Raw genomic sequence first — 267,747 nt, forward strand, 5'->3', positions numbered from 1 at the left:
AATCCTCACCTGAGGGTATATTTTTTCATTAATTTTTAGAGAGAGTGGATGGGAGGGAAGGAGGGGGAGAGAGAGAGACATCACTGTGAGAGAGACATAGTGATTGGTTGCCTCCCACACTCACCCTGACCATGGTGGGATGAATCTGCAATCCAGGTATGTGCATAATTCAATCATGTATAAACTATGTATCAAAGGCCCCTCCTTCCCACAGTAAACAGCTACCTATAACTGGCTGCCAAACAGAGACAGTCCACAGCCAGGTCTATTCACCAGGAGCCCCAGAACTTTACTTGAAAACCACTTTGGACCCTGGTTTAAGATGCACATCCCTGAGATCACGTATGTCTGGGAGGGGACCAAACATCCACTTTTTTAATATGTTCCCCAAGTGACTCTGGGATCAGTAAACCCACACCAGGTTGTCTTTGGCTTGTTTCACCTGTAGTGGCTTTTCTGATAGTTCTCATTCCCTTCTCTAGTGTTTCTCAATGGTTCCCAACCTTGGGTGACCGCTGGGAGCAGGTGGGAGCCAGGCCCAACCCTCAAAGATGCTGAGTAAACTGGTCCAGGTGGAGCCCACCTGGGTGCATTTTAGTAAAGCTCCCAAGTGGTGGTACAGATTGCGGGGCCAGTCGGTGGTCTTCAAATTGACTGTAACAATGTCATCTCCAAGCTTTGAGCACCTAATAAATCTCTCCATGGCCAGGACCCACGCCAGAGAATAAGCAGGTCATGAAGATAAGGACTTTTATGATGGGAGAAAGAAGTCCTTCCGATAAAGTTTCAAGAGCAGCTTTGGGAACACTGCACCATGCTCTTCACAGAAGGAAACACAGCCTAACCAAATGTTAAGGCTTTCAGTCACAGAAAATGGGACCTTCCTACCAGTAAAGGATGGTCTCCCTCCCTCCCTTGTGAGAACTGTTCTGCTTTATCTCCCAAGGATAAATCAGTAAATCAATAGTTAAAAAGTTAATAAGAATGAATATTTAACATGTATATATGTGTAGTCTTGGCTCCAGAAGCAGAGCGGTTCTGTGTATATATACATCACACATATGTTATTGGAAAAGCAGTATAAGCCTGCTGGAAGACATCTGAACATCTCAGAAGTGTGTGAAGTAAAAATTAAAATACCTCTCCATCATATTATGTTAAGCAAAATAAGCTGGTCAGACAAAGAGAATTATCACATGATCTCACTTATATGTGGAATCAAATGAACAAAATAAACTGACGAACAAAATAGGTCCAGAGACATGGAAGCAGGAAACAGACTGACAGACCTCAGGGGGGAGGGGGGGAGGGTGGGGACAGATAAACCAAAGAATGTATATGCGTATGTGCACAACCAATGGACACGGACAGCAGTGTGCTGAAGGCCTTGGGGGGGGGGGGAGCAGGAGCAGGACGGAGGGGTCAATGGGGAAAAAAAGGGAGAACATCTGTAATACTTTCAACAATAAAGATAATTTTTTTACAAACACCTCTCCACCCTCTCCTTAGCACTCACTAGTGTACCCTTCCAGACCTTTTCTTTCTTTTTTTTCTTTTTTTACCCTCACCCGAGGACATTTTTCCATTTTTGTTCAGATAGAGTGGGAGGAAGAGAGAGAGAGAAAAACATCAACGTGAAAGGGACACATCGAGTGGCTGCCACCCACGCGACCCAACCAGGGCCGGGGACAAACTGCAGCCGAGGTACGTGCCCTTACGGGAACCGAACCCGGGTCTCTCTGGACCGCAGGCCAACGCTCTAACCACTGAGCCCAACCGGCCAGGGCCCAGACCTTTTCTAAGTACCCACATATATGTATAGAATTGTTTCTTCAAGTGATAACAAATTACACATATTTATATGCATCTTGCTTTTTGAATATCGGTGCTTTATCGTGGACCCCTCCTCTGTGGGAACATGCAGACTTACCTCATTCTTTTGTAAGAGCCACTTCATTTTCTATGGTACCATCACACAACCACTTCTATCTACAGATGCTTGGCTGTCAGTCTCACAGACAGTGCACAGTGCACCTGCTTCAGACTCGACGCAGTCATGTTGACATCAGTGCCCTCCTTGCACAACATGAGGCACGAGCTGGGCAAAGACGGGCCCTGGAGCTTCCCAGAGTGAGGGCCCCTCCGCACCGTCCAGCATCACAGTGCTCTCTGTGAGCCTTTCCTTGCCCGTTGAGGACACTCCAGTCCAGTCGACAAACACAGACTGAGCTCCTACTAAGTCCACAGCCCTGTGCCAGAGGCTAGAATTCAGTGGCACATCAGATATGGCCCTTGCCCTCAAGGGACTTGCGATGATGCCATGTCCAGTGCCCATCTGGTAATAGAAGCGAAGAGCAGACAGAGAGCAGAGGAGAGCAGAGGCAGGTGTGATCGCCTCACGAGGTCCTGATCTTGACCTGTGTTAACTTTTATTAGTTACACCTTCTTCTCTCTCAGTACCTGCCTAACTTTCAAGGGATGAAATCATGTAGGAACACCCCAGCCCTGTCTCCTATGGATATTATGTGGATATGCTGGCTACACGTGCTGAACAAAACAAACAGCAAAAAAAGTCTATCACGTGCACAGGACCGGGGGTGCCCACGGCGCGCCCAGAGCGAGGGCCCGCCTCACACGTGCCGTCACGCCACTCACATTCCCTGTGTGGACTCTGCTCTCAAGTGTGTGGTTCCCTATTCTGTGCTTCTCCCTCTAAGAATGTTCCTTATCTGTTTATGTTAATATGTTTATGGCTGTTTCAAGTTTTAGAGACAAATAAAGCTTCAAAATACTTCATGACTAGACTTCTGGTCAAGATGGCAGCGTAGGTAAATGTGATACTTGGAACCTCCAACAATCACATCAAAATTACAACTAAATTAGAGAACAGTCATCATTCGGAACCACCTGAAATCCAGCTGAACAGAAGTCCTAGAACTAAGGACACACAGAAAAGGCCACAGTGAGACCTCTAGGAGAGTGGAGACGAGAAACGGTGGTTCCACATCCGCATGTTGGGGTTTAAAATTGGGAGGGACACCTTGGCTGGGGAGGCAACCCCCGAGGAGCAAGGGTCCCAGCCCACATCAGACCCCCCAGACCAGGGTCCCAGTGCAGGGAGGAGGAGTCCCTGAACTTCTGGCTGTGGAAACCAGCAGGGATTCTGACTGAGTGTGACAGAGGACCCCTGGAGCCCCAGGCATTCCTCTTAAAGGGCCCACACCTGGACTTGCTCAGACTCACTCGCACTGAGCTCCAGCACCGAGGCAGCAGCTCAGGAAGCTCCAGGGACATACGGGGAGGAACTGAATCGTCTGACTTCAGGGCAAGAGCTGGGGGGACAGCTTTATGCCAGACAAAAACACTGGCAGAGGCCACTATTCCTTTGCTGAGCCAGCTGGTGGGTCACACATCTGAGTCTTCATGAACCTTGCTAACACTGTTCTCCCCACCCTAGTCATTCCCTGAGACCCTGCCCCACCCAACTTGAGGGCCCACCCAAACCATGTCCTGTATCTTTTCCACACAATCAGCCTCACTTGACTCATACTTTTTGGACTTCCTAAAATCTCTCAAGCAAGTAGCATCTGGCCTCTGCGTAACCCCAACCTCTTGCTAAGTAGCCCCAGCCCTGGTACTAGTGGCAACCAGCCTTGGTGCACAGCTTGGCCTCTCTTGGGCACCTCCATGCCAAAAAAAAGTAGCAGCCACCTGCCAAGCACTCTATAGCTCATGGCGGGAAACCCCAGGCAGGGCACAGGTGATGGCTGACCCTTGCGCCTCTCAGAAGGCCCAGAGCCAGTGCATGCAGTGGACAGCTTCAGACCACGCTAGATTACAACCCAACCACCTCCACAAGCAACACACTCAAGGGGCAAACTCAGTGAACACCAAAGCCCCACTGAAGCAAGACCTGCTCTGTGGGTCAGCCTCTGTACCACAACTCCTTCACAGTAGTTGCAGCGGGTCCTCAAAGAGAATTGGCCTGGGAGTCAATTCCTCCCAGTGACATGTCAACAGCAATTAAGGCTCAACTACAACAGGGCAGTGCACACAGCCCACACAGGGGCACACCTGGAGTGCCAGTTTGGGTGACCAGGAAGCCTACATCACTGATACCTACAGGACACCTATTACACAATGCCACTCTACAAAGTCCAGGAGACATAACAGCTCTACCTAATATAAACAAACAAACACAGGGAAGTGTCCAAACTGAGGAGAAAAAAAAAAAAACAGGTTCAAAATGAAGGAACAGGAGAAATCTCCATTAATGAAACGGAGGAAGCAAACTACAGAGTTTAATACAATAGTTATAAGGATGCTCAAGGAACTTAGTGAGAACTTTAACAGCATAAAAAAGTATAGGGAAACCATAAAAAAGAACCAATCAGAAATGAAGGATACACTACTTTGAAGTGAAGAATACATTATAGGCAATAAACAGAATGAATGAAGCAGACGATCAAATCAGCAATTTGGAAGATAAGGAAGCAGAAAACACCCAATCAGAACAGCAAGAAAAAATAATTTTAAAAAAAAAAGAGGATAGCCCAGTCAGAGTGGGTCAGTGAATTGAGCATCACCCCATTGACTGAAAGGCCCGGTTCAATTCCTGGTCAGGGCAGATGGCCAGGTTGCGGGCTCAATCCCCAATAGGGGACATGCAGGAGGCAGCTGATCAATGTTTCTCTCTCACATTGATGTTTCTTTCTCTCTCTCCCTTCCTCTCTCTCTCTAAAAAAAATCAATGAACACATCTTTTTTTTTTAAATGAAGATAATTGAAGGAGCCACTGGGACAACTTCAAGAGTACCAACATATGCCTCATGGTGGTGCCAGAAGAGAATAGAAAGAACAAGAAATTGAAAACTTATTTGAAAAGATAATGTTGTAAAACTTTTCTAACCTGGTAAAGGAAATAGACATACAAGCCAAGGAAACACAGAGAATCCCAAACAAGGTGAACTCAAAGAAGCCCACACCAAGATACATCATAATAAAATACCAAAGGCTAAAGACAAAGAGAGAATCTTAAAAGCAGAAAGAGAAAAGCAGTTAGCTACCTACAAGGGAGCCTCCATTAGACTGTCAGTTGATTTCTCAATAGAAACTTTGAAGCCCAGAGGGACTAGCACAAAATATGCAAAGTGATGGAAAGCAAGGACCTACAACCAAGATTACTCTACCCTGCAAGACTATCATTTGGAATTGAAGGACAGATAAAGAGCGTCTGAAATTAGAAAAAGCTGAAGGAGTTCATCACCACCAAACCAGTATTACAAGAAATGTTAAAGAGTCTTCTAGAAGAAGAAGGAGAAGAGGAATCAAAAATAAGAATAATAAAATGGCAATAAAAGCATATCTATCGCCCTGGCCAGTTTGGCTCAGCGGTTAGAGCGTCCGCCTGCGGTCCAGAGAGACCCGGGTTCGGTTCCCGCTAAGGGCATGTACCTTGGTTGCAGTTTGTCCCCGGCCCTGGTTGGTCATGCGGGTGGCAGCCGCTCGATGTGTCCCTTTCACATCGATGTTTCCCTCTCTCTCTCTCTCTCTTTTCCTCTCTCTCCCTCCCACTCTATCTGTACAAAAAATGGAAAAATGTCCTCGGGTGAGGATAAAAAAAATTTTTAAAAAGCATATCTATCAACAATTAGTTAAAATGCAAATGAATTAAAGGCTCCAATCTAAAGACATATGGTGGTCCAGCTGGTATGACTCAGTGATTGAGCATTGACCCATGCACCAAGAGGTAGCTGGTTTAATTCCGAGTCAGGACACATGCCCATGCTGTGGGCCCAATCACCTGTGGGGGGCATGCCGGAGGCAACCAATCGATGTTCTTTTTCATCGATATTTCTATTGCTCTCTCCCTCTCATTCTCTCTCTCTCTAAAATCAATAAGGGAAAAAAAAATTTTTTTTAAACATACAGTGACTAAATGGATAACAAAACAAAACTCTTACATATGCTGTTTACAAGAGACGCACTTCAGCTTGAAAGGCACACTGAAAGTAAAGGGATGGAAAAGATATTCCATGAAAATGGAAACAAACAAAACAAAAAGGCTGGGGTACCAACCTAATACCAGACAAAATAGACTTTAAAATAAAGGCTATAGAGACTTCCGGTCAGGATGGCGAGTAGGTAAACGCGATATCATGTCCTCCCACAACCACCTCAAAGTTACAACTAAACTACAGAACAACCCTCATTCAAAACCGCCTGAAATCAAGCTGAATGGAAGTCCTACAACTACGGCATTAAAGCAGCAGCCACATCCAGACTGGTAGGAGGAGCGGAGGCACGAGGGGCTGGGCCCACACCCACGTGTGGCGGATAAAAATCAGGAGGACACCTCTGCTGGGAAGGTCCTCCTTGAGGACTGAGGGGTCCCAGTCCCACACCAGATACCCAGCTCAGGATTCTAGTGCCAGGAAGAGAATCCCCATCACTTCTGGCTGGAAAAACCAGCAGGAACTGAGGCTCAGGGAGGCTGATGCGGCTGGAGCCCCAGGCAGCTCCTCTTAAAGGGCCCACGCACGACTTATCGGACTCACTCCATACAGCTCACTCTAAACAGCTCTAGGGTCACCAGAGACATACAGGGAAGAACTGAGCTGTTTGGCACTGGAGCGAGGGCTGGAGAGGGGGCTTTCTCCAGGATAAACATGCTGTCAGAGGCCTCTGTTCCTTTGGTGAGCCCTTCCCTGGGGCAGCAGACAGTCGCCATACCTGGGACTCCAGCAACCTGGCTCACACTGGTAGCCCCGCCCTGGTGATTCCCTGAGGCCCCGCCCCACGCAACTTTCAGGCCCATCCAAGCTGTTGCCAGTTGCTCAACCATAGGATTGGCCTGTCTTGGATCCTGCTTCAGGTTTTCCTTAATTCTTTCAAACAAGCAGCATCTGGTCTCAGATAACCCCATACCTCTCGTTAAGTAATACACAGAAACAAACAGGGAGGCAGCCAAAATGAGGAGACAAAGAAACAGGTCCCAAATGAAAGAACAGAACAAAACCCCAAGAAAAGAACTGAGCAAAATGGAGATAAGCAACCTAATAGATGCTGAGTTCAAAATACTACTTATAAGGATGCTCAATGAACTTAGTGAGAACCTCAGTGAACTTAGTGAGGGCCTCAAGAGCATAAAAAAGGACCAGTCAGAAATGATGGGTGCACAGTCAGAAATGAAGGAGGCATTAACTGAAATAAAGAATAATTTACACAGATTCAATAGTAGAGTATGTAAATCCAAGAAGCAAACCATTGATTTGGAATATAAGGAAGCAAAAAATGCCCAATCAGAAGAGCAAAAAGAAAAAAGATTCCCAAAAAATGAGCATAGTGTAAGGAGCCTCTGGGACAACTTCAGGCATGCCAACATTTGCATCTTGGGGGTACCAGAAGGAGAAGAGAGAGAACAAGAAATTGAAAACATGTTTGAAACAATAATGGCAGAAAACTTCCCTAACTTGGTAAAGGAAACAGACATACAAGTCCAGGAAGCACAGAGAGTCCCAAACAAGATGAACTCCAAGAGGCCCACACCAAGACACATCATCATCAAAATGCAAAAGGTTCAAGACAAAGAGAGAATCTCAAAAGCAGCAAGAGAAAAGCAGTTAGTTACCTACAAGGGAGTTCCCATAAGGCTGTCAGCTGATTTCTCAAAAGAAACTTTGCAGGCCAGAAGGGAGTGGCAAGAAATATTCAGAGTGATGAAAAGCAAGAACCTACAACCAAGATTACTCTATCCTGCAAAGCTGTCATTTAGAATCGAGTTTTCCCAGACAAGAAAAAGTTAAAGGAGTTCATCACCACCAAACCATTATTATATGAAATGATGAAGGGTCTTTTTGAAGAAAAAGATAAAATATATGAACAAACAAAATGGCAATGAATACATATCTATCGACAATGGAATCTACAAACAAAATGAGCAGGCAGAACTAAAACATTCTCATAGATACAGAGAACATTTTGTTGGTTGCCAGATGGGAGGGCGGTGGGGAATGGGTGAAAAAGGTGAAGGGATTAAGAAGTACAAATTCATTGCTAGACTAACAAACCTCAAAAGGAAAGGGGTTGGGGGGGTGGGAAGAAATAAACCAAAGAACTTATATGCATAACCAATGGACACAGACAACAGTGTGGGACAAGGCGGAAGGGAGCGGGAGTGGGGGGGGAGGGGTCAATGAGGGGAAAATGAGGGACAACTGTAATACATTTAACAATAAATATTTTTTAATCTTTTTAAATAAATAATAATAATAATAAAGGCTATAACAAGAGACAAAGAAGGACTCAGCAACTTCTGAATATTCATCTGAAGAAACCCAAAACTCTACATCAAAAAGGTACACGCATCCAGCCCTGGCCGGTTTGGCTCAGGGGTTAGAGCATCGGCCTGTGGACCAGAGAGGCCTGGGTTCCGTTCCCACTAAGGGCAGGGACCTCGGTTGCAGTTTGTATCCAGCCCCAGTTGGGGTCATCTGGGTGGCAACCACTCGATGTGTTTCTCTCACATCAATGTTTCTCTCTCGCGCTTCCTCCCACTCTCCCTCCTGCTTTATCTGAAGATAAATGCCAAAAAAATGTACTCGTGTGAGGATTAAAATATACGTGTGTGTGTGTGTGTGTGTACCTCCATATGTTCATTGCAGCAGTATTTACCATATCCAAGATATGGAAGCAACCTAAGTGTCCATTGATAGATGAATAAATAAAGAAGAAGTGGTGCATATATACAATGAAATATGGTTCAGACATAAAAAAGAATGAAACCTTGCCATCTGCAACAATATGCATGGACCTAAAGGGTATTGTGCTGAGTGAAATAAGTCAGTCAGAGAAAGACAAATACCAGATGATTTCACTTATAAGTGAAATCTAGAAAATAAAATGGACAAACAAGCAGAAAAGAAGCAGACTCATAGATGCGAGGCACATTTTGATGGTTGTCAGATGGGAGAGGGGTTGGGGGATGGGTGAAAGAGGTGCAGGGATTCAGATGTGCAAATTGGTGGTTACAAAATGGTCATGGGGATATTGGGTGCAGCATAGGTGATATACTCAATAATATTGTAATGTATGGTGTCAGATGGGTGCTGATTTATTGGGGTGATCACTTCGTAGGTTATATAAATGTCTGATCACAGGATTGTACACCTAACACTAGTATAATGTTCACCAACTGCAGTTTAAAAATTAAAAAAATGTTTAAAAGATAGTTCATGGCTAGTTTCACAGAAGGCTCCTTGGCGTTCCTTCCCTGGCTGTTGCGTTCCGTTCTTCCACATCTTCGAATTTGGATTTCTTTTCCCAGGTTGGCTTGGTTCCTTCTCCTTGACGGAGGCAGTCACTGTGCTCTCCGAGGTAACAGCTCTTCATGTATTTTAATGCCATCGATGAGTCTAATTTCAACTGTGTCTCCCCATGCTAAATCACACTAATTTCTTTATTTCACTTTCATTGTCCTTGCCTTCAAACCTGACATTGTGTTTTTGGATTTTCTCTTCACTTTCTATTCAGTAGAATCTGCTCCCAACACCACCCAAGTATGAGCTCTGCAAAGTGGAGCCTGTATGTCCTATTCACCAATGTATCCGCAATCCAAGAAGGGGGCCTGGTCCATCGCAGGTGCTCAGTGGAGGTTTGTTGACAAACTGGGTGGCTGTCCCGACTCATCTTTCCAGGTTCCAGGTCAGAGTATATCATATAAGTAGGTTATTGCCGAAAACTTAAATTCTCCTCTCCTAATCACAGTTGTGTGAGTTGTCAGTGAAGGATTAGGCAGCTGGAAAGATATGAGCTGGGAAATGCAGTTGGGGCTTGCAGGGGACACATGTGAGCTGTGACAAATCAAAAAGAGCGGATGGAGGCAACACACCCCTATGTGAGGAGAGGCCTGAGAGCCCCTCCGGGATGTGGTCTGACCGGTGGCATAACACGTGGGCGAAGGAGCATGATCATTTAAAGATAGACATTTTTTGGAGACATGAGGAAGGGGGTGAATGGCTCCTTGCCGAGGGGTGCTCCAGCCTAGGGGTATAAACCCTCTGACCTTTCAAGTATCAGGGCACTTGGTTTGGTTTTGACCAGCTGAGTTGCCCACTCAGGTTCTCTCTGAGTGTATTCCTTTTTCTGCAGGTAAATTCTCACCTGCTTTTGCTATCTGTTGTCTCTTGTTTTAATTCATTCCTACAAGCAAGACAGGGCAGAGAGTCCTGTCTCTGGCCAGAGGCCATCTTGACCACCATGGACATCAGGATGTGTGATGATACTAACAGCCATCTGCTTGAGTACAAGGGAAGACATTTCACGTACTGTCAAATAATTCTTGTGACTACTTGCCAAAATTGTCTTCACACTCAAGGCATTTTATATGCATTACCCTCGATGTTACAGCATGAATTTTGCCTTCGACTACATTTTACTTCTGGTTTCTAAAAAACAAGATGATGATTTTATGCCCAGCCCTGCTTTGCCATTATTGATGAGTAGGCATACTATCTGGTGTCACAGGTCAATGAACCAATTTTTGAACAAAAGGCTAATGTTAACACTTTTTTTTCCCTTTGTGACTGATTATTTCCTGCTCAACCTCAGTGGCTTCTAAACGAATGTCTGGCTTGGAGAAGTGAGGGTAGATTGATTCCCAGCAATAGTCATCTCCACTCTCCCTTTGTGTAGGTAGGTTTGCTTTTGTCCTCAGATTGTGCAGGAAAAAGAGGAAACCCTGCCAAAGGAGTCTGAATAAGTCTGAAGGGTCTATTAGACCTTGACAGAAACCCAAGAGCCCACCCAGCGCGCCCACAAATGCACAGTGCCTAATAAAAATGTGATGATCAGCATACACTTATTGAGCAGCAAATGCACTGTTATTCATGCATAAAAACTGCCGGCTACTTGTTTTCTTCAGTAGCTGGCATGTTATTCCCACGACCTGAGGGCAGCTGCAGTCACCGCTTTGCTCATAAGCTGGAGGTTTTCTGTGGACCAAGGACAGCACCCGACCACATCACCTCCCACCAGTACCAAGTCCTGCCTACAGACTGAGTCATCATGGGACTAAGAGGTTTACCAGGTCCATTGGTTCATATATATATATATATATATATATATATATATATATATATAATTTTTTTTCTCTCTATAGTAAAGCATTTGTTTGAGTTTTCAAAGTAAGGAATTTGCTTCTTAACCCATGGATCACACACGAAAGTGACTCTATGAAAATTTACTCCTGATTTAGAAATCACTGCCATCGTAGGCAGACTCCTGTTCGACTTGGAGCATAACGAAACAGAACAGTAGTTCCTCAGGGCCATGTGAGAACCCCAACAACCACTACTTCACAAGCTCGGGATCAAGTCTTCTACAGAGTATCTTTAAAATATCGCAAATGTGCTCTGGCTGCTTTGGCTCAGCAGGTAGAGCGTCAGCCCACAGACCGAAGAGTCTTGGGTTCAATACCCAGTCCAAGGCATGCTCCTTGGTTGCAGGTTCAATCTTCAGCCTTAGTCGAGGTCATGTGGGAGACAACCAATCGCTATGTCTCGTATGGCTCACATCTCTCTCTCTCTCTCCCTGCCTCCCTCCCACTCTGTCTAAAAAAAAGAATCAATGGATAAATATCTTCAGGTGAGGATTAAACATAATAATAATAAAATAAAATATAGCAAATGTTGAACAAGTGGGAAACCACAACTTATATTTCAAACCCAAAATAAGTTCTTTGTGAACTGCTCACTTTCTCTAAATTCTGCAATGAAAAGAAGGAAGTCAGTCACTAGAAAACTCTCCTTTTAAATATTGTTCTCCATGCTGCCCTCCTCTGTGCCACCTCGTTTCTGAAGGCACAGGTCCCTGACACAACCTCAGCGAAGCAGACAAGGACGCTGCCGGACCCGACCTGACGAGGCAAGAGCCCAGCCTTCTAACAGGCCCCTCCCTTTCTGTATCTGCAGTTATTTTCAAGCACAAATAATGTAAGTTAAATTGGTCACTTGTGAGCTGATTTCAGCATGGCTCTCATTTCGACTAAACGAGGGATCATCTTCCGGTGAAATTACGTTTTCCAAGCCATTTCTGTGCCTGCATGCTGTAGCTGAGACACATGCTTACACCTAGAAAGGATGACAGGAGAGCACTTTTTAACAGTTCAGACACGAAGTGTATTTGTCTCTTCCTCTCATCCTCACTTTTCTAAGATGACCCTCAGCTGCTGTCACACACGTACACATTCAAAAATACCCAACACAAATTCAAAGCTGCTTATTTTCCTTTTCCCCAACAAAACATCCAGATGGGAATCTATTGATGATACTCAAAAAAATTATGATGATGAAAAAGACCCAGCTCATCTTTGAATCCACCCAGTAGACAAATTATTGTCTTAAAATTTCTTCTTATATGACTTTTATATTTAAAAATATTATGCAACTCATTCAACACCTATGTCTTTCTACGCGGAAGATGTAGTGTATGGATCTACATTATGCTAAATGTTGGAATGTATTACATTTAGCAAAGATACAGTAAATCATTTAGAGGAAGAAGTGGTTCTTCTCAGGGCGGGGCTGGGATGAGGGTCAGGCTGAGGCCCTGGGATGCAGATCACAGAACCTCGCTCCAGGGAGCTGACCCTGCACTGATGGCTGCTGAGCATCTCCTTCCTCACTCCCCCAAGTCCAGGTCCTTCTGGGGTCCAGTCAGTGCTGCCATGAGCTGGTCATTCTAGCAAAGTCTGTAAAGCCAAGCCAAGCAGCCTTACAGTATGGTGCCTGCCACAGCCAGGCCTGGGCGCCCAGCTTCATCACCCTCGTGGCATTAAGCCTGTGCCGCCTGGTCCATGATGCTGATTGGCATGAAGCACAGCTAGGCAAGCCCAGCTGTCTTTGTGGATTCTCATCACGAGAGCACACTTCTGCCTTCTGTCCCCACTTCTACTTCCTAAACGTTACAGGTGAATCCAAAGGCAGAGGTGGGGGGAGGCCGCGAGTCTCTGTTCCCCCACTGCCCTTGTCACTTGACGTGCTTTGGACGCCAAAGGGCCACCTTGGCGGGGCAGATCTGGCCCGTCCAGCTTTCTTTCAGGGGAGGAGGAGGTTCGTGTCACTTCTGTCTATTTTGGCTTTCTAAGGAGACACGAAGACCACGTCTGGACAAAAACGATGAAGTCCCTAATGGACGCCGGCACAGGCCTGTGGTCACTCGGTCAGATTAGTCTCTAAGCGACGCACCGCCTCGCTGAAAAGGCTGTTCTGTCAGTGTTGCCATCAGTGAGGCCACCATCAGGCCGTTCCTCCAACTTCCTGAAGGGACTGGAACAGCAGGGGCCGCGCTCATGTCCAGCCCCCACCCATTAGGGGAGAGAAGCGCTCATTAGAGGTCCTGCCCCTCTCAAGTCCAATTACCCGAGACAATGACAAAGCACGGGGACACTGCCTTGCCGCCAGCCCCCGCGGGCTCTGCGCCGCGGCCGGAGCTGCGCTTCCCCAGGGCAGGACTCCGCGGCGTGGGAACAGCAGGGGAGGCCGGGCAGGTGCGGAGGAGAAGAGGCTGCCCTTGCTGTTTCTGTCTCCTCTCCATCCCACCAGGAGAGAAACTCTCACAGCAACATGAGCAAAAGCACTAGTCACAGAAACATCCAAATTTCCTGTCTTTGCAGAAAACCGCACAGAGCAGAAAGCCTGACCTGGAGAGCCCCTCTCCACGTCACATTACTCGGGGATTAGAAGCTGAGGGGACAGAAGCTAAGAGGAGGACAGGGAAACATTTTCCCGGGAAGCAGATGTTGCATCAATCTGTTCTAAAGACGGCACCGTTGCCCATGAGGCACAGGATCAGGCCGCCGAGCCCCGGGCAGCGGGCGGCAATTTCTGCATACTTTTGTCTGGTGTCATTAAAATTTAACTTCTGTTTCTTCCTGTCTTATCTGCTTAGTTCATTATCTATGTTTCAATGTCACACTCAGTTTAGAAGCCACAGATATTTAGTGTTCAGCTTTTTCCACCCACCTTTTTTGGCCAATTAAAGAAGTTTGTGTGTTTGTCTACATGTCCTCGCCACCTCTGAGACAGGCAGCCTGTCCCCGGGTGTGATCTGAAGGTGTAGTGTCTGGGCTTATCACTGGCCATCTCTGAACAGGCTGTGACTGTGTGAAGAATAAGAAAATGCCTCATTCACTTGTTTCCTGATTTTAAATGGCTCTGTTATGTGAGTATTCCTTCAAACTCGCAGGGGCGTATTCTGGAGACTGTCACTTTACTGACAGGTCTTGGTCACAGGCATTGATGACGAAAATGTTTTCACAGAACACCCCAAAGCACTGAGCCCACATGTCATAGGCATGCTGTTAGGAGAGGCACGGCCCTTGTTTCTCTGACATCCTAATCTAACACCCCAAAAACCATGACTACTTAGAATGTAATAGAACTTTTAAAATCACACGAAATCAGCTCTGCAAACAACAAAGCCTAGGCCACTCTTCTGTGTTTTCTGGGCCAGTATGAAATAGGAACTAGCCACCAGGTGGAACATGAAAACAAGAATATATGCGCCCTCTTGTGGAAAAAGCGAGCACCGCCATTTCAAATGGCTCAATTTTTCAAAACACAGTAGGTCCCAAATCATTCAGCATTTTTGAAGACAGTCACCTTCCTAGCTATTGCTCAAGTAAACACTTGACCTACTAGACAAGGGCATCAGAGTCTCATATTCTGTGCAATCAGGGGCGTTGCCTCCCAAATTCTTCTTAGCAGACTCTCCCTGCGGCCCCAGGCCCAAGAATGCCCTCTGTGCTTCCATGTACCCAGAGCCTCCCTGCTGGCTCACTTCAGACCCTGCCCTTTCGAGGCCTGGAGCCGCCGAAGCCTGATTACTACATGTTCAATGAAATGGGACATTCCTTTGTCAGACATTGGGCGTTCATTTTACTTCCATTGTGTGGAAGAAGAAAAAAAAAAACCTGACATGAGGAAATTTTACGATCACTGTGCTCAGAGAAATATTAGTGCTGTTCTTATGTTTGGAAACCATGTGGGGCAGTTCTTCCCAGCATCTGTGATGGCAGATTTGAACTGTTCAACTGTTTGCGGTCTCTCCCTGGACTGCAGGGCTGCGAAGGCAGAGCCCCTCCCCTGTTTTGACCAGGGCCCCCTCGGGGCCCTCCCAGTCCCTGCCATACAGGGTGCCAATGCTCAGGCAGCACACAGATGAGTCCTCATCAGTGTTCGAGTCTGGCTTGCTAGAGGCAGCTCCAAGAGAGTGATGTGAGCAGTACGTGCACAGGACAGCACGAAGTGCCCAGGGCTGTGGCTAGGATGGCAGAAGGTGCCCCTTTGCCAGCCACAGGAGAAGCTAAACATCTGAGGCTGAAATGCCCCTCCCAGCACCCTGGCCTCTGCTGTCACAGTTGTGGCCTTCCTGCTATCCCACGGCATGTCAGCCACTGAGCACACAGCAGACTCGCCTGGGGGCCTTGTTAAACCAGGGGTCCCACTCTAGAGTCTCTGATTCAGCAGGTCTGGGTGGGACCAAGAATGTGCACCTCCAGCAAGGTCTCAGGTGATGCCAATGCTACTGGTCTGAGGACCACATGCCAAGAACCACTGATGTAAAGGAATGTTTGATTCTCTCCCCAGCTGCTCATTGCAACCACTGAGACTTTGTCCAGGCCACCCCACCCCCACCCGAGCAACTGAGATGAGAATCTCTATGGGTGAGATGCAGGCAGCAGTGATGTTTAAAGCTTCCCAGACAGAAGGGCTTTGCTGAAGTCCAGGGCCCTCTGCCTGTGTGCATTGTCAGCTTCAGTGACAGAAACACACGACAACACGTCTCCTTCCTGCAAGGGTAGGCTTCCCTCGTTGGCCCCGTTGGAGCCTCACACAACCCGAGGACCGTTCTAACCCACCTAGAGAAAAGAAGTCAGGTGGCCATTGGGAGCTCTTGGACTTACATCAGATGATGTTTGTTTTTTAAATCTCAAGCTCAGAGTTAAATAGCTTGGAACAGAGGTGCTCGGAGGTGATGGGACTGCTGAGTGGAGCAAGCTGGGCACTAGCAACAGGAACTAAAAGGGGAGGGTGTTGGCCGATTTGGCTCAGCGGTTGGAAAGTCAGCCGCAGATGAGAGTCCCAGGTTCAGTTCCCACTAAGGGCATGTACCCCAGTTGCAGTGTGTCCCCGGCCCTGGTTGGGATTGTGTGGGTGGCAACCAGTCGATGTGTCCCTTTCACATCAATGTTTCTCTCTCTCTTCCTCCCTCAGTCCCTCCCGCTCTATCTGAAGATAAATGCAAAAAAAAAAAAAAAAAAAAAAAAGGTGGGAGGGTGCACTACTGGAGCCCAGGGTCACTTTGTGAAGCCGGACCCACGGCAGGACTGACAGCCACAGCAGAGAGGGAAAGAGAACTGCCCTGGCTTCTCCCTCCCCTCCCACCCCACCGGAACCTGGTTCAGCGCAGTCCCGTGGGAGCCCTGGACTCGGGCCGGGAGTGCGCAGCGCGCGGGGAGAGCAGCGGGATCCCAGGCACAGGCCCGGGCCGCGCGGACGCAAACCCAGCTTTGCCCATATACGCTGGACAACCTCGGTCAAGTGTCCTGACCTCTCAGGAACAATTCTCCACTCTAGGAAGTGGAGCTTATACATCTAGACTGAATGAATAGAACGGTGCTGGCACGGAGCAGGCACACGCAGCGTGGCGCCCCTCCCGGCACCCCGGCCTCTGCTGTCACAGCGGTGGCCTTCCTGCTGCCCCAAGTCCCCGAACCTCTCGTGCTGTCTGTGCGCTTCCACGGCCGAGGCGGGCCTTTCTCCGTGGGCCCTGCTGCCGCGATCCAGACATCAGGTCCAGCCTCGCTGTGGCGGTCCCGGGCAGGCCAGCGCTCGAGAAGGCAGCTGTCTGGGCTTCGGCAGGCCCGAGTCCGCCAGCCTTGGTGCTGGAGACGGGCTACAGTCCGTTTGAGAAGCTGCGTACAATACAGCCCGGAGCAGCACCGCCGCCGCTACGGGATCGACATCGAGAGCAGAAGCGCGAGGGGTCGCTGGTCTGCAGAACAGTCTCTGTGCTGTGGGCTGGCAACCACCAGCTCTGGAACTGACGTTCCTCTTTCCTCCCAATAGGGTATCCACGAGTGAAACACTTCGGAAGACGTTTTCATGTGCGCCTTAGCACATCCATTTTTAGATCGCTGTTTTTTATTGTCAATGAAAAGGAGTAGATCCATCCTCAAGTCACCTTCCATTTAGAGAAACTGGACACACATTACACAATAAAAATTAATCAGCAATGACAGGTAAGAAAAAAGAGGGAGTTGAGGTTGGAAATGCACTTTAGGGTTACTTGGTAAGAGGTAAAAAAGATTTTCATCATTAACAAACTAATAGGCAGCCTTTGTTTTTGCTGTATTTAGAACTCCAAAATATTTGTTTTTCTTTCAAAACATTTTTTTTCGTTATTGACTTAGAGAGAGAGGGAGGGAGAGGGAGAGAGAGACAGAAACATTGATGAGAAAGAACACTGACTGGCCGCCTCCTGCATGACCCCCACTGGGGATCTGGCTCACAACCTGGGCATGTGTCCTGACCAGGAATCGAACTGGTGACCTCTTGGTGCATGGGTCAACGCTCAACCACTGAGCACACCAGCCAGGCAAGAATGCCAAATTATTAAAGCCTAATAGCAAGATAGTGTTTAAAAAAAAAAAAAAAAGTATCTAAAAGAAAGTATTTCAATCGATACAATAAAAAATTTTTTTTAAATCAAAAAAAAAAAAAGAAAGAAAGAAAGTATTTCACTAGGAGTCAGTAGAATGGGTTATATTTTGCAAGATCCAGCACAAAACTTTGTCTCTGGGTTCACTTTATTTCCTTTGTAAAATTAGAACATTAATAAGGTTCAAAGTTTTCTTCCAAATCTGAAGCTAACCTCACTGAGCATGTCTGAGCCTCTTCAAATCAAGTGCAGCAACTCTTCTGCTCACAGCAGGGGACACTCAGGGAGCTCCTGACTGCCAGCATTATCTCAGCCATGTGGCATCACTACGTTGGCCATTTCACACCACACAAGTTCTAAGAAAAAACTTTTTTTTTAATTGATCAGTACTTGAGAAATTTGTGAAGTTCCATATGAAAATGTGTCACGAAAACAAGTATTTTTAAATTTTGAGGTCAAAGAGACATTCAAAAATAAAATTAACTTCTAGAGAATCAAATATTCTTATTACTGCTGTAACAAACAAATGGGTCTTTCCCTTGTCATTAGTACAGATTTTAGGATAAAGACATATTTTCTTCTACTCAGTAAGAAACTCTTCCCAAAGAGTTTGGTATATTTTTCATATGTATTCTCTTTAAATATCTTAACTACAGGAAATAATCCTAGTTAAAATACAATGTGTTTTATAGGAAACAATAATTATGATGTAGTTTTACAATCTAAAACTTTATTGAGGGGAAAATATATACACTTTGTCATCTTCAATATTATTTTTAAAAGCATCACATTTTAAGATAAAGTTTACTATTAATTATTATCATTAACAATAATAATACTCCTTATAATCATTAGCCGTTGGCATATGCTCAAAGAAACTAGAGACTCAATAAGCTTCTTCAAGTTTAGCATTTTTATGTAACATGTAATTTTAAAATACTGAAAATAGATTTAAACACTAGTAATTTTATATTTGTTTCCTTAATGGTGTTGTGACGTAATAGATTTCTTTCCTGTTTCAGTTGCTTCTCCCAGCCGCATACACGGCAATTATTCAAAACTCTGTAACTCACGTTAGCCTTAGATACAGAGATCCTAATAAATCTTCCAAGGGGCTGGAGTAAAATACATCAGTTAACATTGTTAATCTTGACATGTGTTATTATTGTTATAAATTAAGCCCATTTTAGAGCCTGGAGACAAATACATATATGTAAATGTTTGTATAATAGCACCATGTTAAAAGAAAAATTATCAGTAAAGAAGAAACAAATTAATAATTCTAAAAAGAATAGAAAAGAAGTAGTTCCACTTAAGTTACACATCCTAAACTTACTAGAATTGATCATTTCACTGAGTACCATAATTTATACTGCTGCTTCAAAGAATCAGTGGTGAAATGATAGCATGTGTGTCTTATAAATTCTTCCCAAAATCACTTACCTTTCTCAATCCTATTTGACCTATATTTTTTCAAAAACCTTCCTTTTTATTTATACACACAACTCTGTGTTGCCTCTATACTAACTCATATTCACTATATTCTATTTCATTGTAAATAAAAAAATAAAAGTATTTTTCTTAGGTAAATAAAATTAGAAACAACTCATTATTCCATACACCTCATCAAAATTAGTAAATTAAGTTTTTTTATTTGTTTTTTTGTTTGTTTGTTTTTTATTTATTTATCTTTTATTAACTAATTTTTGTTACAAATGTTTCTCCTTTTTCCCCCACTGACTCCCCCCTCCCCCTACCTCCCTGCCCTGTCCCCAGTTTGTTGTCCACTGTTCATGCATACATGCATATAAGTTCTATGGTTTATCTCTCCCCCACCACCCTCTCTTCTGGGAATTGTCAGTCTGCACCCCACTTCCACGTCTCTGGGACTACCCCATTCCTCAGACTGTTATGTTCATTATATTCCACAAATAAGTGAGATCATATGATACTTGTCTTTCTCTGTTTGACTTGTTTCACTTAGGATGATACTTTCCAGGTCCCTCCATGTAGTCTCAAAGGATAAGAGATCTTTCTTTCTTAGAGCTGCGTAGTACTCCATTGTGTATATGTACCACAGCTTTTTTATCCATTCCTCTACTGATGGACACTTGGGCTTTTTCCAGATCTTAGCTATTGTAAATAGTGCTGCCATAAACATGGGGGTACATATATTCTTTCTGATTGGAGTTTCAGGCTTCTTATGGTATATTCCTAGAAGTGGGATCACTGGGTCAAATGGAAGTTCAATTTTTAATTTTATGAGGTAACATATTGTTTTCCATAGTGGCTGCACCAGTCTGCATTCCCACCAGCAGTGTACTAGAGTCCCCTTTTCTCCACACCCTCGTCAACACTTGTTGTTTGATGATTTGTTGATGGCAGCCATTCTGACCGCTGTGAAGAGATACCTCATTGTTGTTTTAATTTTCATCTCTCTGATGATTAGTGATGTTGACCACTTCTTCATATGTCTCTTAGCCATTTGTATGTCCTGTTTGGAGAGGTGTCTCTTTAGTTCCTCTGCCCATTTTTTAATTGGGTTCTTTGTCTTCCTTTGGTGGAGTTGTATGAGCACTCTATATATATTGGAAATTAACCCCTTATCTGATATATCATTGGCAATTATGGTCTCCCATACAGTGGGTAGCCTTTCCATTTTGATGATTGTATCTTTCGCTGTGCAGAAGCTTTTGAGTTTGATGTAGTCCCATGTGTTCATTTTTACCTTTGTTTCTATTGCCTTAAGTGATGTATCAGTGAAAATTCTGTTGCGTATGATGTCTGAAATTTTGTTGCCTACAGTTTCTTCTAGGATTGTTATCGATTCATGAGTCACATTTAAGTCTTTTATCCATTTTGAGTTTATTCTCGTGTAGGGTGTAAGTTGATGGTCTAGTTTCATTTTTCTGCATGAAGCTGTCCAATTTCCCAACACCATTTATAAAAGAGGCTGTCCTTACTCCACTGTATGCTCTTGCCACCTTTGTCAAATATTAATTGAGCATATTGCCTTTGGTCCATTCTGGGTTCTGGGTTCTGTTCCACTGGTCTATATGCCTGTTCTTGTGCCAGTACCAGGCTGTTTTGATTACTGTGGCTTAGTAGTATAACCTGAAATCTGGTAAAGTGATCCCTCCAACTTTGTTCTTCCTTTTCAAGATTGCTGTGGCTATTCGAGGTCTTTTTTGGTTCCATATGAACTTTTGAAGTACCTGTTCTAATTCTGTGAAGTATGCCATTGGTATTTTGATGAAGATTACATTGAATCTATAAATTGCTTTGGGTAGTATGGACATTTTAATGATGTTAATTCTCCCAATCCATGGACAGGGTTAGAGCTTCCACTTTTTTATATCTTCCTCTATTTCTTTTTTCAATGACCTGTAGTTTTCTGTGAATAGGTCCTTTATTTCGTTGGTTAAGTTTATTCCTAGGTATCTTAATTTTTTTGCCGCAATGGTAAATGGGATTATTTTCTTAGTTTCTCTTTCTGTGAGTTCATCATTGGTGTATAAGAATGCCATTGATTTCTTGACGTTAATTTTGTATCCTGCTACTTTGCGAAATTCATTGATTAAGTCTAGTAAATTTTTGATGGAGTCTTTGGGGTTTTCTACATATAGTATCATGTCATCTGCGAATAATGACAGTTTCACTTCCTTCTTTCCAATTTGGATCCCTTTTATTTTTTCTTCCTGTCTGATTGCTGTGGCTAAGACTTTCAGTACTATGTTAAATAAGAGTGGTGAAAGTGGGCATCCTTGCCTTGTTCCTGTTCTTAAGGGAAATGTTTTTAGTTTTTGCCCATTGAGTATGATGTTGGCTGTAGGTCTTTCATCTATGGCCTTTATTATGTCTAGATATGATCCCTCTATTCCCACATTGCTGAGCGTTTTTGTCAGAAATGGATGCTGGATTTTGTCGAAGGCTTTTTTTGGCATTTATTGATATGATCATGTGGTTTTTACTCTTGATTTTATTTATTGATTTGCAAATATTGTACCAGCCTACCATCCCTGGGATGAACCCCACTTGGTCATGGTGAATAATTTTTTTGGTGTATTGCTGGAGCCGATTTGCTAGTATTTTGTTCGGGATTTAAGCATCTATGTTCATCAGGAATATTGGCCTGTAGTTTTCTTTCTTTGTAGTGTCTTTTTCTGATTTTGGAATTAGAATTATGCTGGCTTCATAAAATGAGTTTGGAAGTCTTACTTCTTCTTGAATATTTTGAAATAGTTTGAGGAGAATGGGTGTTAGTTCTTCTTTGAATGTTCGTTAAAACTCCCCCGTGACGCCATCCGGACCTGGGCTTTTGTTTGCTGGGAGAGTCTTGATTACATCTTCAATTTCTTCTGTTGTTATTGGTCTGTTCAAGTTTTCTATCTCTTCCTGGTCCAGTTTTGGGAGACTATGTGTTTCTAGAAATTTGTACATTTCACTTAGATTGTCGAATTTGTTGGCATATAATTTTTCATAGTAGATGTTAACGATTTTTTGTATTTCTGTGGTGTCAGTTGTTACTTCTCTTTCATTTCTGATTTTGTGTATTTGGGTTCTCTCTTTGTTTCTTGGTGAGTCTAGCTAAGGGTCCATCAATCTTGTTTATCTTTTTGAAAAACCAGCTCTTTGTTTCTTTGATCCTTTGAATTGTTTTCTTGGTCTCTATGTTGTTTATTTCTACTCTGATCTTTACTATTTTCTTCTTTCTACTTGCTCTAGGGTTTTCTTCTTGTTTGTTCTCTAGTTCTTTACGTTGTGAGATTAGATAATCTATTAGAGATTTTTCTTGTTTTTTGAGGTAGGCCTGTAGTGCTATGAACTTCCCTCTCAGAACTGCTTTCACTGCATCCCATAGATTTTGTGTTGTTGTGTGTTTATTTTCATTGGTTTCCATGAAGTTTTTTTATTTCTTCCTTGATCTCCTTGGTGACCCATTCATTGTTTAATAACATGCTATTTAGCTTCCATGTGTTCAAATGTCTTAGTATGTTTTTGTTGCAATTGATTTCTAGTTTTATGCCATTGGGATCTGAGAAGATGCTTGATATGATTTCAGTCTTCTTGAACTTGTAGAGACGTAGTTTGTGCCCTAACATGTGGTCTATATTAGAGAATGTCCCATGTGCACTTGAGAAGAATGTGAATTCTGTAGTTTGGGGTGTAATTCTCTGTAGATAGCTATTAAATCCATTTGGTCTAGTGCTTCATTAAGACTCTCTGTTTCCTTACTAATTTTTTGTCTAGAGAATCTATCCAGTGATGTCAGTGGGGTGTTAAAGTCCCCTGCTATGATTGTATTGGTATTGATTTCTCCTTGGAAGTCCTCCAGAAGATTTTTAATATATTTTGGTGCTCTTATATTGGGTGCATATATGTTTATCAAGGTTATATTTTCCTGTTGGATAGATCCTTCTTTGTCTCTAGTTATGGCCATCATTTTGAAATGTATTTTATCAGATATGAGTATTGCTACCCCATTTTTTTATTCCTTTCTGTTTGCTTGGAAGATTTTTTTCCATCCCTTCACTTTCAACCTATGTGAGTCTTTTGTTGTGAGGTGGGTCTCTTGTAAACAACATATAGATGAGTCAAGCTTTCTTATCCAATCAGCTACTCTGTGTCTTTTTATGGGAGCATTCAGTCCATTTACATTTAAGGTGATTATTGATATGTACTTATTTATTGCCATTTTTGTTTAGTGTGGTTCTATTTTTCTTCCCATTTCTCCTGCTAATTACAGCAGTCCTTTTAACATTTCTTGCAGTGCTGGTTTGGTGCTTATGTATTCCCTTAGCCTTTTTTTGTCTGGGAAACTCTTTGTTTGACCTTCTATTTTGAATGATAGCCTTGCTGGGTAGAGTAGTCTTGGATTCAGATCCTTGTTTTTTATGACCTTGATTACTTCATGCCATTCCCTTCTGGCCTGTAGTGTTTCTTGTGAGAAGTCAGCTGAGAGCCTTATGGGGTTTCCTTTGTAGGTAACCTGTTGCTTATCTCTTGCTGCTTTTAGGATTCTCTCTTTGTCTTTAATTTTTGGCAGTTTGATTACTATGTGTCTTGGTGTGGGCCTGTTTGGGTTCTCCTTACTTGGGGCTCTCTGTGCTTCTTGAACTTGAATGCCTTCTTCCTTCACCAAATTAGGAAAGTTTTTGTCACTATTTCTTTGAATATATTCTCTAACCCTTGCTCATTTTCTTCTTCTTCGGGGACTCCTATGATGCGAATATTATTACGTTTCCAGTTGCCCCACAGTTCTCTTAAGCTGTCTTCCTGTTTTTTAATCATTTTTTCCTTTTGGTTTTCTGATTGGTTGATTTTTTTTACCCTGTCTTCTAATTCACTGATCTGGTCCTCAGCTTCCTCTACTCTGCTTTTTAGACCTTCCAATGTGTTTTTCATTTCTGATATGTCATTTTTTATCTCTTATTGGTGGTTTTTAATTTCCAATTGGCTTATTTTCAGCATCTCTATGTCCTTACATATGTTGTTGAGCTTCCTCAAGATCATGGCTCTGAATTCTAGTTCTGTTAACTTGCTTAACTGCACCTCATTTATCTCATCTTTGGTAGAGGTCTCTTGTTCTTTCATTTGGCTTTTGTTTCTGTTTTTCACCATTTGGGCTATCACAGTGGGCTTTTGAGTCTGCCAAATTTTCCCTGTGGGTGTTGGTGTTCTGCTGTTTGTGGCTCCCTCTCCTGGGTTTGGATGAAGCAGGGAAGACCCACTTTAAACCCTGTCAGGTCTTAACTTTCCTGGTAGAGTTGCTAGCCCAGGGAATGGTAGTTATCCTCTAGCATTTTTGCCTGGAGGCTATTAGTAGAGGTTGCCTGAAAAACTCCCTCAGGTGCTCAGTGTAAGAGGATTTCCCGAGGGTGGGGCAGATGCTGGTAGTTAATGGGCCTCAATTAGAATTTCAATGGCCACCAGGTGGGGTTGACTCTCCGAGGGAGGGGCCGCCACCTCTCCCCAGGGCCCTGGGAAGGAGTAAGATGACCACAGTCCTGCGTGGCTGCACTCAGCAAAAACTCTGAGCACCCTCCAAATCCCGAGTGTCCCCACACAGTTCCAGTCCAGTCTGCCCTCCCTCTGCCAGAGTCCAAGGTGAGTGGCTGCTGCCAATCTAGCCTCTGTCCAGACTCTGCGTCATGGAGCCGCCTGTGACTTTTAACCCAAGGGCGCTGCTTCCAGCTAAGGGCAGCCGAGTCTGTGGCACCAGCCGCGGACATAGCACCCAGCCAAGTTCGCAGGACTCAGCCGCAATTGCCGGACGCAGCCAAGGCGGCAGCAGCTTCCAGCTGAGTCCCCTGGTCCCAGCCAAGTCTGCTGGTCCCAGCCCAGGCCACTGCGGACCGTGGGCTCCTGGCCCCCTCTCACGTCCTCGCAAGCCTACCAGGATTGAGTCAGTGTCCCTGGTTATGTGGTCCTCCAGGCTGCCTTTTGGTTGCCCCTTCCTGACCATTTGTCTTTATTTTCATTGTAAATCCAGTTTGGTCCTGGGAGGTGGTCTGTGTAGCTTCCATTCACTCTGCCACCATTTTTTCTAATCAGTAAATTAAGTTTTTTAAACACTCAATGTGGAATAAATGCACTCTGCATAAAATGCCTCTTTTTTCTGTATTGATTTTAGAGAGAGAGGAAAGTGAAAGGAGAGAGAGCTAGAAATAGTGATGAGAGAGAACATCAATTGGCCTTCTCCTGCATGTCCTCCACTGGGAATTTGGCCCACAACCTGGGCATGTACCCTGACCAGGGATTAAACTAGTAACCTCCTGGTACATGGATCGACGCTCAACCACTGAGCCACATGAGCCGGGCAGTATAAAATGCCATTTTACTGCATTGTTGGGCTTTTTGGAATTAGGATGTGGTAGTCATTGTTAGGGCTTACCAACGTCAGGTTCTCCTTTCATTCTTGGGCATGAGGAAGACCACACTTCTCAGGTCTGCTGCAGCTGAACTTGGGTATAGAGTATAAAATGGCAAATAAATAAGTACTTATCAATAATAACTTTAAATATAAATGGGTTAGATGTTCCAACCAAAAGACATAAGGTAACTGAGTGGATAGGAAAACATGACTATATAATATAAATATACTGTCTACAAAAGACTCATCTCAGAACAAAAGATACACACAGACTAAAAATTAAGAGATGGAAAAAGATATTCCATGCAAATGAAAACAAACAAACAAATAAAAAAAGCTAGGTTAGCAATACTATATCAAACAAAATAGACTTGAAAACAAAGTCCATACAAGAGGCAAGGAAGGACATTACATAACACTAAAAGGATAGATCCAACAAGAGGCTATAACCCTTGTAAACATATATGCACCCAACATAGGAACACCTAAATATTTATTTTTAATTCTTGGAGGACTGTAAGAGAGAGATGGACAGAAATACAATCATAGTAGGGGACTTTAACACTCCACTGACATCAATGGATAGCTATCCTAACAAAAAAATCAACAAAGCAACAGCAACCTTAAACAACACACTGGACCATATGGATTTAATTGATATTTATGGAGCATTTTATCCCCAAACAGCAGAATATACATTCTTTTCAAGTGCACATGCAACATTCTCTAGGATAGATAACATGTTAGGACACAAAATAAATCTCAGTAAGTTTAAGAAGATTGAAATCATATCATGCATATTCTCTGACCACAATGGTATGAAACTAGAACTCAATTACAATTTTTAAAAAACTGAAAACCACTCAAACATGTGGAAGTTAAATTACATGTTACTAAACAATGAATAGGTCAACAATGAGATCAAGGAAGAAATCAAAATTTACTTTGAGACAAATGAACATTTACAAACAACAATCCAAAACTTATGGGACAGAGTGAAAGCAGTCCTAACAGAGAAATTCATAGCATTATATGCCTACCTAAGGAAACAAAAAAAATCTCAAACAAAGCATCTAACCTTACACCTAAAAGAACTAGAAAAAGTAAAACAAAGCCCAGAGTAAGTAAAAGAAAAAATAATAATAAAGATTAGAGTGGAAATAAATAAAATAAAGACTAAAAAAAAGTACAAAATATAAATGAGACCAAACCTTTAACCAGATTCATCAAGAAACAAAGAGAAAGGACCCAGATAAATAAAATCACATATGAAAGAAGAGAAGTAACAACTGACACAGAAATACAAATGATTGTAAGAAAATAGTATGAACTATATGCCAACAAATTAGACAACCTTGACGAAATGGATAAATTCCTATAAACATACAGTCTTCAAAAACTGAATCAGGAAGAATCAGAAAATCTGAATAGCAAATTACAACTAATGAAACTGAAGCAGTAATCAATAAACTCCCAGCATACAAAAATCCTGTACCAGATGGCCTCACAAGTGAATTTTGCCAAATATTCAAAGAAGAACTAACACATATCCTTCTCATTCCTAAAAATTCAAGAGGAGGGCAGACTCCCAAGCTCATTTTACAAGGCCAGCATGATCCTAATCCAAAACCAGATAAATACACTACAAAGAAAGAAAATTAGCCCTGCCTGTTTGGCTCAGCAGTTAGAGCATAGGCCCACAGACCAATGAGTCGCAGGTTTGATTCCAGTAAAGGGTACATACTTTGGTTGCAGTTAGTCCCCAGCCCTGGCTGGGTCATGCAGGAGGCAACCAGTCAATGTGGCTCTATCACTTCAATGTTTTTTCTGTCTCTCTCTCTCCCATCCTCCCATTCTGTCTGATAATAAATAGAAAAAAATATACCCAGGTGAGGAATAAAAAAAAAGAAAGAAAGAAGGAAAATTATAGGCCAATATCCCTGATGAACATAGATGCTAAAATCCTCAACAAAATATCAGCAAACCAGATGCAGCAATACATTAAAATGATGATATACCACTCTAGTTGGTATGACTCAGTTTGTTGGGCATCATCCCATGCACCGGAGGACTGCTCATTTGATTACTGGTCAGGGCACATGCCCATGTTTTGGGCTCAAACCCTGGTGTGTGGGTGTGGAGGGGGCAGCCGATTGACATTTCACTCTCACATCAATGTTTCTTTCTCTTTCTCCTTCTTGCTTCCTCTTTCTCTAAATATCAATTAAAAATATTTTTTAAAAACTATACACCGTGATCAACTGGTATTTATTCTGGTGATGCAAGGGTGGTACAATATCCACAAATCAATAAAAATGATACACCACATAAACAAAAATAAAGATCAAATCTACAGGTACAGAAAAAATCCAGCACCAATTTATATAAAGACCTTATACAACTCAACACCAAGAAAACAAACAATCCAATTTAAAACTGGACAAAGGACTATGCCCTGGCTGGTTTGCTAAGTGGTTAGAGCGTCAGCCCATGGAACAAAGGGTCATGGATTTGATTCCAGGTCAAGAGCACTTACCTAAGTTGCAGGTTTGATCCTCAGCCCCAATCAGGATTATGTAGGAGGCAGCCAATTGATGTGTCTCTCTAACATTGATGTTTCTCCCTCTCTCTCCCTCTCCCCGCCCCCCACCCCCACCCTCCCTTCCACTCTACCTAAAAATAAATGGTAAAAAATCCTCTTGTGAGGATTAACAAACAAATAAATAATTAATTAAAATTAAAAATGGACAAAGGACCCGAATAGACACTTCTCCAAAGAGGACATACAAATAGCCAATAGACATATGAAAAAATGCACAATGTCAATAATCATCAGAGAGATGCAAATTAAAACAACAATGAGATAACACCTCATGCTTGTCAGAATGGCTATCATCAATAAATCAACAAACAACAAGTGCTGATGAGGATGTGGGAAAAAGGGAAGCCTCGTTGGTAGAAATGCAGACTGGTGCAGCCACTGTGGAAAACAGTCCTAACAGAGAAATTCATAGCATTATATGCCTACCTAAGGAAACAAAAAAAATCTCAAACAAAGCATCTAACCTTACACCTAAAAGAACTAGAAAAAGTATGGAGTTTCATCAGAAAATTAAAAATGAAACTGACTTCTGACCCAGCAATTCCACTTCTGAGAAGATATCCAAAGAAACTCAAAACCCTAATTCTAAGGAATATATGCACCCGGACTTTATTAGGGTCAAGATGGCAGCATAAGTTAAAGCTGTACTCACCTCCTCTCACAACCACATCAAATTTACAACTAAACTACAGAACAGCCATCAATCAGAACCACCTGAAATATGGCTGATGGAAGTCCTAAAACTAGAGAATTAAAGAAGCCACATTGACACTGGTAGGAGGGGAGGAGGCATGGAATGAGCTGGTCACACACCCATGTGTGGTGGTTTTTAATTGGTGGTCATCCCTGAGGAACGAGGGGTCCCAGTCCCACACCAAACCCCTCAGCCCAAAGTTCCAGTGCCAGGAAGAAAAGTCCTCATACCTGGGGATTATGACTGAGTGACATGGAGGCTGCTGGAGTCCCAGATGTTCTCTTAAAGGGCCCGCTCATGGACTTGCTTGGACTCATTCCCTCTGAGCTCCAGCATTGGGGCAGAAGCTTGAAACAAACTGAAGACATATGGAGAGGAATGAACTTCTCTGGCATCAGAGCAAGAGCTTGGGGGTAGCAGATCTCTCCCAGAAAATAGTGCTGGCAGAGGCCATTGTTCCTTTGCTGAACCCTTCCCACCACAGAGCTAACAGGCAGGCACCATATCTGAGACTCCATCAACCTCACATTGTTCCCAACCATGCTGATTTTCTGAGATCCTGCCTCACCCAACTTGCAGGCTCATCCAAGCTGTTTCCAGTGGCTTTTCCATATAAATGGCCTATGTTGGCTCATGCTTCAGACTTTCCTAAAATTTCTCAAACAAGCAACTGCTGGCTTCAGAATGCCCCATATCTCTCTCTAAGTGGCCCCAAGCCCAGCACTAGCAGCTGCCAGCCTTAGATCACAGCTTGGTCTCTCCTGGGTACCTCCAAGCCCAACACAAGTAGTCACCATTTGCAAGTCATTCAGTACTCATGCCTGGTGGCCCCAGGCAGGGCAAAGACAGTGGCTGACTTTACACCTCCAGGGAGGCCCCAGTTCCAGTGCACCTGGTGGTCAGCTTCAAACAATGCCAGATTACAACCCTACCACCTCCATAAACAGCACACTCAAGGGGCAGACAGAGTGAGCACCAAAGCCCCACTGAAGCAAGTTCTGCTCCATAGGGTTGGCTCCTACACAGCAGTTCTTCAGCTATAATCACAGCTGGTCCTCATAGCTGACTATCCTGGAGGTCAATCTCTCCCAGTGATGCCAACAACAATCGAGGTTCAATTACAACAGTACAGTGCACACAGCCAACATAGAGGTGCACCTGGAGTGCCCAGCTCAGGTGACTAGGGAGGCTGAGCCACTGGTCCTTATAGGAAACCAACTACACAAGACCACTCTACCAAGTCTGGGAGATAACAGCTTAACCTAATAAATAGAAACAAACACAGGGAAGAAGGCAAAGTGCAGATACGCAGAAACATGTTGCACATAAAAAAAAAAAAAACAGGAAAATCTCCAGAAAAAGAACTGCATGAAACAGAAGCAAGCAAACTACCAGACATAGAATTTAAAACAATGGTTATAGGGATGTTCAAGGAACTTACTGAGAACTTCAAGAAACTTAGTGAGAACATCAGCAACATATAAAAGGACCAGTCAGAAATAAAGGATACCCTAACTGAAAAGAATAATTCACAGGGAATCAACAGTAGAATAGAAGACACCAAGAACCAAATCAAAGATTTAGAATATGAGGAAACAAAAAATACCCAATCAAAACAGCAAAAGAATAAAAAACCAAAACTATGAAGATAGTGTAAGGAGACTCTGGGACAACTTCAAGTGTACCAACATTCACATCATGGGGCTGCCATGAGAAGAGAGGGAGCAAGAAATTAAAGACCTACTTGAAAAAATAATAACAGAAAACTTCCCTAATTTGGTGAAGGAAATAGTCCCAAACAAGATGAATCCAAAGAGGCCCACACCAAGACACGTCATAATTAAGATACTAAAGGTTAAACACAAAGAGAGGATCTTAAAAGCAGTAAGAGAAAAGCAGTTAGTTACTTACAAGGGAGAACACATAAGACTGTCAGCTAATTTCTCAACAGAAACTTACAGGCCAGAGGGAGTGGCAAGAAATATTCAAGGGGATGAAAAGCAAGGACCAACAACCAAGATTACTCTATCTTGCAAAGCAATCATTTAGAATTGAAGGTCAGATAAATAGCTTTCTAGACTAAAAAAAGCTAACGGAGTCCATCACCATCAAATAAGTATTACATGAAACAGTAAAGAGTCTTCTTTGAGAAAAGAAAAAAAAAGATAAAAAATGTGAACAATAAAATGGAAATAAATACATATCTATCAATAATCGAATCTAAAAATTAAAATAAATAAACAAGCAGATAAGAAAAAGACTCATAGATACAGAGAACACTTTGATGGTAACCAGATAGGAGGGGAGTGGGAGAAGAGGTAGAAAAGGTGAAGGGATCTAGAAGTACAAATTAGTAGTTATAGTGTAGTCATGGGGGTGTAAAGTACAGCACAGGGAATATAGTCAGTAATATTCTAATAACTATGTAGGGTGTCAGATGGGAATGAGACTTTTCAGAATGATCACTTAATAAGTTTTATGATGTCTAATCACTGGGGTGTACACCTGAAACTAATATAATATTGTATATCCACTGTAATTTAAAAATAAAAAATGATTTTAATCAATTAAAAAATAGGCAGAGGACCTGAATAGACACTTTTCCAAACAGAACATAGAAAGGGCCAGGAGACATATGAAAAAAATGCTCAAAATCTCTAATCATCAGAGAGATGCAAATTAAAACAACAATGAGGTATTACCTCACACCTGCCAGAATGGCCGCCATCAAAAAATTCTCAAACAACAAGTCCTGGCGAGGGTGTGGAGAAAAGGGGACTCTGGTACACTGTTGGTGGGAATGCAGACTACTGCAGCACAATGGGACACAATATAGTGTTTCCTCAAAAAATTAAAAATGGAACTGCCATTTGACCCAGTGATTTTAAAAATATACCCTAACAAGCCTGAAAACACCAACCATAAAGAATATATGCACCCCTGTGTTCATAGCAGCACTATTTACAATAGCTAAGATCTGGAAATAGCCCAAGTGTCCATCAGTAGATGAGTGGATAAAAAAGCTGTGGTACAGATTTTATGGGAGATAGCGGCGGGCAAGACCGGAGGGAGGGTGAGTGTGTGAGAGAGTGAGTGAATGTGAGAGAGTGTGAGTGGACATGAAGGTAGACGACCAAACCCGAGCAGTGCAGAGACCAGTTGCAGAAGGATCCTGAGCTGTGGAGGGAGCAGCCGGCTATGCCATGAGCGGCCCTTCAGGGTGCTTCTCCCTCCGCCTCGGGGAGGCCCCACCATTTTAAAAGATCCTGGGTCTTCCCTGGAAGGAAGCAGTGGGAGCGGCTGGGGCCCAGCAACCTGAGCCCATCAGCGCATCTGGCACCATCGGACAAGTAGACACTCAGTGTCAACACAGACCGGGCACAGTAGTGAAGCTGCCCAGGTGCCGGTCGTGGAAGCCACAGACAGCCCAAAGCCCAGCACGATCCCCCACAGTAGCAGCCCGATCAGAGTCCAGATATACCCCAGCAACAGAGGCTGGGTAGCAGACATTCATCCCCAGGCAACAGAAGCACAGACCAGCAGCTGAGACCATCTCCAAAACTACAGCAAAAGCTGAGCAGGAGTTGAGCCCCACAGGGCAGCAGCACTCCCCAGCCACCAGCAGCAGGACCTGGGGCTCCACAGAGGCATGTTCAGTCCAGTAGCTCACAAGAGCACTGAGAAGCCAGAGCCTGAGAGAGACTGGTGCTATCCAGCTACCCACCCTCAGGAATGCAGGGTGTGGGGGCACCAGAGAGGCCTGTGCAACCCAGCAGAAACTGTGCCATCCAGTTACCCATAGCACCTGTGGGTGCTGAAGCACCAGAGACGTCTGTGTGACCCAGCAGGGACTGTGCAATCTAGTTACCTGTGGGACCTGCGGGGTGCTGAAGCACTAGAGAGGCCTATGAGACCCAGAAGCCCATAACATAGGCATAGAGCCCTAGCCCCAAAGGGACTGTGCAATCCAGTAACCCACGGGACCTGCGGGGCACCAGGAAGGCCTGTGAGACCCAGCTGTGTGCAAGATAGGCTTAGAAAATGTGAAAATGGAGGCAGAGTGAATAGAAGCTATACAGACAATCTCCCAAGACCAAACGGGAATTACAACTAAAATGAACACAAAGTCTCAGAAAAAAGCAACAGAAAAGCAGCAGGACAGGACCGTATAACCAGGGACACTGGTAGAATCTGCGGAAGTGCGAGAAAGTGGCGGGCTGGGAGCCAGCCCACAGACAGCAGCAGTCTTACCTGTGAGCAGCACCCTTGGAGAATAATGACCAATCATACTCCACAGCACAGAGAGCTGGGACAGAGCGCTAAAATAGCCATAGCCACTCACCTGGGGGCTACTGCAATAGGAGGGCAGACTGGGCTGGAACTCTGTGGGGACAACCAGAATTTGGAGGGCACTCAGAGTTTTTGCTGAGCTGCAGCCACAAAGGACAATGGCAACTGTGCTCCTTCCCCAAACTGTGGGGAAAAGCAGCAGCGCCCAACCTCGGAGATTCATCCTATCCCACGTGAGACAAAGAAATGCAAGTTGAGGCTCATTAATAACCAGTCTCTATCCCACCCTCTGAAAATCTTCTTATGCAGAACACCAGGTCTACATTCCAAGGCACTGAGTAATTGAGACTACTAACCACCAAGAAAAAGCTAGAGGATAACTGAACCTTTCCTGGGCTTGCAAAACTACCCAGGAAAGTAAGACTTGACAGTGGTGTTTAACATGGACCCACCCAGGCTCATCCAAACCCAGTAGAGGGAGCCACAAACAGCAGAACACCAAAACCCACAAGGAAAATTTGGAAGGCTCCAAAACCCACTGAGATAGCCAAAATGGTGAAACAAAGAAACAAATCCCAAATGAAAGAACAAGAGAACTCTATCAAAGATAAGATAAATGAAATGCAGCTAAGCAAATTATCAGAAGTAGAGTTCAGAGCCATAATCTTGAGGAAGCTCAACAGCATGAGTAAGGACATCAGCACCATGAGTAAAGATATAGAAACAATGAAAACCAACCAAGTGGAAATGAAGAATGACATAGCGGAAAAAAGGAACACATTGGAAGGGCTAACCAGTAGAGTAGAGGAAGCTGAGGACCGGATCAGTGAATTAGAAGACAGGGTAGAAAAAAATCAACCAGCCCTGGCCGGTTTGGCTCAGCAGTTACAGAGTCAGCCTGCGGTCCACAGAGACCCGGGTTCGGTTCCCGCTAAGGGCATGTACCTTGGCTGCAGTTTGTCCCCGGCCCTGGTTGGGTCATGTGGGTGGCAGCCACTCGATGTGTCCCTTTCACATCGATGTTTCTCTTTCACATCAATGTTTCTCTCTCTTCCTCTCTCTCCTTCCCGCTCTATCTGAGTGAAAAATGGAAAAATGTCCTCGGGTGAGGATTAAAAAAAAAAAATTAGCCAGAAGACACAGTAGAAGAAAACAACCAGTCAGAAAACTAAAAGGAAAAAACAATTAAAAACCAGGGAGACAGCTTAAGAGAACTGTGGGACAACTGGAAATGTAATAACATTCACATCATAAGAGTCCCCAAAAAGGAAGAAAATGGGCAAGGGTTAGAGAATATATTTGAAGAAATAGTGACAGAAAACTTTCCTCACTTGGTGAAGGAAGATGGCATTCAAGTTCAAGAAACACAGAAAGCCCCAAGTAAGAAGAACCCAAACATGCCTGCACCAAGACACATAGTAATTAAAATGCCAAAATTTAAAGACAAAGAGAATCCTAAAGGCACCAAGCAATAAGAAACAAGTTACAAAGGAAACCCCATAAGCTCTCAGCTGACTTCTCAACAGAAACACTACAGGCCAGAAGGGAGTGGCATGAAATAATCAAGATCATGAAAAACAAGAATCTGAACATAAGACAACCCTATCCAGCTAGGCTATCATTCAAAATAGAAGGTCAAATAAACAGCTTTACAGACCAAAAAAAAGGCTAAGGGAATATATTAACACCAAATCAGCACTGCAAGATATGCTAAAAGGACTGCTGTAATTAGTAGAAGAAATAGGAAGAAAAATACAACCACACTAAACAAAAATGACAATAAATAAGCACATATTAATTATCACTTTAAATGTGAATGATTTGAATCCTCCAATAAAAAGACACAGAGTAGCTGAATGGATAAGAAAGCATGACTCACATATATGTTGTTTACAAGAGAAACACCTCACAACAAAAGACTCACATAGGGTGAAAGTGAAGGGATGGAACAAAATCTTTCAAGCAAATGGAAAGCAAAAAAAGCTGGGGTTTTAATACTCATATCTGATAAAGTATATTTCAAAATGAAAGCCATAAATAAAGACAAAGAAAGCCACTACATAATATTGACAGGATTTATCCAACAGGAAAATATAACCTTAGTAAACATGTATGCACCCGATATAAGAGCACCAAAATATATTAAAAATCTTTTGGAAGATTTCTAAGGAGAAATCAACAGCAATACAATCTTAGCAGGGGACTTCAAAACCCTACTGACTTCACTGGATTGATCTTCTAGACAAAAAAATTAACAAGGAAACACGATCTCTAAATGAAGCACTACATCAAATGGATTTAATAGATATCTACAGAAAATTACACCCCAAAATTACACAATTCACATTCTTCTCAAATGCACATGGGACATTCTCAAAGATAGACCACATGTTAGGGCACAAACTAAGTCTGTACAAGTTGAAGAAGATTGAAATCATATCAAGCATCTTCTCAGATCACAATGGCATGAAACTAGAACTCAATTGCAGCAAGAACAAGCAAATACATTTGAAAACATGGAGGCTAAATAGCATGTTATTGAACAATGAATGAATGGGTCACCAAGGAGATCAAGGAAGAAATTAAAAACTTCCTGGAAACCAATGAAAATAAACACACAACAACACAAAATCTATGGGATGCAGTGAAAGCAGTTCTGAGAGGGAAGTTCATAGCACTACAGGCCTACCTCAAGAAACAAGAAAAATTTCTAATGGACTATCTAACCTCACACCTTAAAGAATTAGAAAGCAAAAAAAGGAAGTAGAAGGAATGAAATAGTAAAGATCAGAGCAGAAATAAATGACATAGAGTCCCAAAAAAAAAAAAAAAAAAAAAAAAAAACAATTCAAAGGATCAATGAAACAAAGAGCTGGTTCCTTGAAAAGATAAACAGGATTGATAAACCCTTAGCTAGAATCAGCAAGGAACAAAGAGAAAGAACCCAAATACACAAAATTAGAAATGAAAGAGGAGAAGTAACAACTGACACTACAGAAAAATGAAGGATTGTTAAAAAAATATTATGAACAATTATATGGCAACAAATTCGACAATCTAAGCAAAATATACAAATTTCTAGAAACACATAGTCTCCCATAACTGAACCGGGAAGAAATAGAAAACTTGAACCGACCAATAAGAACAAAAGAAATTGAAGATGTAATCAAGACTCTACCAGCAAACAAAAGCCCAGGCCCAACGGCTTCACGGGGGAATTTTACCAAACATTCAAAGAAGAACAGGACTTCTGGTCAAGATGGCGGTGTAGGTAAACGCAGTATCGCATCCTCCCACAACCACATCCAAGTTACAACAAAACTACAGAACAACCACCATTGAAAACCGCCTGAAATCAAGCTGAATGAAAGTCCTACAACTACGGAATTAAAGCAGCAGCCACATCCAGACTGGTAGGAGGGGCGGAGGCGCGACGGGCTGGTCCCACACCCACGTGTGGCAGATAAAAATCAGGAGGACACCTCGGCTGGGAAGGTCCTTCCTGAAGACTGAGGGGTCCCAGTCCCACACCAGGTGCCCTGCTCAGGGTTCCAGTGCCAGGAAGAAAATCCCCATAACTTCTGGCTGGAAAAACCAGTGGGAACTGAGGCTCAGGGACACTGATGCGGCTGGAGCCCCAGGCAGCTCCTTAAAGAGCCCGAGCACGAATTTATTGGACTCTCTCCCTCTAAGCTTGGAGGGGAGGCACCTCGAGGGGAACCAGAGACATACAGGGAAGAGCTGTTTGGCACTGGAGCGAGGGCTGGAGAGGGGGCTTTCTCCGGGACAAACGTGCTGTCAGAGGCCTTTGTTCCTTTGGTGAGCCCTTCCCTGGGGCGGCAGACAGCTGCCATATCTGGAACTCCAGCAACCTGGCTCACACTGGTAGCCCCGCCCAGCTGACTCCCTGAGGCCCCGCCCCGACCCACCCAACTTTTAGGCCCACCCAAGCTGTTGGCATTTGCTTAACCATAGGATTGGCCTGACTTGGATCCTGCTTCAGGTTTTCCTAAATTTTTCAAACGAGCAGCATCTGGTGTCAGCTAGCCCCATACCACTCATTAAGTAATACACAGAAACAAACACGGGGAGGCAGCCAAAATGAGGAGACAAAGAAACAGGTCCCAGATGAAAGAACAGAACAAAACCCCAAGAAAAGAACTAAGCGAAATAGAGATAAGCAACCTAACAGATGCTCAGTTCAAAATACTGCTTATAAGGATGCTCAATGAACTCAGTGAGGGCCTCAAGAGCATAAAAAAGAAATGATCGATGCACAGTTAGAAACGAAGAAGGCTTTAACTGAAATAAAGAATAATTTACACAGCTTCAATAATAGAGTACATAAATCCAAGGAGCAAACCATCGATTTGGAATATAAGGAAGCAAAAAATGCCCAATCAGAACAGCAAAAAGAAAAAAGAATCCAAAAAAATGAGGATAGTGTAAGGAGCCTCTGGGACAACCTCAAGCGTGCCAACATTCGCATCTTGGGGGTGCCAGAAGGAGAAGAGAGAGAACAAGAAATCGAAAACCTGTTTGAAACAATAATGGCAGAAAACTTTCCTAACTTGGTGAAGGAAACAGACATACAAGTCCAGGAAGCACAGAGAGTCCCAAACAAGATGAACCCCAGGAGGCCCACACCAAAACACATCATCATCAAAATGCAAAAGGTTCAAGACAAAGAGAGAATCTTAAAAGCAGCAAGAGGAAGGCAGCTAGTTACCTACAAGGGAGTTCCCATAAGGCTGTCATCTGATTTCTCAAAAGAAACTTTGCAGGCCAGAAGGGAGTGGCAAGAAATATTCAGAGTGATGAAAAGCAAGAACCTACAACCAAGATTACTCTATCCTGCAAAGCTGTCATTTAGAGTTGGCCATATAGAGTTTCCCAGACAAGAAAAAGTTAAAGGAGTTCATCACCACCAAACCATTATTATATGAAATGATGAAGGGTCTTTTTGAAGAAAAAGATAAAATATATGAACAAACAAAATGGCAATGAATATCTATCGACAATGGGATCTACAAACAAAATGAGCAGGCAGAACAGAAACATTCTCATAGATACATAGATACATTTTGTTCGTTGCCAGATGGGAGAGGGTTTGTGGGAATGGGTGAAAAAGGTGAAGGGATTAAGAAGTACAAATTGGTTGCTAAACTGACAAACCTCAAAGGGAAAGGGGCTCGGGGTGTGGGAAGAAATAAACCAAAGAACTTATATGCATAACCAATGGACACAGACAATAGTGTGGGAAAAGGCGGGAGGGAGGCAGGAGTGGGGAGGAGGAAGTCAATGGGGGAAAAAATGTGGAACATCTGTAATACATTCTACATTCAACAATAAAGATTTAAAAAAAAAAAAAGAAGAAGAAGAAGAACAAATACCCATTCTCCTCAAACTATTTCAAAAAATTCAAGAAGAAGGAAGACTTCCAAACTCATTTTATGAGGCAAGCATAATTCTAATTCCAAAACCACAAAAAGACACTACAGAGAAAGAAAACTACAGGCCAATATCCCTGATGAACATAGATGCCAAAATCCTGAACAAAATACTAGCAAATCGAATCCAGCAATAGATCAAAAAAATTATTTACCATGACCAAGTGGGATTCAACGCAGCGATGCAAGGCTGGTACAATATTTGCAAATCAATAAATGTGATACAGCCCTGGCCAGTTTGGCTCAGCGGTTAGAGCGTCGGCCTGCGGTCCGGAGAGACCCGGGTTCGGTTCCCGCTAAGGGCACGTGCTCCGGTTGCAGTTTGTCCCCGGCCCTGGTTGGTCGTGCGGGTGGCAGCCACTCGATGTGTCCCTTCACGTCGATGTTTCTCTCTCTCTCTCTCTCCCTTCCTCTCTCTCCCTCCCACTCTATCTATACAAAAAATGGAAAAATATCCTCGGGTGAGGATAAAAAAATAAAAAATAAAAAAATAAAATAAAATAAATGTGATACACCACATAAACAAAATAAAAGATAAAAATTATATGATCATATCAATAGATGCTGAAAAAGTATTCAACAAAATTCAGCACCCATTTATGATAAAAACGCTCAAGAATGTGGGAATAGCGGGATCATATCTCAACATAATAAAGGCCATATATGAAAGACCTACAGCCAACATCATACTCAATGGGCAAAAACTAAAAGCATTTCCATTAAGAACAGGAACAAGACAGGGATGCCCACTTTAGCCACTCTTATTTAACATAGTACTGGAAGTATTAACCACAGCAATCAGACAGGAAGAAAAAATAAAAGGGATCCAAATTGGAAAGGAGGAAGTGAAACTGTCATTATTGGCAGATGACATGATACTATACATAGAAAACCCCCAAAGACTCCATCAAAAATTTACTAGACTTAATCAATGAATTTGGCAAAATAGCAGAATACAAAATTAACGTCAAGAAATTGGTGGCATTCTTATACACCAATGATGAACTCACAGAAAGAGAAACTAAAATAAAAATCCCATTTAACATCACAGCAAAATAATTAAGATACCTAGGAATAGCCCTGGCCAGTTTTGCTCAGCGGTTAGAGCGTCGGCCTGGTGTCCAGAGAGACCCGGGTTCGGTTCCCGCTAAAGGCACGTACTTCGGTTGCAGTTTGTCCCCGGCCCTGGTTGGTCGTGCGGGTGGCAGCCACTCGATGTGTCCCTTCACGTCGATGTTTCTCTCTCTCTCTCCCTTCCTCTCTCTCCCTCCCACTCTATCTGTACAAAAAATGGAAAAATATCCTCGGGTGAGGATAAAAAAAAAAAAAAAAAAAAGATACCTAGGAATAAACTTAACCATAGAAATAAAAGACATTATTCACAGAAAACTACAGGTCATTGAAAAAAGAAATAGAGGAAGATATAAAAAAATGGAAGCTGTTCATAGATTGGAAGAATTAACATCATTACAATGTCCATATTACCCAAAGCAATTTATAAATTCAGTGCAATCCCCATCAAAATACCTACAACATACTTCACAGAACTAGAACAAATACTTCAAAAGTTCACATGGAACCAAAAAAGACCTCGAATAGCCACAGCAATCTTGAAAAAGAAGAACAAGGTTGGAGGGATCACATTACCAGATTTCAGGTTATACTACAAAACCACTGTAATCAAAGCAGCCTGGTACTGGCACAAGAACAGGCATATAGACCAGTGGAACAGAACAGAGAACCCAGAAGTGGACCAAAGACAGTATGCTCAATTAATATTTGACAAAGGTGGCAAGAGCATACAGTGGAGTAAGGACAGCCTCTTGAATAAATGGTGTTGGGAAAATTGGACAGCTACATGCAGAAAAATGAAACTAGACCATCAACTTACACCCTACACAAGAATAAACTCAAAATGGATAAAAGACTTAAATGTGACTCATGAATCCATAAAAATCCTAAAAGAAAATGTAGGCAACAAAATTTCAGACATCATACGCAGCAGAATTTTTACTGATACATCACGTAAGGTGATGTATCAAAAGAGAAAATGAACTCGTTGGACTACATCAAACTCAATAGCTTCTGCACAGCAAAAGAAACCACCACCAAAATGGAAAGGCAACCCACTGTATGGGAGAGCATCATTGTCAATAATACATCAGATAAGAGGTTAATTTCCAATATATATAGAGTGCTCATACAGCTCAACAGAAGGAAGACAAAGAACCCAATTAAAAAATGGGCAGAGGAGCTAAATAGACACCTCTCCAAACAGAACATATAAATGGCTAAGAGACATATGAAGAAATGCTCAACGTCACTAATCATCAGAGAGATGCAAATTAAAACAACAATGAGGTATCACCTCACACCTGTCAGAATGGCCACCATCAACAAATCATCAAACAACAAGTGTTGGCAAGGGTGTAGAGAAAAGGGGACTCTAGTGCACTGGTGGTGGGAATGCAGACTGGTGCTGCCACTATGGAAAACAATATGGTGTTACCCCAAAAAATTAAAAATGGAATGAAAGAACATATGTACCCTCATGTTTGTAGCAGTACTATTTACAATAGCTAAGATCTGGAAACAGCCCAAATGTCCATCAGTAGATGAATGAATAAAAAAGCTGTGGTACATATACACAATGGAGTACTATGCAGCTGTAATAAAGAAAGATCTCTTATCCTTTGGGATGACGTGAAGGGACCTGGAAAGTACTATCCTAAGTAAAGAAGCCAAACAGAGATAGACAAGTATCATATGATCTCACATTTGTGGAATATAATGAACATTAACAGTCTGATATATGGGGTAGTCCCAGAGATGTGGAAGTGGGGTACAGATTAACAATCCCCGAAGAGGGGGATTGATAAACCACAGAACTTATATGCATGTATGCGTGAACAGTGGACATGGACAACAAAGCTGGAGACAGGGTGGGGAGGGAAGTGGAGGGGGGAATCAGTGGGGGAAAAAGGAGAAACATCTGTAACAAAAATTAATTAATTAATAAAAAATAAAAATAAAACAACTTTAGGATAAATAAATAAATATTCTATGAAAGTTTAAAAAAAAAAGCTGTGGTACGCATACACAATGGAATACTATGCAGCTGTAAGAACGAAAAATCTTTTACCCTTTGAGACAATGTGGAGGAACCTGGAGATATAATGCTAAGCAAAATAAGCCAATAAGAAAAAAGCAAGTACCACATGATCTCACTTATTTATGGAACATCATGAACAAAATAAGTTGTCAACCAAAGGAGATCCAGAGACATGGAAGCAGGAAACAAACTGACAAATCTCAGAAGGATGGGGGTGGGAAGAGTGGGAAGAGATAAGCCAAGGAACTTATATGCATATATGCACAAGCAAGGGACACAGACATTAGGTTGGGGAAAGCAGGCGGTGAGTGGGACCAGGAAAGAGGGAGTCAATGCGGGGGAAAAGGGCACATCTGTAACACTTTCAACAATAAAAAAAATAATTTTTTTAAGAGTGCTTTATAGTCCTCACCATTGTCACTCAATGGTTAGAGCATTGGCCCATGTACCAAAGGGCATGTGTGTTAGATTCCCAGTCAAGGGCACATACCCGGGTTGCATGTTTGATCTTTGACCCTGGTCAGGGCACGTGCAGGAGGCAACCTATTGATGTGTCTCTCTCACATCTATACTTCTTTCTATCTGTCTGTCTGTCTGTCTGTCTGTCTATCTGTCTGTCTATCTATCTATCTATCTATCTCAATCTATCTCTCTCTCCCCCTCCCTCCCTCCCTCCCACTCTCTCTAATCAATGGAAAAAATATCTTTGGGTGAGGATTAACAACAACAACAAAGTATTTTATATATTTTCAAAGAATGAAGCATCTCTATAGATACTAATTAGGAACAATTTTCAAGGTACACTGTACTACTAAGTGAAAAAACAAGGTGCAAAAGAGCAGTTCTAAATGCTGGTGTGTGTGTGTGTGTGTGTGTGTGTGTGTACAGACACAAATATATTCTTATATGTTTAAAATATGTCACAATACATACACATATCACCTAGTTTCTAAAACTAAGTAAATTTTTTAAATACCAGGTGGAAAGATGAATTTTAAGTATGTTTTATGACTAATTTTTGTTTTCTTCTCAACCTGATTAAGTTAGTAAGTATTTATTGGTTAGCATCTAATGCTAAATCCTTCTGTTTAAAAATGCCCAAGCAGCCCTGGCTGGTGTGGCTCAGCGGTTAGAGTGTCGGCCTGCGGTCTAGAGAGACCCAGGTTCAGTTCCCGCTAAGGGCGCGTACCTCGGTTGCAGTTTGTCCCCGACCCTGGTTGGTTGTGTGGGTGGCAGCCACTCGATGTGTCCCTTTCACGTTGATGTTTCTCTCTCTCTCCCTTTCTCTTCCTCTCTCTCCCTCCAACTCTATCTGAAGATTAATGGAAAAATATCCTCAAGTGAGGATTAAAAAAAAAAATACCATGGACAACTGAATTGCCTTCTGATATGGAAATTGTGTCTGCAAGTGAAAGAGAGAGTGGATGGAATGTTTCTTTTGATGTTGACATTTTAAGCAAAACCAACTGGGGATGAGATAGGGAGACCTTCAGACAAAGGTCCTAGACTGCATTCATGCTTCACTTACACAAACTACAGACCATTAATCCTGCCTTTGCCCTGGTCCTCACTCCTCTGCTTTCCACTCCCCTCCTACCCAGGGCATGTGATATGCTCCATCATTGTCATCACTGCCTTGCATATACCTTCAAGTCCTTGCCTGTGCTGGAGTTGCTCACTTCCCAGGCAAAAACCCTGACCCTGACCCTGACCCTGACCCTGACCCTGACCCTGACCCTGACCCTGACTGCAGTCGGGCTCTTCACCTGCTCCATGTCTGCATACATAGTAAATATACAATAAATATTGAATAAATGAATTTTTTTTTCAAATATTGCATGGGATATACTTACACTAAAACAACCCCACAGAATTTAACTGCCCTATTTTTAGTTTTATTTGCTAAATATGGCAGTCCTAGAAAAAAATGACATAGAGCTGTACACAAACCAATGTCACTTGCCTGGTTGTGAGATTGTACTATAGTTATGTAAAATGTAATCATTGAGGGAAACTGTGTGAAGGGTACACAGGACCTCTCTGCACTATTTTTGCAACTATCTATGAATGTATAATTCAAAATAAAAAGTGCTTTATTTATTTATCAAAAAAAGAATATATGCACCCCTATGTTCATTGCATTATTTACAAAAGCCAAGATTTGGAAACACCCCAAGTACCCATTAGTAGATGAGTAGATTTAAAAAGCTATGGTACATTTACATAATGAAATACTATGCAGCTATACAAAAGAAGGATTTCTTACCCTTTGAGACAGCATGGAGGAAATTCTAGACTATTACGCTAAGTGAAATAAGCCAGTCAGAGAAAGAAAAATATCATATGATCTTACTTATATGTAGAATTTTATGAACAAAATAAAGTGATGAATAAAAATAGAACCAGAGGCATGGAAACTTGGAACAGACTGACAAATCTCAGAGGGAAGGGAGGAGTGGAGGTGGGAAAAGATTAACCAAAAAATGTATATGCATATATGCACTGTCCACGGACACACAGTAGGGTGGTGAAGCCCGGGGTGGAACGGGAAATGGGTGGAGAAGGGCAGTGGGGCAAAAGTGGGTGCATCTGTAATACTCTCAACAATAAAATTTTAAAAATTAAAAAATTTAATTTTTAAAAAAGTTTTGTTAAAGCTGTGTACATTTATACAGTGGAATACTACTTGACAGTAAAAATTTAAAAAAAGAAGAAGAAGGAGGAGGAGGAAATCTTACCTTCTGCAACAGCACAGATGAACCTAAAGAGTATTTATGCTACGTAAAATAAGCCGGTCAGAGAAGAACAATACCATATTATTTCAGTCATATGTGGAATCTAATGGACAAAATAAATCAACAAACAAAATAGAAACAGATTCACCCTGGCCAAGTGGCTCAGTTGGTCGGAGCATCATCCCATACACCAAAAGGTAGTAAGTTTGCTTCACAGGCAGGGCACATACATACCTAGGTTGTGGGTTTGATCTCCAGTCAAGGTGCCTATGGGAGGCAACTGATAGAAGTTTCTCTTTCATAGTTCTGTCCCTCTCTCTCTTTTTCTCTCTCCCTGCCTAAAATTAATAAAAACATATCCTAAGGTGAGCATTAAAGGAAAATAAAAATAGACTCATAGATACGGAGAACAAACTGGCAACTCTCAGAGGGGAGGGTTATTGGGGACCTGGGGGAAAAAAGTGAAGGAATTAAGAAAAAAAGAACCTTATAATGGGGGGGTAGAAGAGGGTAAAGTGGGGTAAATGGTGATGGAAGGAGATTTGATGATGGGTAGTGAACACATGATACAATACACAGATGATACATTATAGAATTGTACACTTGAAACGTATATAACTTTATTAACCAATGTCACCCCAATAAATTCAATAAAATATTTTAGTACCACCCATAAACTATAAAATTCATGTGCATACAATGTTTAAATAGAGTCATAAAAATTAGCAAGCAGTAATGGATTATTAAAGATAAAAACTAACTATATTTAATTTAAAACACTAATGTATTTAAGAGAATTGTTAGTTTATGTTTGGGGGCACAGAATGTATAAAGAGGTGATTCTTTGATACCAACAACAAAAGAGGGTAAGGAAAGAGCTATGAAAAGCAGAGTCTTTGCTCCTGGTCAGTGTTTCTCAGTGGTTAGAGTGCCAGCCTGCACACCAAACCCGAATTGCAGGTTCTATCCCCAGCCCTCGCCAGGACATGTACAGGAGGCAACCAGTTGATGTGTCACTCTCACATGGATGATTTTCTCTCTCTCTTCCCCCCCCTCCCCCCTTTCCACTTTTTCTAAAAACCAATGGAAAAAATGTTCTTGGGTGAGGATTAACAAGGAAAAAGTAGAGTCTTTGTATATTATTGAAGTTAAACTGGTATAAATCCAACTTAGAAAGCTGTAACTTTCGGATATATAGACACAAGCAGGTTGAAGGTGAAAGAATTGAAAAAATACAGTCCATGATAATAATAATCAAAAGACAGCAAGTGTGGCTATGCTCACATCAGAGAAAATAAGCTTTAAATCAAAAAAGACTACAAGAGACAAAGAAGGACATTATAATTAATATAAGACTCAATACAGGATAAATATACAACAAATATAAATACTTGCACAAATAATGACAGACCATCAAAACATATGAAGCAAAAATGGACAGAATTGAAGGCAGAAATACACATGTCTACAATAATATTTGGAGGCCTGAATACCCTACTCACAATAATAAATAGAACAAACAGACAGAAAATAAGTTAGGAAATAGAGGATTTAAAAAATACAATATGCTACCTCGATATAACAGTCATGCACAGAACACTCCACCCAGCAACAGCATACATATTCTTTTCCAGTGCACAGGGCACAATTTCCAGGATAGACCGTATGTTAGGTCACATATTAAGTTCCATAGATTTGAAAAGATAAATATCATAAAAAGCATCTTCTCTGAACACACTAGGATGAAGTTAGAAATCAGTAACTAAAAAAAACCTGGAAAATTCACAAAATTGTGAAAACTAAACAACACACTTTTAAAAACTCAACAAATTAAATTACAAATCACATGAGAAATTAGAAAATACTACTGCCCTGGCCAGTATGGCTCAGCAGTTAGAGTGTCAGCTCACAGACCAAAGAGTTGTGGGTTCAATTCTGGCCAAGGGCACATACCTCGGTTGTAGTTTGATCTCTGGCCTGGGTCAGAGTCATGAGGGAGGCAACCAATCAGTGTGTCTCTCTCACATCGATTTCTCTCTCCCTTCCCACTCTGTCTGAAGATAAATGAAAAAAAATATCCTCAGGTGAGGATTTAAAATTTTAAAATTAAAAAAAAAAAAATGACTATGAGGTATCACCTCACACCTGCCAGAATGGCTGCCATCAAAAAATCATCAAACAAGTGCTGGTGAGGGTGTGGAGAAAAGGGGACCCTAGTACACTGCTGGTGGGAATGCAGACTGGTGCAGCCACTATGGAAAACACTATGGTGTTTCCTCAAAAAATTAGAAATTGAACTGCCATTTGACCCAGTGATCCCACTTCTTGGATATATACCCTAAGAAGCCTGAAACACCAATCAGAAAGAATATATGCACCCCTATGTTCATAGCAGCACTATTTACAATAGCTAAGATCTGGAAACAGCCCTAATGTCCACCAGTAGACAAATGGATAAAAGAGCTCTGGTACATATACACAACAGAGTACTATGCAGCTGTAAGAAAGAAAGATCTTTTACCCTTTAAGACGACACAGAGGGACATGGAGAGTATTATGCTGAATGCAATAAGCCAGTCAGAGAAAGACAAGTTCCACATGATCTCACTTAATTTATGGAATATCATGAACAAAATAAGCTGATGATCAAAATAGATCTGGAGACATGGAAGTGAGGAACAGACTGACAAACTTCAGAGGGAAGGAGAATGGGGGGGTTGGGAGAGATAAACCAAATAACTTATTTGCATATATGCATAACCAATGGACACAGACAATAATATGGGGAAGGCAAGAAGGGGGTGGGAGTGGGGAAGAGGGGTCAATGGGGGGAAAGAAGGGTTAACATCTGTAATACTATAACAATAAAAATAAAAAATAAGAGAGTTTTATGAACAATTAAATAACCAAGATGAAACAAACAAATTTTGTGAATCACAAACCTACCAAGACTAAGTCACAAAGAAATAAAAAATTAGAATATACATACCTATAACTGATGAGGAGACTTAATCAGTAGTCAAAAATCTCCCACAAGCCCTGGCCAGTTTGATTCAGCAGTTAGAGTGTCGGCCCACAGACCAAGGGGATGCCCTGAATCCCAGTCAAGGGCATGTACCTGGGTTTCAGGTTCAGTTCCCAGCCAGGTTGGGGTCGTGCAGGAAGCAACCAATTGATGTATTTCTTTCACATCAATGTTTCTCTCTGTCTCTCTCTCTCCCTCCCTCCTACTCTCTCTAAAAGTCAATGGAAAAATATTCTCAAGTGAAGATTTAAAAAAAAAAATCTCCCTAAACAGAAAAGGACCTGATGGCTTCAGCAGTGAATTCTACCAAACATTTAAAGAAGAACTAATATCAATACTTTTCAAACTCTTCCAAAATATTGAAGAGAAGGGAACACTTCCCAATATAAAAAAGGAAATCTGCCGACCAATATCCCTGATGAACAGTGATACAAAAAATCCTCAACAAAATATTAACAAACGCAATTCAGCAGAATGTTAAATGGATTATGCTGGAATGCAAGGGTGCTTCAACATATGCAAGTTAATCAGTGTAATCCACCACATCAACAGAATAAAGTGGCAGGGGAACCACATGATCATCTCAGTTGATGCAGAAAAGTATTTGACAGAATTCAAAAGCCTTTAATGATTAAAAAGAAAACACTCCACAAACTAGAAATAAAAGCCACATGTGAAAGTAAAATTAAATAAAAGTCACATAGGGAAACCCCACTATAAGTATCATACTCAGTGGTGAAAGACAAAAATCTTTTTCTCTAAGATCAGGAACAAAGCAAGATGCCCGTTTTTGCCATTTCTATTCAACAAAGTACTAGAAGTTCTAGCCAGAGCAATTTGGAAAGAAAAAGTAATACATGGCATTTAAAGTGGAAAATAAGAAGTAAAATATATCTGTTTGCAGATTATATCATCTTATATGTAGAAACCCCTAAAGGCTTCACAAAAACTGTTAGAACTAATAAATGAATTCAGCAAAATAACAAGATATAAATTCAACACAAAACTCAGTTGCATTTCCACTATGGAAAGCAGTGTGGAGTTATCGCAAAAAGCTAAAAACGGAACTGCCATCACCCAGTGATCCCATTTCTAGGAATATATTCTAAGAATTCCAAAACAACAACCAGAAAGAATATATGCACCCCTATGTTTATAGCAGCATTATTAATAATAGCTAAGATCGGGAAACAGCCTAAGTTCCCATCAGCAGATGAGTGGTTTAAAAAGCTGTGGTGCATTTACACAATGGAATACTACTCAGCTATAAAAAGGAGGAATCTATTACCCTTTGAGACAGCATGGAGGGACCTAGAGACTATTATACTAAAAGAACTAAGCCAGTCAGAGAAAGACAAATCACATGATCTCACTTATATGTGGAATCTAATGAACAAAATAAATTTATGAACAAAATAAAACCTGAGGCATAGAAACATGGAACAGACTGACAAATCTCAGGGGGAAGGGGTGCAGGAAAGGGAATCAACCAAAGAACTTACATGCGTATGTGCATTGCCCATGGACAAGGACAATAGGGTGGTGAAGAACTGAGTCAGGGTGGGAGCCTGGTGGAGGTGGGCAATGGGGGATATAAAGGGGAACATCTGTAACACTCTTAACAATAAATATTTTGTTTTTTTAATCCTCATCCGAGAATATGTTTCCATTTTTTGTTCAGATAGAGTGGGAGGGAGAGAGAGGAAGAGAGAGAGAGAAAAACATAGACGTGAAAGGGACACATCAAGTGGCTGCCTTCTGCATGACCCAACCAGGGCCGGGGACAAACAGCAACCAAGGTACGTGCCCTTAGCAGGAACCAAACCCGGGTCTCTCTGGACCGCAGGCTGATGCTCTAACCACTGAGCCAAACCAGCCAGGGCAAGATAATTTTTTAAAATCAGTTGCATTTCTATACATGAACAATAAACAATCTGAAAAGACAATTACAAAAATTAATTCCATTCACAATAGTATCACAATTTATTTACAATAGTAAATAAATAAATTTATTCCTAAATTTATTTAAAAAGAATAAAATATTTAGGAATTAACCAAGAAAGTGAAAGACTTATATAATGAAAACTACAAAAAATTGCTGGAAAAAATAAAGAAGACACAAATAAATGGAAACACATTCCATGTTCAAGGTCTGGAAGACTTGATATTATTAAAATATCAATACTATTCAAAGTGGTCTACATATTCAGTGCAATCTCTATCAAAATCTCAATGACTTTTTTGCAGAAATAGAAAAGCCCATCCTAAAATCTATGTGGAATCTCAAGGGGCCCGGATTTTTTCAATACAGTCTTGAAAAAGAAGCCCTGGCCGGTTTGGCTCAGCGGTTAGAGCGTCGGCCTGCGGTCCTGAGAGACCCAGGTTCGGTTCCCGCTAAGGGCACGTACCTCGGTTGCAGTTTGTCCCCGGCCCTGGTTGGGTCGTGCGGGTGGCAGCCACTCGATGTGTTCCTTTCACATCGATGTTTCTCTCTCTCTCTGTTCCTCTCTCTCCCTCCCACTCTACCTGAACAAAAAATGGAAAAATGTCCTCGGATGAGGATAAAAAAACAACAACAAAAAGAAGAACAGAGCTGGAGAACTCACATTTCCTGAGTTCATAATTTACTACAAAGCTACAGTAATCAAAACAATATATTACTGACATAAAGACATACATATAGGCAATGGAATGGAATAGAGCACTCAGAAATAAACCCTCATATATACGGTCAAATGATTTTTGACAAAGATGTCAATGGAGTAGGGACTATCTCAACAAATAGTGCTTTAAAAAAAAAAAAGAAAGAAAGAAAGAAAAGAAAACTGGATGTCCACATGCAAAAACAATGAAGTTGGAATTGACCTAATACCATACACAAAAATTAACTCAAAACAGATTACAGATCTAAATGTAAGACCTAACACAATAAAACTCTTAAAAGAAACCATAGGCTTCCTGGCCGGTTTGGCACAGCAGTTAGAACATTGGCTCACTACCAAAGGGTCACAGTTTTGATTTCCAGTCAAGGGCACCTATCTGGGTTGCAGGTTGGTCCTTGGCCCCTGTCAGGGTCTTGTGGAAGGCAATCAATAAATGTGTCTCTCTCACATTGATGTTTCTCTCTCCTTCCCTCCCTTCCACACTATCTAAAAATTAATGGAAAAAATATCCACATGAGGATTAACCAAAAAAGAAACCATAGGGCAAAAGTTTCATGACATTGGATTTGGGATTGATTTCCTGGTTATGACATCAAAGGCACAGGTTATAAAAATAAACTTGGAGTCATCCTGGTACTTCAGTAAACCAAATCACACTTTTAAAAAAAAAAAAATTGCTGAATTAATAAACAATAAGCCCTGTGCTGAAAAATGGGAATGCAAAGAATACTAAATGTCCCCTAACCTCAAGGAACTCTTGGTCCAGTGAAAACAGACTACACTCAAACAAACAGTGAAGGACTCAAAATAGCAATGGTTGAATGAAAGCTACACTGAACTTCTCCCAGGACCAAACTAGGATTACAACTAAAATATTTTTAAAATCATCTAGAATACCAACTGAAGAGCAGCTATAGAGAACTCTCATAACCAAGGATGTAAAGAAGAGCTCATGTTGAGTCTGGTAGGAAGTTCAGAGGTGAAAGAGGGCTGGCGGGGCACCCACAGGGAGCAGCTGAAGTTCTGAAGGGATATCTCAGCTGTGTGGGGCTCCTCCTGAGAAGTCACAGCTCTAAATCTCAAGCTGGGCTCCCTAGCCCAGAGTGGCAGAACCAGAGAAGTGCTAACATAACACCTGGCTGTGAAAAGTACCAATGGTTCTGTCCAGCAGGAAAAGATGGCTGAAAATATGGGCAACCTCCTGAAGGGACAGTGCACTAAATTTTGTCTACAACCATTCACCTTAGGGTCCAGCAGAGCGAGGGCTGAGTGGACCAGTGCTGCATGAGGAGATCCTGGGTTTGCAGCTCTGGAGAGAGAGCTGGGAGACAGCCAGCTGGAGCCCTGTGCCGAGTCATTACCCCATGCTGCAGGAGCCATTTTGCTCAGGCAGAGTTTTCCCATTAAAGCAGCTTTAGAATGGGGTTGGGGGGCAATTACCTCACCCACTGGAATTTCTCTCACCCCACCTATCGGGTGGAGTTTACATCTAGCTGAGATCTATAACCTGAGGCTCATTAAGAGACTGAGACTAACAGCCAGCCTGCAGGCAGAGATAGATTTCTGGTGCTTTGAGTCTTTGCCTAGCCTGCAGACTCTGAGGTTCATGGTTCTGGGGAGACAGCTGTACAGCTCTGTCTGGGTCCTTGTGCTGAGTCATTATCTCATGCTGCAGAAGCCATCTTTCTCAGGCAGAGTTTTCCCAACAAAGCAGCTTTGGGGGGGGGGGAATGGCATTTTCCCTGTTCATTGGAAATTCTCTCACCTCAACTGCCTGGGTGGAGTGTACATTAGCTGAGGACTACAAGCTGAGGCTCCTTAAGGCCAAGGTGGATCTCTGGGTGCTTTGAGTTTTTTCTTGGCCTATGACTCTATCCCTGGAGAGTAAAATCAGACCTTGGTGTTCAACTTGATCCCTTCCATACACATCCAGACTCAACAGAGAGGCACAAAATGCATATCACTGATATTCACAGAAAAATTTTGGCAGGCTCCAAACCTTGCTGAGGTGAGCTGTGCTTCATGTGATAAGCAACTGCACAGCAGCCTGCTCATTGTGCTGGGGGTTGAGCATCACTGTCAGCAAGCCATAGGGTCGAGCCCATGCATGAACAGACCAATAGCAATCAAGACTCCATTACAACAGGAGGTTCTGCACAAAATGCACAAGGGACATTATTAAAGCACCCAGGTATGGTGATCAAAAAGACTGTGCTACTGGATCCCAGAGGACACCTGCATAAGACCACCCTACCCAGACTGGGAGTCATAGCAGATCCACATAGAGACAAAACAAACAGATGACCAAAATGGTGAAAAAAAGAAACAAGCCCCAAATGAAAGAACAAGAAAATTCTCCAGAAAAAGGGCTAAATGAAATGGAGGTAAGAGAGTTATCAGATATAGAATTTATAGTAATGATTATAAGAATGCTCAACAGCATGAGAAAAGATATAGAAACAATGAAAAACAACTAATTGGAACTGAAGAATGACATAACAGAAATAAAGAACACACTGGAAGGAATACACAGCAGATTAGAGGAAGTTGAGGGTTAAATTGGTAAATGAGAAAACATGGTAGAAATAAATCACTCAGAGTACCAAAAATAAAAAACAAGGAAACAGTTGAAGAGAGATGTGGGACTGAAAGGCGCAAGAGAGAATTGTAGAATATTACAGAACTAATCATAGTGGTGTATTAGCCATGTTTATAAGGAATGTTAAACATCCTCACTGTGTTAATAATGATTCTTTTGTTCTAATTAAAGCAAGCCCATTGACCTGGCTGGGAGTTGTACAGCCTAGGAGTTAACCTCAGAAATTATGTCATTCTCTTTATCTGAGAACAAGGGAAAACTGCTCAGCATCATGAAAAGACTAACCACCTTGGAGCCCTGGAGGCTGTGCACTGGAGACAACATTTCACAGCCCCCAGATGACATTCCTCTGCCCAAATTACTTCCTGATACCTGTAATCTGTAATCTGTTTTACCCATTGCTATTCCTTTTATGTCCCCATGCCCATAATCTAACTGTTTTACCCATTGTTATTCATTTTTGCCTACCTACCCTTCCCCACATAGCTAGCCAATATAAGCAACTGGCAATCCTGGGAGTTCAGAGCAGGTTTTTCATACTGCTCTCCCATACTGCCAGCAATATTGGAACAAATGCTCATATATGATTCAAACTTGTCATTGCTTAATTGACTCAAGTAGTGAAGGACAGCCTGGACCCATTTGTTTTCTGGCTTCAGGACAACATGAAACATAATATCATCCACATCATAAGATGACAAGAAGAAGAAGAAAGTGAGCAATGGTTAGAGAACTTGACTGAAGGAATAATGGCAGAAATTTCCCTAATTTGGTAAAGGAAAAAGTCACACAAGTTCAGGAGGCACAGAGAGGCCCAAACAAAAAGAACCCAAAGAAACCGATGCCAAGACACATCAAAAATAAACTGCCAGTCCTGGCCAGTTTGGCTCAGCAGTGAGCATTGGCCCATGGATGAAAGAGTTCCAAGTTTGATTCTGGCCAAGGGCATGTACCTTAGTGGCAATTCATCCCCAGGCCTGGCTGAGGTCGTGCTGGAGGCAACCAATCAGTGTGTCTCTTGCATGTCGATGTTTCTCTCTCTTTTTCCCTCTTCCTCTCTCTCTCCCTTTCACTCTATATGAAGATAAATGGAAAAATATTCTCAGGTGAGGATTTAAAAATAAATAAATAAATAAAATGCCAAAAATTAAAGACAAAGAGAGAATCTTAAAGGCGGCAAGAGAAATACAATACCTAAAAGATGCTCCTATAAGGCTATCAGCTGACTTCTTAACAGAAACACTACAGGCCAAAAGGGAGTGGCATGAAGTATTCAAGATAATGAAAACCAAGGATCTGAAACCAAGACTACTCTATCCAGCAAGGCTATCATTCAAAATAGAAGGTGAAATAAAGAACTTCCCAGACCAAAAAAAAAGACTAAAGAAATATAGTACCGACAAACCAGCTTTAAAAGAAATGTTAAGGGGTCTGATATAATAATAATAATATAAAATAGAAAGAGAGAAACATAGGCATAATGAATAAAAATGGCAATTAATAAGTACCTATCAATAATAATGTTAAATGTGAATGGATTAAATATTCTAATCAAAAGACATAGGGTAGCTGAATGAATAAGAAATCATAACCCATATATATATTGTGTACAAGAGACCCACCTCAGAATGAAAGACTGACAGGGGATAAAAGTGAAGGGATGGGAAAAATTTTTCCATGAAAATGGAAACAAAAACAAGCTGAAGTAGCAATATTCATATCTGATTAAATAGATTTGAAAATGAAGGCCATAACAAGAGACCAAGAAGGCAACTACATAAAATTAAAGGGATCAATCCAACAAGAGGATATAACCCAGGTAAGCATATATGCACTCAATACAGGAGCACCAACATATGTTTAAAAACTCTGGAGAACTTCAACAGAAAAGTTGACAGCAATACAATGGTGGTAGGGGACTTTAACACCCTACCGATATCAATGGATATCTTCTAGACAAAAAATTAACAAGGAAATAGAGACCCTAAATGATGCACTAGATCAGATGGATTTAATTGATATTTACAGAACATTTCACCACAAAACTGAAAACTATATATTCAAGTTAACACAGAAAATTCTCAAAGATAGACCACATGTTAGGAGACAAAGTCTCTACAAGTTCAAGAACATTGAAATCATATCAAGCAAATCCTCAGATCAAAATAGCATAAAACTAGAAAAAAATTATAAGAAAAAGCAAAAACATTTACATGGAGGTTAATTAGCATGTTATTTAACAATGAATGAGTTACCAATGAGATCAAGGAAGAAATTAAAAACCTCCTAGAAATAAATAAAAATGAACACACAACAACCTAAAATCTATGGAACACAGTGAAAGCAGTCCTTAGAGGGAAGTTTATAGCATTACAGGCCTATCGCAAGGAACAACAAAAACATTTTTAAAACTAACCCCACAACTTAAAGAATTAGAAAAAGAACAACAAGAAAAGCCCAAAGTAGAAGGAAGTAAATAATAAAGATCAGAACAGAAATAAATGACTTAGAGACTAAAAACGTAATACAAAAAGATCAGTGAAACTAAGAGCTGGTTCTTTGAACAGATAAACAAAACTGATAAACCTTTAGGCAGACTCATCAAGAAACAAAGGAAGAGGACACAAATAGATAAAATTGGAGATGAAAGAGTTGAAGTGACAACTGACACTACAGAAATGCAATGTACTAAAAGAATAGTATTAATAACTATACGCCAACAAACTGGACAACCTGAACAAAATGGGAAAATTCCAGAAAAAATACAATCTTCTAAAACTAAATCAGGAAGACTTTTTTTAATGTAAAGACTGATAACAACTGATGAAATGGAAACAGTATTCAAAAAACTCCCAGCAGCCCTGGCCAGTTTGGCTCAGCGGATAGAGCGTCGGCCCTCGGACCAGAGAGCCCTGGGTTCGGTTCTCGCTAAGGGCACGGTTGGGTTCGTGTGGTTGGCAATCAGTCAATGTGTCTCTCTCTCACATCGATGTTTCCCTCTCTCTCTCTCTTTCCCCCTCTCTCCTTCCCACTCTGTCTGAAGATAAATGCAAAAATGTCCTCGAGTGAGAATAAAAAAAAAACTCCCAGCAAACCAAGAGGTCGCTGGTTTGATTACTGGTCAGGGCACATGCCCAGGTTGTGGGCCCAATCTCAAGGGGGAGGCATGCAGGAGGCAGCCAATCAATGTTCTCTCTCACTGATGTTTCTATCTCCTCTCTAGGTCTCCTTTCCTCTCTCTCTCAAATCAACAAAGAAAAAAATTTTTTTAACTCCCAGTAAATGAAAATACTGGTCTGGATAGCGTCACAGGGGAGTTTTATCAAACATTCAAAGAAGAACTAATACCTATTCTCCTCAAACTATTCCAAAAAATTCAAAAGAAATTTTCCAAGCTTTTTTTATGAGACCAGAAAAATCCTAATTCCAAAACCAGATGGAAACCCTACAAAGAAAGAAAACTACAGGCAAATATCCCTGATAAACATTAGATGCCAAAATCCTGAACAAATTATTGGGAAATTGTGTCCACCAATATATTTAAGAAACGTGTTCACCACGACCAAGTGGGATTCATCTTAGGGATGCAAGGCTGGTATAATATTTGCAAATCAATAAATGTGATACACCAAATAAACAAATGAAAAATACAAATTATATAATCATATCAATTGATCAGAAAAAGCATTTAATAAAACCCAACACCAATTTCTGATAAAAACTCTCTACACAGTGGGACTACAGGGATCCTATCTCAACATAATAAAGGCCATATAAGACAAACCTAAGGCAAAATCATACTCAGTGGACTAAAGTAAAAGCATTTCCTTTAAGAACAGAAACAAGACAGAGATGTTCACTTTCACCATTTTTATTCAACATAGTACAGCAATCAGACAAGAAGAAAAAAAATAAAAGGCATCCAAATTGGAGAGGAAGTGGAACTGTCATTATTTGCAGATGACATGATATTGTACATAGAAAACCCTAAAGACCACCAAAAAACTACTAGATTTAATAAATGAATTCAGAAATTTATCAGGATACAAAATAAACATCACAAAATTGATGGCATTTTTTATACCAATAATAAACTCTCACAAGGAGAAACTTTTTAAAAATCCCATTTACTATTACAACAAAAAATATTAAGATAGCTAAGAATAAACTTAACCAAGAGGTAAAAGATTTGTTCTCAGAAAACTATAGGACATTGAAAAAAGAAATAGAGCCCTGGTCAGTTTGGCTCAGCGGTTAGAGTGTCCACCCACGGTCCAGAGAGGCCTGGGTTCCATTCCTGCTAAGGGCACATACCTCAGTTGCAGTTCGTCTCCGGCCCCAGTTGGGGTTGTACAAGAGGCAACCACTCGATGTGTCCCTTTCACGTTGATGTTTCTCTCTCCCTCTCCCTCTCCCTCTCCCTCTCCCTCTCCCTCTCCCTCTCCCTCTCCCTCTTCCTCTTCCTCTCTCTCCCTCCCACTCTATCTGAATAAAAATGAAAAAATGTCCTCAGGTGACTATAAAAAAAAGAAAGAAAAAGGAAATAGAGGAAGATACAAAAAAGTGAAAGTATATACCATGTATATGGATTGAAAGAATCAATATCATTAAAATGCCCTTACTACCCAAAGCAATCTATAAATTTAATTCAATCCCTATTAAAATACCAGTGGCATATTTCATAGATCTAGAACAACTAGTACAAAAGTTTATATGGAAACAAAAAAGACCAAAAGAGCCACAGCAATCTTGAAAAAAAAGAACAAAGTTGGTGTCATCACAATATCAGGTTATACTACAAAGCCATTGTATTAAAAACAGTCTGGTACTGGCACAGTGACAGACATGTAGGTCAATGGGATAGAACAGAAAACCCAGAAATCAATCCAAGCCATTATGTTCAATGAATATTTGACAAAGGAGGCAAGAGCATTCAATGGAGTAAAGAGAATCTCTTCAATAAATGATGTTGGAGAAACTGGACAGGTACATGCAAAAACAAAAAATAAAACTGGACGACAAATTTACACCATACACAAGAAGAAACTCAAAGTGGATAAAAATCTAAATCCTAGAGGAATTCATAGATATCACACATAGCAGAATTTTCATCAATATACTGTCTAGAGCAAGACAAACAAAGGAAAAAATTAATAAATAGGACTACACCAAACTAAAAAGTTTCTGCACAACAAAAAATAAAAGATAAATAAATAAATAAAGTACTCATATAACTCAAAAAGAGAAAGAGAGACAGAGGCAAACAATACAATTTAAAGATGGGCAGAGGACCTGAACAGACACTTCTCCAAACAGGACATACAAATGGCCAAGAGACATATGAAAAAATGCTCATTATTAATCATCAGAAAGAAGCAAATTAAAACAACAATGAGGTATCTCCTCATACCTGTCAGAATGGCTGCCATCAACAAATCATCAAACAACAAGTGCTGGCGAGGGTGTGGAGAAAAGGGGACTCTAGTACACTGCTTGTGGGAATGCAGACTGATGTAGCCACTATAGAAAACACTATGGTATTTCCTCAAAAAATTAAAAATGGAACTGCCATTTGACCCAGTGATACCACTTCTGGGAATATATCCTAAGAAGCATGAAACACCAATCAGAAAGAATATATGTACCGCTATGTTCATAGCAGTGCTATTTATAATAGCTAGGATCTGGAAACAGCCCAAGTGTCCCTCAGTAGATGAATGGTAAAAAAGCTATGGTTACATATACACAGTGGAGTATTATGCAGCTGTAAGAAAGAAAGATCTCTTACCTTTTGAAATGGCATGGAGAGACCTGGAGAATATTATGTGGAGTGAGATAAGCCAGTCAGAGAAAGACAAGTATCACATCATCTCACTTATTTGCGGAATACAATGAACAAAATAAGCTGATGAACAAAATAGATCCAGAAATGTGAAAGTAGGTAACAGACTGACAAACCTCAGAGGTAAGAAGGGTGGGGAGATAGGAAAAGATAAACCAAAGAACTTATATGCACAACCATTGGACACAAACAAGTATGTGAAGGCAGGGGGTAGGCAGGATTGGAGAGGATGTCAATGAAGGAAAAAAGGGGGAACATCTGTAATACTTTAAAAAATAAAGATATTTTTTTAAATAGACAAATTGTATATCATGAAAATTTTAATAAATTTTGTGCACCAAGACACTATGAATAGAATAAGAAGGCAACCCACAGAATGGTAGAAAATATTTTCAAGTGATATATCTAATAAGGAATTAATACCTAAAGCATATAAATAATTTCTAAAACAAAGCAACCAAAGAAATAAAACAATTTAATTTAAAAATGGGCAAAGGACATGAATAAACACTTCTCCAAGGAAGATATATGAATGGCCAATGAGCACATCAAAAGATGCTCAATATTAATAATTCTTAGAGAAATATAAATCAAAACTGCAATAAGATACCACTTCACACCCGTTAAGATAAATTTTTTTTAAAAAAAACGAGTCTACCCCTATTTTGCTTGTTAGGTCATTTTGTTCATTAGATTCCACATATGAGAGAGATCAATTAGTACTTGTCTTTCTCTGACAGACTTATTTCTTAATTAATTAGTTAATTAAGAAATTTGTTGTTAATTCTCTCCAGAGGATACTTTATCCATTGATTTTTTTAAAATATGTTTTTATTGATTTTTAGAGGGGGAGAGAGAGAGAGAGAAACATCGATGTAAAAGAGATACATCAATCAGCCTCCTACATGCCCTCCACTGGGGATCACGCCCGAAACCCAGGTATGTGCCCAGACTGGAAATTGAACCAGGAACTCTCAGCCCATGGGACCACACACAATCCACTGAGGTATACTGGCCAGGCTATCCATTGATTATTCTGTGCTTTTGGTTTAGTTTTGCTTTATCTTTATCATTGAAAGTATTACAGATGTTCCCCCTTTTTGCCCCTACTGACCGCAACCTCCTCACTTCTACCCCCCTCCTGCCTTCATCACACTATTGTCTGGGTTCACTGGTTATGCATATAAGCTTTTTGGTCTATTTATTCCCGCACCCAACCCCCCTTCCCTCTGAGGTTTGTCAGTCTGCTCCCTGCTTCCATGTATCTGGATCTATTTTGTTCATCAGTTAACTTTTGCTTATTACATTCCACATATAAGTGAGATCATGTGATACCTGTCTTTCTCTGATTAACTTTGTTTAGCATAATACTCTTCAGTTCCCTCCATACTGTATCAAAATGTAAGAGATCTTTCTTTTTGCAGCTACATAGTATTCCGTTGTGTAAATGACCCCAACTCTCTTTTAATTCCATCTCTTTTTTTTAGAGAAAGAGAAAGGGAGAGGGAGAGATAGATAGAAACATCAACATTTATTATCTGCTTCCTGCACACCCACTACTGAGGCATGTCCCTGACTGGGGATTGAACTGGCAACCAGCTGGTGCATGGGTCAATGCTCAACCACTGAGCCACATCAGCCAGTGGTACCACAACTTTTTATACACTCATCACTCATGGATATTTGGGTTGTTTCCAACTGAGGAAGGAGTCACAAAACAACAATGTTCTCTGCCAACATGTCTGTCTGGGAGAAAGCTGCCCCTGAAGCTCTTGCTCCAATACCAAATAATTCAGAACTTCCCTGTATGTCTCTGGTGCCTCTCAAGCTGCCTCCCCCACACTGGCACCCAAAGAGAGTGAGTCCAAGCAAATCTATGTGCAGGCCCTTGAAGAGGAACTGCTTGGGACTGGGTTGGAACTCTGTGAGGACAACCAGGATTTGAAGGGAACTCAGAGTTTTTGCTGAGTTGCGACCACAAAGGGGGGTGACCAATGTGCTCTTTCCCCGAGCTGTGGGGGAAAGCAGCAGCCCCCCGCCTCAGAGATTCAGCCTTTCCCAGGTGAAGCAAAGAAATGTAAATAGAGGCTCATTAATAACCAGCCTCTATCCCACCCTGTGAAAATCCTCTTATGTAGAACACCAGGTCTACATTCCAAGGCACTGAGTAACTGAGACTACTAGCCACCAGGAAAAAGCTAAAGGATAACTGAACCTTTCCTGGGCTTGCAAATCTACCCAGGAAAGTAAGACTTGACAGTGGTGTTTAACGTGGGCCCACCCAGGCCCATCCAAACCCAGTAAAGGGAGCCACAAACAGCAGAACACCAACACCCACAGGGAAAATTTGGCAGGCTCCAAAACCCACTGAGATCGCCAAAATGGTGAAACAAAGAAACAAATCCCAAATGAAAGAACAAGAGAACTCTATCGAAGATGAGATCAATAAAATGCAGCTAAGCAAATTATCAGAGGTAGAGTTTAGAGCCATGATCTTGAGGAAGCTCAATGCATTAGTAAAGACATCAGCACCATGAGTAAAGATATAGAAACATTAAAAACCAACCAAGTGGAAATAAAAAATGACATAGCAGAAATTAAGAACACATTGGAAGGACTAACCAACAGAGTAGAGGAAACTGAGGACTGGATCAGTGAATTAGAAGGGTAGAAAAAAAATCAATCAATAGGAAAACCAATAATTATATCTGATAAAGTAGATTTCAAAATGAAGGCCATAACTACAGACAAAGAAGGCCGCTACATAATATTGAAAGGATCTACCCAACAGGAAGATATAACCTTGGTAAACATATATTCACCCAATATAGGAGCACCAACATATATTAAACATCTTTTGGAGGACTTCAAAGGAGAAATCAACAGCAATATAATCATAGCAGGAGATTTCAACATCTCACTGATATCACTGGATAGATCATCTAGACAAAAAATTAACAAGAAAACACAGACTTTAAATGAAGTGCTATATCAAATGGATTTCATAGATATCTACAGAGAATCACACTCACACCCCAAAACAACAGAATTCACATTCTTCTCAAGTGCACATGGGACATTCTCAAAGATAGACCACATGTTAGGGCACAAACTAAGTCGCTACAAGTTGAAGAAGATTGAAATCAAATCAAGCATCTTCTCAGATCACAATAGCATTAAACTAGAAATCAGTTGCAACAAGAACATGCAAAAACACTTGAAAACATGGAGGCTAAATAGCATGTCATTGAACAATGCATGGGTTACCATGGAGATCAAGAAAGAAATTGAAAACTTTTTGGAAACCAATGAAAATGAACACACAACAAAAAATCCATGGTATGCAGCAAAAGCAGTTCTGAGAGGGAAGTTCATAGCATTACACACCTACCTCAAAAACAAAAATATTTCAAATAGGCTATCTAACCTCAAAACTTAAAGAACTAGAAAGCAAACAAACAAACAAATAAAATTCCAGAGCAGGTAGAAGGAAGAAAATAGTAAATATCAGAACAGAAATAAATGACAAGGAGACCAAAAAAATAATTCAAAGGATTAATAATACAAAGAGCAGGTTCTTTGAAAACAAACAAGATTGATAAACCCTTAGCTAGACTCATCAAGAAACAAAGAGAGAGAACCCAAATACACAAAATCAGAAATGAAAGAGGAAAAATAATAACTGACACCACAGAAATACAAAGGATTGTTAAAAAATATTATGAACAATTATACGGTAACAAACTTGACAATCTAAGAAAAATGGACAAATTTCTAGGAACACATAGTCTCCCATAACTGAACCAGAAAAAGACAGAAAACTTGAAAAGACCAATAACAACAAAAGAAATTGAAGATGTAATCAAGATTCTCCCAGCGAGCAAAAGCCCAGGCCGGGATGGCTTCACAGGGAAATGTTACCAAACATTCAAAAAAGGACTAATACCCATTCTCTTAAAATTATTTCAAAAAATTCAAAAGGAAGAAAAATTTTCAAACTCGTTTTATGATTCGAGCATAATTCTAATTCCAAAACCAAAAAAAGTCACTACAGAGAAAGAAAACTACAGGCCAATATCCCTGATGAACATAGATGCCAAAATCCTGAACAAAATAGTAGCAAATAGAATCCAGCAATACATCAAAAAAATTATTCACCATGATCTAGTGGGATTCATCTCAGGGATGCAAGGCTGGTACAATACTCACAAATCAATAAACATGATACACCACATAAACAAAATAAAAAATAATCATAGGATCATATCAATAGATGCTGAAAAAGCATTGGACAAAACCGAGCACCCACTTCTGATTAAAAAGCTCAGCAATCTGAGAATAGAGGGATCATATCTCGACATAATAAAGGCCATATATAAAACACCTTTAGCTAACATCACACTCAATGGGCAAAAACTAAAAGCATTTCCATTAAGAACAGGAACAAGACAGGGATGCCCACATTCACCACTCTTATTTAACATAGTACTGGAAGTCTTAGCCACAGCAATCAGACAGGAAGAAAAAATAAAAGGGATCCAAATTGGAAAGAAGGAAGTGAAACTGTCATTATTTGCAGATGACATGATACTATATGTAGAAAATCCCAAAGACTCCATCAAAAATTTACTAGACTTAATCAGTGAATTTGGCAAAGTAACAGGATACAAAATTAACATCAAGAAGTCGATGGCATTCTTATACACCAATGATGAACTCACAGAAAGAGAAACTAAGAAAGCAATCCCATTTACCATTGCAACAAAAAATTAAGATACCTAGGAATAAACTTAACCAAAGAAATAAAGGACCTATTCACAGAAAACTACAGGTCATTGAAAAAAGAAATAGAGGAAGATATAAAAAAGTGGAAGCACATACCTTGTTCATGGATTGGAAGAATAAACATCATTAAAATGTCCATACTACCCAAAACAATCTATAGACTCAATGCAATCCCCATCAAAATACCAATGACATACTTCACAGAACTAGAACAAATACTTCAAAAGTTTATATGGAACCAAAAAAGACCTTGAATAGCCACAGAAATCTTGAAAAAGAAGAACAAAGTTGGAGGGATCACATTACCAGATTTCAGGTTACACTACAAAGCCACTCTAATCAAAACAGCCTGGTACTGGCACAAGAACAGGCATATAGACCAGTGGAACAGAACAGAGAACCCAGAAATAGACCCAAGACAATATGCTCAATTAATATTTGACAAAGGTGGCAAGAGCATACAGTGGAGTAAAGACAGCCTCTTTAATAAATGGTGTTGGGAAAATTGGACAGCTACATGCAAAAAAAATGAAACTAGACCATCAACTTACACCGTAGACAAGAATAAATTCAAAATAAATAAAAGACTTTAAAGTGACTCATGAATTCATAAAAATCCTAGAAGAAACTGTAGGCAACAAAATTTCAGACATCATACACAGCAGAATTTTCACTGACACATCACCCAAGGCAACAGAAACAAAGGAGAAAATGAACACGTGGGACTACATCAAACTCAGTAGCTTCTGCACAGCAAAAGAAACCACCACCTAAATGGAAAGGCAACCCAATGTATGGGAGAGCATCATTGCCAATGATACATCAGATAAGGGGTTAATTTCCAATATATATAGAGTGCTCATACAGCTCAACAAAAGGAAGACAAAGAACCCAATTAAAAAATGGGCAGAGGAGCTAAATAGACACCTCTCCAAACAGGACATACAAATGGCTAAGAGACATATGAAGAAATGCTCATCATCACTAATCATCAGAGAGATGCAAATTAAAACAACAATGAGGTATCACCTCACACCTATCAGAATGACCGCCGTCAAGAAACCATCAAACAGCAAGTGTTGGCAAGGGTGTGGAGAAAAGGGGACTCTAGTACACTGCTGGTGGGAATGCAGACTGGTGCAGCCACTATGGAAAACAATATGGTGTTACCTCAAAAAATTAAAAATTGAACTTCCATTTGACCCAGTGATCCCACTCCTAGAAATATACCCTAAGAAACCTGAAACACCAATCAGAACATATGTACCCCCATGTATATAGCAGCACTATTAACAAGAGCTAAGATCTGGAAACAGTCCAAGTGTCCATCAGTAGACATTTGGATAAAAAAGTGGTGGTACATATACACAATGGAGTACTATGCAGCTGTAAGAAAAAAAAGATCTCTTATCCTTTGAGATGCCATGTAGGGACCTAGAGAGTATTATCTTAAGCAAAACAAGCCAAGCAGATAAGGACAAATACCACATGATCTCACTTATATGTGGAATATAATGAAGATAACAGCCTGAGGAATGGGGTAGTACCAGAAATGTGGAAGTGGGGTATAGACTGACAATCCCCAGAAGAGGGGTTGGGGGGAGATAAACTACAGAACTTATATGCATGTATGCATGAACAATGGACATGGACAACAAAGCTGGGGACAAGGCGGTTAGGGTGGGGAGGGTGTATCAGTGGGGGGAAAAGGAGAAACATCTGTAACAAAAATTAATTAATTAATTAAATTTTTAAAAATAACCACCAAAAAAATAGGAACTGTCTGGGATTCCAGAAGCCTCATTCTCCCTCTACCAGAAGTTATAGGGATTTCTCTTCCTGGCACTGGAACCCTGGGCCAGGGGGCTTGATGTGGGAGGGGTGCCCCTTGCTTGCAGGGGGACATTCATTGCCAATGTGTCCCTCCTGATTTTTATGCACCACACGTGGATGTGGGACCAACCCTCCCATGCCTCTGCCCCTCCTACCAGTCTCATTGTGCCTTCTTTGATTTTGTAGTTGTAGGACTTCCATTTATCTCAATTTCAGGTGGTTCTAAATGATGGTTGTCCTGTAGTTTAGTTGTAGTTTTGACGTGGTTGTGGGAGGAGGCGAGTACTGCGTTTACCTACACTGCCATCATCTTCCCTTTTAATTTTGATGCTGAATTTTTTTGCTATGCAGATTTTCATTTTGATGTAATCCCATTTGTTTATTTTTTTTTCTTTGCTTCTTGTGTCTTAGGCAATGTATCAGTGAAAATTCTGCTACGTGAAGTGTCTGTGATTTTGCTGATATGGTTTCTTCTAGGATTTTTATGATTTTATGATTTCATTTAAGTCTTTTATTTTTCTGAGTTTCTTTTTGATAAGAAACAGTGTAAGTTAGTGGGCTAATTTCTTTTCTTTTTTCTTTTCTTTTTTTTTTTTTTTGCATGTACCTGTCTAATTTTCCCAACACCATTTATTGAAGTGACTGTCTACTCTAGTGTATGCTCTTGCCTTCTTTGTCAAATATTAATTGAGCATAATGGCTTGGGACAATTTCTAGTTTCTCTGTTCTGTTCCATTGATCTACATGTCTGTTCCTGTGCCAGTACCAGACTGTTTTCATTACAATGGCTTTGTAGTATGATTTTATATCTGGTATTGTGATCCCTCCAACTGTGTTCTTCTTTCTGCAGATATTCAGGGTCTCTTTTGGTTCCATATAAATTTTTGAAGTATTTGTTCTAGATTTGTGAAATATGTCATTGGTATATTAATAATAATTGCATTGAATCTATTAATTGCTTTGGGTAGTATGGACATTTTATTGATGTCAATGCTTCCAATCCATAAACATGATATATGCTTTCACTTTTTTCTATCTTCCTCTACTTCTTTTTTCAATGTCATATAGTTTTCTGAGAACAGGTATTTTAACTCCTTGGTTAAATTTATGCCTAGGTATCTTAATTTTTTGTTGCAAAGGTAAATAGAATTTTTTTTTAAGTTTCTCTTTCCAAGAGTTCATTTTGGTATATAAAAATGCCATCAATTTCAGGACATTAATATTGGATCCTGATACTTGCCCAAATTCACTTATTAAACCTAGTAGTTCTTTGGTGGAGTTTTTAGGGTTTTCTATGTACAATATTGTCATCTGCGATGATACAAGTTTCACTTCTGCTTTCCTATTTGGATGCTTTTTTTTTTCTTGTCTGATCACTGTGGCTAGAATTTCTTTTACTTTGTTGAATAATAGTATTGAATGTGGACATCTTTGACTTGTCTCTGTTCTTAAGGGAAATGCTTTTAGTTTTTGCCCATTGAGTAGATGTTGGCTATAGATTTTTTATATATGGCCTTTATTGTGTTGAAGTAGAATATCTCTATTTCCACTTTGCTGAGAGTTTTTATCAGAAATTGGTGCTTGATTTTATCAAGTACTTTTTCTAATCAATTGATATGATCATATGATTTTTATCTTTCATTTTGTCTATTTGGTGTATCACATCTATTGATTTTCAAATATTGTTCCAGCCTTGCATCCCTGGAATAAATCCCACTTGGTCATGATGAATAATCTATTCCTGAATCCAACTTGCCAATATTTTGTTGAGTATTTTTTTATCTATATTCATCAGGTATATTGGCCTGTAATTTTATTTCTTTGTAGAGTCTTTACCTGGTTTTGGAATTAGGATAATGCTGGTCTCATAAAAAGGAGCTTGGAAGTCTTCTTTCCTCTTGAGCTTTTTGGAATAGTTTGAGGAGAATATGTGTTAATTCTTTTTTGAATGTTTGGTAAATCTCACCTGTGAAGCTGTCTAGTCCGGAACTTTTGTTTGCTGGGAGTTTATTGATTACAGCATCAATTTTATTAGTTGTTATTAATCTGTTCTGGTTTTTGGAATTATCCTGAGTTTTGGAAGATTGTACAGTTCTAGAAATTTGTCCATTTTTGCCAAGGTGGTACAACTTGTTGGCATATAATTGTTCATAGTATTTTCTTACAATACATTATATTTCTGTGGTGTCAGATCGTACTTCACCTTTTTTGTTTCTGATTTCATTTGGATTCTCTCTTTTTGTTTCTTGATGAATCTGGCTAAAGGTTCATCAATCTTGTTTATCTTTCCAAAGAACTAGCTCTTGGTTTCATTTATCTTTTGTATTGCTTTTTGTTTGTTTGTTTTTGTCTCTGCATTTATTTCCATTCTAATCTTTTTTATTCACTTCCTTCTACTTACTCTGGGATTTTCTTGTTGGACTCTTTTAAGTTTTAGGATTATATAGTTTATTAAAAATATTTCTTGGTTTTTTTGTTTGTTTGTTTGTTTTTTATCCTCACCCGAGGACATTTTTCCATTTTTTGTTCAGGTAGAGTGGGAGGGAGAGAGAGGAACAGAAAGAGAGAGAGAAACATCGATGTGAAAGGAGCACATCGAGTGGCTGCCACCCGCACAACCGACCAGGGCCAGGGACAAATTGCAACCGAGGTACGCGCCCTTAGCGGGAACCGAACCCGGGTCTCTCAGGACCGCAGGATGACTCTCTAACCACTGAGCCAAACCGGCCAGGGCATTTCTTGTTTCTTGTGATAGGCTTGCTGTGCTATAAACTTCTCCCTCAGGACTTCTTTTGCTGTGTCCCATGATTTTTAGTATTGTGTTCATTTTCATTTGTTTTCTTTTTTGTATTTTCTTATTAATTTATTTTTGTTACAGATGTTTCTCCTTTTTTCCCCATTGACATCCCCCCCAGTTCATCCCCAGCTTTGTTGTCCATATCAATCAGTTATGCATACATGCATATAAGTTCTGTGGTTTATCTCTTCCTTCTCCCTCAGTTTTCTCTAATATGCTGTTTATTCCTTCCAGTGTATTTATTGTTTCTGCTATGTCATTCTTCATTTACAACTGGTTGCTTTTCATAGTTTCTATACCTTTTTTCATGCTGTTGAGCATCCTTATCATTATTACTCTGAACTCTGTATCTGATAAATTGTTTATCTCCCTTTCCTTTAGCTCCTCTTCTGGAGAACTATCTTGTTCTTTTATTTGGGGCTTCTTTCTTTATCTCCTCATTTTGACTGCCTATTTGGGTTTGTTTCTCTGTATTAGGTAGATCTGCTAAGACTCCCAGTGTTGGTAGGGTGGCTTATGTAGTAGGTGACTTGTGGGAGCCAGTGGCACAGTCTCCCTGATCACCAGACCCGGATGCTCTAATAATGACCCTTGTGCACATTGTATGGGCCCTCCTGTTGTAATTGAGTCTTGATTGCTATTGGCTCAACTGTGAAAGGGTTTGCTCTTAGGCTGATTGACAGTGAGGCTCAACCCCCAACCCAGCATACAGGCTGTTGTGTAGGTGCTAATCACACAAAACGCAATTCACCTCAGCAGGGTTTGGAGCTTGCCAAAATCTCCCAGTGGATATACTGCTTGTGAAGCTTACTGGGCCCTGCTCTGTTCTTGTCTGAAACTGGTGACTGGGTTATTGGTTTGGGGCCTCTTCAGATACTCTCTGGAGCAGGCCATTGTCATGTGCTGTTTGTGACTGGCCCTGAGTACCCTGTTTGGAGTTATCATCAATCTGAAGCTTGTAGCTCCCTCTGCTGAGGCTGGGAGCATATGGAAAGGACCTAGATGAACACAAAGGTCTGCTTTTACTAGCCCTGGGCAGAGGAGCAAGTCAGGCAAAGTCTCAAAGTGCCCACAGATCCACCTCTGCCTGCAGGCTGTTAGTTTCAGTCATAATGATCTGCAGGTTGTAGTCCTCAGCCCATTGTAAACTCACATGGCAGGGCAAGAGTTTCCAATGGGTGGGGTGACTCCTTCCTCCCAGGTTAAAGCTGCCTGGTCTTCCTGAGAAAGATGGCTTCTGCAGCCTGGGGTAATGACTCAGCACAATGATCCTGGTGACTGCCTTCCCAGCAGTCTCCCCAGACCTACTAATCCCAGACTCTCTTCATGCAGCTCTAGCTCACTCACCCTCCCTCTGCCAGAGCCTAAGGTGAGTGACTATAAACAAAATTTAGTGCACTGGCCCTTTAAGAGGGAGCCTGTGTTTCTAGCCATCTCTCCCTGGTGGATATAATATCTGGTGTTTTTCACAGCCAGACATTACGTGGGTACCTTTTCTGGTACTGTTACTCTGGACTGGGGAGCCCAGCTTGAGGTTTAGTCTTCAGAGTTCTCAGGGAGAACCACCCAGAGCTCAGATATCCCTCCAGCATTTCAGTTACTGCCTGTGGGAGTCCAGCCAAGGGACAGCTCCACTCTTTTTCTCATTTTCAGTGTAAGCCAGGGGTTCCAAGTCTCGGGGTGGGGGGGTTGTAGGTGTATAACTGTCTGGTTTTCTTTACTCCCTATGAGAGTACTACACAGATAACATTGGTCCTGCTGGATCATAGAAACTTTTACTGCTTTCTTTTATCATTTCATCTTGGGAATAAAAATATCTGCAAATTTTTTTTTAATATTTGCACATGATTCACTCCTCCTAGAAATTGCCTGTTAAATCAAGGGCTGGAGGAATTATTTGTAACATGTTCAAATATTTTGTCCTCTAAACTGGGATGGTTTTGAGAGGGAAGGCAGCAGCGGGTGTAATCTAGGCCTGTCTCTGACCAGCTAGGACATGGGATTTTCTGTTTATTTGAGAAGATTTTGCTTCTGTATTTCCTGGTTTTCCACAACACTAACTGTGGCTAGATGGTTGTTACCTATATATTGTTGATAGTCTAGCAGTGATGGGGTCTGCAAGGATCCTGACTGCTTTTCTAGGAGATTTGGCAATAAATGCCTGAGGTAGAATTTGTTGCGGCTCCAGTGCAGAGAGTCATTTGAGCTGAACACAGTTTGGTCCTGGGAGAAGATTAGTATAGCTTCTACTTAATCCACCACCCTCCTGAAATCTTCTTTCCATTGATTTTTTTTTTTTTTTTTTGAGAGAGAGAGAGAGAGAAAGGGAAGAGGGTGGGGAACAGAGAAAGGAGAAAGAGAAACATCAATGTTGCTCTGACCAGTGTGGCTCAGTTGGTTGGGCATCATTTTGGCACCAAAAGGTTGCCAGTTTAATTTCCAGTCAGGTGGTACATGCATGGCTTGAGGGCTCAATCCAGGTAGGGGGCATGCAGGAAGCAGCCAATTGATGTTTTGCTTTCAGCTCTCACATTGATGTTTCTCTCTCTCTCTCTCTCTCTCTCTCTCTCTCTCTCTCTCTCTCTCTCTCCCCCCTCTCCTCCTCTCCCTCTAAAAATAAAAATATTTTAAATAAACAATTAAATGTTTACCAGTAATAGAGTATAGTAGAGCCCCTTCTAAAAGATGTATTCAGGAAAAAGGAAAATTATCTCAGTAGAGGGCAGGCTGGAGGCAGCCAATCAATGTGTCTCATCGGTGTTTCTATCTCTCTCCTTCTCCCTTCCTTTCCATATAAAAAGCAATAAAAACATATTTTTTAAAAGGGTTCAGTGCAGCAACAAGTTGCTACAATTTCAAAACTTATATGCCTCAAAATAAAAGAAATAAATATTGCCAGAACTGCAGGAGGAAGATCTCAAATTACCATCACAAGATGTGTATGTGTGGTAGGGAGTGTTCAGCGTATCGTCTTAAACAAGAAGCAAAGACAAGTCAAGGAAACAACAATGAAAATAACGACTATAGCTACTGAAGAACTAGAATAACACAACAAACAAGCTTGACTGATTGGACATATCTAGAATGGATCAAATAATTAGAAAATTTACATTCTTCTTAAACACAACTGAAGTATTTACAAAAAGTAGTACAAAGTAATTTTCTACATTTTACAGAAGTATCATTCCAGTTACATTCTCTAAATACTAGACAATGTAATAACAAAAATATAAAAGTCCCAATAAAAAATATCCTCGGGTGAGAATTTTTTTAAAAAGATACAAGTCCCTATTAGAAAAATAAAGAAAAGCTTCTGAATATAGGTCAAAGGAGATATCATAGTGAAATTTTTAAAATATTTACAAATGAACAATACAAACACCATATTTGAAAAGCTGTAGGGACATTGCAAAAGCAGGAATTCATGAAAATTTAAAGACCTAGATGCTTGTTTTAGAAAAAAAGAATGACTGAAATTTAATTGTACAAGTAAGAATTAGTAAAAAGAATAGAAGGTAAACAAAAAGAAGTAGAAAGAAGAAAACAATAAGGAGAAAAGCTGAAATTAATCTAACATACAAACAAATGGGGTAACAAAGAAATGAAGCCCAAAGAAGCTCCCCATTATCTAAATCAGGGGCTCTCAAACTTCACCTTGCAACCACACCAGGTGGAGAGCTTGTTAAAACATGGGTTGTTCAGAATCATCCCTAAAGATTCTGATTCAGTAGGTTCAACATGGACCCAAGCTTTTGCCTTTCTCATAAATTCCCAGGTTGTGCTGATGCTGCTGATCCAATGACCAAACTTGAAGAACCATTCATATATTATGTAGGTGGCAACCATTTTTTTTTTTTTATCCTCACCCGAGGACATTTTTGCATTTATCTTCAGATAGAGCGGGATTGGCTACTACAAATATCTTATGATAATTATGATTGGCTACTACAAATATCTTATGATAATTACACTCAACTCTTCATCTTCATAGGCTTTTTCTCCCCAGAGACATTTTCTGAGACATCTATGTGGTTATCACACCTGTTATGGTTTTTAGGAATAAAGAGGCAAAAAGTACATCATACCTTTTTTTTGAGGTTTTGAATACCTAGGATATGCAGTATCTTCTTATTCCTGACTTCTTCTTTTTTTTTTTCTTCTCCGCAAGAGAAAGAGAAACATCGATGGGAGAGAGGAATCGAGTGGTTGCCACTCACACAACCCCTACCGAGGCCGGGGACAAACTGCAACCGAGATACGTGCCCTGAGCAGGAAGTGAACCCAGGACTATCCAGGACTCTCCGGTCCACAGGCCGATGGTCTAACTGCTGAGCCAAACCGGCCAGGGTGGCAACCATTTTTTAATGCTTCATCTTCCATAGTAGTTTGTATCATAGATGAGTGTCAAAAGTAGGTTACAAAACTTATCTAATGACTAAAGAGAAATGCTAATCTTAAGTACTTGATAAAAATTAGAATTCATAACTTCAGTAGACAAGCAGAAAAAACAGATAATTAAGAGAAGCATTTTATTAGCAGAAGATACTCAAATAATATGAATCTATTCAAAGCAATGAATTTTTACTGCAAAGACCATGAAAATCTAGGAATACCTAAACTATACTATATGCTTGCAGATTTTGACATAAGGAAAGATTCAAAATAAATGTTTCAACTTATAACTAGAAGAAAAAAATTAAGGAATTAACTTTAAAACATTAACAATAAATACTTAGTTGTACCTTAGGTATTAATTTTTTTTTAATCTTGCTCTAAATCATGTCTTATTCTTATATGCAATATTGTTGTCAAGAAATATTAAGAATAATCCAGCCCTTACATTTACCAGTAAGGAAAAGGAGACCCAGAGTTATTAAATAAATCCATTAATTGTTGTGCTCTTATTTTAATAAAGATTCTAGTTTTGGGAGGGCATAGTTGTTGTTTTTGTTTCTTTATTGGTTTTAGAGAGAGAGAGGGAGAGGAAGAGAGAGATAGAAACATCAATGAGGGAGAACATTGATTGGCTACCTCCTGCATGCCCCACACTGGGGGGTCGGGCCCACAACCTGGATATATACCCTGACCAGGAATCAAACCAGCAGCCTCTTGATGTATGGGTCGATGCTCAACCACTGTGCCACACAAGCTGGGCAAAATTCTAGTTTCAAAAAAAATTTTAATAGCAATTACATTTTTATGTGATAGTATTAAATTAAATTTAGCTTATTTAAATATTTGTGTGACTGTGCTTGGCACTGATCTGTTGACAAACACCCAAATTTCAATGCATCTTAAGCGGAATTTAATAAAAGTCAAGTTTCATGTATGCTATCTTGGCAAATGGAAACCTATAAACTAACTACAAATATCTTATGATAATTACACTCAACTCTTCATCTTCATAGGCTTTTTCTCCCCAGAGACATTTTCTGAGACATCTATGTGGTTATCACACCTGTTATGGTTTTTAGGAATAAAGAGGCAAAAAGTACATCATACCTTTTTTTTGAGGTTTTGAATACCTAGGATATGCAATATCTTCTTATTCCTGACTTCTTTTTTTTTTTCTTCTCCGCAATCTTTTACATCTTCCACCCCTGCCAGTGTTACAGTGAGACACACAAATAGAATCCTTGGTTTCCTCCATTCTTTCTCATTTATTTTGAGAAATTAGATAGATTTCCTGGTTAAACATTCTCTAACAGTACTGGTTTTTATTGTTGTTCTCCTCAATAGAACAAACTACCTCAAATGTTTAGGCACCAAAATTCAAGTCTTGAAGTGTCTCCTGCTCAAGAACTACTTGTACCTCACATGGCTGCCAACATATCTGTGTTCATCAGAATTGAATTCTGGTCTTCAAACATTTTTAATATCTTTTTTTATTATTAATTTGAGGTGGCATTGATTTGAAAAACCATACAGGTTTCAAGTGTACAACTCAATAAAACATCATCTTCACACTGTATCATGCGCCATCACCCAAAGCAAAGTATCTTTCCATCTCCATTTCCCTTCACTTGGCGCACCTCTGCTTAAGCATGTATTTATATATGTGGGTTTTGCTTAATCCCTTCAACATTTTTTGTGCACCCACAACCCCTTCCCCTCTAAGGGCTGTCATTCTGTTCCATGTATCCATGCCTCTGTTTCTATTTTGTTCATCAGTTTATTTTTGTAAATTAGGTTCCACACATAAGTGAGATCATATGCTATTTGTCTTGCTCTGACTGGCTTATTTCACTTGGCATAGTAATATCCAGGTTCATCTATGTGCTGTCACAAAGGGTAAGATTTCCTTCTCTTTTACAGCTGAGTGGTTTCCATTGTGTAAATGTACCACAGCTTTTTTATCCACTCATCTATAGATGGGCACTTGGGCTGTTTCCAGATCTTGACTATTGTAAATAATGCTGCAATGAACATAGAAGTGCATATAATTCTTTTGAATTAGAGTTTCAGGATTCTTCGGATAAATTCCCAGAATTGGGATTGCTGAGTCAAAAGGTAGCTCCATTTTCAGTTTCTTGAGGAAAATCCACACTGTTATCCGTAGTGGCTGCACCAGTCTGCATTCCCACCAGCAGTGTACTAGAGTTCCCTTTTCTCCACATTCTCGCCAGCACTTGTTTGTTGATTCATTGATGATAGCCATTTTGACAGGTGTGAGATGATATCTCATGATGATTTTAATTTGCATATCTCTGATGATTAGTGACACTGAGCATTTTTTCATATACCTGTTGGCCACTTGTATGTTCTCTTGGAGAAATGTCTCTTCAGATACTTTGCCCACTTATTTTATTATATGTTATTTTGTTGTTGTTAATCCTCATGCGAGGATATATTTCCATTCATTTTTGAGAGAGTCGAAGGAGAGAAAGGAGGGGGAGAGAGAGAGAGAAACATCAATGTGACAGAGATACATCAATTGGTTGCCTCTCACATGTGCCCCTGCAATACAGGTAACATGCCCTTGACAAGAATTGAACCTGTAACACTTTGGTGTGTGAGCTGACCTTCTATCCACTGAGCCAGGGAGCTTTGCCCATTTTTTAATTCAGTTTATCTTCGAGGTGTTGAGTTGTATAAGTAGTTTATATATTTTGGATATTAATCCCTTATCAGGTGTATCTTTGGCAAATATGTTCTCCCATTCAGTGGGTTCCTTTTTTATTTTGTTGACAGTTTCATTTGCTGTTCAGAAGCTTTTTAATTTGATGTAGTTGTATTTATTTTTTCCTTGTTTTCCTTGCCCTAGGAGATATATTGGCAAAAATACTGCTACAAGAGATGTCTGAGATTTTACTGCCTGTGTTTTTTCTAGGATTGTTATGGTTTCACAACTTAGTAGGTCTTTTATCCAGTTTAAGTTTATTCTTGTTTATGGTGTAAGTTGGTGGTCTAGTTTCCATTTTTTTGCATGGACTTGCCCAGTTTGCATACTCCGTTGTATGCTCTTGCCTCCTTTGTCAAATAAATTGGCCATAAAGGTGAGGGTCAGTTTCTGGGCTCTCTCTCCTGTTCCATTGATCTATACTCCTGTTCTTATGTCCTACCAGGCAGTTTTGATTACAATGGCCTTGTAGTATACTTTGATATCAGGTAGTATGATATCTCTAACTTTGTTTTTTTCTCAAGATTGCTGAGACTATTTGGGGTCTTTCTGGGATCCATATAAAATTTTGGAAAAATTTGTTCTAAATCTGTGAAATATGCCATTGATATTTTTAAGGGAATTGTGTTGAATCTATAGATTGTTTTAGGTAACATGGACATTTTAATTATGTTAATTCTTCTAATCCATGAGCACAGTATTTGCTTCCACTTATTTGTATCTCCCTCAATTTCTTTCTTCAGTATCATATAATTTTCCAAGTACAGGTCTTTTACCTCCATTGAATAGCTTACATTTTCCTCCCACTTATTAAACTTTCTGTTAGGTTAAATACAGATGAGATGCCTGTGAGCTAGTACCACGTATTGGTGAAAATATATACCTGACTATGACTCTTGCTAATGAGTATACAAAATGGATTAATATGAGCTTTAAAACTACCAAAGAATAGAACCACAATCTTTTTTTTTTTTAATTCTAACTCAAGAATATTTTTTTATTCATCTTCAGGTAGAGAGAGAAGGAGAGATAGGAAGAGAGAGAGAAACATCCATGTGAGAGGGACACATTGACTGGTTGCCTCCCGCACAACTCCAACCAGGGCGGGGATAAACCACAACTGAGGTACATGCCCTTGGCTGGAATCGAACCTGGGACTCATTGGTCCATAGGCCGACGCTCTACCGCTGAGCCAAACCTGCCAGGGCAAACCACAATCTTATTTTTAATCTATTACAAAATACTACCAAAATGGGAGAAGATACTAAGTCATTATACTTCATCTTTGTTTTTATTCACAATTTACAAAGACTGTATTCATTTTTGTCATTCTTAATTAGATTAATTTTATCTTTTTTATTGTAGAAAGAACTACAGATGTCCCTATTTTTTCCCCATTGACCCTCTCCTTCCCGCTCCAACCCCCCTCCTGCTTTCCCCAACCTAATGTTTGTGTCCATTGGTTATGCATATATGCATATAAGTTCTTTGGTTTATCTCTTCCCTCCCCTCCCAGCCCCATCCATCTCAGGTTTGTTTATCTGTTTCTTCCTTCCATGACTCTGGATCTCTTTTGATCAGCAGCTTATTTTGTTCATGATGTTCCCCAAATAAGTTAGATCACGTGGTACTTGACTTTCTCTGATTGGCTTATTTCACTTAGCATAATACTCTCCAGGTCCCTCCATGTCATCTCAAAGTGTAACATCTTTCTTTCTTACAGCTGCATAGTATTCCATTGTGTGAATATACCACAGCTTTTTTATCCACTCATCTACTGATGAACACTTGGGCTGTTTCCAGATCTTAGCTATTTTAAATAGCGCTGCTATGAACATAAGGGTGCATATATTCTTCCTGATTAGTGTTTCAGGATTCTTTGGATATATTCATAGTCGTGGGATCACTGAGTCAAATGGCAGTTCCATTTTTAACTTTGTGAGGAAACACCCTATTGTTTTCCATAGTGGCTGCACCAGTCTGCATTCCACCAGCAGTGTACTAGAGTCCCCTTTTCTCCACATCTTCGCCAGCACTTGTGATTTGAGGATTTGTTGATGGCAGCCATTCTGGCAGGTGTGAGGTGATATCTCATAGTTGTTTTAATTTGCATCTCTGATGATTAGAGATGTTAAGTGTTTTTTTGTATGTATCCTGACTATTTGTATGTCCTGTTTGGAGAAATGTCTATTCAGGTCGTCTGCCCATTTTTTAGTTGGATTCTTCATCTTTCTTTTGTTGAGTTGTATGAGTACTCTGTACATTTTGGAAATTAATCTTTTATCTGATGTATCATTGACAAATATGTTCTCCCAGAGACTGGATTTTCTTTTCAATTCGATGCTGATTTCTTTTGCTGTGCAGAAGCTTTTTAGTTTGATGTAGTCCCATTTATTAATGTTTTCCTTTGTGTCTCTTTTTCTTTTTTTGCAATTTTTATTAATTTATTTTTGTTACCAATGTTTCTCCTTTCCCTCCCCCTAGACACCCTCCTCCCGATCCCACCCCACTCCCAGCATTGTTGTCTATGTCCATTGGTTATGCAATATGCATATAAGTTCTTTGGCTTATCTCATCCATACCTCTGCCCCCCTTCTCTGAGGTTTGTCAGGCTGAACCATACTCCTTTTTAAGTCTCTGGGTCTATTTTGTTCATCATCTTATTTTGTTCATTATATTCCACAAATAAGTGTAGATCATGTGATATTTGTCTTTCTCAGCTTGGCTTGTTTTGCTTAGGATATTACTTTCCAGATCCCTCCATGTTGTCTCAAAAGATAAGAGAACTTTCTTTCTTGCAGCTGTTTAGTACTCCATTGTGTATATGTACCACAGCTTTTTTATCCACTCATCTATTGATGGACACTTGGGCTGTTTCTAGATCTTAGCTCTTGTAAATAGTGGTGCTATGGACATAGGAGTACATATATTCTTCCTGATTGGTGTTTCAGGCTTCTTAGGATATATACCTAGAAGTGAGATCACTGGGTCAAATGGCAGATCAATTTTTAATTTTTTTGAGGAAACACCATATTGTTTTCCATAGTGGCTCTACTAGTTTTCATCCCACCAGCACCGAACTAGAGTCCCCTTTTCTCCATACCCTCGCCAGCACTTGTTTGATGATTCGTTGATGGCAGCCATTCTGGCAGGTGTGAGGCGATACATCATAGTTGTTTTAATTTACATCTGTCTGATGATTAGTAACATTGAGCATTTTTTCATATGTCTCTCGGCCATTTGTCTGTCCAGTTTGGAGAAGTGTCTACTTAGGTTCTCTGCCCATTTTTAAGGTTCTTTATCTTCCTTTTGTTGAGTTGTATGACTATATATATTTTGGACATTAACCCTTTATCTGATGTATCATTGGCAATAATGCTCTTCCGTATATTGGGTTCTCTTTTAATTTTGATGCTTGTTTCTTTTGCTGTGCACAAGCTTTTAGTTTGATGTAGTCCCTTGTATTAATTTTTTCCTCTGTTTCTCTTTCCCTAGGCAATGTATCAATAAAAATTTTGTGGTGTATGATGTCTGAGATTTTTCTGCCTTTGTTTTCTTCAAAGATTTTTATGGTTTCACGGGTTACATTTAAGTCTTTTATCCATTTTGAGTTTATTTTTGTGCATGGTATAAGTTGGTGGCCTAGTTTAATTTTTTTGCATGTAGCTGTCAAATTTTCCCAACACCATTTACTGAAGAGACTGTCTTTTCTCCATTGTATGTTATTGCCTCTTTTGTCAAATATAAATTGTGCATGTCTTGGGTTGATATCTGGGTTCTCTGTTCTGTTCCACTGATCTATATCATGATGAAGTATGTGTGTTGTTGTTGTTTTTTTAATCAGGAATGCAAGTGTGTTTTAATATCAGCATGAAATTTTTCATGTCAACAGAGTAAAGTAAAAAAATATTGAACCCTAGATTTTTTATGGAGTCTTTAGTGTTTTCAATGTACAATATTATGTCATCTGCAAATAATGACACTTCCTCCTTTCCAATTTAAATCCCGTTTATTTTTATTTTTTTCCTGTCTAGTTCCTGTGGCTAAAACTTCCAGTACTATGTTAAATAAGAGTGGTGAAAGTGGGCATCCCTGTCTTGTTCCTGTTCATAGGGAAAATGCTTTTAGTTTTTGCCCATTGAGAAAGATGTTGGCTATAGGTTTTCAAATATGGCCTTTATTATGTCAGAATATGATCCCTCTATTCCCATATTGCTGAGCTTTTTTTTTTTTTATCAGAAATGGGTGCTGAATTTTATCGAATGCTTTTTGAGCATCTATTGATATGATCATATGTTTTTTATCTTTCATTTTATTTATGGGGTGTGTCATATTAATTGATTTTCAAATACTGTACCAGCCTTGCATTCCTGGGATGAATCCCACTTGGTCATGGTAAATAATATTTTTGATGTATTGCTGGATCTGATTTGCCAATATTTTGTTAAGAATTTTGGCATCTATGTTCATCAAGGATATCGACCTGTAGTTTTCTTTCTTTGTAGTGTCTTTATCTAGTTTTGGATTTAGAATTATGCTAGCCTCATAAAATGAGTTTGGAGGCCTTCTGTCTTCTTGGATTTTGGGGAATAGTTTGAGGAGAATAGGTGTTAGATCTTCTTTGAATGTTCAGTAAAACTCCCCTGTGAAATGATCCGAGCCTGGACTTTTGTTTGCTAGGAGTTCTTGATTATATCTTCATTTCCTTATTTGTTATTCATCTGTTCAAGTTTTCTAACTCTACCTGGTTCAGTTTTTGGAGATGGTGTGTTTCTAGAAATTTGTCCATTTCACCTAGATCGTCCATTTTGTTGATGTATAATTGTTCAAAGTATTTTTTAAACATATATTTATTGTTTAATGCATTACAGATGTCCCTCTTTTTCCCCCCTTGACTCCCTCATACCCAATCCTGCCCCCATCCTGCTTTCCCCACATTATTGTCTGTGTCTATGGGTTATGCATATATGCATATAAGTTCTTTGGTTCCTTCCTGCCCCAGCTCCCCCCTTCCCTTTGAGGTTCATCAGTCTAATAATCAATTTGCACTACCTATTCCCTTCATCTTTTTCACCCAACTCCCCTTCCACCTGGCAACCAACAAAAAGTTCTCTGTCATTATGAGTCTGTTTCTGTTCTCCTTGCTCGTTTTGTTTGCTGGTTCAGTTGTTGATAGATATGTATTTATTGCCATTTTATTATTCCTATTTTTGTTCTTCTCCTTCAAGAAGGCCCTTCAACATTCCATATAATACTGATTTGGTAGTGATAAACTCCTTTAGTTTTCTTTGTTGTCTGGGAAACTCTTTATATGGCCGTCGATTCTAAATGATAGCTTTTCAGGATAGAGTAATCTTGGGTGTAGGCCCTTGCTTTTCATCACTTTAGATATTTCTTGCCACTCCCTCCTGGCCTGCAAACTTTCTTTTGAGAAATCGACTTCCAGCCTTATGGGAGCTCTGTTGTGGGTAACTAGCTGCTTTTCTCTTGCTGTTTTTCAGATTTTTTTCTTTGTCTTTTACCTTCTTTGTTTTCATGATGATGTGTCTTGGTGTGGACCTCTTTGGGTTCATCTTGTTGGGGACTCTCTGTGCTACCTGGACTTGTATGTCTGTTTCCTTCACCAAGTTAGGGAAGATTTCTCTCATTATATTTTCAAATAGGTTTTCAATTTCTTTCCCTCTCTCTTCTCCTTCTGGCCCTCCTATGATGCAAATGTTGGTACACTTGAAGTTATCCTACTGGCTTCTTATACTATCCTCTTTTTTTTTTAAGGCTTTTTTCTATTTGCTATTCTGATTGGGTGTTTTTTGCTTCCTTTTATTCCAAATCAATGGTTTGCTTCTTGGCCTCACCTTCTCTACCAGTGATTACCTGTAAATTATTCTTTATTTCAGTCAGTGCATCCTTCATTTCTGCCTGGTCCTTTATTATGCTCTTGAGGCCCTCACTAAGTTCACTGAGCATCCTTATAAGCAGTGTTTTGAACTCTGAATCTGTTAGATTGCTTATCTCCATTTCATTTAGTTCTTTTCCTAGAGATTTCCTCTGTTCTTTCATTTGAGACATGTTTATTTTTCTCCTCATTTTGGCTACCTTCCTATGTTTTTTTCTATGTATTAGGTAGAGTTGCTATGTCTCCTAGGCTTCCTAGGGTGCCCTATTGTAGTAGGTGTCCTGTAGGGTCCAATGGCACAGCCTCCCTAATCACCCAGTTGGGCCCTCAAGGTACACCCCTCACATGGATTTTATACCCTTCTGTCATATTTGAGTCTTGATTTCTGTTGGCACATCCATGGGAGGGATTTACTCAGGCTGATCAGCTGCAAAGACTGGCTGTGCCCACTAACCACCAACCTCTGACTACCTTGGATGATCAGCTATGCAGGGGCCTACCACACAGAGTAAGACTTACTTCAGCACTGCTCGATACCCACTGAGTCCATTCCTTGAGTGTGTCACTTGTGGCGGTAGTTGGGTGGTGGTGCTTCAACATGGACTGAAGCTGTCCACTGGGTGTGCTGGCTCTGGGGTAAAGTCAACTACTGCCTGTGTTCTACCTGGGGCCACCAGGCATAAGCTACAAAGCAGTCTGCAGATGGTTACTTCTTGTGCTGGGCTTGGAGGTGCCCTGGTGAAGTCAATCTGTGAACCAAGGCTGGCTGCTTTTTAAAAGACTCCAAAAAAATGAGGATAGTATAAGAAGCCTGTGGGACAACTTCAAGGGTAGTTCAGATGGATGACAGAACATTTCATCCCAAAACTGCTAAATACACAATATTCTCAAGTGCACGTGGGATACTCTCAAAAATGGACCACATGTTAAGACACAAAATAAACCTCTACAAGTCAAGAAGATGGAAATTATATCAAGAGTCTTCTCAGATCACAATGGCATTAAACTAGATATCAACTACATTAAAAACATTCAAACACATGGAAGATAAATAGCATGTCATTAAACAATTAATGGATTACCAATGAGAACAAAGAGAGAAATTTTTAAAACCTCCTGGAAACAAATGAAAATGAACAGACAACAACCCAAAATCTATGGGATCAAGTAAAAGCAGTCATGAAAGGGAAGTCCATAGCATTATAGGCCTACTTCAGAAACAAATCTCAAATAAATGATCTAATCCTACAACATAAAGAACTAGACAAAGAATAACAAGAGAAGCCCAGACTAAGAAGACAGAGGTAAATAATAAATATCAGAGTGGAAATAAATGACACAGAGTCTAAAAAAAAAAATAGATCAAAGAAACCAAGAACTGGTTCTTTGAAAAGATAAACAAGATTGATGAACCTTTAGCCAAACTCATTAGGAAACAGAGAGGACCCAAATAAATAAAATCAGAAATAAAACGGTGAAGTAACAACTGACACCACCAAAATACAAAGGATTGTAAGAAAATACAATGAGACTTCCGGTCAAGATGGCGGCATAGGTAAACGCAGTATTGAGTCCTCCCACAACCACATCAAAGTTACAACTAAACTACAGAACAAACATCATTCAGAACCGCCTGAAATCAAACTGAATGGAAGTCCTACAACTACGGAATTAAAGAGCAGCCACATCGACACTGATCAGAGGGGCGGAGGCACAATGGGCTGGTCCCACACCCACATGTGGTGGATAAAAATCAGGAGGATACATCAGCTGGGAAGGTCCTCCCTGAGAACTGAGGGGTCCTTGTCTCACACCAGATGCCCCGCTCAGAGTTCCAGTGCCAGGAAGAGAAATCCCCATAACTTCTGGCTGGAAAAACCAGCGGGAACTGAGGCTCAGGGAGGCTGAGGCAGCTGGGGCCCCAGACAGCTCCTCTTAAAGGGCCCGTGCATGGACTTATCAAACTCATTCCCTCTAAGCTTGGAGGGGAGGCAGCTCGAAGGGCACCAGAAACATATAGGGAAGAACTGAGCTGTTTGGCACTGGAGTGAGGGCTGGAGAGGGGGCTTTCTCTGGGACAAACATGCTGTCAGAGGCCTTTGTTCCTTTGGTGAGCCCTTCTCTGGGGCAGCAGACAGTCACCATATCTGGGACTCCAGCAACCTGGCTCACACTGGTAGCCCCACCCTGGTGATACCCTGAGGCACTGCCCCACCCAAATTTCAGGCCCACCCAAGCTGTTGCCACTTGCTTTACCATAGGATTGGCCTGTCTTGGATTGTGCTTCAGGTTTTCCTAAATTCTTTCAAACAAGCAGCATCTAGTCTCAGACAGCCCCATACCTCTCGTTAAGTAATACACAGAAACAAACACAGGGAGGCAACCAAAATGAGGAGACAAAGAAACAGGTCCCAAATGAAAGAACCAAAACCCCAAGAAAAGAACTAAGCAAAATGGAGATAAGTAACCTAACAGATGCTGAATTCAAAATACTGCTTATAAGGATGCTCAATGAACTTAGTGAGAACCTCAGTGAACTTAGTGAGGGCCTCAAGAGCATAAAAAAGAACCAGTCAGAAATGAAGGATGCACAGTCAGAAATGAAGGAGACATTATCTGAAATAAAAAATAATTTACACAGATTCAATAGTAAAGTACATAAATTTAAGAAGCAAACCATTGATTTGGAATATAAGGAAGCAAAAAATGGCCAATCAGAACAGCAAAAAGAAAAAAGATTCAAAAAAAAAATGAGCATAGTGTAAGGAGTCTCTGGGACAACTTCAAGCATGCCAACATTCACATCTTGGGGTTGCCGGAAGGAGAAGAGAGAGAACAAGAAATTGAAAACCTGTTTGAAACAATAATGGCAGAAAACTTCCCTAACTTGGTAAAGGAAACAGACATACAAGTCCAGGAAGCACAGAGAGTCCCAAACAAGATGAACCCCAAGAGGCCCACACCAAGACACATTATCATCAAAATGCAAAAGGTTAAAGACAAAGAGAGAATCTTAAAAGCAGCAAGAGAAAAGTAGTTAGTTACCTAGAAGGGAGTTCCCATAAGACTGTCAGCTGATTTCTCAAAAGAAACTTTGCAGGCCAGAAGGGAATGGCAAGAAATGTTCAGAGTGATGAAAAGCAAGAACCTACAACCAAGATTACTCTATCCTGCAAAGCTGTCATTTAGAATCGATGGACATATAGAGTTTCCCAGACAAGAAAAAGTTGAAGGAGTTCATTACCACCAAACCATTATTATATGAAATGGTGAAGGATCTTTTTGAAGAAAAAGATAAAATATATGAACAAACAAAATGGTAATGAATACATATCTATCGACAATGGAATCTACAAACAAAATGCAGAACTGAAACATTCTCACAGATACAGAGAACATTTTGTTGGTTGCCAGATGGGAAGGGGGTTGGGGGAATGGGTGAAAAAGGTGAAGGGATTAAGAAGTACGAAACCTCAAAGGGAAAGGGGTTGGGGGGTGGGAAGAAATAAACCAAAGAACTTATATGCATAACCAATGGACACAGACAATAGTGTGGGAAAAGGAGGGAGGGGGGCGGGAGTAGGGAGGAGGCGGTCAATGAGTAAAAATGAGAAACATCTGTAATACATTCAACAATAAAGATTTAAAATAATAATAACAATAAGAAGAAAATACTATGAACAATTATATGCCAACAAGTTGTACAACCTTGGCAAAATGGACAAATTCCTAGAAGTATACCATCCTCTAAAACTCAAACAGAAAGACACACCAAAAAAAAAACCCTGAACAGACCAATAACAACTAATGAAATTTATGCTGTAATCAATAAACTCCCAGCTAACAAAAGTCCTGGACCAGACAGCTTCACAGGTGAGATTTGCCAAACATTCAAAGAAGAACTAACACCTATCCTCCTCAAAGTATTGCAAAAAGCTCAAGAGGAAGGAAGACTTCCAAGTTCTTTTTTATGAGGCCAGCATTAGCCTAATTCCAATACTAGATAAAGACTCTACAAAAAAATAAAATTACAGGCCAATATACCTGATAAACATAGATGCAAAAATACTCAACAAAATATTGGCAAATTGGATCCAGCAATATATTAAATAGATTATTCACCATGAAATAAGTAAATGAAACTAATCAAACTAAAAATGTTCTGCACAATAAGAGAAACCATCATCAAAATGAAAAGTGTACCCATTATAAAGAAGAACATATTTGTCAATTATACATTTCATATGGGGTTAATTTCCAAAATATATAAAGAACTCATACAACTCAACAAAAGGAAGACAAACAATCCAATTTCAAAATGAGCAAAGAACCTGAATAGACACTTCTCCAAAGAGAACATAGCGATGTCCAATAGATATATGAAAAAAGTGCTCAATGTCATTAATCATCAGAGAGATGCAAATTAAAACTATAATGAATATCACCTCTCACCTGCCAAAATAGCTGCCATCAATAAATCAACAAACAAGTGCTGGTGAGGACGTGGGGAAAAGGGAACCTTAGTACGCTGCTGGAGGTAATGCAGACTGGTGCAGCCACTGTGGAAAACAGTATGGAATTTACTCAAAAAATTAAAAATGGAACTGCCAGTTGACCCAGTAATCCCATTTCTAGGAATATATCCTAAGAATCCCGAAACATCAATCCAAAAGAATTTATGGACCCCTATGTTCATAGCAGCATTATTTACAATAGCCAAGGTATGGGGGTTTCCAGGATCAGCTAGAAAAGCTCTCTGCTCACATGTGTGGACTGACCCTTGGGGAAGACACAGGATGGGGACTTAACAGCGGCTGGACAAGGCGGTCTTACTGTGGGCTCTCAGGCCCTCCAGCTAAAGCATAGGCAGAAGCCACCACTGGCCATGACCATGCATCAGGTTCTACTTCCTGCCTCCCAACCCTCCCGGGCTTTTCAAAGAAGATAGACCCAAGGTCCCCACAGACCGAATCTGTGACTCCACCTTCAGTCCAGGGATGGGTGTCCCATTTATCCAATGGGACAGGGCAAGGCCGGGGAACCCGGGAGAAACCATGTGCTTCTCTCCTTGCCCCAGGGACTGAAAACCTAACACTTCACCTGTGTTCCCACACATAGGTAGGTACACATACACACATATGAGCTTCTTCCCTGGCCTGCCCCCTTAGCTGCTGTTGCCTCAGTTCTCAGGCTGGTGCTGATGCTTTCTAGGGGACTGTGGGAGCCCTGGTGTGGGCAGCCTTCCAGGCAATGTAAGAGTAAGAGGCCAAGGAGGGGCCTGGCACTGAGAGAGGGGTTGGGACGCTGATTTATTACATTAAAAAGCTCTACCCAAAAATAAATAAAATATTTTCCTTAGTTAATAATGTTCATTTCTGAGGTCAAGAACACTCACTCTGACTGCTCTTTACAACTGCAAATATGCATTTTCACTATCTGCTGGACTTCCCTACATCAATGCTTCAAAATTATCATGAAACCAAAACAAAACTTTCACTCCATTCTCCCTGCAGAAACCTTCTCTTCAGCTGCTTCTACCTTTTTTATGCCACTGCCAAGATTCCAATTCCTCCATGTTTTTCCTCATCTTTAACATCCTATCACCTACCAGATTCTTTTTATTCCACTTCTGCCTGTGTCTCAGATCCATATAGTATCCTCATCCTGTGCTCCTTTCCTGGGTCAGATCTCTGTTTCCTGACTCCAGAACAATCTCAGCAGCTTCCTAACCAACCTTCTAGTACTCCAATGGGAAACTCTGAGGAGCCTCCATTAAATACAGAATGAAGTGCAAAGACTTCAATCTAGAATTAAAAAAAAAAAAAATCCGCCCTGGCCGGTTTGGCTCAGCGGTTGGAGCGCCGACCTGCGGTCCAGAGAGACCCGGGTTCGGTTCCCGCTAAGGGCACGTACTTCGGTTGCAGTTTGTCCCCGGCCCTGGTTGGTCGTGCGGTGGCAGCCACTCGATGTGTCCCTTTCACATCGATGTTTCTCTCTATATATCTATTCCTCTCTCTCCCTCCCACTCTGTCTGTACAAAAAATGGAAAAAATGTCCTCGGGTGAGGATAAAAAAAAAAAAAAAAAGAAAAAAAAAATCCTTCACTTTGGAATCTTTAAACTACTTTTCAGCCTTATTTTCCACTTGCTTCCCTTTAACCACACCCTGCAGTTGGTGTTCTCCCAGAACACCTTGCTCTGTCCTGCCTCAACACCTCTGCTCCAGGAGTCTGATGGTGATGACCTACACAGAATATCTGCTAGTCAACATCCTCCCCATTCTTGAATTCCAGCACAAACTCTGCTACCTCTTCTAAAAGCACTCCCAGTCGTATTTAGTCCCTTTCCCAAAATATTTCCCAAAAACTTTGAACCTGAATAGCATGCAGCATTTATCCCATTTTACCTTATTTCACAGTTATAGGTCTCTCTCCCACCAAACTGGAAACTTCTTGAAAACAGGGACTATGTCCCATTTATTTATGCATCATCCACAAATTCTAGCGAAATCCTTTGTTCGTAATGAGTACTTTATAAATATTTGTGATAGGAACAAACAAGTCTTATGAAAATCAGAGTAGCTCTGATATAACATGAGTCCACTCTTTAGGAAATGTTAAGAGGTCCTTCCTGTTTACTTAATTTATTTTTATGTCTATATATTAAAATGTTGTATATTGCTGCCATAGGCTGTGGAAGTTAATAAGACAAGGTGGAGGATTTGAGAAAACTGGTTCAACCAAAACTCAGCTGACAACAAGCATGAAGAAATTTACAAACCCTACCCTATGATTTGTGGTCAGAATGCTGGATTTAGGTTGCTTTGTTTGTAAAAGATAAAATTTCATAAAGCACTTATAAACTTAATGGAAAATAAGCAAGTGTCCTTTGGAAGTTCTTTGATCACATAATATATTTCTTTTCTGCTTTTAGGATCAAAGAAATTGGATGACAGAGAAACTGAATAGAAAATGGAAAGGTTGAAGGAGAGAGAAAAGAGGCAAACAGAGGGACGAGTGGTAGGAGAGAAGAAAAGGCATAAGAAGCAACTTAAAAGGACTAGAAGTGATTTATAATCCATTTGGTGTCCAGTGTGCTCATCACTCTGCCCTCTGGTCCCAGGTTGTCTTTGATCTTACTCAGGGCTCATCCCATTTGCTCCCTACAGAAGCTGGAAGGACCAAGGGTCAGAGCAATGTTATTTCTTCTCCTGATGAACCTCAGGATCTCCCTGTCATCATCCTGCTTCCTTGCTACTTTTATTGGGGGTAAAATCAATGCCTGGCATGTGTATGTATGTATACATACATCCTAACCCCCAGTACTGGTGAGTGTGACTTTATTTGAAAATAGAGTCTTGTCCTGACCAGTTTGGCTCAGCAGTTAGAGCGTCGGCCTGTGGTCTGGAAAGACACGGGTTCGGTTCCCGCTAAGGGCATGTACCTCGGTTGCAGTTTGTCCCCGGCCCTGGTTGGGTCATGCAGGTGGCAGTCACTCGATGTGTCCCCTTCACATCGATATTTCCCTCTCTCTCTCTCTTCCTCTCTCCCTCCCACTCTATCTGAACAAAAAATGGAAAAATGTCCTTGGGTGAAGATAAAAAAAAAGAAAATAGAGTCTTTACAGATGTAATCAAGATAAGGTCATAGTTGACTGAAGTGGACCTAATCCAGTGACTGGTGTTTTCTTAAGAGAAAGGAGAAAACAATGTGGACCCAGAGACACTCACAACAGAGACAGAAGACAGCCAGCTGTGTAATGATGGAGGCAGAGGTGGGAGTCATGTAGCTGCAAGTCAAGAAACGCCTTCCCTAGAGTCTTCAGAGGCTTTGCTGACACCTTAATTTCAGACTGCTAGCCTCTAGATCCGTGAGAGAATTCATTTCTGTTGTTTTAAATTACTTGGCTTAGGATAATTTGTTACGGCAATCCCAGGACACTAATGTAGGGACTAAGGATATTGAGTAATCAGAGGGCATCATAGACCAGAAAAAAAAGCAATAAAAATTATCTCCTCCTGGGACAGAAGTTCATCCATTTGGCCCAGATTTCTAAAAAATGTGGTTTGCTCTACTTAGAAAATATTTAGTAATATTAAGCTCTGGCTGGGCGATTTTATTTATTACTGTTTAACACCTCAACCAGAAGAACGAAGCCCTCACTGAAGAAGAGAAGAAAGTAGAAGAGTCAACAAATGCCTGGCATCTAGCAGGTGTTTAATGAATGCTTATCGAATGAATAAATGAAAACAGAACTATCAGAAAATGCCATGAGACTTAAAAGCAGAACCTCTGGTCCTGATCTCTAAGTGCCAGAATAAAGAGGTTTCACAAGTTAAGGTGAGTAACACAAGAACCTGTGGCTACCACCAGCAAAGCTACAAAATCTAGAGGGGTTTGTATAACATGAAATATACATAAAGCAAGTTATAACAGCACTACAGGAAGCACTATATACTTAGGTGAGTAAAATGCTTTCCTAAGTGGATGGATCTGTGAGGTAATGTAGTGTGTATCCACTGCTCATAAAAAAATATAATGAGTCAAAATAATTGGTTGCAATGTGAGCAACTAATTTTATCCTTCCTCTCTCTTCCCCAGAAACAAAACCTGCCCCACCCCATTACCCTTCTCCTGCAGTTTAAATGCTGTTTTCAAACAATTACTGTCCAGTTAATCATTTCTCCAGTAACTTCCAGCCACCACTGAAATCAAGCTCTCGTTCCTTTTTTGCCTGTATCCAATCAAACTTTTTGCAATGACAAAATATTCTGTCCCGGCACTGCTCCCCGGTGCATGTGCTTACTGAGAGCTTAAAATGTAGCCAGTGCAACTACAGAATTTTTATTTACATTTTTTTTACTCCACTGGTTGTTTGTTATTGTTTTTTATGAAAACACAGAATCTTACCTTTTTATTTAGAAAACTTTTTCACAATACTTACCAGTAGCAAACTAGTAGTCCATGAAAACTATCCTTTTATCAGAAAGAACATAACTAAATTTGCATCATTTTACTTTTGATATTAAATTCACTTACTTGATTAAATTCATTTCAATATTATTCAACTTTACCACAAATAAATTTCATTTCTCAGGATTCCTTTTTCATTGCATTTATATGAATTTCAGTGTTTCTTTAAGTTTGTCTCTTATTCTCTTACCCATTCAGAAATAATCTGGATAATATTAGTACTTCATTTCCATTAATGAAAACATATCTCCATATCTTACATATTTTTAAAAGCCAAATATATCATAGTTTAATGTACACAATTGTTTTCCCTATTGTATTTTTTATTGCTTTAATTACATATATTAGAATTATTCACCTTTAAAGCCTTCATTTCTAATGAAGACTAAGACGTAAGCAATTGTGAAATGTCTGTTATATCAGTATTCTTTATATTGACAAGTTTATTAACACATTTTATAATTTCTAGAAATAGATATCTCTTTTTAATTTATCTTTATTGTTGAAAGTTAGAGTTTTTATTTAATTTTAATTAATATAAATAGCGACAAGTAGCATCACAGCTCTAGACTATTTGTGAGGAAACCCTGGTCTTTTTCATTGCTTCCCTCACCTCTGTTCCAATCAAGAAACAGTTAACAGCCACCCATCTATATACTCTGTCCATTAGCCTTAAGATCTTCTGGCTGAAGACACTGCCTTGCCCCCACTCTGCCTGTGAAGGGAAAATATTTGGGGAATTAATTAAGTTAGAAAGAAATCCACCATCCAGTCATTGAAACCATTGTCACTAGAGTGAATGATCTGAGTCCACCTGGAATTTTCATCTATTTCCAGGGAACTATGATGATCACAGTCAGTTGGCATTTCTTAACAGCCACTATGTACACTCTATAAAAAGAAAAAACAAACAGAACCAGGAGGGATTTTCATCTGATTGGTAAACATCAGATAGAAATAATATACACATTTAAAAATCAGATGAGACTTCCGGTAAAGATGGCAGGTAGGTAAACGCAGTATCGCGTCCTCCCACAACCACATCAAAGTTACAACTAAACTATAGAACAACCGTCATTCAGAACCACCTGAAATCAAGCTGAATGGAAGTCCTACAAGTACGGAATTAAAGAAGCAGCCACATGGAGACTGGTAGGAGGAGCAGAGGCAGACAAGCTGGTCCCACACACAGGTGTGGCAGATAAAAATCAAGACACTTTAGCTGGGAAGGTCCTCCCTGAGTACTGAGGGGTCCCTGTCCCACATCAGGCATCCTGCTCAGGGATCCAGTGCCAGAAAGAGAGTCCCCATAACTTCTGGCTGGAAAAACCAGCAAGAACTGAGGCTGAGGAAGGCTGAGGCAACCTAACAGATGCTGAGTTCAAAATACTGCTTATAAGGATGCTCAATGAACTTAGTGAGAACCTCAGTGAACTTAGTGAGGGCCTCAAGAGCATAAAAAAGGACCAGTCAGAAGTGAAAGATGCAGTCAGAAATGAAGGAGGCATTAACTGAAATAAAGAATAATTTACACAGATTCAATAGTAGAGTACGTAAATCCAAGAAGCAAACCATTGATTTGGAATATAAGGAAGCAAAAAACGCCCAATCAGAACAGCAAAAAAAAAAAAAAAAAAGATTCCAAAAAAATGAGCATAGTTTAAGGAGCCTCTGGGACAACTTCAAGCATGCCAACATTCACGTCTTGGGGGTGCCAGAAGGAGAAGACAGAGAACAAGAAATGGAAAACCTATTTGAAACAATAATGGCAGAAAACTTCTCTAACTTGGTGAAGGAAACAGACATACAAGTCCAGGAAGCACAGAGAGTCCCAAACAAGATGAACCCCAAGAGACCCACACCAAGACACACCATCATCAAAATGCAAAAGGTTCAAGACAAAGAGAGAATCTTAAAAGCGCAAAGCAGTTAGTTACCTACAAGGGAGCTCCCATAAGACTGTCATCTGATTTCTCAAAAGAAACTTTGCAGGCCAGAAGGGAGTGGCAAGAAATATTCACAGTGATGAAAAGCAAGAACCTACAACCAAGATTACTCTATCCTGCAAAGCTGTCATTTAGAGTTGGCCATATAGAGTTTCCCAGACAAGAAAAAGTTAAAGGAGTTCATCACCACCAAACTGTTATTATATGAAATGCTAAAGGGTCTTTTTGAAGAAAAAGTTAAAATATATGAACAAACAAAATGGCAATGAATACATATCTATCGACAATGGAATCTACAAACAAAATGAGCAGGCAGAACTAAAACATTCTCATAGATACAGAGAACATTTTGTTGGTTGCCAGGTGGGAGGGGGGTTGGGGGAATGGGTGAAAAAGGTGAAGGGATTAAGAAGCACAAATTGGTTGCTAGACTGACAAACCTCAAAGAGAAGGGGGTTGGGAGGTGGGAAGAAATAAACCAAGGAACTTATATGCATAACCCATGGACACAGACAACATTGTGGGAAAAGGCAGGAGGGGGATGGAAATGGAGAGGAAGGGGTCAATGGGGGGAAAATGAGGAACATCTGTAATACATTCAACAATCAAGATAAATAAATAAATAGATAGATAGATAGATAGATAGATAGATAGATAGATAGATAAATAATAATAAATAAAAATCAGATGAATTCAAGATATATTTATTTGCTGTCTTACTTTTGTTGTTTTGTGTTCTGCCTCAAGTTCTTGCCCTTGCAAGGCAGGAGACACCAGGCATTTCCCAGGCCACGGAGTCTTCCATCAATTCTCTGAACCTCACCACTCCAGCCTTATGGGAGGCCACTGAAAATGCAGATCCACCTGATTCCTACCCAACTCTGCTTGCATTTTATCAAAATGATCGGACCATTTGTCTGTACAGTACAGTATTGAAAAGCACTGAACTACTTAAATTGTCCACACTGTACCCGGTGAATATTTATGCCTGTTAGAAAAACAGTGATAGGCTCGTCTTTGGCTAGTATTATATTTTATGAAATATTTAAAATACTTGTAAAAAGCTCATCAGTTAACTAATTAATCATAATTTAACTCTGAGAAGTAGTATGTTGTTGTGGAAAGAGTGCTCAACTGGCCCTGGCCGGTTTGGCTCAGCGGTTGGAGCGTCGGCCTGCGGTACAGAGAGACCCGGGTTCAGTTCCCCCTAAGGGCACGTACCTCGGTTGCAGTTTGTCCCCGGCCCTGGTTGGTCGTGTGGGTGGCAGCCACTCGATGTGTCCCTTTCATGTCGATGTTTCTCTCTCTCTCTCTTCCTCTCTCTCCCTCCCGCTCTATCTGAACAAAAAATGGAAAAATGTCCTCGGGTGAGGATAAAAAAAAAAAAAAAAGAGTGCTCAACTGAGACTAGGAAACCTGAATTTTAGATTTCTTACTCTATAGGTACCTTGTGATATAACTGAGCAAGCCATTAATTTTGTTCTGTTTCACTTACTTTTTGTTTTTTCGTCATTATTCCTTTAATATATAAATCGAGAGTTTTCTACTAGCTGCTCCCAAACTGGGATCCAGCACCTCTTTGGAATTTCACAAGAATAATGATCAGACCTCAATTTTTGTATAGAAAAAAGCCTAGCATTGGAATCATGCATTTAACGATAAGCAGGCTACTCAAAAGTTGCTCTTTAGCTAACACATTTTATTGCCTCACAGGTTAACATAAAAATTTTAGTCATCTCAGACCTATGAGGAATTCTCTCACTTAAACACTTTTGGAATTATAACCCTTGTAAACACTCACACACCCAACACAGGAACACCTAAATATTTGAGCAAATCCTGATGGTCAAGGGTAGAGGTCAACAGTGATACTGTCACAGTAGGACATTTCAACATCCCACTGACATCAATGTATAGATCTTCCAACAGAAAATCAAAGAAACAGCGGTCTTTTTTTCTTCAGTTTTTGTTAATTTATTTTTGTTATAGATGTTTCTCCTTTTTCCACCCCCAGGCCCCCCTCTCCCCGTCCTGCCCCCCTACCCCGCTAACATTGTTGTCTATGTCCATTGGTTATACATACATAAGTTCTTTGGTTCATCTCATCCATCCCCACCCCACCCCCCTACTCTGAGGTTTGTCAGTCTGAATCATACTCCTTTCTATGTCTCTCAGTCTATTTTGTTCATCAGCCCACCTGGATCATTATATTCCACAAATAAGTGAGATCATGTGATATTTGTCTTTCTCTGATTAGCTTGTTTCACTTAGCATAATACTCCTGAGGTCCCTCCATGTTGTCTCAAAGGATAGGAGATCTCTCTTTCTTACAGCTGCATAGTATTCCATTGCGCATATGTACCACAGCTTTTTAATCCACTTATTTATTGATGGACACTTGAGCTATTTCCAGGTCTTGGCAATTGTAAATAGTGCTGCTATGAACATAGGGGTACATATATTCTTTCTTATTGGTATTTCAGGCTTTTTAGGGTATATTCCTAGAAGTGGAATCGCTGGGTCAAATGGCAGTTCAATTTTTAATTTTTTGAGGAAACACCATAGTGTTTTCCATAGTGGCTGCACCAGTGTGCATTCCCACCAGCAGTGTGCTAGAGTCCCGTTTTCTCCACACCCTCGCCAACACTTGTTTGATGATTTGTTGATGGCGGCCATTCTGACAGGTGTGAGGTGATACCTCATCGTTGTTTTAATTTGCATCTCTCTGATGATTAGTGATGTGAGCATTTCTTCATAAGTCTCTTGGCCATTTGTATGTATGTCCTGTTTGGAGAGGTGTCTATTCAGCTCCTCTGCCCATTTTTTAATTGGGTTCTTTGTCTTCCTTTTGTTGAGTTGTATGAGCACTCTATATATTTTGGAAATTACCTAATCCCTTATCTGATGTATCATTGGCAATGGAAAGAGAACCCACTGTATGGGAGAAACAGCAGTCTTAAATGACACTCTAGATCAGATGGATTTAATCAATATCTTCAGAGCATTTCAACCCAAAGCAGCAAAATGCATATTCTTTTCAAATGCACATGGAACATTTTCTAGGATAGACCACATGTTAGGACACAAAACAAGTATCAATAAATTTAAGAAGACTGAAATCATATCAGGCATCTTCTCTGACCATAAAGGTATAAAACTAGAAATCAATCACAAGAAAAAAACTAAAAACATTTAAACACATGGAGGCTAGAACATGTTATTAAACAATGAATGGGTTAACAACAAAATCGAGGAAGAAATCAAAAGTTAGGTGGAGACAAATAAAAATTAACACAAAACAAACCAAAAATCTACGGGACACAGTAAAAACAGTTCTAAGAGGGAAATTCATAGCATTACAGACCCACTTCAAGAAGCAAAAAAAAAAAAAAATCTCAACATATACACAATGGAGTACTACGCAGCTGTAAGAAAGAAAGCTCTCTTATCCTTTGAGACTACATGGAGGGACCTGGAAAGTATCATCCTAAGTGAAACAAGCCAAACAGAGAAAGACAAGTATCATATGATCTCACTTATTTGTGGAATATAATGAACATAACAGTCTGCAGAATGGGGTAGTCCCAGAGACGTGGAAAGTGGGGTACAGACTGACAATCCCCAGAAGAGGGGGTGATGGGGGAGAGATAAACCACAGAACTTATATGCATGTATGCATGAACAGTGGACATGGACAACAAACTGGGGACAGGGTGGGGAGGGAGGGGGGAATCAGTGGGGGGAAAAGGAGAAACATCTGTAACAAAAATTAATTAATAAAATAAATAAATAAATAAATAAAACAATAGATTAGCTATTTCCCAAAAAAAAAAAACTCAAATAAAGCAACTAACTCTACACCTAAAAGAACTAGAAATATAACAACAAACAAAGCCTAGAGGAAGTATAAGGAAAAAATAATAAAGATTAGAGTGGAAAAAATAACATAGAGACTGAAAAAAATAAAAAATAATACAAAAGATCAATGAGACCAAGAGCTGGCTCTTGAAAAAGATAAACAAGATTGACAAACCTTTAACCAGACTCATCAAGAGAAAAAGAGAGTACCCAAAAAATAAAATCAGATATGAAAAAGAAGTTAACACCTGACACCACGAAAATATAAAGGCTTGTTAAAAAAATATTATGAACAACTATATGCCAACAAACTGGAAAACCTGGATGAAATGTATAAATTCTTAGAAATATGCAGTCTTCCAAAACTGAATCAGGAAGAATAAGATACTTTGAATAGACCAATTACAACTAATGAAATTGAAGTAGTAGTAGTAATAATAATAATAGTAATAGTAATAGTAATAGTAATAGTAATAGTAATAGTAATAGTAATAATAAAATAAAAACTCCCAGTAAACAAAAAGTACTGGATCAGATAACTTCCCAAGCAAATTTTACCAAACATTCAAAGAAGAACTGCCCGGCTGGAGTTGCTCAGTTGGTTGAGTGTCATCCTGTGCACCAAAAGGTTGTCCGTTCGATTCCAGGTCAGGACACATACCTGGGTTGCAGGTTTCATCCCCAGTCAGGGCATGTACAGAAGGTAACCAATTGATCTCTCTCTCTCTCTCTCCCTTCCTACCTCTCTCCCTCCCTTCCTCTATCTAAGCATGTCCTTGGGTATGGATTAAAAAGAAACATAGAAAAAATAACACCTATCATTCTCAAATTATTCCAAAAACAAAAAACAAAGAAGAGGAAAGACTTCCAAGCTCTCTTTACGAGACCAGCATTATCCTAATTCCAAAACCAGATAAAAACACTAAAACGAAATAAAACTAAAGGTCAATACCCAGCTGGCATAACTCAGTTGGCTAAGCATCGTCCCATGGACCAGGAGGTCACTGGTTCAATTCCAGGTCAAGGCACATGCCTGGATTTCAGGCTCGATCTCCAATAGGGGGTGTGCAGGAGGCAGCCGATCAGTGTTTCTATCTCATTTATGTTTCTATCTCTCTCTCCCTCTCCCTTTCTCTCTCTGAAATCAATAAAAATATATTGTTTTTCAAAAAGAAAATTATAATTCAATATCCCCAAAGAACTGAGATGCTAAAATCCTCAACAAAATATTAACAAACTGGATCCAGCAACACATTAAAAGGATCATACAGCCCTGGCTGAGTGGTTCAGTTGGTTGGAGCATTGTCACATACACCAAAAAGTTGCAGGTTTTTGTTGGTTGGTTGGTTGGTTTGGGGTTTTTTAGGGTGTTTGTTTGTTTGTTTGTTTGTTTGTTTTATTAATCCTCACCTAAGGATACGTTTTCCACTGATTTTTTTTTAGAGAGTGGAAGGGAGGGAGGGGGAAAGAGAGAGAGAGAGAAATATCTATGTGAGAGAAACACATCAACCGGTTGCCTCCTAAACACACCCCAGATGAGGTCGGGGATCGAACCTGCAACCTAGGTACCTGCCCTTGACTGAGAATCAAACCCATGACCCTGCAGTGTGCAAGCCAACACTCTAACTACTGAGCCACACTGGCCAGGGCAAGAGTTGCGGGTTTGATTCCTGGTCAGGCACATACGGGATGCAGAAAAACTATTCAATAAAAATTCAGCATCCATTTATGATAAAAACTCTCAGCAAAGTGGGAATAGAGGGAACATACCTCAATGTAATAAAGGCATGTATGACAAAACTACAGCCAGCATCATAATCAATGAGCAAAAGCAAAGCGTTTCCCCTATAACCAGCACAAGACAGGAATGTCTGTTTTCACCAGTCTTATTCAACATAATACTGGAAGTTATAGCCACAGAAATCAGACAAGAAGAAATAAAAGGTATCCAAATTGGAAAAGAGAAAGTAAAACTCTCATTATTCGCAGATGACATGATAATATACATAGAAAACCCTAAAGACTCCACCAAAAAACTACTAGAACGGATAAATGAATTCACTAAAGTAGCAGGACACAAAATTAATATTCAGAAGTCAGCTGCATTTTTATACACCAATAATGAACTATCAGAAAGAGAAATTGAAAAGCAATCCCATTTACTATTGCAGGGGTGGGGATTACTTAGGAATAAATTTAACCAAGTAGGTAAAAGACCTGTATGTGAAAAATTATAAGATACTAAAGAAAGAAACTGCCCAGCCAAAGTGGCTTAGTGGTTGAGTGCCATCCCATGCAGCAAAAGGTTGCCTGTTTGATTCCCAGTTAGGGCAATACCTGTGTTGTGGGTTTGATCCCCACTTGGGGAGTATATAGAAGGTAACCAATTGATCTCTCTCTCTCTCTCTCTCTCCCCCTCCCTCCCTCCCTTCCTTTGTCTAAATATGTCCTCAAGTGAGAATTGAAAAAAGAAAGAAAGAAATTGAGGAAGACACAAATAAAGAGAAGTAGATACTGTGTTCATGGATAGGAAGAATTCACATCATTAAAATGTCCATGCTAGCTGTAAGAAAGAGAGATCTCTTATCATTTGAGAGGACATGGAGGGACCTGGAGAGTATTATGCTAAGCGAAATAAGCCAATCAGAGAAAGACATACCACATGATGTCACTTATTTGTGGAATATAATGAACAAAATAAGCTGATGAACAAAACAGACCCAGAGACATAGAAAGGAATACGGTTCAGACTGACAAACATCAGAGTAGGGAGGTGAGGGGGGAGTGGATGAGATAAACCAAAGAATTTATATGCATGTATGTGTAACCAATGGATATAGACAACAATGCTGGGGGTGGGGGTGGGGAGGCGGGATGGGGAGGAGGATGTTTGGGGGGAGGGAGGAGAAACATCTGTAACAAAAATAAATTAATAAAAATTGAAAATAAAATAAAATAAAATGCCATTCTACCCAAAGCAATCTATTGATTCAATGCAATTCTTATTAAAATACCAATGGCATATTTCACAGATCTAGCAAATTTTCTAAAATTTTATATGGATCCAAAAAAAGACCCCAAATAGCCTCAGCAATCTTGAGAAAAGAGAACAAAGTTGGAACTATCACACTACCTGATATCAAACTACACTACAAGTCCACTGAAATAAAAACTGCCTGACACTGGCATAAGAATAGGCATATAGATCAATGAAACATAACAGAGAGCCATGAAATAAACCCATGCCTTTATGGTCAATTTCTATTTGACAAAGGAGGCAAGATAGTCTCTTCCATAAATGGTATTGGGAAAATTGGGCAAGTACATGCAAAAAATTAAAACTAGACCACTTACACTATAAACTCAAAATGAATAAAACTCTTAAGTGTAAGTCGCAAAACCAGAAAAATCCTAGAAGAAAACATAGGCAGTAAAATCTCAGACATCTCTCATAGCAATATTTTTGCCAATATATCTCTTGGGCATGAGAAACAAAAGAAAAATAAACAAATGGGACTATATCAAAGTTTTTGCACAGAAAAAAAAAAAAAACCATCAACAAAATGAAAAGGGAACCCACTGAATGGGAGAACATATTTGCCAATGATACATCTGGCAAGGGTTAATATTCAAAATATATAAAGAACTTAAACAACTCAACACCAGAAAGACAAACAACCCAATTAAAAAATAGGCAAAGGACCCGATAGACACTTCTCCAAAAAGGACATACAGATGGCCAATAGATATATGAAAAAAAAAATGTTCAACATCACTAATCATCAGAGAGATTCTAATTAAAACCACAATGAGATATTATCTCACACCTGCCAGAATGGCTATAATCAATAAATCTACAAACAACAAGTTCTGGCAAAGATGTAGAGAAAAGGGAAGCCTCGAGCACTCTTGACGGGAATATGGACTGCTGCCGCCACTGTGGAAAACAGTATGGAGTTTCCTCAAAAAATTTAAAATGGAATTACCTTTTGACCCAGTGATCCTACTACTGGGAATATACCCAAAGAAACCCAAACACTAATTTGAAAGAATATATGCACCCCATGTTCATTGCAGTGTTATTTACAATAGCCAAGATCTGGAAATAACCCAAGTATCCATCAGTAGATGAGGGGAGAGAAAAGCTGCGGTATATTTACACAATGGAATACTATGTGGCCATAAAAAAGGAAGAAAATCTTACCCTTTGCAACAGCATGGATGGACCTGAAGAGTATTTTGCTAAGCAAAATAAGCCAGTCAGAGAAAGACAAATACCATATGATCTCACTAATATGTGGAATCTAATGAACAAAATCGTTTCACAAGCAAAACAGAAGCATAGATACATAGAACACAGGGGAAGGAGTTTGAGGAGCTATAGGGACCCTGACCAGGTGGCTTGGTTGGTTGGAGCACTGTCCCATACACCAAAAAGGTTGTGGGTTTGATTCCAGATCAGGGCATATGTCTAGGTTTTGGGTTCAATCTCTGCTCTGGGTGCGCACAGGAGGCAACTGGTCAGTTTCTCTCTAATATTTTTGTTTCTCTCTCTCTCTCTCTCTCTAAAAAATCAATAAAACATAACCTCAGATGAGAATTTTAAAAAAGTGAAGGGATTAAGCAAATATATATGTGTGTATACATGTGTGTGTGTGTGTGTGTGTGTGTGTGTGTGTGTGTGTGTATATATATATATATGACACATAGACACAGATAACAGTGTGGTGATAGCTAGAGGAAAAGGAAGGTGGAAGTGGGCAAAGAGGGGATAATGGGCATGAAAAGAGACTTTACTTTGAGTGATGAGTATATAATGCAGTGTGCAGATGATGTTTTAATGAGTTGAAAATGGTATGGTTTTATTAACCAATGTCCCCTCAATAATACACACACACACACACACACACATACACACACACTGTCCAACCTCGGTTCTCGAACGTCTCCCATCTCAAACAATTCACTGCTCAACCCAACAGCCCTTTCCTGCTGATACCTGTGATCAGTCATGGTCTCTCAGGAGACAGGAGAGAATGCCCAAGTAGGAGTCAGTTTACTGCTAAACTTCACATTGTTAACATCTCAGAAAATTGTGCTGTGAACATTTTCATGGGTTTTTTTTTTGCTTTTGTTGCTGATTATTATCACATTTTTATTTTTTACTGTACATTTGATTATCTTTATGTTAAATTTTCATTTACATTTCATGTCCTTTTTGCTTTTAAAGTGTTTATTTATAGATTAAACAGTACATTAGATATGTACTGTATACAAGAAAGGTTAAAACAGGGAACCATTAGGGGGTCTGGAATGGATTAATTCAATTTACATTATTTCTATTAGGAAAAAATGATTCAGTTTTTGAACAGTCCTCCGGAACAAATTAAATTCGAGAACCAAGGTTCGTGTGTGTGTGTGTGTGTGTGTGTGTGTGATACAAATGATAGAAGAAAAATGACCTCAAAATGATGATTCCATTTGCTACTATAGAAACTCAATTTTTATACATTCCGTAAATGGTTTATGTATTATAAATATTTTGGGAGTTTGTTGTTTGTACTTAGTTTCTGGTGTATTTTGTTAACTGTATGCCTTTTATTCTCATATTTTTTTCCTTCAAAAATTTTTTTTATATTCTCCTAAAAAAAAATCCACCACGCAAAGAATAGAAAACTTCATGTTTTCTTCTAGCATAGTTATTGTTCATTTATACATGTAAACTGATAAAGAATTAAATCTGTAATAGCACATTTTAGATGTAGCTTTTAATGTCCATTATTAAATTGTCCATATATTTCTATTAATTGAAAATGTCACATTTCAGGTGAGAATTTTTTTTAATAATAAAATAGTCCTGGCCAGTGTGGTAAGTTGGCTGGGCATCGTCTTTGCTGGTTCAATTTCTGTTCAGGGCACATGCCAGCGTTTCAGGCTCACTCCCCAATTCAGGGCATACAGGAGGCAGCTGATCAATGTTTTGTTCTCACATCAATCTTTCTCTCTCTCTCCTCACCCTTCCTCTCTTTCTAAAAATTAATTAAAAATACATTTAAAAATAACGATGATAGGCCTAGCCAGTTTGGCTCAGCTGTTAGAGCATCAGACCATAGACCAATGACTCACATGTTCGATTCCGGTCAATGGCATGTACCTCGTACCTCGGTTGTGGTTCATCCCTGGACCTGGTCAGGGTCGTACAGGAGGCAGCCACTCGATGTGTCCCTCTCATGGTGATGTTTCTCTCTCTCTCTCTCTCTCTTTCTCCCCCCCTCTCTCTCACTCTCTCTCTCCTTCCCTCCCACTCTATCTGAAGATAAACAGAAAAATATCTTCAGGTGAGGATTAAAAAATAATAATAATGATGATAAAAACAGTCTACTCCTGGACTGTGTATTCTAATCTCTTGATTTGTCCATTTTTATATTGTAGCATTGTTTAATTATAAAATTCTTTCTGTTCACCTAAATAAAAATAAAAGACTTCTGCAATTACTACAGAACTGATATTTAACAGTCTTCACAGTAAATAAACCTAAGCACTTTCATCCCTAGGATGCAGGTTGAGCCTGAGTCCTCACTTTTCTGAAAGGAGCCTTTCTCGGACTCTTTACCAGGAGCTAGTGGACAGTTAACTTAGGCCAGGCCCTCTAGGAAAGGTAACAGGCCACTGCTGGGAGCCGGATAACAGGAGGAAAACAAGGTGATGGACTTCCCAGCAGTGCCTGGGGCACGGGCCTTTCAAGGCACAGGCAAGAGACAAGACAGTCACAGTTCTCCTTTGCTCGTGCTGTGTTCCCTTATTTCTCTTGCAGACTTTACTATAAATTTGAAGGCTTTTTTTTTTTTCAGTTCAGCTTCAGTGACTTCATACAGTCACTACTTTGTAAAATTGAAAGCATATCTATCCCCAATAGGAACACCCGAACAGTTTCTAGTACCCCAGTGTTCTAGGGACTTAGTCAAGGCTATATTTAGATACCATGCTGCATTTCAGAGAAAATGTGATTTTCCTTGAAGGGTTTGCTCCCACATCCCCTACTTAAACCAAACATACTTTCAAGTTAATAAAAGCCCTACCTGACAAGCAGCAAGTCTGGCTATAATTAAAAGAGAGGAAATATTTTACATAAGAAAATGTGTTTTTTGGTTAAAGCATAATTATGAAAGGTAATAGCAAGATGTAATTTGTATTTTTTATGTACTGAACAAGATGTTGGAAGAAAATTGTCTTAACTCTCGACTTACTATATTCTAATACTTTTTGATGTTTCACATGGTGACTGCAGTGGAGCCCGTAAAAACAACTTTAAATTCCAATGTCATGTGGAACGTGAAGATTCGGTTTCATTTTCAAAACTGGTCTGTTGAGAAATATGCCCTAAAAAGCAATTCTCATTTTACTCCATTACATCTTGAACAGCTGCAAGAAGAATTATAAAATGTACTTAACCCAATCTAAAGTTTAAAATTTTGCTCTCTGAGGAAAGCATTTTTGAAGAGTCTCATACGTGCTAGAAAAAGGATTTAGAACTTGATAAGGCTTCACACAGAGAGACACACTGTGAAATTTTAACAAAAGGCTACTTTCTTTTTCCCCTCAAGAATGCTTCAGATCTACACTACACAATTTAATTTTTATATAGTCTATTATAGATGGATAAGTAATACTTTATTCCTGAATTTTAAACCTTCTGGAAATAGACTGTCACATACACAAAGAAACTTTATACAAATTCAAACATTTGTTCACAAATAAGCAAATGTCACACACACATATATAGTCATATATATTTGTTTTCTGGCCATTCACCCATGGAAACCAAACTGCAGACAGCTCTGAGGATTAACCAGTTAATAAGGACCTAGAGCCATACAGTGACTCCTCAAAGCCTGTCCCTGGGACTGTCACCGATGTCTGGGAAGTATGGAAATGGCCCCCAACACCTTCTGTTTGCACTGTGGCAGACATTGCTACTACCAGCCCCTTCCCCTCACCCACAATGACAGGTCATTCATCACAGCTGACATGCTGGAAATCACAATGCAGTGTTTCAGTATCTGCTTCTTGCAGCCATGATAACGTTGATATTTCACCAGGGAAAAATATACTTAAGCAATTTTCATATTAATAAAATGTGTCTTGTGTGCTCACTTTTTTTCTTTTACTTCATTAAAAGACTTTTTTATGAAATTTGTGAACACTGTATTTCTGCCCAAATAAGTTGTTATGCTTCTCAATATCTACATTTGAGAGAGAAATGAAATATTTCTTACCCAAAACTGCAATTCTGAGATCATGTGAACTGAAATATGGAGAAGCATGTATGTAACAAAAGCTGTGTGTACCACATAAGTAAATGGTTGTTTCCTTTTCCTAACTTGTATTCCATTTGTCTCATTTAATTCCATTTCAAACCTAACACTTTTAAATCAACACATATATTAACATCTTTATTGATCGATCAACCAAAAAATTGTATTAAATGTTACTGGGAGAGCTACCAAAAATCTAGAAATGTTATAGACTCAAGGAATTTATATTCTAACTGAAAAATGTGACAAAACAGATAACAGTAAAAGTCTACATATTTTTTTCTGTATTTTGTTCATTTTTTTATTGTTAAAATATTACAAATGTCCCCCTTTATTCCCCATTGACCCCTTCTTTCCCACTCCCACCCGCCTCCTGCTTTCCCCACACTGTTGCCTGTGTCTATTAGTTGTGCATAAATGCATATAAATTATTTGGTTTATCTGTTCCCACCCTTCCTAACCCCCATCCCTCTGAGGTTTGTAGATGAGTGGATAAAAAAGCTGTGGTGCATTTACACAATGAAATACTATGCAGCTGTAAGAAAGAGGGATCTCTTACCCTTTGAGATGACATGGAGGGACCTGAAGAGTACTTTGCTAAGTGAAATAAGCCAGTCAGAGAAAGACAAGTACCACATGATCTCACTTATTTGTGGAACATAATGAACAAAATAAGCTGTCGACCAAAAGAGAACCAGAATCATGGAAGCAGGGAACAGACTGACAAGTCTACATATTTTTCAATGTATTCACATCAGCCTTCTTTTCAAAAATATATTTGAGGCATTTAAAGAAACATCAAAACAGGGATTTATCTTTATTTTTTTAGCAAGAAAGTATAGTGACACAGGAAAATCGAGGTGAGAAATCAGAACATATCACAAATATAAATAATGTGTATCAAAATCATGTGTATTATACAGTTACGGGACACAAGCCACAAAGTTGGCACTGAACATGGGACTAGCTACCACATGCAGAGTGTCCATGAGAGAAGAGCGGACCCAGTGCTTAGGTGAGGGATCTTTTATTACTAGAACTAAGAGAAATGTCCCCTCTGAGTTTCATCAGGGGATGCAACAAAACTTAGTGGGCTACAACTTCAATAACTCTATCAGCCCTAGAACAGGGACTTCCACTTGGCTGTTCAACATTCTTCAGTGATGACAATGAAAGACAATAAATAATTGAGAGCTACACTGGGGAACTTAGGGAACACTAAGAGATAATCTGTGTATTAAGCAGGGTAACTCATGCAGCTACTGTAACAGCCAACCATGAAGTCTAGGTCCCGTAACATGAAAATGTCAAAGCCAAATGTATGTTTCTCCCTGGCCTCTTCTGCTCAAGGGGGTTTCTCTCCTAGCGATGCCCTAGGAAACGCATGCCTTCAAGATCACTGCACAAGATGACCCATGCCAAGCACGGAGGAAGGTACGCTGGCCCTTCACTACCTGGCTCAGAATGAACGCAAGTCACTCTCCTTACAGTCCGCTGGCCAGGTGTGATGACCTGACCAATCTCACTGTAAGAGAAGCTGGGGAGTACACCTTCCCAGGTGCCCTGGAATAGGAAAATGAAATGGGGTCTGGTGGACGTATGGCATTGTCTTTGCCACAACTGAGAATGCTAAACTGGGAGGTTAGATTTGATCCAAAATACACCAGACCAGTGGTTCTCCAAGGAGAGTACACATACCAAAGATGACAAAATATTGAAATGTCTACGTATTGTTTTATTTTAATCCAAAAAAAGAAAACATATTGTCTCCATGTGAGGTTCCCTTGCATCCTAACACACAGAGTATCTTGACAAGAACAGAAGCTCTAAGACCTGAAGGAGCTGTGTGAGACGTCATCAGTTCCCACGTGAGATTCCAAACCTCCGGGATGGTGCATATACAGGTTATATTAACCAGCGACAAGGAAAATAAGTCTGATGGTAATGGATAACTGGCTGTAAAAGGCTCCTTGAAAAGCACTACAAAAAGAATATAATACTGAAACACCTGGGCCTTATTTTTATTAAACAACTAATCAGACAAAGTCGGTTTAAAAAATCATCAAGAAGGTTCTTTGAAAAACTAGCAGATTTGTATCCACTATCATTAATGGTGAGCTTAATCCTAATGTGTACTGTGCCTGAGATTTTAGCCATTAATGGTGTAGAGCTATGATAAGGATTCAAAATCTACTATCCAGAATACAGACAAGCCTCTACAAATAAATTCTTTCCACAATATTCAGTCCAAAAATTGACAAAATTTTACTCAACTTAAACATTCACAAGCTCCTTTGGGATCTGTTAATCTCAAAGAATAAAGCCCCAAAACCCATGGAGCAAATCCTTGTTTTTCGTATCATAATAAAAATGACTAAAATAATATTCACTCACAAAACAGGCAAAAATCACTGCCCTCCTGGAGCTGACATTTGGGAGCAGTGGGTCTCAACTGGGGGACATTTCCCACCTGGAGGGCACCTGGTACTGTCTAGAGATGTTTTTACTTTTCACACCTGGTGGGGGGGGCTGTTACTGGCATCTAGTGGGTGGTGGCCAGGGATGCTGCTAAAAATCCTACAAAGCAGAAGACAGCCCCCACCATGAAGAGTTTTCTGGCCCAAAGTATTGAGATTGTCAATAGTATTGAGATTGAAAAACCACCAATGCGTAAGTTCATAAACTGTCTCATATATTATAGGATCTATATAATACTCTAAAGTGACATAGAATGTGACCATGAAACCCCCAGACCAAAAAACAGTTAGCTAGTAAACTAACAGCAAAGTAATCCAAGCAGCTGTCACACGGAAAGGTGAGTTATACACCTCTCTTTTACAAAACGATAGGTGTTCATACTTGTTGCCCATTTCTACAAATAGCTATTAATAACATGCTTAATTAAAACATGTATTGCCCTGGCCAGTGTGACTCAATGGTTAGAGCATCAGCCCAAGGACCGAAGGGTCATGGGTTCCATTCCATCAAGGGCACATATCTGGGTTGCAGGTTCGATCCCCAGCCCTGATCCGAGTGCATGCAGGAGGCAACTAATCGATGTGTCTCTTTCTCCCTCTCTCCTCCAACCCCCTCCCTCCCCTCCAATTTCTCTGAAAATCAATGGTAAAAATATCCTTGGGTGAGGATAAAAAAAAAAAAAAAAAAAACATTAAAAATGTACTAATTGGTCTCTTAAAAGCAAACATGATTTGTTAACTTTTTATTGACTAAAAAACTAGTTGCTTTTCTTTTTTTTTTTCGTATGTGCCCCTAGCAGGAACCAAACCTGGGACTCTCTGGTCCACAGGCTGATGCTCCAACCACTGAGCCAAACTTGCCAGGGCAAAAACTAGTTGCTTTTGAATGAAACCTCTGCTTGGAGAGTATATTTTAAAAACCAATATTTGGCCCTGGCCAGTTTGGCTCAGTGGTTGGAGCGTTGGCCTGTGGTCCTGAGAGACCCGGGTTCGGTTCCCACTAAGGGCATATACCTAGGCTGCAGTTTGTCCCCAGCCCTGGTTGGGTTGTGTGGGTGGCAACCACTCGATGTGTCCCTTTCACGTCAATGTTTCTCTCTCTCTCTCTCTCTCTCTCCCTCCTACTCTATCTGAACAAAAAATGGAAAAAATGTCCTCAGGTGAGGATAAAAAAACAGTATTTGGAGGTACAGCTGACCCTTGAACAACATAGGTTTGAATTGCACGGGTGAACACGGTTCAAGTTGTTCAAGGGCCAACTGTATTTGAGCCCCGTAGATGCAGAGGGCCAGCGATGGTCATACATAGATTTTCCACTGCGAGGGACATTCCACTGCGAGGCGCCCCAACCCTACGTTGTTCAAGGGTCAGTTGTATTTGCATCATTATATGGTTTGTTGTCCAAAAATGATGTGTGACTTAGAAACTAACTCATATCTGAATACTTACAAAAGCTGAACCCTAAAATGTCTAACCCATTTGAAAATATTTTAAGATTTTTGGTGAGTTTTCAACCCAATTATTTGAAAGAATAAGTGAATGACATCAAGGAAATTGATGATTTCAAGAACCAAACTCCCAACGAAAACTCCCCCTGACTGGTGGGTGGAACTGTAATATAAATATCATTTTGGGCACTGCAGTCATGCAAGCTACCTACTGCCTTCACCACAACCTGTGCCCAGGATCTGGGATCACAGCTCATCCATGAAACCGCTTCGTTTGAGCAGCTGTGAGTGGCCAATGGCTCATGGAACCACCACTGGCCAGCACCCCTGCGGGGCCAGGGAAGAAGCTGGCAGAAAGCTCCCATTCTCACCTTTCAACAAACAGCACAAACATGGTGACCTCTGACATTCCACGGCCAGGCTGTGCTCACGCCGTTTCCTCCTGGCACTTCCAGTCGCTCCACCAGCTGGTTCTGGACATGGCTCCTCCGTGCCCACCCAGCCAGCCTAACCCTGCAGAATGTCTCAGACTCCCCAGGAGGCAATCAGGACCTCCGAAATATAAGCACAAATAGGCACCTTGGCCCTGGTGTCCAGTTCAGATCTGGGTGGAACAGGCAGACTTGCAATTCCACGTGGTGGCTGTCTCCTCACAGACCTTCTATAGTCACCCCTTACCCCCAGGCAGCCCAGAAGCAGCCTCACCACTCCACCTAGACTGGCTCTTCCACATATCAACACCCCCAAAATGAAGTTCACCCCCATGTAAGATGCCACTCTGCACGATTCACAGATGGGGGTGCATTGGCTTGACCTTAAAGAAGTCCCACACAGTATGGCAGGCACTGGCTCTCCAATGCCACACAGCTCTGGCACAGGTCCTTCTGTGTCTGGCAACAAACACCTGAAGCCCTACCCCCAACACCCAAAGGTGGCAACTGAAGGTCTCACACTGGAAAAGATCATTGTGATCATGGTCAGGAAGACACACTGAGCCAGACCAGTTCAAGTCCACCTGCATCACCTACCTGCAAGCCAAGAAGGCAGAAGGTGGCCAGCGTCCCAGCCATCAGTCTGCTTGTGTTCAGGCTGCAGATCTGTCCACCCTGTGAGTTACTGGAGGGTCGCCATTCACACCTAGCCCCCACCGTCCTCACCATGTCTCCAACACTTTATGATCACCCTTGCCTCTGGGAGAGCTATTCCATGGAGACTATCTAGTGTATTTTTCTGAGTTCCTGAAGCATAAAACAAATTTGGGGCAACCCCAAACGGTTGGAGAAGGAAGCTCCTGAAGGAAACTGAGATTCTGCTGCCAGATCACCAGCCTCCTGCCCTGCTGGCCCCCACTGGACAAACCACCTCAGGCTAGTGGTGCTGCTGCCACGTGTCCATATGGCATGGTAGCCTAAAGACGGAAACCAACAGATTAACTCTTGGGGGAAAAGCATAATGAAATTACATTTTATTTTGTGTTTTTTTTTTTTTAACAAGCAATAAGTGCTTGCTTCGGCAGCACATATACTAAAATTGGAACGATACAGAAAAGATAAGCACGGCCCCTGAGCAAGGATGACATGCAAATTTGTGAAGTGTTCCATATTTTTTCAAAAGCAGTACAATCATAGCAGGGGACTTTAACACCCCACTGACATCACTGGATAGATCTTCTAGACAAAAGAGTAACAAGGAAACACAGACTCTAAATGAAGCGCTAGATCAAGTGGATTTAATAGATATCTACAGAGAATTACACACCAAAACTGCAGAATTAAAATTCTTCTCAAGTGCACATGGGACATTCTCAAAGACAGACCACATGTTAGGGCACAAACTAAGTCTCTACAAGTTCAAGAAGATTGAAATCATATCAACCATCTTCTCAGATCACAATGGCATGAAACTAGAAATCAATTGCAACAAGAATATGCACAGACATTTGAAAACATGGAGGCTAAATAGCATGTTAATGAACAATGAATGGGTTACCATGGAGATCAAGGAAGAAATGAAAAACTTCCTGGAAACCAATGAAAATAAACACACAACAACACAAAACCTATGGGATGCAGTGAAAGCAGTTCAGAGAGGGAAGTTCATAGCACTACAGGCCTACTTCAAGAAGCAAGAAAAATTTCTAAGACGCTATATAACCTCACAACTTAAAGAACTAGAAAGCAAACAAAAAGAAAACCCCGGAGCAAGTAGAAGGGAGGAAATAGTAAAGATCAGAGCAGAAATAAATGACATGGAGACCAAAAAAACAATTCAAAGGATCAATGAAACAAAGAGCTAGTTCTTTGAAAAGATAAACAGGATTGATGGACCCTTAGCTAGACTCACCAAGAAACAAAGAGAGAGAACCCAAATACACAAAATCAGAAATGAAAGAGGGGAAATAATAACTGACACCACAGAAATACAAAAGATTGTTAACAAATATTATGAAAAATTATATGGCAACATTTTGACAATCTAAGCGAAATGTACAAATTTCTAGAAACACATAGTCTCCCAAAACTGGACCGAGAAGAGATAGAAATCTTGAACAGACCAATGACAACAAAAGAAATTGAAGATGTAATCAAGACTCTACCAGCAAACAAAAGCCCAGGCCCGGATGGCTTCATGGGGGACTTTTACCGAACATTCAAAGAAGAACTAATACCCATTCTCCTCAAATTATTTCAAAAAATTCAAGAAGAAGAAAGACTTCCAAACTCGTTTTATGAGGCCAGCATAATTCTAATTCCAAAACCAAAAAAAAAAAAAAAAAAACACTAGAAAGAAAGAAAACTACAGGCCAATATCCCTGATGAACATAGATGCCAAAATCCTGAACAAAATACTAGCAAATTGAATCCAGCAATACATCAAAAAAATTATTCACCATGACCAGGTGGGATTTATCCCAGGGATGCAAGGCTGGTACAATATTTGCAAATCGATAAATGTGATACACCACATAAACAAAAAGAAAGATAACAATCGTGATTTTATCAATAGATGCTGAAAAAGCATTAAACAAAATCCAGTATCCATTTCTGATAAAAATGTTCAGCAATGTGGGAATAGAGGGATCATATCTCGACATAGTGAAGCCCATATATGAAAGACCTACAGCCAACATCATACTCAATGGGCAAAAACTAAAAGCATTTCCCTTAAGAACAAGAACAAGACAGAAATGCCCACTTTTGCCATTCTTATTTAACATTGTACTGGAAGTTTAGCCACAGCAATGAGACAGGAAGAAAAAATAAAAGGGATCCAAATTGGAAAGGAGGAAGTGAAACTGTCATTATTCGCAGATGACATGATATTTATGTAGGAAACCCCAGACTCCATCAAAAATTTACTAAACTTAATCAATGAATTTGGCAAAGTAGCAGGATACAAAACTAACATCAAGAAATCTACAGCATTCTTAGACACCAATGATGAAGTCACAGAAAGAGAAACTAAAAAAAACAATCCCATTTACCATCGTGGCAAAAAAAAATTAAGATACCTAGGAATAAACTTAACCAAAGACATAAAGGACCTATTTGCAGAGAACTAAAGGTCATTGAAAAAAGACATAGAGGAAGATATAAAACAGTGGAAGCACATACCTTGTTCATGGATTTGAAGAATTAACATCATTACAATGTCCATATTATCCAAAGCAATCTATAGATTCAATGCAATCCCCATCAAAATACCAACGGCATACTTCACAGAACTAGAACAAATACTTCAAAAGTTCATATGGAATCAAAAAAGACCTCGAATAGCCACAGCAATCTTGAAAAAGAACAAGGGTGGAGGGATCACATTACCAGATTTCAGATTATACTACAAAGCCACTGTAATTAAAACAGCCTGGTACTGGCACAAGAACAGGCAAATAGACCAGTGGAACAGAACAGAGAACCCAGAAATGGACCCAAGACAATATGCTCAATTAATATTTGACAAAGGGAAAAAGAGCATACAGTGGAGTAAAGACAGCCTCTTTAATAAATGGTGTTGGGAAAAATGGACAGCTGCATGCAAAATAATGAAACTAGACCATCAACTTACACCCTACACAAGAATAAACTCAAAATGGATAAAAGACTTAAATGTGACTCATGAATCCATAAAAATCCTAGAAGAAACTGTAGACAACAAAATTTCAGACATCATACACAGCAGAATTTTCACTGATACATCACCTAAGGCAACAGAAACAAAGGAAAAAAATGAACATGTGGGAATACATCAAACTAAAAAGCTTCTGCACGGCAAAAGAAACCACCACCAAAATGGAAAGGCAACCCACTCTATGGGAGAGCATAATTGCCAATCATATATCAGATAAGGGGTTAATTTCCAATACATATAGTGTTCACATAACTCAACACAAGGAAGACAAAGAACCCAATTAAAAAATGGGCAGAGGAACTAAATAAAATAGGACATACAAATGGCTGAGAGACATATGAAGAAATGTTCAATATCACTAATCATCAGAGAGATGCAAATGTAAACAACGAGATATCACCTCACACCTGTCAGAATGGCCGCCATCAACAAATCATCAAACGACAAGTGTTGGCGAGGATGTGGAGAAAAGGGGACTCTAGTACACTGCTGGTAGGAATGCAGACTGGTGCAGCAACTATGGAAAACAATACGGTGTTAACCTCAAAAAATCAAAAATTGAACTGCCATTTGACCCAGTGATCCCACTTCTAGGAATATACCCTAAGAAGCCTGAAACACCAATCAGAAAGAATATATGTACCCCCATGTTCGTAGTAGCACTATTTACAATAGCTAAGATCTGGAAACAGCCCAAATGTCCATCAGTAGAGGAATGGATAAAAAAGCAGTGGTACATATACACAATGGAGTACTATGCAGCTCTAAGAAAGAAAGATCTCGTATTCTTTGAGACTACATGGAGGGACCTGGAAAGTATCATCCTAAGTGAAACAAGCCAAACAGAGAAAGACAAGTATCATATGATCTCACTTATTTGTGGAATATAATGAACATAACAGTCTGCGGAATGGGGTAGTCCCAGAGACGTGGAAGTGGGGTACAGACTGACAATCCCTAGAAGAGGGGGTGGTGGGGGAGAAATAAACCACAGAACTTATATGCATGTATGCATGAACAGTGGACATGGACAACAAACTGGGGACAGGGCAGGGAGGGAGGGGGAGAGGGAATTAATGGGGGGGAAAAGGAGAAACATCTGTAACAAAAATTAATTAATAAAAAATAAATTAATTTAAAAAAAAATCCTGGAGTCAAGGAACATTTCACTAGATGTTACAGTACCTTTCCCCTTGTTCCCCTTGCTCATCTGGACGTGCCGTCTGTCTTAACTCTTCTCTGGTTGTCATTTTTTATTTGCTCAAGATGAATGGTTTACAGTTAAAAAGGGGCAAAGGAAAGAAAAGTGTTAATTTTGTTTCTTGCTGGGATATGCATAACTTTGGACACATTACAACTAACTTGAAAACAATCAAATTTCCTAGACATACACAATCTGTTCCATAAGTGTGTTTTCAGAAACCATCTTGTTTGCAACCTCAAACATTGTACTCTCGCTCATTTACAAGTGCATTCACAGCAACACAGTCCATCTCCCGTGATACGATAGCGTTACACAGCACTGGTACAATAACTGTTCACTCTCCTTCCCATTACCCTACTGTTGTCCACCTAATATCCCAGCATTTCAGGCAATTTTGCAATTATTTTCCCTCAGTAGTTTGTGCGTCCACTGGACTATAAACATTAAGAAATACAAAACCCGACGTCAGGTCAGGATGGCGGGGAGGTAAACGCGGTATCGCGTCCTCCCACAACCACATCAAAGTTACAACTAAACTACAGAACAACCATCATTCAAAACCGCCTAAAACCAAGCTGAATGAAAGTCCTACAACTACGGAATTAAAGCAGCAGCCACATCGAGACTGGTAGGAGGGGCGGAGGCTCGAAGGGCTGGTCCCACACCCACGTGTGGCGGATAAAAATCAGGAGGACACCTCGGCTGGGAAGGTCCTCCCTGAGGACTGAGGGGTCCCGGTCCCACACCAGGTGCCCTGCTCAGGGTTCCAGTGCCAGGAAGAGAATCCCCATAACTTCTGGCTGGAAAAAGCAGCAGGAACTGAGGCTCAGGGAAACTGACGGGGCTGGAGCCCCAGGCAGCTCCTTAAAGGGCCCGCACACGGACTTATCGGACTCTCTCCCTCTAAGCTTGGAGGGGAGGCAGCTCGAGGGGCACCAGAGACATACAGGGAAGAACTGAGCTGTTTGGCACTGGAGCGAGGGCTGGAGAGGGGGCTTTCTCCGGGACAAACGTGCTGTCAGAGGCCTTTGTTCTCTTGGTGAGCCCTTCCCTGGGGTGGCAGACAGCACCATACCTGGGACTCCAGCAACCTGGCTCACACTGGTAGCCCCGCCCTAGTGACTCCCTGAGGCCCCGCCCCACCCAACTTTCAGGCCCACCCAAGCAGTTGCCACTTGCTTTACCATAGGATTGGCCTGTCTTGGATCCTGCTTCAGGTTTTTCCTAAATTCTTTCAAACAAGCAGCATCTGGTCTCAGCTAGCCCCATACCGCTCATTAAGTAATACACAGAGACAAATACAGAAAGGCAGCCAAAATGAGGAGACAAAGAAACAGGTCCCAAATGAAAGAACAGAACAAAACCCCAAAAGAACTAAGCAAATGGAGATAAGCAACCTAACAAATGCTGAGTTCAAAATACTGCTTATAAGGATGCTCAATGAACTTAGTGAGAACCTCAGTGAACTTAGTGAGGGCCTCAAGAGCATAAAAAAGGACCAGTCAGAAATGATGGAGGCACAGACAGAAATGGAGGCGGCATTAACTGAAATAAAGAATAATTTACACAGATTCAATAGTAGAGTACGTAAATCCAAGAAGCAAACCATCGATTTGGAATATAAGGAAGCAAAAAATGCCCAATCAGAACAGCAAAAAGAAAAAAGATTCCAAAAAAATGAGCATAGTGTAAGGAGCCTCTGGGACAACTTCAAGCGTGCCAACATTCACATCTTGGGAGTGCCAGAAGGAAAAGAGAAAGAACAAGAAATGGAAAACTTGTTTGAAACAATAATGGCAGAAAACTTCTCTAACTTGGTGAAGGAAACAGACATACAAGTCCAGGAAGCACAGAGTCCCAAATAAGATGAACCCCAAGAGGCCCACACCAAGACACATCATCCTCAAAATGCAAAAGGTTCAAGACAAAGAGAGAATCTTAAAAGCAGCCAGAGAAAGGCAGCTAGTTACCTACAAGGGATTACCCATTAGGCTGTCATCTGATTTCTCAAAAGAAACTTTGCAGGCCAGAAGGGAGTGGCAAGAAATATTCAGAGTGATGAAAAGCAAGAACCTACAACCAAGATTACTCTATCCTGCAAAGCTGTCATTTAGAATCGATGGCCATATAAAGACTTTCCCAGACAAGAAAAGGTTAAAGGAGTTCATCACCACCAAACCATTATTATATGAAATGATGAAGGATCTTTTTGAAGAAAAAGATAAAATATATGAACACACAAAATGGTAATGAATACATATCTATCGGCAATGCAATCTACAAACAAAATGAAGAGGTAGAACAGAAACATTCTCATAGATTCAGAGAACATTTTGTTGGTTGCCAGATGGGAGGGGGGTTGGGGGAATGGGTGAAAAAGGTGAAGGGATTAAGAAGTACAAATTCATTGCTAGACTGAGAAACCTCAAAGGGAAAGGGGTTGGGGTGGGGGTGGGAAGAAATAAACCAAAGAACTTATATGCATAACCAATGGACACAGACAATAGTGTGGGAAAAGGAGGGAGGGAGGCGGGAGGGGGCGGGAGTGGGGAGGAGGGGGTTAATGGGGGAAAAGTGAGCAACATCTGTAACATTCTACATTCAACAATAAAGATTTTTTTTAAAAAAGAAAGAAAGAAAGAAAGAAAGAGAGAGAGAGAGAGAGAGAGAGAGAAAGAAAGAAAGAAAGAAAGAAAGAAAGAAAGAAAGAAAGAAAGAAAGAAAGAAAGAAAGAAAGAAATACAAAACCCGTACAGGAGGCTACAGATTGATGTTTCTCTCTCACATCAATGCCTCCCTCTCTCTCTTCTCTCTTTCTCTCTCTCTCTCTCTCTCTCTCTCTCTCTCTGTCTCTCTGTCTCCCTTCTTTTCTCTCTAAAATCAATAAACATATCCTCAGGTAAGGATTTTTTTAAAAAGCAAGCCCTGGCCAGTTTGGCTCAGCTGTTAGAGCGTTTGCCTGTGATCCAAAGGGTCACAGGTTCAATTCTGAAGGGTGCCTACCTGAGCTGCAGGTTCAATCCCTGGCCCCAGTCAAGGTCATGCAGGAGGCAATCAATCATGTATCTCTGTCACACTGATGTTTCTTTCTCTCTCTCTCTCTCTCTCTGTCTCTCTCTCTCTCTCTGTCTGTCTCTCTCTCTGTCTCTCTCCGCCCCTCCACTCTATCTAAAAATCAATGAGAAAGTATCCTATAGTGAGGATTAACAATAATAAAAAAGAATGATGAAAAATTAAAAATCCCCAGTAAGTACTCAAAAAAATTAACTGAATAAATGTAGAGATGTGTATCTCTATCTCATACACTTTAAATAAAGATTATGCAAATTAACAAAGTCAATTTAACACACTGTTCTCACTAAAATATTAATATTTTGAGAGCAAAATATTCATTGCAGCTTTAAATAATAAAATTAAATTTTTCTTTTATAAATAGTATTTCATCTTTATCTCATCATTAAAATTTTAACATTTAGTTGTGACTATGTGGATTTAAAAAGTAAATATACAGCCCTAGCCAGTATGGCTCAGCAGTAGAGCGTCAGCCCACGGACCAGAGAGTCACTGGCTTGATTCCGGCCAAGGGCACGTGCCTCGGTTGTGGTTCATCCGGCCCTGGTCAGGGTCATGCGGGAGGAAACCAGTCAACGTGTGTCTCACGTTGATATTTCTCTCCCTCTCTCTCTCCCCGTTTCTCCCCCGCTCCTTCCCACTGTATCTGAAGATAAATGGGAGAATATCTCCGGGTGAGGAATAAAAAAAAAAGTAAACATACATAAAAGGGGCAATATGCTTTAAAAGTTTTAAGCAGCGGGGCCGTAGTCCAACTGTGGAGCCCCAGGATGACAGGCTCCACAGGAGAGGGAGTGTGTCCGGTCTCTGCCTCTCTAAGGTGTGCCACTACATTTGGCATGTATTTCACACTCGATACAGTATGCTGAATGAAGAAAAAAAGACACTTTGAAGTAGCACAAAATGAGAATTTTAAAACTGAAACCAATCTTCTTATTTTCCAACAAGGAAACAGGCTTAGGGAGGTTCCACCACTCAGCTAATGGGAGCATGGTGACAGAGAAGTTTTAGGAAGAGTGATCTGACATGGATCTATGCGATGCCACAGAGGGAAAGAGACCAGAATCAACAGTCATGCACTAACAGCTAACTGCAGTCACCAAAGCCTGCGGCAACGAGAGGACAGACCGGGTGACAGGCACAGAATGAGAGCAGAGGGTCTGAAAGACACTGAAAATGCAACTCTTCATACTGCTTTTTCACCATGGTAAGATGTAATCTTTACCTATTTCTGTACACTCTAGTATCGCATGATACCCAGATATTTTTAACCATGTCCCCAAACTTCACACACACACACACAAGACATAATTAGCAATTCTTCTGACTCACCTAGGGCCTCTGAGAGTGATTCATAGCCTCCTCTACACAATTATACACCATAAATATAATCTAACCTCTGTCTACTCCAAGAATAGGTCCTTTAATATTGTCCATTTTTATGTTGTTTACTTCATTACTACAGGATTGAACCCAATCTCCTTAATTTAGCTTTAGCAATCCTCCATATTTTTTCTCTTCCACCTAAGATAACCAGACTTAACACCCATTCCGTAATACAACAGTAAGCAATCTGGCAGAATCACAACAGCAATTTTTGTTTATCTTCCCCACACATGCTAAGATCAAAGATGCATTTGAGTTAATAACTTTGTTGTTGTTTTTTAATGGAAATACAATACAGTAATGTCTTCTATTAGAAAAGTCAGTTGATCTCTTTTGTTCAAGATCAGCAACCAGAGAAAATCAAAGTACTGGTTGTAAGTAGTAGGAATATAAATTAGAGAAGCACATGGGACAGGGAACAAGAAAGACCAGGATAGAACCTGGACAGAGACAATCACTGGGTAGAGCGTGTCTGAGACACAGAGGTAAGGCACAAAGTGGGTGGAGATGCTAGAAAAGAAGCATGAACACCCCAAAGACAAACGTGCAGTGAGTCAGGAGAGCAGACAGTTTGTTCCATATACCACTGGAAATTGTTGCATGACCCCTCTGTGGCCCTAAAGCAGCCCTTCTGCTCCAAGCCATGGAAACACATACCATATTTGGTTCTCACCCACACTCTCAATCTTACTGTTCCTCCAATCTTGGAGGACTCTACCTAGCCAAACTTTTCTCACTTTCCAAGTCCCAGATTAATTGCCCTTTCTTCCCTAGATGCCTTTCTGACTGCTCCAGCCCACCACACTCTTCCTCCTCTGTACAGTACTATCGTTAAATGCCACCTTGCATCACTTTGAAATTCAGACTTTGTCTCTTCAGTGAAAGTAAAGCCCCTTGAGAACAGTTTTTCTGCCATTTAACTTTTGTACCTCCTACAGGAAAAGAGCACAAAGTAAATTACGAATACATACCTAGAGACTAACAGTGTTCCTGTACTGTTTTTCTCAGCTACATGTAAAAACAGCATAGATCTTACAGCTTTAGAAGCAATTCCTTATTTGGGAATTGGTTTAAAAACTACATGGTTGAAAATACATCCCAGCCTAGGACTGTCTCTGCAGCTGGTGATGAAGAAGTGAACAAAGCTGGAGCCTAAAAAGACCAATATAGTCAATGTATTTAGACAAGTGTCAGCAGCTGCCAGGGAAGAGTTCCTACTTAAAATGGTTAGTCGGCTAGAGATTGGTTCTATTATACTAATTTGACTACCCTGCAAAAGAAAGTTTGAATACATTATGTACATCTTAATGTGAGTTAGAAAGACCTGGGCACATAACACACAAAAACTAATCACAAAGCAGTTTTTCAAGCAAGTGTAGAGTTTTTCATCAAAAGAAAATTTCAAATGATTTTTTTGGTCTTGGAAAATAAATTACACAAAAGGAATAATGTATTACTGAATGTTTGGTAGCTACAGATGGAAATGGGCACACCAGAGTTTCATCTGCATCATCTATTTAGTCCCTCGTTCATATATTCAATCACTCAATGTCTAATATGTGCTGGGTACTAAGGAAACAGAAGAATGATATTCTCAACCAGAAGGATGTCAAATTGTGGGAGAAATACAATATTTTTAAATATGTCAAAGGCTCTAATAGAAACATGTGCCTGTTTGGGGCTTGGGGCCTGACAAAGCCCCAAATGTGGGGTTTCATTAAATGGCTATAGGAACTCTGTGAATTAGGCAGCATGCATATAAATAACACTACCATTTTAACTGTGGTCTATAGAAATCAAGAATAAGCTACAAAATAACAACTAGGGAAACTGAAGAGGTAATCAAGACTCTCCCAACAAACAAAAGCCCAGGCCCACATGGCTTCATGGGGGAGTTTTACCGAACATTCAAAAAAGAACTAATACCCATTCTCCTCAAACTAGTTCAAAAAATTCAAGAAGAAAGACTTCCAAACCCGTTTTATGAGGCCAGCATAATTCTAATTCCAAAACCACAAAAAGACACTACAAAGAAAGAAAACTACAGGCCAATATCCCTGATAAACATAGATGCCAAAATCCTGAACAAAATATTAGCAAATCAGATCCAGCAACACATCAAAAAAATTATTCACCATGACCAAGTGGGATTCATCCCAGGGATGCAAGGCTGATACAATATTTGCAAATTAATAAATGTAATATACCACATAAACAAAATGAAAGATAAAAATCATATGATCATATCAATAGATGCTGAAAAAGCATTCGACAAAATCCAGCATCCATTTCTGATAAAAACGCTCAGCAATGTGGGAATAGAGGGATCATATCTCGACATAATAAAGGCCAGACCTAGAGCCAACATCATACTCAATGGGCAAAAACTAAAAGCATTTCCCTTAAGAACGGGAACAAGACAGGGATGTCCACTTTCGCCACTCTTATTTAATATTGTACTGGAAGTCTTAGCCACAGCAATCAGACAGGAAGAAAAAATAAAAGGGATCCAAATTGGAAAGGAGGAAGTGAAACTGTTATTATTCACAGATGACATGATAAGCCTAAAGACTCCATCAAAAATTTACTAAACTTAAAGGAGAATCATCTGTAACAAAAATTAATCAATAAAAATAAAAAAAATTACTAAACTTAATCAATGAATTTGGCAAAGTAGCAAAATAAAAATTAATGTCAAGAAATCGGTGGCATTCTTATACACCACTGATGAAGTCACAGAAAGAGAAACTAGAAAAACAATCCCATATACCATCGCAGCAAAAAAATTAAGATACCTAATAATAAACTTAACCAAAGACATAAAGGATCTATTCGCAGAAAACTACAGGTCATTGAAAAAAAAAAATGGAGGAATATATAAAAAAGTGAAAGCACATACCTTGTTCATGGATTGGAAGAATTTACATCATTAAAATGTCCATACTACCCAAAGCAATCTATAGATTCAATGCAATCCCCATCAAAATACCAACGACATACTTCACAGAACTAGAACAAATACTTCAAAAGTTCATATGGAACCAAAAAAGACCCCGAATAGCCACAGCAATCTTGAAAAAGAAGGACAACGTAGGTGGGATCACAATACCAGATATCAGGTTATACTACAAAGCTACTGTAATCCAAACAGCCTGGTACTGGCACAAAAACAGGCATATAGACCAGTGGAACAGAACAGAGAACCCAGAAATGGACCCAAGACATTATGCTCAATTAATATTTGACAAAGGAGGCAAGAGCATACAATGGAGTAAAGACAGCCTCTTTAATAAATGGTGTTGGGCCCTGGCCGGTTTGGCTCAGCGGTTGGAGCATCGGCCTGCAGTACAGAGAGACCCGGGTTCGGTTCCCGCTAAGGGCACATACCTTGGTTGCAGTTTGTCCCCAGCCCTGGTTGGTCGTGCGGGTGGCAGCCACTCGATGTGTCCCTTCACATCGATGTTTCTCTCTCTCTCTCTTCCTCTCTCTCCCTCCCACTCTATCTGAACAAAAAATGGAAAAATGTCCTCGGGTGAGGATAAAATAAATAAATAAATAAATAAATAAATAAATAAATAAATAAATAAATAAATGGTGTTGGGAAAAATTGGACAGCTACATGCAAAAAAAAAAAAAAGAAAGAAACTAGACCATCAACTTACACCATACACAAGAATAAACTCAAAATAGATAAAAGACTTAAATGTGACTCATGAATCCATAAAAATCCTAGAAGAAACTGTAGGCAACAAAATTTCAGACATCATACACAGCAGAATTTTCACTGATACATCACCTAAGGCAACAGTAACAAAGGAAAAAATGAACACATGAGACTACATCATACTCAAAAGCTTCTGTACAGCAAATAATACAATCATCAAAATGGAAAGGCAACCCACTGTATGGGAGAGCATAACTGCCAATGATATATCAGATAAGGGGTTAATTTCCAATATAGAGTACTCATACAACTCAACAAAAGGAAGACAAAGAACCCAATTAAAAAATGGGCAGAGGAGCTGAATAGACACCTCTCCAAACAGGACATACAAATGGCCAAGAGACATATGAAGAAATGCTTAATATCACTACTCATCAGAGAGATGCAAATTAAAACAACAATGAAGTATCACCTCACACCTGTCAGAATGGCCGCCATCAACAAATCATCAAACAACAAGTGTTGGCGAGGGTATGGAGAAAAGGGGACTCTAGTATACTGCTGGTGGGAATGCAGACTGGTGCAGCCACTATGGAAAACAATATGGTGTTACCTCAAAATATTAAAAATTGAACTTCCATTCGACCCAGTGATTCCACTTCTAGGAATATATCCTAAGAAGCCTGAAACACCAATCAGAAAGAATATATGTACCCCCATGTTCATAGCAGCACTATTTACAATAGCTAAGATCTGGAAACAGCCCAAGTGTCCATCAGTACATGAATGGATAAAAAAGCAGTGGTACATATACACAACGGAGTACTATGCAGCTGTAAGAAAGAAAGATCTCTTATCCTTTGAGACGACATGGAGGGACCTGGAAAGTATTCTCAGCAAAACAAGCCTAGCAGAGAAAGACAAATATCACATGATCTCACTTACTTGTGGAATATAATGAACATAACAGTCTGAAGAATTGGGTAGACCCAGAGACATGGATGTAGGGTACAGACTGACAACCCTCAAAAGAGGGGGTGATGGGGGGAGGGAAGAGATAAACCACAGAACTTAGATGCATGTATGCATAACCAATGGACCGGGACAACAAAGCCGGTATGTGGTGGGGGGTGATGGGGAGGAAGGTGTCAATGGGGAAAAAAAGGAGAAACATCTGTAACAAAAATAAATTAACAAAAATTTTTTTAAAAAGAAAAGAATAAGCTACAAGGTAAGACATCCAGGATGTCCAAACCCATCCTATAAATCCTATAATCAGCAGGGCACTGAAACAAACTAGATTGTCAACAATCCCAGAACAAGCAAGATACATGCCAAGAGGTACCAGAGTTAACTGATGTGAAAACAGACCCGAGGTCTAGGAGGTCAAGCAGGAAATTCTCAAGTGGAATGGGCTAGAGATTGGAAGCGAGAAACATCAGTAGCACTCATGTGTGATCAGAAGGCAGAAGTAAGCCAGATCTTGAAGAAGGTACACTGACATCTGCAGTAAGTGAGCATGTGCCAGGTCACTTCCCACAGAATTCTCATTTAATCCCTCAACCCAAAACCATAAAAGTTGTTTACAGTGAAGAAAATTGAGACTCGGAGATTAAGTAATTTGCCCCAAATCACAACGCTCGTCCCAGCAGAGCTGGGATTGGAACCCTGTGGTCTGGTTCACAGATCTGTGCACAGTGAGTCTGATGAAATTCCTTCCTGGGAAGGCACTGAAAGTGGTTTCAGCAGCTGAGGAGAACGGGAGAAAGCTCCGACTGCAGATTAATTTAGACAAACTGGCTAAGAGGGAGCAAGAATGGAGGGTGGATTATGACCAAATGATCTGAGGATTCCAGTGGTCAAATCAGATTTAGTGTGGTCCTTGTGTTTAGCTTATTCTGCAAAACTTCAAGATGGCAGTGATTGTAAGATCAGGACTGTTGGCACCTTTGACTCTGGCTCTGTTTCTGCATGCCCAAGTAAAGCTTCTAATGACCAGGGACACTTCAGAGGCTGAACAAAAGTTTTGAAGTAAATTGACACTGGAAAGTAAAGACGAAAGACTAGAGGGTCAGAGGTGACAGAATAAAGCCAAGTCATCTGCCTCAATGAAATTTCTTATGACCAATGAAACAACCAGGACTGAGGTTACATTCTCACCCACACCAGGAAAAACATCTGGGTCCCTGATGACAGGGATTCGGGTAAGGATGCTGCTGCACGACTTGCTCCCAGAGAGTATAACAGATACAACACCTTGTCAGGGCAGAGTTTAAATTCAACATTCAGTAAATAGTGATTGCTTAAAACAGAGTGGCTTTGGCTGAGACTTGATAAGAAAATACTTCAGCCCTGGCTGGTTTGGCTCAGCGGTTAGAGCATCGGCCTGTGGACCAGAGAGACCCAGGTTCGATTCCCACTAAGGGCACTACCTCAGTTGCAGTTTGTCCCCAGCCCCGGTTGGGGTCATGAGGGTGGCAACCAGTTGATGTGTCTCTCTCACGTCAATGTTTCTCTCTCTCCTCCTCCTCGCTCTCTCCCTCCCTATCTGAAGATAAATGCAAAAATGTCCTCGAGTGAGGATAAAAAAAAAAGAAAATACTTCATCTAAGTGATATGGCTGGGACAGGATATGATTTAGCAAAAAAAAAAGCAGTCAAGAGTATGAGGATAGGTAGATTCAGAGAACAAACTGATGGTCACCGGGGGGGGGGGGGGGGGGGGGGGGGGTGTACTGAAGGGCTGGGTGAAAAATGGTGAAGGGATTAAGAAGTACAAATTGGCCCTGACCGATTTGGCCCATGGTTAGAGCATTTGGCCCTCAGACCAGAGTCGCAGGTTCGATTCCAATAAAGAGCATGTACCTGGGTTGCAGTTCCTCCCTGGCCGTCCAGGGTCTCGCAGGAGGCAACCAGCGGATGTGTCCCTTTCATGTGGATGTTTCTCTCTCTCTCACTCTATCTGAAGATAAACAGAAAAATATCCTCAGGTGAGGATTTTTAGAAAAGTACAAATTGGCAGTTACTAAACAGGGGATGTAAAGTACAGCATAGGAAATATAGTCAATCATATTGTAATAACTGTGTATAATGCCAAGTGAGTACTTGAAATATCGAGACCATTTTGTAAAGTATATGATTATCTAACTATACTGTACACCTGCAACTAATACAAAATAATATTGAATATAAACTTTAATTGAAAAATAAAAAAATTTTTAATGACTGTGACACTAGAAAAGATTAACAAAACAGATGGGGAAGACGCTAAATTTTTTAATTTTGCCAGTTTTGCCAGATGAAAAAAGTTCTAGATATGGATGGTGTGATGGTTGCACACCAGTGTGAACCTACTAAATGCCACTGTATTGTAGACATAAAATTGGTTAAGATGGTAAATCTATTTTATTTTTTGTGTGTGTGTGGTACGTGCCCCTAGCGGAAACCGAACCCGGGACTCTCTGGTCCGCAGGCCGATGCTCAACCGCTGAGACAAACTGGCCAGGGCAAGATGGTAAATCTTATGTCATGTATATTTCACGACTTAAAAATCAAATTTAAACAAGATTCCTTAGATGCCTAAGTGAGACAACTAGAAACAATTCTTTATACCAAGGCTGCCCACTGGAGGCCTTACAGCGAGCTCGCGCTATTTCAAAGGCCTGTGCGTTATCTGCAGACCTGAGCACAGGGCTGCTTCCAGGAACGATGGTGCGGCCGAGAGCACACGCACCTCTCGGGAACAGCAGTGTCTGCTCCGCACCCCAAGCCCTCCAGACACGGATCCTCCGTTGGGAGGCGTGGTCGGAGGCGAACCGCACTGCTGAGCACTGCGGAGAAGAGCCGACCACCCGGACCCGCGGTGACGACAGGTGACGGCTGGCTGACGGACAGGGCACCTCCCCCAGCAGGGCTTCGTCCGGCCTCGCAACGGGGGCCTGTGTGCGACGCTGCTCCAGCCCCCCGGCTCGCGCCTGCTGAAGGCACTTCGGCCGCCGCCGCCCCAAGTCTTCCGCAGTGCACGCTAGGCGCAGGCGCCGAAGGCGGGACGGAAGTCGTGGATCTCGCGAGGCCCACGGGTGCGGGAGTCCTTGCGTGATGGGGCGCAGACGCTTCCGCAAACATGGCGGCGGCGGCGGCCCGGGGCGCTCGGCTGGTGGCCTGGGGCGAAAGGCTGCGGCGCAGAGTGGCTGTAGGCCCCGTTGCGGCGTCAGTGGCCGGCGTGGCGCTGGCAGGAGCGGGAGTGGCGTGGTACCACGGCTTCGTGAATGTGGCGGCGCCGCAGGGCCGCCTCACTGTCCTAGCGCAGGTAGGGACGCGCCTTTGAGCCGGCCGCCACCGGTTCCTCCGACGCCGGGCCTGGGCTGCGGGGGGGGTTGCGGGCAGCGCGGGGACTGGGCTGAGCGGAGCCTCGCGTAGCACCCAGTCGGAGGCGAGGGCCGTGGGCCGTGGGCGTGGCTCAGTGCGGCTCGGAGCCAGCTCCGCCCACAGACCTCTAGCACCCAGTCGGAGGCGAGGGCCGTGGGCGTGGCTCAGTGCGGCTCGGAGCCAGCTCCGCCCACAGACCTCTAGCACCCAGTCGGAGGCGAGGGCCGTGGGCGTGGCTCAGTGCGGCGCGGAATTCGTCCTGCGCCCCTCCCGCCCCCTCCCCTCTCAGGAAGTGGCTCCCAGAACCGCAGGTCAAAGTGTCCAGTCACCCCGCCCAGACATACCAAAGCTTGTACAACAGCTTCGGTGAAGTTGTCCTAATGGATGACTTTTATTTAATCGTAAAAATGTTAGCCATAAAAATTAACCGGCTGATAATTTCCAGGTTTTATGATCCACTGTAAAGAACACTATTACACGATCATAAACCTTAATGTTTCAGTATGCTGTGAGCACTAAGTAAAACTTTTTTCTTCTAAAAACCTCCGTGTGTTCAAGTAAAGGTCAAATTCCCTACTTTAATATAAAATAGCTACGTAAAAAACATTTGAAAATGACTTTTAAATATTTTATGGACATTTTAATAGGTTTTTCGTGGGGTTTTTTTGAAAATTAAAAGTATTTTATTCTTTTTCTGTTCGTTTGTTAGATTTACATTATGATTTTCTCATGAGAAACTCCAGGAACAGTCAGATAGAACAAACAAAAGGAAAGCAGGCCGTGTGAGTTAAAATGATTAACAAATAACATCTTTTACTTGTATTAACTTAAGATACCACATAGATAAAACGTTCAGTAAGGAATACTTTCGCATCCTTATACCATTTCTGATTACAGGTGGCAGGATCTATCTTCTGTTGTTCTATGGCATTTTTGTTAGTTAACCTGTGTCAAGCGATTTACCTCTGTCTACCTGTATTCTCAATCCCCTAATTCATCTTGTTCAGGGCTCTCAGTTTAATCATCCCAACAGAAACCATTGGTGCCTTGATCTACATAGTATACAATCCACATTTTTAAATTTTGTCATTCAGAGCCCTCTGTAGTCACATTCTAACCGGTCACTACTCAGAGCACTTTTCAATCAAAGTGGATTCACCCGTGTCCTCAGAACAAGACTTCAGTTTTACTCACCCAGCAATTTGTTTTGTTTTGTTTTGTTTTTTAACATCCTCACCCGAGGACATTTTTCCATTTTTTGTTCAGGTAGAGTGGGAGGGAGAGAGAGGAAGGGAGAGAGAGAGAAACATCGATGTGAAAGGGACACATCGAGTGGTCGCCACCCGCACAACCAACCAGGGCCGGGACAAACTGCAACGTCGGTACGTGCCCTTAGCGGGAACCGAACCCGGGTCTCTCCGGACCGCAGGCCGATGCTCTAACCGCTGAGCCAAACCGGCCAGGGCTCACCCAGCAATTTGTAGTCTGATTTCAGTTCATCTGTCTCATTGCTCTTTTCTGGCCCACTTATAACCTGTTCATGTTTTAAATTCCTGACATGGCACTAAAAACTTAACACCAATGTAATAGTTTGAATTCTCTCCAGCTCCCTCCCCTCCTTCAGCCTAGCTAAAGGAATACAGAAAACATTTTATTATCAGTTTTTTTACAAGGTCTATTGACACATCATTTACCATCACAATGGACTTGAAGATGACCACACATTTCTCTCAGCAGCTTTGGCTGAATACAACAGGGATTGAGAGGCCTGTAGTTTGAATACTCCCTCTGTCATCTATTTTGGTAACACTTCCTGAGGAGGGGCCTGCAGTCTCCACCAGTGCCACCACCAGCACTCTGGAGCCTTGCGCATACTTCAGAGTTACTGACATAGATGCATACCATCTCTTGGTACAATTTTATGAATTAGTATAATTGTTGTACTAAGTGTTGCCAGGTGATAAAATCTTCCTGATATGGATTTATAATAATAGTGATAATGTCCTTCATTTTCAATCATCACACTGATTTTTCCAATAAATACAGTGATTTTTATTAATCGAATTCTACACTTTTCTAGTTCCCATTGTGACCAACAGCTTGTATATATGAGGGCCAATCAGGAATTAATGGTAGAATTCAAAGTCATGAAACGGCAAATAAATTGGAACTTTTCTCCTTTTTTTCCATTGTTTCTTCCACAGTTACTGAAGTATGAACTCTGTGCCAGGCAGCATGCAAGGAGTAGGGTTCGAGACACAATTGAAGTACTTCCAGTTTCTGGGGAGGGCAATTTTCACACACTATGCCGTAATGGGGTAGTAAGTGTGGTTGCTGTAGGAGCACAATGGAAGTACATCCAACACAATCTTAGTTTCCTAAAGCAATGATATCAACTGACACCTGTCAAATGATTGGGAGTTTGCAGGGCAAGAAGTATGGGGAGAATATCGCAGGCAATAGCATTGCAGAGGTCTGAAGGTAAGGGTTTTCACTCAGTAGAACATGAGCTGTAAAATAGGAAGTTCAAGACAGTGTAAGTGGTGGCAGGCAGTCAGATCATGAAATGCCCCTTAAGCCATATGGCAGAAATGTTAATCTGAGTCCTTTTAGTAACTTACCCCTCATGGGTCCCAGGAGATCCAGGCATAGAATTTAGAGAGTCTGTGAACACAGAAAAAAGATTACACTTTTGTTTCCATTGACCTATATTTAATATTTTCTTCAATTATGAATGTATTAACAGTAACTGACTTTAGTCATCAATAGAAATCTCAGATATTTTCCTATTATGGATATTATAATTGTTACAGATAACTCAGTATCGCTTCTTTGAAATTGAAGTACTTTTTAAACCTGCCACTGTATGGTTATTTAATGCAAAAAAATTACATATATTACTATATTGTGAACATGGATGGATAGAGTGCCCAGCCAAAGCTATGTTTAAAATGGCTAAATTCAGTTTATAATTAGTGTGCCTTTCCTCCAAGCTTCATTTCACCTGTGTTCTTCTGCATGTTTGCAGTTCTAAAGCATTTTCACCCATCAGTGTGTAGTGGCTCATTGCTTTGCAGAATGTCTCTTAATTTAGACTTGGCTGAAGCTTCCCCATGATTCAGGTATTGTTGTTAGGAAAAACACTAGAGCCATGCTGTGTTCTTTTCTCTCTTTTTTTCTTTTTTTTAATTTTATTATTATTTTTTTTTGTTACAGATGCTTCTCCTTTTTTATCCCCTTGGCACCCCCCTCTCCATCCCCCCCACCCATCCCTGGCTTTGTTGTCCATGTCCATTGCTTATGCATACATGCATATAAGTTCTGTGGTTTATTTCCCCCCCACCCGCTCTTCTGGGGATAGTCAGTCTGTACCCCACTTCCACATTTCTGGTACTACCCCATTCCTCAGACTATTATGTTCATTATATTCCACATATAAGTGAAATCATGTGGTATTTGTCTTTTTCTGCTTGGTTTATTTCACTTAGGATAATACTTTCCAGGTCCCTCCATGTCATCTCAAAGGATAAGAGATCTTTCTTTCTTACAGCTGCATAGTACTCCATTGTGTATATGTACCACTGCTTTTTTATCCATTCGTCTACTGATAGACACTTGGGCTGTTTCCAGATCTCAGCTATTGTAAATAGTGCTGCTATGAACATGGGGATACATATATTCTTCCTGATTGGTATTTCAGGCTTCTTAGGGTATATTCCTAGAACCGGGATCACTGGGTCAAATGGAAGTTCAATTTTTAATTTTTTGAGGAAACAGCATAATGTTTTCTATAGTGGCTTGCACCAGTCTGTATTCCCACCAGCAGTGTACTAGAGTCCCCTTTTCTCCACATGCCAACACTTGTTGTTTGATGGTTTCTTGACGGCGGCCATTCTGACAGGTGTGAGGTGATACCTCGTTGTTTTCATTTGCATCTCTCTGATGATTAGTGATGTTGAGCATTTCTTCATATGTCTCTTGGCCATTTGTATGTCCTGTTTGGAGAGGTGTCTATTCAGCTCCTCTGCCCATTTTTTAATTGGGTTGTCTTTCTTTTGTTGAGTTGTATGAGCACTCTCTATATAATGGAAATTAACCCCTATCTGATATATCATTGGCAATGATGTTCTCCCATACAGTGGGTTGCCTTTCCATTTTGATGATTGTATCTTTTGCTGTGCAGAAGCTTTTGAGTTTGATGTAGTCTCATGTGTTCATTTTTTCCTTTGTTGCTGTTGCCTTAGGTGATGTATCAGTGAAAATTCTGCTGCATATGATGTCTGAAATTTTGATGCCTACATTTTCTTCTAGAATTTTTATGGATTCATGGGTCACATTTAAGTCTTTTATCCATTTTGAGTTTATTTTTGTGTATGGTGTAAGTTGATGGTCTAGTTTTATTTTTCTGCATGTAGCTGTCCAATTTTCCCAACACCATTTATTAAAGAGGCTGTCTTTACTCCACTGTATGCTCTTGCCACCTTTGTCAAATATTAAACATATTGCCTTGGGTCCGTTTCGGGGTTCTCTGTTCTGTTCCATTGGTCTATATGCCTGTTTTTTGTGCCAGTACCAGGCTGTTTTGATTACAGTCGCTTTGTAGTATAACCTGATATCTGGTATTGTGATCCCACCTACGTTGTCCTTCTTTTTCAAGATTGCTGTGGCTATTCGGGGTCTTTTTTGGTTCCATATGAACTTTTGAAGTATTTATTCTAGTTCTGTGAAATATGCCATTGGTATTTTGATGGGGATTGCATTGAATCCATAGATTGCTTTGGGTAGTGTGGACATTTTAATGATGTAAAATCTTCCAATCCATGAACAAGGTATGTGCTTCCACTTTTTTATATCTTCCTCTATTTCTTTTTTCAATGTCCTGTAGTTTTCTGCAAATAGGTACTTTACTTCTTTGGTTAAGTTTATTCCTAGGTATCTTAATTTTTTTGCCGCAATGGTAAATGGGATTGTTTTTTTTAGTATCTCTTTCTGTGAGTTCATCATTGGTGTATACGAATGCCATCGATTTTTTTACATTAATTTTGCATCCTACTACTTTGCCAAATTCATTGATTAAGTCTAGTAAATTTTTGATGGAGTTTTTAGGGTTTTCTATGTATAGTATCATGTCATTTGCAAATAATCGCAGTTTCACTTCCTCCTTTCCAATTTGGATCCCTTTTATTTTTTCTTCCTGTCTGATTTCTGTGGCTAAGACTTCCAGCACTATGTTAAATAAGAGTGGTGAAAGTGGACATCCCTGTCTTGTTCCTGTTCTTAATGGAAATGTTTTTAGTTTCTGCCCACTGAGTATGATGTTGACTGGAGGTCTTTCATATGGCCTTTATTATGTAGAGATATGATTCCTCTATTCCCACATTGCTGAGCTTTTTTATCAGAAATGCTGGATTTTGTCGAATGCTTTTTTAGCGCCTATTGATATGATCATGTGGTTTTTATTCTTCATTTTGTTTATGTGGTGTATCACATTGGTTGATTTGCCAATATTGTACCAGCCTTGCATCCCTGGAATGAATCCCACTTGGTTATGGTGAATAATTTTTGTGATGTATTTCTGGATCCGATTTGCTAGTATTTTGTTCAGGATTTTGGCATCTATGTTTATCAGGGATGTTGGCATGTAGTTTTCTTTCTTTGTGGTGTCTTTTGCTGATTTTGGAATTAGAATTATGCTGGCCTCATAAAACGAGCTTGGAAGTCCTCCTTCTTCTTGAATTTTTTGAAATAGTTTGAGGAGAATGGGTGTTAGTTCTTTTTTGAATATTCAGTAAAACTCCCCCGTAAAGCCATGTGGGCCTGGGCTTTTGTTTTCTGGGAGAGTCTTGATTACCTCTTCAACTTCCTTAGTTGTTATTGGTCTGTTCAAGTTTTCTATCTCTTCCTGGTCCAGTTTTGGGAGACTGTGTGTTTCTAGAAATTTGTCCATTTTGCTTAAATTGTCGAATTTGTTGCCATATACTTGTTCATAGTAGCTGTTAACGATCTTTTGTATTTCTGTGGTGTCGGTTGTTACTTCTCCTGTTTCATTTCTGATTTTGTGTATTTGGGTTCTCTCTCTTTGTTTCTTGGTGAGTCTAGCTAAGGGTCCATCAATCTTGTTTATCTTTTCAAAATAACAGCTCGTTGTTTCATTGATCCTTTGAATTGTTTTTTTGGTCTCTATGTCATTTATTTCTGCTCTGATCTTTACTATTTCCTTCCTTCTACTTGCTCTGGGATTTGCTTTCTAATTCTTTAAGTTGTGAGGGTTAGACAGTCAATTAGAAATTTTTCTTGTTTCTTGAGGTATGCCTGTAGTGCTATGAACTTCCCTCTCAGAGCTGCTTTTTCTGCATCCCATAGATTTGGTGGTGTTGTGTGTTCATTGTCAGTGGTTTCCAGGAAGTTTTCAATTTCTTCCTTGATCTCCTCGGCAACCCATTCATTGTTTAATAACGTGCTATTTAGCCTCCATGTGTTCAAATGTCTTTGCATGTTCTTGTTGCAAATGATTTCTAGTTTCATGCCATTGTGATCTGAGAAGATGCTTGATATGATTTCAATCTTCTTGAACTTGTAGAGATTTAGTTTGTGTCCTGTCATGTGGTCTATCGTTGAGAATGTCCCATGTGTACTTGAGAAGAATGTGAATTCTGTAGTTTTGGGGTGTGATTTTCTGTAGATATCTATTAAATCCATTTGGTCTAGTGCTTCATTTAGATTCTCTGTTTCCTTGCTCATTTTTTGTCTAGAGGTTCTGTCCAGTGCTGTCAACGGGGTGTTGAAGTCTCCTCCTATGATTGTATTGCTGTCGATTTCTCCTTGGAAGTCCTCCAGAAGATTTTTAATATATTTTGGTGCTCCTATATTGGGTGCATATATGTTTATCAAGGTTATATCTTCCTGTTGGATAGATCCTTTCAATATTATGTAGTGGCTTTCTTTGTCTCTAGTTATGGTCTTCATTTTGAAATCTATTTTATCAGATATGAGTATTGCTACCCCAGCTTTTTTTTGCTTTCCATTTGCTTGGAAATTTTTTTTCCATACCTTCACTTTCAACGTATGTGAGTCTTTTGTTGAGAGGTGGGTCTCTTGTAAACAACATATAGATGAGTCATGCTTTCTTATCCAATCAGCTACTCTGTGTCTTTTTATCGGAGCATTCAGTCCACTTACATTTAAGGTGATTATTGATATGTACTTGTTTATTGCCATTTTTTTTTTTTAGTGTGGTTATATTTTTCTTCCTATTTCTTCTACTAATTACAGCAGTCCTTTTAACATTTCTTGCAGTGCTGATTTGGTGCTTATGTATTCCCTTAGCCTTTTTTTGTCTGGGAAGCTCTTTATTTGACCTTCTATTTTGAATGATAGCCTTGCTGGATAGAGTAGTCTTGGATTCAGATCCTTGTTTTTCATGACCTTGATTACTTCATGCCATTCCCTTCTGGCCTGTAGTGTTTCTTGTGAGAAGTCACCTGAGAGCCTTATGGGGTTTCCTTTGTAGGTAACCTGTTGCTTATCTGTTGCTGCCTTTAGGATTCTCTCTCTGTCTTTAATTTTTGGCATTTTAATTACTTATGTGTCTTGGTGTGGGCTTGTTTGGGTTCTTCTTACTTGGGGCTCTCTGTGCTTCTTGAACTTGACTGCCTTCTTCCTTCACCAAATTAGGAAAGTTTTTGTCACTATTTCTTTGAATATATTCTCTAACCCTTGCTCATTTTCTTCTTCAGGGACTTACTATGATGCGAATATTATTACGTTTACAGTTGTCCCACAGTTCTCTTAACCTGTCTTCCTGTTTTTTGTTTGTTTGTTTGTTTGTTTTAATCCTCATCTGAGGACATTTTTCCATTTTTTGTACAGATAGAGTGGGAGGGAGAAAGAGGAAGAGAGAGAGAGAGAGAAACATCGATGTGAAAGGGACACATCGAGTGGCTGTCACCCGCACGACCAACCAGTACTGGGGACAAACTGCAACCGAAGTATGTGCCCTTAGCGGGAACCAAATCCGGGTCTCTCCGGACCGCAGGCCAACGCTCTAACCGCTGAGCCAAACCGGCCAGGGCTGTGTTCCTGTTTTTTAATCGTTTTTTTCTTTTGGTTTTCTGATTGGTTGATTTTTTTCTACCCTGTCTTCTAATTCACTGATCTGGTCCTCAGCTTCCTCTACTCTGCTTTTTTAGACCTTTCAATGTGTTTTTCATTTCTGAAATGTCATTTTTTATCTCTTCTTGGTGGTTTTTAATTTCCTATTGGTTTATTTTCAGCATCTCTGGGTCTTTACTCATGCTGTTGAGCTTCCTCAGTATCATGGCTCTGAATTCTATATGTTAACTTGCCTAACTGCTCCACATGGATCTCATCTTCAGTGGAGGTCTCTTGTTCTTTCATTTGGCTTCTGTTTCTGTGTGTCACCATTTTGGCTATCACAGTGGGCTTTGGAACCTGTCAAATTTTCCCTGTGGGTGTTGGTGTTCTGCTGTTTGTGCCTCCCTCTCCTGGGTTTAGATGAGCGAGGGCGGACCCACGTTAAACACCACTGTCAAATCTTAGTTTCCTGGTTAAAGTTGCTAGCCCAGTAAAGGTACTGTTATCCTCTAGCTTTTTGCCTGGAGGCTAGCAGTTGAGGTTACTTGAAGAGTTTTGGGTTGTCAGTTGATTGAAAAACTCCCTCAGGTGCTCAGGGTAAGGGGATTTCCTGAGGGTGGGGCAGATGCTGGTTGTTAATGAGCCTCAATTAGCATTTAAATTGCCCACAGGGTGGGGTTAAATCTCCGAGGGAGGAGCTGCTGCCTCTCCCCAGAGCCCTGGGAAGGAGTAAGATGACCACAGTCCTGTGTGGCTGCAACTCATCAAAAGGTCGCGCCCTCCAAATCCCAAGTGTCCCCACATAGTTCCGGTCCAGTCTGCCCTCCCTCTGCCGGAGCCCAAGGTGAGTGGCTGTGGCTTTTATAGCCTCTGTCCTGGCTCTGCACTGTGGAGCCACTTGGGAGTTTAACCCAAGGGCGCAGCTCCCACTGCTATCTGTGGGCTCCCAGCCCCCGTCTGGTGCCTTCGCAATCCTACCAGGATCGAGTCAGTGTCCCTGATTATATGGTCCTTGCAAGCTGCTTTTCTGTTGCTTTTTCCCATCGATATGTCTGTGCTGTAGTTGTAATTCCAGTTTGGTCCTGGGAGATGGTCTGTGTAGCTTCCGTTCACTCTGCTGCCATTTTGGAATCTGCTGTGTTCTTTTCAATGCATGATGTTAGGAGGCACATGATGCAGATTTCTACTGATGATGTCAACTTTTATCATCTAGTAAGATTAGGTATCTGCGAGGTTTCTCCACTGTAAAATTAATTAATATATATTTGATACTCATAATTAGTATGTAATTTGGAGTTTGGTACTTTGAGGCTTTGTGGAGCTTTCTCTTCTCCACTGTTTGTTTATTCATTTATATCTGTTTGGACTCATGAATTCTTTTTTTATTCAGAAAGTTTTAATTCATACTGTTAGGTTTATGTGGATTCTCTGATCTCCCTGTACATAACCAGTGCTCATTCTTCTCACCCCTGGCAAAGGGGAAGGAGGGAGAAAGAGCCTACAGCAAGTGATTGATTGATTCATTCATCTATCTCAAAGGAGAGCTTTTAGCATAGGTAATACAAAGTGACAGGTAACTTGCGTAGTTATGGTCAGTGATGGTCTCTGAAATGTCAGACAAATAAAGGGAAAGAGGGAAAAGGGTACCTGGAAAAGCAGCTTCTAGGGAGACAAAAGTAGACATCCTCCCCCACTGACTTCAGTGCTGTCAGGATTGTTTTAAAGTGTATTTATTGCCCTGGCTAGTTTGGCTCAGCGGTTCAAGCATTGGCCTGCGGTCCGAGCGTCGGCCTGCAGTCCAGAGAGACCCAGGTTCAGTTCCCACTAAGGGCACGTACCTCGGTTGCAGTTTGTCCCCGGCCCTGGTTGGGTCGTGTGGGTGGCAACCACTCGATGTGTCCCTTTCACATCGATGTTTCTCTCTCTCTCTCCCTCCCACTCTATCTGAACAAAAAATGGAAAAATGTCCTCGGGTGAGGATAAAAAACAAATACATGAAGTGTATTTATTTATGCTGACCTTGAAACTTAAAGGATTTTAAATGGCTTAGAAAAATGCTACTTCAAGTTACAATTTTTAAATGGAAAGGAAAATGAGAAATACAAGATGAAGCTTTAAAAAAGATTAAAATGTATGCTGTAAGGTCTTGTATTACACCTGAGATAAAGCATGAATTTTATTTTAAACTTAGCAACAAGTTCAAAGCAAGTAATGGGCCAGTTATATGCTTCATAGTACAGCCATGCTGTGTAATGACATTTCTGTCAACAGCATACTGTATGGTATGTACAGTATACCATAGAGCCTCAATGTGTAATGGGCTGTACCCTGTGATGTTTGCACAACCACAAAATCGTAGACCTGTCATTAAGCAACACATGACTGTAGTCAGTTGCTCAGAAGCATAACTAATTCTGGGAATAAAACAGTATTCTGTTTCATAAAGAGGATACTATAGCATTATAGTAAGTATAATAAGTTTCATATGGCAGGTTTTTATCATCTGAACGTAGGACATTTCCATAACCCAAAAAAAGTAGTAGGTAAGTGTGCTTCCATGACAACATGAAAGGAGGGAGTGCCCACTTAAGTCAGTGGCTGAAAGGATGAGAACAAAAAATTGAGTTTTGAACATGGCAATAGGGGAGTTGTTGGTGACTTTGACAAGAGTCATTTCAGTGAAATATTGGGGACAGAAATTTAATTGGGATGTGTTGAGAGACTGTGCGGTAAGGAGGCAAAGAAAGTGAATAGAGATAATTCTTTCTAGAAGAAATTATATCCTGTAAAGGATATAAAAAAGACATAGTGAGCAGGAGATATAAGACCAAGAACAGGTTTTATTTTTGTTTTAAGATGTGAGACAATAGAGGCTATTTGATTACTGATAGAATGATGTTATAAGGAGGCAAAAATTTTTACAGATCTGGGGGTGGGGGGTAATTATAGATCGAACTCTTTCCAAAAGGAAATTATATGGAGTGAAGACCAATGGTACAAAATAGGACTTTGATGGTAACAAGTTTTCTTTCTCTGTTGTAACTGGAGTGAAAGCAGAGTATGTGGTTAGTCCTAAAAGCTGGGTATAGACCTGAGAACCTGATTGCCAACCTTTCTGGTAGTTGGAGTGTTGTCCTATACAGGTTCAATTCCCAGTTAGGGCATATACCTAGGCTGCAAGTTCAGTCACTGGTTTGGACACATACAGGAAGACAACCAATCAATGTTTCTCTCTCACATCGATGTTTCTTTCTTTCTCTCTCTCTCTCCCTACCTCCTCCACTCCCTCCCTCCCTCCTTCACTCCCTCCCTCCCCCCTCCTCTTCCCCTTTCTCTGAAATCAATAAGCATGTCCTCAAGGTGAAGATGAAAAAGAAAAAAAAAACATATGGTCACAAATTTTAAATAAATAAAAGCAAGGAAAGTGGATCATCATGTTTAAATAGTCAAACAGAAATATATTGACTTGGGGAGTGATTTTACAAGTTTCATTTGATGTAGGACTCTCTATTGCATATCAGTGAATATTCTAAAAACTCAAATAATGTAATTAGATGGAGCTATTTTAATTTGCTATAAGATCTCTAGACAGTTCATACAGTAAAATTGGCATTGCTTTTATTTCGAGTTGTGATTATTTTTGTGAAAAGGGAGGAAAAGATGCTAATAAGAAATTAACAGAGGTTAAACTAGAGTGTGTTGGATTGTACTCGGATAAGGGTGTATTTGTGTGTAGTGCATTGACAGTACATTTAAAACCTGTAAGCTGCCTGGCTGGTGTGGCTCAGTGGATTGAACATCATCCCATGGACCAAGAGGTCCCTGTTCCATTTCCGGTCAGGGCACATGCCTAGGTTGCTGGCTCGGTCCCCAGTAGGAGGCATGCAGGAGACAGCCAGTTGATGTTTTCCTCATCATCGATGTTTGTATCTCCCCCTTCCCCTCTCTCTCAAAAAATAAAAGTAATAAATAATAAATAAATAAAATAGGTGTTTCTCCAAAAAAAGAAAAAGAAATAAAACTGGTATGCCAAGAGCAGTAAACTTTACAGCAATATACACAAGTTTAATAACCAGGAAAGGTTGTAAACCTAATGAAGACTAAAGCTCTCTTGCAACAGCAAAGCAAGAATGCAAAACCATTTATACGTTAGTGCCTCAGGTAAAAATGCCTTCAGAAACAGATAAGTAATGACAAAGCTTTGATGTTAATAAACCTAAATGGAAGTCAAAAATCAAAGTGTGTAAATGGCCAGATTATGAAAAGAAAGATGACAAAATTGTACCCTGTAATTAGATATAATGTGTGCTTTTGGCATAGCTGTTTGTCCTGCATGAATGAGAGGTTGTCTTACTTTCCTTCCTTGATAATAGGACAGTACATATATATCCTACTGTCAATGCGGGGGGAGGGGGGATGCAAGAAAGAAAGAAAAACAAATTGTAATATAAAAGCAGAAGCAGCTGTGGAAAAAAAGAAACATCTGTAAAAAAATAAAAGCAGAAGCATATTTTAGTTTTTCCTTTTGCAATTATATTTGTTTAGCTGAACTCAAGTAAAAAATTATTATTTGCTCTTACTCTATAAAACACGTTCTAGTAGAAAATGTATACAAATTAATGCTGTGAATTTTGGAGTTTTATGAATTACAAAATTGCATAAATATATTCTAAGCCACCAATAATACCAGTATATGACCTTAAAATTTATAGTTTTAAAAACTGGTAAATAATTGGTAAACCAATAGCAAATATAGTCTCTTAATATTATACTCTCTATAAATAAGATCATTAAATATTTCAGATTGTAAATAATTTCAATATAGAAATAATACTTAATGACTCCTGTATTTAAGTACAGCGTGGTCTACACAGAAAATTTTCATGACGTTCCATGAATGTGTGGTATGTGGAATAAAAGTTGTGATTACTATTAATTAAGAAATATGGCCTTATAAAATCTTAACTTTGTCCACATGTGTATGGTGTGGTTTATGTGTTACATACTAGAAACTCTATATGTTATGTGTTTCTTATTATATATCATAGTTCCAGGCATCTCCCTTCTTAGTCCCTCATCACATAGCTGGTATGTGCCTTGAAAATGCATACCATTTTTAAAAGTAGGTAAAATGAACTTTAGGAAAAAGCACAATCTTTTACTTCAAATTGTTGTAGCTATTTCAAGCAACATATGATTAATTTAGTATGTCTGCTGTTTGGGAATATGATGTCATTTTCCTCATTGTCTGATATGTACAATGAGAAGATTATACTGATAAGAAATTGCAAATGGGTTGATGTCTCTGTTTTGTGTGTGTTCAATGTCATTGCCAAGTGATTAAAGCACACTATTAAGTGTTTTAAAGACAAAATATTTTTCAGTTTAATTTGGTTATAAATTGCCCAATTAAGAGCCCCTGTATCCTTGCTCTCTAGTCTCTTCTCATCCATATTTCTCTTTAGTATTTTCTCTATTAAAAGCTTTATTATGCTTAGTGTGATGACTGCTTCCTTACACAGAGGAGGGCCTAGTGTGGGGAAGGCAGCTTACAGTGGCTTTAGACCCACAATAATGAAAAGATACAGTGAAAAGTCAAAACTGTACACATATACATATATAGCATTTTATTAAGACCAAGCTATTATTTGGAATTTTTATACAGCAAAGATGTCCTTTAGCACTTTGCTTTATTCTGGCTAGACAGCAGTTGTGTGTTCTTTACTTTTTGGTTTTAACTTTTAATTTGTAAACATTTTTATTTCTAACATTGTTGTACTAGCTAGGACCTTCAGTATATTGTTAAATAGATGTGGATAGAGTGGAGATCTTTCTCCTAGACTCAGAAGCATTCAATATTTCACTACCAACAATGACATTAACCGTTGGTTCTTTCTATATGCTCGTTATGGAGTGGATGAAATTCCTTTTTCTAGTTTTTTTAGAATTTTTTTCATGATGGTGTGAAATATTGTCAAACATGTTTTTGTTGTTTTTTTCTTTTTAAACTTATCTGTATTGCTGAATGTATTACAGATGTCCCTCCATTTTTCCCGCTTGACCCTCCCTCCCTTCTCCCACAACCCTCCTGCTTCCCCACACTATTGTCTGTGTCTACTGGGTATGCATATATGCATATAAGTTCTTTGTTTCCTCTCTTCCTGCCCCACCCACCCCTTCCCTTTGAGGTTCATCAGTCTAACAACCAATTTGTACTTTTTTTTTTTTTTTATCCTCACCTGAGGACTTTTTTCCATTTTTTATTCAGAAAGCAGGAGGGGAGAGAGAGAGAGAGAAACATCTACGTGAAAGGAACACATCGAGTGGCTGCCACCCCGCAGGACCCAACCAGGGCTGGGGACAAACTGCAACCGAAGTACATGCCCTTAGCAGGAACTGAACCTGGTCTCTCTGGACCGCAGGCCGACGCTCTAACCACTGAGCCAAACCAGCCAGGGCCCAATTTGTACTTCTTAATCCCTTTATCTTTTTTACCTAGCCCCCAAACCCTCTCCCATCTGGCAACCAACAGAAAATTCTCTATTTATAAGTCTGTTTCTGTTCTGCTTGCTTATTTTATTTGTAGATTTGTTGATAGATATGTATTTATTGCCATTTTATTGCTCATATTTTTTTATCTTCTTCTCCAAGAAGACCCATCAACATTTCATATAATACCAGTTTGGTGGTGATGAACTCCTTTAGCTTTTCCTTATCTGGGAAACTCTTTATATGGCCATCAATTCTAAATGATAGATTTGCAGGATAGAGTAATCTTGATTGTAGGTCCTTCCTTTTCATCACTTTATATATTTCTTGCCACTCCCTCTGGCCTGCAGAGTTTCTTTTGAGAAATCGGCCAACAGTCTTATGGGAGCTCCACTGTAGGTAACTAACTGCTTTTCTCTTGCTGCTTTTAAGATTCTCTCTTTGGTGGCCAGTTTGTCTTAGCGGTTAGAGCGTCGGCCCGCACACCAGAGAGTCCCAGGGTTTGGTTACCACTAAGGGCATGTACCTTGGTTGCAGTTTGTCCCTGGCCCCGTTGGGGTCTTGTGGGTGGCAACCAATTGATGTATCTATCTCACATCGATGTTTCTCTCTCTCTCTCTTCTCCCCTCTCTCTCGCTCTATCTGAAGATAAATGCAAAAATGTCCTCGGGTGAGGATAAAAAAAATAAAAAAGTAAAAGAAGAAAAAGATTCTTTCTTCGTCTTTAACTTATTGCATTTTGACGATGATGTGTCTTGGTGTAGAACTCTTTGGGTTCATCTTGTTGGGGACTCTCTCTGCTTCCTGGACTTGAATGTCTATTTTCTTCATCAAGTTAGGGAAGTTTTCTGTCATTATTTTTTCAAATAGGTTTTTAATTTCTTGCTCTTTCTCTTCTCCTTCTGGCACTCCCACTTTGCAAATGTTGGTACACTTGAAGTTGTACCACCAGCTCCTTGTACCATGCTCATTTTTTGAATTCTTTTTTCTTTTTGCAGTTCTGATTGGGTGTTTTTTTGCTTCCTTATATTCCAGATCAATGGTTGGCTTCTTGGCTTTGCCTACTCTACTATTAATTCCCTATAAATTATTCTTTATTTCAGTTAGTGCATCCTTCATTTCTGACTAGTCCTTTATTATGCTCTTGAGGTCCTCACTGAGTTCCTTGATGTTCTCATGAAGTTCCTTGAAATTCTCATTAAGTTCATTGAACATCCTTATAAGCAGTGTTTTGAATTCTGCATCTGTTAGATTGCTTATCTCCATTTCATTTAGTTCTTTTCCTGGAGTTTTGTTCTGTTCTTTCACTTGAGACATGTTTCGTTGTCTCCTCATTTTGGCTGCCTCCTTGTGTTTGTTTCTATGTATTAGGTAGAGTTGCTATGTCTCCTGGGCTTCCTAGGGTGGTCTGTAGTAGGTGTCCTGTAGGGTCCAGTGGCACAGCCTCTCTGGTCACCCAGCTGGGCCCTCAAGGTGCACCCCTCACGTGGACTTTACACCCTTCTGTTGTAATTGAGTCTTGATTCTTGTTGGCACGTCCATGGGAGGGTTTTACCCAGGCTAATCAGCTGCAAGAAGGCTGTGCCCACTAACCACCGACCTCTGACTACCTTGGAGGATCAGCTGTGCAGGGACCCACCACACAGAGCAAGACTCACTTTAGCAGAGTTCTGATACCCACTAAGTCCATTCCTTGAGTATGTCACTTGTGGAGGTGGTTGGGTGGTGGTGCTTCAGTGTGGTCTGAAGCTGTCCACTGGCTGTGCTGGCTCTGGGGCAAGGTAAGCCTCTGCCTGTGTTCTACCTGGGGCCACCAGGCATAAGTTATAAAGCGATCTGCAGATGGCTGCTTCTAGTGCCAGGCCTGAGGCCACTTAGTGAGAGGTATGGGCTTGCTGTGGTCAGATGCTGCTTGTTTGCCAAAATTTAGGAACATCTGAAGCAGGAGCCAAAACAGGCCAATTACATGGTAAAGCCACTGGAAACAGCTTGGGTGGGCCTGAAAGTTGGGTGGGGCAGGGCCTCAGGGAATCATCTGGGCGGGCAAACTGTGAGCCAGGTTGCTGGAGTCCCAAATATGGTGCCTGTCTGCTGGCCTCATGGGGGAAGGGCTCACCAAAGGAACAATGGCCTCCACCAGCAGGTCTGTCCAGGAGAAAGCTGCTTCTCCAGCCCTTGCCCCAATGCCAAACAACTCACTTCTTGCCTGTATGTCTCTGGCACCCCTCAAGCTTCCTCCCCTCCACTCTGGAGCTCAGAGGGAGCAAGTCTGAGTAAGTCCATGCATGGGCCCTTTAAGAGGAACTGCCTGGGGCTCCCACCGCCTCAGCCTCCCTCAGCCTGACTCAGTTCCTGCTGGTTTTACAGCCAGAAGTGATGGGGATTCTCTTCCTGGTACTGGAACCCTGAGCAGTGGGGCTTAGTGTGGGACAGGGACCCCTCACTCCTCAGGGACGACCTTCACAGCCCAGGTGTCCTGATTTCTGTCCACCACATGTGGGTGTGGGACCAGCCCATCCTCGCCTCCGCCCCTCCTACCAGTCTCAATGTGGCTGCTTCTTTAATTTCATAGTTGCAGGACTTCCATTCAGCTCGATTTTGGGTGGTTCTGATGATGGTCGTTCTGTAGTTTAGTTGTAATTTTGATATGGTTGTGGGAGGAGGCGAGACCACATTTACCTACGCAGCCATCCTGACCAGACTGTCAAGTTGTTTTTACATCAGTTGAGATGTTTTTGTTTTCTCTTTGATCCTGTTAATGTGATTAATTACAAGTATTGATTTTATAATATGAAACCCATCTTGCAATCCTGGCATAAACTCCATTTATGAATAACATTTATCTATTTAATGTAATACTAAATTTAGTGTTTTAAGATCATATTGAGGACTTTATTCATTCAGGATGTTGGTCAATAATTTTCTTTGTCAAGTTTTTATATCAGGGTTTTGCTGGCCTCATAAAACAACTTAAAAGTATTTCTGTTTTCTTAAAGATTTTGTGTAATGCTGGTTCTAATTTTTTCCTTAAAACGTGGGTAGAATTTATAAGTAAAGCTATCTGCACCTGGGTTTTTTTTTGTTGTTGTTGTGTGGTTTTTGTGTTTATTTTTATTGTTGAAAGTATTACAGATGTTCCCCCTTTTTCCTTCATTGACCCAGTCCCCTCTCTCACCCCCCTTGTGCCTTCCCCATACTATTGTGTCCATTGGTATGCATATAAGTTCTTTGGTTTATCTCTCTTCCCACCCACCCCCAACCCCTTCCCTCTGAGGATTGTCATCTTTTCCCTATTTCTATGTCTCTGAATCTATTATCATCATCAGCTTATTTTGTTCATTGTATTCCATAAATAAGTGAGATCATGTGGTATTTGTCTTCTCTGATTGGCTTATTTCGCTTAGCATAGTGATCTCCAGGTCCCTCCATGTAAGAAATCTTCTTTCTTTCTTACAGCTGCATAGTATTTCATTGTGTAAATATACCACAACTTTTTTATCCACTCATCTACTAATGGTCACTTGGACTGTTTCCAGATCTTAGCAATTATAAATAGCACTGCTATGAACATAGGGGTATATATATTCTTTCCGATTGGTGTTTCAGGTTTCTTCAGATATATTCCTAGGAGTGGGATCACAGAGTCAAATGGCAGTTCAATTTTTAATTATTTGAGGAAGCACCCTATTGTTTTCCATAGTGGCTGCACCAGTCTGCATTTCCACCAGCAATGTACTGGAGTCCCCTTTTCTCCACATCCTCACCAGCACTTTGATGATTTGTTGATGGCAGCCATTCTGGCAGGTGTGAGGTGATACCTCATAGCCATTTTAATTGCATCTCTCTGATAATTAGTGATGTTGAACATTTTTTCAAAGTAACAGGATACAAATTAACATCCAGAAATCTGTGGCATTCATATACACAAATAATGAACACCCAGAAAGGGAAACCTTCCCCCAAATCCCATTTACCATTGCAACAAAAAATCAGAATACCTGACCCGTCCCGCAGGTCGAGCAACGAGGACTCTAGAGGGGGAGTGAGGATGAGGAGGGACAAGAGACACGAGAAATGGAGATAAGACAGGATTCTGATCAAGTCTCATTTATTCAGGGGGAGTTCACATAATATATAGGGGAAAAACAGGTGAAACAGTTAATGAGTATCCCACCTGAAGCAAATTCCAGTAAATACCTCAGGTGGAACAAATGATAAGCAAAGAATGGAGTAAACAATTATCTAGAAGAATGCAGACACTGTATGCAGAGAGACCCCCCGCCCTGGGGCCGGAGACAGCAGAGCAGACTTTAACAAGATGGATGCCATGCAAATGGTCTCCCACAAATACCTAGGAATAAACTTAACCAAGGAAGTAAAAGACCTGTTCTCAGAAAACTACAGGGCATTGGAAAAAAGAAATAGAGGAAGATATAAAAAGTGGAAGCATATAACATGTTCATGGATTGGAAAAATCATCATCATTAAAATGACCATACTGCTGTGGCCCATTTGGCTCAGCAACCAGAGCATCATCCTACAGATCAAAGAGACCGGGTTTGATTCCAGTCAAGGGCTCACACCTGGGTTGCCGGTTTGATCCCTGGCTGCAGTCAGGGTCATGTGGGAGGAATCAAATCGATGTGTCTCTCTCACATTGATATTTCTCTCTCTCTCCCTCTGTCCCTTCCACTCTATCTAGGAATGAATGGAAAAATACCCTGGGGTGAGGATTAAAAAACAAATTAAAATGACCACACTACCCAAAGCAATATACGGATTCAGTGCAATTCCTATTAAAGTACCATGGAATATTTCACAGATCTAGAACAAATACTCCAAAAGTTAATATGGAACCAAAAAAGACTCCAAATAGCCACAGCAGTCTTGAAAAAGAACAAATTTGGAGGGATCACACTACCATATATCTAGTTATACTACAAAGCCGTCATAATAAAAGCAGCCTGGTACTGGCACAAGAACAGGCATATAGATCAGTTGAACAGAAGAGAGAACCCAGAAATCAACCCAAGACATTATGTGCAATTAATATTTGACAAAGGAGGCAGTGGTATACGGTGGAGAAAAAAACGGTCTTTTCAATAAATTGTGTTGGGGAAATTAGACAAGTAACATGCAAAAAAATTAAACTAGACCACCAACTTATACCGTACATAAGAATAATCTCAAAATGGATAAAAGACTTAAGTGTAAGTCATGAAACCATAAAAATCCTAGAAGAAAATGTAGGCAGCAAAATCTCAGACATCTCACGTAGCAGTATTTTCACTGATACATTGCCTAGGGCAAGAGAAACAAAGGAAAAAATTATTAATAAATGGGACTACGTACATCAAACTAAAAAGCTTCTGCACAGCAAAAGAAACCAGCATCAAAATGAAAAGGGAACCCACTCTTTGGGAGAACATATTTGCCAATGATATATCGGATAAGGGATTAATATCCAAAATATACAAAGTACTCATACAGCTCAACAACAGGAAGACAAACAGTCTAGTTTAAAAATGGGCAGAGGACCTGAATAGACACTTCTTCAAACAGGATATACAAATGGCCAAGAGACATATTCTCTTAATCTGCTTAGTTGGTAGCAAATACAAGATATTTTTAAAGGATCTGGAATTAGTAAGTTTCTCATTTTATACTTTTCATATTGGAGAAACTCTTCTTTTTAATTTTAAGAGACTTCTATGGCCATATGTTAAAAATAGATTGAATCTGATAGTCATCTCAGTTATTTAAAGTTAACTATATACACTAATATGGGTAGTACTTAAAATTGGAGTGTTTTATTTTACTAATCATTTTACCATAGCACTGTATTTTACCATATTATCATTCAGGTTTGCTGATTTATTTTTGTCACTTAATCTTTGAATAGACTTTGAGGATGTCATCAGAGTTAACGTGCTCTTTCCCAACAGGTACATACACATTTTCTTTCACATGTACTTTCAGGCAGTTACAAACACCAGGAAGTATGACCATGTAGTATAGGGTTAAGAGCCTCTGCTCTAACCTTGTCCTTTCTAGGTTCTTAATAATTGTCCTTCACATTATGAAATGTTTCAAATGTTATATCAAAAATTTTCTGGTTCACTGCTTTGATCATGTCATTATACTCATATCAGATAATTTATGATATTCACTTCTGTTCTGATTCCCCAGTGTACGTTCTGTTAACCCTATGGCAGTAGGTTATCCTGGTTAAATTTTTGTAAATGCCTTTGTCTGTTACCACATCCCTCTCCTTTAAATTGTAAAGATCCATTATCCAAGGGAGCATCTTCAAGTTTCTTCTCTTTACCCTGTCACCTGTGAGGGGTTGGAGTATTCAAGTTTTTAGAGCCTAAGGAGTCTGCCTATAAATTATTAGGAATTTTATTAATACTGGTAATAATACATCTTACACATATAAAGTTATTTAAATTATAAGTTAAAAGGATATCTAAACAATAGCCATAAATATTTAGGAACTAATTTTACACTAAACAGAGTGACCAAATCTATCCAAGTCTTTAAGTATTCAGAATTATTTTTTGGTACTTTACTAGCAATTCAAGTTTGGAGATTGAGTTGCCTGATTCATTTCAGAATGTCAGGCTTTGTCTATTCTAGCCTGCAAATATCTGTTCCTTCTTTTCTCACCTCTTCCCAAGATTTAACTAGGATTATTTCCTTGAATAAACTTTTATATAAAGAGTACAGGAATATATTAATCACAAAATTTTAAAAGAAAGATTACCCAGGGCCAGCTCTGTCCATGCCTGCGCTTAAAGTAGGTATATAACAACTCAGCTTATCATAAACTATGTTTTCACTGGTTTTGTTTCTCATATAAGATCCTAAAATCATCAGGGGTCAAGATAAAAAATTTTATTTAACATGCACCTCTAAGAACTTCATATTTGCTACCGATCGCACTGTTGCCTGGCACATACTAACAATTGTGCTAACTTAGTGACTAATTCATTGGCAGTTTTATACTGCTGCTTTCTGAACTGGAAGGTTAAAATGTAGGAAGTTGTTCTTCATTTGACACCAACTGTTGTAAAAGACACAGAAGAGTGAAGAATTGAAGGAGAAAAGTGGTCAGGAGTTCTAGTAGTGGTGACAATTGAAGTAGTAAAGTGGAAATTCTTTTTCAGTTATTTAGCAGTTGTTTACTTGTTATGCTGGGTGCTACCTTAAAGCCAAAATACAAAAACAAAACAGTATTTGGTTTTTCAATCATTATAGAGCAAATACTATGATTGAATCTTTTTAAATCTTTACTGTTAAAGTATCTTCAAAAATTACTAAGTGAAATGAGAGCATTAATATTTTATCATGAAATATGTTCAAAGAATAAGATAAAAGCAGAAAGGGAGATTTTGGCAAATCTATGCTGGTCCGAAATGACTAATTTGTACTTCACAGATACAAAGCAGAGCTTTGAACAGTAAATTAATTTGCCTAAATATATAGTCGTATTTGTGTATTGTTTTTCTATTTGTATTGTGTTACCTATGGATTACTTCTTTTACTAGTGATGTAATTAATAAACATCAACAGAAAAACAAATGACATGCATCTTAGTACCTTTGCTAGGAAACTACCCGTTTTGTCAATTCTGGTGAACTGTCTGACTCATCCCCTGCTCATTTCCTACAAATACATTTCAGTGGCAAAATTTTACCTTAGACAAACCATATTATGATACATCAATGAATTCCAAGCTAAAGCTGAAAAAAAATCCATTAACTTAAACTAAATATGGTATGAGGCTTGAAATCCATTAAATCATTCACTGAGATTTACAGGAGAATGTGAAGCAGCTGTGTAATCCAGTTTCTGAGATTCCATGATTTCCACGATTGGTGAAGAATAAGGCGGTATGCTTTGGAACAGTTAGCACTGCCACCACCTGTCAGTGGCTTTACGTCTTCTTATGAAGACATTTTTTTAATCTAAAATTATTCATTGTGCAGTAATTTGTAGTTATAATAAATATATATACTAAAAGGGCCTTTATATCTATTTGTGCATACTTATTTTTCTAATATGGTTTTATTGACTTTTTTAGAGAGACAGGAAGAGAGATACAGAACCATCAATGAGAGAGAAACATCAATCTGCTGCCTCCTGCAGGCCCCCTACTGGGGACCAAGCCCACAGCCAGGCACATGCCCTGACCAGGAATAAACTAGCTACCTCTTGGTGCATAAAACAATGCTCAACCAACTGAGCCACACTGGCCAGGCATACTTCTTTAGTGTAGATGAACATGGCAGAGTACATACCTAACTCTCTAAAGGTATTTTTATCAATTATTAGTAGGGTTTAAAATATATAAGCACAGTTCTGGCTGGTTTTCTCAGTGGGTAGAGCATTCAGTTTGCAACAAAAGGGTAGAAGGTTCAATTCCCAGTCAAGGGCATGTACTTAGGTTGCAGTTTTAATCCGACCCCGGTCACGGTTATTTGGGAGGCAACCAGTGGATGTCTCTTCACATCAATGTCTCCCTTTCCCTCTCCCTCCTTTCCTCTAAAAAAATCAATGGAAAAATATCCTCAGGTGAGGAGTAACAAACAAAAAAGATTAATTCATTCTTGCACACTTTTTGTTGTAGTTGTTAATCCTCACTGGAGGATATTTTTTTCATTGATTTTTAGAGAAAGTGGAAGGGAGGGAAGGAGGGAGACAGAGAGAAACATCAATGTGAGAGACACATAAATTGGTTACCTCCTGCATGTGCCTTGACTGGGGCCGGGGATTGAACCTGAAACCCAGGTACACACCCTTGACCAGGAATCAAACCCGAGACCCTTTGGTGGGTGGGCTGACATTCTAACCACTGAGCAACACTGGCTAGGGCCCTGCACGCTATTTTTTTTTTTTAACCATTTAGCAGTATTATCCATGTAACAGGCACTAGGGAGACGGAGAAAAACACTTTCTTTTCTTGAGTAATTCAGAGTCATTAGGGCTTTGATAAAGTTTAGTCAGGGTTCTGTGTGCTGGTACCCAGAGGACAGCAAACCCAAAATGGGTACTTTGGAAGAACTAAAAGAGGTAATTACCAGAACTCTTTTTTTTTTTGGTACGTGCCCCTAGCGGAAACCAAACCCAGGACTCTCTGGTCCACAGGCTGACGCTCCAACCGCTGAGCCAAACTGGCCAGGGCTATTACCAGAACTCTTAACAAGCTAGCCAAACAAAAAGAGGGACAAGAAACAACCAGCTGTATTACATGATTTGTGAAGTGTTTTAATTATCATCAGAAGCAATAAATGGCCATCTAATCTGTCTTCTGGAAAGATATGCCGTAAAGGTTTATTGAAGCTCATCAAAGTTGGCCAAGCGAATACTGAACCTAAGAACACACCAGCAAGCCATCATGTTTACAATGAACAAAACTAAGGCTGACATTTAAATCAGTACAGTACATACTCGTTTTGTACAATGACCAATTAATAAAAATAATAGTGTTGATGGAATTTATTTATATCTTCACCCAGGGATATTTTTCCATTTATCCTCAGATAAGAGTGGGAAGGGGTGAGAGAGAGAGAAACATCAACGTGAGAGAGACACATCAATTGGTTGCCTTCCTCACAGCCCAACTGGGGCGGGGGACATACTACAACTGAGGTACATGCCCTTGACCAGAATCGAACCTGCAACTCTTTGGTCCACGAGCCGATGCTCTAATTTTTAACAAAAATTTGCAAATCTGCCTCTTTATTCAGGCTTTTGTTATCTTTCCATTTACCTGAAGGTTTTTAAAAAATTTGTTCCCCTTTTGTCTTGGATAAGATTTCTCTTCTTGTGCAAGCAATATATTGCCTTTAAAAAATGTATAATTCCCTGGGGTGGAGAGTAGTGAAAGGTGAAGGGGGTCAAATATATGGTGACAGAAGATTTCACTTTGGGTGATGGACACATAATGCAATATATAAATAATGTGTCATAGAATTATACACTTGAGTCCTGTATAATTGTATTAATTTTACCCCAAAATAATAAAATAAATAAAATTTAAAAAATAATCGAATATTTGACCACATTTTGTGTAGGGTTAGGATGTGGGGCTTAAAGGACTTGTGCTGAGAGGCAAGCAGCCCTCAGCACCCAGCCACACACTTGAACCACCCTTGCTGTGACTGCTCTGTGAACTGAGGAAGCGTATGGAGGGCACATTCTTTGGCTGGGGGTTGGGGGTTTGGGGGTTTGGAAGTCCAAGTGGATCACAGAGAATGTGGGAGCAGGGGGTGGAGGAGCCGTGCAAAATACTGTGTGGATGAATCACTTTCCTTCTGCAAGCCCAGCTATAAAATACAGCCACAGACGGCACCTGTCTCCCAGGCATGGGTGGGAGGAAGAAAAGAGGGGTCCTTTAATCCATCCCTTCTTTGTGCCACACTCATATACTGTAGGAGACAGCACAATATCCTGAGTGTTAACCCTCTCAGTGGCCTCTGACAGCAGCACTTTCCCAGTCTTACTGGAAGTTCTCAGTTCTGAGGAGACCTTTTTGCATGGCTGAGGTTCCTGAAATCAGATCATAGCTTGTGTCACAAAAGGTTCCTTGTTACTGCTTGGCAGAAGAAGAGAGACCACAATCCAGATAAACTTGTACCAGACCTGTTACTGTTGTTCTCGTTAAGTTTAATTATAAAACTTGAAAAATATAATCATTTCAAAAAATAAGTCAAAATATCATGGTTGATAAATAATAACATTTAAGAATAACCAGAGTCTCAAATTTATCATAATAGGACACGACTGAATGCTGGACGCACTGGCCACGTTTTCTTGTGCCTCCCCCACTGGAAAGGAGCACCTGTCCATGTGTCATTGTATCTCTTTGCAGGGCTTGGTCATAGCAGACACATACCATTTATTCAGTAGACCCATGTTGAATAGCAGAGAAGGAGTGCACAAAGTATTATTTTCCTTCTCCCATGTAGGGAAATAAGCTAAAGTAACTCAGTAATTTCTTAAGAAAAACATGATTTAGTTGTGGTTGCAATGAATGAATTTGATCAAACTTTAGGAATATATTGAGACTTTAAGGCTCTAGTCTTTTTTTAATTACATGAAACCTAATTTAAACTTTTTTTTATAGCATAAAGAAAACTTTATGTAGTTATGATGTAACCCTGAAAGGTAATTTTGTTGTTGTTGTTGATCCTCCCCCAAGGATATTTTCCCCATTGATTTTTAGAGAGAGGGAGGGAGGAAGAAGGAGAGAGAAAGAGAGAAACATTATTGTGAGACACATCGATTAGTTGCTTCCCACATGTACTCCAACTGGGGCCAGGGATCAAACCTGCAACCCAGGTACATGCCCCTTCATCAGGAATTGAATCTGCAACCCTTTGTTCCAAAGGCTCTAACCACTGAGCCCAACTGGCCAGGCCGAAAGGTAGTTTTGGAGGAAGGGTAGATGAGTGTTCTAACCCTAACCCTCAACAGGGAAGAGAAAGCAGTTACTGAAAGAAAAGATGCTATTGCTATACTCATCAACATCTCCAAACAGTGGCCACCTTTCCTCAGACAGAATACAAGGTTTTGTTTTTTTTAAGAATCATATATGAGCATATATGTCATTTCCTTCTGCCACGGCTCATGTAAGAAGAGCATCCCTCTTCCCTCTCGTTTCTAGAAAGCAGCACAGACAGGGTCAGCACCAGGTCTTCAGAAGCTGCAGAACAGATCCCAGGGCTTCCTGGTCTCTCAAGGATGACTTTTGTGTCCTTGGCTAATATGCTGTCTTTTTGGAGCATTTACCGTGAACATAGCTTATGCAGTGAATATTCTAACTTAGTTTGGCAGTATTTTGTTTCACATAGAGTAGTATCTCCCTGATCCAGAGCAAAATGGAAAATTTCTGTCTAATGACTGAACATTTTCTATTGTAAAGTTTTCTAAGAAGAAAAGATAATTCTTTCATTTACACTACAGAAAGTTCAAAGGCAACAAAGCAATTACATTTTATCCAGATTATTACAAATTCCAAAATAAAGGCGCCAGGTGAGTAAGGTTTTACACATTTTTTTCTAGTGCAATATGTATATATATAGGCCATATTGAAAGCATTGTAATGAAGGCCCTTTCTTTTCCCACTTTCTTCTCGAGAAATGTAGAGACCAAAGGATGTTCAACAAAGAACAGAGAACTAACGTTTCCAGTTTGTCGCTTCGTGGATAAAGAGCAGAGACAGACGGCGAAGCACCTGCTGCTCTCGCGGCAGTGAGCTAGTGCAGTGCTTCAACGGAAGTCATCAGCTTTCAAAGACCCCTTTTATCCATTTCACATCACTCATTGCTCTTAATTCCTTTGTCACATGCTTTACTGCATTACAAGTAATCCTGGAAATCCACGGAGCATTTTACATATAAGCAGAACCATGTGGACGTGGTCAGGTGCTCGGTACAGCCCCCACCCCAGCAGTCCCGCCCCTCCTTTCCCATGCGCTTCACTGTGGGTGCAGGTTTGAGAAGCACATGGTGGCAGTAATAGGAATCCGTGCCCTCCCAGCACTTTCCACCTATAGGACCCCCCATTCGGTGTGTCAGGTGGCTCAGGATAACAGCTACCAGCAGGCCCCAAGCAGGCCTTTGATCTCCACCACCACATTCCTACCCTTCATCCCTAGGAGTTGATTCCCAGGCAGCTGTTCCCTCCTGCCAGCCCATCTGTTATTGATGTGTGACAGTACACACTGGCCCACAGAGTAGCTTTGTACAGTATGTGATGGAGTCTCGTTATTCAGATAAAGGTGGACTATTTAGTCCAATTCCATGTGAATAGGTCTCTTAAACCACAGGGAGCAAGTTGGGGTGAGGAGGGGCAAAAGAATCCTCTCCAGTCTTTCCAGTTGAATGCTTGGATGCGCTGTCCACTGTCCACTGCACCACTTTCATCACGTATTGCAGAAGGGTGTCCCTGCCTTGAGAATAATCTTAGAAATCCATCTCATCCTTTCTTGTGGCACTATTTGCATTAACTCCTTAGAGAGCTGCTCTGTAGGTTGAATCCAGCGACAAGGGCATCATGATTCTAATCTTGTTTCAGTTTTCTTTTTTTTTTCCCCTACCCAAAAACATTTTTCTTTCATTTTTTGTTCAGCTAGAGGGGAAGGGAGAGAGAGGAAGAGAGTGAGAAACATCGACGTGAAAGGGACACATCAAGTGGCTGCCACCCGCACGACCAACCAGGGCCGGGGACAAACTGCAACCGAGGTACATGCCCTTAGCGGGAACCGAACCCAGGTCTCTGTGGACCACAGGCTGATGCTCTAACTGCTGAGCCAAACCGGCCAGGGCTTTTTTGGTTTTTTTTTTATTCTCACCCTAGGACTTTTTTCCATTTTTATTCAGTTAGAGTGAGAGGAAGAGAGAGAGAAAGAAGAGAAACATCGATGTGAAAGGGACACATCAAGTGGCTGCCTCCCACACGACCCCAACCAGGGCTGGGGACAAACTGTAACCGAGGTACATGCCCTTAGTGGGAACCGAACCCCGGTCTCTCTGAACCACGAGCTGACGCTTTAACCACTGAGCAAAACCGGCCAGGGCTGTTTCAGTTTTCTGAAAGACACTAAAATTGATGAGTCTCCCCTGAAGTCTTCCAGAATGAGTCAGACCTAGAGTACACACAGGGCAGTGGCAAATAGAGTGGCAAACACATGTCTCCGTGCATTTCAGTAACACCCTCCCACCCCACCCCCACCCCGGCTGTGTTTTGAAATAGATGCTTGATTTACTCTCCCCTTTCTGAAGCACAGGCTATTGCTGTGCTGGCTCCTTGGTGTCCGTCACACATCTGGACAGCCTTTTCTCTAATTGCTTTTTCTGATGCATTTCTTCTGCCTTCTTTGTGCTTTTTTCCTATCACATTGTTCATAGGTTTTCTTCAATATTCAGTGTAATCTTTACTGTTTTTCAGGTTTTTCAGTGTTTCACAGTGTTATTTTCCCCTTCATGTATTTAGCTGGGCCAGCTCCCTTGTTGAATGTTTCTGCCCTCTTGTACTTTATCTTTGCTCTCTGATATTATAAAGGCCATCACCTTTTTTGTTTTCTCTTCTTTTTTTCTGTTTCAGAATGTGATTTTTATTGTTAATTGTTTTCTATTGCTCTTACCTTCATTTTTCCCACAGAATTTGCGTAGTTCCAAGATTAGGTTTTAAACAGACATTCTAGCTAAATATGTTATTTACCAAAAACTGTGTGAATATAAATCCCTATCTCCTTTCCATCTGGATCTAAGTGCTCTTTATGATATTTGTTTATATCAATTGCTCAGTCACTCCACTGCCTGAGGGGTGCAGAAAGAGCTGGGCCACCTTCTTCACATTCGGGAAGGTGTCTGTGTCCCAGTTCTACTCCAGAAGATCTGTCTGTCCTGTAAAGTCAGACTCATCCCATCCCACGAGGTGACCTTTGGGTTTCACTTCATTCTCCCATTTTGGGGTGCCTGCCTCTTTGAGGAAATTACCTCATACATAGTTCATAGGTTTAGGTTAGTGTAGTCATGAATACAGTATACAGTGGAACCTCAGTTCTTGAACTTAATTCATTCCAGGAGTCTATTCAATAAGTGATTTGTGCCCTGGCCGGTTTTGCTTAGCAGTTAGAGCGTCAACCCATGGACCAATGAGTCACGGGTTCAATTCCAGTCCAAGGCTCATGCCTCAGTTGTGGTTTGTCCCCGGCCTGGTCAGAGTTGTATGGGAGACAACCATTTGGTGTGTCTGTCTCGCATCAATGTTTCTCCCTTTCTCCCTCTCTCTTCCTCCCTTCCATACTATCTGAAGAAAAATAGAAATATATCCTTGAGTGAGGATTTAAAAAAAAAAAAGAAGTGATTTGTTTGAAAACCAAATCATTTTTCCCATTAGAAATAATGTAAGTTGAATGAATCTGTTCCAGACCCCAAATGATCCCATTTTAACCCCACTCAGCTGCCCGTGATCATGGTTCCGTGAGCACCTTCTGGGCCTTAGCAACATCAGCACTCTTGATGCCTCGTTGTTTTAAAATCATGCTAATCCTCGATTTCACCATGCCACACACGGTGGCCAGGTCAGACACACAACACCTGTCATACTTTGCAATTATTTCTTTTTTTATTTCTGTCATTCTCATAACTTTCCTTTTCACTTTGTTATTGCACACCTTCTTAGGACCTGTGGTGACTTACTCTGTGCATTTAGTAGTAATAATAATAATAATAATAATAATAATAATAAAACAGTAACAAAAGCAAAAAACAACTCAAAAATATCCACAGCACATTTTCCTGAGATGTTAACAACTTGAGGTTTAGCAGTAAACTGACGCAGACTCGCGCATTCTCTCCTCTGTTGCCTGAGAGACATGACTGATCATGCAGGTGTCAGCATGAAAGGGCTGTCAGGTAAAGAACCGAAGTTTTGGCCCGGCTGGTGTGGCTCAGTGGTTGAGCTCGACCCATGGACTGAGAGGTCGCCAGTTCGGTTCCCGGTCAGGGCACATGCCCAGGTTATGGGCCTGATCCCCAGTGGGGGGCATGCAGGAGGTGGCCAATCGATGTTCTCTTTCATCGATGTTTCTATCTCTCTCCCTCTCCCTTCCTCTCTCTCTAAAATCAATAAAAAAGAAAGAAAAGAACCGAAGTTTTGTTCAACAACCAGGACATTTTTCCCCATGAACAACTTGGTTGAGAACCAAATTTTCCAAGATGGGAGACATTCGAGAACCGCAGTTTGACTATATTTCTCTGCCCAACCAAGCCATAACTTGCCAGTGCTGGTCCCACCTTTGAGAGGACACAGGTGGGGAAAATGGCAGGTATTGAGCCTGCAGTGAATGCAGTGTGTGATGGGAGCTTCCAGTTGGCACATTCTGTACTTTTCTCTGCCTGCAGCATCCCTGCAGATTGGGAGATATCAATGATAGCATTACTCCAGTGCATATGGAACCTTTGTGCAAATTAGGAAAAGATACTCCTCCTCAGTGCACTGGACTGCTATTTGCTAGACAGTTGTATGGTGACCACAGTGTGAAGGATGCTTCTTAGAGTTGTGGTGACCAGTGAGGTGGTTCAGAATTCCATCCTCTCATTCCAGTACACTGCAGAAGAAACAGGTTTTCAATCCTAGTGTTGTCCTAGTTTGGTCCAAATTATATGTATCAAGAAAGTTCTTCTTAGAACAAATTTAAATTGGGAGATTAGGAGCTAACATCAGCATGGATGTATGTGCTTCTTTTTGGTTTTGCATTTCATTGGTTTGTGAGAGGAAGGTTTGAAGAGCTTTTTCCTACTGCTTTCTCATCAGTTGGTAGGGCTTTTTTTATGACCCTGTGATTTTAAGAGTTAACTCAGGAAGGAACATTATCTTTTTTGAGGGGTGAGGGGGACTAGCATAGAGAAAAAAAACTTCCCAGAGTTTATTTTAAAGTGGATTATCATATAAAAACCAAAAATCTAATGGGGAAAAAAAAACTTGGTTTATGTATCAGACCCTATAATACCTAGAGAGTCTACCTTCCTGCAGTGCTGCTGTTCTCTCCATAGCCTTTGGTGCTGACAAGAGTTTTAGACACGAATACCAACATTTATAATGAAATTTATACCCTAAGTAAATTGCTAAAAATTATGGTTTGTCTCATGATACTTTTTATTTTTGAAAGGAATTGATTTAGCCCTAGGAGATAGTAGTCACATTTCTTCTTATATCCTGAAATCCCCAAACCTGTGTCAGCATACTGGATTATTATTTGTATAGATGCTTTTCCTGTCATTGATCCCTCATTGTGACCAAGAGTACACTGGAGGTAAGTTCTTCTAAAAGTGTATGTTAACAGTGTTGGAAGGAAGAAAAGATATTAATCCTGTAGTCTAATTTTATTTGACATGTAATAGTATTTATGACAAGCCCAAACTATATCTAAAGTTGACCCTTGAACAACACAGGTTTGAACCGTGTGGGTCCACTTATATGTAAATTTTTTCAGTAAATATATTGGAAAATTTCGGGGGTATCTGTGAGGATCTGAAAAAAATTTATAGGCCTTATGATTTTTTTCTCTAGCTAACTTTATTGTAAGAATATAGTATATAATACATATAATATAAAATGTGTATGAATCCACTGTTATAAGACCAGTTGAGGGGGATAATGAGTAAGGGACCCCTTTTAGTTGGTTGAAGTTTGGAAAGAAGAATTTGTTTGTTTATACAAAAAGGATTACAGTTTCGATAAAGGCATTATTTACCCAGTAATGAACAATTTAGATATTAGGAAGTATAAAAGTCAACATTTGTTTAAGAATTTGGATCTGTATAGATGATTTACTTTTGTTAATTTCTTAATAGACTATAGATATTTGTATAATAAAAATAAATATTCTCTAAGCTAATATTGTTTATGGCCATGGTCAGCTTCTTTCAGCTCTTCTAAAGTACTTCCCCGGGCCATGGCCCTTACGGAGAAGACACTCAGCGCTTCTAAGGGACCCCCCCCCCCCCCGGGCCATGGCCCTTACTGAGAAGACGCTCAGCGCTTCTAAGGGACCCCCCCCCCCCCCCGGCCATGGCCCTTACTGAGAAGACGCTCAGCGCTTCTAAGGGACCCCCCCCCCCCGCCCCGGGCCATGGCCCTTACTGAGAAGACACTCAGCGCTTCTAAGGGACCCCCCCCCCCCGCCCCGGGCCATGGCCCTTACTGAGAAGACACTCAGCGCTTCTAAGGGACCCCCCCCCCGCCCCGGGCCATGGCCTTACTGAGAAGACGCTCAGCGCTTCTAAGGGACCCCCCCCCCCCCCGCCCCGGGCCATGGCCTTACTGAGAAGACGCTCAGCGCTTCTAAGGGACCCCCCCCCCGCCCCGGGCCATGGCCCTTACTGAGAAGACGCTCAGCGCTTCTAAGGGACCCCCCCCCCCCCCCGCCCGGGCCATGGCCCTTACTGAGAAGACGCTCAGCGCTTCTAAGGGACCCCCCCCCGCCCCGGGCCATGGCCCTTACTGAGAAGACGCTCAGCGCTTCTAAGGGACCCCCCCCCCCGCCCCGGGCCATGGCCCTTACTGAGAAGACGCTCAGCGCTTCTAAGGGACCCCCCCCCCCGCCGCCCCGGGCCATGGCCTTACTGAGAAGACACTCAGCGCTTCTAAGGGACCGCCCCACCCCCCCACCCCCGGGCCATGGCCCTTACTGAGGAGACGCTCAGCGCTTCTAAGGGACCCCCCCCCCCGCCGCCCCGGGCCATGGCCCTTACTGAGAAGACACTCAGCGCTTCTAAGGGACCGCCCCACCCCCCCACCCCCGGGCCATGGCCCTTACTGAGGAGACGCTCAGCGCTTCTAAGGGACCCCCCCCCCGCCGCCCCGGGCCATGGCCTTACTGAGAAGACACTCAGCGCTTCTAAGGGACCCCCCCCCCGCCGCCCCGGGCCATGGCCCTTACTGAGAAGACACTCAGCGCTTCTAAGGGACCGCCCCACCCCCCCACCCCCGGGCCATGGCCCTTACTGAGGAGACGCTCAGCGCTTCTAAGGGACCCCCCACCCTGGCCATGGCCCTTACTGAGAAGACTCTTAGCACCACCCTCCCTGTCCCCGTGTATACCTTCTGGGAACTTACTGCCACAGCATATAGGACATTCTCATGGGAATTAATGTTCGTCTTTTTTATTACTGTTTTCCTATAGACACTTCATATAGATTTGTTAAATAAAATGATAATATATCTGTCTCATGTATAAAATGTTCAGAAAGGATGAATAAAACTCAGTTTTCTGGCTGGTTTGGCTCAACGGTTCAAGCGTCACCTATCAGACCAAAGAGTCTCGGGTTCAGTTCCTGTCAAAGGCATGTACCTTGGTTACGGTTCGGTCCCCGTCCCTGGTCTGGGTTGTGCAGGAGGCAGCCATTCAGTGTGTCTGTCTCCTCATTCATGCCTCTCTCTCTCTCTCTCTGTCTCTCTCCCCACCACACTCTTTCCTCCCTCCCTCCGCTACCCCTTCCACACTCCCTCCCCTACCCCTTCTTCCCTCCCTTCCTCCCACTCTATCTGAAGATAAATGGAAAAGCATCCTCAGGTGAAGATTCTTTTTTTTAAACTCATTTTTCTGCCCTGCTGCTGTGGTTTATGCACCAAGAGGTTGCTGGTTCAATTCCCAGTCAGAGCACACACCCAAGTTGTGGGCCAGATCCCCAGTGAGGGGTATGCAGGAGGCAGTCAGTCGATGTTCTCTCATCAATGTTTCTTTCTCCCTCTCCTTTCCTCTCTCTTTAAAATCAATAAAAGAAAAAAATTTTTTAATAAAATAAAAACTCAGTTTTTTTATTACTAGGATGAATATAGACTTGTATAATTAAAACATGCCCCTCAAGTGATTTTTAGTAGTAATTTAAGGGGAAAGAAAAGACATGAATACATAAGTTCTAGAGAAGACGGGCACAGATCATTGTGGTAGTCTGAATGTCCATGTGTCCAGGATTCGGGTAGGCACTGCACAAAACTAGAAATAGCCCTGGCCAGTTTTGCTCAGCGGTTAGAGCGTCGGCCTGCAGTCCGGAGAGACCCGGGTTCGGTTCCCGCTAAGGGCACGTACTTCGGTTGCAGTTTGTCCCCGGCCCTGGTTGGTCATGCGGGTGGCAGCCACTCGATGTGTCCCTTTCACGTCGATGTTTCTCTCTCTCTCTCTTCCTCTCTCTCCCTCCCACTCTATCTGTACAAAAGATGGAAAAATGTCCTCGGGTGAGGATAAAACAAAAAACAAAAAAAAAACTAGAAATAGAGATGGAGCTGGCTGCGCAAGGGAGTCACTGTCAAGTCCGCAGAGAGAACTGAGATCAGCCACAAAGGAGCTTTGAATCTGGAGAGGTTTGAGCAACTGGAATTTGCCCCCCCATTTCAGTCTAGTCAGCACTCAAATGACCATCACCTGCGTGTGTCAGGGTGAATAACAGATCAGTAGTGAGTGTGAAAGGGGGGGTGATGTGTCCAAGAAAGGATGTTGTCCAAATCAGGGCAGCACCTTAAGGAAAGCTATCTAGGGTGAGAGTGTGTTGGATTTCACAGATAACACTCACATTCTTTAAAAAAAAAAAAAAGAAATTTTTTAATCCTTAACCAAAAACATGCTCATTGGTATTTTAGAGAGAGAGAGAGAGAGAGAGAGAAATCATTGTGAGAGAGAAACATTGATTAGTTGCCTTCCCGTATGCACCCTAACCAGGGATCAAACCTGCAACCTTTCAGTGTATGGGATGACAGTCCAGCCACCTGAGCCACTCCAACCAGGGCCAGCACTCACATTCTGTGCCAAGATGACTGCATTGACCTAGAATCTGTGTTAACTAACATGCTGTCTCATCCTGTCTGCCTGGGACATGATGCCCAGCCATGAGCAGTATGATGTGCCAGTTCAGAGACTGCAGCACTGAGTCAGACACACCGGGACTTCTATCCTGACTCTGCCATTTACTTTGCAGTTTTTGTATCTGATGTCGTATCTATTGTCCAGTTACTGTGATGATTAACTAAATCTATCTAAAGTGCTTAATTAGTACAGTGCCTTGCACATATTAAGTGCTCAATGAAAGTTTAGTAATAAATATTTCAATATTGTCTCTGTCAGCATTTGAGTCAAGATCTAAGTCCCTGTTGCCTGGACTACAGACTCCCACACTAACAATATTTTACCCATTCTTATTCTTTGAGCACCCCCCCCCCCCGCAACACACACACAATATAAATATATTTCTTTTTTTTTTTTATCTTTTTTTTTTTTTTATCCTCACCCGAGGACATTTTTCCATTTTTGTACAGATAGAGTGGGAGGGAGGGAGAGAGAGGAAGGAGAGAGAGAGAGAGAGAGAGAAACATCGACGTGAAGGGACACATCGAGTGGCTGCCACCCGCACGACCAACCAGGGCTGGGGACAAACTGCAACCGAAGTACGTGCCCTTAGCGGGAACCGAACCTGGGTCTCTCCGGACCGCAGGCTGACGCTCTAACCGCTGAGCCAAACTGGCCAGGGCTAAATATATTTCTTAAAGCAGAGATATTTACCAGATATGCTCTATTTTCTATTTATGGAAGCAGAACCTTCCGTGATCTGTTGCCTACCTGTCTGATCTGATCCTTTGCCACACTGTTCCATGAAGGCACCAAGCTATTCCTGTCCTTACCTCTTGCTTAGAGTGTTCTTCCTCCTGAGAGCCCCATTGCTCAGTACCTGCACCTCATTTAGTCTCCTTAATGAGGTCACCTCTTTTTTTTATTAATTTATTTTTGTTACAGATGTTTCTCCTTTTTCCCCCCTTGACACCCTCCCCCTGATTTCCCCACCCAGCATTGTTGTCTATGTCCCTGGTTACACATACATGCATGTAAGTTCTGTGGTTTATCTCTTCCCTCCCCCCCCCCCCCCGTCCCTCCTCTTCTGAGGTCTATCAGTCTGTACCCTACTTCTGTTTCTCTGGCTCTGTTTTGTTCATCAGCTTGTTTTCATTACATTCCACAAATAAGTGAGATCATGTGATATTTGTTTTTCTCTGATTGGCTTGTTTCACTTAGCATAATACTCTCTAGGTTTCTCCATGTTGTCTCAAAGGATAAGAGATCTTTCTTATAGCTGCATAGTATTCCATTGTGTATATGTACCACAGCTTTTTTTTTTTTAATCCTCACCCTAGGGTATTTTTTCCATTTATCTCTAGATAGAGTGGAAGGGAGGGAGAGGGGGAAGGGAGACAGAGAGAGAGAAATATTGATGTGAGAGAGACACAACCCTGACCAGTGTTGAGGACGAACTGCAACTGAGGTATCTTGCCTTTGGCCGGAATCGAACCCATGCCTCTCTGGTCCACAAGTTGATGCTCTAACTGCTGAGCCAAACCAGCCAGGGCTGTACCACAGCTTTTTTTTTTTACAGAGAGATACAGAGAGAAACATCAACATGAAAGGGACACGTCGAGTGGCTGCCTCTCACACGACCCCAACCAGGGCCAGAGGCGAATCGCAACCAAGGTGCCCTTGACCTGAATCGAACCCACGACTCATTGGTCCATGTGTCGACACTCTAACCACTGAGCCAAACTAGCCAGAGCTGTACCACAGCTTTTTAATCCACTCATCTAGTGATGGACACTTGGGCTGTATCCAGATCTTAGCTATTGTAAATAGTGCTGCTACGAACATAGGGGTACATATATTCTTTCTGATTGGTGTTTCAGGCTTCTTAGGATATATTCCTAGAAGTGGGATCACTGGGTCAAATGGCAGTTCAATTTTTAATTTTTTGAGGAAACACCATAGTGTTTTCCATAGTGGCTGCACCAGTCTGCATTCCCACCAGCAGTGTACTAGAGTCCCCTTTTCTCTACACCCTTGCCAGCACTTGTTGTTTGATGATTTGTTGATGGCGGCCATTCTGACAGGTGTGACGTGATACCTCATAGTTGTTTTAATTTGTATCTCTCTGATGATTAGTGAGTGTCACCTCTCTAAAAATTTTTTCTCTGACCTGTTTCAGTTTCCTTATCAGTTACTCCTTATCAGTTTCTTATTCTGCTTTGTGTATCTTCTTGGCACGTCTTACTCTCTTACATTATTTTACACATTTATTCATTAATTATAAGATTATTCTAGAAGGAGTTAAGTTGGGGAATAATACTAAAAAGTCTTACATTGCCATTTCTTTTTCTTTTAGAAAAATGGTGACTATGGAAAGGTGATGGGCAAGTTGTCTCTCCGTAAACAGCGCTTCATGCAGTTTTCTTCACTGGAACACGAAGGGGAATATTACATGACACCACGAGACTTCCTCTTTTCAGTAATGTTTGAGCACATAGAACGTGAGTTGCTTTTTTTTTTTTTAGTTTAAAAAAACAAATATTGGGACTGAAAATCCTCTGTTTTTCAGAATTGGTAAAAGGTTTTCTTTTAATTACCATTGTTCTTTGTGCCATTCATTTACTTATTGTTTAGATGTTTCGATCCTTGTGACATAAGTACAGTTACACTTTTCATACGTATGTATTTATCTAAGAAATAGTTGCTTTGTATATGGGTTTTTCCAAAGAGAAAGTGGAAAAATAGTTACATTTTTTACTGTCACTAGATAAATTATTAATAGAATTATTATATTTATCCTGCATGTTAGTTTTGAGTGGTATTATTGTTTTAAATTGTGCAAAATAAATGAAACTAGAACAATTAAGAGGGTTATATGATGGAGTCATTATGCCATCAGTAAAAAAAAAAAAAAAAAAAAAAAAACCTGAAAAAATAGAATGAGAAGCAAAAATTCAAAAGCTTTAATTACTTAATTTTAGTTCATAAACTGCCAACTCTTGGTTACTTCAAATAATATCAGAAATTCTTCATTTTATTATCTAAACTAGTCCCTTTTACTTTGCAAAGAGTAGATATGGCCCCGTCCTCTGGGCCTTACATTGCAGGAGTGTTCTATGAAAATTTCTTCGCCCTGGCCAGTGTGACTCAGCAGTTAGAGTGTTGGCCCTCAGACAAAAGAGTCCTGGGTTTGATTCCAGTCAAGGGCCCGTACCTTGGTTGCAGTTCAGTCTCCGGCCCAGGTCAGGGTCGTGCAGGAGGCAACCAATCTATTTCGCTCTGTCACATTGATGTTTCTCTCTCTCTCTCCCCCTCCCACTCTATCTGAAGATAAGTGGAAAAATATCTTCGGGTGAGGATTTAAAAAATTATATATATTTAAAATAAGAAAGAAAATTTATTGGCTTCCTGACACTTTTGGAGGTGGAAGTACTGCCCTGTGGGCAGCTATATATGGAAGAGGGGAAACAGGCTAGGGCAAGGTGCATGGAGCCCAAATTTGATTGTATTATTATCTAGAGCAATTTATGTCCCAGGGCATTCTCGAAAACAACAAGAAGTCAACCAGCAATTAGTGGAGCTAACACCTTGATGTGGTCAGGGAAGGAGACCAAGCAAACTGCCAAACTAATTCATCCCAGTGTCTGGGCATTCCCAAAGCTGTGCTTCCCTGAGAAGCAACATCAGAGGAACCAACTAAAGCAACCCAGCCAGACACTAAACAAACAAGCAAATAACAAACCCTGTGGTGAGGTGGGAGCTAGTACCCAGAGGTACTACTATACATCATCTAAAATACCCAGTTTCCAAAAACAATGAGACATACAAAGAAACAGAAAAGTATTACTCTACTGGACAAAACAGTCAACAGAAACTGCTTGTGAGTACAATCAGACCTCAGATTTAACAGAAATAAACTTTAAAATACCCATTATAAATATTTTCAAAGACTAAAGTAAATCATGATTAAAGAAATTATGATGATAGTATATCAAATAAAGAATATCAAATAAAAGATAGAAATGATTTAAAAAAAGAACCAAATAGAAATTCTGGAGTTGAGGTATAATAACTGAAGTGAAAATTTCACTAAAGGGGCTCAACAGTAGATTAGAAATGGCAGAAGAAAGTGCCAGTGAATGTAAAGACAGACTGATAAAGATTATTCAGTCTGAAGAACAGAGAAGAAAAATAATGAAGAAAAATGAAGTCTCAGAAAAATGTGGGACACCATTAAGTATACCAACATATGCCTAATGGGAGTACCATAAAGAGAGGAGAGAGAAGAGAGCATAAAAAATATTTGAAGAAATAATAGCTGAAAATTTCTAAAATATATTGAAAAACACTCATCTGTGTACCCAGAAAAATCAACAAACTCCAAGTAGGATAAACATAAAGAGATCCACTAACAGACACAGCCAAGTAAAACTACTGAAAGTCAAAGACAAGGAGAAATCTTTAAAGCAGCCAAAAAAAAAAAAAGAAAGAAAGAAAGAAAGAAAAAAGAAATGACTTGCCACTTTCTAGGGACCCATATAAGAGAATGGCTGACTCAGCAGAAACAGTGGAGGCCAGAAGTTTTCTTTGTTGGAAAGCTTTTGATTACAGATTCATTCTCCGTACTTGTTTGGGTCTATTCACATTTTCTATTTTTTGTTTAGTTTGTTCCTACTTATTTGTTTATTTTATCTAAGTTATCCAAGTTGTTGGCATAAAGTTGTTCATAGTATTCTTATAGAATCTTTTTGATTTCTATAAAATCTGTAGTAATGTCCCCATTTTTATTTCTGAAAAAGATCAACTTTTGGTTTCACTGATTTTTCTCTACTGTTAATTCTGTTCTGTTTTGTTTATCTCCACCCTAAACTAATTATTTCCTCCTTTGTACTAGGTTTCAGTTTAGTCCTTTTTTTTTTTCTGGCTCCTTAGTATGTACGTATAATTAAGCTTTTGATTTAAGTTTTTTGTTTTTGTTTGTTTTGCCAGAGGGAAGGGGGTTGTGGATGGGGGGTGAAGGGAGCATAATATATGGTGATGGAAGAGGATTTGACTTTCTTGATTTGAGATCTTTTTAATGTACATATTTCCAGCAATAAATTTTCCAGTTAGCAGTGCTTTTACTGTATCCCAAAAGTTTTAGTAAATTGTGTTTTCATTTTCATTCTTCTTAAGGTATTTTCTAATATCCCTTGTGATTTCTTTTTTGATCCATTGGTTATTTAAAAGTATATTTTTTAATTTCTACATATTTGTGAATTTTCCAGTTTTTCCTGTTACTCATTTCTAGTTTCATCCCACTGACATCAGAAAAAATATATATTTTGTACGATTTCAGTGTTTAAATTTATTAAGATTTGTTTTTAAAGCTATCATGTGTCCTTTTCACATCGATGTTTCTCTTTCCCTCTCTCCTTCCCACTCTATCTAAACAAAAATGGAAAAATAGCCTCAGGTGAGGATAAAAAAAAAAAATCATTCTCAAAGGTACAAAACAGAAAGGAGGATAGTATGAGAGAGAGAAAAAATGAAAGAATTATTTAGAAATAATTTATAGCAAAACTGTGCTTGGTTAAGAGAAATATCTATGCTGTGTTCTATACTGTAGTTTATGCTCATATGTTTTATATTAGGGTTTGAAGTAAAGATTGTAAAAATTTGATCAGCATCCTCAAAATATTAACATAATACAGTTGCAAATAATATGCAATCCTTGATTTAATCAAATTAGGTTCTTATAATGTTTTCACCTTTATTATTCACTGGAATACAGTAAACTTCTATCAGAAGGCATTTAGCTAAATCAATAACTTAGTAATTTTACAGACCAAAATAATACATCTTTTATGCATATAATGTCCTTCATCTTTATTTTCATCATGGATAAGAATAAGAATATTCTTGGTTGCATTCCTACAAATCATGATGAACAGCAAAGCAAGGAAAAAAGACCCAGCCCAGTAACCTGTGATCTTCACGCATAAACTAAGAAACAAAACAATTTGATACCTACTAGATCCTAAACTTAATTTACCTGGTATCTATCTTTATGAACATTTTGCAAATACTGCACTTTATTAATATTAATGGTAATTGAGGGGGCTTATTTAAGCCATCTCCCCAGGCTGCTTCCAAGTGGTGCTGGCTCCTCATTCTCCTTCGGTGCTACCTAACCTCTGAACATGCACACTCCACCACTTGTGGAACTGTGACTTTCACTTAATGCCTTGAAAGTTTTACTCCAACATCCAGGAACCCTTTTAATATATAAATCCCCTTAAGAGTGAGGTCACAGCTTAGCTGTCTATTAACCTCTTAGTAATAGCCAAGAGTAAGCAAAAATGAGTCCCAGAAGAGATGGCAGGGAGGTCTGGGAAGAGAAGAATATCTAGTAGAAAGATACCACAGGAATTCTGCCCCATGCTGGTCGTGACCGTCCTTGGCTCTCTGCATACTGCATGTCTTTACTTATACTTACAATGTAGATTTTGTTGCAAATAAATAAGTCAAACTTAGATTAACAGATGGGCATTTACAGTGTCCTCTGACTCTAAAAAGGTTATTATTAGGATGACCACAGAATTTATTATGGTGCTTATACCAAAGTTGCTTGTTTGAGTACAGGTCTGTGGATTTACTTGGAGTTTTGAAATTCCCCAAATGAATCTTAAATTTTAAAATTGCTGCAGTTAGGCACGGACTGGCTGGGACCAGGGGACTCGACGGGACGCTGCTACCAAGGCTGAGTCCCGTGAACCCTTCGTCCTAAGCCCTCGGCTGGTGCCGCATGGACTCGCGGGGACCAGGGGACTCTGCTGGAAGCTGCTGCCACCTCGGCAGTGTCGTGCTAGGCTCAGTCCTGGTGTTTCTGCTGGGTGCAACGCCCTCGGCTGGTGCGGCAGACTCAGCCGCCCTTGGCTGGAAGCAGCGCCCTCGGGTTAAAAGTCCCAGGCGGCTCCAAGACACAGAGTCTACACAGAGGCTAAATTGGCAGCAGCCACTCACCTTGGGCTCCGGCAGAGGGAAGGCAGATTGGACTGGAACTGTGTGGGGACACTCAGGTTTTGGAGGGTGTAAGAGCTTTCACTGACTGCAGCCACGCAGGACTGTAGTCATTTTACTCCTTCCCAGGGCCCTGGGAGAGGCGGCGGCCCCTCCGTCAGAGATTCAACCCCATCTGGTGGCCATTGAAATGCTAATTGAGGTCCATTAACAACCAGCAGCTGCCCCACCCTCGGGAAATCCTCTTACACTGAGCACCTGAGGGAGTTTTTCAGGCAACTCAGAAACCAGGGGTCTTCAGGTGACCTCTACTAATAGCCTCCAGGCAAAAAAAGCTACAGGATAACTACCATTCCCTGGGCTAGCAACACTAACCAAAAAAGCTAAAACTTGACGGTAGTGTTTAAAGTGGGTCCTCCCTGGCTCATCCAAACCCAGGAGAGGGGGCGACAAACAGCAGAACACCAACACCCACAGGGAAAATTTGGCAGACTCCAAAGCCCACTGTGATAGCCAAAATGGTGAAAAACAGAAACAAAAGCCAAATGAAAGAACAAGAGACCTCTACCAAAGATGAGATAAATGAGGTGCAGTTAAGCAAGTTAATAGAACTAGAATTTAGAGCCATGATGTTAAGGAAGCTCAACATCATGTGTAAGGATATGAGCACCATGAGTAAAGACATAGAAATGTTGAAAATCAACCAGCTGGAAATTAAAAACCAACAGGAAGAAATGAAGAATGACATATCAGAAATGAAAAACACATTGGAAGGTCTAAAAAGCAGAGTAGGGGAAGCTAAGGACCGGATCAGTGAATTAGAAGACAGGCTAGAAGAAAACCAATCAGAAAACCAAAAGGAAAAAACTATTAAAAAACAGGAAGACAGCTTAAGAGAACTGTGGGTCAACTGGAAACGAAATAATATTCGCATCATAGGAGTCCCTGAAGAAGAAGAAAGTAAACGAGGGCTAGAGAATATATTCAAAGAAATAGTGACAGAAAACTTCCCTAATTTGGTAAAGGAAGAAGGCATCCAAGTTCAAGAAGCTCAGAGAGCCCCAAGTAAGAAGAACCCAAATAGGCCCACACCAAGACACATAGTAATCAAACTGCCAAAAATTAAAGACAAAGAGAGAATCCTAAAAGCAGAAAGAGATAAGCAACAGGTTACCTACAAAGGAAACCCCATTAGGCTCTCAGCTGACTTCTCACAAGAAACACTACAGGCCAGAAGGGAATGGCATGAAGTAATCAAGGTCATGAAAAACAAGGATCTGAATCCAAGACTACTCTACCCAGCAAGGCTATAATTCAAAATAGAAGGTCAAATAAAGAGCTTTTCAGACAAAAAAAGGCTAAGGGAATACATTAGCACCAAACCAGCACTGCAAGAAATGTTAAAAAGACTGCTGTAATTACCAGGAGAAATGAGAAGAAAAATAGAACCCCACTAAACAAAAATGGAAATAAATAAGTACATATCAATAATCACCTTAAACGTAAATGGATTGAATGCTCCCATAAAAAGACACAGAGTAGCTGATTGGATAAGAAAGCATGACTCATCTATATGTTGTTTACAAGAGACCCACCTCACAACAAATGACTCACATAGATTGAAAGTGAAGGGATGGAAAAAAATCTAGCAAGCAAACGGAAAAGAAAAAAAAGCTGGGATAGCAATACTCATATATGATCAAATAGATTTCAGAATAAAGGCCACAATTAGAGGCAAAGAAGGCCACTACGTAATATTGAAAGGATCTATCCAACAGGAAGATATAACCTTGATAAACATATATGCACCCAATATAGGAGCACCAAAATATATTTAAAAACTTCTGGAGGACTTCAAAGGAGAAATCAATAGCAATACAATCATAGCAGGGGACTTTCAACACCCCGCTGATATCACTGGATAGATCCCCTAGACAAAAAATTAGGAAGGAAACAGAGACTCTAAATGAAGCACTACACCAAATGGATTTAATAGATATCTAAGAGAACTACACCCCAAAACTACAGAATTCATATTCTTCTCAAGTGCACATGGCACATTCTCTAATATAGACCACATGTTAGGGCACAAACTAAGTCTCTACAAGTTCAAGAAGATTGAAATCATATCAAGCATCTTCTCAGATCACAATGGCATGAAACTAGAAATCAATTGCGACAATAACATGCAAAAACACTTGAAACATGGAAGCTAAATAGCATGTTATTAAACAATGAATGGGTCACCGAGGAGATCAAGGAAGAAATCAAAAACTTCCTGGAAAGCAATGAAAATGAAGACACAACAAGACAAAATCTATGGGATGCAGCGAAAGCATTTCTGAGAGGGAAGTTCATAGCAATACAGGCCTCCCTCAAAAAAGAAGAAAAAACTCTAACAGACTATCTAACCTCACAACTTAAAGAACTAGAGAGCAAACACAAAGAAAACCCGAGAGCAAGTAGAAGGAAGGAAATAGTAAAGATCAGAGCAGAAATAAATGACATAGAGACCAAAAAAACAATTCCAAGGATCAATAAAGGAAAGAGCTGGTTTTTCGAAAAGATAAACAAGATTGATGGACCCTTAGCTAGACTCACCAAGAAACAGAGAGAGAGAACCCAAATACACAAAATCAGAAATGAAAGAGGAGAGATAACAACTGACACCACAGAAATACAAAAGATCAATAACAACTACTATGAACAATTATATGGCAACAAATTCGACAATCTAAGCGAAATGGACAAATTTCTAGAAACACATAGTCTCCCACAACTGGATCAGGAAGAGATAGAAAACTTGAACAGACCAATAACAACAGAAGAAATTGAAGATGTAATCAAGACTCTCCCAGCAAACAAAAGCGCAGGCCCGAATGGCTTCACGGGAGAGTTTTACCGAACATTCAAAGAAGAACTAATACCCATTCTCCTCAACTATTTCAGAAAATTCAAGAAGAAGGAAGACTTCCAAACTCGTTTTATGAACTCAGCATAATTCTAATTCCAAAACCAGAAAAAGACACAACAAAGAAAGAAAATACAGGCCAATATCCCTGATGAACATAGATGCCAAAATCCTGAACAAAATACTAGCAAATTGGATCCAGCAATACACCAAAAAAATTATCCACCATGACCAAGTGGGATTCATCCCAGGGATGCAAGGCTGGTACAATATTCGCCAATCCATAAATGTGATACACCATATAAATAAAATGAAGAATAAAAACCACATGATCATATCAATAGATGCTGAAAAAGCCTTCGACAAAATCCAGCATCCATTTCTGATAAAAACGCTCAGCAGTGTGGGAATAGAGGGATCATATCTAGACATAATAAAGGCCATATATGAAAGACCTACAGCCAACATCATATTCAATGGGCAAAAAACTAAAAGCATTTCCCTTAAGAACAGGAACAAGGCAAGGATGCCCACTTTCGCCACTCCTATTTAAGGTAGTACTGGAAGTCTTAGCCACAGCAATCAGACAAGAAGAAAAAATAAAAGGGATCCACATTGGAAAGGAGGAAGTGAAATTGTCATTATTTGCAGATGACATGATACTATACATAGAAAACCCCAAAGACTCCATCAAAAGTTTACTAGACTTAATAACTGAATTTGGCAAAGTAGCAGGATACAAAATTAATGTTAAGAAATCAGCGGCATTCTTATACACCAATGATGAACTCACAGAAAGAGAAACTAAGAAAACAATCCCATTTACCATCGCGGCAAAAAAATTAAGATACCTAGGAATAAACTTAACCAAAGAAATAAAGGACCTATTCACAGAAAACTACAGGTCATTGAAAAAAAGAAATAGAGGAAGATATAAAAAAGTGGAAGCACATACCCTGTTCATGGATTGGGAGAATTGACATCATTAAAATGTCCATATTACCCAAAGCAATATATAGATTCAACGCAATCTCCATCAAAATACCAAAGGCATACGTCACAGAATTAGAACAATTACTTCAAAAGTTCATATGCAAACAAAAAAGGCCTCAAATAGCCACAGCAATCTTGAAAAGGAAGAACAAAGTTGGAGGGATCACAATACCAGCTTTTAGGTTATACTACAAAGCCACTGTAATCAAAACAGCCTGGTACTGGCACAAGAACAGGCGTATAGACCAGTGGAACACAATAGAGAACCCAGAAATGGACCCAAGGCAATATCCTTAATTAATATTTGACAAAGGTGGCAAGAGCATACAGTGGAGTAAGGACAGCCTCTTTAATAAGTGGTGCTGGGAAAATTGGAAAGCTACTTGCAGAAAAATGAAACTAGACCATCAACTTACACTCTACACGAGAATAAACTCAAAATGGATAAAAGACTTAAATGTAACTCATGAATCCATAAAAATCCTAGAAGAGACTGTAGGCAACAAAATTTCAGACATCATACGCAGCAGAATTTTTACTGACACATCACCTAAGGCAATAGAAACAAAGGAGAAAATGAACACATGGGACTTCATCAAACTCAAAAGCTTCTGCACAGCGAAAGATACAATCATCAAAACGGAAAGGCTACCCACTGTATGGGAGAGCATAATTGCCAATGATATATCAGATAAGGGGTTAATTTCCAATACATATAGAGTGCTCATACAACTCCACAAAGGAAGACAAAGAATCCAATTAAAAAATGGGCAGAGGAACTAAATAGACACCTCTCCAAACAGGACATACAAATGGCTAAGAAACATATGAAGAAATGCTCATCATCACTAATCATCAGAGAGATGCAAATTAAAACAACTAGGAGGTATCACCTCACACCTGTCAGAATGGCCGCCATCAACAAATCATCAAACAAGTATTGGCGAGGGTGTGTAGTACACTGCTGGTGGGAATGCAGACTGGTGCAGCCACTATGGAAAACAATATGCTGTTACCTCAAAAAATTAAAAATTGATCTTCCATTTGACCCAGTGATCCCACTTCTAGGAATATACCCTACGAAGCCTAAAACACCAATCAGAAACAATATATGTACCCCCATGTTTGTAGCAGCACTATTTACAATCGCTAAGATCTGGAAACAGCCCAAGTGTCCATCAGTAGACGAATGGATAAAAAAGCAGTGGTACATATACACAATGGAGTACTACGCAGCTGTAAGAAAGATCTCCTATCCTTTGAGACTACATGGAGGGACCTGAAAAGTATCATCCTAAGTGAAACAAGCCAAACAGAGAAAGATAAGTTTCATATGATCTCACTTATTTGTGGAATATAATTAACATAACAGTTTGAGGAATGGCATAGTCCCAGAGACGCGGAAGTGGGGTACAGACTGACAATCCCATAAAGAGAGGGTGGTGGGGGAGAGATAAACCACAGAACTTATATGCATGTATGCATGAACAGTGGACATGGACAACAAACTGGGGAAAGGGCAGGGAGGGAGGGGAAGGGGGGAATCTGTGGAGGGAAAAGGAGAAACATCTGTAACAAAAATTAATTAATAAAAAAATAATTAGGAACTTCCGGTCAAGATCACGGCGTAGGTAAACGCGGTATCGCGTCCTCCCACAACCACCTCAAAGTTACAACTAAACTACAGAACAACCATCATTCAAAACTGCCTGAAATCAAGCTGAATGGAAGTCGTACAACTACGGAATTAAAAAAAAAAAAAAAAGCAGCTACATCCAGACTGGTAGGAGGGGCGGCGGCGTGAGGGGTGGTGGCGGCCGCAGTGTGGCGGCGTGACGGGCTGGTCCCACACCCATGTGTGGCGGATAAAAATCAGGAGGCTACCGCGGCTGGAAGGTCCTTCCTGAGTACTGAGGGGTCCCTGTCCCACACCAGGTGCCCCGTTCAGGGTTCCAGTGCCAGGAAGAGAAGTCCCCATAACTTCTGGCTGGAAAAACCAGCGGAAACTGAGGCTCAGGGAGCTGACCTGGCGGGAGTCCCAGGCAGCTCCCTAAAGGGCCCGCGCACGGACTTATTGGACTCTCTCCCTCTAAGCTCGGAGGGGAGGAGGCTCGAGGGGCGCCAGAGACATACAGGGAAGAACTGAGCTGTTTGGCACTGGAGCGAGAGCTGGAGAGGGGGCTTCCTCGGGGACAAACGTGCTGTAAGAGGCCTTTGTTCCTTTGGTGAGCCCTTCCCGGGGGCGGCAGACAGAAGCCATATCTGGGACTCCAGCAACCTGGCTCACACTGGTAGCCCCGCCCTGCTGACTCCCTGAGGCCCCGCCCCGCCCCACACAACTTTCAAGCCCACGCAAGCTGTTGCCACTTGCTTAACCGTAGGATTGGCCGGTCTTGGATCCTGCTTCAGGTTTTTCCTAAATTCTTTCAAACGAGCAGCATCGGGTCTCAGCGAGCCCCATACCTCTCATTAAGTAATACACAGAAACAAACACAGGGAGGCAGCCAAAATTGGGATACAAAGAAACAGGTCCCAAATGAAAGAACAGAACAGGACTCGAAAATGGCAGCGAAGTGAATGGAGTGACACAGACCATCTCCCAAGACCAAACTGGATTTACCAGGAAAATAAAGGCAAATCGTCAGGAAAGGGTAGCCAAAAGACATCTTGGAGGACCACTTAACCAGAAACACCCACTCAATCCTGGTAGGCTTGGGAGGACGCGAGAGGGGACCAAGAGCCCGGGGTCCGCAGCAGCCTGGGCAGGGGCCAGGGAACTTGGCTGGAAGTTACTGCTACCGCCTCCCTTCCCACCCTGCAAGGGCCCTGGGAACTCTGTAGCCGGCTAAACTCTCCGCTGGAGCCACACAGACTCGCGAGCCCCAGGGAACTCGGCGGGACTAGGGAACCCCCTGGGAAGTTAATCCTACCGTCTCCCTTGCCACCCTGCATGGGCCCTGGGAACTCTGTAGCCGGCTAAACTCTCCACTGGAGCCACACAGACTCGCGAGTCCCAGGGAATTTGGCGGGACTAGGGAACCCGGTGGGAAGTTAATCCTACCATCTCCCTTGCCACCCTGCATGGGCCCTGGGAACTCTGCATCCTGCTAAACTCTCCGCTGGAGCCGCACAGACTCGCGGGCCCCAGGGAACTCGGCGGGACCAGGGAACTAGGCGGGAAGTTACTCCTACCATCTCCCTTCCCACCCTGCATGGGCCCTGGGAACTCTGCATCCTGCTAAACTCTCCGCTGGAGCCGCACAGACTCGCGGGCCTCAGGGAACTGGGCGGAACCAGGGAACTCGGTGGGAAGTTATTCCTACAGTCTCCCTTGCAACCCTGCATGGGCCCTGATAACTCTGTAGCGGGCTAAAGGAACTCGGTGGGAAGTTATTCCTACAGTCTCCCTTGCCACCCTGCATGGGCCCTGATAACTCTGTAGCGGGCTAAACTCTCGGCTGGAGCCACACAGACTCGCAGAGACCAGGGGACTCGGCGGGAAGTTAATCCTACCATCTCCCTTGCGACTCTGCATGGGCCCTGGGAACTCTGTAGCCTGCTAAGCTCTCAGTTGGAGCCGCATAGTCTCCCGAAGTCCAGGGAAGTTAATCCTACCGCCTCCCTTGCCACCCTGCATGGGCCCTGGGAACTCTGTAGCCTGCTAAACTCTCGGCTGAGGCCCACAGAATCGCGGGCACCAGGGGACTCGGTAGGACCAGGGAACTCAGCGGGAAATTACTCCCACCGCCTCCCTTGCCACTCTGCATGGGCCCTGGGAACGCTGTAGACTGCTAAGCTCTCGGCTGGAGCCACACAGACTCTCGGAGAACAGGGGACTTGGCGGGATTAAAGTGGGTCCTCCCTGGTGCATCCAAACCCAGGAGAGGGAGCCACAAACAGCAGAACACCAACACCCACTGGGAAAACTTGGCAGACTCCAAAGCCCACTGTGATAACCAAAATGGTGAGAAACAGAAACAAAAGCCAAATGAAAGAACAAGAAACCTCTACAGAAGATGAAATAAATGAGGTGCAGTTAAGCAAGTTAACAGAACTAGAATTTAGAGCCATGATGTTGCGGAAGCTCAACAGGATGTGTAAGGACATGAGCAACATGAGCAAAGACATAGAAATGTTGAAAATAAACCAGCTGGAAATGAAAAACCAACAGGAAGAAATGAAGAATGACATATCAGAAATGAAAAACACACTGGAAGGTCTAAAAAGCAGAGTAGGGGAAGCTGAGGACCGGATCAGTGAATTAGAAGACAGGCTAGAAGAAATCAACCAATCAGAAAACCAAAAGGAAAAAACGATTAAAAAACAGGAAGACAGCTTAAGAGAACAGTGGGACAACTGAAAACGGAATGATATTCATATCATAGGAGTCCCTGAAGAAGAAGAAAGTAAGCGAGGGCTAGAGAATATATTCAAAGAAATAGTGACAGAAAACTTCCCTAATTTGGTAAAGGAAGAAGGCATCCAAGTTCAAGAAGCTCAGAGAGCCCCAAGTAAGAAGAACCCAAACAGGCCCACACCAAGACACATAGTAATCAAACTGCCAAAAATTAAAGACAAAGAGAGAATCCTAAAAGCAGCAAGAGATAAGCAACAGGTTACCTACAAAGGAAACCCCATAAGGCTCTCAGCTGACTTCTCACAAGAAACACTACAGGCCAGAAGGGAATGGCATGAAGTAATCAAGGTCATGAAAAACAAGGATCTGAATCCAAGACAACTCTACCCAGCAAGGCTATCATTCAAAATAGAAGGTCAAATAAAGAGTTTTTCAGACAAAAAAAAAAGCTAAGGGAATACATAAGCACCAAACCAGCACTGCAAGAAATGTTAAAAGGACTGCTGTAATTACCAGGAGAAATGGGAAGGAAAATAGAACCACACTAAACAAAAATGGCAATAAATAAGTACATATCAATAACCACCTTAAATGTAAATGGACTGAATGCTCCCATAAAAAGACAGAGTAGCTGATTGGATAAGAAAGCATGACTCATCTATATGTTGTTTACAAGAGACCCACCTCACAACAAAAGACTCACATAGATTGAAAGTGAAGGGATGGAAAAAAATCTTTCAAGCAAATGGAAATGGAAAAATAAAAAAAGCTGGGCTAGCAATACTTATATCTGATAAAATAGACTTCAGATTGAAGGACATAACTAGAGACAAAGAAGGCCACTACGTAATATTGAAAGGATCTATCCAACAGGAAGATATAACCTTGATAAACATATATGCACCCAATATAGGGAGCACCAAAATATATTTAAAAACTTATGGAGGACTTCAAAGGAGAAATCGATAGCAATACAATCATAGCAGGGGACTTCAACACCCCGCTCACATCACTGGATAGATCCTCTAGACAAAAAATTAGCAAGGAAACAGAGACTCTAAATGAAGCACTAGACCAAATGGATTTAAAGATATCTACAGAGAACTGCACCCCAAAACTACAGAATTCACATTCTTCTCAAGTGCACATGGAACATTCTCAAAGATAGACCACATGTTAGGGCACAAACTAAGTCTCTACAAGTTCAAGAAGATTGAAATTATAACAAGCATCTTCTCAGACCACAATGGTATGAAACTAGAAATCAATTGCAAGAAGAACATACAAAGACTTTTTAACACATGAAAGCTAAATAGAGTGTTATTAAACAATGAATGGGTCACCGAGGAGATCAAGGAAGAAATCAAAAACTTCCTGGAAACCAATGAAAATGAGGACACAACAATACAAAATCTATGGGATGCAGCGAAAGCAGTTCTGAGAGGGAAGTTCATAGCACTACAGGCCTACCTCAAAAAAGAAGAAAAATCTCTAATAGACTACCTAACCTCACAACTTAAAGAACTAGAGAGTAAACAAAAAGAAAACCCCAGAGCAAGTAGAAGGAAGGAAATAGTAAGGATCAGAGCAGAAATAAACGACATAGAGACCAAAAAAACAATTCAGAGGATTAATAAAACAAAGAGCTTGTTTTTCGAAAAGATAAACAAGATTGATGGACCCTTAGCTAGACTCACCAAGAAACAAAGAGAGAACCCAAATACATAAAATCAGAAATGAAAGAGGAGAGATAACAACTGACACCACAGAAATACAAAAGATCGTTAACAACTACTATGAACAATTATACGGCAACAAATTCGAAAATCTAAGCAAAATGGACAAATTTCTAGAAACACATAGTCTCCCAAAACTGGATCAGGAAGAGATTGAAAACTTGAACAGAACAATAACAACAGAAGAAATTTAAGATGTAATCAAGACTCTTCCAGCAAACAAAAGCCCAGGCCCAGATGGCTTCACAGGGGAGTTTTACCGAACATTCAAAGAACTAATACCCATTCTCCTCAACTATTTCAAAAAATTCAACAAGGAAGACTTCCAAACTCGTTTTATGAAGCCAGCATAATTCTAATTCCAAAACCAGAAAAAGACACAACAAAGAAAGAAAACTACAGGCCAATATCCCTGATGAACATAGATGCCAAAATCCTGAACAAAATACTAGCAAATCGAATCCAGCAATACACCAAAAAAACTATCCACCATAACCAAGTGGGATTCATCCCAGGGATGCAAGGCTGGTACAATATTCACAAATCCATAAATGTGATACACCATATAAATAAAATGAAGAATAAAAACCACATGATCATATCAATAGATGCTGAAAAAAGCTTCGACAAAATCCAGCATCCATTTCTGATAAAAACGCTCAGCAGTGTGGGAATAGAGGGATCATATCTAGACATAATAAAAGCCATATATGAAAGACCTACAGCCAACATCATACTCAATGGGCAAAAACTAAAAGCATTTCCCTTAAGAACAGGAACAAGGCAAGGATGCCCACTTTCGCCACTCCTATTTAAGGTAGTACTGGAAGTCTTAGCCACAGCAATCTGACAGGAAGAAAAAATAAAAGGGATCCAAATTGGAAAGGAGGAAGTGAAATTGTCATTATTTGCAGATGACATGATACTGTACATAGAAAATCCCAAAGACTCCACCAAAAGTTTACTAGACTTAATAACTGAATTTGGCAAAGTAGCAGGATACAAAATTAACGTCAAGAAATCGATGGCATTCTTATACACCAATGATGAACTCACAGAAAGAGAAACTAAGAAAACAATCCCATTTACCATCGCGGCAAAAAAATTAAGATACCTAGGAATAAACTTAACCAAAGAAATAAAGGACCTATTCACAGAAAACTACAGGTCTTTGAAAAAAGAAATAGAGGAAGATATAAAAAAGTGGAAGCACATACCCTCTTCATGGATTGGGAGAATTAACATCATTAAAATGTGCATATTACCCAAAGCAATATATAGATTCAAAGCAATCCCCATCAAAATACCAACGGCATACTTCACAGAATTAGAACAATTACTTCAAAAGTTCATATGGAACCAAAAAAGGCCTCGAATAGCCACAGCAATCTTGAAAAGGAAGAACAAAGTTGGAGGGATCACAATACCAGATTTCAGGTTATACTACAAAGCCACTGTAATCAAAACAGCCTGGTACTGGCACAAGAACAGGTATATAGACCAGTGGAACAGAATAGAGAACCCAGAAATGGACCCAAGGCAATATGCTCAATTAATATTTGACAAAGGTGGCAAGAGCATACAGTGGAATAAGGACAGCCTCTTTAATAAATGGTGCTGGGCCCTGGCCAGTTTGGCTCAGCGGTTAGAGCATTGGCCTGCGGTCCTGAGAGACCCGGGTTCGGTTCCTGCTAAGGGCACGTGCTTCGGTTGCAGTTTGTCCCCGGCCCTGGTTGGTCGTGCGGGTGGCAGCCACTCGATGTGTCCCTTCACATCGATGTTTCTCTCTCTCTCTCCCTTCCTCTCTCTCCCTCCCACTCTATCTGTACAAAAAATGGAAAAATATCCTCGGGTGAGGATAAAAAATAAATAAATAAATAAATAAATGGTGCTGGGAAAATTGGAAAGCTACTTGCAGGAAAATGAAACTAGACCATCAACTTACACCCTACACCAAAATAAACTCAAAATGGATAAAAGACTTAAATGTAACTCATGAATCCATTAAAATCCTAGAGACTGTGGGCAACAAAATCTCAGACATCATACGCAGCAGAATTTTTACTGACACATCACCTAAGGCAATAGAAACAAAGGAGAAAATGAACACATGGGACTTCATCAAACTCAAAAGCTTCTGCACAGCGAAAGATACAATCATCAAAACGGAAAGGCTACCCACTGTATGGGAGAGCATAATTGCCAATGATATATCAGATAAGGGGTTATTTTCCAATACATATAGAGTGCTCATACAACTCCACAAAAGGAAGACAAAGAATCCAATTAAAAAATGGGCAGAGGAACTAAATAGACACCTCTCCAAACAGGACATACAAATGGCTAAGAAACATATGAAGAAATGCTCATCATCACTAATCATCAGAGAGATGCAAATCAAAACAACAATGAGGTATCACCTCACACCTGTCAGAATGGCCGCCATCAATAAATCATCAAACAACAAGTGTTGGCGAGGGTGTGGAGAAAAGGGGACTCTAGTGCACTGCTGGTGGGAATGCAGACTGGTGCAGCCACTATGGAAAACAATATGATGTCACCTCAAAAAATTAAAAATTGATCTTCCATTTGACCCAGTGATCCCACTTCTAGGAATATACCCTGAGAAGCATAAAACACCAATAAGAAATAATATATGTACCCCCATCTTTGTAGCAGCACTATTTACAATCGCTAAGATCTGGAAACAACCCAAGTGCCCATCAGTAGACGAATGGATCAAAAAGCAGTGGTACATATACACAATGGAGTACTACGCAGCGGTAAGAAAGAAAGATCTCTTATCCTTTGAGACTACATGGAGGGACCTGGAAAGTATCATCCTAAGTGAAACAAGCCAAACAGAGAAAGACAAATTTCATATGATCTCACTTATTTGTGGAATATAATGAACATAACAGTTTGAGGAATGGGGTAGTCCCAGAGACGCGGAAGCGGGGTATAGACTGACAATCCCCTAAGGAGTGGGGAGGCGGGGGAGGGATGAACCACAGAACTTATACGCATGTATGCATGAACAATGGACATGGACAACTATCTGGGGAAGGAGCAGGGAGGGGGGAATCAGTGGGGGGGAAAAGGAGAATCATCTGTAAAAAAATTAATAAAAAAAAAAAAAGAAACAGGGAAAAACTGAAAAAAAGAAAGAAAGAAAGAACAGAACAAAACCCCAATAAAAGAACTAAGCGAAAGGGAGATAAGCAACCTAACAGATACTGAGTTCAAAATACTGCTTATAAGGATGCTCAGTGAACTTAGTGAGAACCTCAGTGAACTTAGGGAGGGCCTCAAGAGCATAAAAAAGGACCAGTTAGAAATCATGGATACACAGTTAGAATTCAAGGAGGCATTAACTGAAATAAAGAATAATTTAGTCAGCTTCAATAATAGAGTATGTAAATCCAAGGAGCAAGCCATCAATTTGGAATATAAGGAAGCAAAAAATACCCAATCAGAACAGCAAAAAGAAAAAAGAATCCAAAAAAATGAGGATAGTGTAAGGAGCCTCTGGGACAACTTCAAGCGTGCCAACATTCGCATCTTGGGGGTGCCCGAAGGAGAAGAGAGAGAATAAGAAATCAAAAACCTGTTTGAAACAATAATGGCAGAAAACTTTCCTAACTTGGTGAAGGAAACAGACATACAAGTCCAGGAAGCACAGAGAGTCCTAAACAAGATGAACCCCAAGAGGCACACACCAAGACACATCATCATCAAAATGCAAAAGGTTCAAGACAAAGAGAGAATCTTAAAAGCAGCAAGAGAAAGGCAGCTAGTTACCTACAAGGGATTACCCATTAGGCTGTCAGCTGATTTCTCAAAAGAAACTTTGCAGGCCAGAAGGGAGTGGCAAGAAATATTCAGAGTGATGAAAACCAAGAACCTACAGTTAAAGGAGTTCGTCACTACCAAACCGTTATTATATGAAATGATGAAGGGTCTTTTTGAAGAAAAAGATAAAATGTATGAACAAACAAAATGGCAATGAATACATATCTATCAACAATGGAATCTACAAACAAAATGAACAGGAAGAACAGAAACATTCTCATAGATACAGAGAACATTTTGTTGGTTGCCAGTTGGGAAGGGGGTTGGGGGAATGGGTGAAAAAGGTGAAGGGATTAAGAAGCACAAATTCATTGCTAGACTGACAAACCTCAAAGGGAAAGGGGTTGGGGGGGTGGGAAGAAATAAACCAAAGAACTTATATGCATAGCCAATGGACACAGACAATAGTATGGGAAAAGGTGGGAGGGGGGCGGGAGAGGGGAGGATGGGGTCAATGGGGGAAAAATGTGGAACATCTGTAATACATTTTACATCCAACAATAAAGATTTGAAAAAAATAATAATAATAATTAAAATTTAAAAAAATAAAATAAAATTGCTGCAGTTAAAACATAAAGTTCTTATCTGTGCCAGTATTATATAGCTGATATGGGGCTAGTTTCCTGATCTCTCTGATTGTTTCCTGCTCTGTAAAATTGGGTGTCATTTCATTCTTGCTAATCAAATGTGATAACACAGAATTTCCCAAACTTGCCTGGAGGAAATTCACCTGGGCACTTGTTAAAATACTCAAGTCCTGGCCTTGCCTTCCCAGTGATCTTCATTCAGGTCTGTGGCAGGGCCATGGAATCAGTCATTAGCACCCTCTACCTCTCTTATATTTCTGTGTGGGTTTTTTGTTTTGTTGTGTTGTGTTTTTCTTTATTGATTTTAGAAAGAGAAGAAGGGAGAGGGAGAGAGAGATAGAAACATTGAAGAGAGAGAAAATCGATTGGCCGCCTCTTGAATGCCCCCCACTGGGGATTTGGCCCACAACCTGAGCATGTGCCCTGGCTAGGAATCGAACCAGCAACCTCTTAGTGCATGGGTGGACACTCAACCACTGAGCCATACTGGCTGGGCTATATTTCTGAATTTTTAACAAGCACCCCTCAAGTGATTGTTTTAATCAAATAAGTTTGAGAAGTACTTAATAAATGTGAAGGTGCCTTGCAGTAGGTTATATTATTGTAATCAAGGCAAAGGGTGGCCTATCGGAATCCAACAGGCCCTGGAGTCAATTCTGTTCCCACCACGTTAGTCCTGTTATGACCTGGGGTAAGCTACCAGACCTCTCCTGACTCTGTTTCCATATTTGTAAAGTCATAGTGTCTACCCTCCTATGTTGTTAGGACGATTAAATAAAAGGGTGTGGGGAAAGCCTACAGCGACTATTGGCTATAATTAATATTTCCAAATGAAACACTAAAACTAAAAGATTAAAGCCTTTACTCCACGAAATCCATATTAAGACCTCATCAGATAAACATTAACAGCTAAATGTTTTAAATTAAGCAATAACACTTTTTATTTAGAAAATCTATGTTCATTTTAGAAACTAAAACAATTACAAAGCATAGAGTAAAAAATATAAGTCAACCATAATTCTAACACCATCATCCAGAAGTAACTACTATTGACACACAGATTTTATAACCTAACTTTTCCTGTTTAATGCATATGAGCAATTTTCCTTATGAGATATTTTTCTAAATTATTTTTATGATTACACAATTCTGTTTTATGTATATACCATAATTTAATGTCAGGACTTTTTTCTATATTTTTCATTATTATAATGCTATAGTAGATATACTTTTTCATAAATCTTTGAATAACTGATTATTTTATAGGACATTTTTAGAACTATTATCATAAAATACAAATTTTTTAAGACTTTTTAAGTATGTTGCCAAATTGCCTGATAAATGTAGTAGTAAACTGCCTGCTAGGATGTACTGGTTTCTGCTTTTTCCTTAATTGGAAAATTTATCACTGATGTTTTTAAAATAATAAATTCTCTCTTATTTTATTACATTTAAGGAGATATCTCTTTTTTTCTCTTTTTTTTTCTTACTATTATTAAATTAATTAAAAGAAAATATACTTTGTTATAGCTTTCTGGAATGAGAGGAAAGGCCAAGCAACATTCAGTTTCAATAAAGGCTCTCACCCCATTTTCATACATTTCTTTTGAACACCTTTTAAACCTATCTTGTTAACTCAAAACTATGACACAGAACTCACCAAATTTACTTCTACAATTTGAATTTCTTCTTCAGTAGCATCCCTAAAAATGTTTCCTTTTTTGGGTAATACAATGAATTACATAAACTTTACATGACTTTAGATGTCCTTCTTTTACTAGCTGAATAATCCAGAAGTAATCTCTTCTGTAACTCTGTTTCACCCATCAGGTAAGGATAAGAACAGTACCTGCCTCGTAGGGTCATTTTGAGGATTAGATGAGATGATTTATATAAAGTGCTTAAAACAGTACATAAGCATGTAGCACGAGCTCAGTAAGTTTTATCTGTCTTATTGTATTATTAATTCACTGAATTGTTTCTAACATAAAACTTGTTTAAAATTGAAATACAGCCCAGTCTATGTGGCTCAGTGGATAGAGCGTTATCCAATGGACTGAGAGGTCCCAGTTTGATTCCCGGTCAGGGCACATGCCCAGGTTGTGGATTCAATCCTCAGGTGGGGGTGTGTAAGAGGCAGCCTACTGATGTTTCTTTCTCACATCAATGTTTCTCTTTCTCTCCCTTCCTTTCTCTCTAAAAAAAAAAAAAAAAAATCAATAAAAACATATTTTAAAAAATAAAATTGAGCCTCGCCAGTGTGGATCAGTGACTGAGCATCAACCCATGCACCAAGAAGTGGCGGTTCAATTCCCGGTCAGGGCAAATGCCCAGGTTGTGGGCCCGATCCCCAGTGGGGAGCATGCAGGAGGCAGCCAGTCAGTGTTCTCTCTCATCGATGTTTCTCTGTCTCTCTCTCTCTTCCTCTCTCTCTAAAATTCAATAAAGAAAAAAAAAAATTTCATTGAGCAAAAAAAAAATTAAAATTAAATTGAAATATAATTTACAGACCACAAAATTTAATACCCTAACATTTTTAAGTGGTTTTTAGTATATTCACAAGGTTGTACATCCATCACTACTGCCTAATTCAGAACATGTCATCATGACAAAAAGAAATTCTGTACCTATTAACAGTCACTTTTCATCTCACCTGCTCCTATCCCCTGGTATCTACTTTCTGTCTCTATGGATTTGCTTGTTCTAGATATGAATGGAATCATGCAATATTTTTTCTTTTATGTCTGGCTTCTTTCTCTTAATATAATATTCTCAGGGGTCATCATATTATAGCATGTATTACTTCTTCAGTTTTAAAATGTTTTTTACATTTCCACAAGCAATTTGTGAGGGTTCCAACTTATCCACATCCTTCCTAAAACTCATTATTTTCCAATTTTTGTTTTTTATTATTATGGTCATCCTACTGGATATAATGTGTTAACTCATGGTTTTGATTTGCACTTTGTGGTGCTAGTTATTCAGCTCTCTGAATAACTAAAACCACTGAACTGTACAGTTTATTTTTTTAATATGTTTTTATTGATTCTTTTTAGAGGGAGAGAAAGGGAGAGAGAGATAGAAACATCAATATGAGAGAGAGAGAAACGTCGATCAGCTGCTTCCTGCACATCACGCTTTGGGGATGGAGCCCACAACCCAGGGATGTGCCCTGACCAGGATTGAACTGGGAACCTCTCAGTCCATGGGATGACGCTCAATCCACTGAGCCACACCGGATGAGGCTGAACTGTACATTTTAATGGATGAATTTTATGGTATGTGAAATATATCACAATAAAGCTATACAAAATACATATATAGAAGATGGCAGTATAGGTAAAGGCAGTACTCACCTTCTTCCCACAACCACATCAAAATTACAACTAAACTACAGAACCATCATTCAGAACTGCCTGAAACCTAGATGAATTGAAGTCCTACAACTACTAAATTAACAAAGCCACATCAAGACTGGTAGGAGGGGTGGATGCAGGGAAGGGCTGTTTTCACACCCACGTGTGGTGGATTAAAATTGGGAGGGATACCTCAGCTTTAAAGGTCCTCCTGGAGGAGTGAGGGGTCCCAGTCCTACACCAGGCTCCCCAGCTCACGGTTCCAGTGCCAGAAGAAAAGTCCCCATAACTTCTGGCTGTAAAAAACAGTGGGCATTGAGGCTGAGGCAGGTGAGGTTTCTGGAGTCCCAGGCAGCTCCTCTTAAAGGGCTGCACATGGACTTACTTGGGCTCTTTCTCTCTGGGCTCCAGTGTTGGGGAGGCAACTTGAAAGGCACTACGGACATAACAGGGAAGAACTGTGTTGTTTGGAGTCAGGGCAAGAGCTGGAGAGGCGGCTTTCTCCTGGACAGAAGTGCTGGTGGAGGCCGTTGTTCCTTTGGTGAGCCCTTCCCCCACAGGGCCTGCAGACAGGGCACCATATCTGGGACACCAGCAACCTGGCTCACACTGTTTGCCCTGCCCTGGTGATTCCCTGAGGCCCTGCCCCACCCAACTTTCAGGTCCACTCAAGCTGTTTCCAGTGGCTTTACCATAGAAATGGACTGTCTTGGCTCATGCTTCCGATTTTTCTAAAATATCTCAAACAAGCAGCATCTGGCCGCAGTGAGTCCATGCCTCCTGATAAATGGCCACAGGCCTGGCACGAGCAGCAGCCAGCCTTGGTTTGCATCTTGGCCTTACCTGGGCATCTCGAAGCTCAGCTCAAGAAACAGCCATCTGCAGATATTTGTGTAGCTTATACCTGGTGGCCCTGTGTAAAACACAGGCAGTGGCTGTCCTTGGCCTGCATCTCCCGGAAGGCCCCAGAGCCAGCACAACCAGTGGACAGCTTCAGAGTATGTCAAAACACCACTCAACCACCTCCATAAGGGACACACTCAGAGGTGGACTCAGTTAGTACCAGTGCCCTGCTGAAGTAAGTCTTGCTCTGCATGGTGGGCCCCTGCATGGCTGATCCTCCAAGGTGGTCAGAGGTCAATGATAAGTGTCACAGCCAGTCTTTGCAGCTGATCAGCCTAAGAAAATTACTCCCATTGATATGTCAACAGCAATCAAGACTCAGTTACAACAGAAGTGTGTACAGGCCACACAGGGGGTGCACCTCAACTGCCTAGCTGGGGTGATCAGGGAGGCTGTGCCACTGGGCCCTACAGGATACCTACAGTAGACCACCCTACCAAGTCTAGGAGACATAGCAATTCTACCTAATACATAGAAACAAACACAGAGACAGACAAAATGAGGAAACAGAAACATATCCCAACTAACAGAATAGAACAAAAACTTCAGGAAAAGAACTAAACAGAATGGAGACAAGCACTCTAACAGATGTGTAGTTCAAAACACTGGTTATAAAGATGCTCAAAGAACTTAGTGAGAACCTCAGAACATAATAAAGGACTGGTCAAAAATGAAGGATGCACTAACTGAAATAAAGAATAATTTACAGGGAATCAATAGTAGAGAGAGTGAATCTGAGAAGCAAACCATCGATTTGGAATGTAAGGAAGCAAAAAACACCCAATCAGATCAGCAAAAAGGAAAAAGAATCCCCCCAAAAATGATAGTATAAGGAGCCTTTGTGACAACTGCAAACATACCAACATTCACACCATGGGGGTGCCAGAAGGAGAAGAGAAAGAGCAAGAAATTGAAAACCTATTTAAAAACTATGACAGAAAACTTCCCTAACTTGGTGAAGGAAACAGACCAAACTAGTATGATATGAAATGTTAACGGGTCTTCTTGAAGAAGACTACGAACAATAAAATGGCAACAAATACTTGTGAACAAATAAATCTACAAACCAAATGAACAAGCAGAACAGAAACAGACTCGTAGATACAGAGAACTTCTTGTTGGTTGCCAGATGGGAGGGGGTTTGGGTGGATGGGCAAAAAAGGTGAAGGGATTAAGAAGTACAAATTGGTTATTAGACCAACAAACCTCAGAGGAAGGGATGGGTGCAGGAAGAGATAAACCAAAGAACTTACATGCATATATGCATAACCAGTGGACACAGAAAATACTGTGGGGAAGACAGGAGTGGAGTGGGAGCAGGAAGAAGGGGGTAAGTGGAGAAAAAGGGGGGACATCTGTAAATACGTATATTAAAAATAAAAGTTCTTGCATTGGCCACTTTGGCTCAGTGGTTAGAGCATTAGCCTTCAGACCAAAGGGTCGTGGGTTTGAATCCCAGCCAAGGACACATACCTGGGTTGCAGGTTTGATCCCCAGTCCTGGTTGGGGTCATGTGGGAGGCAGCTAATCAATGTGTCTCTCTCACACCAATGTTTCTGTCTCTCTTCCCCTCCCTCCCTTTTACTCTATCTAAAATCAGTGGGAAAATATCCTTGGGTGAGGATTAACAAACAAAAAATTGCCAGTTCTTGTACCCAATTCAGAATTTAATATTAAAATTTTTATACTTTAGCCCTGGCCAATGTGGCTTAGTGGTTGGAGCATCATCCTGTGCACTGAAGGATTACAGGTTTGGTTTCCAGTTGGGGTACATGCCTGGATTTGTGTGTGTAGGGTTTCCTGTCTCTACAGGAAACTTTCCCAGTGGGGATGTATGCAGGAGGCAACAGATAGATGTTTCTCTCTATATATCCCTCCCTCTCTCTTCCTCTCCTTCCTCCCCCTCTCTAAAATCAGTAAAACATATCCTCGGGTTAGGATTGTTTTTTAATTATTATACTTTAGAAAAAAAATAAATCATACACTAAAATAATAAAAACATGGCTCTTTACATGCTTTTCTAATATCGGAGAATTCCTGTGGATCTGAGCAAGTATGTATATCAAAACGTCTATCTAGTGCAAATGATATAAAAAGAAAGCACTGAAAAGAAGGGATGAGTTAAAAATAAAGTGGAATGAACATTTTAAAATATCACTTTAAATAAATATATGTCATTCTTTTCATAATCCAAGCACAAAGCATGTTATTACTCATCTATAAAATAATTCTAAACTTGAGATTCCTTGGAATTCCATTCGTTTAAGCCTCTTTTATGGGATTTCTGTGCAATAAAAAGCAAAACAATGTAAGGTAAAAGCATTTAATGCTAAAATGATTCAACTTATCAGTATCATGAGAAAAAAATAAAGACTTGGATTTTTTTTCCTAACATTCCTATACATATGACTTCTGGTATATTGTGATGTTGTAATGAACTAGAAAAATTGTTTACATACATTTTTAAAAGGCCATTTGTCACCAGTTTGTATGGTTTTAGAATGCAGTATCAACAAGCTGTCGACTATAAACAATCACAGGGAAGCAGCCAAAATAAGGAGACAAAGAAGCATGTCCCAAATGAAAGAAAAGAACAAAACTCCAGGAAAAGAACTAAACAAAATGGAGATAAGCAATCCATCAGATGCAGAGTTCAAAACACTGGTTATAAGGTTGCTCAAGGAACTTGAGATTTCCAAGGAACTTAGAACATCAACATAAAAAGGACCAGTCAGAAATGAAGGATGCACTAACTAAAATAAAGAATAATTTACAGGGAATCAATAGTAGAGTAGGTAAAGCCAAGAAGCAAACCATCAATTTGGAATATAAGGAAGCAAAAAACACCCAATCAGAACAGCAAAAAGAAAAAAGAATCCAAAAAAATTATAATTGTATAAGGAGACAACTTCAAGTTGTCTGGGACAACTTCAAGTGTGCCAACATTCACATCATAGGGGTGCCAGAAGAAGAGAGAGAAAGAAATTGAAAACCTATTTGGAAAAATAATGACCAAAAGCTTCCCTAACTTGGTGAAGGAAACAGACATACAAGTCCAGGAAGCACAGAGAGTCCCAAACTAGATGAACCCAAAGAGGCCCACACCAAGACACATCGTCATCAAAATGCCAAAGGTTAAAGACAAAGAGAGAATCTTAAAAGCAGCAAGAGAAAAGCAGTTCATTACCTATATAGTAGCTCCCATAAGACTGTCAGTTGACTTTTCAGAAGAAACTTTGCAGGCCAGAAGCAAGTGGCAAGAGATACTCAAAGTGATGAAAAGCAACAACCTACACCCAAGATTATTCTGTCCTGCAAAGGTATCATTTAGAATCGATGGACATATCAAGAGTTTCCCAGACAAGAAAAAGCTAAAGGAGTTCATCACCACCAAACCAGTATCATATGAAATGAAGGGTCTTCTTGAAAGAAAAGAACAAAAATATGAACAATAAAATGGCAAGTAATATATATCTATCAACAATTGAATCTACAAACAAAATGAGCATGCAGAACAGAAACAGACTCATAGATACAGAGAGCTTTTTGCTGCTTGCCAGATTGGGGGAGAGGGGGGTTGGAGAGATGAGTGAAAAAGATGAAGGAATTAAGAAGTACAAATTGGTTGTTAGACTGATGAACCTCAAAGGAAAGGCGGGGGTGGGGGAGGCGGCATGAGATAAACCAAAGAACTTCTGTGTATATATGCATAACCCATGGACACCAACAATAGTGTGGGGAAGGCAGGAGGGTGTCAATGGGGGGAAAAAGAGGGGACATCTGTAATACATTCAACAATAAAGATGAGTTAAAAAAAGAAACCTATAAGCCAACATAATACTCAATATGTAAAAACTAAAAGCATTCCCTTAAAAACAGGAACAAGACAGGGATGCCCACTTTTGCCACTCGTATTTAACATAGTACTGGAAGTCTTAGCCACAGCAGTTAGACATGAAGAAAAAATAAAAGGGATCCAAATTGTAAAGTAGAAAGTGAAACTCATTATTTGCAGATTACATGATATTGTACATAGAAAATCCTAAAGCTTCCATCAAAAATCTACTAGATTTAATAAACGAATTTAGTAAAGTAGCAGTGTACAGATTAACACATTGTTGAACACTCATGAGTTAACTCGTGTTTGCACTTGCATTAGCTATTTCAGCTTTTGAAACTCAGGGTGGTGCTTTATTCAATACATTTAAAATTTACTGTAATTACAATAGACAAAATAAAATAAGATATAAAAAATTTCTACTTGAAGTAGCTAGGGAATGGGTATCTGCTGGTTCAATTGAGCTCAGCTCAGAACGTAACACTTCTGGTACTTCTAAAAGAGCTCCTTATATTGATTTACTTTTTAGGCTTTCAGGGCAACTAAAAGATCACGTTTTAGAAAAATAGTCACTGGTATAAAAAAAATCCAACTAGAACTTGTAACGTGTGTGTGTTTCAAATTGTGATTGCTAGACAGTATACCACACCAAAAAGAATTACTAAAATATATAATATGTATAAAATATAATATGTAGCAGAAATGTACAAAGTTTCACTTAAATTCATTATGTATAAATAAAGTATACTGAAGTTTATTTAGATTGTTTCACTTTCATACGCAGTTATGAAAAAATAGCTGGTGATGAGGTAACTTCTGCGTAAAATTGCCGGTCAATAATGTGTTAACATCAAGAAATGGATGGTCCCTGGCTGGTTTGGCTCAGTGGTTGGAACATTGGCCTGCGGACCAGAGAGTCCCAGGTTCAGTTACCACTAGGGGCATTTACCAAAAGAAAGAAAGAAAGAAAGAAATGGATGGTATTGTTATACACCAATAATGAACTCACAGAAAGAGAAACTAAAAACCAGTCCCATTGTGGCAAAAAAAAATTAATGTACTTAGGAATAAACTTAAAGAAATGAAGGACCTATTTGCAGAAAACTACAGGACACTGAAAAAAGAAATAGAGGAAGATATAAAATGTCCATACTACCCAAAGCAATCTACAGATTTAGTGCAATCCCCATTAAAATACCAACAGCCCTGGCCAGTTTGGCTCAGTGGTAGAGCGTTGGCCCATGACCAATGAGTCACAGGTTTGATTCTGGCCAAGGGCACATACCTTGGTTGCAGTTCATCCCTGACCCTGGTTGGGGTCATGCGGGAGGCGGCCAGTTGATGTGTTCCTCTCCCATCGATATTTCTCTCCCTTCCTCTCTTCTCTCGCTCCGACTCTATCTGAAGATAAATAGAAAAATATCCTTGGGTGAGGACTTTAAAAAAAAAAAAAAAAAAAAAAACAATGCCATATTTCACAGAACTAGAATAAATACTTCAAAAGTTCATACCAAAAAAGACCCTAAGTAGCCACAGCAATCTTGAAAAAGAACAGAGTAAGAGGGGTCACAATACTGGATTTATACATAAATCACAATACTGGATATCAGGTTATACTACAAAACCATTGTAATGAAAACAGCCTGGTACTGGCACAAGAACAAGCATATAGATCAATGGAACAGAACAGAGAACCCAGAAATTAACCCAAGACATTATGCTCAATTAATATTTGACAAAGGTGGCAAGAGCAAACAATAGAGTAAAGACAGGCTTTTTAATAAATGCTGTAGGGAAAATTGGACAGCTACATGCAAAAAAATGAAACTAGACCACCAACTTACACCATACACAAGAATAAACTCAAATGCATAAAAGCCTTAAATGTGACTCATGAATCCATAAAAATCCTAGAAGAAAATGTAGGCAACAAAATTATATACATCACACCCAGCAGAATTTTCACTTATACAACACCTAAGGCAAGAGAAACAAAGGAAAAAATTAATACATGGTCTACATCAAAATAAAAAGCTTCTGCACAGCACAGGAAACAAGCATCAAAATGGAAAGGGAACCCACTGTATGGGAGAGCATAATTGCCAATGATACATCAGATAAGGGGTTAGTTTCCAAAATATATAGAGTGCTCATACAACTCAACAAAAGGAAGACAAAGAACCCAATTAAAAAATGGGCAGAGAACCTAAACAGACACCTCTGCCAAAAGGACATACAAATGGCCAAGAGACATATGAAAAAAATGTTCAACATCACTAATCGTCAGAGAGATACAGATTAAAACAACTGTGAGGTATCACTTCACACCTGCCAGAATGGCTGCCATCAACAAATCATCAAACAACAAGTGTTGGCGAGGGTGTGGAGAAAAGGGGACTCTAGTACACTGCTGGTAGGAATGCAGACTGGTGCAGCCACTATGGAAAACACTATGCTGTTTCCTCAAAAACTTAAAAATTGAACTTCCATTTGACCCAGTGATCCCACTTCTAGGAATATACCCTAAGAAGCCTGAAACACCAATCAGAAAGAATATATGTTCCCCCATGTTCATAGCAGCACTATTTACAATAGCTAAGATCTGGAAACAGCCCACATGTCCATCAGTAGACGAATGGATAGAAAAGCTGTAGTTCATATACACAGTGGAATATTATGCAACTGTAAGAAAGAGAGATCTCTTATCCTTTGAGACAAACTGGAATGATTTGTAGAGTATTATGCTAAGTGAAATAACCCAATCAGAGAAAGACAAATACCACATGATCTCTCTTATTTATGGAATATAATGAACAAAATAAGCTGATGAACAAAATAGACCCAAAGATATAAAAAGGAGTATGGTTCAGACTGGCAAATCTCAGAGGAGGGTTGCAGGGAAGAAGGATAAGATAAACCAAAGAACTTATATACACATAAGTGTAACCAGTGGACATGGACAACAATGCTGGGGGGGGGGGGGGGGCGGAATCGGGAGGAGTATTTCTGGGGGGGGGGGGGAGAAACATCGGTAACAAAAATAAATTTTTAAAAATAAATAAAGTATTGGAGGATTCATCTCTATTTATACCAATTCTAATATTGATGCCAAGCTGTTTATATTTTTATGCAGAAGATATGAAATGACAGAAATGTCTTTGTTTTCTTAATTTTTGTGTGTCAAAAGTCCACTTACCTCCAATAAAAGGAAATTGAATTAGCCTTAGCCATTTTGGCTGCGCAGTAGAGCATCATCCTGCAAACTGAAGGGTCTTGAGTTCGATTCTCAGTCAAGGGCATGTACCTTGGTTGCAGGTTTGATCTCCGGGCAGAGTCATACAGGAGGTGGCCAACTCTGCCCTCCCACTCTATCTAAAAAATAAAAAAATAAAAAATTAAAAAAATCAATGGATGAATATCTTTGGGTGAGGATTAAAGAAAAAAAATGGAAATTGAATTAGATGCCATTAGTAGTGTCTTTATAACTAGGATTATCAATACTTTCAGTTTGGCTAAAGCCAAAGATATATTTGACCTATAACAACACTTAATATGTATTAATGTAGTTTTGCTTATTTTAAGTATTAAAATGGCTTTTTGCCTATAACAAGATGTGCTTGTTCCTGGTTTTACTTAAAAATTCTCTGTAAACAGTAAAAAAAAAAAAAATACATGATGGAATCCCTAGAATAGGTGGAGACCTTTAAAAATTTTCTACTTCCTGAGCCAAAATTCCATCATAGTGCTGGAAGATCTATACCTCTCCTGCCAAGAAAAGCCACAGTGTATTTTCCATTCTTTCATATTGTACAATAAAACTTTACAGCCTCAAGTCTAGATCTACCTTTTTTGCTGTTAAATTTTCCCCCTTTCTGATATTTCCATATTTGAGTGCATGAATACATATAAAAATAATAAGACTTTTGTATGCATTTGTAAGTAGAAATAGTTAAAAAAGAGAAGCAGGAGTTCCTTGTATCCCCCCCCCCAAAAAAAAAAAAAGAAGAAGAAAAAAACAGGAACAAAAAAAGAAAAACCTGAAGGAAAATTTAGATTATTTACAGATGGGTTTTATTCTTAAATAGAAAAATGTGACCAAAAATATGTAGGTCTTTACTATGCCCTGTGCTGTTACCGCTCCTCATGTAGCAGGTCTAACCAAGGGCCTCTGAGCTGGTGCTCTAGTCTCGCTCCTCGTACAGCCCAAAACAAGTGGTGTAAGAATGGGCACTCCTGGCAAGGTGACCACCTGCTTGAAAAATCCTACCAACCCTTACTCTTACTCAGGGTAAAGTTTAACTTAGAAGAGGGAGGGAGTATAAGAGCATAGGTGTTCACTCCTGGTAGCTCTGCCTTATTTTTTTATTTTTTATTTTTTCCTTTTATTGATTTTAGAGAGAGAGGGAGAGGGAGAGAGAGATAGAAACATCGATGAGAGAGAATATCGATTGGCCGCCTCCTGCGTGCCCCCCACTGGGGATCAGGCCCACAACCTGGGCATGTGTCCTGACCAGGAGTCAAACCAGTAACCTCTTGGTGCATGGGTCGGCACCCAACCACTGAGCCACACCGGCTAGGCCATTATCATTTTTTAATCTAAAAATGAATTTTATGTAAGATAGTGTCCCTGAACTTTTTATCAGCAGAGATCATTTATTTATCATTTTCTAATTATTAATTTTATTTTGAAAATGTATTTTAAACAAGAGAAGCTTAAGTACATGGTTTCTCCATTTTTATAGAAGTGCCAAGCAGAACTTGAAGTCAACATGAAATATAACCAGTGTTACCATTTAGAGTTATAATCAAAAGCAAAAAAACCTGCCTCTTTGATCATATAATGCTTAACTGTTCAGTTTTGTGAAGCTTTCTGAAGTGTCGAAACTAGTCCGCAGGTTCCCACTGTAATGGAGCACAAGGCGTCCACACCTGTGTGAGCAAGGGACCACAGGGCACGCATTACGACCCGGTTCTTCTCACCTGTTGCTGTCCGTTCTGTTTGTAAAGTGGGACAGTGATTTATTCACCATTAAAAGGCAGGGATCTGAATCAGAAGACATTCTGGAATCCTTCCTAATTTTTATTCAGTTATTTGTTCAACAAATATTTAAATGCTAGGCACTGAGCTACATAAAGGTAAGAGAGATACAGATTATCTGCCGCAATAGGTTTTTACAATTTAGTTCTTAGCTGTGATTCTGGTGTTATGTTAGACAGTTAGCTCATGCCATTATTGTTGTATCTCACTCACATAGTATTGAATTGTACTGGTTCAGCTGTTTGGCTTTAAGACTTCCAGCTGCGGGGAAACAAACGTTACCTTCCTTCTTCACTCAGTTTCAAGTAGAAGGATTTTTTTTTTTTTTTTTTTAAGCTCAAGAGCTCTTAAAAGGCCAGAAAGGAATCTTGTTATGAGGCAGATTATAGGACCCCTTAGAAATAATCTTATTTCTCTCTTTTTTTTTTTTTTTTTTTTTAGTCCTCACCCAAGTATATTTTTTCATTTATCTTTAGATAGAGTGTGAGGGAGAGAGAGAGAGAGAAACATCAGTGTGAGAGAGACACATGGACGGGTTGCCTCCCACATGACCCAGCCAGGGCTGGGGACCAAACCACAACTGAGGCATGTGCCCTTGATGTTAATTGAACCCGCGACTCTTTCCACAGACCTATGCTCCAACCGCTGAGCCAAGCTGGCCAGGTCCGAAATAATCTTATTTCTTAGAAATCATCCATACTGCCACCTGAAGATGTCACCTTCTAGCTGTCAGTTACTACATCCTAGAACACTTCTTCAGTTGGGAACAAGGATCAATGTCTCTTTAAAAAACTGATGAGACTAACCTTAATTGTCTAAAAAGATAAGTGCATGTGTCAATGAATAATTTGTGACATACACAAATTTTTAAGAAAAGCAGGATAAGGCATGTGAATCATAATCAGTTTCTTACGTTAATAGAATATGCAGAGATAGAAAAATCGGTGTACTGCATACACACTTATCTTGGGTTTACTATCCACATCATACTACTACATACTCTACACACACATTCACACTGACACTTAGATTTGTATTAAATGGTAACGTTTATCTATGTGATGATCTAATGGAATAGCACCTAACAGTCTGGAGTTCATTTGGTGTCATGTAATAGTGTATCAATGAATTAAAATTATACCTAAGCTTACAAACATGGTCATAGATGTTTCTAAAAGTTAATCTAATCATATTCATAATGAATGTTTTGATTAATAATGCAAAAATAAAATCTTTGACAATTTACTAACATCAAATAATAGAGTTGATCCCCATTAGGTTTATAGTCCTAATTAAGCATTCAAACTACAGAAAAGGCACATGTGAAAGTACTCTTTCATTTACATGTATATAGATACATATATTTTTTTTTGTTTTATTTTATCCTCACCCGAAGACATTTTTCCATTTTTTGTTCAGATAGAGTGGGAGAGAGAGAGAGAGAGAGAGAAACATCGATGTGAAAGGGATACATTGAGTGGTTGCCACCCGCACAACCCATCCAGGGCCGGGGACAAACTGCAACCAAGGCACGCGCCCTTAGCAGGAACCGAACTCCGGTCTCTCTGGACCGCAGGCCCACACTTTAACCGCTGAGCCAAACCGGCCAGGGTGTATGTGTGTGTATGTTTTTATTGATTTTTAGAGAGAGTAAGGGAGAGATAGAAACATTAATTGGCTGCCTCCTACATGCCCCCTATTGGAGATGGAGCCTGCAGCCCAGGCATGTGCCCTGACTGGGAATCGAACCTTTGACCTCTTGATGCATGGGTCAAGGACACAACCACTGAGCCACACCAGCCGGGGGAAAGTATTTGTTTTTTAACTTGTCACCTGAATTTTCAGTGAAGGAACTTCATAGATATTTTGAGAGCAAGAAGGGAACTTTGTAATGCACATTTCTTAGGTAAGAAACATAACGTTTTCCAGCCTTGTTCTAGCTGTGTGAAATGGCTGACAACAACAGAAGCAATGCGATAGCTTTAGAATTGTACTAGGTAAGAGGAAGCGATATAAGCTGCAGTGAAAATGGCTGAAAACCTGAAAGAATTATCCAATAGGAAAGTATTGAAAGTCGTATTGCTTTGGAACGGACAGTCATGTTAGCTAGCCTTTTAAATTTGACTACTGAGCTCTAAGCTTAAGAGAACTTTTCAGGGTTCAAAAAGGTAGGTTTCTGAAACATGAAGGTTTATTTTTTTAATCAGTGAAAGCAAAAAGACATTTTAATAATTATATGAATACAGTCATGTTTGATAAGAATTTATGATGCAGCCCTGGCCGGTTTGGCTCAGCGGTTAGAGCGTCGGCCTGTGGTCCTGAGAGACCCGGGTTCGGTTCCCGCTAAGGGCACGTACCTCGGTTGCAGTTTGTCCCCGGCCCTGGTTGGTTGTGCGGGTGGCAGCCACTCGATGTGTCCCTTTCACGTCGATGTTTCTCTCTCTCTCTGTTCCTCTCTCTCCCTCCCACTCTACCTGAACAAAAAATGGAAAAATGTCCTCGGGTGAGGATAAAAATAAAAAATAAATAAATAAATAAATAAATAAATAGAATTTATGATGCAGACAACTAAGCTAAATTAAAGATACTTACAAGATTTTATATCAGTGGATAGACCTGAAGATATTAGACTAAGTGAAATAAGTCAGACAGAGAAGGACAAATATCATATGATTTCAGTTATATGTGTAATCTCAAAAACAAAACAAAACAGATTCATAGAATCAGGAAACACCCCTGGCTGGTTTGGCTCAGCGGTTGCAGCAACGGCCCGCGGACCAAAGAGTCTCGGGTTTGATTCCAGTCAGGGACACGTGCATCAGTTGCGGTTTGGTCCCCAGCCCTGGTCAGGGTCGTGCAGAAGGCAACCAATCGATGTATCTCTCTCTCACATTGATTTTTCTCTCTTTCCCTCCTCGACTCAATCTGCAGATAAATGGGAAAAAAGAATCTTTAGGTGAGGATTTAAAAAAAAGAGAGAGAGGAAGGGCAGGTTGGGGGGCAGTTAGATGAAGGGGATTAAGAGGTAACAGGGTGGGTAACAGGGATGTAAAATACAGTTTAAAGAATATAGTCAAGACTTCTGGTCAGGATGGCGGGTAGGTAAATGCGGTCTCTCCTCCTCCCACAACCACATCAAAGTTACAACTAAACTACAGAACAACCATCATTGAGAATCGCCTGAAATCAAGCTGAATGGAAGTCTCTACAACTATGGAATTAAAGAAGAGGCCACATGGAGACTAGTAGGAGGGGCAGAGGAGCTACAGGCTGGTCCCACACCCAAGTGTTGCAGATAAAAATCAGGAGAGACACCTCGACTGTGAGGGTCCTCTCTGAGGAGTAAGGGGTCCCGGTCCCACACCAGGCACCCTGCTCAGGGTCCCAGTGCCAGGAAGAGAATCCCCATAACTTTGGCTGGAAAAACCATCAGGAACTAAGGCTGAGGGAGACTGAGGCTTCTGGAGACCCAGGCAGCTCCTCTTAAAGGGCCCGCCCATGGAATTACTCGGACTCACACCCTCCAGACTCCAGCATGGGGGAGGCAGCTTGAAAGGCACCAGACACATACAGGGAAGAACTGAGTTGCTTGGCACTGTAGCAAGGACTGCAGAGGGGGCTTTCTCCTGGACAGACATGCTGTCAGAGGCCTTTGTTCCTTTGGTGAGCTCTTCCCTGGGGTAGCAGACAGACGCCATATCTGGGACTTCAGCCACCTGGCTCACACTATTTGCCCCACTTTGGCGATTCACTGAGGCCCCGCCCCACCCAACTTTCAGGCCCACCCAAACTGTTGCCAGCTGCTTTACCAAAGGATTGCCCTGTCTTGGATCCTGCTTCAGGTTTTCCTAAATTTTTTCAAACAAGCGGCATCTGGTCTCAGATAGCCCCATGCCTCTCATTAAGTAACACATAGAAACAAACACCAGCCAAAATGAGGAGACAAAGAAACAGCTTCCAAATGAAAGAACAGAACAAAACTCCAGGAAAAGAACTAAGCGAAATGCAGATAAGCAACTTAACAGAGGCACAGTTCAAAATACTGCTTATAAGGATGCTCAATGAACTTAGTGAGAACCTCAGTGAACTTAGGGAGGGCCTCAAGAGCATAAAAAAGGACCAGTCAAAATGAAGGATGCAGAGTCAGAAATGAAGGAGGCATTAACTGAAATAAAGAATAATTTACACAGATTCAATAGTAGAGTAGGTAAAGCGAAGAAGCAAACCATCGATTTGGAATATAAGGAAGCAAAAAATACCCAATCAGAACAGCAAAAAGAAAAAAGAATCCAAAAAAAAATGAGGATAGTGTAAGGAGCCTCTGGGACAACTCCAAGCATACCAACATTCGCATCTTGGGGGTGCCAGGAGAAGAGAGAGAACAAGAAATGGAAAACCTATTTAAAACAATAACGGCAGAAAACTTCCCTAACTTGGTGAAGGAAACATACATACAAGTCCAGGAAGCACAGAGAGTCCCAAACAAGATGAACCCCAAGAGGCCCACACCAAGACACATCATCCTCAAAATGCAAAAGGTTCAAGACAAAGAGAGAATCTTAAAAGCAGCAAGAGAAAAGCAGTTAGTTACCTACAAGGGAGTTCCCATAAGGCTGTTAGCTGATTTCTCAAAAGAAACTTTTCAGGCCATGAGGGAGTGGGAAGAAATATTCAGAGTGATGAAAACCAAGAACCTACAACCAAGATCACTCTATCCTGGAAAGCTATCATTTAGAATCGATGGCCATATAAAGACTTTCCCAGACAAGAAAAAGCTAAAGGAGTTCATCACCACCAAACCATTATTATATGAAATGTTGAAGGGTCTTTTTGAAGAAAAAGATCAAAAATATGAACAAACAAAATGGCAATGAATACATATCTATCGACAATGGAATCTACAAACAAAATGAACAGGCAGAACAGAAACATTCTCATAGATACAGAGAACATTTTGTTGGTTGCCAGATTTGGGGGGGGGGTGAAAAAGGTGGAGGGATTAAGTACAAATTGGTTGTTAGACTGACAAACCTCAAAGGGAAGGGGGTGTGGGGGTGGGAAGAGGTAAACCAAAGAACTTATATGTATATATGCATAACCAATGGACAAAGACAACATTGTGGGGAAAGGCAGGAGGGCAGTGGGGTGTGGAGGAGGGCATCAATAGGGGTAAAATGAGGAACATCTGTAATACATTCAACAATAAAGATAATTTTTTTAAAAAAAGGTACATTTAAAACAAATATATAGACAATATTTTAATAACTTTGCATAGTGGCAGATGGTAACTAGACTTATTGTGGTGATCACTTCATAATGTATATTAATATCAAATCACTATGATGTATACCTGAAACTAATAGTATATTGTATGCCAGTTATAATTCATGTATTTGAGATGGGGTGAATGAAATTGAATCTACAGGGTCTTTATGTTTAGGCTTAGAATTCTCTGGCTTGTAACTTTTCTTTAAAGATTTTAGTTAAAATTGCCAAACTTTTATTTTTTAATACATACTTATTTGTTTGTTTTGTCTTTCAAATGATTTTTTTCTTAATGGAAGTCAAGTTTTACCAAGGAATATAGGTACTAGTAATGTTTCTTCCTTGCTATAGGTAAGACTTCAGTCAAGAGGCTGACAAAAAAGGTAAGCAGTGTGTGAGCAGGGAGAAGTTCTCTGTTTTTTTTCTATGATAGAAAATTAACTTTTATAAGTTAAATTAAAAGATTTTAATATGTGTATATTCAAAGGATATTGAGGATATACTGGCAGCAATCCAAACAACTCGTTGTGGATCAACGTTTTTTAGAGACCTTGGCGATAAAGGTAATTTTGATTTGTTGTTAAGTTTCTACTTACATGTTTTAATTAACCAAAGCATTATTAAGGAATTACGATATGAGGTTTGCAGATGTGTGTTAGAGAAATACAATGGAGCATGTTATAGCATCATGTTCTTTAATAGGTGGTTTTAAATCATAATAGAATACTTATCAAGTAGGAAATAACTTTGTCATTCCCTGAGCAATTACAAATAAATTATTTAAGTATCGATTTTCATTAATGCCTAGGAGGAAGGCAGAGTATCTAAAATAACAAGAGAATGCCTCAAAAAGAATCCATATGGAAAAACTATTAAGGTTTCCGTTGTTTCATAAATAGCAAAAGGTAGTATATATTCTTGAAATTAAAAAATAATTTTACCCACCATGCATTATAAAAAAAGGAAATTGTAGCCCTTGCCAGCATGGGTGGGTTGTTAGAGCATTGGCCACACATCAAAGGGTTGCAAGTTTGATTCCCAGTCCAGGGTATATACTTGGGTTGCAGGTTCAAACCCTGGCCCAGATTAGGGAGCATGCAGGAGGCAACCAATCAATGTGTCTCTCACATTGATGCTTCTTCCTCCCCCACCCCTTTCTCCTTCTTCCCCCATCTCTTCCACTCTCTCTAAAAATCAATGGAAATATATCCTTGGCTAAGGATTAAAAAAAAAAATGTGCCCTGGCTGGTTTGGCTCAGTGGTTAGAATGTCAGCCCATGGACCGGCGGGTTTAATTCTGGTCAAGGGCATGTACCTCGGTTACAGTTGGTCTCCGGCCCTTGTTGGGGTTGTGCAGGAGGCAACCAGTAAAGGTATCCCTCTTATATCACTGTTTCTCTCTCTCTCCCTCCCTTCCACTCTTTCTGAAGACAAATAGAACAATATCCTTGGGTGAGGAATTTTTTTAAAAAAAGAAATTGTAAGTCATAGTTACTATGTATTTTTTAAACCCGAGCAGAATTCTCCATATAATACCATTCTCAAAGATGTACTTAAATTATAAGACATGTTGTAAGATATATTCTTATGACAAATGTGGTAATTTCTCTTTGGGGTACAGGGTTCTCCAAATTGCATTCAGTGACAAGTCATATTTGATAGTGATCCCAATTTTTAAATATTTCCAGAGAAGCATAGTAACAGAATTCAATAATCTCTTCAAGTATCCCCTAAAGATATTTTAACAAATTTTTAAATATAAATTATTTTAAATACTTTTCTATTTGACATGCACTTGTTGTTTTTAAGAATAGTTTATTGATTTTTAGAGAGAAAGGAAGGGAGAAGAGTGAAACATCCATGTGAGAGTGTAACATAGACTGGCTGCCTCCTGCATGCCCCTACTGGGGATCGAGCCCACAACCCAGGCATGTGTCCTGACCAGGAATTGAAACAGAAACCTTTCTGTGCACAGTGCATGGGTCAACGCTGAACCAGCCGAGCCACACCGGTCAGGGCAACATGCAGTTTTGAAATATTCATTTAACAGCATTTATTTTACAATTAGATATGACAAGTGTGTGTTTAGTTGTTTCTCCTATAAATATTCTGAACTGTCAGTAAATTTTAAAAAGCATTTTCAGAGCGTAGATGCCTAGAATGCTGTTGTACAAATAGCTTGTCTATGATCTATCTTGAGAGTGTAAGGTAATCTTTTTACCTTGTCTCAACTCTGAGTTTATACAAGCTTTATATTTACATAGGTATTTCAACGAAAGACTGGAATTTTATTTTTCAAACAGCTCCCCTGTGGAAAAGACACGCACTTATGTCTAGAGAAAGGAAACATGAGGTCTCCTTTTGGCACCACGTCCACCAGCGCAGTCTAGCAGTTTGGCCATTTCTACTCATTGCCATATTCCTTTGAAGGTTAGAAACAGTTATTCACTCTTTTGTGAGGCTGCCAAGGCATGAAATACTTTATTCCTTCAACTAATATTAGAGTACCTTTATATGAACACTGAATAGTTTAAAGAAAACATATCAGAAGACTTACTGTATAGAATTTTTGTTAAAGACAAATGCACCTGCTTCAAAATCAAACAACAGAAAAGTTAGTGATGCAGCCCTGGCCGGTTTGGCTCAGCAGTTAGAGTGTCGGCCTGCAGTCCTGAGAGACCTGGGTTCGGTTCCCGCTAAGGGCGCGTACCTCGGTTGCAGTTTGTCCCCGGCCCTGGTCGGTTGTGCGGGTGGCAGCCACTCGATGTGTCCCTTTCACATCGATGTTTCTCTCTCTCTCTCTCTCTGTTCCTCTCTCTCCCTCCCACTCTACCTGAACAAAAAATGGAAAAATGTCCTTGGGTGAGGATAAAAAAAAAAAGAAAAAGAAAAGTTAGTGATGCAAAAAAAAAAGTTATCTTTAAGACATATGCCTGGATGACATGATATTATACATAGAAAACCCTAAAGACTCCATCAAAAATCTACTAGACTTAATAAATGAATTTGGCAAAGTAGCAGGATACAAAATTAACATCACGAAATCAGCGGCATTCTTATACACCAATGATGAACTCTCAGAAAGAGAAACTGAAAAAACAACCCCATTTACCATCGCGGCAAAAAAATTAAGATACCTAGGAATAAACTTAACCAAAGAAGTAAAGGACCTATTTGCAGAAAACTACAGGACATTGAAAAAAGAAATAGAGGAAGATATAAAAAAAGTGGAAGCACATACCTTGTTCATGGATTGGAAGAATTAGCATCATTAAAATGTCCATATTACCCAAAGCAATCTATAGATTCAATGCAATCCCCATCAAAACACCAACAACATATTTCACAGAACTAGAATAAATACTTCAAAAGTTCATATGGAACCAAAAAAGACCCTGAATAGCCACAGCAATTTTGAAAAAGAAGGACAAAGTAGGTGGGATCACAATACCAGATATCAGGTTATAGTACAAAGTGACTGTAATCTAAACAGCCTGGTACTGGCACAAGAACAGGCATATAGACCAGTGGAACACAATAGAGAACCCCGAAATGGACCCAAGGCAATATGCTCAATTAATATTTGACAAAGGTGGCAAGAGCATACAGTGGAGTAAAGACAGCCTCTTTAATAAATGGTGTTGGGAAAATTGGACAGCTACATGCAAAATAATGAAACTAGACCATCAACTTACACATACACAAAAATAAACTCAAAATGGATAAAAGACTTAAATGTGACCCATGAACCTATAAAAATTCTAGAAGAAAATGTAGGCATCAAAATTTCGGACATCATACGCAGCAGAATTTTTACTGATACATCACATAAGGCAACAGAAACGAAGGAAAAAATGAACACATGGGACTATATCAAACTCAATAGCTTCTGCACAGCAAAAGAAACAACCATCAAAATGGAAAGGCAACCCACTGTATGGGAGAACATCATTGCCAATGATACATCAGATAAGGGGTTAATTTCCAAAATATATGGAGTACTCATACAACTCAACAAAAGGAAGACAAAGAATCCAATTAAAAAATGGGCAGAGGAGCTGAATGGACACCTCTCTGAACAGGACATATAAATGGCCAAGAGACATATTAAGAAATGCACAACATCACTAATCATCAGAGAGATGCAAATTAAAACAACAATGAGGTATCACCTCACACCTATCAGAATGGCCGCCATCAACAAATCATCAAACAAGTGCTGACGAGGGTGTGGAGAAAAGGGGACTCTAGTACACTGCTGGTGGGAATGCAGACTGGTGCAGCCACTATGGAAAACACTATGCTGTTTCCTCACAAAATCAAAATTTGAACTTCCATTTGACCCAGTGATCCCACTTCTAGGAATATACCCTAAGAAGCCTGAAACACCAATCAGGAAGAATGTAAGTACCCCCATCTTCATAGCAGCACTATTTACAATAGCTAAGATCTGGAAACAGCCCAAGTATCCATCAGTAGAGGAATGGATAAAAAAGCAGTGGTGCATATACACAATGGAGTACTATGCAGCTGTAAGAAAGAAAGATCTCTTATCCTTTGAGACGACATGGAGGACCTAGAAAGTATCATCCTAAGTGAAACAAGCCAAACAGAGAAAGACAAGTATCATATGATCTCACTTATTTGTGGAATATAATGAACATAACAGTCTGAGGAACGGGGTAGTCCCAGAGACGTGGAAGTGGGGTGCAGACTGACAATCCCCAGAAGAGGAGGTGATGGGGGAGAGATAAACCACAGAACTTATATGCATGTATTCATGAACAATGGACATGGACAACAAAGCTGGGGAATGGGCGGGTAGGGGGTACCAGTGGGGGAAAAGGAAAAACATTTGTAACAAAAATAAATTAATAAAAAATAAAAAAGAAGTAAGCAAAGTGGAATAGACATTTCTCCAAGGAAGATGTACAAATGGCTTATTGGCACATGAAAATATGCTCAGCATGACTAATCATTAGGAAATGCAATCAAAACTACAGTGAGCCCTGGCCAGTCAGTGATTGGAGCGTCGGCGTCGGACCAGAGACTCTGGATTCATTTTCCGCTAGAGACACGTACCAAAAAAAAGAAAAAAAAACCACAGTGAGATACCACTTCATACCCATCATTTGTGCAGCCACTATCGAAAACAGTATGGAGGTTCCTCAAAAAATTAAACATAAAATGATCATTTGATCCAGCAATTTCACTTCTTCATATATACACAAAAGAATTAAAAGCAGAGACTCAAACAGATACTATAGTACACTAGTGTTTGTAGTGGCATTAATCACAGTAGCTAAAAGGTGAAACAGGTGACAGGTGAACAAACTGGTCCATTCATCAGTGGAATGGTATTGTACCTTAAAAAGGAATGGAATTCTCACCCTGGCCCGGTAGCTCAGTTGGTTAGAGCATTGCCCCAATAAGCCAAGATTGGGGGTTCAATCTCTGGTCAGGGAAATTAGTCATGCAAGAATCAACCAATGAATGCATAAATAAATAGAACAACAAATCAGTGTGTCTCTCTCCCTTTCTTTCCCACTCTCCTTCTCCCTCCTACCCTCCCTTCCTTCCTCTCTCTCAAGTCAATAAATTAAAATAAAAAAAGGAATAGAATTCTGATAGATACTACAATATGAATGAGCCTTGAAGACATTATGCTAAGTGAAATAAGCCAGTCACAAAAGGACACATACTGTATGATTCCACTTATAGGAGGTCCTTAGAACAGAAACAAAGTTGACTAGAGCAGGAAAGGTCTGCTGCTGTGCTGCAGCAGGCAGGGCGGTGTAGCGCAGGAATGTAAACACATGCAGTACCTATTTAGTCAGGGGCACTGACCTATTTTTCCTTAGATTGTCAAATAGAAGAATAGATTGTCAAACAGCCAACACAACACTAGCTGTCTGGTATGAATGAATCAAAAGTATACCTTTTTTTTTTTGGTCAGATCAGCAAAAAGTATAATATATTTTTTAGTGTGCCGTAGAATTTTAGTAATCAGTTTATGTATGCCACGAGATGGAAAATCGTTAGACTAGAGGTTGTGGGTCAGAAGAAAATGGGGAGTCGTTGTTTATGGGGGTTTTTGTTCTTGATGATGAAAATGTTCTGATAAATGGTTCACAAAACAATGCGAATGTACTTAATGCCTGGACTATACATTTAAAAATGGCCAAAATGGAAATGTTATATATACAGTAAACTCGATTTTGCAGACCTCAATTTAACAGACTTCAGATTTAACAGACAAAATTTCTGATCCATATGTCATATGTGAAAATTAGCACCCTGTTAATTTTAAAATGCTTTTAACCAAGATTTGCTTATTAATTAAATTAACAGGTTATTTTTTGTTATTAATTCACTGTTATTTTTAACAAATTTTAACAAATAGGTGATATGTTGGAAAAAACACTAGTAATTTCACTGGCATAAATAAATATTACATATCTACAACTATAGTCTACAAATTTAAATCTGAGAATCACGACTCATAAACAGTGTTTGGCAAATGATTAGCATGTGATCACACCACATCGCTCCCGGTAACTGGGTCTGTTGTCTTGGGGTGTGACTTTCTGTAACAGTTTTAACATGAGCCAGTGGATGTTCCCACGTGTGCTAAGCCATGTCCCAGCCGTGTGCATTTGTTTACTTGTGGTGACAGTTGAATGCACACTTTTGCTAGGCTAGTCAGTATAAATTTAAAACTACAGTAATACAGATAGAAAACTTCTCTGTGAAAGTAAACCTTTCATGCATACTTAATTTTAATTACACAAACATGTCTACATAAGTAAAAACAGGTAAATAACTAATTTGCCAGTTTTTTAACATACACATTAGGAAAGCCTACTTTCTTATATAATGGACTTTCAGTTTTAATGGACACCCCCTCGCCCAAATCAGTCCATTATATTGAGGCTTTACTGTATTTTACCACAAAAAAAGAAGTGGCTTGAGATCTGTCAACCAAGTGAATCCTGATTTGAGCACACTTAAAAAATATTTTTCTGAAACGGGTGTTTGTAACACGGATTTTAATTTGATGATAATAAGGAATTTTTGATAATTTTTAGATGTCAATATATTTGGGAGGAGGGAACAGTTCTTTTGAGATAGAGTCTGGCCCTGGCTGGTTTGGCTCAGCGGTTAGAGCAGCAGCCCACGGACCAGAGAGACCCGGGTTCAGTTTCTGCTAAGGGCACGTACCTCGGTTGCAGTTTGTCCCCAGCCCCATTTGGGGTCGTGTGGGTGGCAACCACTCGATGTGTCTCTCTCACATCGATGTTTCTCTCTCTCTCTTCCCCACTTTCTCCCTCCCACTCTATCTGAAGATAAATGCAAAAAAAGTCTTCAAGTGAGGATTAAAAAAAAATAGAGAGATTGAGTCTGAATTTTCTACTATGAAATAATATGACATATGGGCTTTGTTTCAAATTCAGTAGGCGGTGAGGGAAAGGGAGTGAGAGGTATAGATACAAGACTTGCCTTGAGCTGATAATTACTGAAGCTGATACATATATAATTGTTCATCATATTATTCTCCTTACTTTTGTATATGACTAAGGTTTCCCATGATGAAGATTTTGTTATTTGTTTTCTATTTATTTATTTTTATTGATTTTTATTGAGTTTATTTTGTGACCAGACACCTAGCCTCAGTGATGCCCAGTTTAATCCAGGGCTTAGGCATCACCAGTGTTCATCCTTCAGGCCTAGCAGTCAAAGACTGTTCCGTTCTTGGGCTGTAAGCACTGATCTCCGGCAGTTCCAGGACTCTCTCCGTGACCTCACATCCTCAGTGAAACATTCTCACATCATCCAAGCCCAGGGGGAAGATGAAGTGAGTGATCCAGCCTTCTCTGCAGAAATCCCACTCTGCTTGGCCCAGCATAGGTCATGGCTCATCCTTCAGTGAGCCCCTGCAGCCAGATAAACACAACCTGCTCATGAGCTTGGCTCGGCCATCCCAGCACCAGCTCTGCAGATTACCTTGACTGCCCAGACCAGTCAGCCTCTGCCTCCAGAGGGGACCTCTTGAGCCCTCTCGCCTGAACTGCACGTTGTAGAGTGGAGTGCCCAGAAGAAAATTAATATGCCACAGGGATTTCATTTTAAATAATACAGTTTGACCCTTGTATAACGAAATCTCTCTTATTCTACTGAATTTATAAATTTGCTTACTTGAGATGTTATGAACAGTAAAATTTGAATAGAAGTTAGAGTATCATGCAAGTAAAGCCTTAAGTGGATACTTGTATTTCCTAGCCAGCAGCCATTCCCCCTCCTTACTAGTAATAGTAATCTGTTAAAACCTAGTATCATTTTTAAGTATTAGTACTGTACTTAACTCTATTAGAAAAGTTTTCCACTGTACCAAACAGAGGTAATTTAAAGTAAAAATGTGTTTTTAATTAGGTGACGTTTCCATATACTATGTACATGATTATTTCTAAACCATCTAAAACTTATTCTGTTTTTATTTTGTCTCTTCCAGGGTTAATTTCATATACTGAGTATCTTTTCTTGCTTACAATCCTCACTAGTAAGTATCCCACATTTTTTCCTCAACTGTCATGTGGAATTATCTATGATTAATGAACAGAGTTTTGAAAGTTTAGTATTTATGTCTTTTAATTTTTAATTTATTGATTTGAGAGAGAGAAATATCAATTTGTTGTTCCACTTATTTATGCATTCATTAGTTGATTGTTTTTTAAAAATGAATCTTTATTGTTGAAGGTATTACAGATGGTTCCTCCTTTTTCCTCTCATTGACATCCTCCTCCCCGTTCTGTCCCCTGACCCCCTGTTGTCTGTGTCTGTTGGTTATGCATATAAGTTTTTTATATATCTCTTTCTGCTCCCCCACCTTCCTTGCCTCTGAGATTTGTCTATCTGTTCCCTATACCCATGTTTCTGAATCTATTTTATGTGTCAGCTTATTTTGTTCATTATATTCTACAAACAAGTGAGATCATGTGATAACTTGTCTTTCTCTGACTGGCTTATTTCACTTAGCATAATACTCTCCAGGTCCCTTCATATCATCTCAAAGGGTAAGAGATCTTTCTTACAGCTGCATAGTATTCCATTGTGTGTATGTACCACAGCTTTTTTATCCACTCATCTACTGATGGACACTTGGGCTGTTTCCAGATCTTAGCAATTGTAAATAGTGCTGCTGTGAACATAGGGGTGCATATATTCTTTCTGATTGATGTTTCAGGCTTCTTAGGATATAGTCCCAGAAGTGGGATCACTGGGTCAAATGGCAGTTCAATTTTCAATTTTTTGCAGAAACACTATATTGTTTTCCATAGTGGCTGCACCAGTCTGCATTCCCACCACCAGTGTACTAGAGTCCCCTTTTCACCACACCCTTCCCAGCATTTCTTGTTTGATGATTTGTTGATAGTGGCCATTCTGACAGGTGTGAAGTGATACCTCATTGTTGTTTTAATTTGCATCTCTCTGATGATTAATGATGTTAAGCATTTTATCATATGTGTTTTGGCCATTTGTATGTCCTATTTGAAGAAGTGTCTATTCAGCTCCTCTGCTCATTTTTTAATTGGGTTGTTTGTCTTCCTTTTGTTGAATTGTATGAGTACTTTATATATTTTGGAAATTAACCACTTATCTAATGTATCATTGGCAATGATGTTCTCCCATACCGTAAGTTCCTGTTTCATTTTGATGCTGGTTTCTTTTGCTGTGCAGAGGCTTTTTAGTTTTGATATAGTCCCATTAATTAATTTTTTTCTTTGTTTCTCTTGCCAAAGGCAATATATCAGTGAAAATTCTGCTTTGTGTGAAGTCTGCAATTTTGCTGCCTACATTTTCTTGTAGTATTTTTATGATTTCACGACTTATATTTAAGTCTTTTATCCATTTTGAATTTATTCTTGTGTATGGTGTAAGTTGATGGTCTAGTTTCATTTTTTTGCATGTAGCTGTCCAGTTTTCCCAACACCATTTATTAAAGAGGCTGTCTTTACTCCGCTGTATGCTCTTGCCACCTTAGTCAAATATTAATTGAGCATATTGTCTTGGGTCAATGTCTGGGTTTTCTGTTATGTTTCATTGATCTATATGACTGTTCTTATGCCAGTACCAGGCTATTTTGATTATGATGGCTTTATAGTATAACTTGATATCTGGTATTGTGATTCCTCCAACATTGTTCTTTTTCAAGATTGCTGAGGCTATTCAGGGTCTTTTTTGGTTCCACATAAACTTTTGAAGTTTTTGTTTTAGTTTTGTTAAGTATGCCGTTGGTATTTTAATTGAGATTGCATTGAATCTGTAGATTGCTTTGGGTAGTATGGTTATTTTAATTATGTTAATTCTTCGAATCCATGAATAGGGTATATGGTTCTATTTTTTTTTTATATCTTCCTCTGTTTCTTTTTTCAATGTTCTGTAGTTTTCTGAGAACAGGTCTTTTACCTCCTTGGTTAAGTTTATTCCTAGGTATCTTAATTTTTTTGTTGCAGTGATGAATGGGATCTTTCTTTAGTTTCTCTTCCTTAGTGCTCAGCACAGCAGTAGCCAGCAGCTCCCCCATCCACAGCACCGTAACCATCTTCCCTAAGTTTCTGCACTGCTGCTCGGATGCTCAGTCTCACTCCCACCCTCTCACACTCGCTTTCACAGTCGCTCACTCACTCACACTCACCCTCACTCCAGTCCTGCCTGTCGCCATGTTCCTTCTCCTAGTTGATCCTTGTATTTGCCCTGACCAGAGATCAAACCTGCAATCTTGGCGTATTGGGACAACATTCTAACCAAATGAGCTACCTAAATAGCCAGGGGAGTATTTATGTCTTATCATTAAAAATAGGATTGGCGCCTGGCCAGTTTGGCTTAGCAGTTAGAGCATCAGCCCTTGGACGGAAGGGTCTCAGGTTCAATTCCTGGTCAAGAGCAGGTTCCATCCCCGGCCCTGATCACAGTAGTTTGGGAGGCACCCAGTCAATGTGTCTCTCTCACATCTATGTTTCTCTCTCTCCTCCCCTCCCTCCTTTCTACTCTCTCTAAGAAAATAAATGGAAAAAGATCCTCAGGTGAGGATTAACCAAAAAACAAACAAAAAAATAGTATTGGGCCCTGGTCAGTGGGCTCAGTGGTTAGAGCATCTGCCCACATACAGAACCACACACAGTCAGGTTCGATTCCCAGTCAAGGGCACATACCTGGGTTGCAGGTTCAATTCCAGGCCCTGGTCAGGAGACAACCGAGTGATGTGTGTCTCTGTCTCTCTCTCTCCCCCTCCCTCCCTCCCTTCCACTCTTTCTAAAAATCAATGGAAAAATATTCTCAGGTGAGGATTTTTAAAAAATTTTTAATATATTATTGGTACCTTAGTTTATATTTAAAAACCCTCATTGACATTCTACAAAATTCCTGATCAGTAGTCTTCTACTGTCAAGTTCATGAAAATCAAGGAGAGAGAAACTTTCACAGCTTGGAAGATACTAGGAAACAACAAAGTACAACTTTTTTTGTATTTGATCTTAGAGTAGGAAAAACAGCCTTAGGCGGAAAACTTGGAAACCAGAATAAAGTCGATAGTTATGTTTAAAATGCTATACCAGTATTACTTTCTTAGTTTTCGTAAAGGCACTGTGGTTATATCAGATGTTGACATTGAGAAAGTTGATGAAGGGTCTATGGGAACTTGCCATACTATCTTTACAGCATTTCTGTAAGTCTAAAATTATTTCAAAATAGTTTTTTTTTAACTCTACTCTTAGAAAAGGAAATTAAAAGTACAAATCAATATGTAAATAGCCATGGTTCTATAAGAGTATAGGAAAGCTCAAGAAATAAAGTTCTCAAATTATTTTTTCTTTGAAGGGCAGCATACTTCATAACAGAACAGCACACCCATGGAAATGTATTAGCCTTTGAAAATCATCATTATGCCCGGCCAGTGTGGCTCAGTGACTGAGCATCAACCCATGCACCAAGAGGTCGCCGGTTCAATTCCCAGTTGGGGCACATGCCCAGGTTGTGGGCCCAATCCCTACTGGGGAGCATGGAGGAGGCAGCCAGTTGATGTTCTCTCTCATCGATGTCTCTATCTCTCTCTCTCCCTAGCCCTCTAAAATCAATAAAGAAAAAAAAAATCATTATTACAAGAAGAGATCACTTTTTTCTCTGTTTAGGCCTTCACTTATGTAGCTTCTAGTGGCTGATTTCATATTCAAAGATCTATTAGATCTACATGTAATTTGCATTTCACTAACATTTGACTACTCCTTTTCTCTGGATTGCAGAACCACATACTGGGTTTCATGTTGCTTTTAAAATGCTGGATGCAGATGGCAATGAGATGGTTGAGAAAAAGGAATTTTTTAAGGTAAGTAGATTTTAGTTATTTTTGGTTTATCATAAAGTACCTGGATATTTGTGTGATAATTTTACCATTTTCATAAAAATCAAAATTATATTCACTGTTTATATATCACATATCAGGAAATCATTTATACATTTAAAATATTAAATTTTTTCCCTGGCCAGTTTGGCTTAGTGGTTAGAGCATCAGCCTGCCAACTGAAGGGTCGATTTTCAGTCAAGGGCAGGTACCTAGGTAGCAGGTTGGACCCCCGGCTCCTGTCAGGGTACATGCAGGAGGCAACCAGTCAAATGTATCTCTCTCACACTAATGTTTCTCTCTCCCCCCCCCCCCCTTCCTTCTACTCTCTCTCAAAATCAATAGAAAAATATCCTTAGATGAGGATTAACAAAAAACAGTTAAGGAACAGAGCATAAGATTCCAAAAAGAAATGAGCTGAAGCATCCATATTTTTTAGGGTTTTATTTTTACGATTTCAGCAAATGATAATACAATATTAGCAAGGGCTTCATAGGTCTGTTAAAAATTATTCTTACACCACTCCCCAAAGAAAGGGATAAAAAAAACAAAAATTTACATCTTCATAAAAAATAGGGAAAAATGGAAAGCCATGATAGGTATAAATTGTGCCTATTTTCCAGGAATTTACTAAAGGCTAATATTTGAGAAGCTGAAAATATGTTTAAATGAAATTTCCCAACATATAACTCCAGGACGTCCAACCAGTAAATTTCACATCATTGCAGGAAATTTCACATCATTGCAGGAAAGTTGATGATGATACTAAAAATACCTCTGTGGCCCTGGCCAGTTAGGTTCGGTGGTTAGAGTGACTTCAGGTATTGGGAAATTTTTTTTTGTATTCCTCACCTGAGGATATTTTTCCATTTATCATTAAATAGAGAGGGAGGGAAGACGGGAGGGAGGGAGAGAGAAAGAGAGAGAGAGAAACATCGATTTGATAGAGCCACATCGACTGGTTGCCTCCCACACGACCCAACCAGGGCCGGGGATGAACCACAACCGAGATACATGCCCTTGACTGGAATTGAACCCATGACTCATTGGTCTGTGGGCCAGCGCTCTGACCGTTGAGCCAAATCAGCCAGGGCGGTATTGGGAAAATTATTTTTTATTTTTCAGATACAATTGAAGTACAATATATAGTATCAGTTTCGTGTATACAAATTAGAGGTTAGACATTTATATAACTGACAAAGTGATCACCCCGATAAATCTAGTACCCATCTGACACCATGCATTGTTATTACAATATTACTGACTATATTCCCTGTGCTGGACTTGACATCCCCATGACTATTCTGTAACTGCCAATTTGTACTTCTTAATCCCTTCATTTTTTTCACCCATCTGCCCAACCTGCCTCCCATCTGGCAACCATCAAAATGTTCTCTGTATCTATGAATCTGTTTCTGTCCTGCTTGTTTGTTCATTTTGTTTTTGGATTCCACATATAAGTAAAATCATATGACATTTGTCTTTCTCTGTCTGACTTATTTCATTCAGCACAATACCCTCTAGGTCCATCCATGTTGTTGCAGATGGCAAGATTTAATTCCTTTTTTATGAATCATATTCCATTGTATATATACACCACTTTTTTTTTTTTTAAGGCATACAGTTGACGGCAAGAATGCCAACTCACCAGGTGTTAGACCAACGGAGTCAGACTGGACCTTAGTTCAGTTTTGTCTAAGAAGAATTTCAGAGCCAAGACTAACTATAAGATAAAGTTTACTGAAAGTCACAGAGGTAGAGGTGAGCTATGGAAAAGAAGGAAGGGCCCTTGAGGCTTAGCATAAAGAAAGCAAGGTACACTTGAAACGGAGATTCAGCTGGGTGCATTTCAGGGAGCAAGAGTGCTGCTGCGCCAGTCCTGTGTCCGCCCATTCACTGATGGACACTCGCACTGCTTCCATACTTTGGCTATGGTAAATAATGCTGCATTGAATATATGGATATTTGTGTCCTTTTGATTGGATTTCTTCAGATAAATACTCAGAAATGGAATTTCTGGGTTCTTCTTCTCGTGTTAATAGCCTTTGTTTTAAAGTATGTTTTGTCTGGTGTAAGTATTGCTACCTGATCTTTGTTTTTTCCCCATTTCCATTTTCATGAAATATATTTTTTCATCCCTTTAAGTTTATTCTGTGTGTATCTTTCAATCTGAAATGAGTCTCATGTACACAGCATAAGTAAGGGTCTTGTTTAGTTATCCATTCAGCCACCACATGTCTTTTTTTTAATTTTTTTTTTCTTTATTGATTTTAGAGAGAGAGGAAAGGAGATGGAGGGAGAGAGAGAGAAACATCGATGAGAGAGAATATAGGTTGGCTGCCTCCTGCATGCCCCCCACTGGGGATTGCACCCACAATCTGTGCCTGTACCCTGACCAGGAATCGAACTGGCAACCTCTTAATGCATGGGTTGATGCTTAACCAGTGAGCCACACCAGCCAGGCTAAAGTTGTTTTAAATATGATAAATTTTTACTTATTTTTAGTACTTGATGTAGCAAAAAACAAAAGGAACCAGAAAAAAAAAATGGAACCTGTGCGAACTGTTGGTAGAATTGTAAATTGTAGCCATTATGGAACACAGTATGGAGGTACCTCCAGAAATTAAAAATAGAACTACCATATGACCTGGCAATTTCACTTCTGGGTGTTTATCTGAAGAAATCCAAAACTTTGGTTTAAAAAGACATATGCATCCCTGTGTTCACTGTAGCATTATGTACAGGAGCCAAGATTTGGAAGCAACCCAAGTGTCCATCCATCGCTAGAGGATTGTTTAAAAAAGACATGGTACATATGTACAGTTGAATATTTTAAAATATTCAGCCATTAAAAAAAAAAGAAATATTGCTGTTTGTGATCACATGGATGAACCTGAAGAGTATTATGCTAAATAAGTCAAACAGAGAAAGACAAAGACTGTATGATTTCACTTATAAGTAGAATCTAAAAAATAAAACAAATGAACAAACAAAACCGAGCAGACTCATAGATACAGAGAGCAAACTGGTGGTTGTCAGAGGTAGGAGGGTGGGCAAAATAGGTAAAGAGAATTAAGGGGCACAAACTTTTTGTTACAAAATAAGTAACTTATAGAAGTAACAAACAGCATAGAGAATATAGTCAGTAATACTGTAATAACTTTGGTGACAGAAGGTAGCTACACTTACAGTGATCACTTTGTAAATGTGTATAAATATTGAATCACTGTGTTATACATTTGAAACTAATATATATAATACTGTAAGTCAGTTATACTTTAGTAAAAACAAAAAAACAAAGGAGATCCATATTACCAATTTTAGGAACCAAAAGGAGATATCACGATTAGGGAGAAATGTTGGGTATTGAACTAGGCATTATATTATTTGATTGTCAACTTAAAAAATAAAGGATAGCCCTGGCCGGTTTGGCTCAGCAGTTAGAGCGTCGGCCTGCGGTCCGGAGAGACCCGGGTTCGGTTTCCGCTAAGGGCATGTACCTCGGTTGCAGTTTGTCCCCGGCCCTGGTCGGTCGTGCGGGTGGCAGCCACTCAATGTGTCCCTTTCATATCGATGTTTCTCTCTCTCTCTCTGTTTCTCTCTCTCCCTCCCACTCTACCTGAACAAAAAATAGAAAAATGTCCTCAGGTGAGGATTAAAAAAAATAAAAATAAAAATAAAAAAGGATAAAACAAATAAAGCCTTTCAACTTTTTTCCTAAAATAAGTAATGGGGTATGTTGAAAAGTTTGAGGGATTTAGAGAACTAAAGATAAACCACTTGCCTAAAATAAACATAGTAGAATCAACTAAATTTGAGATAATTAATTTGAAATTTAGCTGCAGCAATTTTTAAACTGTTAACAAAGAAATAGCCTAGAAAAAAACAGGTAAAGGATTATTTCCTAACTGATTTAAATTCATAGTTTGAGATTTTTGTCTGCATTTAATTTTTTTTTTAACTTTTTTTAAATCTGCTTTCCATGTGAGGATTGGTACAAATTACTCTAAAAGGTAAGTTTTTTAATATGCTCAGTCTAAGGGTACAATTACCAATTTATAATTGGTAGAAATGTAGGTCTTTAAATTGGTTTAATGCTTTATAAATGCAGAAAGGGAAAAGGAACAACATTTATATGATATAAGTAGCTTTTTGAGAGTTAAGTTCTTGAAAATGTGGCCACAAACTATCAGTAATACAGAAAATTATTAATTTTCTTGAATAATGAGGTTAAACATGAAGTTTTTATAGAGTGATGCCCTTAGAATATGCATATAGTAAGTGAGCTGGCTTTTTGTAGGAGGTAAAATGATCCATTATTAATAATAATGTTAATACCTTAATATCTATTTCTCCTGTGAGTCTTACATGATCTGAGAAAAAAACATAACATTAGTAGTTAATTTCAGTTAATAATTAACAAATAACAAATATATTTTATAACAACATAGCATCTGTTTTTTAGGTTGTTTCAAAAAATCCAGTAGACACACATCTAAATTCATGTTTGCCATCTTTTTAGCTTCAGAAGATCATAAGTAAACAGGATGACTTGAAGACAATAGCTAATGAAACAGAATGCCAGGTATGTACATATAATGTAAACATTTCCAAACAGACTGACATTTTATTAGGTTTTCTGTTCAGTTTGTTAAATAAGTATTTCCAAATACTTGGGGAAATTATCAGTAACTTATTTTTTCTAAATATTTTAAATAGATATGCTCCATTCATGTGGTGTAGACTTTAAAGGTTCACAAGAGTATATATATAGGATACAAGTTTTCACCATTTCTCCCTAAGCAATGTGTGCTGTTGCTTTCCCATGTATTCTTCCAGATATATTTTATGCATACATAAGCATATACATATATATAAATAACTAAATATATATATGTGTGTGTGTATATATATCTTTTTTCCATTTTTATATAAGCAGTAGTATACATACTATATACATACTCTCCCGTTTTTTCTTAATATATCTGAGTATCTCATTCTTTGTAATGGTTCCATAGTACTTTGATGTATATAACTGTTCCCCTTTTGAAAGATGTTTAAATATATCGTCTTTTGATATTACAAATAATGCTACAGTTAATAATTCTGTAATTATACCATTTTATACATATATGAATATATCTGAGGGATTTCACAGAAATTCAGTTGTTAGGTCAAAAGGTATGAACATTTATAAAATTCTGTTTACTGCTGGAGTCCACCTGAAGTACTTTGAGAATCACAACCCTTGGTTTTCCTCCTGCACAAAGGCAATTGTAGATGGTTGTTATGCGAAGTACAGACAGAGTGGCTGCCTTCCTCTTTCCACCTTTGTGTGGTGGTGGTTGTTACAAGAGCTTTTGTAGATACTGTCCTGAGAGTTCTAGGCTACAGGATCTATTTTTGTTCTTGGTTAAATTACTTGAAATTACCGTGACATTTTTCTAGGAACCAAACGTGAAAGAACCTGACATTAACACAACCCTTCAGATACATTTCTTTGGAAAAAGAGGAGAAAGAAAACTTCATTATAGAGAATTTCGAAGGTAAATGCAAATATTTATTCATTTAGGGAAATTTTATAGGTAAGAATACTGAGTATGGTTGGCCCTTAAACAATGCAAGTTTGAACTGCGAGGGTCCACTTACACATGATTTGTTTAAATTCATATACTTATATGTTTAAAATCCAAGTGTGGCCCTGGCCAGTTTGGCTCAGCGGTTAGAGCGTCATCTCGCGGACCAGAGAGACCCGGGTTTGGTTCCCACTAAGGGCACGTACCTCGGTTGCAGTTTGTCTCTGGCCCTGGTTGGGCTCATGTGGGTAGCGACCACTCAATGTGTCTCTCTCATGTCGATGTTTGTCTCTCTCTTCCTCTCTCCCTCCCGCTCTATCTGAAAATAAATGCAAAAAAAATAAATAAATAAATAAAATCCAAGTGTGAGTGGACTCACTTTGTTCAAGGGTCAACTGTACCCTCTTTTAGTCTTTAAAAAAATTACGTGGTGATACTTGTCCCATCCGCCTCATTCACACAGTGTGAGTAAATGTAAAAGTAAACTGAAACTAATGTAACTACGGTTCTAATAATCAGTTTTATACTAATCTAATAATGGAAAAGAGGCAAGCTCTAATCATGCAAATATTTTCCTTCCTAATCTTCTATTCTTTCCTCTTTTATTCACATTCGTATTCTTTCCCCTACATGAGAAGTCTGAGGTGGATCTGAGAGTTAGACGAGGCGTGTATCTGAAGCACACAGTGTAGTACACATCAGCACTCAGAGTGATTTTCAGAGGCTCAGCAGCTTGTTGCCCAGCTGCCAGGTGTCTCCTGAGGACTTCTCGGCTGTCCTTGGCTTCTTTCTGTTTGCATTTCCTCAGCTCTCTTTGTCACATCTTCTTCAATTTGGGGTGTCCTCAGTCTCTTTCCCAAAAGGTACCTCGATTCAGCATCTATAGAAAACAAATCAGAACTAAAAAAAGATAATTTTCTCCGTGTCTTTTTCCCCCAGGGATTTACTGCTTAAAATTCAGAGAGAAGGGTTGTTGTTTTTTAACTTAGAACAGAAAACTGGACACAATTTTATTTTTCATCATAGATGGCTAATTTTTAAAAATTTTGTTACCAATTTTGAAATTCAGTAGTTTTTAATAGTCATTTAAGACAAAATATTAAGCCCTGTCTGGTTTTGCTCAGTGGCTAGGACATACTAATGTCAAGTTTAACCAAACAGTATTCCAAACTTCTTGTCATGCAGTATTATTATAGAAACTTAAATAAATGTAAATTCTTCATTCACACAAAGGAATGTAGAAATTACTAGAACAAAACATTTCTTAGTAAATGTAGACTTTACAAGTCTGTTTTGTGCTCTAATTAAACAATAAATCTTCCAAGTCAAATTTCACTTTACAAAATATTGATGTTTTTATCTAATCTTTGGCCCTAGCAAAAATTGTCCCCCACCAAAAGACATGAAAAGAAACACAATCTCACCATCTACTTTTCCACCGTAAATTTTTATTACAAACTGGTAATATATAGAATATTCAATATGAAATAGGTTTATTCTGTAGTGTTGCCAATACACACTGAATTTAACGTAAGAAAAAAATTATCAGAAATATTTTAACTTTGCTGTCATTCCTCAGAATAGTTTAATTGATGTAATGTAGATAGATTTCTGCTTCCTGCAGGTAGTTAATTTTCCAGTTAGTAAAAGAATTCATATTTGCAAAATTGGTTAAGAATTATCCATGCAGTGTTGTCAGATCGGGCAGATAGCTGAGGAGATCAGAGGAAAGGCAGCCGATGGGGAAAGTGGTGGTGATCGGACTGAGGCGGCAGCAGTGCGTAGAGAGAGCAGTGCAGGAGTTTGGGGTTGTTGAGCGGAGGAGCTGATGGTAGCTGGTGATGAGAGCGTGCGAGGGAGGGGCCCGTGCTGTGGTTTCCGCCCGCAGCCCGTGAATGCGGGGGAGCCTGGTCACTGAGCTGGAGAACACAGGTAAGAACCAGTGGAGGAAGGAAAATGAGAATAGCTCAGACCGTGTGACACAAAGGGAGCAGAATCCAGAGAGCAGGGCCTAAGGAGAGAAATAAATACACGTAACTATACAGGTAACTTTTCCAAGGTTGGCTAAAAAAGGGAGAGAGAGCAGGCACTAGCCGGAGGGGAATGTGAGGAAGGTCTTCCTCGCCCATTAGATGACGGTACGAGGAAACAATATGGGAAGGAAGGGGAATGACTAGAGGAGATCCCTGCGGAGGAAGAAACAGGAACGGAGGTGGCATTCGGCCACCACCAGGGGACCTAGCTATGGACTGGAGATAAGTGAGCCGTCCCCTCTTCTGGGGGCTATCACATTTCTGTATCGATAGCAAAAAAAAAAAAAAAAGGTAATTTCCTAAATGATGATTTTTAACTTCTCTGGGAAGTTGGGGCAGGGTCATCTGCTGAAGACAGACAGAGCCAGTGGGGTGGATTTGTGGAGGGTGTGGAAGGCTTGAAATAGCCGAGGTGGAAGGTAAGAGCTTTCCACCCAGCAGCGCTGTTGGAAGGGTTGAGGGCCCAATCAAGGTGTGGCATGTGAATTTATGTTGGCGCCGCTATGTGCAGCTGTTGTGTGGTTGTTCCAGCTACACTTGGAGAAGGCCGTCCCAGCTCCAGGGGGAGGGCTGGGCAAGAGAGCGGCCGCAGCCATGGAGAGCCCCGCCGGGCTTGAGCAGGGTGAGGGGAACGCCGTGCACACGGGCCAGTGTCATCGCAGTGCTGCCTGTCCAGCGCCTCTGCCGCATGTGCCCGAGGGTCTTGCAGGTGGTGCTTCACCTGTCTTTAAAACTTGGGCCAGACCGCCTTCCCTTTCATAGCTGGGGCTTGGTGAGACTAAGGCACTTGGCTCGCGGTCATATCCCTTAGGCACTGAAGAGGAATGTTCAGATGCAGGTTTGTCCCAAAGGGTAAGTGGACACAGGTTTCTAAGAGTCCTACAGGTCCCTGGTGGGGGGGCACATACAGTGCATGGGCTTCCAGGGAGGTCGCACCAGACCTGGTGACCAGCGGGCAGGCATATTAAGTAGATATTACCTTGTGTCAAGAGAAACTTAGCAGTTAATGAGGGAGAGAGTATGTGGATAAACTTGTGGTTTGGGAGTTGTTTTCTGTTTAATTTGCTTTGTTTTTGTTTTATACTCTTACAACTAGTCATGAGCTTTTCCAGTGGAAATACCGCCTAGCCCTTTAAATAAAAAGTAAAGTAGCCCTGGCCAGTTTGATCAGCAGTTAGAGCGCCGGCCTGTGGTCCAGAGAGACCCGGGTTCAGTTCCCACTAAGGGTGTGTACCTTGATTGCAGTTTGTCCCCGGACCTGGTTGGGTTGTGTGGGTGGCAGCCACTCGATGTGTCCCTTTCACATTGATGTTTCTCTTTCTCTCTCTCTCTCTTTCTCTCTCTCTCCCCCTCCCTCCCTCTCTCTCCCTTCCACTCTATCTGAACAAAAAATGGAAAAATGTCCTCGGGTGAGGATAAAAAAAAAAAACTAAAGTAGCCCTGGCCGGTGTGGGTCAGTGGTTGGTGTCAGCCCATGCACCGAAGGGTTGCAGGTTCAATTCCCTGTCAAGGGCACATACCTGGGTTGCAGGTTCCATCTCTGGCCCCAGTCAGGGTCATGTTGGAGGCAGCTATCGATGTCTCTCTCTCTGTCTGTCTGTGTTTGTCTCTCTCTTTCTCTCTCTCTCCTTTCTTTCTCTCTCTTCTCCTCCCTTTCTCCCTCCCTTCCACTCTTCCTTCCACTCCACTCTTATCTAAAATCAATGGAAAAATATCCTCAGGTAAGGATTAACAACAAAAGGACCTGAAATATAATTTAAGTTTTGTCTCCTGGAATTTTTTGTGTTTATTCATTGTTATGAAATCAGATCATTTAAATGTGGAAATTCAGTTCTTTATCAGCATAGTATTGTTTAGGAAAGAAAGTATTGCTGCTCAGTCTGCTCAAGCAGCTGTGGATGGTGTTTACCCCCCATAAGAGTGCCTCTGTTTTATGGTTCTTTTTTCTCTTCTTTCCTATTTTATTTGGGGGCTTTTCTTTTGCATTTCTTTTCATTCTTTTTTTTTTAATCCTCACCCGAGGACATTTTTTGTTCCAATAGAGTAGGAGGGAGAGAGAGGAAGAGAGAGAGAAACATTGATGTGAAAGGGACACATCGAGTGGCTCTCTCCCGCACAACCCAACCAGGGCTGGGGACAAACTGCAACCGAGGTACGTGGCCTTAGCGGGAACCGAACCCGGGTCTCTCTGGACTGCAGGCCAATGCTCTAACCACTGAGCCAAACCAGCCAGGGCTCTTTTCATTCTTTTAAACTCTGATGGTTAGCCTTAGAAATTATGACCAGAAATAATCCCTGAGTTTATTTCTGGTGTGGTACATTTGACCTCATTTTTTTTAAATCCATTTTTAAAGCTGAAAATAATTCTCTGGCTTAAGATATATTAGGGAAATACTTAAGGGAAGAAAAACAGCCCTGGTCGGTTCGGCTCAGCGTGTAGAATGTCAGCCTGCAGAGCTGAGAGTCCTGAGCTCGGTTCCCGCTAAGGGCACGTACCTCGGTTGCAGTTTGTCCCCGGCCCCTGTTGAGGTTGTGTGGGTGGCAGCCACTCGGTGTGTCTCTCTCACATCAGTGTTTCTCTCTCTCTTCCTACCTCTCTCCCTCCTGCTCTATCTGAAGATAAATGCAAAAATATACTTGGGTGAGATAAAAAAAAAAAAAAGGAGAGAAAAACAGTCTCTCCCTGGCTTATTTGGCTCAGAGGTTAGAGTGTTGGCCTGCACACCAAAGGGTTGCGGGTTTGATTCTTGGTCAAGGGCATGTACCTGGGTTGCAGGTTTGATCCCCTGCCCTGGTCAGAATCCTGCAGGAGACAGCAAATTGATGTGTCTCTCTCATATCTTTCTTTCTCTCTCTACGTCCCTCCCTCTCTCCCTTCCTCCCACTCTTATCTAAAAATCAATGGAAAAATATCCTCAAGTGAGGATTACCAAAAAAAAAAAAATGGTCTCAAGTTTTCTTATTAAGAAAAATTAGGAAGATATTGATACTGATGTACTTTTTAGGACTGGGATTTTTTAACTTTCTGAAATACCACTTACTAGTTGAGAATTTTTTTTTTTTTTAATCCTCACCTGAGGACATTTTTCCATTTTTTGTTCAGATAGAGTGGGAGGGAGAGAGAGAGAGAGAAACATCAACTTGAAAGGGTCACATCGAGTGGCTGCCACCCACACGGCCCAACCAGGGCCAGGGACAAACTGCAACTGAGGTACGTGCCCTTAGCGGGAACCGAACCCAGGTCTCTCCAGACCACAGGCCAACGCTCTAACCGCTGAGCCAAACCGGCCAAGGCACTAGTTGAGAATATTTTAATTTCATGAAGAGTTTCCATAAATTCCAAGGTATGCTGGTAAGTACATCCGATGCTCAGCTCTCGGGGCAGACAGCCTGGATGCTAACACTTGAAGGTGATGGTGTGAGTACCCAGCAAGCCGCCTCACGCTGCCTAGCGTGGAGGCGAGGTGACGGCACAGCACCCCCGCAGCTGTGAGGTAGCGCCACACACCAGGCTAGACACCCGCAGAGGACAAGCAGTCCCCCAGGGCGGCGAGCCAGTCCACTGACTCGTGAGCGTCCGCACGTGTTCAGAGTGCGTCTGGCGGCCTGTGCATTATAAACCCTGCAGTCCTGCATTTGCGTATATTGTGTGCCAGGTTTTCACGTCATAACAAAAGATACCGTTTTAGACTTAGAAAGATCATTATCATAAAACATTCTTTTGTTTGCTTGGTCAGTGTGACTCAGTTGTTTGAGCTTCTTCCTGTGCATCAAAAGGTCACCCAGGTTGCTGGTTTGGTCCTCAGTCCAGGTGCATTTGGGAAGCAACCTATCTATGTCTCTTTCTCACATCAATGTTTTTCACAATCTCCCTCTCGATTCCTCTCGCTCCAAAATTAGTAAAAGAGCCTGGCCGGTTTGGCTCAGCAGTTAGAGCGTCAACCTGCAGACCAGAGAGTCCTGGGTTTGGTTCATACCTTGGTCACAGTTTGTCCCCAGTCCCTGTTGGGGTCGTGTGGGTGGCAGCCAGTCAATGTGTCTCTTTCACATCATTGTTTCTCTCTCTCTCCCTCCCGCTCTATCTGAAGATAAACGCAAAAATGTCCTTGGGTAAGGATAAAAAAAAATTAATAAAAGATAACATCAGCCCAGCCGGTATGGCTCAGGGGTTTAGCATAGACCCATGCACCAAGAGGTCTCTGGTTCAATTCCCGGTCGGGGCACATGCCCCAGTTGTGGGCCAAATCTCCAGTGGGGAGCTTACAGGAGGTGGCCAATAGATGTTTTCTCTCATCGATGTTGCTATCTCTCCCTCTTCCTTATTCTCTCTCTAAAATCAATGAAGAAAACAAAATTAAATAAATAAATAAAAATAAAAGATACATCAGACCAGGAGTTAATTTCCAAAATATATAGAGTGCTCATACAACTCAACAAAAGGAAGACAAAGAATCCAATTTCAAAATGGACAGAGGAACTAAATAGACACTTATTCAACTAGGACATGCAAATGTCCAAAAGACATGAAAAAATGCTCAATGTCACTAATCAGCAGAGAGATGCAAATTAAAATGGCTATGAGGTATCACCTCTGACAAGCCAGAATGGCTGCCATTAACAAATCATCAAACAACAAGTGCTGGTGAGGGTGTGGAGAAAAGGGGACTCTAGTACCCTGCTGGTGGGGACGCAGACTGGTGCAGCCACTATGAAAATCAATATGGTTTCCTCAAAAAATTAAGAATTGAACTGCCATTTGACCCAGTGATCCCACTTCTAGGAATATATTCTAACAAGCCTGAAACACCAATTAGAAAGAATATATGTACCCCCATGTTCGTAGCAGCACTATTTACAATAGCTAAGATCTGGAAACAGCCCAAATGTCCATCAGTAGATGAGTGGATAAAAAGGCTGTGGTACATGCCCTGGCTAGTTTGGCTCAGCAGTTAGAGCATCAGCCCATGGACCAATGAGTCACGGGTTCAATTCTGGTCAAGGGCATGTACCTTGGGTGCAATTCATCCCCGGCCCTGGTTAGTCGTGCGGGAGGCAGCCACTCAATGTGTCCCTTTCACGTCAGTGTTTCTCTCTCCTTTTCTCTCTCCCTTCTACTCTATCTGAACAAAAATGGAAAAATGTCCTCAGGTGAGGATAAAAAAAAAAGCTGTGATATATTCACACAATGGAATACTATGCAGCTGTAAGGAAGAAAGATCTCTTACTCTTTGAGATGACATGGAGGGACCTGGAGAGTATTATGCTAAGTGAAATAAGCCAATCAGAGAAAGACAGATACCATGTGATCTCACTTATTTGTGGAACATAATGAACAAAATAAGCTGATGATCAAAATAGATGCAGAGTCATGGAAGTAGGGACCAGACCATGAAACCTCAGAGGGATGGGGAGTGGGAGGGGTAGAAAGAGATAAACCAAAGAACTTATATGCATATATGCATAACCAATGGATGCAGACAACAATACTGTGAAGGGTGGAGGGGAGAGACAGGAGCAGGGAGGAGGGTGTAAATGGGGAAAAAGAAACATCTGTAACAAAAATAAATTTTTAAAAAAATTTTTAGAGTAAAATTAATTTAAAAATTATTTTTAAAAAATTCTTATGGCCCTGGCTGGTTTGGCTCAGCGTTTAGAGCGCCGGCCTGCGGTCCAGAGAGACCTGGGTTCTGTTCCCGCTAAGGGCATGTACCTCAGTTGCAGTTTGTCCCCGGCCCTGGTTAGTCGTGCGGTGGCAGCCACTCAATGTGTCCCTTTCACATCGATGTTTCTCTCTCTCTCTTTCTCTCATTCTCTCTTCCTCTCTCTCCCTCCCACTCTATCTGAAAAAAAATGGAAAAATGTCCTCGGGTGAGGATTAAAAAAAAAAAAAATTCTTATGTTTTTCAAAATTAGTATAACTATGCCCAGCCAGCGTGGCTCAGTGGATTGACCATCATCCTATGGACTGAGAGGTCCCAGTTCGATTCCAGGTCAGGGTACATGCCTGGGTTGCAGGTTTGATCCCCAGTAGGGGGCGTGCAGGAGGCAGCCAATCGATGTTTCTCTCTCTTCCTTCCTCTCTCAAAAAAAATCAATAAAAACTTTCTTTTTAAGTAGTAGAACTAGTAAAATGAAAGTGGCTTAAACCAGAACAGTGGAAAGTTTAACAGTAATTAAGTTTATAATATTTCAGCTTCAGATAAGCCTAAAGAAAAAGGGAAGGATCCAGTTATTCATGTTCATATTTTCTACTTCCCTAGTTCATTGTACACTTGTTTGCAAGTAAAGCATTCTTTTGTCCTGATAAGAAAAAAATTGAATGTCATCCTAGTACACAGGGCAGTAAAACAAAGGATGAAGCATATCAATAGAGTTTGATCTATCAGTCCAAACTTGAAGTGTTTCATGTTTCAGATAAAAATTCTGCTTTGACCCAAAAAGATACATGGCACTGATAAATAATGTGTGTTGAATGCATTCAGACTCTCATCTACTAGATAGCAGCCTAAAATCAAACTCCCCCTCATGTGTCTAAGGTCAGTGGGGATAATTGGCAGCTTCCCTTCCAGTAAGCTGGACTGTACCTCTCTCTCCCCATGTGTGTTCCAGCTAAACCGTGACAGATCATTTACGTGTGGAAAGGTGAGTGAGGAGTCTGCAGCACGCTGAAGTCATGGAGATAAGAATGCTTTCCATGCGATTTAGGTTGTAAATAAATCAGGTGCAGCATTTCTGGATTTTCATTCAAAAACAGTATTTTTTCTCCTGATATTCTCTCAACTTGTACAATTCTCAGGAAGTTGTTGATGACAGTTTGATCAAAGTGTCATCTGTTTTTATTTTAAAAAGAATGTTGAGCCCTGGCCAGTGTGGTTCAGTGGTTAGAGTGTCCACTCATCACAGTGAAGGGCACACATACCTGGGTTGCAGGTTCAGTCACCAACCCAGTCGGGGCACATGTGGGAAGCAACCAATAGATGTGTCACAATCTCTCTGTCTTCGTGTCTCTCTCTCTCTCTCTCACTCTCTCTCTCTCTCTCTCTCTCTCTCCCCTTCCCTGTCTCTTCTCCCTCCCTCCCTGAGAATTAATGAGTGGAAAAGCCATTGATCACAGTGATCAAATTTGGTATCTGAAAACTATGAGGAAACATTGATTATGATTAACATTCTTTTTTTTTTTTTTATGAATTTTTATTTATTTTTTTGTTACACATATTATACCTTTTTACCCCATTGGCACCGCCCACACCACCCCACCTCCACCCCGTCCCCGGCATAGTTGTCCATGTCCATTGGTCATGCATACATGCATATAAGTTCTGTGGTTTATCTCTTCCCACCCCCCAGCCCCCCATCCCCTCTTCTGAGGGATGTCAGTCTGTGCCCTACTTCCATGTTTCTGGGTCTACTGTATTCCTCAGACTGTTATGTTCATTATATTCCGTATATAAGTGAGATCATGTGGTATTTGTCTTTTTCTGCTTGGCTTCTTTCACTTAGGATACTTTCCAGGTCCCTCCATGTCGTCTCAAAGGATAAGAGATCTTTCTTTCTTACCGCTGCGTAGTACTCCATTGTGTATATGTACCACAGCTTTTTTATCCATTCGTCTACTGGTGGACACTTGGGCTGTTTCCAGATCTTAGCTATTGTAAATAGTGCTGCTATGAACATGGCGGTACATATATTCTTCCTGATTGGTGTTTCAGGCTTCTTAGGGTATATTCCCAGCAGTGGGATCACTGGGTCAAATGGAAGTTCAATTTTTAATTTTTTGAGGTAGCACCATATTGTTTTCCATAGCGGCTGCACCAGTCTGCATTCCCACCAGCAGTGTATTAGAGTCCCCTTTTCTCCACACCCTCGCCAACACTTGTTTGATGATTTGTTGATGGCGGCCATTCTGACAGGTGTGAGGTGATACCTCATTGTTGTTTTAATTTGCATCTCTCTGATGATTAGTGATGTTGAGCATTTCTTCATATGTCTTTTGGCCATTTGTATGTCCTGTTTGGAGAGGTGTCTATTCAGCTCCTCTGCCCATTTTTTAATTGGGTTCTTTGTCTTCCTTTTGTGCAGTTGTATGAGCACTCTATATATATTGGAGATTAACCCCTTATCTGATACATCATTGGCAATGACGTTCTCCCATACAGTGGGTTGCCTTTCCATTTTGATGATTGTTTCTTTTGCTGCGCAGAAGCTTTTTAGTTTGATGTAGTCCCATGTGTTCATTTTCTCCTTTATTTCTGTTGCCTTAGGTGATGTATCAGTGAAAATTCTGCTCCGTATGATGTCCGAAATTTTGTTGCCTACATTTTCTTCTAGAATTTTTATGGATTCACGGGTCACATTTAAGTCTTTTATCCATTTCGAGTTTATTTTTGTGTATGGTGTAAGTTGATGGTCTAGTTTCATTTTTTTGCATGTAGCTGTCCAATTTTCCCAACACCATTTATTAAAGAGGCTGTCTTTACTCCACTGTATGCTCTTGCCACCTTTGTCAAATATTAATTGAGCGTATTGCCTTGGGTCCATTTCTGTGTTTTCAGTTCTGTTCCACTGGTCTATATGCCTGTTCTTGTGCCAGTACCAGGCTGTTTTGGTTACAGGCGCTTTGTAGTATAACCTGATATCTGGTATTGTGATCCCACCTACTTTGTTCTTCTTTTTCAAGATTGCTGTGGCTATTTGGGGTCTTTTTTGGTTCCATATGAACTTTTGAAGTATTTGTTCTAGTTCTATGAAATATGTCGTTGGTATTTTGATGGGGATTGCATTGAATCTATAGATTGTTTTGGGTAGTATGGACATTTTAATGATATTAATTCTTCCAATCCATGAACAGGGTATGTGCTTCCACTTTTTTATATCTTCCTCTATTTCTTTTTTCAATGTCCTATAGTTTTCTGCAAATAGGTCCTTTACTTCTTTGGTTAAGTTTATTCCTAGGTATCTTAATTTTTTTGGCGCGATGGTGAATGGGATTGTTTTTTCAGTTTCTCTTTCTGTGAGTTCATCATTGGTGTACAAGAATGCCGTCGATTTCTTGACGTTAATTTTGTATCCTGCTACTTTGCCAAATTTATTTATTAAGTCTAATAGATTTTTGATGGAGTCTTTAGGGTTTTCTATGTACAATATCATGTCATCTGCAAATAATGACAGTTTCACTTCCTCCTTTCCAATTTGGATCCCTTTTATTTTTTCTTCATGTCTGATTGCTGTGGCTAAGACTTCCAGTACAATGTTAAATAAGAGTGGCGAAAGTGGACATCCCTGTCTTGTTCCTGTTCTTAATGGAAATGTTTTTAGTTTCTGTCCATTTAGTATGATGTTGGCTGTAGGTCTTTCATATATGGCCTTTATTATGTTGAGATATGATCCCTCTATTCCTACATTGCTGAGCGTTTTTATCAGAAATCGATGCTGGATTTTGTCGAATGCCTTTTCAGCATCTATTGATATGATCACGTGGTTTTTATTCTTCATTTTGTTTATGTGGTGTATGACGTTTATTGATTTGCGAATATTGTACCAGCCTTGCATCCCTGGAATGAATCTCACTTGGTCATGGTGAATAATTTTTTTGATGTATTTCTGGATCCGATTTGCTAATATTTTGTTCAGGATTTTGGCGTCTATGTTCATCAGGGATATTGGCCTGTAGTTTTCTCTCTTTGTATTGTCTTTTTCTGGTTTTGGAATTAGAATTATGCTGGCTTCATAGAACGTGTTTGGAAGTCTTCCTTCTTCTTGAATTTTTTGAGAGAGTTTGCAGAGAATGGGTGTTAGTTCTTTTTTGAATGTTTGGTAAAACTCCCCCGTGAAGCCATCTGGGCCTGGGCTTTTGTTTGCTGGGAGAGTCTTGATTACCTCTTCAGTTTCCTTAGTTGTTATTGGTCTGTTCAAGTTTTCTATCTCTTCCGGGAATAGTTTTGGGAGACTGTGTGATTCTAGAAATTTGTCCATTTCGCTTAGATTGTTGAATTTGTTGCCATATAGTTGTTCGTAGTAGTTGTTAACGATCTTTTGTATTTCCGTGGTGTTGGTTGTTACTTCTCCTCTTTCATTTCTGATTTTGTGTATTTGGGTTCTCTCTCTTTGTTTCTTGGTGAATCTAGCTAAGGGTCCATCAATCTTGTTTATCTTTTCGAAAAACCAGCTCTTTGTTTCATTGATCCTTTGAATTTTTTGGTCTCTATGTCATTTATTTCTGCTCTGATCTTTACTATTTCCTTCCTTCTACTTGCTCTGGGGTTTTCTTTTTGTTTGCTTTCTAATTCTTTAAATTGTGAGGTTAGACAGTCAATTAGAAATTTTTCTTGTTTTTTGAGGTAGGCCTGTAGTGCTATGAACTTCCCTCTCAGAACTGCTTTCGCTGCATCCCATAGATTTTGTGTTTTTGTGTGTTCATTTTCATTGGTTTCCAGGAAGTTTTTAATTTCTTCCTTGATCTCCTCAATGACCTATTCATTGTTTAATAACATGCTATTTAGCCTCCATGTGTTGAAATGTCTTTGCATGTTCTTGTTTCAATTGATTTCTAGTTTCATGCCATTGTGATCTGAGAAGATGCTTGATATGATTTCAGTCTTCTTGAACTTGTAGAGATTTAGTTTGTGTCCTATCATGTGGTCTATCTTTGAGAATGTCCCATGTGCACTTGAGAAGAATGTGTATTCTGTAGTTTTGGGGTGTAATTCTCTGTAGATATCTATTAAATCCATTTGGTCTAGTGCTTCATTTAGAGTCTCTGTTTCCTTGCTAATTTTTTGCCTAGAGGATCTATCCAGTGCTGTCAATGGGGTGTTGAAGTCCCCTGCTATGATTGTATTGTTGTCGATTTCTCCTTGGAAGTCCTCCAGAAGATTTTTAATATATTTTGGTGCTCCTATATTGGGTGCATATATGTTGATCAAGGTTATATCTTCCTGTTGGATAGATCCTTTCAATATTATATAGTGGCCTTCTTTATCTCTAGTTATGGTCTTCATTTTGAAATCTATTTTATCAGATATGAGAATTGCTACCCCAGTTTTTTTTGCTTGGAAAATTTTTTTCCATACCTTCACTTTCAACGTATGTGAGTCTTTTGTTGAGAGGTGGGTCTCTTGTAAACAACATACAGATGAGTCATGCTTTCTTATCCAATCAGCTACTCTGTCTTTTTATGGGAGCATTCAATCCATTTACGTTTAAGGTGATTATTGATATGTACTTATTTATTGCCATTTTTGTTTAGTGTGGTTCTATTTTTCTTCCCATTTCTACTGCTAATTACAGCAGTCCTTTTAACATTTCTTGCAGTGCTGGTTTGGTGCTAATGTATTCCCTTAGCCTTTTTTTGTCTGGGAAGCTCTTTATTTGATCTTCTATTTTGAATGATAGCCTTGCTGGGTAGAGTAGTCTTGGATTCAGATTCTTGTTTTTCATGACTTTGATTACTTCATGCCATTCCCTTCTGGCCTGTAGTGTTTCTTGTGAGAAGTCAGCTGAGAGCCTTATGGGGTTCCCTTTGTAGGTAACCTGTTGCTTATCTCTTGCTGCTTTTAGGATTCTCTCTTTGTCTTTAATTTGTGGCATTTTAATTACTATGTGTCTTGGTGTGGGCCTGTTTGGGTTCTTCTTACTTGGGACTCTCTGTGCTTCTTGAACTTGAATGCCTTCTTCCTTCACCAAATTAGGGAAGTTTTCTGTCACTATTTTTTTTTTTTTTTTTTTTTTTAAATATATTCTCTATCGCTTGCTCATTTTCTTCTTCTTCGGGGACTCCTATGATGCGAATATTATTACGTTTCCAGTTGTCCCATAGTTCTCTTAAGCTGTCTTCCTGTTTTTTAATAGTTTTTTCCTTTTCTTTTTCTGATTGGTTGGTTTTTTCTACCCTGTCTTCTAATTCACTGATCCAGTCCTCAGCTTCCTCTACTCTGCTTTTTAGACCTTCCAATGTGTTTTTCATTTCTGATATGTCATTTTTATCTCTTCTTGTTGGTTTTTAATTTCCAATTGGCTTATTTTCAGTGTCTCTATGTCCTTACTCATGCTGTTCAGCTTCCTCAAGATCATGGCTCTGAATTCTAGCTCTGTTAACATGCCTAATTGCTCCACATTGATCTCATCTTCGGTGGAGGTCTCTTGCTCTTTCATTTGGCTTCTGTTTCTGTGTTTCACCATTTTGGCTATCACTGTGGCCTTTGGAGCCTGTCAAGTTCTCCCTGTGGGTGTTGGTGTTCTGCTGTTTGTGGCTCCCTCTCCTATGTTTAGATGAGCGAGGGAGGACCCACGTTGAACACCACTGTCAAGTCTTACTTTCCTGGTTAAAGTTGCCAGCCCAGGAAAGGTACTGTTATCCTCTAGCTTTTTGCCTGGAGGCTAGCAGTCTAGGTTACTTGAAGAGTTTTGGGTTGTCAGTTGATTGAAAAACTCCCTCTGGTGCTCAGCTAAGGGGCTTTCCCGAGGGTGGGGCAGATGCTGGTTGTTAGTGAGCCTCAATTAGCACTTCAATGGCCCACAGGGTGGGGTTGGATCTCCGAGGGAGGGGCTGCTGCCTCTCCCCAGAGCCCTGGGAAGGAGCAGTGTGGCCACCGTCCTGCCTGGCTGGCACTCAGCCAAAGCTCTGAGCGCCCTCCAAACCCCGAGTGTCCCGACACAGTTCCAGTCCAGTCCGCCCTCCCTCTGCCAGAGCCCAAGGTGAGTGGCTGTGGCTGTTTCAGCCTCTGTCCCGGCTGCGCTGTGGGGCCGCCTGGGAGTGTGACCCGAGGGCTCTGCTCCCAGCTGAGGCCGCTGCCGAGCTGCCGACCGTGGGCTCCCAGCCACCGTCTCGCGCCTTCGCAAGCCTACCGGGATGGAGTCAGTGTCCCTCGTTGTATGGTCCTTGCAAGCTGCTTTTCTGTTGGTTTTTCCCGTCGATTTGTCTGTGTTATAGTTGTAATTCCAGTTTGGTTCTGGGAGACGGTCTGTGTAGCTCCGTTCACTCCGCCGCCATTTTTCGGTCTCTGATTAACATTCTAAAAACAGTATCCCAACTGAATTTTAGGTGTCTCTGGTTATTGGTAATTTCTCTATATTGGAACAATATTATTTTCCTTGCATTTTTATTTTCTCTGGCTGTATCAAAGCAACATTTTACTAATTTTTAGATCTTTTATCTTTATTGTTAAAAGTATTACAGATGTTCTCCCCTTTTTCCCCCATTGACCTCCTCCTGCTCACTCCCACCCCCATCCTACCTTCCCCACACTGTTGTCTGCATCCATTGGTTATGCATATATGCAAAAAAGCTCTTTGGTTCATCTCTTCCTGTCCCACCCCCACCCCCCTTCTCTCTGAGGTATGCTGGTCCCTACTTCCATGACTCTGGATCTTTTTCTTTTTTTTTTAATCCTCACACGAGGACATTTTTTGATATTTTGTTCAGATAGAGTGGGAGGGAGAGAGAGGAAGAGAGAGAGAGAGAAACATCTATGTGAAAGGGACACATCAAGTGGCCGCCACCCACATGACCCTACCAGGGCGGGGACAAACTGCAACTGAGGTATGTGCCCCTAGCGGGAACCGAACCCCAGTCTCTCCAGACCTCAGGTCGACGCTCTAAGCGCTGAGCCAAACCAGCCAGGGCTTAATCTCTTTTGATCATCAGCTTATTTTGTTCATTATATTCCACAAATAAGTGAGATCATGTGATACATGTCTTTCTCTGACTGGTTTATTTCACTTAGCATAATACTCTCCAGGTTCCTCCAGGTCACCTCAAAGAATTTGTTAAGTCTTGAGGTTTGTCAGAATGTAGGTTGCCAAGTGGAATTTGTACAAGCAGAGGATGAGGAGTCAGACTGAAGCAGGGGTGGACTTTCCCCCTGACCTGTGCCTTCCCGCTCCCCGTCCTGGTCATGGTGCTACGGCTGGAGACCGTCAGCTCTCTACTTCTGACACCTAGGTTTATGGAGAATCTACAGACGGAGGTGCAAGAGATGGAATTCCTTCAGTTCTCTAAAGGTTTGAGTTTCATGAGGAAAGAAGACTTTGCAGAGTGGCTCCTTTTTTTCACTAACACTGAAAATAAAGACATTTATTGGAAAAATGTGAGAGAGAAGTTGTCAGCAGGAGAGGTTGGTATGCTTTTTTGTTATGCTTGTGATGAACATGAAATAATGTTAGACATTTATGTAATTAATTAAAGTGACTTTCAAATTAACCCAGACTGAGCTGCCCTCTGGTATTTAAGTACAAAGTCAAGTTGAGGATGTTCTCCGCATACTATTTTCTTATCAATGAACTGTTGGCTGAGATAGAATCAGTGTAGCAGCCGTGAGTTTGGCAGTTCCAGTAAAGTCTGGAAAGTCCGCCGTCACTGCTGCCACTTTCTGCTGCCTGGGAATCTTAGCCAGCACCATAAACAAGATGAAACAGTAGTCACTGTACTATTTTCCATGCAAACAATAGTAAACCTACTTTTGCCTCACCCTGCATATCAGAAGTAGCTGTCCTTTGTGAAAACTCCGGGTCAGAAAATGTAGTAGCAGTAGCAGTAGTGTGAGAGAGAGAGAGAAAAATGCATGAAATGATGATTGCCGAACTATTAATAATGATTAACGTACAGTGGTGAGATTTCAATGGATTTTGTATGGTTTTTACTATATTGTTCCAAAAAAAATTTTTTTGAAATGGGCATGTAGTTATATACAATTTCAAAGCTATTTTAATAGTGATAAAAAGATGAAATATAATGAAGACCCCATTTATAATTGCGATAGAAATATATGACAATTATAAATTAACTAGATATGGAAAACCAACTGTCCTCCCTAATCACCCCTAAAAGATTTCAGGGGTGGAAGTCTCTGAGGGTGAATGAGAGGCTAGCAGCCAGGACAATGGAACAGGAAAACTGGCACAGATAGTCAAACGGCCAAACAGTTTACAGCCATCTAGTAAATCACAAAATTCTATCTTCCCTGACCAAGAACACTTAAGAGTAAATGGTTTAGCTTAGTTGGTTGGGCATCTTCCCATGCACCAAAGGTTGCCGGTTCAATTCCCATTCAGGGCACATGCCTGCGTTGTAGGGGGATCCAGTAGGGGGAGTGCAGGAGGCGCCCCCTCACATCCATGTCTCTCCTCTCTCTCTCGCTCTCGCTCTCGCTCTGTTTCTCTCTCTCCCCCTGTCCCTCCCACTCTCCCTTCCTCTTTCTCACTCCCTTCCTCCTCCTCTGTCCCTCTTTCTCCAAAAATTAATTTAAAAATATAGTTTTTAAAAAAAGTAAATGGTTTACACTTCTCCCCAACCAGAAGGTAAATAGCTCAAATCACCCTACTCAGAGAGATAGAAAGCAGAAATCCAATTAGTGCCATTTGCCAACCACACCCAAGGACAGATGAAGTTAAGGGAATAAATATCATTTTGGTGCATGAGCATAAAGCTGAGGAATATTCTATTGGGATCCTCCCCTCAGTCTCCTCCTAACTCCCAGCCTTTAAAAACTCCCAACCCTAAGGACCAGCTCCCACTCTCCCTCCTGGGAACATGCCTATGCCTTTCCCTCCCTCTTCCCCCACCAGCATGATCTCCTAAACTCCAAGGGACCAGGGGAGCAGTGAGCAGCAGCAGCTCCTCTCAGGCTCACCCTCTGAACCTGTCCTAAAGGCCCCTGTTTTTTATTTAAAAAAAAAAAATTTTTTTTTTCTTTATTGATTTTAGAGAGAGAGAGACGGGAAAGAGATAGAAACATGGATGAGAGAACATGGATCAGCCACCTCCACCTCCGGGGTCTGGTCCACAACCCAGGCATGTGGCATGTGACCCGACCAGGAACCGAACCGGTGACCTCTTGGTGCATGGGTCAGCGCTCAACCAGTGAGCCACACCGGCTGGGCCTGAAGGCCCTTTTTCCTCTGACTTCGCAGTGGGCTGGAGCGCCCCGCCCAGGCTCTTCTGTTGCTGTTTCTGCCCGAACCTCTTCCTTGTTTCACTGTCCCCAGCTTAATAAACACACTGTGAACATCAGAAAATTAATTAATTTACTAAAAATATAGGGAGAAAACTTAACTTTTGATGGATAGGGAAGAAAACATATCTAATTAATGTCTCTGTGATTAAATGGGAAATTGTAGCATTATAAAGACAGTAGTTCTCCCTTAAAGTAGTCTGTAAGGGGAATGTTCATACAGTGAGAACAGCCTGTTTGCTACAGTTACAAACTAACCCTGAAATCTCTGTGGCTGACACAAAAAAGGCTTCTTTCCCTACGACGCCACGTCTCGTTGTTTGAGGGGGGCAGTCACCCAAGAGGTGCTGAGGGTCTCAGACTTTTCGGGGCTCTGCCATCTTGGAGCTCCACCATCTCAGAGGCTGGGGTAAGGAAAAAAAGGAGTGAGTCATGTTTTGTCCTGGAAACACGACAATCCTTGTCTACTGGCCAGACTGGTCACGTGACCTGACCTAACGGCAAGAACGCACAGAAGTGTGACCCTTCTTATGTGCAGAAATTGCAAGAGAACCAGCTACTGCAGAATACTGCGGGTTTCAATAAAAATGCCATAGGTTTATATCAGAAGAATGCTGAGGAGGTAGGGGAGATGAGAAATCTCTGTACCTTTCCCTGAATTTTGCTGTCAACCTAAAACACTTTTAAAAAATTGTCTGTTTCTTAATGCCAAGCTATGAAAATGTTATCAACCATTGGTAACTAAAACAGTTACAGTGAATATGACAGACACATAAATTGAACAGAATATAAAGTCCACAGATAGTACACATGAAAATTAAGTATATGTAAACTCATATTACAAATTAGTTGTGTAAAAGAAGAATTCTTTTTTTTTTAATCCTCACCCAAGGACATTTTTCCATTTTTTGTTCAGATAGAGCAGGAGGGGGAGAGAGGAAGAGAGAGACAGAGAAACATTGATGTGAAAGGGACACATTGAGTGGCTGCCACCTACACTGACCCAGCTGCAACCAAGGCACGTGCCCTTAGCGGGAACCGAACCCAGGTCTCTCTGGACTGCAGGCCGACGCTCTAACCGCTGAGCCAAACCGGCCAGGGCAAAAGAAGAATTATTAATAAATGACATTAGGACAATCCAGTGGCCATCTGAGAGAGAAAACGAAGGTAAGTCTATACTTCACTCATTGCTCTGAGGTATATTCCAGATGAATCAAAGAATTAAATGTTAATGAGAAACAGGGAACTGGGTAAGAATAGAAGAAAACTTGGAAACAGTCATCATAAAATGGGGCATACCTATCTCTCTAAGCAAAACCAAGATGCTTTTAAGGAAATTTTTTGGAGAGGAGCAAGTGCCAGGACCAACCATCACCAGGCTGCCCAGGTACCAAAAATGTTTGCTTTCGAAATCTCTGGGTGTCAGTTCCCCAATAGAACAGTCAAGCTGCCCTGTGTGTGCCACGCAAAATGAGCTTTTTTGTTAAGGAAAATTTTATGAAATGACTACTTAAAAATTTAAAATCTATTGATTCCCCTCATTCCCCCCCCCCCACACAAAGTTATAATCAAAGTCAAAATTAAAAATTAACAAAATTGCCCAGCTGGTGTGGCGCAGTGGTCGAGCGCCGACCCATGCACCAAGAGGTCGCCAGTTCGATTCCCGGTCAGGGCACATGCCCAGGTTGTGGGCCAGATCCCCAGTGGGGGGCATGCAGGAGGTGGCCAGTTGATGTTCTCGCTCGATGTTTCTATCTCTCCCTCTTCCTTTCTCTCTAAAATCAATTTTTAAAAAAATGTTTTTTAAAAATTAACAAAATTGGGGGCAGGGTAATTGGCATCACAATAACAGACCAGTCTTTAACTTATAATGGGGTCTTTAAAAAGTTAAGAACTTGAAAGGGTCTGACATTTTACCCTATTTAATATACATATAAATAGCAGAGCAGGAATTTTGATATAGGTCCATCTCACTCCCAAACCCACTGCAGAAAAGCTAGGAGGTGGGCCACTGGACAGGCTGCATCAGTCTTCATGGGCTATATAACAAAAGAGCACAGGCTGGTTGGCTTACACCACAGCCTTGTTTTCTCAGTTTTGGAGCCTGGAAGTCCAAGATCGGTGCCGGCAGGATTGGTGTCTGGCAAGGCGTCTTCCCCCACATGCAAATGAGAGCACTCTGGTGTCTTCCTGTCAGGACATTACGCCTGTCACGCTAGGGCCTCCTCGTACGACTTCCTGTCTCCAACTACAGTCACATTGGGGATTATTCAACACGTGGAAATTTAAGAGACAGAATTCAGTCCGTAACACAGGACCACCCCAAGTTTTGCACTGATGACTCCAGGAGGCCTATTCACAGAGCGCACATCTCTGCACCGTCGGCCAGTTCCAGCTCCTTCATCTCGGGGTTCCTCCTGATTCTCATTCTGTAATGTTGTCACTCTGCATCTCAGCCTTTCTAATAGACTTGCTGAGAGTGAGAGAAGTTGTAAGCTTTATGATAAAAAAGAGGACGCACACTTACTTCAAAAGATTATATAGCCCTGGCCGGTTTGGCTCAGCGGTTAGAGTGTCAGCCAGAGAGGCTCAAGTTCGGTTCCTGCTAAGGGCACGTACCTCAGTTGCAGTTTGTCCCTGACCCCAGTTGGGGTTGTGTGAGTGGCAGCCAGTCTGTGTGTCTCTCCACATTGATGTTTCTCTCTCTTCCCCCCTCTCTCCCCCCCGCTCTATCTGAAGATAAATGCAAAAATGTCTTCGGGTGAGCATTTTTTAAAAATTATATAATGTAAACTCCTTTTTGTTTTATTAGAGCATTAATTTGGATGAGTTCAAGTCATTTTGTCATTTTACAACCCACCTGGAAGACTTTGCTATTGCCATGCAGATGTTTAATTTAGCTCATCGTCCTGTCAGACTAGGTAAGTTCTATGACTCGTTTAATTTTTATCATTTTTCCAACAAGATATCAGCCAAGGAGCCAGTTATCAATAAAAGCAGTTGATTGGCCTTTTACTTAATTCAGTGCAGTTATTCTGAATTTATAGCACCAACACTCATATTTAACAATTACTCTATTTGCTTTTACTTTCTTACTTTTCCCATGAGAAGGCAAAGGAAATACATAAATATTTGTGTTTGAAACATTGATTAAATTAAAACAACCACCTGCCTTGCAGCCACCTTTCATGGCACTTCTCAGCCAAAGGTATTATTTGAATATATTCTTAATGTGTATTTCTTTAAATATGTTTTTCAATTATTGATTTTTTTTAGGAAGAGAGGTAAATGTCAGAGAGAAACATTGATTGGCTGCCTCCTGCACGCCCCCCACTGGGGATGGAACCCACAGCCCGGGCATGTGCCCTGACTGGGAGTTGAACTGGGACCTCTCAGTCTATGCGAGGACGCTCAGTCCACTGGGCCACACCGGCTGGCTGTATTTTGTTTTTTATTTACTTCCCATAGAATAAATATTTAGATATATTTTTACTTCTCAAATTATGAAAAATTAGATTAATTTCACTTAGACTGTTTCACATGGCGGACGAGTTGTTTCGTTTTCTTTTCAGCGGAGTTTAAGAGAGCTGTGAAAGTGGCCACCGGACAGGAGCTCTCGAGCAATGTCTTGGACACCGTCTTCAAGATCTTTGATTTGGATGGTGATGAATGTCTTAGTCATGGAGAGTTTCTTGGAGTGTTAAAAAACAGGATGCATCGAGGTTTATGGGTAACAGATTTTGTGTTTTTAAATAACTACATATTTACATGTATAAATGGATGGTGTTAAACCTAGAATTTGAGGAAATGTATCCACATTGATGTTTTTATCATGTATAAAAAGATACCTCCTACAGATGGGATCTAACATTTTTGCCTTTTTGTAAAAACTCTGAATCTAGTCAGAAACTACTATTCAGAAATCATAGCCTAGAATTACTTCAGGCTTTGCAGTTAGAAACACCAGATTTCAATCCCAGCTCTATCACCTGTTAACAGCCAAATCTTACAAAACCACTTAATTTTTCTGAACCTCAGATTCCTCATTTGTACAAAATTTAATTCAGATGAGAATATCCTGGAAACCACCTGAGGGTGCAAGTTGGAGACCCAGACCCAAAGAGGGCCAAAGGGTAAGGAGGCCGTCAGGCCGGAAGAGAGGACGAGAGGGAACGTGGTGGGTTCACAAAAACAAACCTACTTATGACTTTAAAAAGCACGTTAATTTCCTGCCACAATAATCACTTCTGGAAAATGACAAATATGATTTCCATCAACAAATGTGTTTTACAAGCGTTGTAGTCACCCGGCACCTTGTATTTAATATCATATTCCTGGAAATTAAACCATTCTTTGTAGCTAACAATTTAATATACTCAGGAGCCTCCTACCATTTCTCAAAAAGCATCAAAGAGAGGAGCTGTAAATCAACAACAGGAGCAGAACATGTGCATAAGCTAAGATAGACTTTGCCTCCAGTTGGCAGGGATCCCAGCTCTGTCCAACTCCACTTTCTCGTTTATTTGGGAAGAATAATAACCACAATACTGTGTGTCTTGTTGTTCTTGTTAATCCTTACCTGAGGATATTTTTTCCATTGATTTTTAGAAATAGGAAGAGGGAGGGAGGGGGAGAGAAGAGAGACAGAGAGAGAAACCTCTCACATCGATTGGTTACCTCCCACACATGCCCCCACTGGGGCCAAGGATCAGACCTGCAGCCCAGCTTCGCCTGTGACTGGGAATTGAACTCGAGATCCTTTGGTGTGTGGGTGAACGCTCTAACCACGGAGCCACACAAACCAGGGCAACCACAGAGTACTTTTTTTTTAGTCCTCACCTGAGGACATTTTTTTTTTTTATATTTTGTTCAGTTAGAGGGGGAGAGAAAAACATCGACGTGAAAGGGACACATCGAGTGGTTGCCACCCACATGACCCAACCAGGGCCGGGAACAAACTGCAACCGAGGCACATGCCCTTAGCGGGAACCGAACCCGGGTCTCTCCGAACTGCAGGCCGACGCTCTAACCGCTGAGCCAAACTGGCCAGGGCGACCACAGAGTACTTTTAATTCACAAAGCACTTAAGTGAATTATATTATTTCATCTTAAGGCTTCTCATCAAATATATTGTGACCTTTTCTATTTTAGCCAAGGTTAAATAAGAATTTTAGGCTTTTTTTTTTTTTAATCCTCACCCAAAAATACATTTCCATTTGTCTTCAGATAAAGTGGGAGGGAGGGGGCAGAGAGAGAGAGAGAAACATCAATGTGAGAGGGACACATCGATTGGTTGCCTCCTGCGGGACCACAACCAGGGCCAGGGACGAACGACAGCCAAGGTGCGTGTCCTTAACAGGAATGGAATCCACAGACCAGGCTGACGCTCCAACGGCTGAGCCAGACTGGCCAGGGCTTAGGCTTATTTTTATCCCACATAGCCAAATAAAGTTCACTGGGAATGGGGAAATATTATAAAATACTGTAAAAGGAAAGCGTTATTAAATAATTACATTTTTAAACCAATATATAAATGATCAACCACAGTCTTCCTTTGTTATGAGGGAGGACTCTCCAAGCCTCCATTTCTTGGTTATCTTGCAGATATTCTTACATCCCACTCACTTTTATCTTTTACCCTTATTGTACAATCACCTTTCACAACATAATCTGCCTCAAATAGATTTTAATGGAGTTTGGAAGATACACAGTCACAGTGCACACATGAAATCATGTTTAATTAGCCATAAAGAGAATGACCTCTTAACTTTTACTTTTGGTTAACAGGTACCACAACAACAAAGTGTTCAAGAATACTGGAAATGTGTGAAAAAGGAAAGCATTAAAGGAGTAAAAGAAGTGTGGAAACAAGCTGGAAAAGGCCCTTTTTAGGAAAAGATCATGTGGGAATTTTGCTCCAAGTGTCATAATTTTTTTTTTTTTTTAAGTACCATGTGTTTACCTTCTTAAGTCTTCATTGGTTTTCTTTGTAATATGAAGACACCTTGTATTTGCTTTGTGATTCAGTAATTTCTTAAGATTTTATTAACACACTTTGTAAAAAGAAAGTATACTTTTAAGAAAACAGATATGGATTCAGTAAGAAGGCCTAGGATTGAAGTAAGCTTTATACTTTGATAAATGGAAAACCTAGTTATTTACTGATTTCTTAGACACAGTAGCATAATACGCTCTCTGGAACAGTCAGCAAGAACTTACAGAAACAAGTAATTGATACACAAGGCCAGCATCAATTCTGCAAATCCTAATGTTCCTAGTAGAGCAAATTAACATTTCATATTTTCTCGTGTGTATCATATATCACATAAACTTCTTATACATTTTATTTCAGTTAGCTGTATATTATTTGTCTTTAGAATAACATGTACCCTAGCCAGTGTGGCCCGGTTGAGCGTCGTCCCATGCACCAGGAGGACCTGGTTTGATTCCCTTTCAGGGCACATGCCCAGGTTGCAGCTCAATCCACAGTAGGGGGTGTGCAGCAGGCAGCTGATCCATGATTCTCTCTGATACCGATGTTTCTATCTCTCCCTCTCCCTCCACTTTCTGAAATCAATAATAAAATAACAATATTGGACCTACAAACAGAATAAAGTATTTACAAAGACAGAAAAATTACTGGGGTGTGTTTCACTTTACATGTGTTGTTTGGAAACCATATTGTTTTTATTTTATTTCTATTTAAATTTATCTTTATTGTTGAATGTATTACAGATATTCCCCCCTTTTTCCCCCATTGACCACCTCCTCCCTGCTCCCACCCCCCTCCTGCCTTCCCTACATTGTTTTCTGTGTCCATTGGTTATGCATATATGCATAGAAGTTCTTTGGTTTATTCCTTCCCACCTCCCCCTTTTATTTGAGGTTTGTCAGTCTAACAACCAATTTTTACCTCCTAATCCCTTCACCTCTTTCACCCATCCCCACAACCCCCTCCCATCTGGCAACCAACAAAATGTTCTCTGTATCTATGAATCTGTTTATGTTCTGCTTCTTCACTTTGTTTGTAGATTCAGTTGTTGATAGGTATGTATTTACCGCCATTTTATTGTTCATATTTTTGTTCTTCATCTTTAAGAAGATTCATCAACATTTCATATAATATTGGTTCAGTGGTGATGAACTCCATTAGCTTTTTCTTGTCTGGGAAACTATATGGTCATCGACTCTAAATGATATAGCTTTGCAGGATAGAGTAATCTTGGTTGTAGGTTCTTGCTTTTCATTACTTTAAATATTTTTTGCCACTCCCTTCTGGCCTGCAAAGTTTCTTTTGAGAAATTGACTGACAATCCTATGAGAGCTACTATGTATGTAACAAACTGCTTTTCTCTGGCTGCTTTTAGGATTCTCTCTTTGTCTTTAAACTTTGGCATTTTGATGATGATGTGTCTTGGTGTGGACCTCTTTGGGTTCATCTTGTTGGGGACTCTCTGTGCTTCCTGGACTTGTATGTTTCTTTCACCAATTAGGGAAGTTTTCTGTCATTTTTTCAAATAGGTTTTCCATTTCTTGTTCTCTCCTCCTTCTGGCACCCCCATGATGCAAATGTCGGTACACTTGAAGTTTTCCCAGAGGCTCCTTCCACTATCCTCACTTTTTTGGATTCTTTTTTTCTTTTTGCTGTTCTGATTGGGTGTGTTTTGCTTCCTTTTATTATTCCAAATTGCTTCTTGGCTTCGCCTACTCCACTGTTGATTCCCTGTAAATTAGTTTTTATTTCAGTTAGTGCATCCTTCATTTCTGACTGGTCCTTTATTATGCTCTTGAGGTCCTCGCTAAGTTCCTTGATGTTCTCACTAAGTTCATTGAGCATCTTTATAAGCAATGTCTTGAACTCTGCATCTGTTAGATTGCTTATTTCCATTTTGTTTAGTTATTTTCCTGGAGTTTTGTTCTGTTATTTTATTTGGGACCTGTTTCTTTGTCTCCTTATTTTGGCTGCCTCCCTGTTTGTTTCTTTGTATTAGATAGAATTGCTATGCCTCCTGGGCTTCCTGTTGTAGTAGGTGCCCTATAGGGTCCAGTGGCACCGCCTCCCTGTTCACCCCAGCTGGGCCCATGAGGTGTACCCCCTCATGTGGACTGTCCCCTCTTCTGTTGTAACTGAGTCTTGATTGCAGTCTCAGTGTGGCTGCTTCTTTAATTTCATAGTTGTAGGACTTCCATTCAACTCAATTTCAGGCAGTTCTGAATGATGGTTGTTCTGTGGTTTAGTTGTAATTTTGATGTGGTTGTGGGAGGAGGTGAGTACCATGTTTACCTATGTCACCATCTTGACCAAAAGTCCACCCGTTGCTTTTAAATGTGAGTACTCTCATCCCTTGCCAGCCTCATTAATTTATATTCTTTAAACTAGTGTAATTGGGAGACTCTTGATCACAAGATCAGGGTCTCCTGAGATTTATTGGGTTGTAGGTAAATGTTTAAAGTGACCCTAGAAATTAATTGGCAGTAAATATAAAATGATACAAATATAAAATTATATTTTTTTAAACATAATTATTTTTAAAACGTGCTTCTCAAATAAGAATATTGCAAATACTGAAAACATTTCTGACTGGATAAGGAAGTGAGATGAAGACCGGGGCAGGGAAAGCTCGAGAAGAGCCGGGAGCGCTTTATGCCTGGAAGTGAGGGAGCGCCCAGAGAGTCACGGGCGCGCCAGGGGCCAAGACCAGCCTGAGAAGGGGGCCCCTTCAAACCGGGTACAATGTGAGCATCCAAGTCAATGTCACTAATGGATTGTATCCTGTTGAATAAAATAAGAAATATGGTCTTTTACTGAATATTGTTTGATTAATGGGGCAAGGGAAACTGCTCCCTTGTGATTATTAAAAGAAAAGGCCTTGAAATTTATATATATATATATATAAAATATATATTTTAATCATCCGAGAATATTTTTCTACTTGTCTTCAGATAGAGTGGGAAGGTGGGGGAGAGAGAAACATTGACAGGAGAGAGAGAGAGCAGCTGGTCGCCTCCCGCATGACCCCCACCGGGCTGGGGAGGAACCACAACCAAGGTATGTGATCTTGACCAGAATCAAACCCGAGACTCATTGGTCCGCAGGACAACACTCTAACCACTGAGCCAAATCAGCCAGGGCAGTTCTTGAAATATTTTAAATCTGCCAAATTGGAAGACTCATAATTTAATGCTTGATATTAACAAGTAGTAAAAGCTTCTGTTCATCAACAGATGAATGGAAAAGCAAAATGTGGCACATAGATATGATGGAATATTATTCAGCCATCAACAAATAAAGTTCTGACACAGGCTTAAAAGCATTATGCTAAGTAAAATGGGCTGCGGTTTGTCCTCGGCCCTGGTTGGCCGTGCGGGTGGCAGCCACTCGATGTGTCCCTTCACATCGATGTTTCTCTCTCTCTCTCATTTCCTCTCTCTCCCTCCCGCTCTATCTGAACAAAGGATGGAAAAATGTCCTCAGGCGAGGATTAAAAAAAAAAAGCATTATGCTAAGTAAAATGATCCAGACACAGACAGAATGATGTGTGATTCCATTTATGTAAGAACCTGGACTAGGCAACTTACTAGAGACAGAAAGTGGAGTTGATGTTACCATGGCAGGGGAAGAGGAAGAATGAGGAGTTACTGCTTAATTGTTACAGAATTTTGGTTTGGGGTGGTAAGAATTTTTGGAAATACATAATGGTGATGATTATAGGACATTGTAGATGTAATTAATGCCACTGAATTATATGTTTTTAAATGTCTAAATATTTTTAATTTTATTTCTTTATTGATTTTTTTTATCCTCACCTGAGGACATTTTTTTTTTTTCATTTTTTGTTCAGATAGAGTGGGAGGGAGAGAAGGAAGAGAGAGAGAGAGACATCGAGTGGCTGCCACCCACACGACCCAACCAGGGCCGGGGACAAACTGCAATCGAGGTACGTGCCCTTAGCGGGAACCGAACCCGGGTCTCTGGACCTCAGGCCAACACTAACCACTGAGCCAAACCGGCCAGGGCTCTTGACTGATTTTAGAGGGAGAGAAAGAGAAACAATGATGAGAGGGAACATTGATTGGCCGCCTCTTGCATGCCTTCCACTGGGGATTTGGCCCACAACCTGGGCATGTGCCCTGACCGGGAATCAGACAAGCGACTTCGTGGTGCATGTGTTGACGCTCAATCACTGAGCCACACTGGCCGCATTTAAAATGTTTTAAATGGCAAATTTTGTATATCTACTTTAACAATTTTTTTAAATTAGTAATATAGCAATGAATACTGAATTGTACCTTTTATATGGGTGAACTGTATGGTATGTGAATTATATCTTAATAAAGCTGTTTTTTGAAAAGTGTATAGTATAGGTGAGGTTAACCAATGGGTGATAGGTTGAGAAAAAGTATTTAGAAATGTCAAAAGCTGCCCTGGCTGGTTTGGCTCTACGGTTGGGAGTGTCAACCTGCAGAACTAAGGGTTGGGTGTTTGATTCTTGGTCAAGGGCATGTTGCAAGTTCAATCTCTAGTTTCCTCTCCCTCCCTTTCTTCCGCTCTATCTAAAAAAAAAAAAAAAAAAAAAAAAATCAATGGAGAAATATTCTCAGATGAGGATTACCAAAAAAAAGAAAAGAAAGAAATGTCAAAAGCCAACCAAGGGAGACCCAATATCCTCCCCGCCATCACAACCATTTTTTTAATATTTTGCACCCAGCCTGTGTGGCTCAGTAGTTGAGCACGACCCCTGCACCAAGAGGTCACCAGTTCAATTCCCAGTCGGAGCACACGTCCAGGTTGTGCGCCAAATCCCCAGTCAGGGGCTTGCAGGAGGCAGCCAATTGATGTTCTCTCTCATCGATGTTTCTCTCTCCCTCTCCCTTCCTCTCTCTCCAAAATCAATAAAGAAAAAAACATTTTTTAAAAATAGTTTGTAATGCTCTTTATACTCCTGAAATGAAATTCATTGATTTACACATATTTTTTTAAATAACATAAAGCAGCCCTGGCCAGTGGGGCTCAGTTGATTGGAATGTTGTCCCATATGCACTGAAAGGTCTTGGGTTTGCTTCTTGGGCAGGGTGTGTATGGGAGGCAACCAATCAATGTTTCTCTCCTTTTCCCTTCCTCTCTAAAAAAAAAAATCAGTAAAAAGCATATTTAAAAAGTAATAAAGCACTAACAAAGAATTTAAAGCAGCATGTAATCAATACGTGTATGTTTGGGCATTACAGTAGAAAATTTTTTAAAAATCCCTATATATTTCGCCCTGGCCGGTTTGGCTCAGCGGTTAGAGTGTCAGCCTGCGGTCCGGAGAGACCCGGGTTCGGTTCCCGCTAAGGGCACGTACTTCGGTTGCAGTTTGTCCCCGGCCCTGGTTGGTCGTGCGGGTGGCAGCCACTCGATGTGTCCCTTTCGCGTCGATGTTTCTCTCTCTCTCTTCCTCTCTCTCCCTCCCACTCTATCTGTACAGAAAATGGAAAAGGGTCCTCGGGTGAGGATTAAAAAAAAAAAAAAAAAAAAAATCCCTATATATTTCCAAAATATCTTCTACAGTCAGTACCATTTAGGATATACACAACAAAAATAAATGAACTCAATAAAAAGCAGTTAATATGGATTTTTGGAGATGAATCTACATGGCTAAGGAAAAACATTTGCTCACTAGTAACCGGAGAAATGTAAATTAAAACAATTTATGCGTATCAGATTGGCAAACAATAGAAATCTGTTAATACCAAATGTTCAAGTGGACATAGATGGGATCCCACATGCACTGCTGGTTAGCAAACAATCTGACTGTCTTTAGTGAAATGAAGTCCGTGCTCACTCTGTGACTCAGAACTCTCTCTCTGGGGTAGATGCCCCCGAGAAACAAGCACGATCTACATGAAGGCATGTTCAAATACAGTCATTCCAGTATTGGCTGTTGTAAATGTATATTTCAAATTCCAGGACAACCACTATGAAAGTTAATAAATTTAGCTTACTTTCAAAGGTTTCCCATAACTCAAATATGAATCCTTACCATGGTCTCAAGGTCTAAGAACCTGACTTCCCAACCTCACTTCCTCTCCCTCTCCTTGCTCAGGCACCATGGTCATCTTGTTTTTCCTGGACCCCCTCACAAGCTCAAGATGTTTGCCCTTGCCATTCACCTGGCCTTTAATGTCTGACCATGGATCTTTCATGGGACTCACTCTTCCATGTAATCCAGCTCTGCTCAGTTTCCCTTATTAAAGAGACCATCACAGACAAGTCTCATCCTCTTCCTCTGTTTTGCTATTGTCATAGAAATTTATCACCCCTTAACAGTAAATTTATGGCTTGTGAAGCTTTATTTTTTAAATTAATTTATTTTTGTTACAGATGTTTCTACTTTTTTCCCCACTGATTCCCACCTCCCTCTCCAGCTTTGTAGTCGATGTCCATTGTTCATGCATATTGAAGCTTTATTAAAGAACTTTAAAGAAGACCAAAATGAGAACAAAACATCAATGTGTCAGTTCTCTCCAAATTAATGTAGACATTGACTAATATTCCCAATAAAAATTCTAGCAAGTTTTACCCGAGAATGTGAAAAAATGATCTCCCAAAAAATATACTACAGATCAACAATTCACAATTAAGACAACTTTGAAACACACACACACACACACATACACAAACTATTTTATTAAGACATTACAGCCCTGGCCGGTTTGGCTCAGCGGTTAGAGCGTCGGCCTGCGGTCCAGAGAGACCTGGGTTCGGTTCCTGCTAAGGGCATGTACCTCGGTTGCAGTTTGTCCCCGGCCTTCGTTGGGTTGTGTGGGTGGCAGCCACTTGATGTGTCCCTTTCGCGGCGATGTTTCTCTCTCTCTTCCTCCCACTCTATCTGAACAAAATATCGAAAAATGTCCTCGGGTGAGGATAAAAAAAAAAAAAAAGACATTACAAAGGTTTCCCTTATGAACAGGAACAAGACAGGGAAGTTGGCTTTTACTACTCCTTTTCAACATAGTACTATATAAGTTCCAGCCACAGTGATTAGACAAGAAGAAAAAAAAATAAAAGGCATCCAAATTGAACATTATGCACAGATGACATAATATTGTACATAGAAAAACCTAAATACTCCACCAAAAAACTATATTTAATAAATAAATTTGGCAAGGTAACAGGATACAAAATCAACATTCAGAAATTGATGGCATTTTTGTACACCAATGATGAACTCTCAGAAAGAGAAACTAAAGAAACAATCTCATTTACTATTGCAACAAAAAAATAAGATACCTAGGAATAAACTTAACCAAGGAGGTAAAAGACCTGTACTTGTGAAACTACAGGACACTGAAAAAAGAAGTAGAGGAAGATATAAACAAGTTGAAGATATATCACATTCATAGATTGGAAGAGTTATCATTAAAATGTCCATACTGCCCTGGCCGGTTAGCAGTTAGAGCATTGGCCTGAGAACCAATGGGTCTCTGGTTCGACTCCCGGTCAAGGAGACATACCTAGGATGCAGCTTTGATCCCTGGTGAGAGTCAGGTGGGAGGCAGCCAAATGATGTGTTTCTCTCACATCAATGTTTCTCTCTCTCTCTCTCTCTCTCTCTCTCTCTCTCTCTCTCTCTCTCTCTCCCCTTCCCTTCCACATTATCTAAGAATTAACAAATATATATATATATATCTCCTCAGGTGAGGATTAACAAAAATAAATTAAAATGTCCATACTACCCAAAGCAATCTACAAATTCAATGTAATCCCTATTAAAATACCAACAGCATATTTCACAGATCTAGAACAAATATTCCAAAACTTTATATGGAACCAAAAAAGACTCTGAATAGCTTCAGCAATCTTAAGAAAAACAACAAAGTTGAAGGGATCACAATAGTGGATACCAAACTATACTACAAAGCCATTGTAATTAAAACAGCCTGTACTAGCACAAGAATGGGAATATAGATCAATGAAACAGAACAGAGAACTCAGAAATCAACCCAAGACATTATGCTCAATTAGTATTTGACAAAGGAGGCAAGAGCATACAATGAAGTAAAGACAGTCTCTTCAATAATTTGTATTGGGGAAATTGGGCAGGTACATGCAAAAAAATAAAACTAGACCACCAATTTACACCATACACAAGAATAAACTCAAAATGGATAAAAGATTTAAATATAAGTTGTGAAAACATAAAAATTCTAGAAGAAAATGTAGGCCATAAAAATCTCAGACATCACATAAAGCAAAATTCTCACTGCTGTATCACCTACAGCAAGAGAAACAAAGAAAAGTAATAATAAATATAAATGGGAATACATCACACTAAAAGAATACATCACACAGCAAAAGAAACCAATATCAAAATGAAAAGGGAGGTGCAGCCACTGTGGAAAACACTGTGGTGTTGCCTCAAAAAGTTAAAAATTGAACTGCCATTTGACCCAGTGATCCCACTTCTAGGAATATACCCTAAGAAACCTGAAACACCAATCAGAAAGACTATATCTACCCCTATGTTCATAGCAGCACTATTGACAGTAGCTAAGATCTGGAAACAACCCAAGTGTCCATCAGTAGATGAATGGATTAAAAAGCTGTGGTACATATACACAATGGAGTACTATGCAGCTGTAAGAAAGAAAGATCTCTTATCCTTTGAGATGGCATGGAGGGACCTGGAGAGTATTATACTAAGTGAAATAAGCCAAGCAGAGAAAGACAAATATCACATGATCTCACTTATCTGTGGAATATAATGAACTAAACAAACTGCTGAACAAAGTTAACCCAGAGACATGGAGGTGGGGTACAGGCTGACAAGTCTCAGAGAAGGGGGAGAGGGGTTGTGAGGAAAAAGATAAACCACAGAACTTACATGCATGTACGCATGACCAATGAACATGGACAACAAAGCTGGAGATGGGGCGGGGGGGGGGGGGTGTCAATGGGGGAAAATGAGAAACATCTGTAACAAAAACAAATTAATAAATAAAAATGAAAAGGGAACCTACTGGATAGAAAAACATATTAGCCAACAATACAACAAATAAGAGGTTAAATTCCAAACCACTTCCAAATTCCAAACTGGAAGCTACACAGACCATCACCCAGGACCAACTTGGAATTACAACTAAAATAAAGACAAATCATCTGGAAGAACCAATTGAAAAGCAGCTGGAGTGACTTCTGGTCAAGATGGCGGGTAGGTAAACGCGGTATCGCATCCTCCCACAACCACATCAAAGTTACAACTAAACTACAGAACAACCATCATTCAAAACCGCCTGCAATCAAGCTGAATGGAAGTCCTACAACTACGGAATTAAAGCAGCAGCCACATCCAGACTGGTAGGAGGGGCGGAGGGAGACAGGCTGGTCCCACACCCACGTGTGGCGGATAAAAATCAGGAGGACACCTCCACTGGGAAGGTCCTTCCTGAGGACTGAGGGGTCCGCGTCCCACACCAGGTGCCCTGCTCAGGATTCCAGTGCCAGGAAGAGAAGTCCCCATAACTTCTGGCTGGAAAAACCAGCGGAAACTGAGGCTCAGGGAAGCTGACCTGGCTGGAGCCACAGGCAGCTCCTTAAAGGGCCCGCGCACGGACTTACCGGACTCTCTCCCTCTAAGCTTGGAGGGGAGGCAGCTCGAGGGGCGCCAGAGACATACAGGGAAGAACTGAGCTGTTTGGCACTGGAGCGAGGGCTGGAGAGGGGGCTACCTTGGGGACAAATGTGCTGTAAGAGGCCTTTGTTCCTTTGGTGAGCCCTTCCCGGGGGCAGCAGACAGTCTCCATACCTGGGACTCCAGCAACCTGGCTCACACTGGTAGCCCTGCCCTGGTGACTCCCTGAGGCCCCGCCCCACCCCACCCAACTTTCAAGCCCACCCAAGCTGTTGCCACTTGCTTAACCATAGGATTGGCTGGTCTTGGATCCTGCTTCAGGTTTTTCCTAAATTCTTTCAAACGAGCAGCATCTGATCTCAGCGAGCCCCATACCTCTCATTAAGTAATACACTGAAACAAACACAGGGAGGCAGCCAAAATGAGGAGACAAAGAAACAGGTCCCAAATGAAAGAACAGAACAAAACCCCAATAAAAGAACTAAGCGAAATGGAGATAAGCAACCTAACAGATACTGAATTCAAAATACTGCTTATAAGGATGCTCAATGAACTCAGTGAGGGCCTCAAGAGCATAAAAAAGGACATGTCAGAAATTATCGATGCACAGTTAGAAACAAAGGAGGCTTTAACTGAAATAAAGAATAATTTACAAAGATTCAATAGTAGAGTACGTAAATCCAAGAAGCAAACCATCGATTTGGAATATAAGGAAGCAAAAAACGCCCATTCAGAACAGCAAAAAGAAAAAGGAATCCAAAAAAATGAGGATAGTATAAGGAGCCTCTGGGACAACTTCAAGCATACCAACATTCGCATCTTGGGGGTGCCGGAAGGAGAAGAGAGAGAACAAAAAATTGAAAACCTGTTTGAAACAATAATGGCAGAAAACTTTCCTAACTTGGTGAAGGAAACAGACATACAAGTCCAGGAAGCACAGAGAGTCCCTAACAAGATGAACCCCAAGAGGCCCACACCAAGACACATCATCCTCAAAATGCAAAAGGTTCAAGACAAAGAGAGAATCTTAAAAGCAGCAAGAGAAAGGCAGCTAGTTACCTACAAGGGAGTTCCCATAAGGCTGTCAGCTGATTTCTCAAAAGAAACTTTGCAGGCCAGAAGGGAGTGGCAAGAAATATTCAGAGTGATGAAAAGCAAGAACCTACAACCAAGATCACTCTATCCTGGAAAGCTATCATTTAGAATCGATGGCCATATAAATACTTTCCCAGACAAGAAAAAGTTAAAGGAGTTCATCACCACCAAACCGTTATTATATGAAATGATGAAGGATCTTTTTGAAGAAAAAGATAAAATATATGAACAAACAAAATGGCAATGAATACATATCTACCGACAATGGAATCTACAAACAAAATGAACAGGCAGAACAGAAACATTCTCATAGATACAGAGAACATTTTGTTGGTTGCCAGATGGGAGGGGGTTTGGGGGAATGGGTGAAAAAGGTGAAGGGATTAAGAAGTACAAATTCATTGCTAGACTGACAAACCTCAAAGGGAAAGGGGTTGGGGGGGTGGGAAGAAATAAACCAAAGAACTTATATGCATAACCAATGGATACAGACAATAGTGTGGGAAAAGGTGGGAGGGGGGCAGGAGTGGGGAGGAGAGGGTCAATGGGGGAAAAATGTGGAACATCTGTAGTACATTCTACATTCAACAATAAAGATTTTTTTAATAAAAAATAATAAAAAATAAATAAAAAGCATCAAATCAGCCCTAGCCAGTTTGCTCAGTGGTTAGAGCATCGGCCCTCAGACCAATGAGTCAAGGGTTTGATTCTGGTCAATGCACCTACCTCAGTTTTGGTTCATTCCTGGTCCTGGTTGGGTCATGAAGGAGGCAACTGGTCATTGTGGCTCTATCACATTGATATTTCTCTCTCTCTCTCTCTCCCTCCCACTCTAGCTGAACAAAAATGGAAACATGTCCTCCAGTGAAGATAAAAATATTAATTAATTAATTTATTTATTTAATAAAAATAAATAAAAAGCACTAAATCAGCTACAGCCACTCACCTTAGGCTCTGGCAGAGAGAAGGCACACTGGACTGGAACTGTGCAGAGAGAGTGTCGGGCTCCTAGCTCAGGAGAGAGCTGGAGGGGAGGACACCAGGAATATTGTGCTGAATCCTTCCCTCACAAAACAGTAGCCATCTTACTCAAAGAGCCCCTTCCCAGAGCCCCAGTAAGAAGCAATGGCCCCTCCCTCAGGAATTCAACACCACCAGGCCAGGTCAGAGAAATGCAAATTAAAGTTCATTAACATCTAGAGTCTGATAGCAAGCAAATGCCCCACCTGTTGAAAATCCTCTTACACCTGAGGGATATTTCACTCCTCTGAGGGCTACAAATCAAGGCTCATCAAATAATTGAGACTAATATCCTCCAGGCAAAAAGTTAGAGGATAACTGAACCTTTCCTTGGCTTGAAAATCTAGAGGAAAGTAACACTTCACAGCGTATTTAACATGGGTCCTCCCACATTCATCCAAACCCAGTAGAGGGAGCCACAACCAGTGGAACATCAACACCCACAGAAAAAAATTGGCATGCTCCAAAACCCAATGAGACAGCCAAAATGGTAAAACAAAGAAATAAACCCCAAATGAAAGAACAAGAGAATTCTACCAGAGAAGAAATAAATGAAATGGAATTAAGCAAGATATCAGAGGTAGAGTTCAGAGTAATAATCATGAGGAAGCTCAATGGCATGAGTAAAGAACTCAACAGCATGAGTAAACCTATAGAAACATTGAAAACCAACCAATTGGAAATGAAGAATGACGTAGCAGAAATAAAGAACACATTGGAAAGAATAACCAGCAGAGTAGAGGAAGCCAAGGAACAAATCAGTAAATTAGAAGACAGGGTAGAAAAAAATCACCCAATCAGAGCACCAAAAATAAAAAACAGAAATACAGCTTAAGTGAACTGTAAGAAAATATGAAACATAACCACACCTGCATCATAGGAGTTCCAGAAGAAGAAAATAAGCAATGGTTAGAGAATATATTTGAAGAAATAGTGACAGAAAACTTCCCTAACTTGGTAAAAAAAAAAAAAAAAAAAAAAAAAAAAAGGCATACAAGTACAAGAATCACAGAGAGCCCCAAGTAAGAAAAACCCAAAGAAGCCCACACCAAGACACATAATAATTAAAATGCCAAAAATTAAAGACAAAGAATTCTAAAGGCAGCAAGAGATAAACAACAGGTTACCTATAAAGGAACTCCCATAAGGCTATTAGCTGACTTCTCAACAAAAACACTACAGGCCAGAAGGGAATGGCATGAAGTAATCAAGGTCATAAAAAACAAGGATCTGAATCCAAGACTACTCTACCCAGCAAGGTATTCATTCAAAATAGAAGGTGAAATAAAAAGTTTCCCAGACCAAAAAAAAAGGGTAAGAGAATATATTAGCACCAAAGCAGCACTACAAGAAATGTTAAAAGGACTGTTGTAATAAGCAGAAGAAATAGGAAGAGACATATAACAACAATAAACAAAAATGGCAATAAATAAGTACATGGCAATAACCTTAAATGTAAAAGGATTAAATGCTCCAATCAAAAGACACAGAGTAGCTGAATGGATAAGAAAGCATGATTCATATATATGTTGTTTACAAGAGACCCACCTCACAACAAAGACATAAGTTGAAGGTGAAGGGATGGGAAAAAGTCTTCCAAGTAAATGGAAAGGGAAAAAAAGAAGCTGGGGTAGACAACTATGAAATTAAAGAAAAAGCCACATCAAGACTGGTAGGAGGGGTGCAGGCGCAGTAAGACTGGTCCCACACCCATGTGTGGTGGATAAAAATCAGGAGGGACACCTCAGCAGGGAAGGTTCTTCCTGAGGAGTGAGGGGTCACCATCCCACATCAGGCTCCCAGCTCAGGGTTCCAGTGCCAGGAAGAGAAGTCCTCATCAATTATGGCTGTAAAACAAACAGGACCTGAGGCTGCTGGAGTCCCAGGCAGTTCCTCTTTAAGGGCCTATACGCGGACTTACACAGACTCACTTCTTCTGGGCTCCAGCTTAGGGAGGCAGTTTGAAAGGCACCAGAGACATATGATGAACTGAATTTTTAGCATTGGGGCGAGAGCTGGAGGGGCAGCTTTCTCCTGGACAGATTTGCCGTGGGATGCCATTGTTCCTTTGGTGAGCCCTCCCCTGGGGCAGCAGATGGCAGCCATATGTGGGACACCAGCAACCTGGCTCACACTGTTAGCCTGCCCTGGTGATTCCCTGACGACCTGACCCACCCAACCTTCAGGCCCACCCAAGCTGTTTCCAATGGCTTTACCACAGGATTCACCTCACCTATCTTGGGTCCTGCTTCATACTTTCCTGCAATCTCTCAAACAAGCAGCTCCTGGTCTCAGCAAGCCCCATAACTCTCATTAAGTGGCCTGGCACTAGAAGCAGCCAGGCTTGGTTCACAACTTTGCTTTTCCTGGACACCTTCAGGGCCAGAACAAGAAGTAGCCATCTGCAGTTCACTTTGTAGCTTATGCCAGGTGGCCCCAGGTGGAATACAGGCAGAGACTGACCTTGCTCCAGAGCCAGTACACCCAGTGGACAACTTCAAACCACATCGAAACACCACCACCAAACCACCTCAGGTGACACACTCCATGAGCCGATTCAGTGGGTACCAGAGCCCTGCTAAAGTAAGTCTTGCTCTGTGTGGTGGGCCCCTGCACTGCTGATCCTCCAAGGTAGTAAGAGACCAGTGGTCAGTGGGCACAGCCAGTCCTTGCAGCTGATCAGCCTGAGTACATTCCTTCCTTTGACGTGCCAACAGCAATCACGACTCAATTACAACAGAAGAGTAGACAGCCCACACTAGGGGTGCACCTTGAGAGCCCAGCTGGGAGATCAGAGAGGCTGTGCCACTGGACCCTACAGGACACCTACAATAATAGGCCACCCTATGAAGCCTAGGAGACATAGAAAGTTTACCTAATACAAAAAAAAAAAAAAAACACAGGGAAGCAGCCAAAATGAGGAGACAAAGAAACATATCGCAAATGAAAGAACAGAACAAAACTCCAGGAAAGGAACTAAACAAAATGGAGACAAGCAATCAATCAGATGCAGAGTTCAAAACACTGGTTATAAGGATCCTCAAGAAACTTAGTGAGACCTTCAAGGAACTTAAGGAAGACTCCGAGGAAGTTAGTGAGAACATCAGCAACATAAAAAAGGACCAGTCAGCCCTGGCTGGTTTGGCTCAACGGTTAGAGCTTCGGCCTGCAGTCCAGAGAGACCTGGGTTTGGTTCCCACTAAGGGCATGTACATCGGTTGCAGTTTGTCCCTGGCCCTGGTTGGGCCGTGTGGGTGGCAGCCACTCAATGTGTCCCTTTTATGTTGATCTCTCTCTCTCTTTCTCTCTCTCTCTCGCTCTCGCTCTCGCTCTTGCTCTCCCTCTTGCTCTCCCTCTCCTTCTTTCTCTCTTTCTCCCTCTCCCTCCCTCCCACTCTATCTGAACAAAAAATGTCCTCAAGTGAGTATAGGGGAAAAAAAGGACCAGTCAGAAATGAAGGATGCACTAACTGAAATGAAAAATAATTTACAGATAATCAACAGTAGTGTAGGTGAAGCCAAAAAGCAAACCATAAAATTGGATTATAAGGAAGCAAAACACACCCAATCAGAACAGCAAAAACATAAAACAATCCAAAGAAATGAGGACAGTGTAAGGAGCCTCTGGGACGTCAAGCGTACCAACATTTGCATCATGGGAGTGCCAGAAGGAGAAGAGAGAGAGCAAAAAAATGAAAACCAATTTGAAAAAATAATGACAGAAATCTTCCCTAACTTGGTGAAGGAAACAGATACAAGGCCAGGAAGTAGAGAGGGTCCCAAACAAGATGAACCCAAAGAGGCCCACACCAAGATACATCATCATCAAAATTCCAGAGGCTAAAGACAAAGAAAGAATCTTAAAAGCAGCCAGAGAAAAGAAAAGCAGTTCATTACCTACAAAGGAGCTCCTATCAGACTGTCAACCGATTTCTCAAAAGAAATTTTTCAGGCCAGAAAGGAATGGCAAAAGATATTCAAAGTGATGAAAAGCAAGGACCTACAACCAAGATTACTTTATCCTGCAAAGCTATTATTTAGAATCAATGGACATATCAAGTGTTTCCCAGAGAAGAAAAAGCTAAACAAATTCATCACCACCAAACCAGTATTATATAAAAATTGAAAGATATTCTTGAAGAAGAAGAACAAAAATGTGAACAATAAAATGCCAATAAATACATTATCTCTCAACAATTGAATCTACAAACAAAACTAGCAAGCAGAACAAAAACAGACTCATAGATGCAAAGAACTTTTTGTTGCTTGCCAGATGGGAATGGGATTTGGGGTTGGGTGAAAAAGATGAAGGAATTAAGAAGTACAAATTGGTTGTTAGACTGATGAACCTCAACGGAAGGGGGGAAGGAGGGCAGGAAGTGATAAACAAAAGAACTTCTATGCATATATGCATAACCAATGGACACAAACAATAGTGTGAAGAAGGCAGAAGGGGGGCATGATTGGGAAGGAGAGGGTCAATGGGGGGAAATGGAAAACAACAGTAATATATTCAGCAATAAAGATAAGTTAAAAAAAAAAAAAGCTGGGGTAGCAATACTTGTATCCAATAAAATAGACTTCAAAATGAAGGCCATAACTACAGACAAAGAAGGCCACTACATAATATTGAAAGGATCTATCCAACAGGAGGAGATAACCTTGGTAAACATATATGCACCCAATATAGGAGCATCAAAATATGTTTTAGCCCTGGCCGGTTTGGCTCAGCGGTTAGAGCGTCGGCCTGCGGTCCAGAGAGACCTGGGTTCGGTTCCCGCTAAGGGCATGTACCTCGGTTGCAGTTTGTCCCCGGCCCTGGTTGGTCGTGCGGGTGGCAGCCACTCGATGTGTCCCTTTCACATCGATGTTTATCTCTCTCTCTCTCTCCCTCCTGCTCTATCTGAATAAAGAATGAAAACGTGTCCTCGGGTGAGGATAAAATATATATATATATATATATATATATATATATATATATATATATATATATATATATATGTTTTAAAACTTCTGGGGACTTCAAAGGAGAAATTGACAGCAATAGAATCATAGCAGAGGACTTCAACACCCCACTGACATCACTGGATAGAACCTCTAAACCAAAAATTAACAAGAAAACAGAGACTCTAAGTGATGCACTACATCAAATGGATTGAATAGATATCTTCAGAGAATTACACCCCAAAACTGCAGAATTCACATTCTTCTCAAGTGCACATGGGACATTCTCAAAGATAGACCACATGTTAAGACATAAAGTAGGTCTCTACAAGTTCAAGAAGATTGAAATCATATCAAGCATCTTCTCAGATCACAATGGCATGAAACTAGAAATCAATTACAACAAAAACATTCAAACACATGGAAACTAAATAGCATGTTCTAAATGAATGGGTTACCAAGGAGATCAAGTAAAACTTCCTGGAAACCAATGAAAAATGAACACACAACAACACAAAATCTATGGGATGCAGCAAAAGCAGTCCTGAGAGGGAAGTTCACAGCACTACAGGTCTACCTCAAGAAACAAGAAAAATTTCTAATTGACTTTCTAACCCCACAACTTAAAGAACTAGAAAATAAACAGAAAGAAAAACCCAGAGAAAGTAGAAGGAATGAAATAGTAAAGGTCAGCCCTGACCAGTTTGGCTCAGCGATTAAAGCGTCGACCTGCGGTCTGGAGAGACCCGGGTTCGGTTCCCGCTAAGGGCATGTACTTCGGTTGCAGTTTGTCCCCAGCCCTGGTTGGTCGTGCGGGTGGCAGCCACTCGATGTGCCCCTTCACATCGATGTTTCTCTCTCTTTCTCCCTTCCTCTCTCTCCCTCCCACTCTATCTGTACAAAAAATGGAAAAATATCCTCGGTGAGGATAAAAAATAAATAAATTTAAAAAAAAAGAAATAGTAAAGGTCAGAGCAGCAATACACAACGTAGAAACTAAAAAAAAAAAAAAAAAAAAAAATCGAAAGATCAATGAAACAAAGAGCTGGTTCTTTGAAAAGATAAACAAGATTGATGGACCCTTAGTTGACTCACCAAGAAACAAAACAAGAGTACCCAAAGAACATAATTATAAATGAAAGAGGAGAAGTAACAACTGACACCACAGAAATACAAAGGATGATTAAAACATACTATAAACATGCCCTGGCCGGTTTGGCTCAGCAGTTACAGTGTTGGCCTGTGGTCCAGAGAGACCTGGGTTCGGTTCCCGCTAAGGGCATGTGCCTCAGTTGCGGATTGTCCCTGGCCCTGGTTGGGTCGTGTGGGTGGCAACCACTCGATGTGTCTCTTTCACATCAATGTTTCTCTATCTCTCTCTCCCTTCCACTCTATCCAAACAAAATATCAAAAAGTGTCCTCAGGTGAGAATAAAAATAACATACTACAAACAATGATACGCCAATAAATTGGACAATCTTGGTGAAATGGACAAATTTCTAGAAACACACAGTCTCCCAAAACTGAACCGGGAAGAGATAGAAAATTTGAACAGAGCAATAACAACTAAGGAAATTGAAGATGTAATCAAGAAACTCCCCGCAAACAAAAGCCCAGGCCTGGATGGCTTCACGGGAGAGTTTTACCGAACATTCAAAGAAGATCTAACACCCATTTTCTTCAAACTATTCCCAAAAATCCAAGAAGATGGAAGACTTCCAAACTCAATTTATGAGGCCAGCATAATTCTAATTTCAAAACCAGATAAAGTCATTACAAAGAAAGAAAACTACAGGCCAATAACCCTGATGAACACAGATGCCAAAATCCTTAACAAAATACTAGTAAATCAGATCCAGCAATACATCAAAAAAATTGTTCATCATGACCAAATGAGATTCATTCCAGGGACGCAAGGCTGGTACAATATTCGCAAATCAATATATGTGATACACCACATAAACAAAATGAAAGATAAAAACCATATGGTCATATCAATAGATGCTGAAAAGGCATTCTACAAAATCCAGCACCCATTTCTGATTTTTTTTTTTAACTCAGCAATGTGGGAATAGAGGGATCATATCTCGACATAATAAACATCATATACAAAAAACCAACAGCCAACATCATATTCAAAGAGCAAAAACTAAAAGCATTTTTCTTATAAACAGGAACAAGACAGGGATGCCCACTTTCACCACTCTTATTTAATATAGTACTGGAAGTTTTAGCCACAGCAATTAGACATGAAGAAAAAAATTTAAAAAAATCCAAATTAGAAAGGAGGAAGTGAAACTGTCATTATTTGCAGATGACATAATACTGTACATAGAAAACCATGAAGACTCCATCAAAAATCTACTAGATTTAATAAATAAATTTGGCAAAGTGGCGGGATACAAAATTAACATCAGGAAATCGGCGGCATTCTTTTTTTTTTTTTTTTTTATCCTCACCCGAGGACATTTTTCGATATTTTGTTCAGATAGAGTGAGAGGGAGAGAGAGAGAGAGAGAGAAACATCGACGTGAGAGTGACACATCAAGTGGTTGCCACCCACACGACCCAACCAGGGCCGGGGACAAACTGCAACTGAGGTACGTGCCCTTAGCGGGAACCGAACCCGGGTCTCTCCGGACCGCAGGCCAACACTCTAACCACTGAGCAAAACTGGCCAGGGCATCGGCAGCATTCTTATACACCAACAATAAACTCACAGAAAGAGAAACTAAAAATATTTACCATTTGTGGCACAAAAAAACAAAACAAAACTAAGATACCTAGGAATAAACTTAACCAAAGAAGTAAAGGGCCTATTTGCAGAAACTACAGGTCATTGAAAAAAGAAATAGAGAAAGATATAAAAAAGTGGACGCATAGATCTTGTTCATGAATTGGAAGAATTAACATCATTAAAATGTCCATACTACGCAATGCAATCTATAGATTCAATACAATCCCCATCAAAATACCAACACATATTTTACAGAACTAGAACAAATACTACAAAAGTTTATGTGAAATCAAAAAAGACCCTGAATAGCCACAGCAGAAAAAGAAAAACAAAGTAGAAGAGATCACAATACTGGATATCAGGTTATACTACAAAGCCATTGTAATCAAAACAGCCTGGTACTGGCACAAAAACAGGCATATAGATCAATGGAACAGAACAGAGAACCCAGACATTGACCCAAGACATTATGCTCAATTAATATTTGACAAAGGTGGCAAGAGCAGAGTGGAATAAAGAGCCTCTTCAATAAATGGTGCAGGGAAAATTGGACAGCTACATGCAAAAAAGTGAAACTAGACCACCAACTTACACCATACACACGAATGAACTCAAATGGATAAAAGACGTAAATGTGATTCGTGAATCCATAAAAATCCTAGAAAAAAATGTAGGCAACAAAATTTCAGACATCACACACAGCGGAATTTTCACTGATACAATGCCTAAGGCAAGAGAAACAAAGGAAAAAATGAACACATGGGACTACATCAAACTAAAAAGCTTCTGCACAGCAAAAGAAACAAGCATCAAAATGGAAAGGGAACCCACTGTATGGGAGAGTATAATTGCCAACGATATATCAGATAAGGGGTTAATTTCCAAAATATACAGAGTACTCATACAACTCACCAAAAGGAAAACAAATAATCCAATTTAAAAATGGGCAGAGGACCTAAATAGACACCTCTCCAAACAGATTATACAAATGGCCAAGAGACATATTAAAAAATGTTCAACAATCATCAGATAGATGCAAATTAAAATGATTGTGAGATATCACCTTACACCTATCAGAATGGCTGCCATCAACAAATCATCATACAACAAGTGCTGGCGAGGGTGTGGAGAAAAGGGGACTCTAGTACACTGCTGGTGGGAATGCAGACCAGTGTAGCCACTATGGAAAATAATAGATGTTTCCTCAAAAAATTAAAAATTATAATTAATTTTTTAAAAATTAAAAATTGATGTGCCATTTGACCCAGTGATCCCACTTCTAGGACTATCCTAAGATTCCTGAAACACCAATCAGAAAGAATATATGTACCCCTATGTTCATAGCAGCACTATTTACAATTGCTAAGATCTGGAAACAGCCCAAGTGTCCATCAGTAGATGAGTGGATAAAAAAAGCTGTGGTACATATTCACAATGGTATACTATGCAGCTGTGAGAAAGAACGGTCTCTTATCCTTTGAGACGACATGGAGGGACCTGGAGAGTATTATGCTAAGCAAAACAAGCCAGTCAGAGAAAGGCAAATACCACATGATCTCACTTATTTGTGGAATATAATTATCAAAATAAGCTGTCGACCAAAATAGATCCAGGGACATGAAAGGTAGGGAATGGACTGACAAACGTCAGAGGCATGGGGTTTCATTGGGGAGGGAAGAGATAAACCAAAGAACTTATATGCATACATGCATAACCAATGGACAGGGACAGCAGTGTGGTGACGGCCTTGGGTGGGGCAGGGGCTGGGAGGAGAGTGCAAAGCGAGAGAAAATTGGGGGACAACTGTAATACTGTCAACAATTTTTTAAAGACATTATGAAGGTATATTAATTAAAAGAATACAGCATTAGCCTAGAAACATAAATAGACCAATTAAAGAGGTGAGTGTATTCAGCTATTTCTTTTCTGTATGAGAATTTGGTACATGATTGAGCTGCCATAAAAAATCAATTATAAAAGATAGAACATTTGTTACATCAGTAAAATTGACTCACTATGTAGAGAAAGATGATTAAGCTTATTCACATCATATTACAAAATATACTCCAAATGGTCTGTCAAAGGTAAATATTAAATCAAATCTATAATGCTAACAAGAAATACACCTTCCTATCCATCAATTTTTGTAAAGACTTCGTAAAATGTCATTGACCAACTAGTTTCACGAACTACTTGCAAGTTCTGAATAGCAACTTAGTTATTCCAGCTCTTCTTGGTATATTTACATCCAAAAAGAGGATAAAGTTTCAGAGTGAGGGTGTACAACCTTCTAAAGTAAAATAGATTTAGAAGAGGCTGTTAACTATGGCATCCATAATAGTACCAACTGAAGGTGGTTGGTGCCAACTCAATGCCAAAAGGAATTTCCAATTTGAGGTGTGGTGAAGAAGGAACCTTTTTATTCATGGCAAAATAGCTCAGCTGTGGGGCAGCCCTGGGCCAGGCCCCTAGCCAACAACACAGCTCTGCTCCGCCCCTAGCTGCTCCGCGGTGCCGCCCTCGTCCGCTCGGCTCCGCCCCTAGCTACTCAGCTGTGCCGCCTTCCTCTGCTGGGCTCTGCGGAGACACCATCAGTGTTTCAGCTCAGCCAGGGAGATGTATTCTTCAGTGGAAAGGGAAAGGGCACTTTCTGCTGAGCCAAACCTCTGGACCACAGGCCGAAGCTCTAACCGCTGAGCCAAACCGGCCAGGGCAAGGGCGCCTTCCAAGCCAGAGTGGAGCTGGCTCTATGGACAGAGTCCCCTGCCCCTGGTCCCTGATTGGTCTGTCCTCATGCAAATGAGGACTCCAAATTCTCACAGTTTGTTGTTGTTGTTGTTGGGGGGGGGAGGTTGTTTTTTGCTTAATCCTCACCCAAGGATTTTTCTCCATTAATTTTTAGATAGAAAGGAGGGAGGGAGAGAGAGAGAGAAACATTGATGTGAGAGACACATGGATTGGTTGCCTCTCGCAAGTGCCACTACCAGGGTCAGAGATCGAACCTGCAGCCCAGATACGTGTTCTTGACTGTTAATGGGGCATTCAATCCTTTGGTCCGAAGGCCAGTGCTTTAACTGCAGAGCCAAACTGGCCAGGGCAAACCCTCATAGTTTGATTTGTCCAAAGGCACTCTCCTGATTGGTCAGAATAGAGCCTCTGGTTGGGCGGAGCTGCAGCTCCGATTGGGTGGGGAAAGCCCCAGTCCTATTGGATGGAACAGGATTGCAGGAACTCCTCTATAAGGGCGGCTGGACCCAGGAGCACAGGGCAGGCAGGCAGTGCCGGCTTCTCTGCCTGAGGTAGTTTGAGTGAGAGGCCCTGTGTAGAAATGGCTGCTAAGCTCTGGGGGTATTTTTGTTTGTTTTTTAAATATATTTTTATTGAGTTTTTAAAAAGAGAGGAAGGGAGAGATGGAAACATTGATGTGAGAAACATCAATCGGCTGCCTCCTGCATGCCCCCTACTGTGGATCGAGCCCACAACCCTGGGCATGTGCCCTGACTGGGAATTGAACCAGGACCTCTCAGTCCATGGGACGATGCTTCATCCAATGAGCCTGTTTTTTTGTTTTGGTTTGGTTTTAATTTGAGCCCAGGTAGTCACCAAGAGCCCTTCTTAGTAAGGTGTCTTTCTCAGGGTTCACAACAGTATATATTTTAATTTGGCTATTATCTAGAGAGATAATAATCCTATCTTATTAAGATTTCCCTTTCATAAAAGCAGGGCATTTTCTTATTCACACTGTACTCTTAGTACTTGAAACAACACCTGGCACATCCATAAATATTTTTGAATCACTGAGTAAATAAATCAGAAAGAGCCATGGCAGACATGAAAGCACAGGAAAAAGGCCACAGAAACAAGCAATGCAAAGCAGAGCTTTCCAGGTAGATGGCGACCTATCAATGAAGCATTCTCTTTTCAAAACAGATTGATCCCAGCCCTGGCTGGGTGGCTCTGTTGGTTGGAGCATCAACCCATACACCAAAAGTTTGCAGGTTTGATATTTGGTTAGGGCTTGTTCAGAAGGTAACCCATTGATATCTCCCCCACCCCCTTCTCTTTCTCTCTCTCTAAAAATCAGTAGAAACATATCCTCAGGTGAGGATTACAAAAAAAAAAAAGGACACTGAAGAACATCACCTAAGAGCCTATCGTGAACAGTCTGAGAAAACTGGCATGCCTGAGAAATCCTCTCTGACCAAGGCAGTCAGAAAGAGAGGCTTTGCTTTTGTGCCCTTTGATGACCATGACTCCTAGACAAGGTTGTCATTCAGCGATACTATCCTGTGAGTTACCACAACTGTGAAGTAAGGAGAGCCCTGTCTAAGCAAGAGATGGCTCATCGTCCAGCCAATGAGGCCAGAGTGGTTCTGGAAACCTCCTTGGGTGGGAGTGACAACTTTGGTCGTGGAGGAGACGTCAATGGTGGGTGGCTCTGGTTGCAGCGGTGGTGGTGCAGATGGTGGCAGTGCGGACGGCTGCAATGGATTTGGTACTGATAAAAGTAATTTTGGAGGTGGCAAAAGCTACAATGATTTTGACAATTATAACAATCAACCTTCAAATTGTAGACCCATGAAAGAAGGAAACTTTGGAGGCAGAAGCTCTGGCCTCTATGGCAGTGGAGGCCAATACTTTGCCAAACCATGAAACCAAGGTGGCTGTGGGGGTTCCAGCAGCAGCAGCTGTGGCGGTGGCAGAGGTTTTCATTACTGCCAGGGAACAGAGGTAGGCAGGAAAGGGGAGCCTGAGGAGTGACAGGGAGCTGCAGGTCACAGCGGAGGAGAGACTCCGCCAGCTCAATGCTGGCAGGGCCTCACTGCTGCACGAAGATATGGTTAGACAATACTCATGTGAATTGGCAAAAAACTGGAGGACTATATTTGGGACTAACTATACAACAGGTTAGTTTTGTTTCTGTTTAGTGGAAAGCATTCAAAGGGTCTTTATGCAGATTTTTTTCATCCATGCTGTTGACTACTGTAAGGTATTTCACCAAGGAAGAAAGAGAAACAGAGCCACAGAAGTGGGCAAGAAAGTTTTATTGAAGCATTCCTGGACCAGATTCACTGGTCCACGTGGAGGGGGCCAGGGAAGTTGCACTGTTATGGCCACCCAGGAAAGTTTTATAGGGAGGTTGAGGAACAAAGAGGGGAGGTATTTGATTCTGCATAACAAAGAGGGGAGGTATTTGTTTGTTTTTTTAAATCTTTATTGTTGTATGTATTACAGATGTTCCTCATTTTTCCCCCATTGACCCCCTCCTCCCATGTCCCGCCCCCCTCCCACCTTTTCCCATACTATTGTCTGTGTCCATTGGTTATGCATATAAGTTCTTTGATTTAATTCTTTCCACCCCCAACCCCTTTCCCTTTGAGGTTTGTCATTCTAGCAATGAATTTGTACTTCTTAATCCCTTCACCTTTTTCACCCATTCCCCCAAGCCCCCTCCCATCTGGCAACCAACAAAATGTCCTCTGTATCTATGAGAATGTTTCTGTTCTGCCTGTTCATTTTGTTTGTAGATTCCATTGTCGGTAGATATGTATTCATTGCCATTTTGTTTGTTCATATATTTTATCTTTTTCTTCAAAAAGATCCTTCATCATTTCATATAATAATGGTTTGGTGGTGATGAACTCCTTTAGCTTTTTCTTGTCTGGGAAAGTCTTTATATGGCCATCGATTCTAAATGACAGCTTTGCAGGATAGAGTAGTCTTAGTTGTAGGTTCTTGCT

The 267,747-nt window shown here is 40.5% G+C and overlaps 1 protein-coding gene and 1 non-coding gene across 6 annotated transcripts; both read left to right on the forward strand.

The window, feature by feature from the left end:
* The first annotated feature begins 109,552 nt into the window (after positions 1-109,552).
* Positions 109,553-109,659, forward strand: LOC118624764. Its single transcript, XR_004958435.1, has one exon. It is a non-coding gene; the product is annotated as a U6 spliceosomal RNA (small nuclear RNA).
* A 7,857-nt stretch (positions 109,660-117,516) lies between these two features.
* Positions 117,517-243,071, forward strand: MICU2 (mitochondrial calcium uptake 2). 5 transcript variants are annotated; one of them, XM_036252665.1, is made up of 12 exons: positions 117,546-117,663; positions 163,169-163,313; positions 201,002-201,033; positions 201,138-201,213; positions 209,160-209,207; positions 212,947-213,029; positions 217,567-217,629; positions 218,493-218,590; positions 234,593-234,764; positions 239,413-239,521; positions 240,173-240,330; positions 240,668-240,856. In XM_036252665.1, the coding sequence occupies exons 1-12, from the start codon at positions 117,661-117,663 to the stop codon at positions 240,839-240,841; spliced, it is 1,161 nt and encodes a 386-aa protein (XP_036108558.1). In that variant the 5' UTR covers positions 117,546-117,660; the 3' UTR covers positions 240,842-240,856. The 5 variants fall into 5 exon arrangements, with proteins under 5 accessions (XP_036108561.1, XP_036108560.1, XP_036108558.1 ...); XM_036252664.1 differs by lacking the exons at positions 117,546-117,663; positions 240,668-240,856 and adding exons at positions 125,629-125,814; positions 242,388-243,071; XM_036252666.1 differs by lacking the exon at positions 117,546-117,663 and adding an exon at positions 157,174-157,284.
* Positions 243,072-267,747: the final 24,676 nt, after the last annotated feature.

The sequence above is a fragment of the Molossus molossus genome, unplaced genomic scaffold (genome assembly GCF_014108415.1).
Source record: "Molossus molossus isolate mMolMol1 unplaced genomic scaffold, mMolMol1.p scaffold_m16_p_10, whole genome shotgun sequence".
Classification (NCBI taxonomy): Eukaryota; Metazoa; Chordata; class Mammalia; order Chiroptera; family Molossidae; genus Molossus; species Molossus molossus.

Excerpts from the sequence above, each read along its gene's own strand:
- MICU2 (XM_036252664.1), top strand. The coding sequence starts at position 125,629 with ATGGCGGCGGCGGCGGCCCGGGGCGCTCGGCTGGTGGCCTGGGGCGAA. Across the intron at positions 209,208-212,946 it reads CTTGCTTACAATCCTCACTA|AACCACATACTGGGTTTCAT; the intron begins GTAAGTATCCCA and ends TCTGGATTGCAG. Across the intron at positions 218,591-234,592 it reads CATTATAGAGAATTTCGAAG|GTTTATGGAGAATCTACAGA; the intron begins GTAAATGCAAAT and ends TCTGACACCTAG.